This window comes from Orcinus orca, chromosome 1 (genome assembly GCF_937001465.1).
Source record: "Orcinus orca chromosome 1, mOrcOrc1.1, whole genome shotgun sequence".
In the NCBI taxonomy this organism is placed as follows: Eukaryota; Metazoa; Chordata; class Mammalia; order Artiodactyla; family Delphinidae; genus Orcinus; species Orcinus orca.
Window position 1 is genome coordinate 197,575,115 of NC_064559.1, and position 274,468 is coordinate 197,849,582.

Below are 274,468 nucleotides of genomic sequence, written 5' to 3' on the forward strand. Positions count from 1 at the left end.
AGGCTTCCCAGAAGAGCTGGGTTCTAGGCTGAAGCTTAAAGGATGAGCAGGACTTGGCCAGACTAAGACAGTTAAGAGAGAGGGGATTGTGTGTGCAATACCAGAGCTCCATTTTGAGGAACTGAAGAAAGTTCAATCTGACAGGAGCCCAGGACTTGACCTATGAGACAGGAAATGAAAGGAAGGCCCAGATCTGGACCAGTCCTGTGGGCCCTGTGAACAGGTTTAGTCCCAGTTCTCAGAGCCATGGGGAGCCATTGAAACACTTTAATCAGGAACTAACCTGAGCAGGCTTATGTTTTAAAAATGTCTTTGGCTCTAGTTAGGAGAATGGGTTGAAGGAGGGATGCCAGGTAGGAAGTTCCTGTAGCTATCCAAGGACAGGTGATGGTGATGGGGTTGGGGATGTGGACTGGGATGGGATGCTGAGTCTGGGATGGAAGGGAAGAGAAGTAGATCGGAAAGATAAATTCACATGCTAGTAAAAGTTCATGAAATGGAACTGGACTGAATTGTTGTAGAATGTTTCACATGCTTCTCTGAAGTTGCTGAAATTCCTCCTCTACAGATCCCTCTTTTAGTCTCAGAAAGAAAGAATGTGAGTTATGCCTGGCCTCGCCTTTTCTTACACAGACACCCCAAGGCCTGCAACAACCCCTCTGCTTGTATTTAGTTAAGTTGGGAGGCAGTGCTAGGAGTGGAAAAACCACTGCACAGGATGGCAGAGCCCCAGGTACCAGTTCAGGTCTATCGCTAACTCATTCCATGATCGTGGGTGAGTTGCTTAACATCCTTTTCCTCATTTGTAAAACAGGAATAACAGTGAAGAGCACATACGATCATAATGATAATAATGACAAACTTTTATGGTATTGACCGTGTTCAAGGCACTATTCTAATTGCTTTACAAATACTACCTTATTTAATCATTACAACAACCCAGTGAAATATGTGGGGTTTTTTTGAAAGTGGACTTAAAAAAAATTTTTTTATAATTTTTATTGGAGTATAACTGATTTACAATGTTGTTTTAGTTTCAGGTGTACAGCAAAGTGAATCTGTTATACATCTATCACATATCCACTCTTTTTTAGATTCTTTTCCCATATAGGTCATTACAGAGTACTGAGTAGAGTTCCCTGTGCTATACAGTAGGTCCTTATTAGTTCTATTTTATATATAGTAGTGTGTATATGTCAATCCCAGTCTTCCAATTTATTCCCCCCCCTTACCCTCTGGTAACCATAATTTTTTTTTTTTACATCTGTAACTCTATTTCTGTTTTGTAGATAAGTTTATTTGTACCCTTTTTTTAGATTCCACATATAAGCAATACCATATTATATTTGTCTTTCTCTGTCTGACTTACTGAAATCTGTGTTATTTTTAATTCCCACCATCTAGGTGAGAAAACTGAGGCACAGAGAGGTTAAGTAACTTGCCCAAGGTCACATAGCTAGTAAGTGGCAGAGCCAGGATTTGAAGCCAGGCCACCTGGCTCAGAGTAACCACCGTGTTATAGGACACATATAACTTTTTCATAAACTACTCTATGAAGAGTCCTCTACAAAATACCTGAATTTATTTCATTATTAACTCCCTTACACTGCCCATAATTGTTGTCAATATAGTCTTTCCACTATATCCGTTGTCAGATATCACTATTGTCTGACTTTCTAGTTAACTTTCTCTGCATTAAAGCGGATCACAAAGATTTAGAGCCTGATAGGCCTGGGTTTCTATCCTGGTTTCATTTTAGATGAGTTATTTGACTTCTGAACATCATTTTTCTATTCTATACAATAACTAAGATAACATAAGAATGAGAGGGAGAGTTGTAAAGATGACATAAAAGTGTAAAGCTCTAGGCCAACAGTAAGTACCAGCTTAGTGAAGTTGTTTGAATCATTCTTCTGACTGTGGAAAACCCCTGGGCTCAGGGCAGAGTGACATTGCAAACTTCAGACACTAGGGAGGAAGGTTTTGTCACCACAAAACATGTGGAAAGGTGAGTGGAACATGTGAAAATATTGACAGAAATGCAAAGACTTGCCCTGTTACCGAACGCAAGTTCATGTGCCCGACGCACAGTGAGGCCAAACAAACCGAAATGTTGGAGTTCGGAGCAGAAATGTTTATTGCAGGGCCATGTGAGGAGACGGGTGACTCATGCCCAGAAAACTGAACTCCCCAAGGTTTCAACAAAGCATTTTTAAAGGCAAGCTGAGGGAGGGGCATGGTTGGTTTTTGCAAGCTTCTTGGTGTAGGAATCCTTTGTTCTTGCAGCTGTCCACGTAGGTCAGGTCATGATGTAAACCTCCAACAAGATAAATGTTTTTCTCTGTTCTACATTTTTTTATCACTGTATGAATGGAAAAGTGTTATACCCTTAAAAGTCAGAGCCTTGAGAATGGGCTATCCTGTATATTTCAGGCTATAGGCAACATTCTTAACTGGAAGCAAAAGCAATAGAACACAAAGGTTAAAGTAAAAGAAACAGATCTAATATGGAGTCAGGTTTGTTCTTCCCTATTACAGTCCTTCTTGTAAAATCTTTTCTTGCATAAGCCCTTGACCTGTCAGGCCATGCCTAGAATTTTGAATAAGCTCATTTCTCTTCTGTCATCAGAGGCCTGTCTTAAACAATGTCCCCCTTTGAGGGCAAATCAATACTGCTTATAAATTATATCTAAAGGCCAAAGGGAGGGAGGACTTGTGAATTAAATGAATTAATTAAAAGAATCATCAAACCTCATTGAGTGGCATTTAGTTCAAATTTAGTTCAAATTAGTTTTTTAAAAAAAGTGTGACTAGTAGAATTTTAGTGAAGAAATGCAGCTTTAAGACTTGCAAGAACATAGTATCAAGGATATGGGGAAACGAGAAATCTCACACACTGCTGTTGGGAGCTAAACTAGTCTGGCCACTGGGAAGGCTGTTTGGGCAGTCTCTGGTAACATTTTAAATGCCCAGTGACCCAGAAATATCACATCTCATTAACTGTCCTAAAACAAATCTTGCACACATGCATTAGGAAGTCTGTCCAAGGATATTTAAAGCATAGTGGTGAGTAAAAGTAAATCATTATAGTGTAAATATCCGTCAATAGGAAAATGGCTTCTTCAATTATGAAACAGCCATTTATGCAATACTCTGCAACCATTTTAAAAAATGGTGAAGGGGAAAAGAGGTAGGTCTAGATGAGTTCAAATGGATAGCTCTCCTGGATGTGTGTTGGAATGAAAGATCACGTGGTAAAGTGATCCACTCCATGTAGCCTTTATGTAAGACAGAACAACAAAACAGAAGAACTATATGTTTTCTACAGGTACACATGTGTACGGTCACCCCTCAGTATCTGTGGGAGATGGCTCCAGGACTCCTGCAGTACCAAATCCATGGGTGCTTAAGTCCCTATATAAAATGGCTGTAGTACAGTTGGTCCTCTGTAACCACGGGTTCCCCATCTGTGGATTCAACCAACCTTGGATCCACCATTGGTTGAATCCATGGGTGTGGAACCCCCAGATACAGAGGGCTGACTCTTCTAAATATGTAGAAAATGGTTTAGAAAGATAAATACCAAATTGATAAAAATGAGGAGGGAGGAAAGAGTGAAAGTGAACTTATATGTATTTTTTTAATGAGTGCAATATGATCGTGCATTGCGTATATAACAAAATTAATAAAATTATTTTTACTAGACTAATAAAATCTATTCTTTCCTTCAAACTGAAGCCCAATAGACTTCTTGGGGGACCTCTTTACCAGCTAAGCCAAATTTATAATAAGCATATTGCTTTTCCCAAGAAGTGGGTATTTCTTAAGTCTTTAAGTGTTCTCAGGGGCTTCCCTGGTGGTGCAGTGGTTAAGAATCCGCCTGCCAATGCAGGGGACACAGGTTCGAGCCCCGGTCCGGGAAGATCCCACATGCTTTGGAGCAACAAAGCCCGTGTACCACAACTACTGAGCCTGAGCTCTAGAGCCCCAGAGCCACAACTACTGAAGCCCACGCGCCTAGACCCCGTGCTCCGCAACAAGAGAAGCCACTGCAATGAGAAGCCCGTGCACCACAGCAAAGAGTAGCCCCCGCTAGCCACAACTAGAGAAACCCCACGCAGCAACGAAGACCCAACACAGCCAAAAATAATAAATAAATAAAAATAAATAATAATAATAAAAGAGTTCTCGGCATCTTGCTTTCTTGCCTTTCTCACCATGTCACCTTTGGATCAATCTCGTTTTGCTGTTAATTTGCTTTTCCTGTAAGGACAGGGCTTCCTAAGCAAAATTAAATATCAACTCAGCCATGTCCAAACTGTCACAGACTGTGTAGTACTAAATTTGAGTTAATGATACATCGTTCTATTTCATGGACATAAAGCACATACGTATACATCAAATACTCAGGACAAGGATAACCCCCCCACCCCACCACCCAGAACCCCTCTGCATGTTCACTTGGGCATATGTGCACACATACACGTGAAGCTTTGTCACCCCTTCACCTCTTTTTCCATTTGTGGCTCCTGTTCTTGGTGGTGGTTGGTCTCAATGGGTGCCTCTGTCCCTCTTACTTCCCCACTTGTCCTCTTTCTCTGGATTTCCAGCGCCCCCTTTGTCTCACCCACTCAGCATATGGCGGACCGAAAAGAAAGGACTTTTGGAGTGGTCAGACTGAATTAAGTCGCAATCCCATTTCTGCGGCCTGTGTGACCAGCACTATTTTCCATAATCTTTCCAAGCTGCAGTTTCCTCATCTGGGAAATGAGAGCAGTGGTGGTTCCTTCTGCGAGTTGTTCTGAGGTATTAATATCACGACCCTAACAAAGTACCTGATCCATTAAATATTAGTTTCCTTCCTCCTCTCTCCCTTACTTCTCTTTTTTCTCTACCTCAGCCCTGCCCATTCTCTCCACTTTCCCTTAAGTGGCTATAAAACCGAAATATATTACATATACCAAATTATTTATATATGTAAAGTGAATAGTTTCATATCCTCCATTGCGAATTTTTCTGGCAACTAAATAGAATATTTTACCCTGCTCTTGAGGGGATTAAAAGACATCAGTTTCTGCTTTCATGTGATCCTCGCTTGATTTCTGTTTCATCAATGACCCTTGAAGAGAGAAGAAGGTGATCGGTGTGGGAAAGGGAGTTCCCGTCCCTGAACTAGATGCCCATACTCATTCAAAATGACTTTGCTAGTCCTTGAGCTGCAGGATTTATCTTTACGGCTCCATAATAATTGCTCTGTCTGGTATCTCTGTGCCAAAGATCCTAATTGCCCTCAGAGTCTGTTGTTATCATCATCCTGCGTAAACCACCTGCAACTGTTCCATCAGCACACGTGCCAGGCCCCCACCCTGTGGCGCAGATTAACTAACCTGGCAGGTGAAAGGAAAGGGAGCCCTGTGCTATAGGGCACACAAGGGGGCAGCAGAAAGACAGCTTTCTCTCTTTCTTTTCAAACGATCCACATAGAAATTTTTCTGATATGGAAAATATAACCTGTTCATGGGAGAAAATCTGAAAAGACATTAAAGAATTTTTTAAAAAGTCATCCATAAATCTACTCTCAGAGATAGTGATTGTTGCCATTTCAGTGTATCAGCTTTACCCATATGAGATTGCTGATAACCATTTTTTAACCTACAAAAATGACAATTTCATGTGGTTTAACCTAATATTTCCTGCTATCTTGTCTCTATGAGAACATAAATGAACTTTTAAATATAAAATTGAGATGGGACTATATGTGTGTATATTTTTAAAACCTGCCTCTTTAAATGAAATATTAACAGCTACAAATATGGATAGGGAATTCCCTGGCCATCCAGTGATTAGGACTCGGTGCTTTCACTGCTGTGGGCCTGGGTTCCATCCCTGGTCAGGGAACTAAGATCCTGCAAGCCACGTTGTTTGGGGAAAAAAATGGATAAAGAATAATGCAATTACACTAACACGCCTAACAAAATGTCACGTACAGCTGAAGCCCCACATACACTGCTCCCCAACAGCTGCCCCCTCCCTAGCTCCTTGGGGCAGCCATGCTCATACATCTGGTGTTTATCATACATAGGTTTGTATCATTACACAAAACACAGTATGGTTTAGCATTTTTAACTTTACGTAAATGATACCAAAGTGAATGTATCATTCTATGACTTGTTTACTGAACATTGTATTTTTAATGTATTATTTCTTATTGAAGTATAGTTGATTTATAACATGGTATTCGTTTCTGGTGTACATCAGAGTGATTCAGTTATACATATATATTCGTTTTCATATTCTTTTCCATTATGGTTTATTACAGTATATTGAATATAGTTCCCTGTGCTATACAAGTAGGACCTTGTTGTTTATCTATTTTATATATAGCAGTTTTTATTTGCTCATCCCAAACTCCCGATTTATCCATCCCCAGCCCCTTTCCCCTTTGGTAACCATAAATTTGTTTTCTATGTCTGTGAATCTGTTTCTCTTTTGTAAATAAGTTCACTTGTGTAATATTTTAGATTCCACATATAAGTGATATCATACGGTGTTTGTCTTTCTCTTTCTGACTTACTTCACTTAGTATGATCATCTCTAGGTCGATCCATGTTGCTGCAAATAGCATTATTTCATTCTTTTTATGGCTGAATGGTATTCCATTGTATATATGTACCACATCTTCTTTATATATTCATCTGTCGATGGACATTAGGTTGTTTCCATGTCTTGACTATTGTAAATAGCTGCTATGAACGTTGAGGTGCATGTATCTTTTCAAACTATAGTTTTCTCCAGATATATCCCCAACAGTGGGATTGTTGGATCATATGGCAATTCTATTTTTAGTTTTTTAAGGAACCTCCATACTGTTCTCCATATTGGCTATACCAGTTTACATTCCCACCAACTGTGTAGGAGAGTTCCCTTTTCTCCATACTCTCTCCAGATTTGTAATTTGTAGACTTTTTTTTTTTTTTTTTTTTTTTTTTTGCTGTACGCGGGCCTCTCCCGTTGCAGAGCACAGGCTCCGGACGCGCAGGCTCAGTGGCCATGGCTCACGGGCCCAGCCGCTCTGCGGCATGTGGGATCTTCCCGGACCGGGGCACGAACCCGCGTCCCCTGCATCGGCAGGCGGACTCTCAACCACTGCGCCACCAGGGAAGCCCTGTAGACTTTTTAATGATGGCCATTCTGACCGGTGTGAGGTGGTACCTCATTGCAGTATTGATTTCTCTAATAATTAGCGATGTTGAGCATCTTTTCATGTGCCTATTGGCCATCTGTATGAACAGTAAATTTTTTAAAGTTATCCATGTTTATACATGGAGCTTTTGTTGTTTCATTCTCAAGTTTTTGCTATTAAATATTCAGAGTTGCTATCTGCCTCTCTCCACTAGACTAGGCTCCTCCATGCTAGAACTCTGTCTTAGTTATCTATGGCCTAGGAGGCTCCATTAATGGGAGTGGACTGGACAAATGCAGAAAGTGAAAGAGTGAGGACCACTGTGCTAGAAAATCAAGCCTAGACTCCTTTGTTGGGTACCCAAGGCAGAGAGCACTGGTGACAAGAAGGCTCTCATGTCTGGGAGAGGCAGACATCAAAGGTGAACATTTCATTGTGATGTCACCTCTCTAGTGCCAGGCTTAGGGTTCTAGGGCATCCCATCCAGACTGAAGGGGCAGAGCAAGAGCATCTGGGAAAGCTTCCAGAGAGGGTCCTGCACTCATTCCTGAAAGATGGTGGGTCCCTTTCACCATGGCAACCAAAAGCCCACATTTTTAGATAAAGGCATTGACATGTTCTCAGGATTCTCTGAGTATTTATCTCCAGGTTTTTTGGACAATTAAAATGTATGATTGGTAGAAAATGGCATGCTGGAGTCTTAAAACATAGACAACCAAAAAACACAATTCCTTTAGTAGCCAAAATCTTCCTAACCCTGATGAGTTTAAAGTTTACCTGTAAAACACAAGGATAACAATAAATCAGAGTAGAAATGAGGTGTAGCAGCAAGAATTTAGGGGCGCTGGAATCACTGAGAGTAGAGTTAGAATCCTGACTCTTTAGCTTCCTGAACATGTGATGCTGGGTAAGTTAGCTAACCATTCAATTCTTGTTTCTTCGTCTGCAAAATAGAGATACTAATGCCCACCTTGCAAGTTGAGGATGTAAACTGCCTGGTCTATACCGAGCATCCCGTAAATGGGAGCAGCTTTTATTGGCAGGCTGAGTCGGCAGGGAACTGTCTTTGACACTTGAAGCTGGACCTGGTCACTGAGAGAGAAAGAAAACTCCTCACAGATACTAAACCCCAGAATCTCACGGTGACAGCTGCTGCCAGCTGCTGGTCCTGAAAGTCACTGTCCCCAACCCTCCTCAACAACACGTCTGTCCCTTGACGAAGATACATCTCTGACATCCCAGGAAGCTGCCTTTGGTTCTGTGTCCACTCTCTTCTTGGAGAAGATGGAGGGAATAAAAAGGTGTGTATCAGCAAATCTCAAAAAAAAAAAAAGTGAATGTTCCCAAGCTCACCTAAGAATCCTCTGTGAAACCTCCGGGTGCAAAAGCACAAACTCAAAAACATTCAGGAAGTGAGACAGGCTGGGACCTGGAACCCTTTGCTGCAATCCTTGCACCTGGACAAACGTCTTTTCCTCGAATTCCAAAATACAAAGAAACTTAGGGGACAAATTCTGGACAACAAGATACAAAGAGACCAAAAAGTCCAACCGCCACTCCTGAAGAGCCGGGAGCAAAGCAGTGTCCTGCGCATGCCCCCTGCACACAACACCACCAAAGGGGTGGGAAAACCACTTAAGCTACCCCTCCGGCCCGACACCTGGGCACACCCCTACCTTCACCCCATATAAGGAATCAGCTTGACCTCCCTCCGAGAGCAAGCCAGTAAGGGAACCTGTTACTTGTTCTTGCTGCCCCCTGCTGTAGCAGGGGTCCCAATAAAGCCTGGCCTGAATTTCTTGTCTGGTCTCTGATCAATTTCTATTGATTAAGGAGGCCAAGAACACTGGTTGGTAACAAAAGGAAGTAAAACCTGGTGGTTCCATAATACCTACTACTCCCCTGGCAAACATCTTTATTTATTTATTTATTTATTTTTTGGTTAGATGAAAAAGGAATTGGGGCCAAAATGACCCCGGTGGAGTAGATCTATTTAAGGAAATGAGCACTTAATTTTTGTATTTACAGTTAATCTCTCTCCCTCTGTCACACACACACCCACTTTATTTAAATTAGTCTTTATTTTTATTTGTTCAGCTAGAACCGCTAGAACTTCTCTACTTTGCTGGTAAAGAGCTAGTCATGCTTTTAAAAGCATGACTTTTAAGGTTAGGCATCGAGTCACCATTTGACTCGATGCCTAACCTTAAAGATAATCATTACAGCATTTGTTATCATGGGAAAAAATGGTAAACAACCTAGATATCCAGCAAGAGTGGGTTTTTCAAATAAACTAGGATGTCACCGTACCATAGAATATCTCTCGCCATTCCAAATAGTCTCGTAGAAGATGATCGATCCAATGAAATGGAATGGAATAATGTATACAATGTGTTATTAGGTGAAAAAAAGCAGTTTGCAAAGAGATAAGGATCTTATTTCTGTTAAAAAAAAGAAAAAAGAAAGACACACATAAGCACAGAAAGAATGGAAGAGTAGATATCAAAATGCTACGCTGATGACCTCCGGGCTCTTGAAAATGGAGGTGATTTTTATTTTCTTTTGTTTGTTTGTATTTTTCTGGATTTCAGACATTGAAACCTTATTACAGTGGGAATAAGAAAAAAAGATGTGAACGGTCCTCGGAACACCTGGTTCTTTGCTCTTATCCTGTTCCCTAAAGCTTCCCACTGGCATCAGAACTCACAATGCCAAGGCTGGAGCAGCCTCTTACGGGGAAAGGTCAAATACTTCATTCTCCAGCAGCCGACCCTAACTTTGATCCGTGCCAGACATGTCACTTGTGACATTATCTAAGCATATTCATTGTATCAGGAATGGAGTAGCTGCCATACCCACTGACGTGACTTACCCGAAAAGAAAATAGGAGAGTAGGTGCTCAGATTTCTAAGAAAAACATTGAGTACCTCTCCTTAGGGACACTGATGCCTACAGCTGTGACATTTGCATTGCTGTGACATCAGGACTTTGAGATGGGCGGACCATCATATGGATGGCTGGGTCATTTTTATTTATAGGCTAAAGAAAGGTGCCAGCCCTTTGCTATGAACCTAGCATCTGCCCTTGGCCCCCTCTAAGAAAGACAGAAAGAGCAAGCCCACCTTGTCCCATTGTGAGTCCATTCTCTACTCTTTATATTGTGTATAGTAGAGGTCCCCAACGTTTTTGGCACCAGGGACCAGTTTCATGAAAGACAATTTTTCCACAGACGGGGGTGGGGGGTGGGCAGAATTGTTCAGGTGGCAATGCGAGCGATGGGGAGCGATGGGTAGCAGCAGGTGAAGGTTTGCTTGCTCGCCAGCTGCTCACCTCCTGCAGTGCAGCCCCATTCCTAACAGATACCGGTCCACAGCCCCGGGCTTGGGGACCCCTGGTGTACAGGGTTCAGAAGCTTTGCCATCATAAAGTGGTAGCCGGGCTGGTCTCCTTGCTGAACAATGATAGTTTACAAAGCCCAGGGAAGCAATGTATTTGGTTACAGACCAAATGAAGGTGTAAAAGCATCAAGAGAAGTAATATGACACCCCCTTCTCTGAGGCACAATTAAATACTCCCTCCAGCTCTAATATTACCACCTACCGGAAGCCTTCCAGGGTTTCACAAGTTACCCTTAGACCAAGGACTATCATCTCTCTATCCTTAGATTAGGCCCTGGCATTTTAGAAAGAGTCTATGAATGAATGAAGGAAGGAAAGAATGACTAATACATGAGTGAATGAATGTGAGAATGAATAAATGAATGCATCTGCACTTTGTGGAGACGTCTACTCATTCTTTTCACAACAATTTATTGAGGATTTACTGTGTGCCAGACTCTGTGATACAAAGTGAGCAAGACAGACAAGCTCATTGCTTCCAGGGAGCTTATATTATAGTCAAGGACACAGTCAATCCACAGGAAACAAATATGTGCCTGATTTCAGATAGATAGTGCTACAGAGAGAATACACAAGGTTACACGAAATAGCGTATCTGGAGGAGCAGGGTGCTTGGAAGAAAAGGGGAGCAGGGAAGGCCTCTCTGAGAAGGTGGCATCTGAGCTCTGAACTACTGTGAGAGCACTTGTTTTCAAGTGCTTATTTAGCTTATTTCAAGAGCTTTTTTTTTTTTTTTTTTTTTTGGCCACACCACACAGCATGTGGGATCTTAGTTCCCCAACGAGGGACCAAACCCGCACTCCCTGCAGTGGAAGTGCAGAGTCTTAAACACTGGACCGCCAGGGACGTCCCAAGAGCTTTAATCTTGAAAATAAAATTTCAAGGGTGTGTCTGACTTTGTCTTTTTCTTGACAGTGGAGACTACATCTCATTCATCACTGTGAACTAGCAGGATACAATGGCAAGCACATGGGATTTGAAAATGGACTACCTGGGTTCAAATCCAGCCTCTACTACTTATCAGCTTTGGACCTTGGGGAAGTTATTTAAATAAGTCTCACTTTCCCCATCCCAAAATGGGGATGATGATGATGATACTTTTACAAAAGAGATAACTAGCTGTCCACCAAAAACCTATGCTTCCTCTTCCATAGTGTGAAGTTGAAATTGTTTTATCAACAACTTCAACTGCCCAACCATGGTTTCCATTTTCCAGCCCCTTTTGCACCCAGATGCAGCCAAAGACAAATTTTTGCCACTGAGATGTGAATACAAGTGATGTGTGTCATTTCCAGGCCTGGGTCTCCCTGAGTCACCATAAAGAGGAAAACCACCCATTGACCAGGAACACCCTCTTTGGACTGTTAAGTGAGGGGAAAAGCAAACTTTGATTGTGTTAAACCTCTGAAATTTTAGGTTATATTTGTTAGAGCATCCAGTATTATAACACTAACTAATACAACCTTAAAGCATTACGAATATTGAATGAGTATGTCATACAGTGCCTACTCAGAGTGCTTGCTGGGTGAACATAACTAAATACAGGGCTTTGAATCCTTTGAAACCAGCCTCATGAGAGTTTTGACCCCCTGCCCCCCTCACCTTTCCAGAAAGAGATGGTTTTTACTATAATATTTATTTCTGAAAAGGTTAGTGACTATAGGATGAGGAATATTGGGACCCTGGGACCTTGCTGACTTGTGCTGTCAAAAATTTTTTTAATTGCCTGGGGATACAGGAGGAGAGAATCTTGCTCAACAAAGTAATCTCTCTCTTCCTTGAGATCAGACTTTGCAGTGGAACTTGAAGATCAAGAGCTTCTTGGGACTTCCTGCGGTCCAGTGGTTAAAACTCCCATGCTTCCAATGCAGGGGACTTGGGTTTGATTCCTGGTCAGGGAGCTAAGATCCCACATGTTGCAAGGTACGGCCAAAAATTTTTTAAAAAGCAATTTTTTTTTAATTTAAAAAAAAAGAGCTTCTCCCAAAATCTAAAACATCTTTTCTCTCTTCGTCTTCCTCCTCCTCCAGGACACTTCTGTGATGAGATCCCTGCAAGGTTTTTAGTTCTCAGGCATCTAAGAGAGAAGAAGAGAACTATATGTCTCATGTTTTCATCCGCCTTAAAATAAGATAATGGATATAATGCTCCTAGCACAGCAAATGGCACATGGTAGGAATTCAACAAATGGGCCTGGCCTCCCTTTAGCTCATTTAACTCCCATTAGCTCACTGTCAACTGTGACATGATGGATAGCCTGTCTCAGCCTATACTAAAAACAACCCAACTGGAATTATTTTCCTCACTAGACAAATATGAAAACAGAGTCTTAAGGTGTTCAAATATATAGCATTATTGTATCAATAGAGGGCTGGTACACGTTTTATCTAAACTTAATTCTTACAACCATATACAGAATGCATGATATTGGTATTATTGTACCCATTTTCCAGATAAGAAAACCGAGGCTCAAAGAGTTTAGATGACTATCATTCTTGGACACACATTTTTTTAGTGCTTTTCTGTGTACCAGGCTCTGTGCTGGGGTGCGGGGGTCAACAATGAGTACTACACACACATTCTCGCTCTCATAGACCTCACAATCTGGTGTAAGAGGCAGCCGGATAAAGAGGCAATTTCAGGTATGATAAGTAAAAAAGTCTGAGTAAGCCCAGGATGCTGTGGGAGCAAAGAAGATGGACCACCTAACAAGAAGTGGAGCGAGAAGGAGGGACATGAAGTATTTTAATTTACATTAGATGTAAAATAAGATGTGACTTGTAGATAGGATTTAGCTAGAATGGGCATTGTGGAAGAAGGTTCCAGGAATAGGGAATCACTGGGGCAGTTTTACCATTAGGTGTTCCCATGTGAATTTCTTTCTGTTTACCTTGCTTGGGAATGTTTGGGCTTCTTGTGTCTTTGGAAAGATGTGTCCTCATCTCTGGAAATTTTTCTGTCATTTTTTTCAAATATAACCTGTGCTCTGTTCTGTTTTTCCTTCTGGGAAACATACTTTTCTGGAAAAGCCAAATTCAATTAATCCTAAATTAGACATTCTGCGTCACTTACTTCTCTTCTGTAGTTCATGCCTTTTTGACTCCGCATGCTTTTTTCTGGAGATACTCTTTTTACCTCTCTTACAGTTTCTGCTGTTAATTCTTTCTTTAGCTGTGTCTAATCTGATGTTAAAACCATCCATTGCATTCTTAGTTTTGGTTCTTATATTTTTCAGTTCTAGAATTTCTATTTGGTTCTTTTTCAAATCTGCTTTGTCACTTTTTATCACTTCCTGTTTCCTGACAGAATTTTCCAGTTTTATGCGTATCTCTTTGAACATAGTGAGTGTAGTTGTTTTATTGTTATTTTCTGATCATTCTAACAACACTAGTCCCTATGGATCTGTTTCATTGTCTCTTGTTTCTCTTAACTCTTGTTCGTGGTGCCTTGTCTTTTAGTGTGCTTAGTTATCTTGAATTAACTGTAGAATATTGTAGTTTAAAACATCTTTGTAAAACAATTTGTGGCCAGGATGATGTTATATTCTCTCAAAAGAGGATTTTCTTTAGCTTCTATCAAACACCTGAGGGCACTAACCACCTAAGATGATTTAACCAACCAAATCCAAAAGACTGACGTTTTTCTGGACCACCCTGATGACTCAAAGACTGGCTACAGTCTGAGATACAGCTTGTTTATTTCCATCTCACCCCTTCTCCTAGGGTATAGCCCTTTTGAGTCTCAGCTAAAAGTGGAAATGGTTTACCAGGATTCTTACCCTTGATGGGATTCAATATTTTACTTTCGTTCCACCGTGTCTGAGAGAGCTGCCTGCTTGATATCAGCAAATGTATGGAACAATACAAGTGGCCCTGAGTGTAATGCTCACCTCTCTGGGATCCTGTCTTTTCCCAGATCTCAAGCAGTACCCCTCACTGGCTTGTTAGCTATTTGATACTTTTAAGATGTTTTTGTATTTTATACAGCTCACTTAAGTATCTCCAGCTTCCAGCCATTACTGAATACAAAAACTTGAGAACAGTTGTATCCAGAGATCACAGAACTTTTGAGTAGTACAGGCAAGATTGGAATAAAAGGTATATATGCTTCAAATCCTAGATTCTTTCCTCTACATTGCACTGTTCAGTCCAGATGATAATGATATTGATAAACAGATGATAGATAGATAGATAGAAACTAACACTTATCAAACCCCCTACTCTGTCAGGAACTCTGTTCTAAAAGCTTTAATTTTTTTAACTCATTCAATTTTCACAACAATCCTATGAGTTAGGTACCATCATTATTCTTGTTTTACAGATGAAGAAACTGAGGCATGGAGAGATTAAGTAAATCAGCCCAAAGCCACACAGCTAGAAAGAGTTGAGCTGTAATTCAAACCTGAGAGTCCAACTCCAGAGTCTGTGCTCCTAACCACGAAGTTTTAAACAAAACTTTCCTGTTGCCAAGGGTCTGAGAATCACTTATCCTACCACATGGATTCAGACACAAACATCAATTCTAAGACTATTGGTTCTTCAAGATTGAGCTGCATGCTACTTCCACCTATACCTGCCTGAGTCTGTATAGAACAAAGTCTTCAGTTCAGGTATCAGGAAGTGTTGCTCTGAAAACAAATCTTCATTTCTGTAAACTGCAACCATCCTCATCGCTTCTTCTTTTTTTTTTTTTAACATCTTTATTGGAGTATAATTGCTTTACAATGGTGTGTTATTTTCCGCTTTATAACAAAGTGAATCAGTTATACATATAGATATGTTCCCATATCTCTTCCCTCTTGCGTCTCCCTCCCTCCCACCCTCCCTATCCCACCCCTCTAGGTGGTCACAAACCACCGAGCTGATCTCCCTGTGCACATCGCTTCTGTTAGATATTTTTCTCCAAGGGAAACCACAGCAGTTTACAGGCTAATCAGTTCTCCCGCCAGCCTCATAAATTGGGAGAGAGGGTGGGGCAGTGAAGGGGAAAATGTTTTATTGTCCCCATTTTGCAAAGGCAGCTTTCAAGCAAAAGCAGGTGAGTCATCCACAGAGATCAGATTCCAATGCCCACTCTATTCCACCCCCCTGAATTCCCTCCAGCAGTGGGGGACATTACCCTATAGAGAAAGCTACTTGTCTTCTTAAGAAATATGCAAAGTAGACTCTGGACTGCCAGGGAGAGGGTGATAGGAGACAGATGCATGCCGGGTCCATGAGTCTCCCTAAGGATTGGATGATCCCATATCTTGAATTTTCAGCACATTAATAACTATCCAAGTTACTATTTTTTTATATATAAATTTATTTATTTATTTTTGGCTGCATTGGGTCTTTGTTGCTGCATGTGGGCTTTCTCTAGTTGCGGCCAGAGGGGGCTACTCTTCGTTGCGGTGCGCGGGCTTCTCACTGCGGTAGCTTCTCTTGTTGCAGAGCACAGGCTCTAGGCACTCGGGCTTCAGTAGTTGTGGCACAAGGGCTCAGTAGTTGTGGCTCGCAAGCTCTAGAGTGCAGGCTCAGTAGTTGTGGCGCACAGGCTTAGTTGGCTCCGCAGCATGTGGGATCTTCCCGGACCAGGGCTCAAACCCGTGTCCCCTGCATTGGCAGGTGGATTCTTAACCACTGCGCCACCAGGGAAGTCCCCAGGTTACTATTAACTGAGCATTCACCACTGTGTTAAAGCACCTTCGTGAATTACTTATTTAGTTCTCACATAACCCTGTAATGAAGATCCTATCATGATCCTCCCTTTCAGATTAGGAAACTGAGGCTTGGGGAGGTTAAGGCACTTGTCATAGCCATCCAGTTAGGAAGCAGCAGACCTTTGGTTCAACACTCCGAAGTCAGTGACTTTCCATTGCCTTTCCTTCCCCACCTACAGATGTGTTTCTAGATATTGAGAGACAGAGTAGGGACAGATGGCTTCCCTGTGGCCCAGGCTCACTCAGAGACATAGCTGAGGAAGCTAAAACCCAGAGCAAATGACACCAGGAAGAGGAGAGGGTTTCTCTGAAAACAGCAGGGTGGGTGCAAACTGACGTACTTGTCCACATGGCAACCTGGACACACCTGGAAACACCTGCTCCACCTCTCAGATGGGGCCAGTGCCGCTTGGGTCATGCTCTTTCAGTTGTTATTCTCTTCTTATTTCTTCAGAGTTGTACAAAGGTCAAGTCCCACCAAGGGGGCTCCCAAGGACCCCTAGTCCCACCTTATCTTAGGAAGAACCTTGGAGAATGTTTTGGCACTGAGGCCCACACATTGGAAAGGCCTCTCCAGGACAAGGTAGTGCCGCCTCAATTGCAGGGCTTTGGAAGGGTATCCTCGCCTCCAAAGAGATCTCCTATCTTGAAATGTCACACGGCTTAAATTCCACAATTAGAGCTACCTTTGTTGGGTAAGAAGAAGTGAAACCTCTTTCAAAATGTGAACATTCCCAGAAAGGTTCTAAATTTTTGTCACTCTTAATTTTTTCTCACATAAAGATTTTTTTCCCCCAGACTTTTGGAACTTACTACCATTTGTCTACTGAGAATCTGACCCATAAAAGGCCCCCAATAAGTATAGTATTTATTTACTATCTGATGAATGCTCATAAATGACTAAACAAATAAATAACAGATTAAAGTTAGAGAGAAAGCTAAAGAAAGACATGTTTCAACCACTCTTTTTATTTTAGTGGAGTTGAGCATATAGCATAGTTGCATTAATTTGTTCTTTGGGGGCAGTATATATAAAATTTTTATAATGTTCCACAAAGAGCACTGTGACTAAAGGTGCTTTAGTTGCTCCGCGGCATGTGGGATCTTCCCGGACCAGGGCTCGAACCCATGTCCCCTGCATTGATAGGCGGATTCTTAACCTCTGCACCACCAGGGAAGCCCCATCCATTCTTTCGAATAAACTACTTTGTGAAGCTGTCTTTCTTCAAACACCTTTCTGGGTGTCTCAGCATCAACAAGAAAACGTATCAAAAGGCCTCAGTACAGAGCCCAGCACAGAGTAAGCACAGACAATATTGCAGCTGGTATTATTGATATTTGGGGACTTGAACTTGGAGACTCTTAAAATTTGGTCTAGAGTATTTTAATGCCACCCCATTCTGCCTCTTAAAGAGCAAGAGCATTGATGGAGAGGCAGTAAACACCTCCATGCAAGATTCCCTGCAGCCTGTGGGCACAGAGCACACAGCAAGCCAGCAAGAGGAAAAGCACAACCAGAAACTTCTCTTACCACCACAGACTCATCAAGATTGTGTACAACGAGAAGAAAAGTAGAAGTGGAGTGTCAGGGGAAGAAAGGAAAAGAGAACAGAAGAAATGGAAAAGACGGTGGGAGAGGAGAGGAGCTGCAGTTTGATGCTCCATCTGTAAAGTCGATAGGCAATGCTAGATGATTTTTAATGTCCCTTTCTAGTACTTTATGATGGGAAAGTAGTGAAAAAAGTTGCGGGGTAGGGGAAGCAGAAAGAGGGTTTGCGATAGTGAGGAGTCATCCAAAAGCCTAAAAGAAAATGCTGAGCCCACGAGGGCTATGTTGCTTATCCCGGGCATCGTATCCAGTCTACAAATAGTGCAACGCAAAGAGCGGGAGGGAGAACAGCAACAGCGAAGATACCATGCTGTCATCTCAGCCTGGATTTTCCACGAAGACCTCATCTGTTCTGAATTTATGCCAAGCCCCCAACACAGTACCCAGGACCTGGTGGGTGCCCTGCAAATATTTGTTGTTTCAAACATTATTATGCTTTCACTTTAGAAAATATGAGAAAAAAGACCAAAGAGTATAAAGAAAAAAATAACCATCATTCATGAGCTCATCACCAAGAAATAGTAATAGAGAATGCTAGTTAACGTGTCTTTGAGTGACGATTACGTGATAAGCACTTTACAGGATCTGCCTCATTTAGTCGTTTACTTAACTACTGTGAATATTTCTGTTTGCTTTCCAAGTGTTTTTCTATACATGATACATAAATCTTTCCAACAGTTGTGCAAGCCTTTTACATGTTTTCTTATTATCATTCTTCCCACTATTATTGCTTATAATCCTCACAACAAACTTGTGAGATATCTGTTTTCTCTCCAATTTTACAGATGGAATCACTGAGTCTCAGGAGTTAAGTTGCCTAAGATCACAAGGCTAATAAATGGCAAGGCTGGGATTTGAAACAAGTTTGGACTGGCAGTAAAGCCTATATTTCATTTATTACTTGATTTGTTTCTCTCTCTCTCTCTCTTTCTCTTTCTCTCTCTCTCTCTTTCTTTCTCTCTCTCAGCTTCCCAGATTTTCTTCACCATAGGATGTGAGTGAATGGCTGAATGTTCCCAAGGGGTCTTAAAGACACACCTTCAAAACAGTACAAGGGTTAAACACGTGTAAGGTGTGTTTATTGCTGTAAATGGCCAAAGAGACCCTTGATTCATACTGCCTTTCTGCCAAAGAGATAGTCTTGTGATATCCAGTGACCCAAGCAGAAAGGTGTGGGCAGTACCAGGGTCCATCCAGGGCTTCTGCTGTGGGAAGCAGAGACGAAGTTACCAAGATCTATAATCTGATCGACATACGTTTACAACTGCCTGGACAGTTCAGCCAGGTAGAGGAGAGAACTCACCAATGTCCTGAGTCTAGAATTGCCAGATAAAATCCAGGATGTCCAGGTGAACTTGAATTTAGCCATTTATTTAACCACTGTCAACATGACAGATATACTCATAAGGCTAATAATGGAGATATGCTTACATTAAAATATTACCTGTTCTTTATCTGAAATTGACGTTTAACTGGGCATATTTGGAACATATACTAAAAAATTATTGTTTAACTGAAATTCAGATTAAACTGGGTGTTCTGTTTTTTTGTTTGTAAAATATGGCAACCCTAGTAAAAGCTCCCCTTTTAAATTTCACTTTATTTTTTCCTTTCCCTTTCATCCTCTATTTCCTCTTCTGTTCTTCCTCATTGTAAGCACTCAAATTGATTTTATTTAAGTCCATCTAATTTACCTTCCATTTGTTTATTTTGGTATATACATACATTTGAAACTGTATCCTACTGATTTTTTTAATTCATACAAATGGATTTGCACTATAAATCTAATTCTGTTCCTTCTTGTTTCCTCAACACTTTCTTCTTGAGATCTCTCCATGTTACTACATATACATCTGGATCATTAGTTCATTAGTTCTGCGTTCTATGTAATATTTCATTGCATGCATAGACCAGGTTTTACCTAACAGTCCCCCTCTGGGGGACACCTAGGTAGCTTCCACCTCTTGGTTCCATAAATATTTTGGGGTCAAATTGTGTGCATATTTGTTGAGTGTCAAGTCAGTCATGTTGTATTTACTTGTATTTCTCTGGTTATCTTACAGATGTGCATGAGAGAGTTTCTCTGGGGAGCATTCTTAGGAGTGGAACAGTGGGTTCACAGGGTATACACGTATGGTATTCAAAATATTTAACAACCATCAAGATACAGACACTGATCACTCAACACACTCACTGCCCATGAGCCATATTGGTGCCCACAAACTGAATCTCTGCCTTGAATATCCACAAACATAGTTTCACCAGGCAACTAGAGTTACTTGGGGACAGCTCTGCCAGTCTACACTCCCACCAGCAGTGCATGAAGATCCTCTTTTATCTATTTATTTATTCATTCATTCATTCATTTGGTTGTGCCAGGTCTTAGTTGTGGCAGGCAGGCTCCTTAGTTGCAGTTCACCAGCTCCTTAGTTGCAGCACGTGGGCTCCCCAGTTGCGGCAGGCAGGCTCCCTAGTTGTGGCATGCGAAATCCCAGTTGTGGCATGCACGAGGGACCTAGCTCCCTGACCAGGGATCAAACCCCATCCCCCAGCATTGGGAGCACAGAGTCCTCTCCACTGCGCCACCAGGGAAGTCCCGAAGATCCTCTTTTTTTTCACATTGTCCCCATTTGAAACTAACTTTTGACTTTTGCTGATTTGAAGGGCGTTGAGTTACTCTCATTGTTGTACTTTACTTGTATTTCTCTGGTTATTATGAGGCTGAACATTTCTTCACACACTTTTTAGCCATTTTGGTTTCCTTTTGTAAATTGCGTGTTCATACCTTCTACCCATTTTTCTCTTGGGTTTCCACTCTTTTTTCCTCCAACTATATAGGAGTTTCTCATATAGTCTAGAACAGCCCTGTCCAATAGAAATATAATGGAAGCCACATATGTAATGAACATTTTTTTCTAATAGCCACATTTAAAAAGTAAAAAGCAGATGAAATGAACTTTGGCAATATATTTATTACAACATATTTAAAATATTATCATTTCAACATGTAATCAATATAAAGATTATTGAGATGCATTACATTCCTTTGTGTATGCTAAGTCTTTGAAATTTGGTATGTATTTTACATTTACAGCACATCTAATTTGTACTAGTCACATATAAAGTGCTTAATAGCCACATATGGCTAGTGGTATATTGAACAGTTCAGGTCTAGAACCTAGACACCACATAATAGTTCCTGCTGGTTTAAGACTGAAAATACCTTCTTCTGGTTCATCTATCTGTTAACTTTGTTTAAGGTATCCTTTGTTTAGAAAACATGTTAATTTATATGTAGCTAGGTCCATTTTTTCCCCTAAAATTTGTGTTTCATGTTCTTATTTTTGAAATCCATACCCATGCCAATGTGTCCAAAATATACAATGGCACTTTTCTTCTATTAGTTTTATAATTTTTCTTTCACTGGTAGGTAGTAAATCCATTGGAGGATTTTTTTTTTCATATTGTAGGAAATAGAGATTCAACTTTTTTTTAATAGAGTAGGCTGATTTCCCCAACACCATCTACTAAATAATCTGTTCTTTCTCCACTCATTTGTGAAGACACGTCTATCATATATCAATATCCCATATATACAATCTGTTTTATAGTTCTCTATTCTGATATTTAATTATCACCATAACCCTTGTTTTTTAAAATATGACAATAACTTGCAGATAATTTGGGTAAATGGCCCAAAGTTATCCAGATAGTGTTAGAGTTATGATTTGAACCCACCCAGGTATGTATGATGCTGTACTAGTTAGGATTGTATTTGGCCCCATGTAACAAAAGCCAGACTAAGTGGCTGGAACAAAGGGGTTTATTTTTCTCAGATACCAAGAACTCTAGAGATCATCCAGTACAAGTGTAGTGGCCCCATGATGCTGCAAAGGATCCAGGAGTCTTCTGTTTTTCCAATCAGCCATATTTATGTGTGGTTTTTTCCTCATGGTTGCAAGATGGCTGCTGCACCTCCTAGAATCTGTCCTCATTTCCAGAAGGTAGAAAGGGGAAAAGAAAGAGCAAAGGCAAAGGAGTGTGTCAGCTGAATCTATGCCTTTTAATCAGGAAAACAATTGTTTTTCTACAGGTTACACCTACTTGGCAAGAAGTAGGTCACACAGGCATGCCTTGCTGCAAGAGAATCTAGAAAATGGAAGCTGTTATTTTTTCAGCTGGGACCATGTCTACCTGTTCTAGTCTGTTTGGGCTGCTGTGACAAAAATACTATAGACTGATGACTTAAAAACAATAGAAATTTATTTCCCACAGTTCTGGAAGCTGGAAAGTCCAAGATCAAGGCATTGTCCTATCCAGTATTTGGTGAGAGCCTGTTTCTTAGTTCATAGACAGCTGTCTTCTCACTATGTCTTCATAAGGCAGAAAGGACTAGGGAGCTCTCTGGGGCCTATAAGGGCACTAATCTCATTCAGGAGGACTCCACCCTCATAACCAAATCACCTCCCAAAGGCCCCATCTCCAAATACCATCACATGGGGAGTTAGGTTTCAACATATGAATTTTGAAGGGACGTAAACATTTAGTCCATAGCACCACCCAAACAAAATTTGGGTTCTGTTAAAAATTAAGTGGAGAATGGATATGGGGTAGGCATCAGAATAGGTTACTGAAGAGCTAATGAAGCATAAGGTTCAGAGTATCTCATTCATCAGGCCCTTTTCAGTGCCCTATACCTAATTTTATATACTTAGTTTTATATTATTTTTCTTAACACCACACCCCCCAAATTGCATAAGCTTCAAGTTCCATACAACTTGCATCTACCCCTGGTGGGCACCTAGCAGTACCTGCCACACCTGTCAAAGCCAACATTCTGCTTTTTGCTTTGAATTTTTCTGGTTTTAGTGGGTGATAAGGTGAAATGTGTGCTTAGGTTGTCGAAGTGAAGTACACATTTCCAACTAATTCCCCCAGGATCTACCTTAATGCTTTTTTGGCCAAGACGAGACCTGAGAAAGAGCATTATTTTAAGCAAATGATGACAATAGTAATAACTGCTACTTCTGAGTGCCAAATACTTGCCAGACACTGTGCTAAGAACTTTCCCATATGTGTTTTTCAATTAATTCTTACTAAAAGTCTTTGCATTTCAGAGGGGTTAAGTAACTTGCCCCAGATCGCAGAGTCGGTAAGTGGCCAAATTAGTATGTGAACCTAATTTCAAAACCTTTCCATGTTTTCCACTGCATTATAGCTAAAATTTTCCTAAGGGCTTTGGACTCATGCAAGATTGTAAGAAGATTTAGTAAATAAAAATACAGTTACAAAATGAATAGTTTTTTAGTATAATTATTATCTGTTGTTTATCTGAAGTTCAAATTTAACTGGCTGTCATAATTTAATTAGGCAATCCCATGTTTTACAAACAGTTAATTGTGCCATGAAATGAAGAGTATATGAACTGATTCACTTTGTTATAAAGCAGAAACTAACACACCATTGTAAAGCGATTATACTCCAATAAAGACGTTAAAAAATAAAAAGAGTATATGAATTCTGTGCACATATCTTTCTTACAAGTGAAACAAGATGAAACATGTGAAGTGTCTGGAACTCAACGCAGTTTAACCCCTTGGTATTGGACATCAGGATTTCAGGGATTGTGGTCTTGGCTGGGTGATCTAGGACAAGTTGGTTTCCCTTTCTGGGCTCAGTTTCCCCTTCTGTAAGATGAGAGGTTGCTCTGATCATCACTTAGGACCCCGAAGCTGCAGTGTCCAATGGTGACTGGTCATCGTCTTTGCCTATGAAATTCCACCATCTTTGCATGTGAAGAGAGAGGTTTGATGATCAAATAAGTTTGGGAAACAATATCATATATATCCACCCCATACTTCCCTCAGCAATTCAAAAGCATGTGTTTGTATAAGAAGAAATGGAGAATCGAGTTCTAGTCAACTTTACTTAACACCCAATTTCCGAAGATGTTTGACAGTAGAATTCCTTGTTTGCAAATCATCCTATGCAATAGTTGTTCCATGGGACTCACTTTGGGACACTGAGCTGCAAGAGCTAAACTTGCTATTACAATGATGTGTCTAAGATAATAGTCAAAACTGAGTTTCTACTCCTGGGTGACTTTAAATCAGGGCAGGTCCTAACACTTAAGTTGGGATTCAGAAGAATACAGCATCGATTTCCTTTTAACATTTGTCTTATTTTCTCTTTGGAAATGGATGGAGAGCCTGGCAAGGACGTAAGGCAACCAGGTGGGGTTAGTAGGCTCAGACCCAGAAAAGGAAGGTGTGAATCCCTGTTCTACAACTTTCTAGCTGGGTGACCTTGGGCACAGTTCTTGACCTTTCTGGATCTTAGATTCCACATCTAAAAATCAGGCACAGGTATACTTCCCAAATGAAGTACCATAGGAGAATATCTCCCAGCATGCCTGACCCAGAGGACGTGCTCATTATGTCTGTTAGATCTGAACCAATTGTTGAAGCAAAGAAACAGAAGTGTCCCCATGTTGAAAAGATTAGAATTGATGGGGATAGCAGCCAGGCATGGAGTACCAATGGAGGACAGAAACAGAGCATGGGGTAGTCTCGTACGTATACGGCAAGCAGATCAAAGGAGTGAAAGTTAGAGAAGCAAAATGTTGGCAAAATTTAAGGCCAGTAGGAGCCCCGAAGCCAGAAGTGCTGGTAGTCAATCTCGAGGTTGAGTGACCCAGCATGGGGCCCAGACATAGGAAAGACCCACGAAAGACCCATCTATGAATCAGCTTTCTTTCTCGGCTTCAGCAAATTAAACAACACTTGCCTTATTCACCATCAAAGTGTAATGTGAGGTGAAATGACATTTTGCATGTGACAGGGCTGTATTGGAATCTCATAAAGTACTCAATCAATAGAATACACCAAAATTTGAAAGTAAAGGAAATATAAAAATTGTTATGTGGATCAAAGTCAGTATTTATGTAACTGAACTCCCTAACAATCTGGCATAAGAAAAATGCTCATTCTCTAATGAGCCCCACCTGCCTGGCTACCCAGAAATTCCATCTCGATCATGTTTGGGGAGTCTCTCTTCTCTCCAGGTTTGTGCAAATGTCCTTGGGAGCTTATGCAATCTAGAACATTTGGGGAGAGACACTCCGATGATCAGCTCACACTGAACTCTGCTAGGTCCACCATCCCAGCCTACCTTGAAGGTGGCATTTATACTGCCTCGGAGCCAAGCTTGAGCACAGGAGGTCATTGCCCAGGTGGAGAGTCTCTGTGCCTGGAGTCAGAACTCTCTCTGCTCAGCCCATCAGAAGTCCTGCCAGTCCATTTTTCTGGAACCCATAAAATCTCTCTGCCCTGCCTTTCCTATTCTCTGAGGAAACTCTCCCTAATTCCTCCTCTTTCCTCTTTTCACTGAGGACTACCTCTCCCAACCCTGGGAGACCTGTCCCAGACAATCCCACTCTGGTCACCCAGGGGAACTCAAGTCCTCTGTGGGGGGTGGCTCTGATTGAAGGGGCCTGGAAACTTCTGCTCTGGCTACCTTCTTGGGATGAAGGAGGGGAAAGTCTTCACCATGATGAGAACAAAAACACAAATCAATATCTCAGTAAATGATCACAAATACACAAGTATTACATCCTTCACACTCTTAAATAAGGATTTAAGGTGAATTGTTTGGATTGAGTTTCATTATATTTTTAGTAAGAGATCCATTTGTTTTGTAAGCAAACCACGCCACTGGCAGAAAACTTACAGTGTCAACCACATGCTCTGACCTCGTTCCCATCACCAAATGCACGAAGGTCTCCCTAGCTGCTGACTCGGTTGTTTTAAGAGTCAGATAAATTCCTTGAAGATGAATAGGTGACAATGACCCCATAGTGTGAAGACAGTCCCCAAAGAAGGTGAACAAAGAAAGGAAAATACTCCAAACCCCACCCTTTGCCCCCTCACACCCCCATTTTTTCTTACATTTGGAAAATATTCTGTCTCTCCTTCCTCCTCTTTTTGGATTACAGCTGTTTATTTTAGAGCACAAGGTCACTGTCAAGGAACAGCTGAACAAGCCTGGTGATTTTTCCTGCGACATGGGGACAAGGCTGGGGCCAAGTCTACAAGCCAGGACTTTACCCTGAGATGGAAATAAATTTTCTTGAGGCCTCTGTACAGAGGAGGGTGGCTTGATTGCTGGGGACATGACTGCATGCTTTTATATGAAAGAGAGGAGGAAAATCAAGGTCGACAGAAAGAAGAAACAGAGGAGGTGGGTGGAGCTCACTCCCAGGGAAAACACGAATGCTCCAGGATTGTCAAAGCTGGCCATGAACTTGCCACCCACTATGGTTCAGAGGGAAACACAAATACATTGAAATAGGTCTGGAGGAGGAGAACAAATTGATACGAGAGGCTACCCCTGTAGAGGGGATGCGATGGGGGCCATGGAGGGGGCTGTAAATGTGGTCAAGGAGAATTTAAGCTTACCTGTAGTGCATTAAATTTTAGGATGGATTTATAGTCATGTGATACATGTGTAATCAAAATTACTGTTTAAAAGTTTAATTTAGCAGAAAAAAATATGTGAGATTTGGAGTTGTAAGTTTTGGATTTGAGACCTATCTTTTCTACTTGGAGATATTCTGCCATCATTTTTGATGCCATTTTTATATGCCAAGGAATATGCCGGGCACTGAGTGTACAAAGATGAAGAAAAAGAGTCATTGTCCTAAAGTCTAAGAACATGACTTATCTAGGTCTCAATTCACTTGTCTCTATAATGGGTATGATAATTTCTACTTCACAGGATTGTCAAGAATATCCAATTAAAGTATAAAAATATACTTCTGTTAACTACAAAACACTATACAAATGCTCTTTATATATTTATTGCAAGTCTTGTTCAAAGGAGGGCTTGAAAGAGTAACATTAAATCTTTTCTCTTTTTTTAGTTTAATATTTTTTTGAAACAATAAAAACTTTACAAAAAAGTTTGAAAGATGCTACAAAGAATGGCGTTACTGATACATGTTCAACAATCAGCTCTCCAGGGTAAAAAAAAAGACCTGAGTTGTAACATTTACTAATTTCCATGGTGTAAATACTCCCACCACAGCCAATTTCAAGCTACCAACATGATGTCACTGAGTGCAGAGTTGGAAAGATATAAGCATAATGGACTCTAGCATACCACTGACAAAAAAAAATAAACTTTTTTCCTGAACCATTTGAGAATAAATAGCCAATCTGATGCATCACCCCCAAATACTATAGTATGTATTTCCCACAAACAGAGACATATCTTTATACAACCACATTAAAACTCTAAAAATCAGGAAATGAACACCATCTAATCCAGAGACCCCATGCAAAGTTCACCAATGTCCCAACAACGCCCTTTATACCAAAAAAGATCCAATTCAGAATCACACGTTGCATTTAGATATCAAGTCTCTTTAGACTCCTTAAATCTGGAAGTTTCTCAGTTTTTCCTTGACTTTAATTACCTTGACATTTTTAAAGATTACAGGCCATTTAATTTATAGAATGTCCCTCGATATGGATTTGAACTTTATTTCCTCATGATTCTACCTAGGTTTTGCGTCATTGGCAGGAACACTAAGGAAGCAGTGCTGAGCTCTCATTGCATCGTATCAGGTGGAGCATCATTTAGTTCTATCCCTTTATTGATGATGTTCACTTTAATCTCTTGATTATGGTGGTATTTGCTCGGCTTTTCCACCATGAGATTATTCTTTTCAGTTTTGCCATTGGTAAGTATTGTGTGGAGAGGTACTTTGCAACTATGTCAATATCCTGTTTTCCATGACATCGTCAAGTTATTCCTTTATTGATTTAGATCTATATGGACTCATGGTTTCCTATTTTATTTCATGTGTTTGAATCCATTATTATCATTACTTATTTCTATACCAAACTGTCCCTGGCTTGGACAGTGCGACATTTTTCTTTAAGCACTTCCTTACTTCCTGGCATATGATGTTCCAGGCTCACCTTGTACTGTTTCCACCCCAGCCTTGGATTCAGCCATTTCTCCAAGGTGTCCTGTTTCCTTGGACTCCTTAGCAGAGTCCTTAGTGGAAAATGGTATTTAGAAACCAAGATCTGAGTTGGCTAGCTGTGCTCATTGCTATGAGGATGTCACTGCTCCCAGGCCCTTTCAGCAGACAGAGATAAGGAATGCACACACACACGCGTGCACACACACACACACACACACACTTAAACCTATATTTATTTCTGTATCTAATCATCTATATATACTGAAAGCCATGAGTTCACATGTGACCTGAAATTCCAATTCAAAACTTCAGAGTTTATTCTAATTTTCTCCCTTTCCATACTTGTAACTCCTCCGACAGTGAGAAATTAGGTCCCTTTTTTTTTTGAGATATAACTCACATACTATAAAATTCACCAGTTTAAAGTTTACAATTCATTGGTTTTCAGGATATTCACAAGGTTGTGCAACCATCATCATAATCTATACCTAAAGGGTTTTTTTGTTTTTCATTACGCGGGCCTCTCACTGTTGTGGCCTCTCCCGTTGCGGAGCACACGCTCCAGACGCGCAGGCTCAGCGGCCATGGCTCACGGGCCCAGCCGCTCCGCGGCATGTGGGATCCTTCCGCACCGAGGCACGAACCCGTGTCCCCTGCATCGGCAGGCGGACTCTCAACCACTGCGCCACTAGGGGAGCCCAATACCTAGACTATTTTTATCACCCCAAAAGGAACTCCAAATCCATTAGCAGTCTCTCCCCAAAGCTCTCCTCTCTCTAACCTTTGTCAAACACTAATCTACTGTTATAAATGGGATCAAACAATATGTGACCTTTTCTGTCTGCCTTCTTTAGTTTAGCACAGGGTTTGCAAGGTTTATCCATGTTGCGGCACGTGTCGTTACTTCATTTATTGTTATAGCTGAGTAATTTGTCATTGTATGGATATTCCACATTTTGTCTATCTATTCATCAGTTAACGGACAATTGGGTTGTTTCCACTTTTTTGGCTATTATGAATAAAATGCCTCATTTACAAGTTTTTAGGTGAACATGTCTTTGTGCAGTTGCTGAGCCATGTGGCAATTCTATGTTTTAGTTTTTGAGGAACTGCCAAAATGTTTTCCAAAGTGTCTGCATAATTTTACTTTCTCACCAGCAATGTAGGAGGGTTCCAATTTCTCCACATCTTCCCCCAAACAGTTATTGTCTGCTTTTTAAAAAATTATAGTCATTCTAGTGGGTGTTAAGTAATAGCTCACTGTGGGTTTGGTTTGCATTTCGCTACTAACTAATGATATTGAACATCTTTTCATGTGTTTATGTATATGTCTTCTTTGGAGAAATATCTATTCAAATTCTTTGCCCATTTTTGACTGTGTTCTTTGTCTTTTTACTGTTGAATTATGAGTCTTATATGTTATATGTTCTAAATACTAGACCCTTATCAGATATAGAATTTGCAGATTATTTTCCCAATCTGTGGGTTGTTTTTTCACTTTTGTGATCATGTCTTTGATGCACAGAAGTTTTTCGTTTTGATGATTTAATCATCTGTAGATGATTTAATCTATTTTTTTCTTTGTTGCTTGTGCTTTGTGTGTCATATCTAAGAAATTATTGTCCAATCCAAGGTCATGAAGATTTGCATCTATGTGTTCTTCTAAGAGTGTTATAATTTTAGCTTTTACATTTAGGTCTTTGATCCATTTTGAGTTAAGTTTTGTATATGATGTTCAACTTCATTTTTTGCATGTGAATATCCAGTTGCTCCATCACCTTTTGTTGAAAAGACTATTCTTTCCCCACTTAACTGTTTAACATCCTAGTAGAAAATTAAATTATCATAAATGTATGACTCTCAATTCTATTCAGTAGATCTATATGTCTTTCCTCATGTGAGTACCACAGTGTCTTGCTTACTGTAGAATTGTATTTAGTTTTGAGATCAGGATGTGTGAGTCCTCCAACTTCACTCTTATTTTCTTAGTGGTTGCCCTGGGAATTACAATTAACATTTTAACTTATCATTATCTAGTTCAGGTAAATGCTAACTTAATTTAAATAGTATACAAAACCTTTGCTCTTGTATAGTTCCATTTCCTTCCCTTCCTTTTGTACTGTTGATGCCATACAAATTATGATTTTTTATGTCCAACATGTATTTATAATTATTTTCGTGTAGTTGTCTTTTAAATCAGATAAAAAATGAGTTACAAACAAATAATACACTTTATATTGTCTTTTATATTTCTCTATGTAATTACCTTTATTGGTGCTCTTTATTTCTTCATGTGGATTTCAGTTACCGTCTAGTAACCTATGTCACTAGACACTAGACAGTGTTTAGTGTACTTTCATTTCAGTCTGAAGTACTCTCTTTAGTGTTTCTTGTAGGTCTACCAGTGAGAGTTCTCAGGGTTTATTTTTTAATCTGAGAATGTCTTAATTTATCCTTCAGTTTTGAAGGATACTTTCGCTGAGTATAGAATTCTTGGTTGATAAATGTTTTTCTTCCATTACTTTGAATGAATATGCCATTCCATTGCCCTCTGGCCACTATGGTTTCTGATGAGAAATCAGCTGTTAATCTTATTGAGGATCCCTTGTATGTGATAAGTACCTTCTCTCTTGCTGCTTTCAAGATATTCTCTTTGTCTTTGGCTTGTGGCAGTTTGATTATAACATGTATAGGTGTGGAACCCTTTGAGTTTCTCCTTCTTGGAATTCATTGAGTTTCTTGGATGTGTAAAATATAGTTTTCATCAAATGTGAAAAGATTTCAGCCATTGTTTCTTCAAATACTCTTTCTGCCCCTTTCTCTCTCTCCTCTCCTTCTGGGACTCCCAGTATTCATATATTGGTATATTTCATTGAGTTTCACAGCTCTCTGAGACTCTGTTCATTTCCCTTCCTTTTTTTTCTTTCTGTTCCTCCAACTGACAACCTCAATTGACCTATCATCAGGTTCTCTGATTCTGTCTTCCACCTGCTCAAATCTTCCAGTCAGGCCCTCTAATGAATTTTAATTGCGATTATACTTTTTGACTCCAGGATTTCCATTTGGTTCTTTTTTTATAATTTCTTTAAAAAAAATTTTATTAACATTCTCTATTTGGTGACACATTTTTCTCATGCTTTTCTCTATTTCTTTAGTCATGGTTTCCTTTAGTTCTTTGAATATATTTAAAATAGCTAACTCAAAGTCTTTGTCTAGTAAGTCCAATATGTGGGGTTTCCTCAGGGAAATACTCTATTATTGCTTTTTTCCTTGTGTATGTGCTATACTTACTTGTTTTTGGTTTGTTTGTTTGCATGCCTCTTAATTTTTGGTTGAAAACTGGATGTTTTAAATAATATAATGTGGCAATTCTATATATCAAATTCCTCTTCACTTCTCCAAGGTTTGTTGTTGTTGATATTTGTTATTTTTGCTATTGTTGTCTGTTTCACGACTTTTATTAACTAATTCTGTAAAATCTGTATTCTTTGCTGTGTGTGGCAACTGAAGACTTTGCATAGTAACCTTAATGGTCAGTCAACGATTAGACATAGATTTCCTTAAACACTAGGAACCTGTAAGTCTCCCAGTCTTGGCCAATGGGCTCTGTGCATGTGCTGAGGCATGCCTTCAATGTTCAGCCAGAGAGATAACAGCTCTGCCTTAGTCTTCACTTCCTCCTTGTGCAGAGCCTCAAGGACAGACAGAAGTAAGAGCTTAGGGTCTTCCCAGATTTTTCCTGAGCACATGCATAACCCTTCACATGCTCACAGCCCTCACATGCATGTGGTTTTCTAGATTCCCAGGAATATGCCAGAGCTTTTTATAGACCCTATGAATATCTCATTCCCTAATTTTTCCTTTCAAGCGTTTTGGTTAGCCTATTGTTTACCCCAACTGTTATTCACTACCTCAGGCAGTCACAATTCACCCTAAATGTTTCTGACAAATACCTTTGGAAAAAAGGCTTTTCAAACTGGGTGAGCTGCAAGTTAGGTCAAATAAAGACAGGCTTGCAAGTGGCGTCTTCCAGTTAACCACCAGACAAGTCAAATAATGACAAGTCTCTGAGAATAATACTTGGAAGGCTCTCCAACCCTATTGTAACCTCTCCATTGGCTGCCTGGCTGCAGGTTTTCACTGAGATCGTAGGCTGTTAATTTTCATGGCTACCACAGAGCTAGAGAGACTAATGGGGATAGCATACATTAAAATACCATAGGGAATTCTCTGGTGGTCCAGAGGTTAGTATGTGGGCTTTCACTGCCATGGGCCTGGGTTCAATCCCTGGTCAGAGAACTAAGATCCCACAAGCCACTCAGCAAGGCCAAAAAACTATATATATACACCATAGAGCTTATTATTCTTACCAAGAGTTAGCCATTTTTCTTGAATAAATGCTCCCTGCCCTGCTGCAAGCCTTTGGTTAATTTCTAGAGTTCTGCAAAAATTATTTCTGACAATTGTTGCATATTTCCTTTTTTCCTTTGTAAAGGAAAGAAATTTCAGAGGTCTTTACTCTGACATTTTCACTGACGTCACCTTGATCTCGTAATTTTTAATATATTTACTTATTTGGGCAATCTTCATTTGTCACAAAGCTCCCAAGCATACCAACACCTCAACCTGTGCAGATGTCTCCCTCACCCCACTAGGCTTTGATATCCTGTGCTAGAATATCCTACTCACCCTGCTTGGGCTCTGACAACACACGCCAGGTCATACCTCACACAAATAGTCTCCTCTCCTTACTGATCTCTGACTCTTCGTACCAGGCTGCACCTGTGTGTGATCACCCTCCCTACCCTACTCCAGGTCATTGTAGCTTCCCATCTCACCTCCTACCAGGGCAGACACCTACCTTGCTCTGCCCTACATAATGATTTTAGAACTAAATTGTTCAGGAAAAGAAGGTGAATGGGAAATTTTTCTTTCTAAGAAAAGAAAACAAGGAATTGGAGCAGCTGAGTGACTTGCTCAAGGACACAAAGCAAGTGAGGGCCAGGAACAGACCCAGGTCAAATTACTCTTGGTGACTCAGTTCTTTTTCCATTATAATACCTAAAAACAATGGCTATTATATGACTGAACACTTTCAAGTTATTCAGATCTCAGCATAATTGTCACTTCCTGACCACCCAATCTAAATAGCCACCCAGTCCCTTATGACCATGTCACCCTGTTTTAATTCTCCTTATTTCCCTCACCACTAACATTTTTCTTTATTTGTTTGCTCCAAGAACAAGGACTGTGTTTTTCTTGTTCACCACTGTGTCCTTAATACCTAACCTGTTGGCTGTTTCATAGTTGGTGCTCAATATATATTTGCTGGACAAATGAATAAACCATGTGTCTGACACAGACTAGTCTCTCTTATAGTTGTCAGAAGAGAGGCTCGAAGAGGTTAAGTAATTTTCTTAAGGTTACATGCAAGTAAAGACCTTATTAGTTAAATTAGGTTTCTATAAATGACAGTAGTAAAACTGAAATTTTAACTGGGCCCATGGCATCTTATACAAAGACACATTTTCCACCCTCTTTTATAGGTAGGTATGGCCATGTGATTAAACTCTGGCCAATACAATGTAAGTGGCATTGGTCTGTGCAACTTCTGGGAAGTGTCCTTAGTGGTGGGACCAGTGCTCTCTGCCCTCCCTTTCCTCCTTTCTTCAGGCTGGAATGCAGACCTGAGCAGCCATCTTGGAGTACGAGGTGAACTTGAGGATGGGGGCCACTAAAGGTAGAGAAAGATGATAGACATCCTTGACACTGTGAAGCACCACACGAGTCCCAGATCACCAATCAACACTTCATGGGATAGAAAAATAAATTTCTGTTATGAACTAAATTATGTCCCTCACCTCCAAATTCATATGTTGAAGCTGTAACCCCCAATGTGAATGTATTTGGAGATAGGGCTTTTAAAGAGGTAATAAGGTTAAATGAGGTCAAAGTGGTGGGTCCCTAATCGAACATGATTGGTATCTTTATAAGAAAAAGAAGAGACACCTCATTCCTCTCTCCTTGCATATGCACAGAAGAAAAGCCATCTACAAGCCAGGAAGAGAGGCCTCACCAGAAACCAATTTTGAAGACACCTTGATCCTAGCCTTCTAGACTCCAGAATTCTGAGAAAATTAATTTCTGCTGTTTAAGCCACTCTGTCTGTGGTATTCTATACATTATGGCAGTCCTAGCAGATTAATCCAACTTCCATCTTGTTTAATCCCTTGAAATTTAGCATTTTGCCAGCAAGCAAAAAAGACAAGGAGGGTAATGGCTATTCAACAACCAAGAAAAACAAGATCTGCCACAGAGACACACAGAGCTACAGCTACATGCTCATCAACAAATATTAAGTGCCTACTATGGGCCCAACTCTGTTCTAGGGATTTAGGACACTTGAGCGAACCAAAGAGACAAAGATACCTGCCCTCTGGGAAAGCTGCAGGTAGATTGGGTTCTGTGGCTGGAGTTACAGGAGTTTAGTTTTGGACATACTGAGTCTGAGACATCAATCAGACATTCAAGTAGAATGGGGAATAGACAAACAATAAACATAAATTATATAGTATGTTAAAAAGCAATAACTATGAAACAGGGGTACCTAGAGCAGGATAAATGGAAAAAGGAGTCCGAGGTGGAGAAGACAGTTTGTTGTAATAAATAGGATAGTTAGGGTAGACTTCATTGAACAGATGACTTTTCAACAAAGACTTGAAAGGCAAGTCGATATCTGGGGGAAGAGAAGTCCAGGCAGAGGGAACAGGTAAAGCAAAGGGTCTCAATTTGAATTGGGAGTCAGTGTGCAAAGTGTGGTGAGAAGGAAAAGAGTGGTAAGAGAAAGTCAGAGAGATAACAGGGCCACTCATGGGGAGCCTTGTGGGCTATTGTAAGGACTCTGGTTTTTTTCAGTGTGAGCTGGAAGTCCCTGCGAGGTTTTGAGTAGAGGAGGGACATGAGATTACAATCTTTTTTTTTTTTTTTTTTGGCTGGGTTCGGTCTTCATTACTGCGGGCAGGCTTTCTCTAGTTGTGGAGAGCAGGGGCTACTCTTTGTTGCGGTGCGCGGGCTTCTCATTGCTGTGGCTCAAGCTGTGGCTTCTCAAGCTGTGGCTTCTCTTGTTGCGGAGCACAGGCCCTAGGCTCGCGGGCTTCAGTAGTTGCAGCACGCAGGCTCAGTAGTTGTGGCTCACGGGCTCTAGAGCACAGGCTCAGTAGTTGTGGTGCATGGGCTTAGTTGCTCCACAGCATGTGGGATCTTCCCGGACCAGGGCTCAAACCCAGGTCCCCTGCATTGGCAGGCAGATTCTCAACGACAGCCCCACCAGGGAAGCCCAACAATCATTTTTAAAGGATAACTGTGGAGACTTCCCTGGTGGTGCAGTGGTTAAGAATCCACCTGCCAATGCAGGGGATATGGGTGTGAGCCCTGGTCTGGGAAGATCCCACATGCCACGGAGCAACTAAGCCCACAAGCCACAACTACTGAGCCCACGAGCCACAACTACTGAGCCCAGAAGCCACAACTACTGAGCCCAGAAGCCACAACTACTGAGCCCACGCACCTAGAGCCCATGCTCTGCAACAAGAGAAGCCACTGCAATGAGAAGCCTGAGCACCACAACGAAGAGTAGCCCTGCTCACTACAACTAGAGAAAGCCCATGCACAGCAACGAAGACCTGATGCAGCTAAAAATAAAAGTAAATAAATAAATTTATATATAAAAAAAGATAACTGTGGCTGTTGTGTGAAGAGTGTGCAAGGGAGATCAGTTCGGTGCTTTGTGACCACCTAGAGGGGTGGGATAGGGAGGGTGGGAGGGAGGGAGAAGCAAGAGGGAAGAGATATGGGAATATATGTATATGTATAACTGATTCACTTTGTTATAAAGCAGAAAATAACACACCATTGTAAAGCAATTATACTCCAATAAAGATGTTAAAAAAAAAAAAAAAAGAATGTGCAGAACACGGGTGGGAACAGGAGGACCTATCGGGAAGCTATTGCCAGGAGTCCAGGCGAGAGAAGATGGTGGCTCAGACAAGGGGGCGGCAGTGGCAATGGTGAGAAGTGGTTGGGTTTGGGATATAGTTTGAAGATAGAGTAAATTAGATTTCTGACCAATTGGCTGTAAGTATGAAAGAAACAAGAACATGAAGGACAGCTCCAAGGTTGGGTTTTTTGTTTATTTGTTTGTTTCTTTGTTTTTGTCTGGGCCATGCAGCATGCGGGATCTTACTTCCCCACCAGGGATCGAACCAGTGGCCCCTGCAGTGGAAGCGCGGCGTCTCAACCACTGGACCGCCAGGGAAGTCCCAACTCCGAGGTTTTTTTATCTGAGCATCTTGAATGGAGTTGCCATCTACTGGAAAAAAGGTTGAACTGGGGGAAGGTTGCAGGTAGATTGGGTATTTTGGGGGTAGAGGGAGAACAGGAGTTTAGTTTAGGACATGTTGAGTTTGAAACATCAGACATCCAAAGAGAGACGTAGGCAATTGGTTTTGCAAATTTAGAGTTCAAGAGTGAGCTTCAAGGCTGGAGACATAAATTTGGGGGTTGTCAGCATCTAGGTGATATATAAACCATGAAATGAATGAGATTCCCAAGTAAGTGAATGTAGGTGGAGAACGGAAGAGAACCAAAGCCTCTTGATAAGGAAGATAACAGAGAAGGCTGAGAAGTGATTGGTGGTACTGAGAGCCAAGTAGAGACACGAGGGAGTAATCAACTTGTGTTAGGTAAGTAAATTAAGGACCAAGGATTGCCCATTGGATTTAGCAATATGGAGGTGATTGGTGGGATGGTGGAGAAGAAAGTCTGATTCAAGCAGCTTTAAAGGAGGATAGAGCTAAAATATGTGCATTTCATTATATGCAAATTATTTCACAAAAGAAAAAATCTGTAAACAAATATGTCTTAGGTAGTAATATGCATACTAAAGTATTTAGAGGGAAGTATACTTATATCTGCAATTTACTTTGAAGTGTATTAAAAAATCAAATGGATTGATGGATGGACAGAAGAATGGATGGATAGTTAGATATATAATAAAGTGAGTACAATAGAATATTGGTGGTAGAATCTAGGTGGTGGATATATAAGTGTCCACTGTAAACTTCTTCAACTGTACAGTATTTTATTTTTCATAATAAAATGTTGGGGGAAAAGAACAAGGGACAGATACTACAGATGACTTTTTCAGGGAATTTTGTTCAAAGGAAAACAAAGAAATAAGATGGCAGCTGGCTGGGGAAGTGAAGTCAATATAAGTTTGATTCTTTTTTTAACATGAAAAAAAGAATAGATGTGATTCTGTCACTAGGAATGATCCAGAAAAGAGCAAAAGAAGTTGTAGAAAAGAGAGGAGTGAATTTCCTATGCAGTGTCCTTGACCAGACCCAAAGGGATGGGATCTCACAAGTGGCGGGGCCAGCTTTAGCCAGAGCACAGTAGTTCACGACAGGAGGGGAGGGAAAAATGTTGGCGGCGGGGGGGGGGGTAGATCCTGGTGGGTGGGCAGAGCAGGAGAGGGAAACTAGGGAAGTTCTCTTCTGATTGCTTCAATATCTCAATAAATGGGCCACAAGGTCAACAGTTGAGAGTAAGGATGGGGGAGGAGGCGGGGGTTTCAGCAGAAGATGTGAACTAGCCATCCTGGAGAGGGGAGAATGAATGGACCAAGGGCATAGCAGGTCCTTGCCTGGAAGCATTAAAGCCCCATTGTAAGATCATGGTCAGCATGGCCGTGCATTTGTCTTCAGCCTTGTTTACCTTCACTGAGACAGGTGCAGAACAGGTGGAGAATTGGATTTTATCAAGGAGTCAAGTGATTATAATAACTGACCATGGCATTGGAGCTGGGGAAGGACATTAAGACATGAGGGGCCATGAAATGCTGATAAGACCACTGGAGGGTCCAATGTCCAAGGATTGTCAGAGTTTGGATACTAAAGGGAGAGAGCTAGAAAGACAGGAAGTGGTAGGTAGAGAACTGGTTGCCTGAAATTGAAATTGTGACTTATTGGTAAAAACTAAATATGATCAGGGGAGTGAGAGGCTGAGATTGCACGGAAGTCAAGATCGCGGAAGGAGAGGTTGTCGAGGAACCAAGAGGCCTGGGGTTTGGAAGGATCATCTCCACGTACATTGCCACCATATGAATTCAGTCTGAGTCAGGGGAACAAGCAACAGTGAGCCAGGAGCCCAGATCGCTGGGAAACAAGGGGCCGGAAGTCAGTGGGAGACAGTGACAATGAGGGGCAGTAGAATGGAGAATCTGATGATGTGAGGTTCAAAGCCAAGGAGTTTTAGGATGAGGGGCGGGAGAAGGGTCTGTACATGACAGTCAGGAGCAGGAGGACAGCTGCCCACCTCCACACCCAGCGGCACAAGGGCAATGGGAGGGAAAACAGCCACAGCTCCAGAGACAGCAGGGTCCCGAGGGGGAGCCAGGGTCCTGTTAGAGCACATGGGTGATGGAAACTTCCAAGGAAAGTCAGGATACGGCGGCTTTTGCTGATAACCAATCGTGAACTCCAGAGAGCACAGTGGGAGGTTCTGGGGAGTCGGGGAGGGGCAGAGAAGGGACAGAATAGGGCATGATAGAGCCTCTTGGAAATTAGCAAGCCCAAGATGGTGGGTGACCTGGGAGTCTGGAGTCCCAGTGGTTGTTGATAAACACCAGGATAAAGGGCCACATGAGACAAGTCCGGGGGCTCAAGGCAGATCTCGGAGGCCAGGTGAGAGTGTCAGAAGAGGGGAGGGCTGTGTGTTTGGGACTCCCTCTCTACATGAGGGTACAGATGTTCACTCTCATGCCCTACCAGCAAAAGAGGAATCTAACTCAGCATGGTGTAATGGGGTAGAGTCAGACTTCCCTGACTGCATTCTAGCTGCCACTTGCCAGCCATGCAATGCCACTTCACCACTCTGTGACCTAGTTTCCCCACCCGCAATGTAGAAATAATATTTCTGTCCTACGTGCGTTGTGAGGAATAAATAACTAATCCATGCAAGCCTTCAGGAAATGGTAGCTCTTGTGAGAGCCACACGGTCTGACTCACCTAAAGCCATACCACCTCCGGACTTCTCAGTCACACGAGCCAAGATATGCCCTTTCTTTGTGGACTATGCTAGCTTGAGTTGAGTTTTTTGACTCTTATGACCAAAAGATTTCTGGCGCAGACACTATTTTTGTAACAGGGATGAACAAATCTGACTCCATATTGGATCTGTTTCTTTTACTTTACAAGTTAATCACTAAAGGCTTGTTGCCTATAAGCTTAAATTATGCATAATGGTCCATCTCTGGGAACCCTGCCTCCCATGTAATGAGTGTTAAGCTAAAATACCTTTGTTTAGCTCACAGGAAACATCTTGACCACACCTACCTGTGAATGGCTGCAGGAAGGAAGAAATTAACACATCCCCTCCAGAGTCTGACCAGAAACAGGAAATGTTTGACTTTACCCTCTTCCCTTTTAATATAAAAGAAGCCTGAATTCTAATTCAGGGAAGATGGTTCTTTGGGACACTAGTCCACCATCTTCTTGGTCTGCTGGCTTTCTGAATAAAGTCCTTGCCCCAACAACTCGTCTCTCAATTTATTGGCCTGTTGTGCTGTGAGCAGTACAAGCTTGGACTCGGTAACCTTTGGATCTCCATTAGGCAGATGAGGAAACTAAAAATCAGAGAGGTTAAGTTGGTTGCTCAGAGACACACAGCTAAGATTTGAACACAGGTCCATCTGACCTGCCAGTCTGCTCAGAAAGAGCCATACTACCACCAACTCAAAGTCCAAGTGCCCAGGATCCTTTATTATTTCTAGTCAAGTGTCTTCCTCCCAGGGGAACCCTGCAAAGGCCAGGACTCGATATTTTGAGAAAAAAGGGGAGCTGGTTTGACAGCTTCCCAACCTTGGGCAGATCACCCTGGAGAGTAGTTTAATGAGTCACAGGCCATGCTGGGGAGGATTAATTTTCACATAGTTCAGTGTTACAGATCGCAGGTCCACACTTCTGTGGCGAGCAGAGGACAAGTGGAGAGGTATTCTGATAGGCACACATCGTATCCAGGACAGCATGAGTTGAAGGAGGCAAGAGCCCAAGGGTTTAATCTCAAGAAAGGGATGCCAGGTTACACACCCACACTCTCCCTGCCACCTCCACCTCCCATCTTATACAGGCATACCTTATTTTATTGTACTTTATTGTACTTCACAGATAATTCATTTCTTACAAAATTGAAGGTTTGGGGGCTTCCCTGGTGGCACAGTGGTTAAGAATCCACCTGCCAATGCAGAGGACATGGGTTCAAGCCCTGGTCCAGGAAGATCCCACATGCTGCGGAGCAACTAAGCCCATGCACCACAACTACTGAGCCTGCACTCTAGAGCCGGTGAGCCACAACTACTGAGCCCACGTGCCACAACTACTGAAGCCCGCGTGCCTAGAGCCCATGCTCCACAACAAGAGAAGCCACTGCAATGAGAAGCCCGTGCACCACAACGAAGAGTAGCCCCCACTCGCTGCAACTAGAGAAAGCCCGCACAGCAATGAAGACCCAACGCAGCCCAAAATAAATAAATTAATTAATTAATTTTTTAAAAAATTGAAGGTTTGTGGCAACCCTGTGTCGAGCAAATCTATCAGCACCGTTTTTCCAACAGTATTATTTTTTAATTAAGATATGTACATCGTTTTCTTTAGATGTATGGCATTGCACACTTAATAGACTACAATATAGTGTAAATGTAACTTTCATATGCACTGGGAAACCAAAAAGGTCATGTGACTTGCTTTATTGCCATATTTGTTTTATTGCAGTGGTCTAGAACTGAACCCTCAATATCTCTAAGGTCTGCCTATATTTTCCAATTCTTCCTTATTATTCTATCATCATTTTTTTCTTCTTCTTTTCCTACCTCTCCTCTTTCCACAAACATTTTGGAATCATTACAAAAAATATATAAAAGTGAAATCTAAATACAAAGATAAAGCATCAGATTTCAGAACTAAGTAAACCATTAACTAGACTTAGGGAATGGGAGTGGACTGTAGCACCACATGCCAAATGTGATATTCCAGAGTTGCTATTGTTGAGCTTCCTGGTGGCCAAAGCAAAATGGGAAACTACAATTAGGTAGTTCAGAATAGCTGAACTACAGCTAGTCATGTGAACAGACACAAACTGCACTCAGAGGAAACAAAGCTTTTCCTAGCACTTAGTCCAAAAATAAAATTTTCACACATGTATACATATGACATTGAATAGTGTCATGCACAGGTGTCCCTGGCCACATCCCTGAATGTACATGCAGTAATGGGTTTCCTAAGCCTATTTTTTGGAGTATCCTTTGAAGAAGCCGGTGAAACAGCTCTAAAATACAATTCAATGAGAGCCTTTAGAAAATAGAGTCAAATGCAACTTTCTAATGGCTTAGCTTGATCCAACAGCATTTCCCAAACCATGTTCCTCAGAAGCCCAGATTTGCACACAGTATTAATAAGTGTTCTGTAAGAAAAGGGTTCCATAGGAAATAAATTGGAGATAAAATCAGGATTAAACAAAATCAAGCAAGTTTTTAACTGCAGAATTTCTACAAGTGTTTAATACTCAAGTGTCCATGTGAATCTCCAAGGTCAGGTGAAGGATGAATTATTTTCTGTCTTCATGGAACCTTCCTCTCCACCCATCCCCAATTTTTTCAGGAGTTCCCTTTAGAAGCTTACAGAAAGCTAGAGACGCGAGGACCATAATTTGAGAGGGGCTGATATGGAGGAATGGATGAGCTAAACTCCTCCAAATCAAATTTCTCTCAGCCAGACATTTGACAGAGTTAGCCATCTGATGGTTTAAGGCAGGGGTCCCCAACCTCCGGGCCACAGACTGGTACTGGTCCATGGCCTGTTAGGAACTGGGTCGCACAGCAGGAGGTGAGCGGCGGGCAAGTGAGCAAAGCTTCATTTGTATTTACAGCCGCTCCCCATCACTCACATTATCACCTGAGCTCCGCCTCCTGTCAAATTAGCGAGGGCATTAGATTCTCACAGGAGCGTGAACCCTACCGTGAACTGTGAATGTGAGGGATCTCAGTTGCGCGCTCCTTATGAGAATCTAATGCCTGATGATCCGAGGTGGGGCTGAGGCAGTGATGCTAGTGCTGGGGAGCGGCTGCAGACACAGGTTATCATTAGCAGAGAGGTTTAAGTCAGAATCCGACACTTATTTTAGTCCACCCGTGGCCCACCCATTATTTTATTTACCACTTCCGTCCGCGCCTCTTTCCCTCCCTGCGCACTTGTCTCAGTCACAGTTTTGGTAAGCCCACAAGCTAACCCTAGCCAAAATGAGTAAAAAACAAACTTCGCTGGAGAGCTTCTTTGTAAAGGGAGAAAGACCCAATGATGAAATGGCAGGCTCTAAGTCTGCCAGCAAAACGAAAGCTGCATTTAAAAGAAAATACCAAGTCCTACTTAAGTTCCGGGTTCATTGCAACAGGTGATTCACATTCTCCAAGCCCACTTTGTATAATATGAGGCAACCGTCTATCCGACGAAGCCATGAAAACCTCAAACTGCTTTGCCACTTGGAGACCAAGCACGCTGCGTTCAAAGACAAGCCTCTGGAGTTTTTCAAAAGAAAAAAATGTGAACACAAAGAACAGAAGCAATTATTGAAGGCCACCACTTCATCAAATGTGTCTGAACTGAGAGCATCATTCTTAGTGGCTGACCACGTTGCTAAAGCTAAGAAGCCCTTTACTGCTGGTGAAGAGTTGACCCTGCCTGCTGCTAAGGACATTTGTCCTGAACTTTTAGGAGAGGATGCAGTTCAAAATGTGGCACGTGTTCCTCTTTCGGCTAGCACCATAACTAGACAAATTGATGAAATAGCTGAAGATACTGAGGCACAACTGGTAGAGAAGATTAATGAGTCACCATGGTACGCAATCCAGGTTGACAAGTCTACCGATGTTGACAACAAGGCAACAATGCTTGTTTTTATGCGATACGTTTTTCGGGAGGATGTGCGTGAGCATTTGTTGTGTGCACTTTTGTTGCCAACCAACACCACAGCTGCAGAACCATTCAAGTCTTTGAATGATTACATATCAGGAAAACTGAATTGGCCATTTTGTGTCAGTATATGCACGGATGAAGCAGCTGCCGTGACTGGACAGCTTTCTGGTTTCACTACTCGGTTCAAAGAGGTCGCTTCTGAATGTGAGTCTATGCACTGTGTCATCCACAGAGAAATGCTGGCTAGCCGAAAAATGTCACCTGAACTTAACAATGTTTTGCAGGATGTGATTAAAATTATCAGCCACATTAAAGTATGCCCTTAACTCACGTCTGTTTGTGCAGCTCTGTGAGGAGATGGACGCAGAGTACACACGTCTTCTCTTATACACAGAAGTGAGATGGCTTTCCAAAGGTAGATCACTGGCCAGAGTTTTTGAGTTATGAGAGCCGCTCCAGAGATTTCTTTTAGAAAGACAGTCACCACTGGCAGCACATTTCAGTGACACAGAATAGGTCGCAAAACTTGCTTACTTGCATGACGTATTCAACCTGCTCAACGAACTCAATCTGTCACTTCAGGGAGAACAACAACTGTGTTCAAGTCGGCAGATAAAGTGGCTGCATTCAAAGCCAAACTGGAATTATGGGGGGGACAAGTGAACATTGGGATTTTTGACATGTTTCAAACATTAGCAGAGATTTTGAAAGAGACAGAGCCAGGGTCTTCTTTCTCCCAGCGGGTGCATGATCACCTATCCCAGCTTTCTAAAGAGTTTGAGCATTACTTCCCAACCACAAAAGACCCCCGAACTGGGAAGGAATGGATCCTCAACCCCTTTGTGGATAAGCCAGGTGAATCGACTTTGTCCGTGCTGGAAGAGGATCAACTGCTTGAGATCGCAAATGACGGTGGCCTGAAAAGTATGTTTGAGACTTCAGTCTCCATACGTTCTGGAGTAAAGTCAAGGTGGAATAGCCTGAGATTGCCACAGAAGCACTGAGAAGCCTGCTTCCATTTCCAACGTCCTGTCTTTGTGAAGCAGGGTTTTCTGCAGTGATGGCAACGGAAACGAGATTACGGAGTAGATGGACAGAAGCAACACACGTCAGGTGTCACTGTCTCCCATCACCCCCAGATGGGACCATCTAGTTGCAGGAAAAGGAGCTCAGGGCTCCCACTGATTCTGCATTATGGTGAGTTGTATAATTATTTCATTATATATTACACGTAATAATAATAGAAATAAAGTGCACAACAAATGTAATACGCTTGAATCATCCCGAAACCATCTCCCACCCACCCTGGTCCGTGGAAAAATTGGCTTCCACGAAACCGGTCCCTGGTGCCAAAAAGGTTAGGGAGCGCTGGTTTAAGGCAATGGAGTCTGACAGGGGCCAGACTCGAGGTCTCCCGATACTCTCATGGTGAGATGAAAATGCCTCTTCCACCAGCTCCTCTTCCAGGACTCACATTCTTAGTCCAAACAACTAGAGAACATGCAAAACAGGTTAAGAGGGTGAGGATGAAAATTTCTCACAACCTGTGAGATGCTCTGTCTCCACTAAGGGGGCCAGGTGCACTCCCTGGGGCCTGGGCCAGCGGCAAAGGTGGGGGTCCCTATGCTTAGCTGCATGGAATTGAGGGGGCAGTTAAGGGAATGCAGACTCAAAGACATGCCAGATGTTTCCAAGGAGATATTCAGAAGGGGGTCAAGGGAGAATTCCAAGTTGAAGGGTTAACTAGAGCTAGCCAGAGAGATAGGGGGAGGGAGGGACAGGAAAGGAAGTTTAGAGGTGGCAGTGAGAAATGGGTCTAGACTGTAGAATCATTCCAAATTCGAAGAAAATGTGGTCTTAGGGGATCACTGTCTGATTTCTGTAATCCAGGCGTAGACGCATTTTGATAATTCTGAGTCAGACGGAAGTGGTCTTACCTATTGCTCATGAGCTGATGGTTCCAACCTTCATGGCTTAAGTCAGGTTAATAAACAACTCAGCACAGATCCAAGTTTAGGACCTGAACCAGCAGATGCTCCTCAGCCAAAAAGGCAGATCAAGAAGATATCGTAGGGGCTTCCCTGGCGGCGCAGTGGTTGAGAGTCCGCCTGCTGACGCAGGGGACGCAGGTTCGTGCCCCGGTCCGGGAAGATCCCACGTGCCGCGGAGCGGCTGGGCCCATGAGCCATGGCCGCTGAGCCTGCGTGTCCGGAGCCTGTGCTCCGCAACGGGAGAGGCCACAACAGTGAGAGGCCCGCATACCGCAAAAAAAATACCACAGAGGGGGAAAGCGCTATTTCCAACCTCCCACAGTTGATACCTGAAGCCCTCACTTTCTTGCATGGTCTCTCCCTCTCCATCCTTATCTTCACTCTCCTGTTATTGTCGTTTTGGTTCCAAGTCCTGCCCCTCCATCTCCCCCACCCATCCACCCTCAGACACACTGATGCTTTGAGAGGGGTGGAGGCATAGCCGTCTGGGCTCCGAGGAGCACAGAGGCAGGAATTCTGGGAGAAGAGTCTGAGCTAAGACACCAGCCAGCCTGGGGTGGGGAGGGGAATGAGGCTGATGGGGTGTTTGCTGGGACATGGCTCTCTGGGGCCACTGGGGTGTGGAGCGAGGGTGGGCTGGTCAAGATCAGAGGCCAGGCAAGGATCATGCAGCTTGACTCATGACAACACCGCCCTCTCGCGCCTTTGCTAGTGAACTTGATACAGGACCTAAAGGTCACATCAGAAATGTCTTTGTAGGGTGAGGGTCTGTGACGACCTGCAAAGTGGGGTGTCCAAGGTGGTCCATCAGGAGACCTGAGTCTGGTTTCCCCACTCACAGGAGGCTATGATATTCTAACCTCACTGAGGCTGTGCTTCTCAGATTCCTTACAACCCAGGGGCTGTGTGAAGCCACAGGATGGAAGAAACTGCATTTCAAAGGGGGAAAAAAAAAGTTTTACTGAGAATTAATGAATTCGCATTTGTATAGCAATTTAAAAATTATGTTTTATTTGAAGATTTGGAAGGACTCAATTTTCTAATTGTAATATTACTGCAAGTACACATGTAACACGGAGTAGAATAAAAAACCTAGATGAATTGAACATTTTGAAGGCTCCAGAGACATTTTTTCCTTCCCCTGGGATAGATCTGCTTCAGGCTGTGCTTCAGATCCTGCCCACTTTCACTTCTCTTTAAGAAGCACTGGCTGGGAACTTCCCTCGTGGAGCAGTGGTTAAGAATCCACCTGCCAATGCAGGGGACATGGGTTTGATCCCTGGTCCGGGAAGATCCCACACGCCGCAGAGCAACTAAGCCCGTACGCCACAACTACTGAAGCCTGTGCGCCACAACTACTGAAGCCCGTGCGCCTAGAGCCCGTGCTCCACGACAAGAAAAGCCACCGCAGTGAGAAGCCTGCACACTGCAAAGAAGAGTAGCCCCAGCTCACCGCAACCAGAGAAAGCCCGCACACAGCAAAGAAGACCCAACACAGCCAAAAATAAATAAAATTAAATTAATGAATTTTTAAAAAAGAAGAAGAAGCACTGGCTAAACAGATCACCAAAGTGTCTTACCTCTGTGTCCCTGGGTGCGGTCAATTACACTGAGGTCAGTTAGATGGCAAGGTGTATAAATTACTGTCTCCCCTGAGCAGGGTTTGATGGAGGTGGGAAGGGGTGCTTAAGTAATCTCCCACAATTTCCTACAGTGTTACTGTCTCCATTTTATCAAAATGAGAAACTGAGCTTCGATGAAGTTGAAAAGACTTGCCGAAGGCCACGCAGCTGGCAAAGTGACAAGAGCTGGCTGTCAAGTATAAAGCCAGTGCAATTGATGTTTAAGCCAAGGTACCTTTAAGAAACAAAGTAGCTCCCAAGCCCAGATGGTGGGATGGGGGCAGTGTGAAGGAACGTGCTGTTAAATGCTGTCATTTCTCAGAAAACAGAAGTTTTTCAAAGGAACTTTCACGTTCTCCTTTATTTATTTCTGTAATATTTGGGTTGTTATAACCAATATATATTTTCTTCATGGTGGTTGCCCCCCAACATCAAAAAGTTATTTAGACACTAACCCCAAATAACTTCCCTTGGTCTGATTACAACCTCATCCAGCTACCTTCCTAATTATTTGGCTTCCAGTAGAGCTGGCTAGCCGAGAGGGGGGTCAATGGCCAAGCTGACCAAACTGTGTTGCCACCTGATTTTCTATTTCTCATTATAAATGAATGCAGCTCAACAAATTTTTTTCTTCTCCTATCTCAACCCTTCCTCGGGTCTAGCAAACAGAAAGGAGCATTACATAATGCGGGTCAAAGCAGGAAGGAGACACAAAGTCTCTTTCGGCATAGTAACCCACAGGTGTTAGTTCTCCCTTGGCCATGTACAGCTCGATTGTCTTGTGTCAGGTAGCAATTAAAGGCTTCTTTTCTTCATCTATTGCTGCATTACTCAGATATCTTTCCCTTGCAAGAGACAGAAATCCAACTCAAGCTGACTTAAGAATAAAAATCAGAGTAAATTTTATTGGTTATTATAACTAAAAAACTCCAAAGAGCTCTGACTTCAGGTATGGCTGGATCAAGACATTCAATGTCATCAGGCCTTTTTCTGACTCTTTTCTCATCTTTCTTTTGTGTCACACAGTGTGTTCCTGGCACTTCCAGGGTTCCATCCTCTAGCTTGGAAACCCAGCAGTGAGAGAAACTTGTGAGCCGTTCCAACAGAACTCCCAGAATTGAATCTCATTGGTTTGGCTTAGATCACATACCCGTGTCTGAACCAATTCTTTTAGCCAGCGGGGTGGAATATGCTGATTGGTCTGCCCTGAATTACATCGCCTCTCTCCTCCCACAGAGCTTCGAACCACACACAATGACAGTGGAGAGCAGTGGTTGCCCAAAAGGCAAACAGGCCACTGTAGAAGGAGAGATGGATGCTGGACTTGGGAAGAAAACAGATGCCCAGTGCTAGACCTGAGGCACCTTTCAGCTTGATCTGGGGGAGAACAGAATAGAAAGAAATAAGTGATTGTCAGGCTGATGGCTGAGGAGGAGAAGAGATGTGATGGCGAGGGTAGAGGGTGGAGAATTCGATTTCAGAGACAGGGGACCCAGGGGGAGGGTGAAGCAAGAGAGCAGAGCCTGTCCCTTAGGGCGGAGGAAAGCACTGGGTCAGAAGAGCTGGACTCTGTGGACCTCAGCTGGTGACAGAAGCTGCAAAGGACGGTGCAGCTCGTCCTTCTGGATTCGGCGTGACGTAGGTGAGGCATTACTTTGAGGAGGTGGATTGCACCACCCCACCCTCTGACGTTCAGGGCAAAGTGAGGAAATCGCATTTTCTTTTTTAATTTTAAATTTGTTATTAAAGCATAGTTGATTTACAATGTCTTGTTAGTCTCTGGTGTACAGCAAAGTGATTCAGTTATACATATATATTTTTTTCCTTTTTCCTATTCTTTTCCATTATGGGAATCACGTTTTCTTAACTGCATGCTATGTATGTCTTTCAGTCCCACATGTGTCCTGTTAGCTTGAGTCAGCTGCCTGAGGGCCAACTGCCTCTACACCAAAGGACGAGATTGAGTTCCTGGACGCAAGAGGCTGGGAACCTGACCTTGGACGCTGGTAGATTCCACGGGGTCCTGGCCCCATGAAAGGCCCCTTGACAGGCAGCTGGCAGGCCTGCCCTGACCACACCCTGCCTTTGCTTCCAGACCTCGGCCTTCCTTACAGGGCTGTGCCAGGATGCAGGGAGATGGCAGGTGAAGATTCTGTCTCGAGGCTCGGCTCCAAGCAGGCCCAAACAGACAGCAGCTGTTTTTATTACTACTGGCTCTGCAGTGTGCCCGGCACACAACAAATTGTACCTGTTAGTAGGTATGTGAAGCGCACAGCTGGATAGGGATGAGATGCTTGGGAACCGGTAACGGTTAATACAATTATTGTGACTGTAAAGGAACAGTTGGCAGTAGCAGGTGATACATAACCTATGGACTGTTTCGGTTTTACTGTTTGGCTGGACTTTTTCCCCCCTGCTACTCAGAATACTTTCCCCATCACTTCTTTCTTCTTCGCAGGGCCACCTGCTTGCAAACATTCTCAAAGCACAAATAAACTTTTTCCCGCTGATCCTGACATCCAAAACCTTTTGGGAAACACCCATGGCCGTGTTTCTCAAAGTGAGGTCCCCCTGGTCCACCTGGGTTAGAATCATCGTGATGTTTGTTAACTGAGCAGATTCTAAGATTCCCATCCAGACCTTGCTGAATCTCAACCTCTGGGTTTGGGACCTAGAAACCTGCATTTTAAAAGGTTCCTGGGGTGGGGGGCAGGGGGTGGTGGTGGTGATTCTAATGTACCCTGAAGCCATAATCCCGCGGGCACTCATGAGGCACCAGGTGCCACAGGAAAATCCTGACTCACGCACTGGCCCTGCCCCCTTGGCCCTGCCCCCTTGGCCCTTCCAGGCCCTCAAGTTACTGATTAACCCCAGGTTTCAAGGAAAGAAATAATAATAACTGAAGGGACAACGTGAGCCAAGAAACAAGCTGAGCAGCCCTGGGAGAGCGGTGCTAGATGGCTGATGACGACGAGAAGGAAACAGAGGCTTGAGCAGCCCAGCCCGAGGTCAGACCACATCCAGGTCCCAGTGACACCGGCTGACACTTCCCTGTCGATGCCCAGGTCCTGAGCTGCCGCGTCCCAGTGGCTCCTGTGCTCAGAATGGCCTGCACTGAGCTCCTGCAGCAGCCCCAGCTTACGTCCAAAGAAGCCACCGCCTCTGACACCGCGGGCCCTGCTGGGGGTCATCGCGGCTCCGCGGATAGCAGCCTGGAGTGCCTGGTGTGCCGGGAGTCCTATAGCCGTGCCCGGCTGCCCAAGCTGCTGGGCTGCCAGCATACCTTCTGTGCCGTCTGCCTGAAGCTGCTGCTGTGCGTGCAGGACGACACCTGGTCCATCACCTGCCCACTGTGCCGCAAGGTCACTGCCGTCCCCGGGGGCCTCATCTGCAGCCTGCGTGACCAGGAGGCCGTGCTGGGGCAGCTGGCCCAGCCGGGCCCGGAGGTGCAGCTCTGTCCTCAGGGACTGGTGAATCCTGCTACCCTGAGAGCAGGGCATCCCAGCTTAGCCGGAGAGGATGAACAGGACACGGAGAGTGCCAACTGCGTGGCAGCGCGGCGCCTGGCGGCACACCTGTTCCTACTGGTCTTGCTCCTCGTCCTCATCCTGCCCTTCATCTACCCGGGCATCATCTGGTGGATGCTCACCTTCATCGTCCCACTGGCCCTGCTGTTGTCCATGCTTTTCTGCTGTCGCCGCAGCAGCCAGGCCGGCTACTGGTCCTCCCCCAGGACTCTCTTCTGCAGAGAGCAGAAACCCAGCGAGATCTCTTCCATCGCCTGAGAGCGCTCCGACCAGGCAGTGTTTGGGGACTTCTGTCTCTGCGGCCCGTTTACTGTCACAGTGAACAGGGTAAGGGGCTCTGCATCAGACTGGCTCCCTTGGGACAGTAAACGCCAGCTGGACCTGCAAGCCAAAGCCAGAATGGCAGGCTTGGGTCAAGAACCGTGTGTTTGGACGATAGACTTACACCTGCTCAGGGAACAGCATAGCTAAACTGTTTGGGAACGGGGAAGAGGCACAGACTACTTGAATGCTACAGGGGTGGGGCGACCTTCTGTTCCGCTTATTCCAACGCTCCCATTTTTCCTTCTATACCTTGATAAAAGTATTACAAATATTGACGTTATTGCACAACAAATAGAACCGGAACTCCTTTTTCTGCAGTTTATGTATCTGGTTGTTTCTTGCTTGCTTTCGGTTTGGTTTTGTGTGTTTGGGGTCGTTTGTTTCTATTTCTGGCTGTGACACATTTTCCCTCTGGGGAAGTCAGAGCCCACAGGAAGTCCTCCTGTGCTCCCCCGGATGTTGTCCATCTCGTGCCCATCCCGCCTCACCAAAGGTCCTGGGGGTTCGGGTCTCCCATTGAGCTGCCCCCAGGAATGGAGAGGGAGAACTTGTGTGGAGGAGTGGGTCTTCTGCTGCTGCCAGGGGATGCCCACATTTGGTTGGCAGAGTTGGGGAGGGTTGGAGAGGACACAGGTGGGTCTGGGAATTGCTCTCAGCAGCTCCACCAGGATTTCTCAGCTCCGTGTCAGCAGGCCCTAACTTAACAGAGAATCACAGCGTTACAAGAACTACCCCCAACCCCCCACAGCGGGTCCAGCTGCCCACTGGATGCCCACGATCCCACATTCTAGAACGAAATCTTTATGGGCATTGTTTCTTTCTTACCGCCTCCCGATGCCCATTTGAGCTTTTGTCATAAAGATAAGAGGCCCCATAAATGAAACAGTCCTCTCCAGTAACCCCACATTTCCTGCCTCTCCCTGAGAGTCACAGCCATCTGAAAGGCTTTTGTGTCTTTTCTCCACTGTTTCTGCTCCATAACAGAGAGGAGACTTCTGCCAGAGTCAGGCGTCAGCCATGGGGGGACCCATCAGGGTGCAGGGGAGTAAAAGACAGGAGATGTCACATTATTTCCTTCCAAAGACCCTGTAACTGGGAAGCAGACTTGAAACCTCAGAAGGGTTCATTGAGTACAATCCATTGTCCCTCCTTGCCCGCCTTTCCTCCTGATAGGATGACAGCTGCAGGCTGGACGTGAAGTTCGCGGTGACGGTCCCTTTGTCAGGGAGGGATGAGAGAACACCGCCACTGCAGCGCGTGGAGGGGGCTGGGGGGGGGGGGCGTGCAGGTTGGCCCCGGCCCAGCCGTTGCGTGTGTGTTGTTGAACAGGGCCTTCTGGCTCTCTGAGCTTCACTTCCCCAGAATGAGCCAGTAGCACTGGATTATTCCTAAGTCCCCTGAAGCCCAGAAGCTAAGGATGCTGCTGGGCTCCCAGATAATGAACGTGGGGTCACATCCTCTGTGGAGTCACACCCAGAAAAGTCAAAATGTAAGTCTGTATGCAATTAGCTGTTCTTGCAGTCTGCACACACACAAAAAATCTTCCTTTTTCTTATAAGGTACCTTCAGGGCACACTGTGACACCCATGCTGTTGGCCTTATTAACTCCTGATGCTGGGAAAGAGTGTGGGTGAGTGCGTGTGGGTGTACATGTGCCCATGCTTTTAAGCCAACGCCAAGCGGGCCTGGAGGACACCCTGTCTCCATAGGATGGATAAATGACAAGAATTGTTTGGCATTTCCAGAGCTGGCCTCGGGCATGTGCAGTTTGGGATGGTTGCCCGTAGGAGAAGGAAAGAACATCCTTTCCTCACTCACCTCCACTCCCATTCCATCTCATTCTTGGACCCTCCACCAAGAAGAAAACCTCCACCAAGGTTTCAGTTGCTAATGACAACACCATTTCTACCAAAGTAACGGTGGGCTGATGTTTACGGAGTGCTTACTGTGCACCCAGCACTGCATTAACAGCTTTATGTCCATTATCTAGCTGAATCTTCATAACAGCTTTATGAAGAAGAGAGCATCTTGCCGATGAGCATACTGAGGATCAGAGAGGTCAATTCATCTGCCTGAGGTTGCACAGCCAGCCACTGCCAGAGCCCCCTAGGAAATCAACCCATTGTTCTTTCTGCTCCCACATGTTTCCTCCTTTGTGTGCAGTTTCAAAACAACCAGGAAGCTGGTCACTGCTTGTGGGCTTGCGAGAGAGAATAGGAAACTAACCACAGGAGCCTCCAAATTCCAGTAGTCAGGTGCTCAGAGAAGCCCGAGAATTCTGGAATCTATTGTCTATGCTAAAGAGAAAGAAAAGAGAATGATAAAAGTGGGATGGCTTTCCTAACTTTTACCACCAAGTGCCAGCCTCCCCTGAAGGGAGCTGTGTTAGCACATGACCAACGTGCCCTCCATCCCCATGGGCAAAGATGTCTCGACACTTCTGTCCCATTGTCCTGAAGCCCAGCTGGTCCCCGAGTACTGTTGGCCCCTGGCAGTGTTGGGGCAGAGAGCACCAGGGGCTAATTTCAGCCCAGGCTGCCCTGGAGAGGAACAGAGGAAACAGGCAGTGCTGCAAAAGGGTGTAAGTGGAAGAAATCGGAGGGGCAGGCCAAGGCTCAAAGGCAGGCTCTGACCCAGTGTGTGGCCAATAGGAGTAACAGAACTTCTCTGAGCCATGGTGTGCCCACCTGTAACGCAGCGTGTGTGGAGGATGCCACACACCTCCCAGGGCCTCCGTGGGGATTCAAAGTGCTGCTGAATGAGAATTCCGTGTCCTAACAGTCTGCCTTTACCATCAGACATTGACCCCTGGGGGTGAACGGGTTCCACGGGGCCTGTCCGGTGTGATAGAGCAGGGGGCCAGCCTTGGTGATGGGGTAGAGAAGCCAGTCCGGAGTAGGTGTTGTCCAGGACAGGCCGATCTGGTGGAGAACCTTGTGCTTAGGTCCTAAGGATGGAGAGGAATTGCAGGGGGAGGCCACGTTTCATCCCCATCAGCCCCATCACCCTATTCTGTGACCTGGAATTCAGACATACCTGGCTTGAATTCCAGCTTCACTGCTTAGAAGTCACCTCGCCTCTCTGAGTCTCAGATTCCTTATCCATGAAACAGGTTATATACCTATTTCACAGGGTTGTGGGGGAATTAGCAAAATAAGCCATGGTTGAGCATTGAGGACTGCAAGGAAGTAAAGAAGGAAGGGAGAAGACAAGGAGAGATGGGCTGAGTTCTAGAAAGCCCCAACAGGAATGATGAGAACAGACTCGTCTTATTGTATTCAGTCTTATTAATAAGGAAATATATTAAAACCCAGGCACTAGAATTTACCTCCCCCATTAACCAGCCTCAATGGCAGCAACATCTTCATTAATATAAGAAAACAATCATCGCTAACATGGTTTGAATGCACCACACAAAGTGTATTACATATGTTATTACATCTGCTAGAACGTAGATGTTATTATCAATTACCCTCAAATTACCAACAGGGATGCTGAGGCAAAGAGAAGTTAAGTAACTTTGCTCAAGATCACACAATGAGGTGATGGTGAGGCCAAGACCAGGTCCAGCTCCAGAGTTTAGGCTTTGAGTCACTTTGCTGTATCAGATGAAACATTCCCAGCACACTGTAAGCACGCGAGGTATGTGGGCCCCTGGCCCCAAGGGTGAAAAACTAAGAGGAGACGGCATCCCCTCTTTGGATGGGGGACTCAAGGGTAGAAGTTTGTGGAGGTCACCTGTCCCGTTACCCACAGCCGTGTTCTCGTCTCACCCTAAAGCACCTGTTCATTATTGGAAGCCCTTTTCAAATGACTGGAGGAAGTCTTGCAGTCTTTTCTGGAACAATGAATTCTCTGTGGCGATGGAAAACATTTCCGAGGATGAAGGACATTCCCGCAATCTCTCAGGCTATGGGAACAGCATAGAGCATAGTCAAAGAGAGGTGAGATCCAAGCTCTTGAATCTGCCTGGAGCTATTCATACGAACTTTATATTCTTGTCCAAAAACCTCGAAGTTACTTTTTTTAAGGCAGAATATTTCCTGGGTCAGTAGAGAACTCTCTGAAGAATGCAGGACACCATGGAAGCGAAGATCCATCTGAGCATTTATTCAACAAATATTTATTCAAGGTCTTCTCTGTGCCAGGTACTGAGCAAAACATTTCATCTTATTTGATAAGGAATTTTGATGAAAAAGGAAAACTAATAAGTGCAAAGTTGAATTGTGTCCCCCCTCCCCCCAAAATATATGTTGAAGTCCTAACCCCCACTACCTCAGAATGTGACCTTATTTGGAAATAGGGTTTTTACAGAGATAATCAAGTTAAAATGAGGTCATTGGGGTGGGTCCTAATCCAGTATGACTGGCATTCTTATAAAAAGGGGGAAATTGGACGTAGAGACAGACATACAAAGAAGAAAGACAATATGAAGATACACAGGAAGAAGACAGCCATGTGAAGGTGAAGGCTGAGACCAGGGTTATGTTCCTATAAGCCAAGGAATGCCAAAGATGGCCAGGAAATGACCAGAAGCCAGGAGAGAGGCCCGGAAGAGATTCTCAGAACTCTTATCAGGAACCAATCCTACCAATGCCTTGATCTTGGACTTGTAGCCTGCAGAACTCTGTGAGACAATAAGTTTCTATTGTTTAAGCAACCAGGTATTGTGGCATCTTGGTATGGCAGCCCTAGGAACCAATACAGCATCTATCCTGTGCCTGTGCTTGCAACAGGCCCCTTAGCTGGGCTGCTTCAAGTTCAGCTAAATAACTTGCCCAGAGTCATACGGCACATACATAGAAATGTCAGGCTCAAAATAAGCCATGCAGAGAGAACATGAGATGGAAATGGAGAGAAACAGTCTGAATGAAGCCCCATACCTTAGTTTCATCGTTGCCAAGACCATCGTTGCCAATCAAGTCTGATTGATTCCCAAGATTAATTCCTCACCCCCATTGTGTAGATAGGAAATCGAGGCTCAGAGAAGCCCTGTGATTTCCCCCCAGACAGAGCCCAATATGTCAGAGATGGAGTTGGAATCAGAGCCCACAGTTCCTAAATTATCCTTAATCTTAGCAACAACCATATGAGAATTACTGAGTTATTGTCCCCATTTCACAGATTAAAGAGTTAGAACCCAAGTCATTAAGACACCTGACCTTCAGGTCACAAGCGAGTAAGAGAGATACTAGAATTTGAACCTACTGTTTGACTCTAAAGCTATGTCTGCACTTCCCACTGCCCCACACTGCTTCTTAGCACCCTGTCTGCATTGAGAAGCAGGAAAGCGTATCTTTCAGGATGCTTGAGGAACCCACCATAAGAGCCTGTACGCTCAAAGAGGGCAGGACCAAAGTGGACCTTCGTCTTGTTTCCTTTGACTGTCTTATATTCAGCTGAGCCCCCCTTGTTCCCCCACCTCCCTTACTAAGGAAACTGCCCTGTAGCTCATCTTGCCCAAGGGGGAGTTCCACCAGCAACCACTATACCAGTTGGGGCGCTTGGTCCTTCCTCTACCCACCTCCCGTTTCACCTGAAGCAGTCACATGATATATGTCATATGATCTTTTCCAGAACTGGAATCTGGAGCTAGGGATGAAGGAGAGATGAGTGTTTAAAGTGGCAGCAACATGGGACTTCCCTGGTGGTCTAGTGGCTAAGACTTCATGCTCCCAATGCAGGGGGCCCAGGTTCGACCCCTGGTCAGGGAACTAGATCCCACATGCCTCAACTAAAAGATCCCGCATGCCACAATGAAGATCCCAGCCCGCATGCTTCAACCAAGAACCGACGCAGCCAAATAAATAAATAAATACATCGTTTTTACATTTAAAATAAATAAAGTGGCAGCAACAGAGCAGATGGTCCCCATAGCTTTTGGTCCTTGAGGGTCAGTAAACCCTCAGGTTCCTTCCCCACAATTATTATTTTTTTCTTTAGATAGCCAGAATCAGTTTCTGTTGCTTGCAACCAACATTCGTGACCTAATACAGGAGCTGTCCACGCTCCTGCTTGCTGAAAAATCCCACCATGAACTTCAGCCCCTCCCAAGCCTGGGAAAGGAAAGCTGCAATGCCACAGGCCAGGTAGCGGAAGCCCTCTGGTACCCCCACCCTCAGCCCTCCTGAGAGCCAGCCTGACCTCGTGGCGAGGCTGCCCTGATATCAGGCCCAGGAGAACGGTGCCCAGGTCAGCTCTGCTCAGACGTGGGGTCAGATGGGAAAACACGGCATTGGATCTCAGGCCAGCCACTTTGGGAGGAGGCTGGTCTCTGGTCTATGGGCCTCAGAATCCCCAGAAGAAACAAGCTCTAGTAGACAATCAGCCAGAGGTCCTTCACTGGAGTCAGGTTGCAAAAGAAAACAGCCTGCAAAGTAGCTGTGGGTGCAGCAGTTCCAAAACAACTGCGGCAATCATCCTGGCTAACGTTTATCAAGTGCTCACTACATTCAGGCCGCTGTTCTCAGAGCTTCCTTAACCTTTTGTTCTTCACAACAGCCCTGTTATTCTTTATGCTAGACATTTGACGCGTCATCTCAGTGACTTGACACAGAGCTCCTATTTAGGTAGGCGGCTGAGGCAGAGAGAAGGTAAGGAACTTGCTTAAGTGGCAGAGCTAGGGTTTGAACGCAGACGGTCTAATCCAGCTCTGCCTCATTCAGTCCCTGCATTTACCATCCCCCTCCTACCCTCACCTCTCTCCCTTGCTTCCTCACCTTCCCTGCCCCAATCAAAATGTACCAAAAGAAAAGAAGGAAGAAAAAGAAAAAAAAGAAAAGAAGGGCCCTCAGTAACAGACACACCTGGGTTCAAAACCAAGTCCCTCCATTTATTCTCTGTGTGACCTTGGGTGTGATACCTGCCTTCCCTGAACCTTAGTTTCCTTGTTTGGAAATGCAAGCTAATCAAACCTACCTGAGGGAAGTTCTGTGACAATTCAATGAGATAATGCGTAAAACACGTGGCACAGTTCCCGACATAGAGTAGGTGCTCGCCCATTCCAGTCAACCTGTCAACAAATGTGTGTGAGCACTTATTACTCACCTGGCAAGTGGGGGAAGCAAAAAAATACAGGGGTAGTGATGGTCCTTACCAGTAACACCCCTGTCAGCCTCTCCCTAGCTAGGGAAAGAAGATATGCACATAGGTGCTAAAATCAGACCCCAGCGTGAGATCTGGACCGTCTAAGACAAAGGGTAGCCCTAGAGGAGGCGGTTCTCCCTGCGGAGAGGCAGCCAGTGGGGCTCTGGAATGCTGCTCATGTTCTATTTCTGGACTTAGGCGATAGTTACACAGATGAGACTTATTTTCTAATTATTTATAAACAGTGCCTACATCTTGGATGTGCTTTTCTGTACATATTTCATAGTGAAAAAATAAAACTTTAAACCTAACTTAACAATGCTACAGAGTGTAAGCAGCTTGAGGGCAAAGGCCGGGCCTGAGGCTGGTACCCAGCGCTACTCCCGCATTCGGATGCCTGCCCCATCCACAACCAATTCACCCCGGGTTTTAGAGCTTTGTGGGTTGCTCTGTCGATGGTCTGTCTGGTTTGAATCCTGACTCTGCTACTTACTGGCTGTATGAATGAGTCCCTCAAACTCCCTAATCCTCGTTCTCACACCTATAAAATGGGGAAATAATGATGGAGTTATGAGCATCAAAAGAGATCACCTGTAGAGACCATTTAGCACCGTGTACCAGCACACAGGATGTGCCCAAGAAACACTAGCTACCCAAGTTAGGCAAAAAGATGAACGTATTGGCTCATTTAACCAAATGGTGGCAAAGGCAGTTTCCTGCTGGGTCTTGGCAATGGTGAAACTAAGGTATGGGGCTTCATTCAGACTGTTTCTCTCCATTTCCATCTCCTGTTCTCTCTGCATTTGAGTCTTGTTCTCACCGACCAGCTTTGTCCATGAGACTGGAAACTTGGCCAGCTCCTACTCATGTCTTCCTAGCTTCACCTGCAGAAAGAAAGGAGCAGACGTTCTTCCTTTGGTTAAATGATGAAAAATCCCAAGGAAGGAGTCTGATTGGTCATCTTGGGTCACACGCCCCTCCTCTGTGATCAGCAGGGCTGTGACTAGCAGCCCCAAGAGAATCTTGTGATGGAAGGAGAAGGACCTCAAACAAAGGAGAATGCTATTTGCAGAAGAACAAGAGGTGTTGAGTAGAGAGAGCAGCAGGTGTGAGTCAATCCCCACCCCGTTACAGCTAATTAGAGATGAACTCCAACTTGATTGGGTCTCTCTTTGAGAGGCCTGCCTCCTCCCCACCCGATCTCAGTCCAAGTGGGTTCTGATAGTAACAATACCATATTCGTCTTTTATGGGTAGAGCATGTGTCTCAAACCTGCCAATCAAAGCATCATGTCCCCTGGCCACAAGGTCTGGTTCAAAGCTAAGCCAATGTCAGCTCTACCCAGGAATATTACTGGAGCTACCTGGAGGAAGTATTTTCTCTGCCAGAGTTGCTAGGCTGGTAGAATGTTTGGACTTTCTGGTCACCATCTTGCCCCACTAAGGGAAGGATTTTTCTATGGGTGAAGCCAACCCAGAGCAAAGCTGAGCCCAGTGATAGAGAGAGGTTCCTAATCACATTATTTGAGTACCTAGATCTGGACACACCTGAAACCTGACTTCCCTCTGAACTTCTCAATAGTTACATGGGTCAACAAATTCTTTTTCTTTGCTTAAACCCTTTTGACCATGTTGTTTCACTTCCAGGCAAAGGAGCACTGAATCACTCATGGGTGCTTGAGTTGTGAGGTCATAGAGAGGGAAAGCTAAGATAGCCAGTCCAGAGCCAGATTTATGTCACAGTACAATAGGTAGTTGGATGTGAGTGATGAATGAAGCTGATACAGAGGCAGACAAGAGGGGGCACATGTCCTCTGAGAGGCAAAGAAAAAAGCCTCAGGTCCTGATATCCCAAATCGCCCGTCTCAGTGAGGCCTGGCCATTTGCCCGTCTTGTCCTGCCTGTCCACGAGACCGCCTGTCATATCCTTCAATATCCCTCTTTTAAATAAGCTAGCTAGGGCTTCCCTGATGGCGTCATGGTTAAGAATCCACCTGCCAATGCACGGTACATGGGTTCAAGCCCTGGTCCAGGAAGATCCCACATGCCATGGAGCAACTAGGCCCGTTCGCCACAACTACTGAGCCTACGCTCTAGAGCCCGTGCACCACAACTACTGAGCCCACGCATCATAGCTACTGAAGCCAGTGCATCTAGAGCCCGTGCCCCACAGCAAGGGAAGCCACCGCACTGAGAAGCCTGCGCACGGCAACGAAGGGTAGTCTCCATTTGCAGCAACTAGAGAAAGCCTGCGCACAGCAACGAGGACCCAACGCAGCCAAACATATACAAATAAAATTAATTTAAAAAAATAAATAAATAAATAAGATAGCTACCCAGAGGATTCCGGTACCTCCTCATCCCCTCCCCTAAGACCCGGTGCTCTGTGAGGTCTACAACCTCTGTTGAATGTTAAATGGAAGAGTGCCCCAGGGCAGGACATGGCATAGGTGAACTCCTAGGGAAGACATAAGGAAGGGGGTTTTGGTGGCCAGGGCAAGCCTCAGGAAGGATGTGGGAACTGGCTGGGTCTTGAAGGAAAGGTTTGATTTGAACAGACAGCAAGAATGGGGTGAATGAGGGTATTGCTGGAATAGTGTGAGAAAAGTATGGAAGTTGGAAAACACAGAGTATATTCAGGGACAGAGAGTGGACCTGTCTAGGTCAGGAATTTGTCAGGAACAGGGAAGAAAGCTGGGCCTGGCGGCAGAGGGTCCGGTGTACCAGGCTGTGGGGTCCACTACGGCCCATGAAAGGCTTAGCATGGAAGTGCTCAGAGTCATCCAGCAGCACTGAAACTCTGAAATAGCAGCAGCAGACTCTTGCTGGCAGACCCTGCAGCTGTCCACCGGAGGTGAGCATGGTAGTGGGTCGGGGTGCAGCGGGAACGGTGTCCAGAGTGCTGGGGTTTGCTCTGCTACAGACCCCAGATAAACTTCCTTGGGACTTGGCCTCCAACAGCATCCATCCCTGTGGGAGGGGATGCAGGACAATTTCAAGTGGTACTAACACAGATATTCATTCATTCACTCACTTATTCAATCACGTAAGCATGTATTAAACACCTACCATACACTAGGCATTAGGTTAGGTCCTAGGGAGATGAGGGTCAATAAAACATAAGACCCCTGGTCCCACTGAGCTCACACTGGGGCACTAAGGGCTGCCTGCTCAATAGCCATTCCACCTTCTCCTTCAGAGAAACCTGATTTTGTCTGTGCAGCAATGTGTCCCATCAATACCGGCAAGAGCAGTCTCTGCTCTGGGCCCCATCCTTTACAGGGCCCCCCTCTGGCCTCTTCCATCCTGATGGAGAGAGGAGCCTACGAGGCCAAGAGGATGTGCCCACCTAAGCCCACACTCTGGGTACCTGGTACCCCAACAGTCCCTGTCCAAACTGCCCCAAATCCACTTCCAGACTGCAGGAGTGAACCTCTCCCCTGACCCATTCTCCTAAGGGTGCAGCCACTACACACATTCCTAGGTTTGAGGAGTGGCCAAGTGGCAGCTGTTTGCATGAGGGGTATTCAGAGCTTGGATGCATGGGCTGGAGTGTCCACACACCCGTGTGGGAGACCTCATGCGGTACGGGATGGAATTGGGGCTGGGAAGAGAAGGAGAATGGACAGTAAACCAGGAGCCACATCATGGCGTGGAACTCTGAGGTGCTGAAGGATTTCTAAATTCACTCCTGATATTCCATGTGGTTTGAAGGTGTGTCTGTCTGGTTGGAAGGTTAGGACATGTGTTTTTTTTTATCACTTTGTGTTCTTGCCCTGAGCTCTGCAAATGTTAGGACTGGCCTGAGCCAATCCCCTTTGCCAGATTCCTTGCTTTCCCAGACTCCCTTGCATCCACGGGTGATCATGTGATCCAGACATGTGATCCCAGCAAAGGGGCTTCTGGGAAATCGTTTCCACCTTGACCATGGGAGAGAAACCATGAGGAAAGGCTCATGAGGAGAGCTCCCTTTTTCTCTTTTCTGCTTTTGAACACAACTGCTTAAGAATGCTTGACACCGAGGGAGCCATTTGGGCCACAGCATGACACAGTGAAGGGCAACAGCCAACATGCTGAGGACGATGAAAGATGGAAAGAGCTTAGGTCTTTGAGCTTTGGGGCCAACTCTGGAACCATCTACCTCTGGATTTTATGTTCCATAAATCATCAGTGTCATTACGATTTTGGCCACACATTGGGAAGCGTTGGATACAACAGTGGCCAGACATCCTAACGGAAACATGCATTCTTTTTTTTTTTTTGGCCACTCTGCCTGGCTTGCAGTATCTTAGTTCTCCGACCAGGGATCAAACCCAGGCCCCTGGCAGTGGAAGCGCAGAGTCTAACCACTGGACCACCAGGGAATTCCCAGAAACATACATTCTAATGCCTAGTGAGAGAAACCAATCTGGCCATCTTGACAGCCTATGGGGAGGATTTTCCCATGGGTGAAGTCAACCCAGAGGAAACTGAGAATTTTTTGCTACATCTGCATGTTACTTTTACTATTACTGTCTTTTTAAAATAATCTCATTTTGCTTAATGTTTTAAAATGATGTCTCTATCATAAAGAAAAAGCCAAGGTCATTTGCTGTTGCAGAAAGTAATAAAAAGATTTTTGGGGACTTCCCTGGTGGTGCAGTGGTTAAGAAACCGCCCACCAATGCAGGGAACACAGGTTCGAGCCCTGGTCTGGGAAGATCCCACATGCCGTGGAGCAACTAAGCCTGTGAGCCACAACTACTGAGCCCACGTGCCACAACTACTGAAGCCCGCATGCCTAGAGCCCATGCTCCTCAATAAGAGAAGCAATGAGAAGCCTACACACCACAGCGAAGAGTAGCTCCCGCTCATCACAACTAGAGAAATCTCACGCGCAGCAACAAAGACCCAACACAGCCAAAAGTAAATTAAATTTAAAAAAAAAAAAGATTTTTTAAGTGAAATCAATGCTGAAAACAAACAAACAAACAAAAACATTAAGTGCATTGTGGTATCCCAGATGGGATTCTGGGACTGTAAAAGGACATTAGTAGAAAAACCAATGAATAAAGTCTATACTTTAGTTAACAGTAATGTACCAATGTTGTTACCAAGTCCAAGTTCGTACTGCTCACAGAACAACAGGCCAATAAATTGAGAGACAAGTTGTTGGGGCAGGGAATAGTGACTTTATTCAGAAAGCCAGCAAACCGAGAAGATGGTGGACTCGTGTCCCAAAGAACCATTTACCAGAGGTAGAATTCAGGCTTCTATTATACTAAAAGGGGAGGGGGTGTGTCTGGTTGCTGCAAACTTCTTGGTGTCAGAATCCTTTATTCTTGCAGCTGTTCACATAGGATAGATCACCATGTTTCTGTAAACCTCCAACAAGGCAAATGTTATTCTCTGCTCTGCAACTTTTTATCTCTACATGAATGGAAAAGCGTTAGACCTTTAAAGGTCAGAGCCTCCAGAATGGGCTATCCTGTGTATTTCAAGCTATAGGCAACATTCTTAACTTGTAGCAAAAGCAATAGAATACAAAGCTTAAAGTAAAAGAAACAGATCCAATACACAGTCAGATTTGTTCTTCCCTATTACAACATTGGTTTCTCAGTCTTGAAACACGTACCATGGTTATGTAAGATGTTAACATTGGGGAAACAAGGTGAAGCATTATATGATTCTTAGGTAAGAATTCTGTACTGTCTTTGGAACTTTTCTGTCAATTTAAAATTCTTCCAAAATAAAAAGGTTATTAAATAAATAAATAACAGGATGTTTAAATCCTAACTCAATATTTTGGAGAGTCGAAGACTCTGAGCTAAGGCCCGTTCTCCCTTTGTTAAAAAGGAAGATTAGCAAATGTTATAGGAGTACAATGGCATACTATTCAGCCTTAAAAAAAGAAGGAAATTGCCCCACTTGCAACAACGTGGATGAACCTGGAGGACCTTGTGCTCAGTGAAATACGCCAGACACAGAAAGACAAATACTGTATGATCTCACTTATGTGTGTAATCTAAAATAGTCAAACTCATAGCGGCAGAGCGTAGAATGGTAGTTGCCAGGGTTTGGGTGGAGGGAGAAGGGAGATATGAGGACATGTTGGTCAAAGGGTACAAAGTCTCAGTTATGCAAGATGAATGACTATGAGTTCTGGAAATCTAATATACAGCATGTTGACCATAGGTAACAATACTATATTGTATGCTTGAAATTTGCTAAGAGGATAGATCTTAAAGCAAATATTCTCAACACACGCGTGCGCGCGTGCGCACACACACACACACAAATGATAACTACGTACACGTGATGGATTAAGTTATTTAGCTTGACAGGGATGATCTTTTACAAGGTATACATATACTATCAAAAATTCAAATTGTATACCTCAAATATATATAATTTTGTAAGTCAAAGATACCTCAATAAAGTTGTTTTTTTTTTGTTTTTTTTTTTTTTGGCGGTACGCGGGCCTCTCACTGTTGTGGCCTCTCCCGTTGCGGAGCACAGGCTCCGGACACACAGGCTCAGCAGCCATGGCTCATGGGCCCAGTCGCTCCGCGGCATGTGGGATCTTCCTGGATGGGGGGCACGAACCCGCGTCCCCTGCATTGGCAGGCGGACTCTCAACCACTGCGCCACCAGGGAAGCCCAATAAAGTTGTTTTTGAAAAGAGAAATATATATACTTTTTGTGTGTTTGTGAACCTGTAAGTCACAAAGAAAAATGGTTTAAATATGAGTTTAATTAATGGCCTTGATTATTAGTTTATCAGAAACAAATAAAAATTGTACCTCAACAACAACAAAAAAGATTCCATAGCATCAAACTGTGTTCTCAATAGAATAAGGATTAAAGGGAATAACTTTCTCATGCATCATTCAAGGTGATTTAATGCAAGTTCATGTACCAGCTGAAGATATCTTGTGTACCACCAGTGATACGGGTCTCATGCACTGAGGTCCATATCAGTGCAGATCAGATCAGGGGTAAGTGCAAAGCGTTCTTAGATGAGAAGCAGGTCATCACTCAAACTTCTGTGTAAGAGATAAGGCAGAAGACTACAAAATTATTACCTAACAGACAAGAACAATGGGGGGAAATACTAACCCAAGTGTCTTTGACCCTAAATGGCTGCCACTTAGATTGGCCAACTCTAGCTGACAGTCCCATTAACAGACAGATGTTTAGTTCTTTGGGTCAAAGACACCTTAGAACAAACAAGAAACTGCTCAGCGATGTAACAATAGCCATAGTAAACAGAAACCATCCACAGCACCCTCCACCCTGACCTTCCTCTGTGGTTGTGTCCAGTCCCTCCCCACGGTAGCCCTGTTTATTTGAGTGTCATTAGGAAAGAAGTGACCATAAACGAGCTTCTGTGTCATTCAGTCTCAAGTTCAGCACAATGGCATCATAAGGATATTCTACGGGAAGGGATGTGGGGTTGCTTTCAGTGACGTCATCCCCAGAATTCAGTACCATTCAACAAAGGCTCATGCCAGGCCAGCCCCCACTCACATCCCGGAAAGACAGACATCAATGGAGCATAGCAAAGGAGCCTCCTTCTTTTGGGGAACCATCATCCAAAACTGATCTAAGTACCTTTGAACCTGTACTGATGTTTGAGCCTATGGGATGGCAGGATAGCAGAGTCAACCAGATCTGGGATTAAATCCTGGCTCTGCCATCTTGTAGCTCAGTGACCCTGCCCAAGTTATTTAACCCCGCTGAGCCTCAGTTCTTTTCTCTGTGAAGTGGGGCTAATAATAGCACAAACTGCATAGGATTAAATGATATAAAGTATGTATGGGACATGGAGAACCAGCCACAAGGATAATGGTCCCTGAACAATATTCATGGTTATTTCTGTAATTTCTGGAAGAATCAAATCCAATCAATTGGTTCTTCTAAACCTGATGGAACACCAGAATCACCAGGGCAACTTGTTAAAAATATAAACTTCTAGGCTTCCACACCCCTGAGAAATTCTAAACTGGTTTGGTGAGGGGCAGGACCCAGGAACCTATGCCTCCATGATATACTTTTATTGTGCCTAGCCCATAGTAGGCACTCAACAAATACAGGCCCCTTCCCCGACCTGGACCGTTGAAACAGCTTCCGAAGCAGTCACTCGCGCCCACTCTTATCCATTAGTCCACCACCAAGAGCCAGTGGGATCCTTTGAAAAGGTGAAAATATGTCACATTGCTGCCCCAAGCCCTATACAACTCTCCATTTTATACAGATTAAAATCCATAAACAAGGCCCTACATCAGTGGCTCCTGGGCACACGTTAGAAATACCTAGTGAGCTTGTGAACAATAACTAGGCCTGGCCTGACCCCAGACCAACAGAATCAGAATCTCTAGGGGTGGGGCCCAAGCAGGGTTGCCAGATAAAACAGAGGACACCCAGTTACATTGAAATTTCAGATACCCAATGAATAACTTTTTAGTATAAGTATGTCCTGGGAAATAGTGGGACATACTTGTACTAAAGAAGTATTTATTTCTTGTGTATCTGAAATTCCAGTGTCACTGGGTGTCCTGCATTTTCACTGGCTAAGCCTCGCAACCCTAGGCCCAAGCATCAGCCTTTTTATAAAGCTCACAGTGACATGGCCCTCGTTGCCTCTCTAAGCTCATCTATTCCTCTCCCCCAGCTCTCTCCACTCCAGCCTTTTCCTTGAAAGTGTCAACCCCCTTCCTCCTCTCCACAGCTTTGCAGTTGCTGGCTGCCTGTGAGACAGGCTGGGACCTGGGACCTGGGACCCTTTGCTGCAGTGCTTACACCTGGACAAACGTCTCCTCAAGGAACAAAATACAAAGAAACTATAAGGGACTAAAAATAACTGCATGCATGTGCAGTTGGGGCAAATTCTGGACAACAAGATACAAGAAGACCAAAAAGCCCAACCGCCACTTCTGAAGAGCTGGAAGCAAAAGCAGGGTACTGCGCATGCCCCCTGCACACACCACCAAAGGGGAGGGCAGATCCCCTAAGCCACTCCTCCGGCCTGACCCCTGGACCCGCCCCTACATTTACCCCACGAAAGGAACCAGCTTGCCCCCGCTCAGGGATCGAGCGAGGGAACCTGTTGCTTGTCCTTGCTCCCCCCTGTTGCAGCAGGGACCCCAATAAAGCCTTGCCTGAATTTCTTGTCTGGCCTCTTATCAATTTCCATTGATTAAGGAGGCTGAGAACCCTGGTCAGTAACACCTGGGATGCTCTGTCTATGCCAGATGCCAGCAAGCCTCCCTGACCACTGCACCCTCTCCCCCAGGTTCCCCTCCCCTTGCTTTACTTTGTCTTTATAACACTTACACTGATGGATTATCTACCTGTTTGGTTATTATTGTCCATCTCCCCTCCCTCACAAACTAGACTGTAAGCTCCGTGACTTTGCTGGAAACACTCTGGTTCTTTCCTTGCTGTATCTGCAATGCCTAGAACCTCACCAGCTACTCAGTAAATTCTGGTTGAATTAGTTAATGGTGATGAAAAGGCTTTTCCTTCCAGCACGAACCCCTAACCATTCCTTCCGGAGGAGCTGACGGAAGACCTCTTAGCAGAAGTATCTTTTACCAAGAATGAAAGCAGCTAATTCTTACTGAGCATGTCCTGTGTGCCAGACACCATTCAAAGCACTTTACCTGCATGTCCTCATTTCATCCTCATGACAGCACTGGATGGGGTCATAATTATCCTCATTTTACAGAGGAGGAGAGTAAATTCTTCAGTGTCCAACACCAAACCTCAAAAATCTCAAAGGCATACACCAGAGGGGTAAATATACTTTCTCCACCTTTCCTTCCTGTAGCCTTCATTCCGGATTAGCTCCCGTGTGCTGTTCAGTGGCGGGGACTGAGGTGAGGGATGGGCACTGGGCAGGGCTGTAACAGATCCAAAGTCTGGAGTCAACAGTGTTTAACACAGAACCTCTCTCGAACTAGAGACGGGGCAAGGCTGTTGTGCAAAATGGTGCCTGGTCCCACAAAGCCAATCCGGCTAGAAGGGGCCAGCGGACACTGAACGAAGGAGGGATGGCTGGAAGTTTTCTGCTGGCGTCCACTTCCATGTGGTTATTAATACTGCAACTGACAAGACCCACGTGCTGAGATATAGCCCCTATGCCCCTGAAGGGTGCACGCTACTAACCCATTTGACCCTCACAATGGCCTTGTAGGTAGGTAGAGCTGCTGTTCTTGGTCCTGAGTGGCCAGTGGAGAGACGAGGAGACAGAGGCCTAGAGCATTCCACAAGAAGCATGAGTCACAGACTTTGTATTGGAAGCTGGTCTCCGACCCTGGCCAGTGCCTTTTCTGTTTACGGTACTGGGCTATCTTTACCTGGAGAAACAGTAAAAACCTTGTGGCCACAATGATTCACACTCCAGCTCTGGCACTCATCATTAGTTCTGTGGCTTCTGCACAGCCTCGACCTGAGCCTCGGTTTCCTTTCGTGTAGCACAGGTGTGATGAGATTCACAGGACTGCTAGAGGAATGAGATGCATTCATGCATTCATTATACGATTCTGAGCACCTATCAAGTGCCAGGCACGGTCCCTGGGGCTGGGCACACAGCAGAGGACTCTCCAGGCTTTTAAATTCTAGTGGGGATGGCAGGCAATCCACTGCCAACAGGAAGATAAACCAAACAATTCCACAGAGTGAGAAGTACTGCGATTGACACAGAACAGGACTGCACGCCAGGAGTGGGATTCCCCAGAACTTAGAACAGTACCTGGCACATAGTAGGTGCTCAGGAAGTATTTGTTCTCTGGCTGAACGTGCTGGGTGGTCAGGGAAGCCTCACAGATGCCACCCTGCGTGGACACCGGAGTGGAGAGCTGGGGCCACAGGGCCAGGCACGGGAACCTCAGACGCAAAGGCCCTGAGACCAGACCAAACTTGGCGTTAAAGAAACTGAAAGAAAACTCAGGGAGCGCATAGATATCTCATCACGCAGTAAACTTCCAAGCACTGTATACACATGCGGGAAGGCTGTTTCTGTGCCTGGTTCTTCGATTGCAACTGATTTACTTTTGACGACCGAGCCCCTGGCAAGCAGTTTCCGCAGAGCCGAAGCCCTGTGGCTTCCCCGAAGGCGAAGAGACCCACAAACCGAGTCTCGTGCCGGGCTGGCCCGTCACTTCCTGAAGCCGGCACCCTCTGGCGGGCTGGCGGCGGGGCGAGCAGCTCGGGACACGCATTTCGGAGCCCGGAGCCCGGAGCCCGGAAGGACCAGGCGCGCACGGGGCGGGCGGCGCGGCGTCAGGACCAGTCGGGACCCGCGCGGGGGGAGGGAGGGAGGAAGGGAAGGAGGGGCGGGGCCGGGGCAGCCGGGCAGCCTTCGCCGTCGCCTTCGCCGCCACCTTCAGGTAAGAGGCCCGCTCCCCGCGCCACCGCGCCGGGTCCGCGCGGGGAGCCCCAGTCCCGGCTGGCTCGGCCTGCGGACTCTTTGCCCCCGCCCCGCCCTCCGCGCCGACCTCCCCGGAGTCAAGGCCTCCGTGTGGTTGCTTGTTTTCCTTCCGAGCCGGAAGTGCACGTAGGAACCACACGCCCGGGCAGCAGATGGGGAAACTGAGGCCGGGCGCAGCACTCAGGCGTCCCCTGCCTCCCTTGATAAATGAGGACGCTGGTCCGGGCCAGGGAGAGGAAGGGACTTGCCCAAGGTCACCCGGGGTCAGTGGGCTTCCACTTGGCTCACGCGGCCCCTCCAGCGCCCCTCACCCCCCCCCCCCCCCGCCTTGCCCCTCCAGACCTCTGAGCTCACAGGACACACCTAAACTCAGAATTCCCCGAGGGACGGGGGAGGGAGGTTGGGAATAACCTCTGCAGAAAAGCCCCGGCCCCAGTGTCACAGGGAGCCCAGGTCGCCTCATCCTGACCCCTGCTGTTAGAGGAGGATGAATTACTGATACTAACTTTGGAGTGGATTTTACACCTGGGTAAGCTGAGGCTCAGAGAGATGAGGGAATTTCCCCAAGACCACACCGCTGGGAAGGAGGTCACGATACGAACCTGGGTTCCCCGACTCCACAGCCTGACCCAGTGCCTGGCACAGAGGAGGCCAGCACAGTGCCCGCTCTCTGCCCTGCTCAGCCCGGCACAGGGAGTCGGGACCACAGCTGGACTAGACTGGGGGCCTTGGTCTAGACACTACTGCCTAACATGGAGTAGGAGTCAGCAGTTAGTTCTCTTTTCCCCTAACTCGGTGTTCGTTTCAGGGCAGAAACATGAAGCCTTCTAAGCTTTGGGGGCATCCAGCAAATATTTATTGAACACCTGCTGTGTGCCAGTGTGTGCACTGTTGTTTGTTTGTTTTTAACATCTTTATTGGAGTATAATTGCTTTACAATGGTGTGTTAGTTTCTGCTTTATAACAAAGTGAATCAGTTATACATATACATATGTTCCCATATCTCTTCCCTCTTGCGTCTTCCTCCCTCCCACGCTCCCTGTCCCACCCCTCTAGGTGGTCATGCACTGAGGAAACAGCAGTCAACAAGACAAGTGGTGCCCTGGGGTGCAGGGGTGGGTGGGGTACATTCCAGAGGGTGGAGTAAAACACGACCCTTCAGCCTGAGGGGCAGGAGGGGAAAGGCTGAGCCTAGAGGAGGGACCTTTGGAATCTTCTCTACCAAGAAGTCTGAGAAGAGGGCGGAGAGAGATCAAACCTCACAGCCTCAAGCCCTCTGAGCCTCCAGCCCCCCTGGGCCTGGTTTGAGATGCTCTGTCAGCCTGAGCTCCCCCGACCCACCGCCCAGGGATTTGGGGGAGAGGGCCTAGGTGGGTAGAGAGTGGGCCAAAGGGAGCCCTAAACTGACCTCAGAGCCTGGAAACCTAGCTGTGTGATCTTGGATATGTCATTCTACCTCTGTGGGCCTGTTTTCTTATCATAGAATGGGGGTCATAATACTTCATAGCATAGATGATGCTATGCCAGAATGCTTCAGAAATGGGAAAGCAGGGTCCAGAGTGTGGCCCCTATCAGAGACCTTTTGCCAAATCAGGCGTAAGCAAGGGGGTAGTGTTTACTTAGAGCATATTTATTTAGAGACCCTAGTGACCCTGTTGATAACCTGCGAGTGCTCTCAGTAAAGAAATACATGAGGCAGAGGGAGGGTGGCTGAGTTCAAGGCGAGGAGGTTGAGGCTCCCTGCTCGGCTCTCTCCGGAAATAGAATGCTTACGTCACTGTCAGCATTTCAACTTTTTATTTTTTTATATTTTCAGCATCTTTATTGGAGTATAATTGCTTTACAATGGTATGTTAGTTTCTGCTTTATAACAAAGTGAATCAGTTATACATATACATATGTTCCCATATCTCTTCCCTCTTGCGTCTCCCTCCCTCCCACCCTCCCTATCCCACCCCTCTAGGTGGTCACAGAGCACCGAGCTGATCTCCCTGTGCTTTGCGGCTGCTTCCCACTAGCTAGCTATTTTACGTTTGGTAGTGTATATATGCCCATGCCACTCTCTCGCTTTGTCACAGCTTACCCTTCCCCCTCCCCACATCCTCAAGTCCATTCTGTAGTAGGTCTGCGTCTCCATTCCCATCTTACCCCTAGGTTCTTCATGACCTTTTTTTTTTTCTTAGATTCCATATATATGTGTTAGCATACGGTATTTGTTTTTCTCTTTCTGACTTACTTCACTCTGTATGACAGACTCTATAAGTCCATCCACCTCACTACAAATAACTCAATGTTGTTTCTTTTTATGGCCGAGTAATATTGCATTGTATATATGTGCCACATCTTCTTTAACCATTCATCCGATGATGGACACTTATGTTGCTTCCATCTCCTGGCTATTGTAAATAGAGGTGCAATGAACATTTTGGTACATGACTCTTTTTGAATTATGGTTTTCTCAGGGTGTATGCCCAGTAGTGGGACTGCTGGGTCGTATGGTAGTTCTATTTGTAGTTTTTTAAGGAACCTCCATACTGTTCTCCATAGTGGCTGTATCAATTTACATTTCCACCAGCAGTGCAAGAGTGTTCCCTTTTCTCCACACCCTCTCCAGCATTTATTGTTTCTAGATTTTTTGATGATGGCCATTCTGGCCAGTGTGAGATGATATCTCATTGTAGTTTTGATTTGCATTTCTCTAATAATTAATGATGTTGAGCATTCTTTCATGTGTTCGTTGGCAGTCTGTATATCTTCTTTGGAGAAATGTCTATTTAGGTCTTCTGCCCATTTTTGGATTGGGTTGTTTGGTTTTTTGTTATTGAGCTGCGTGAGCTGCTTGTAAATTTTGGAGATTAATCCTTTGTCAGTTGCTTCATTTGCAAATATTTTCTCCCATTCTGAGGGTTGTCTTTTGGTCTTCTTTATGGTTTCCTTTGCTGTGCAAAAACTTTTAAGTTTCATTAGGTCCCATTTGTTTATTTTTGTTTTTATTTCCATTTCTCTAGGAGGTGGGTCAAAAAGGATCTTGCTGTGATTTATGTCATAGAGTGTTCTGCCTATGTTTTCCTCTAAGAGTTTGATAGTTTCTGGCTTTCATTTAGGTCTTTAATCCATTTTGAGCTTTGTTTTGTGTATGATGTTAGGGAGTGTTCTCATACTTTTACATGTACCTGTCCAGTTTTCCCAGCACCACTTATTGAAGAGGCTGTCTTTTCTCCACTGTATATTCTTGCCTCCTTTATCAAACATAAGGTGACCATATGTGCGTGGGTTTATTTCTGGGCTTTCTATCCTGTTCCATTGCTCTGTATTTCTGTTTTTGTGCCAGTACCATACTGTCTTGATTACTGTAGCTTTGTAGTATAGTCTGACATCAGGGAGCCTGATTCCTCCAGCTCCATTTTTTGTTCTCAAGATTGCTTTGGCTATTTGGGGTCTTTTGTGTTTCCATACAAATTGTGAAATTTTTTGTTCGAGAAGAGCTAACACCTATCCTTCTCAAACTCTTCCAAAATATAGCAGAGGGAGGAACACTCCCAAACTCATTCTATGAGGCCACCATCACCCTGATACCAGAACCAGACAAAGATGTCACAAAGAAAGAAAACTACAGGCCAATATCACTGATGAACATAGATGCAAAAATCCTCAACAAAATACTAGCAAACAGAATCCAACAGCACATTAAAAGGATCATACACCATGATCAAGTGGGGTTTATTCCAGGAATGCAAGGATTCTTCAATATACGCAAATCAATCAACGTGATACATAACGAATTGAAGGAGAAAAACCATATGATCATCTCAATAGATGCAGAGAAAGCTTTCAACAAAATTCAACACCCATTTATGATAAAAACCCTGCAGAAAGTAGGCATAGAGGGAACTTTCCTCAACATAATAAAGGCCATATATGACAGACCCACAGCCAACATCGTCCTCAATGGTGAAAAACTGAAACCATTTCCACTAAGATCAGGAAGAAGACAAGGTTGTCCACTCTCAGCAGTATTATTCAACATAGTTTTGGAAGTTTTAGCCACAGCAATCAGAGAAGAAAAAGAAATAAAAGGAATCCAAATCGGAAAAGAAGAAGTAAAGCTGTCACTGTTTGCAGATGACATGATACTATACATAGGGAATCCTAAAGATGCTACCAGAAAACTACTAGAGCTAATCAATGAATTTGGTAGAGTAGCGGGATACAAAATTAATGCACAGAAATCTCTTGCATTCCTATACATTAATGATGAAAAATCTGAAAGTGAAATTAAGAAAACACTCCCATTTACCATTGCAACAAAAAGAATAAAATATCTAGGAATAAACCTACCTAAGGAGACAAAAGACCTGTATGCAGAAAATTATAAGACACTGATGAGGGTTTCCCTGGTGGCACAGTGATTGGGAGTCCGCCTGCCGATGCAGGGGACGCGGGTTCGTGCCCTGGTCCGGGAGGATCCCACATGCCGCAGAGCAGCTGGGCCCGTGAGCCATGGCCGCTGAGCCTGCACATCCGGAGCCTGTGCTCCGCAATGGGAGAGGCCACAGCGGTGAGAGGCCCGCGTACCAAAAAAAAAAAAAAAAGACACTGATGAAAGAAATTAAAGATGATACAAATAGATGGAGAAATATACCGTGTTCTTGGATTGGAAGAATCAACATTGTGAAAATGACTCTACTACCCAAAGCAATCTACAGCTTCAATGCAATCCCTATCAAACTGCCACTGGCATTTTTCACGGAACTAGAACATTTCAACTTTTAGAACCCTTGCCATCACATGTACTACATCAGACAGATGTGGCTAACTTTGCAGCTTCCTGAGTCATCTTGAACAAGCTAAGTGACCTGTGCCTCATCTGTAAAATACCTGTCCCCAAGGTTGTCATGGGGGTGAAAGCAGCCAAAGCCACAAACAGCCCTGTGTAGAGCTGCCACTCTGGGAGCCTTTTCAGTTTTTAAGCCCAAGGCCTGGGAGTGGTTGGATGGGCACAGTTGACCGCATAGGTTGCCATAGCTCAGCATGTACCAGCATGAGCACTGTTTAGACGCTGGAGGTACAAGCGGTCAACAAGACAAGTGTTGGCCTGGTTGGGGTGACGGGGAGGTGCATCAGGGTCACAGCCTGGAGAATTTCTCACGAGCCTGAAACCATCTCTCCCTGCACTGGTACCACCAGGCTACAAGTGGCTGGATCAGGCTCCTGGGCCCACACATGTGGGACCTGAAAAATGTCATTAGGTGCTTTATCATCACTCTGTCCTTTATGACCTGAGGGTTTTGTAAATATTGCCGTACGTTTTAAACTGGGGCTACAGATGAAACAGGGGCCTCGATGCCACGTGTTACAACGGGCAGAAGGGGACTGGGGAGAGGATATTATCCACTTGCCACTCAGCCGCCCTCCACTTGGCAGCCAGACCCATCTTTGGTACCGCCATCCACTCAGAATCCTTCTGTGGCTTCCCACTTTCTTAGCATAAAGAACAAAACCCTTAACACGGCCCATAAGGCCCTGCAGTCTGGGCCCCACCTACACCTGGCCTCCTCCTCCAGCTGCATCTCTGATCACTTTATCAGCAGCCCTCTGTGCTCAGGCATGCTGCTCCCTCCAGCCTCAGGACCTTTGCACGTGCTCTTCTAGACCGTTCCTCCTCCCTCATCTCCCTATTCCCAGGTTAACACCTGCTCATCCATCAGATCTGAGCCCAACCTAGACTTGCATTCCAAGTTCCTCAGGCCACAGGACATCCCCAGGTGTGTGGGAGGTTTAGCTCAAGGTGGAATTATACACTATATATTGCTGGGATTAATTTCAGCCTGTACCCTGTCACCCACCCAACCCCCGCCCCCACACACACACACCTTGCAACTGTAACCCTCATGACTTCCAGGACTGGTCTCAGTTTGCTCATAGGTGCTCAGTAATGAAGTCTACCTTTGGGAGTAGCTCTTGAGCAAATATTGGGACCTTGCTTTGTATAAAACCGTATTGTCCTTCATCAAAAAAAAAAAAATGCTGAAGTCACTTCTTAGTTTTGGGGGTAGGTGTTCATTCATTCATCCTTTCACTTACTCTGCCAGGCACTGTTCTAGGAGCCATCAGGGAATGTGCCACAAAAGCCACTGCCCTCAAGGAGCTTTCTCTAGTGGGGCCACAAACAAATAAACCTGTAACCCGTTGTCAGGTGGTAGCAAATTTGATAAACAAAAGTCACGCAGGGTCTGATGGGAGCAGGCAGTGGTGGCACCTGCTGTCTTAGACCTGGATGAATAAGGAGGGAACTCTGCTGGGGAGGTGGGGAAGCACAGATGTTCTGAGTGGCATCCACTCCCACCCTGAGCCTCCTTGTCGGGGAAACAGGCACAGGGGCAACCAGCCTTTATACCTGAGAGGAGGTGAGGCAGCCCAGAGAAAGCCTGGTGGGATGTTGGGGGTGGCTTCAGAGGTGGCAGGCTGGACAAATCCAGGAAGCCTCGTGGCAGTTCCTGAGACCCTTTAGTAAAGTGGAGAAGAACTTGGGTTTGAAGTCACACATGCCTGTGCAGGGTATGTCCTACCTGGTCCTGCCTTTTGCCAGCTATGTGGCCCTCACCTCTGTGAGCCTCAGTTTTCTCGTCTGTAAGATGGGGACAGTGTTAATCTCTTCCTTGTAAGGTTGTTGTGAGGCTGAAATGGGATCAGGATGCTTTTGAAGAAGGGCACCATTTGGACATGAGGACCCACATCAAGAAAAAAACAGCATGAGGTGAGGCCCTAGATGAGAAACCCAGCATGGGCTGGAAGCAGCAGATGGTTCAGTTTGGGGCAAGGCTGGCTGGAAGAAGGGAAGTGGAAGAAAACAAAGTTGAAAAGTAGGGTTGTTACTGAGCCAAGCTCAGCTCCGCTCACCCACATGTAGTAAAGCCAATCTACTGACACTGGGTTGTGGTGAAGGAAAGCTCAGCGTTTATTGTAAGGCTCCAGACAAGGAGTCTGGGGAAGTCAATGCTCAGAAAAAGCCAAACTCCCCGTTGGGTTTCAGGGAAACTTTTTTTTTTTTTTGATATATAGTTGATTTACAATGTTGTTAGTTTCTGGTGTATTGCAAAGTGATTCAGTTATACATATGTGTGTATATATATATATATATATATATATATATATATACACACACACATATTCTTTTTCATATTCTTTTCCATTATGGTTTATTACAGGATATTGAATATAGTTCCCTGTTATAGTAGTACCTTGTTGTCTATCTATTTTATATATAGTAGTTTGTATCTGCTAATCCCAAACACCTAATTTATCCCTCTCCCATGCCCATTCCCCTTTGGTAACCATAAGTTTGCTTTCTATGTCTGTGAGTCTGTTTCTGTGTCGTAAATAAGTTCATTTTAATCATATTTTAGATTCCATGTATACGTGATACCACGTGGTATTTGGCTTTCTCTGTCTGACTTACTTCACTTAGTATGATAATCTCTAGGCTATCCATGTTGCTGCAAATGGCATTATTTCATTTTTTATGCTGAGTAGTATTCCGTTGTGTAGATATATCACATCTTCTTGATCCATTCATCTGTCGATGGACGTTTAGGTTGCTTCTATGTCTTGGCTATTGTAAATAGTGCTGCTGTGAACATTGGGGTGCATGTGTCTTTTTTAATTATACTTTTCTCCAGATATATGCCCATGAGTGAGTTTGCTGGAGCATATGGCTACTCTGTTTTTAGGTGTTTTGTGGTTTTTTTGTGGCCACACCATGCAGCATGTGGGATCTTAGTTCCCTGACCAGGGATCAAACCCACACCCCCTACAGTGGGAGCGTGTAGTCTTAACCACTGGACCACCGGAGAGTCCTATTTTTAGTTTTTTAAGGAACCTCCATGCTCTTTTCCGTAGTGGCTGCATCAATTTACGGAGGAGGATTTTTGAAGGCAAGATGAGGAAGGGGAGTCACGGGGTGTGTAATCAGCTCGTGCACGGTTCTCTGATTGGTTGATGGTGAGGTAACGGTGTCACAGGTGTTAACGTTATCAATCCTCAGGCTCCAGTGGGTCTGGGGGGCTACATGCTCATGGTCATCAAGTAGTTAACTTCTTGCATTTGGTGGGGGTTTTAGCATCTGTAACACAACTCAGGAAATGTGCATCAGATTCTGTTATCTAGGTACCTCAGAGAGGAGCTAAAGATTCTATGACTGCCGTATGGCTGATTTACTGTTCAAATTATTACCCGTTCTCCTGGCACAACTACTTCGTTTGTCACTACACAATCCTTTCAATCATTAATTCTTGAGCCAGGCTTTTGTGACTCAGAGGAGGCCTGGGAGACTACCGCTTTTCCATAAACAAGAGGCAGGCAGAGGACACGGGGGAAGGCGTCTGTCGCAGGAAAGCCCCACGGGGTCCTGCTCGGTTCAGGGTGTTAACCTGTGGACAGATGGAGCTAGTGAGATTCTAATTCGGAGGTTCTCAAATTGTGTTTGAAATCTTTGGGGCCACCTCAGTGTATAAACTAGACCAAAGAGGAGCCGTGTAGCATCGTAGTTAAGATGGCTGCCCTTGGGCTAAGACCCAGGGACAAGTTTAAATCCCACATCACTTATCCAGTGACCTTGACGTTCATTTCTCAGGGCCTCTTTCTCCATCTGTAAAACAGAGATAATAGCACCTACCTGGTAGGATTATTGGGAGGAAATGAGATGATGCATGGAAAGGGGTGGCATTTACTAACATTGGCCAAGTATTGACTGGTACGATTTTTTTAATTAAAAAAATTTTTAATGGTGATGAAATAGACACAACATAAAATTTGCCATCTTAACCATTTTGAAGTGTGCAATTCAGAAGTGTTAGGTATAATCACATTGTTTTGCAGTCGATCTCCAGACCATTTCAACTTGCAAATCTGAAACTCTGTACCCACTAAACAACAACTTCCCATTCCCCCTCCCCCAGCCCCTGGCAGCCCCCACTTTACTTTCTGTCTCTATGATGTTGCTTACTCTGAGTACCTCATATAAGTGGAGTCATACCGTATTTGTCTTTCTGGGACTGGTTGATTTCACTTAGCATAATGTCCTCAAGGTTCAGCCATGTTGCAGTGTGTTAGAATTTCCTTCCTTTTTTAAGGCTGAATAATGTTCCATTGTATGTATATAACATTTTGTTTATCCAGTCATCCATGGATGGACACTTGGGTTGCCTCCACCTTTTAGCTATTATGAATAATGCCGCTATGAATATGGGTATACAGATATCTTTTTGAGACCCTGCTTTCAGTGCTTTTGGGTGTGTAGCCAAAAGTGGCATTGCTGGGGCATTCACTGTTGAAATTTGGAGTTGGGCATGGATGGCTCCCCACTGTCTCTCCTCTTGTCCATCAGAGTAAGAGAGGTCCCTGGGACCTTGTGGAGCAGTTTGAAAACCAGTAGGTCAAATGAACCATTAGAGATTTTGCCATTTCTCCCCCTTCCTTCCCAGGAAGACTTCCCTCTTGAATTGTTTTTTAATTATCCCTAGTGGAAACCACCCTTCATTCAGCAAATATTTATGAGTGCCTGCTATGCTTCCACGTGGGCAGAGGGAGAGATAAACAATAAGCAATAAACATAAACAAGGAAAGGATATAGTGTGTCAGACAGTGATGCGTGCTCTGGACCAAGCAGAGGAGCCAGTTAAAAGCGATTGGGATGAGAGGCTGGGGGCAGCATGGCTTCCCTGAGCTGTGAGATTTGAGCAAAGACTGGAAGGAGATAAGGGAGTTGGTCATGTGGTTATCGGGGGAAGAGCACTTCCGGCAGAGGGAACAGCCAGTGCAAAGGCCTTGAGGTGGGAGCATGCATGGTGGGATCCAGGAGCAGCAAGGAGGATGGTGTGTCTGGAGCAGAATGAGTGGAGGGGAGGGGAGGGGAGGAGAAGGGTGCGCTACATATGGCCCGGGTGCCTTGATGGTGACTGTGGGTGAGAAGGGAGTCACTGAAGGTTTGGAGCAGGGAAGGCACATGATCTGATTCTAGTTTGAGGTGGAACTTTCTGGATGCTGTGGGGTGGATAGCTAGGGGTGAGGGCAGAAAGAGGCGGGAGACTGGTGAGGAGGCTCCTGCCAGAGAGATGATGGCAGCTTGTACGAGGATGGGAGTCAGGGAGGAAGGGTGCAATGATAAATGTGGACAAAACGTCCTGCAGCCTGGGCATCCACCCCGATAGCACACTGTTACCCTCCCTGCGCCAGCACCCCGCCCTTCCTCCAGGCCGCTGAAGTGAGGTTGGGATGGGAACTTGCCCTCCATGCCAACATCCCTTTTTTTTCTTTTGGTCTGTAGTGGGATTGTCCAAAACCCTCTGGGTTCTTCTATGTTGGAACTGTTGCCATGGAAACCTCCCGAGTTGCTGCGGTTACCACTGACCTCCAGTTTAACTTCCAGATAGAGGTATAGAACGAATGGGTTTGTCTCCTAAAATGCTGAGAGTGGGGAGTCAATTGGGCCTGCGTAGAATCTCCACTTCTAGGACCATGTCAAGATTGTCTTACTCTGTGTGTGTGTGTGTGTGTGTGTGTTTTAACTTTGGACTACAATCTTCAGAGTTTCTGGCTTAAGAACAGTGCTGTAGCTGTATTTGTTATAAAGGATTTCTTCAGCCAGATGTTCTTCCTTCTCCTTCTTGGCTCCAGAATAATTAGTCCTCAGCCTTCCTGTGACACGGTAGCTATCTCTCTGGTAATGATTATCTCACTGTACTGCAGACTCATTAAAAAATGCAGCCGTGGCCAGTTAACTCAGAAAAAGAGGAAGAGAGAGAGAAAAAGAACGTCACCCCCGACCCCCACTGGGCTCCCCCCCACCCCACAACACACACACACACACACACACACACACACACACACACACATCAAATTTGACCTTGGCCTTTACTGACTGCTCCAAGTTAAAAAAAAAAAAAAGCCACAGCTGACTCACGTGTAAGAAAAACAAAAGAAGTTCATTCTTGCATGAGATCTTCTAAAGACCCAGGTCCCGGAGTTTTAAGGATGATTTAAAGGATTTTCAAGGATGATACTGACCACATTTGATTTTCTCCTTGGTGCTGACTTTGGAATTTTTTCTTGTTCCAAGAAGAAATCCCACTGCATCGTTTATGGTGTCCGTCAACAAATGTGGGTTGAGCACCTCCTGTGGGTGCCTGCAGAACCCAGGTCAGATGTTTGGGAATGACCGTCTACCTCCACTACTGACAGAAATAACCCAGTCCGTGTTTTCTTTGGTGACAGATAACGTGACTGGTGAGAGAAAAATCCTGATTGTGGTGCATCAAAACGTGGTCCCGCTCCGGACGAACCGCTTCCGTCCCACTTCTGGGCCTTGCAGCCTCGCCGTTGACTGGTGTCCTCACCATGTACATGTGGTTTCCCTGAGAGTTGGGGCCCTCCTGGGTCAGGTGTGGATCTTTCTCAGGGTTCCTTGGTGTCTTCACGGCACTTGGGCAGAGACAAGACCCCCAGGGAGTTGGGACTTACTCCATCCATTAGGGATGTCCTGAGCCCAGGGTGCTGCTGGACTGGCCCTGTGCACACGAGGTGGCCCCAGGCACACAGACACTGCTAGCCCTGATCAGCGGGGTCTTTTTCTCACCACAGGAACCCAGCTCGCTCTCTCAGAGTCAGTCCAGCTTCTCAGACGTATTTGAGAATATCAGACTGGATCCTGGTCCCTAATCAGAACAAGGGGTGGAGGCCCCCGAGGACCAGCATACACAGTTTAGGTGTCACACCACCCACGGCTGCCACCACACTCCCTCAGCTGGAAGAGTCTGGGGCCCATCCCTTCCGCCTGGACAGCCCATGGCGTTGGAACCCTGGACTCCTCCATCCCACCGGCATGGATGGCTGAGAATTGCCCTTGTCCATCTTGTTGATGACAAGACCTGTTGGTCAGAGGAATGGGACTTCACTGTGACCTGAGCCCCACTGGCTCAGCTGGGCCACATGGGGCCAGGGCTTTCTGAGACTAAGCACTCCCCTTCTAGGGATCAAGAACACAGCTGTTGGGCTTCCCTGGTGGCGCAGTGGTTGAGAGTCCGCCTGCCGATGCAGGGGACACGGGTTCGTGCCCCGGTCCGGGAAGATCCAACATGCCGTGGAGCGGCTGGGCCCGTGAGCCATGGCCGCTGAGGCTGCGCGTCCGGAGCCTGTGCTCTGCAACAGGAGAGGCCACAACAGTGAGAGGCCTGCATACCGCAAAAAAAAAAAAAAAAGAACACAACTGTTTTTAATTCTTTAAAAAAAAAGTTTTTATTATAAAGGCTCTAATAAGCTCATGACAGAAAATGTTAAAAATTCAGAAAAATAGAAAGAATAAAAATCGATTACTTCTAGGCCCACAGCCCCACCACCAAGAGACAAGGATCATTAGCATTTTGATGTACTGCCTTGTGATCTTTTTGCTCTGTGAAACATTTTTTAAAAACATAACTGGAGGGCTTCCCTGGTGGCACAGTGGTTAAGAATCCGCCTGCCAGTGCAGGGGACACGGGTTGGAGCCCTGGTCCGGGAAGATCCCACATGCCGCAGAGCACCTAGGCCCATGTGCCACAACTACTGAGCCTGCACCCTAGAGCCCGCGAGCCACGACTACTGAGCCCGCACGCCACAATACTGAAGCCCGTGGGCCTAGAGCCTGCGCTCCGCAACAAGAGAAGCCACCGCAATGAAGCCCGCGCACCGCAACAAAGAGTAGCCCCCGCTCGCCGCAACTAGAGAAAGCCCACGCGCAGCAATGAAGACCCAACACAGCCAAAAATAAAAAATAAAATAAAACATAACTGGAATCGTACTGTATATCCAGTGGTGTACTGTTAACCACCTCCCTGGAAAATAGAATCCCTTCGTTTGTAGCACTTTCCATTTCTGTGGTGGAAATACTCCCTCTGTGGCCCATTTCAGGCTCCCAGCATCACTGAACACAGAGCTGGGAAGAGATGCCAGTATGAACCGGCATCAGTACACCATATTATAATTTAAAATCGTATCTATTTGTTCTGATCTTGTAAACAATACACAGTCATTATTGAAAATTCATAAAACTTGAACATATAAAGAAAAAACTAAAATCATCCAGAATTGGACAACCACCACCCCACCCCCCCGGCTTAGAGACAGTCACTGTCACCATCCCAGTGTAAGTCCAGCAGTCCCCTCTGTACAGATGGAGACATAAACAAAATAACTGTCTTCAGAGTTGAAAAGCAATACGTGTCTGTGACAGAATATTGGGGAAATCCAGAAAAGTCTCTGGTATCTCACCTTTCAGAGATCACTAACCTGATCTAGCGTGGAGTCCTAACCACTGGAACGCCAGGGAATTCCCCGGTAGATGTTTATTAAATTAACTAACTGATTGGTTTGGAGTGGAGGCGAATATCTATTTTGGATTTACTTAGAACTTAAGGTTTTCATATTCTCTAGTGACATCCCACCTTTCCTTTTTAAATAATTATAGATTCACAGGCAGTTGCAGAAGTCATACCAAGGGCTCCCGTGTACCCCCACTCAGCTCCCCGCATGGCCATTGCCTTTGAGGTTAAGTCGGACTCCTTAACTGGGAGGACTTGGTCCTGCAGGGTGTAGCCTCTGGCAGCTTCCCCTCCAACCTCATTTCTTCCCTCCCAACCTCTACACCGACCCATTGTCCAAGGCCTGGCTACACTAAGCATCCTTTTGGTTCTTCAAAAGCATCCTCTCTCTTCTCCCTCTGGGACTTGACAGATGCTATCCCCTCTGCCGAGAACATTCTCTCCCCACTGACCCCACCCCTGTCTGATGTCACCTTCTCTGGGAAGCCAATTCTGGGTTCCCCTCTTTGTATTCCTCTATCTGTGTTTTCTCCATCACAGCATTTATCCCACTGGGTTGTCCATCTAGCTCTACCACTGTCCTGTTTCTTCTACTGGAATACCCTGTCCCATCCATCTGCAGGGCTGTCCCCCTTACTTCCTGCAGGCCTCTGCTGGAGTGGCACCTTTCATCCGATACTGTTGTCACCCCCCGCCGTCCTGATCACTGCATATCCCCCTCTCCCTAACTGTTCACTGCCCAACTGAATGTTTATATATTTATTTATTTACTTACTTACTTATTTAGTGGACTGTTACATCCAGATCCTCTGAGTGCTAATCTCAGTTCCACCACTTAATAGCTATGTGATTGTGGCAAGTACTTAAATGATTTGATCATGATGTATTGGTGTATTATTGCCTGTCTCCCACCAGAATGTAAGCCCTTTGAGAGCAGGGAATTTGTCAGTTTTGTCCCCTGATTTGCCTCAAGGCCCTTTTCATTCATCCAGCAAGTAGTTATTGAATGCCTGCAATACTCCAGGGCCTGTTCAGAAAGCTAGGGTTACAGCAGTGAAAAAACAACCAGGGGCTGCCTCGAGAAGTTTATGTTCTACTTGTTTACACAAGTAAACAATATAATTTAAAAATATATTATTTAAGACAGGAGTAAGTCTTATAGAAATAGAACAGGGTGCTACGATAGAGAGGCAGAGTAGCATGGCCTGGGGAATCAGGGAAGGCCTCTCAGAGGAGGTGACATTCAGGCTAAGGCCAGAATGATGTGAAGGTCAAATGTAAATTGTCCCAGGCTGGGGGGAATGGCCGGTGCATAGGCCCAGAGGGAGGACCAGCTTGCATATTTGAGGAGCAGAAAGACAGCCAGCATGGCTATAGTGTAGTGAACAAGGCGGGTGTGGGGGCATGAGCTGGAGTTGAGAGGCGGGCAGGGGCCAGATCAGGACTCTGTAGACTATCATGAAAGGATTGGTGTTCATCCTGGGGTGATGGGAGGCCTTTGGAGGCCTTTAAGCAGGTGAGTGACGTGATTGGTATATAGGACAGCAAGGCCACTCAGGGTACTATGTAGAGAATGGATTATAGGGCATCAGGAGAGTATTTTGTTGAATGAATGAATGAATGAATTTGGCCTGAGCTGAGCTCTTCGTGCACTCAGCGCAACCCCCTGTCCCCTGTGGTTAGAGACAGGCCAGATCATCCTTCTCTGATTAGAAGGCCGTTTCTTCTTGAGCTGAGAACTAACATGGGGCTCCCCAAATACCAGCCCAATAAAATACCATCTTGGGTTCTTCTGGGTAATAGGGACAATTACCCCAGCTGCCAAGTGGCACATGGAGTTGTTTAAAGGTAGTAGAAATTGCTAAGCCTGCTACCATCAAGGCCAGGCGCTGCCCCCGGCGATGTCCTCAGTTCTTGGCTTGTTGCCGTCCTCTTTGCCCACTGACATGGTCTGCGCTGATTACCTGAGCCAGGGAAATCTGCTACAAACAGATCTCCAACTTGGGTTCCTGGAGCAACCATTGGAGGCCAGTCTTGCTGGGTGACATTGGGCATGGTCTTAACCTCTCTGGGCCTCAATTTCTCCATCTGAAACACCCTGTGCGGGTGTACAGGAGAGAACACGGGGTTTAGAACCAAAGTCTGGTTTGACTTTCATCACATACTTACTGTGTAACTGTGGGGAAATCGCTTGGCCTCTCTGAAGCTTATAGTTAAAGGAGAGAATCATAACGCCTCACATCCTACTTAACCTTACATGGTAGTTGTAAGAATTAAATGGATTTAAAGTGCTCTGTAAACTGTTATGTGCTGTCCAGATGTTGGTTTGTGGCTTTTAACTACCTCAGAGTTATTTTGAAAAACTGATGCAATATTAGTTGTGGACAGATTTTTAAATAATCCCTCCACGGAGGTGATACTTTGAGAACAAAAGATTTTATTGCTCAGCTGGATGAGAACAAATTTGTGGACCAAAGTCAGTGTGGAGTATGGGTATTAGACTAGAAATCTCTTGGCGATAAGACGAGTGTTCGAAACAGAGATGGTGGCCAAGAGCTCTGGCTTTGGGCTCTGGTCTGCCATTTACTGGCATGTGACCCGGGCCCAGTTCTTCTCTGAGCCTGTTCCCCTCCGGTGTGAAAACTGGATGCTATGGTATCAGTAGTACCTGGCTCGTAGAGTTGGCTGGGACCATGCATGTTAAAAACTGTAGCCCCAGGGCCTGGCATCCAGCAATGGCTCAATAACGTTGCCTCTTACTATTATTTATACACCTTTGCTGTGTGCCAGGCACTGTGCTGAGCATCTTATTTACTTGTCTGTTGATTCTTTTTACGCATTTATTTCTTCACGGCCATGTCATTTATTGCTTACACAGCTCTTCCAGACACGTACTGTTATAGTCCATTTTTAGGCAAAGGAATCTCAGTGCAGAGAGTTTGAGTTGCCCAAGGTCCCACATCTATGAGTTGGAGGCACTTAGATTCACACCCTGTCTGTCTGGTCCTGAGCCTGCATTCGTATCCACAGTGCCCTATGGTCACGGCTGGTACCCTTCCCAGCACCCGCTCCCAGGGCCCTTGGATGCCTGACTTGGCTTGGTTTGTCACTTCCCCAATCCTCCCCACCCATCCCTTCCCTTCTTCCCCTTCTGCCCCTGGGAAGGAAAGAGAATAAAAGGAGGGACAGAGGAAGGGGAAGGAGACCTTGCTCCCTCCCTTCCTTCCTTTCACTGAAGTATAACATACATAGAGTACACAGATCGTAAGTGTACAGCTCAGTGAATTTTTAAAATATATTTATGCCCATGTAATCACCACCTGGGTCAAGATATAGAACATTTCCATCACCCAGAAGCCTTGCTGTCCCCCTTCTAAGCCAATATTCCCTCCCACTGGCAACCTCTCTTCTGACGCTTCTCACTATAGATTGGTTTGACCTATTCTTCAAGTTCATGTAAACGTAATCCTACAGTATATATTCTCTGGTGAATGACCATCTGCTTACCATTGAGATTCACTCATGTTGTGGTGAGCCAAACTTCATTCTTTTCATTGCTGTGTAATATTCCATGGTATAAATCTGCATAGGTTGTCCATTCTGCTGTGGGTAAATGTGTGGGTTGTTTCATTTGGGACTATTATGAGTGAAGCTCCTATGAGTGTTTGTGTCTTTTGGGAGACATAAACCTTCATTTCTCAGGAGTGGAGTTGCTGGGGTGTAGGGAAGACACATGTTTAAATTTAGTGGATAAAGTCAAACCATTTTTCACAGGGTTGTACCAATTTACACTCCCACCAGCAGTGTATGAAAGTTCTATTTGCTCCTTATTCTCTTAGGATTGTAGGTCTTTTTAATTTTAACCTTTCTGATAGGTGAATGGTAGTATCTCATTGGAGTTTTAATTTCCATGTCTCAGATGGCTAATTTACACTCCCACCAGCAGTGTATGGAAGTTCTATTTGTCCCTTATCTTCGTCAGCACTTGGTATTGTCAGTCTTTTAATTTTAGCCATTCTGATGGGTGAGTAGCCGTGTCTCATTGGGATTTTAATTTCTGTTTCTCTGATGCCCAGTGATGTTGAACACCTCTGCGTGTGCTTATTGGCCATTGGATATCTTTTGTGAAGTACCTATTCAAGTCTTTTGCCCATCTTAAATTTGCCTTGTTTCTTTTTCTTAGTGACTTGTAGGAGTTGTTTTTACACTATGGATACAAACCCTTTGTGATATACACATTGAAAATATCTCCCCCAGCCCCAGTCTCTTAAAGATAATGAATAGAAGTTTTTAATTTGAATGAGGGCTAATTTATCTACCTTTTCTTTTATGATGAGGTAGTTTTTTGTGTCCCGTTTAAGGAAGCTTTGCCTACCTGCTGAAAGCATTTTTCACTGGGATTTCTCCCTGCAGGGCTGGAAATGGCCACCGGGGACAGGTCGAGCCAGAGGCTGCCCCAGGTGGCCGAGCCAGGTGTGGAAGGGGAGCCGCATCTGCCCACAGGCCGGGAGCTGACCGAGACCAACCGTTTTGCCTATGCCGCCCTCTGTGGCATCTCCTTGTCCCAGCTCTTTCCAGAACCTGAGCAAAGGTGAGTGCTTTTCTCTCACAGAGGGATGGTCATGCTTCTTCAGGGAGATGATTCTTGGCAGCCAAGCAGCCTGCCAGGTGTTACTGGACACTACAAAGAGGAGAAAGCCATTGTCCTTGCCTTCAAGGAGCTCACAGTGTGGTAGGGGGCTAGGGCATCCCTCATTCAGTACCCACTTATTTATACCTTCACCAAGCATTTAAGGAGCACCTACAAGCATTTCACCAGGCACCGTTTGAAGTACATGGAAAGTGGACATGAGTAAGACAGACAAGGCCGGGGCTTCCCTGGTGGCGCAGTGGTTGAGAATCTGCCTGCTAATGTAAGGGACACGGGTTCGAGCCCTGGTCTGGGAGGATCCCACATGCCACGGAGCAGCTGGGCCTGCGCGCCACAACTCTTGAGCCTGCGCGTCTGGAGCTTGTGCTCTGCAACAAGAGAGGCTGGGATAGTGAGAGGCCCGCGCACCGCGATGAAGAGTGGCCCCCGCTCGCCACAACTAGAGAGAGCCCTCACACAGAAACGGTGACCCAACACAGCAAAAATAAATAAATTAATTAATAAACTCCTACCCCCAACATAAAAAAAAAAAAAAAGACAAACAAGGCCGACACTATCCCTGCCCTCAAGTAGGACACACCCTAATAGGGGGATAAGATATCTACATTCAGTGAGCACTTACTATGTGCTGAGTGTAGTACAAGGCCCCATGGAGAAAACAAGGAAAAGCAAGGCCTGGCTTCTACCCTCCTGGTGCTTACAATCTGGTGGGGGGCGGGCACCCAAATGAGTGATTTTAACAGTGGACAAGTGGGCTGAGTGCCACGATGCATCTCAGGTTCAGTGACACTCAGTATATGGAGTCGGAATAGTAGAGTGGCTAAGAGCTTGGGCTTGGCCTTCAAGCCCTTCAAGGATTTTGCAGGGAGAGAGTTTGGAGACCAGAGGAGGGAGTTGTTTGGAGAAACCAGGACAGTGACCCAGAGGTGGAGGGACACAGGTGAGCTGGAGGGACACACGCAGTTTTGCTCAGGGAGAATGCAGTTGACCTGGAGACAGCTTGGGTGCTGTGGATGGGGCAGAGGGAGGAGCTAACTCTGGCCCCAAAGGTCCAGATGGGGAGGGGTCCTGGGAGGACAGAGATATCATTCCTGAGACAGGGAGTGATGGGTTGGGGGCAGGAGATGGCATCTGCAGTGTTTTCAAGAACCGCAGCCCTCAACCCCAGCCATGGTCCCCAGGAGTAAATTTCCCCGTGCCTTGGGTCTTACCTGGGTTTTTGTTTGTTTTGCTTTTTTTCTTTGTCCCTCCCACTGGCCCAAACCTTGAGCGTTTTCATCTCCTTGGGGGTCACTTCCAGGAAGCCTTCCCAGACCCTCCTCAGCCCCCCAGACAGGAAGCTTCTCCACCTGTCTGTCCAGTGACCTGTCACCACAGCCACCATGCTGCACTGTAACTCTTCCCTGAAGGGCAGGAGCTGCCTCGTTCATCTCTGAGTTCCCAGTGCCTGGCACACAGCTTGGTGTAACACACGCCCTCGGTAAAGGTCTGTGAAAAGAAGGGATGGATGAATACTGACTTTCTTGGCACAGGAGACATTCCATGGGATTTGGACTTAGATCTGGGTTCAAGTCCTACCCCTGCCACTTTCCAGTTACATGTGGCCTTAGGCAGTTTATTTAACTTCCCTATGCATCAGTGTCTTCATCTGTAGAATAGGGCTAGTGATACCCACCTGCTAAGTGATTACAAGAATCAAATGAGATGATATAGTTAAAGCACATAGCATCGTGTTTGGCCCACAGTAGGTGCTCAATAAATGGCGGTGCTTGCTGAGTCTGTGACGTAATTTATTTGTTCAATTTCCTCATCTGTAAAATGAAGACAATCCTGGAACTTACCCCTACCATTCAGGGTACTTTGGGCTGCAAGTAACAGTACACTGTACTAAAAGAGATTTAAATAATAAAAGTTACAATGACCATCATCAAAAAATCTAGAAACAATAAATGCTGGAGAGGGTGTGGAGAAAAAGGAACCCTCCTGCACTGTTGGTGGGAATGTAAATTGATACAGCCACTATGGAGAACAGCATGGAGGTTCCTTAAAAAACTAAAAATAGAACTACCATACGACCCAGCAATCCCACTACTGGGCATATACCCTGAGAAAACCATAACTCAAAAAGATACATGTAGGGACTTCCCTGGTGGTGCAGTGGTTAAGAATCCGCCTGCCAATGCAGGGCACAACGGGTTCGAGCCCTGGTCCAGGAAGATCCCACATGCCGCGGAGCAACTAAGGCCGTGCGCCACAACTACTGAGCCTGCGCTCTAGAGCCTGCAAGCCACAGCTACTGAAACCAGCGCGCCTAGGGCCTGTGCTCCACAACAAAGACAAGCCACCGCGATGAGAAGCCCGTGCACCGCAACGAAGAGTAGACCCCGCTCACCGCAGCTAGAGAAAGCGTGTGCGCAGCAATGCAGACCCAACACAGCCAAAAATAAATAAATAAATAAATTTATTTTTAAAAAAAGATAATGTACCACAGTATTCATTGCAGCAGTATTTACAATACCCAGGACATGGAAGCAACCTAAATGTCCATCAACAGATGAATGGATAAAGAAGATGTGGCACATATATACAATGGAATATTACTCAGCCATAAAAAGGAATGAAATTGAATTATTTGTAGTGAGGTGGATGGACCTAGAATCTGTCACACAGAGTAAAGTAAGTCAGAAAGAGAAAAACAAATACCGTATGCTAACGCATATATATGGAATTTTAAAAAGCAGTACTGATGAACCTAGTGGCAGGGCAGGAATAAAGAGGCAGACATAGAGAACAGACTAGAGGGCACAGGGTGGGAAGGAGAAGCTGGGATGAAGTGAGAGAGTAGCATTGACATATATATACTACCAAATGTATAATGGATGGCTAGTGGGAAGCTGCTGCATAGCACAGGGAGATCAACACAAAGCTTTGTGATGACCTAGAGGGGTGGGATAGGGAGGGTGGGAAGGAGGTTCAAGAGGGAAGGGATATGGGGATATATGTATACATATAACTGATTCACTTTGTTGTACAGTAGAATTAACACAACATTGTAAAGCATTTATATTCCAATAAAGATGTGAAACAAATTTTAAAATCTAAAAATAAATAAACAATAAGAGATTTGTTTTTCTCACTTAACAAGAAATCAGAAGGAAGAGAGTTCCAGCATTGATACAGCACCTCAAAAAGCCTTTGGGTTGGCTTTTGTGCAGTTCTCTTAGCCTCCCCCTCCTGATCATAAAATGGCTGCTGTAGTGCCATACATCACAGAACAAGACCCAAGGCCAAGGAACGAACGCCCAAGGAAGAGGAGGACAGGGATTCTCTTCAAGTCTCTCATCAGGGAGGAACTCTTTCCCGGGATACCCTGAGAAGGCTTTCCCTTTTGTGTCATTGGCTAGGTCTAGTCAAATGCCCTCGCCTCACCTGCAAGGGAGGCAGGGGAAAAAATAAAGGCACTTGACATACTCTGTCTCCGTCATGGGAGGGGGCTTCTACTGGTCAGGAAGAAGAGGCTGGGGAATCACTGCTGCTGAGAAATGGCCATCCATCAGAGAGGGTGGTCTTGAGGAAGGAACGTGTTGATGGCCCCTGCAGAGCCCGGCACAGAGCTACTGCCAAACAAACGTTGGATGTTCTCATTATTAATAATGAAACCACGTTCTCTATCTAGAGGTTAGAATATATCTCGTTGGATGTTCTGTTCCCAAGCAAGCCAGGGTCCCATCTCCTGCAAGGGTCCAACTCTCTCCCTGCTCTAGCCCATACCTGTGCCATGCATGGGAAGCTCTGTCTTTCCAGAAGCTTCTCAGATCTGATAAATCCCTACCTGATAAGCTGGTAGATAGGTGGGGGAAGAGTTCTGCATACTTTGTTCACATAAACAAATATTTATGAACCTGAACTGTGTGCCAGGCCTGTGCTGGGCACCGCCTGGGAGGGCACGTGGAGAAGTTGTTCTGTGTCCCCCACAAAATCCAAGTATGGTCTTAAGCACATGTGGCTGAGCTGGAAGCATCTGCCTTGGGAGCAGTTTCCTTCCTGTAAGTTACAATGCTCTATGCCACCTCTTTCCGCTTGGTTGATCTCAGTCTTCTTAAGGCCCAAAACACATTTTAAAACCAACCTCAATCTGGGTTGTAAATCCCAGATATGCTGTTTGGTTTCAGTAATCTTTAGAAAACATTCTGTGTTTATGTCCACATGGGGCATAAAAGCAATTCTTTAAAATATCTCTCTTCCATGCTGTAAGCGTCACAGACGCTCTTCCTTACAATGAACTCTGTTTATTAAACATGGAGATATTAATGGTGTAGAGCAGGGGTCAGTAAGCTTTGTCCGTGAAGGTCTAGATATTTTAGGCTTGCAAACCCTGTGGTCTCTGTTGCAGTCACCCAGCTTTGCTGTTGCATGTAGGCTAAAAGCAGCCGGGAGACAGCATGTAAAGGAATGTGCGTGCTGTGTTCCAATAAAACTTAGTTTCAAAAAAAAAAAAAGGGGCTGCAGCCCCCTGGTGTAGTTTTCCAGCCCCTAGTGAATAGGAGGAGCTTTGGACTAGGAGTCGGGAACCTGGATTCCAGATGAGGCTTTGCCCTTTCCCAGCCAGGAGACCCTTGATATGGTGTTTAACCTCCATAGCCCAGGGGCTCCATCTCAAGACATGGCAAGGATGAGAGGGGAGGGATGCACCAGCCTAGCCGGTGCCCAGCACTCGGTGGGTGCCAAGGAATGTGATTGCTGGAGAGGGACGATCTCTGCAGTGGTGAAGCGTGGCCTCTGGAGTCAGAGAGAACCCTGGACCCTGGAGCTGTCACTTAACCTCTCTGGGGAATACCCTGGCAGTCCAGTGGTTAGGACTCCGCGATTTCACTGCTGAGTGACCTAAGATCCCACAAGCCATGTGGCATGGCCAAAAAACACAAAGCAAACTAACAAAAAAACACCTTTCTGGTTCCGGGTGTCTTTATCTCTAGAATGGGGGTAAAAATAGTACCTCCCTCCCTCATGGGGCTGTAATGAGAAGTAAATGAGTCCGTGTGTATGAAGCACTGAGTACAGGGACTGACAGATAGTTGCTCTGTGATCACCATTTATTATCGTCATTGCTACTGATTTTTATGTGCTTCAACTAGATCACCAGTCACGTTAGAAGCATTTACCAAGGCCCTGCCGTTCTACAGTGCTATTTCTTATTTCATAGATTGCTGTCCTGGCACTTTACATATATATTTATTGATTCATTTGTTCACTTAAAGAAACACCTCTATAGGGCTTTATATGGGCCAGGTTTTGCTCTAAGCACATGACAAATGTTAACTTAGCTTTCAACAACCCTATGCAATAGGTTTCATCGTTATCGCCACCGTTTTACAGATAAAAAAACAGAGGCACAGAGAGGCTAAGTAACTTGTCCAAGATCACACAGCTTGTGGCACAGCTGGGATTTGAGCTGGAGTTCGTGCTCTTCACCCCTCCACTCTTGTTATGAGATGCTTCTCTACATCCAGGACTTCCTTCATGGACACGGGGCCAGGCCGTGCCGCTGCCCTCGGCACTACGTATATGTTTACCCCGAAGTAATGCTCAATTCACTTAGTCATCCCTCCCTGCATATACACTCACACATCATCCCAGGGTAATCCCAGTAATTGTAGCGGGGTAAATTACAGTAATTGTTACAGCAGTAGCTAACATTTATTGAGGGTTATCAGGCACTATTATCATGTCAGTTAATCTTTCCAGACAATCTATGAGACAGGCCCTATTATCATCCTCATTTTACAGCAGAGGAGAGTAAAACTAAGAGAGGTGAAGTAGGGCATGAAGCCAGTAACCGAGGGAGCCAGGACTCCCCCGAGGGGTCAGACATTAGAGCCCGGCTCAACCCTCTTCTCCACTGCCTCTCTTGGTCACCTTGTAAATAAAATAGTGATGCTAACTAACATTAGTTGAGTATCTACTGCATGCCAAGCCCTGCTCGGGCTGCTTTACATGTATCATCTCATTTAATCCTCAAACAATTTTATGAAGTTGGTTTCTTAGACCCATTTGCAGATAAGGAAACTGAGGCACAGAGAGGTTGAGTTACTCGCTCAGATGTCCTTCAGGAGTGAAGGACTTTCCTGGGACTTCCCTGGCGCTCCAGTGTTTAAGACTCCACGCTTCTATGGCAGGGGGTGCAGGTTTGATCCCTGGTCAGGGAACTAAGATCCCTCATGCCCCGTGGCATGGCCAAAAAAAAAAAAAAAGGAGTGAAGGACGTTCCCCCAGCTACTGAGAGGGCTTTCCGGCACAGCCTGGGTCTGCCTCAGCTGAAGAGAGCCACTTCACCCAAGGTTCTGCCGCCTTCCTGGGGCAGCCTTTGTCTGATGACTGTCTGAAATAAGGGTATAAAGGCCCAGCCCTGTTGCCCCACTGGGGGCAGTTCTCAAGCGTCACCCCATCTTCAGATCTCCCCACAGGGTCAGCTGAGGCTTCTGTTGCGACTGGATCTCCCTGCCCAGTCCTCCATCCTCCCTGCCCATTCACAGACGTTGACCCCAACAGAATCCCCAGTAATCATTTCAGAGCTGCTTCCCGGGGACCTGGACCCAAACAGTGGTAGGGCCAGGATTTGAACCCGAGTCCTGCACTGCTCCTGTCACAGGCCCGGCCTGCAGAGATCTCTCTACTTGGGCTTTGGCAGCAGCAGCTCTAAAGAATGGGTTGGGTGGGCTGCCTGGGATCCACGGGAACCGGAGCCGGGCGGTGCAAGCGGGGAGCTTCCTGAGGTCGCCCTCTCTACCAGGGAGCTCTGCTTGTCTCTGGGAAGCCTCTTCTCTGCACTGGCCTAATCCCCTCTGATCTGATTCCCTTTCCCGCATCCCAGTGGTGGCTTGGAATCAAAGCCTTGTGTGGACTCTTCTGGGGTCCCCAAGATGCCATGTGTTTCCTGTAGCTCCTGGGGTCCCTTCTCTCCTGGAGCACCCCATCCATCCCCCACCCAGGGACCCCCTCAAATGACTGCTGTGGACAGAGCCCCCATGGCGGCGGTGGGCGCGGCTGGAGGACAGACTTCTCTGCACTTTACCCACTTCTGCAGCAGCCAGCGTGTCTCCAGAAAGCATGTCCGTGGCCGTTCCCACAGCAGCCAGTCTCCATGTGTGGGAACCTTTTCTGGTCACTGCCTCTCACCTCACAGGTGGATTTGGGGCTCCGTCTCGACTCATCAGGGCTTGATTCCTGCCTCTGTCCTAGCATATCCCACGGCCCTGGATCAGTTAGTTCCGTCCAAGTCTCCACCCCGCTGCGAGCTTCTCATCCAAGGCCCATCTTGCTCATTTTTGATTCCACAGCCCCAGGGCAGGCCGGCCTCAGGGCGTGTGGTCAGTAACTGCTCGTTAGCCCCGTTTGTGTGGTTTATCAGTCCTGTGGTCAAAGTTTTGGTGGAGGAAGAAGCCCAAGTCCACACACCTGAAATCAGGTTTTGGCTCTTCTGTATTCCCTGGGCCACAGTCGCCATGGTTTTTTGTAAGTGCCAGGTCTTCACATCCTTGCACACAGCTCATATCGTGAGATGCACAGTCCAGGATCTCAGCTGCGTCTGTCTTTCAGATCCTTCTGCATGGACTTTGTGGCTGGCCTGGTGAAGTGGCTGGACTTGTCCGAAGCTGTCTTGCCAACCATGACTGCTTTTGCCAGCGGCCTGGGAGGCGAAGGAGCAGACACGTTTGCTCAGATTTTATTGAAGGACCCCATCTTGAAGGACAACCCACTGGTGATCACTCAGGTACACCCACCGCCCAGGTGGTGGCTGCCAGGGAAAGTAGAACAGAGAATTTCCTCTCAAAGTCAGCCTGAATATCGCTTCTAGTGGCGTGGGGGGAATTGAAAGATTAAATATTGCATCATAATTTCATATGATGATGACGATCATAGCTAATGTTGAATTATCATTATTGAATATTTACTATCGATTTATTACTTAAACAGTACTTATTATATGCTAATACCTTACTAATATGAACTCATTTAATTCTCAAAGCAATTTTATTAGGTAGGATGATAAATGGAGGCACAGAGATGTTAGGTAACTTGCTCAAGGTCACACAGCTGATTTGAACCTTGGCAGTCTTACTCCAGAGCCCGTGCTCCTGACTGCTAAGCTGTGGTGCCTCCTTTTGGAAGTAGCAGCTTTGCTGTGTGCCCTTGGGCATGTCACTCACCTGCTCTGTATGCATTTGAAGCAGGCAGAAGCTTGACACAGGCTATCGGTGGGTCAAGAGAGCAGATTTAAAACAGCCCTTCCCCTCCTTCATCTGACTCCCTGAAATTCTCACGCATTTATTCAGTTATCTGCTTACTTGTTTGTCTGGCTCGCCCCTCGAATGTACGGCGGAGGTATTTTGTCTGCCTTGTTCTCCCACTTATTAAGGGTCAATAAACATTTGTCAAGTGAGCAGGCTGGTTACAAATCAACCTATTGCTAATTCCTGTTACTCTTCCCTCAGGACCTTCTGAGCTTCTCACTCAAGGATGGTGAGTTGATTTCATAAGTTGTGGGGCACGTATCTGCACCTCAGCCAGTGAAGCCAGTGGTAGGTGTTGCCCCTGCGGTCCCGTCCCCAGTGGCCTTTTTGGTGCAAGAAAGGAAAGGGGGCTTCCCTGGTGGCGCAGTGGTTGAGAGTCCGCCTGCCGATGCAGGGAGCACGGGTTCGTGCCCCGGTCCGGGAAGATCCCACATGCCGCGGAGCGGCTGGGCCCGTGAGCCATGGCCGCTGAGCCTGCGCGTCCGGAGCCTGTGCTCCGCAACGGGAGGGGCCACAACAGTGAGAGGCCCACATACCGCAAAAATAAATAAATAAATAAATAAAAAGAAAGGAAAGGGAAGCCAGTAGAGCTGGGGAGCTGGAAGCTCTCCATTCATGCCAAGCGCCGGGTGGTGCTTCTTAGCGGTTCTGTTGATTCCACACAGTGCCCTGTGGTTCCCCCTTCTGAGTGGCTCTGAAGTCTGGCTCCTGCCTTCTGAGGTCTGTTCTGCTGGCAAACAGAAGGAGCACAGAATTGAAAATGAAATCCCAACCACGTCTACACTGTGTAGGAAGGGAAGTCTCACCCACTCCCCACCGGAACCCAGGCTTGTGCGGGACTGGAGGGGTAAGAAGAGGAGGAAGAACAGAATGTCAGGAGCAGAAACAGCGTGTGCAGGAGGCCTGGCTGGAAAGAATGCTCGGAGGAGGGTCACGGGGGCCGGAGCTGAGCGGGTTCTCCACCTACACGAGATCCCAGGCTGTTCCCGTGGAGTTTATAGTCTGAGAAGTGCAGCTCTAAGGCTCAAACCCCACTATATATTTTTGGCCCTAGTCTAGCCGCGCAGAATGCTTTCACTCCATATCTCAGAGCCAGAGGAGAGCCCAAGGGTGATCTGGCCCAGTCCCTGCTTTCAGGCGGGCACGACCTGAAGTAACACTTCTCTTTGGCCGGTGAGGCCACGTGGCTGAGTTGTGGTCTGAGGATGTGGTGCAGTTGGTCTGAAAATCCTCAGCTGTATCACTTGTGTTTTTTCCAAACGGAAGTAAGGGAAGAATAACAATATCCGATCGTCCTGGACACTGTTGGAGTGAGGGGTGGGTTTGTGCGGAGGTCTGAGGCTCAGGAAAGGAAGGCAGCCCATCAGCACACACACCCTCACGTGATAATCACGGGAACAGCAAAGCACCAGTTCTTGAGCGCTTGCTGGGTGCCCAGCGTGCCGCCAAGGGCTGTACAGGCACGGAGCCCTCTCAGCCCCCTGAGGGGTGTTGGAGGTCGTTGTTCCCATTTTGCAGGTCAAGGTCATCTTGGATGGGACGCCCATATTTCCAGGTGGAGAGGTTGAGGCCAGAGAGGGGATGGGGCTTTCCCGGAAGCACACAGTGGCAGAGGTGGCCTGGTGGTCAGAACCAGGTCTCCAGCCTCCAGGGCCAGCGCTCTGCCCCACGGCCTTGTCACGGGGGAGAAGAAGCTGCCCCAGCACTCCTGTGTCAGCCTTAAAAAAAAAAAAAAAAAAGAAAGGAAAGGGAAGCCAGTAGAGCTGGGCCACAAGCCCAGCGAGCCACGTTCATTCTAGCCTGCTTCCTGCCGCCGCCTGCCAATCACAAGACCTCCTGAGCTCCCAGGAGCACCCAGGACACTTTAACTTACCCCCTTTGCTGTGGGTGACCTTGGCCTGGCTCTCACAGAATAATTGGAGCGGGTTTGAAACAGCCTGTCTAATGTCATCACCTGGTACTTCATTCCCTCCCAGGGGTGTTCTCATAGGCAGCCTCTAAACCGGCATTGCCTTTGAAATGTCTCTTGAGAATAACCACCACTTATGAAGCACCTGTTAACGCTGGTCATGGTACCTGACCCTTGTCAGGCATCGTTTCACATCATCCTCATAGCTATCCTTTCATGTAGACACTCCCACTTTCCAGACGAGCAAACTGAGGCCCAGAGAGGTGAAGTAACTGGCCTAAGCTGGTAAGTGGCAGAGCTGGACATTCTAAAACAAGTGCTATTAACAAAAACCTTAGCAGACTTTACCCACAGGGGTTGAGGACTGTGGCAGCATCTCCACGGGAATATAGTAGTACCTCGTAGCTAAAGAATACCAGTCTCTGACAACATCTGGGGGGTGCCTTTGGTTTATCTCAAAGCCCCACCAGATGCCGGCATCTACGAACAGGAGGAGCTTCACTGGCACGCCGGGACCCCAGTGGGAGTGGGTGCTAGGGCTCAAAAGTTCCCCAGAGGTCAGAGGTAGGTGGCTCCTCAAACCATCTAGACGACCCTCTCATCAGACGCAGACCTCGGAGATATTGCGGGTTCCGTTCCAGACCACCGCAGTAAAGCCAGTCACGTGAATATTTTTGGTTTCTCAGGGCATATAAAAGTTATATTTACACTATACTGTAGTCTATTAAGTGTACAGTAACGCCGTGTCTAAAAAAACAATGGACATACCTTAATTTAAAAATGCTGTTGGAAAAATGGCACTGATGGACCTGCTGGATGCAGGGTTGCCACAGACAAGGCAAAGAGCAGTAAAACGAGGTCCGCCTGTAGATGAGAAAAGGAGGCCCCGAGTGGGAATGGCTGCAGTTGTCATATCCAACTCTGTCCTTATGAATGAAGAACCAGGGACCAAGAACTGGGTGCATCTGGGGATCAGGCTGCCCGGTGTTAAGATTCAAGCTCTACTTTGGCAAGGTCCTGAATGTCTCTGTGTCTCGGTTTTCTCAGGTGTTAAATGGGAACAAACAGTACTTTTTACCTTATAGGGCAGCGGTGAGGATTAAATGAAATAACCCAGGTAAAGCGCTCAGAACAGAGCTGGCATGCAGGAAGCAGGCCATGAGTGCCACTGGGGCACGGTGGTGGTGGTGGTGAAATGGGAAAGCCCTGGGAACCAGAAAACCTGGACTGTCATCCTGTCTCTCAGACTCTCATTGTGTGACCTTGATCAAGTCACTTAACTTCTCTGAACTTCAATTTCAAATACAAATGAGAGGCAAGAGCCAGATGCTACTTCATAGCAAAACAAAACTGTCTTTGGTCCTAAGAACACAGTCAAGGATCTTGTAAGGAGAAGGTCAGTGTCATAGTTGGGCCGGTTGTTCAAGGCCTTTCCCATAAGCTCCATGAGAGTAGGGCCCTTGTCTGGCTTGTTCACCATCATATCCCAGTGTCTGCAACACTGATGGACACGTGGTGGGCATTTAGTACTTGTTGGGTGAATGGATGGATGGATGAAGGGATGGAGGAATGGATGAAGGGATGGAGGGACAGATGGATTAATGGATAGAAGGTTGGATGGATAGAAAGAAGGATGGATGTCCTTTCCTTAGAGCACAAGCTCAGATACTAGCAAGGTGGTTTGTCTGAACTTGAGGGTTAAAACATCTTTTTTCTACAGAGACTGATGGGGTAGGACACACAGCACAGAAGGCTCTCTGTGCTACTGCATTTCTCTCTGGGTGTGACACAGGGTGATTAATCATGGAATCAGCCCAAGACATCAACACAAAAAGCCGCACGTCTCTGAACTTCCTGGAAGGTTGACCCATACTGACAATATTGGGATCTTAGTCACAAAACAATGCCATCTTGGCAGCTGGGTGGAATTTTTTATGCATGCTAATCATTTCCTTCTCATCCAGTAACAACCCATGAAGCTTCTTGCCCACACAACTGGAAAAAATAAGCCTTTTATATGTTGAAGGTTAAACTACATCTGAGCCAACTCGAGACTGGGTTTCACAACTGTGGCACTATTGACATTTGGGACTGGATAATTCTTTGTTGTGGGACCACCCCGTGCCATGTAGGAGATTTAGCTGAATCCCTGGCCTCTACTCACTAGATGCCAGTAGCACTTCCTGAGTTGTGATAACCAGAAATGTCTCCATGCTTTGCCAGATATCCTCGGGGGGCAAAAACATCCCTGGTTGAGAACCATGGGTTCAGGACCCCAAATTTGGCCGTCTCAGGTGGGGCTGGTTTATTTGTAGTTGGTAATCTTTATAAGTTACCTAGTTGCTCTCCTAGGTCCTGTACACAGATGGTGAATTATTGCATCGTATATAATCCTCAAATCAACTGCTAGAGTAGATACTATTATCCCCACTGGTAGGAAATTAGGCTCAGGAGGTTAAGTAACCCGAGGTGGCATTTCCAAGTAAGTTTCAAATTCCATTTAAAGCAGTGAGTCTCATGGTGAACGTGTGCAGGACACTTAGGCTGAAGCATGGTTCTTGCCCTCTGTACTCTGAATCCAAAGATAACATTGACTCCAGGCCATGGAACCCGACGACATGCAGCCACATGAGATATAACAACCTTCACCGCAAACTTGGCTCTACTTTCTGACCTGGTCTTTATTACTGAGTTGCAAACCCTACCTCCCCAATGAATCAGAAAGGTTTGAGAGGTTGGTCGTTGGTCGTGGTGGAACGCGTTGTCAGCTGGCGGCTAGGTTCTTCATCAGGATCCTCAAGGTTCGTAAAGCTTGCTGTCAGTATTGAAGCTGGCTGTTCATTCAGCAAATGAGAACGGAGCCCGCGCTGTGTGTGCCAGGCCGTCTGCTAGGCGCTGGGAGTAGTTCTAACCAGGGCCGATGCCCATTGAGTGCCTACTGTGTGCAGGCCCTGAGAAAAATGCTTTACAATTTGTTTAAACCCCTCAACAGCCCTGGGAGGTAGATGCTATTCCTGTCCCTCATTTTACAAAAGAGGCAGCTGCGGCCCAGAAAGTGAAATCACCTGCCCGAGGTCACACAGCAAGGATTCAGACCCAGGCAGTGTGGTTCCAGAGTTCATGCTTAACTGCTGTTCTGCTTCCTACATGGAGATAAAATGATAAAATCCTCATCCTTACAGCTGACTTTAAGGGGATTTGATGAGGCCAGAATGAAGCGTGGGCACCCCATGTGGTAGAGGCCGGAGGAGGCCAATCTTGCCAGCAGCTGAGAGGGTGGAGCTGGAGGAGGGCCTCAGATGGGCCCCCTTTGCTCCCATGACCACCGGCCTTGAAGTAAGCTCATTGCCACGTTGAACACCCCTAACTGTCCCCCCAAAATGAGCTGTGAAGAGAAAAGGCAGGAGTCATACCTGAAACCATCTGAGTTCGAGTCCTGCCCTGAGACAGGGTGCATCTTAGAAGTCCTGTCCCTTGGGACTTCCCTGGTGGAGCAGTGGTTAAGAATCCAACTGCCATTGCAGGGGACACGGGTTTGATCCCTGGTCCAAGAAGATCCCACAGGCCGCAGAGCGACTAATCCCGTGCACTACAACTACTGAGCCTGTGCTCTAGAGCCCGCGAGCCACAACTACTGAGCCCACATGCCACAACTACTGAAGTCCGCATGCCTAGAGCCCGTGCTCCGAAACAAGAGAAGCCACCACAATGAGAAGTATGCACATTGTGACAAAGAGTAGCCCCCGCTCACCACCACTAGAGAAAGCCCACGCGCAGCAACGAAGACCCAATGCAGCCAAAAATTAATTAATTAAATTTAAAAAGAAAAAAAAAGTCCCGTGCCTCCAGCCACACTCTGCCCACCAAAGTGAAGACCCTGGGAAGACTTGTAAGTCAGCCCAGTGCCCATGGGGGAGATGGGGGGAGGACCGTGGGACTAGAGTAAGGTGTGGTTTCCTTTATATGAAAAAAAAAATTCATTGAGGGTGAAATTGGGTATAAATATTCTAAATGTTACATAAAATGTACAATTAGAAAAGTTGGGGGAATTCCCTTGTTGTTCAGTGGTTAAGACTCGGTGCTTTCAGTGCCAGGTCCTGGGTTCAGTCCCTGGTCGGGAAACTAAGATCCCACAAGGCACGCAGCACGGCCAAAAAAAAAAGTCGGTCCATCGAGGGATGGCAGTGCAGTAGGCTGGGTAATCAGTTGAATGAATATGGCCTGAGAGTGTCCTCGGACCGCAGGGAAAGGCGAGACGAAGGTTCCCCGTGCTGACACAGCAGCAGCAGCTCACAGCCTCACCCCAGCAGCCCTGGCTTCTTAGCATCTAAGGATAGAGCAAATTTGACAATTTACCGTAAAAAGAGTACTATTAGCCACCCTTTCTTGATCACTTACTGCATCCCAGGTGCTGGCCAGTCTCATCACATGCATCTTCTCACTGTATCTCAACAAACGCCAGATTAAAAGGGTATTCTTACCCCCATTGTACAGATGAGGAGACTGAGGTTCAGAGAGGTCAAGAAACTTGCCTGAAGCCATTCAGCTAGTAGGTAGTCAGATGAAAATTCAAACCCCAGTCTGTGTCCCAACAAAGGCTGAAGTTTCTGCCTCTGAATTCCTTTTTCCTTTGGTCTGGAGGGCAGTCCCCAAAGGGAAGGGATTGGCCGTGATCTCTTCCCAAAGGTCTGGGATTCTGCTGCTCTCCGAGGAGAGGCAAGCTCAACCCCAGGCAGGTCATTCTGGCTCCCGAACTCAGATCCATAGGGAGAACAGAGGCTGGTTCAGTGCCTGGCAATGGAGGTTGTACTGCTCCCTGAGGAGGTGCATTTGGAAATGCAGGGTAGGTGGTGGTTTTTGTCACAGCGCCTGGGGTGCACCTGGCGTTTAGCTCCAAGGACGCTGTTCATCCTTTAATGCACAGCACAGTGTTGGATGGTGAAGTGCAAAGTGCATCAACTTCTCTATTGAGATGCTGGTGAGAAAAGGAGCCCAGAAGTGTTTGTTCTGCCCCCGGGTCTGTCCAAACACACTGGGTGACTTTGGACATGTCCCTTGCTCTTCCTAGGCCAGAAGGACCAGTTGGGCTCCAAGGGTGGAGTCTGGGTGGGTGCTGGGGCTGCCCAGCAGTTGGAGGCTGGCATACTCCTGCCCCCTGGGGGCAGAACCAAGATCCCTGAGCCCGCCCCCCACCAAGATTTTCCAAAGAACAGGCTGCCGGGTGATGGGTCCTGTGTGTGCACCTTTGGCCCATGGCCTAGGGCTATGCCTGGGATTGTGGGTGCACCCCACATATCCCATGCACCCAGAAGGTAGGACTCACAGCTGACCACATGGGAGTGACCTGGAATCCCAAAACTTCACTCGAGTAGATTTGCCTTATTCTAGTCTTTTTTTTTTTGGCTACACTGCTCAGCTTGTGGGATTTTAGTTCCCGGACCAGTGATCGAACCTGGGCCCTCCACAATGAGAGCTCGGAGTCCTAACCACTGGACCTCCAGGGAATTCCCTCAAGTAGATTTGCCTTTAAAAGGCAGCCACAGTGAAATGAACAGAAACTTTGGCATCTTGGGTTTTAAGCCAAATTCCACGGCTCCCTCAGCTGTGTGATTTAGAACAGCGGTCCCCAACCTTTTTGGCACCAGGGACCGGTTTCGTGGAAGACAGTTTTTCTGCAGACTCGGGTGGGGGAGATGGTTCAGGCGGTGATGCTAACGACAGGGAGCGATGGGAGCAGCCAATGAAGCTTCGCCCCTCGCCCACAGCTCACCTCCTGCTGTGCGGCCCGGTTCCTAACAGGCCACGGACCGGTACCGGTCTGTGGACTGGGGGCTGGGGACCCCTGATTTAGGAAGTTTCTTAGCCTTTCTGCACCCGTTCTTACCAGCTTCCCAGGACCACTGGGAAGATTAGCAATCAGGAATGCAAGCTTCTTGAGTGGTGCCCAGCATTTGTTAGGAGCACCGAGGATGCTGGTTTCCTTTCCTGCAGAGGTAGCAGGAGGAGGAGTCATCTTGATTACACCACTTCCTCCAGGCGTGAATGCACCCAGACCTCCTCAGATCAGGAGCTTGCTAGTTAGAACAAGTGCAAAGGCCCTGGGGCAGGAATGAGCTTGGCTTCTTGGTGGGAAAAATACTGGTGGAAACAGGGACCAGTAGAAAGTGAGATGGTAGAGAGTGGCAGGAAGGGGTTAGAAAATGTACAGTCTTGCAGACCATGGGAAGAAATGTGGATTTCATTCTAAGTGCATTGGGGAGTTTTAAGTTGGGGAAGAGACCCCAGTTAGATTTATGACTTCACCCTTCAAGCTGCCGTGTGGCAAATAGAGTGTGGGGCAGGAGGAACCAGGGCAACAGCTGGTCCTTGAAGAGCGATGGCAGTCACAGTGGCCGTGCAGCAGAGATGGGGAGCTGTGGTCAGACTCAGGATACATTTTGGAGGTGCAGCTGTCACCGATTGGCTGTCTGAGGGGGGGCAATGAGAAAAATCAAGAACGATGCCCAGGCTTTTGGCCTGAACCCCAAGTTGGGCTTTTTATTGAGACAGGATGGATTGGCCCTGGAGGAGTGAGTTGGCTACCTGGCAAATTGTCCTGGGTAGCCCAGGACTCCTGCCCCTCCTCCGCCACTTACCACCTGCCTTAAATAGAACCTCAGCTCCAAGTCCAGCAGCCTGGCTGTCAAGGTCCTTGAAATGACCCTTACACGAAGCTGACATCCCAGAGTCCCGTGCCTGAGAATACCTTGGGAGGTTTTAATCACCTGTGCACCTGGCAGTCTGTATTCCAGAAACTGAATCACGGCAGCCTTGACCAGTGGAGTATGAATTAGTGGCTGATGATAGCTGCCATCAGTTATCACCACAGCCAAGGCTTGTCAATTGCCACAGGTCGATTACGGCCTACGCGCAATAGTCTGTGAGCCTAGGAGGGAGCTCCTTTATTTGTGGGACATTAGCTGATCAATAACCCCAAGACGTGGCCTGTGGTGTCTGTTTCCCGACACACAGGTCCTCATCCAGGGAGGCGGCCGAGGGCAGCTGGGCAAGTGCTGCCAGACCACGGCTCGCTCTAAGGACCCTAGTTAGAGGAAGGAACTGGTTTATTTTGCAGAAGCTGAGGTTATCGTAGCTACTACGACCTTAGTATAAAATTACCATGCAGCATTGCAGACACCCAGCAGAGGAGGCCGGTTCTGCATCATTCATTAAGGACCCGTCATGGACCCAGAGTCCTCTCCTCAAAACTTTGTGAGGGCTTCCCTGGTGGCGCAGTGGTTGAGAGTCCGCCTGCCGATGCAGGGGATACGGGTTCGTGCCCCGGTCCGGGAAGATCCCACGTGCCACGGAGCGGCTGGGCCCGTGAGCCATGGCCGCTGAGCCTGCACGTCCGGAGCCTGTGCTCCGCAATGGGAGAGGCCACAGCAGTGAGAGGCCCACATACCGCAAAAAACAAAACAAAAAAAACTTTGTGAGATGACTGTTACTATTTCCACTTCCACCTGAGCGAGGATGAGCTTTGCCCAAGGTTAGACACAATAGTATCCGTACCCAGGTCTGTCAGGTCATCAATTGAACATTTATTCTTTGTGCCGAGCGCTCTCCTAAGGACTGGAGATAAAGCAGTGCAGAGTTTATACTTATAAAGTTTATACTTCACGGGGAGAGACAAACGAGAGTAAATGGATATGATGTCAGAGCAGGGCAAGCTCTGTGTGGAACAAAATGCAGGGTGAAGGGGTAGAGTAATGGGGGCCGGGGGTCAGGAAGGCCTCTGTGAGCGGGAGGCGTCTGAACAGAGGGGGAGGAGCCTCCCAAGAAGATCTGGGGAATGAGCCTTCCCGGTGGTGGAAACAAAACATGTGCAAAGGCTCCGCAGCAGGAACATTCTAGAAGGTGAGGTCGTGGAGTTGGCCAGGGGCCTTGTATGTCATGATGGAGTTGGATTTGCTTCTGATCGTGATATCACGTCCTTAACAGCTTTGGGATGTGAAAATTTGATCTTTGCTGATTTGGTGAAACACGCCACCTTTCTTCTGATCCATATGGGTAACAGTTGCACACTGTTCCGCCCCAGAAGCTGTCTTCTTGTTCAGCTGACCGGTTCTCGGGGCTGTGCACTTCGGATGTATCTGGGGTTTGGGTTTCATCCGTTGCGCTGCTGTTAACATCTCTGTGCTTGGAAGCTGAACTAACCCCGTGCTCTTTCTCTCTTTCCAGGGCGCTATGATGCTCGGGCCCGAGTCCTCATTTGCCACATGACCTCCCTCCTCCAAGTGCCCTTGGAGGAGCTGGACCTCCTCGAAGAGACGTTCCTCGAGAGCCTGAAGGAAACCAAAGAGGAGGAATCTGAGTAAGTGTGCCCTGCGACCCTGGCCACCCTGCCAGGAATCAAGGACTTCCACTCTTCAGATAACAGCATCCTGTGTGTCCCCTCGCCCCATTAAGAGATGGTGCACTGAGGTGGGAAGAGCACTGCACAGAGAGTCACAGTGCAGTCCTGACTCGCTGTGTGGCCTTATCAAGTCACTTCCCGTCTCTGGGCCTCCATCCTCATTTGTAGGAAAGGGGGATTGAATGGATGAATGCTAAGGGCCATGAGTTTGTGACTTTAGCATTCTGTGGCCCCAACACCCCACTCCCCCTCAGTTCTTGTGACACCTTATCTGTGGGCCAGAGTGGCCTGGGTTCAAATCCCACCTCTGACACCTGTTTGCTTTTTGACCTTGGGCGGGTGCCCCCCCACCCCCAATCTCTAAGCCATAATATTCTTATCTGTAAAATAGGAATAAGAATAGCATCCTCCTAGGGTCATTGTGGAAAACAAATGCAATTGTATTATCAAGTGCTTGGCCCAGGGCTGGCATGTAGCAAGGGCTCAGTAAGTATGAGTCCTTCCCTTCCCCCACATTCCCCCATACCTGCCAGCTGTCAAGAGGCTTTGCTATCTGTGTATGGTCAGGTGTGTGTTGAGGGAAATTTTCCTGGTAACTTGGCCAGAGCTCAGCTCTTTGCAGAACACCTTACACAGGATCTAATCCCAGGGTAATAAATCGATCCCAGTCACAGCCTAATTGCGGGCTCCTTGCACCAGGCACATCTCCCAGCCTTGGGTTTTGTTCGGCCATGAAGGCTTTCTTTGAGCAGCCAGGCTGTGCCCAGTTCAGCCCAGCTGGGAATTTAGCTTTGAAGCCAAATTCAGAACTGGAGCCGCCCTCCCGCCAGGGTTTGTAGGGCAAAGGGAGGGGGTTGATTCCTTGAGAAAGGAGGAAACTTGGTCTGTTGAAATAACCTGAAAATAGACTTGTTTTGACTCCCAGAGCTGTGTCAATAAAGAAACAGCTGGATCCAGGCCAACACCTGGATCCCTCAAGTATGTCTTGAAATGAGGGAAACTCTTTAGTATTGTCTGGAAATGTATTGTCAGAAAGAAACACATTACCCAGAGGGTCTGTTCTGATAATACCAGTAATGCCAGATGAGGGAATGTGTAAAGCAGAGCCCAGCTCTGCCACTTACCAGCCGTGTGATCCTGGGCAAGTTATTTAACTTCTCTGGGCCTCAGTTTCCCCAGCTACAAATGGGGATAATAATAGCACCCTCTTCATAGGGTTCTTGTGGGGCTCAAATGAGTTTGTACACATAAAGCGCTTCGAGCAGGACTTGCACAGAGTTACTAGTTGTTAAATATCAACATTTGCTATAGTACTGTTATCATTGCTGTTATTACTGCGTGGGCCATTTCCTCAGAATAATACTCCACAGGTGTCATTTTTTAACTCAATTTTAGGGACTTTGGCAACCTCTCAGATTCTATCTATGGTCTCTGGAGGGGTCTGAGACGCAGGGAAAGCATAGGGACTGGTCAGCCAAGGGACCTGGTTCTCTGTTTGATTCTGCTGCTAAGTCCCTGTGTGGCCCTGGGCACGTTGCTTTCCCTGTCCAGACACCAGCACCAGTTTTTTCACCTGTACAAGTAGAGTATCGAGTTGTATGTAGGTTTCTTTTAACTCTAAGGTTTTGTGTTTCTGCAAGGTGAGCTTCTCACTCAGCACCCCAAGGCGATCCTTTGCAACTGGAGTTCAGGGTGTGATGTACCACCTTTCTGTTCTTGGGTCCCCATCTGAGCCCTGAGGCCATCCAAGCTTCCCCTACTTGTTTGGTGACTTCACTTCTCTGTGCCTCAGTTTCTTCATCTGTAGCACAGGGACAGTGGTAGTATCTCCATCATAGGGCTGTCAAGAGGGTTAAATTAATTAATACATATCAAAGGCTTGGAAGAGCACCTGACACATAGTAAATGTTAGCAAATGCGGTGCTGGACGTTGATACTGATCCCATCTTAATAACATGGTCAACATCTAACCTTTATTGAGCGCTCTCTAGATGCAGGTACAAGATACCATCTCACTGGGTTCTCATTACAATCCCCTGAGGCCTTTGCAGAGGAAGAAACAGAATGTCAGAAGGGTGACGTAATTCACCCGAGGCCACCCAGCTGGCCAGTGGCACCATCTGATTCAACCTCCTTATCCAGTCTGAACATTGCTTACTGCATCCCTCAAGGCATGGTTGAGAATCCGAGGTTTCATTCTTAATTCTGAGGAAGGCGGTGAAGATAATCCTTTTGCGGGGCTTTCTGAGCGTTTACTAGGAATGTGTCTCTAGACTCCCCAGAGATAAGCACTCCCTCTCTATCTACTGGAGAAGGTGATGTAAAAATAAGAAAAGGGTGGTGGTGAGGGCAGTAAAGGTAAGGAACACCCTCTCATGGGAGATAAGGTGGCAGTGAGGGAAATTTCTTTGTGGACCCATGAGATAAGCAGTGCGGGTGTCTCTGCTCTTCTCAAGGTATCTGTGACCTCTGCCTGGGATTTGGCCCAAATCTGCATTTTGGCTTCAGCCTCTGTCTTTGGGAAGCTGACATGGAATGTCAGCCCAAGGTCACTTCTGACATCCCAGGTCATGAGTGTGGCCAGAGGCTATGTGATGACAGAGATTGCCATGGTGCCTAGTCAGCAGGCAAAGTCAGTAATAGGAACAGGGCTTCATTTGGATTCAGTGTCGTGCTCTGAATTCTCACTTCCCAATATAGGAAGCGTCATAGATGTAACTCAGAGCCGGCCTCTCCTCTTGTGCTTTAGAGGTTGAAATTCAATCAGACAACTGAAGTTATTGCAGGAGTGAAGTGCTGTGATAATTAATGATTAACGGGAAAGCTGTTCGTTTTGTGTACAAAACAGTTACTAAGAGCGTTCAAGTACTTAAATAAGGAAATCGATCGGCAGTTCAGGTGTACATTAAGAGAGAGTGCCTTAGCTAAATAACTTTTAGGGAAAATATTATATTCTTTTTTTTGTAAACATTCAAATAATAGTACAAAGCAGGGACTTCCTGGTGGCACAGTGGTTAAGAATCCACCTGCCAATGCAGGGGACACGGGTTTGCAGCCCTGGTCCAGGAAGATCCCACATGCTGCAGATCAACTAAGCCCGTGCGCCACAACTACTGAGCCTGTGCTCTAGAGCCCGCGAGCCACAACTACTGAGCCCATGTGCCACAGCTACTGAAGCCCGCGCGCCTAGAGCCCGTGTTCCACAACAAGAGAAGCCACCGCAATGAGAAGCCCGTGCACCGCAACAAAGAGTAGCCCCCGCTCACCACAACTAGAGAAAGCCCGCGTGCAGCAACAAAGACCCAACACAGCCCAAAAAAAAATTGTTTTAATAATAATACAAAGCAGAATACTAGAGATTAGAGTATATCATCAATCCAATCTTCATAAAATTGATCTGATATACTAGCATTTATACATTTAAATAAAACAGCTTCAAGAACAATATTTACTCTTTAGTTATTTTATTCCCTTTAGGCTATGAGTTTCCCCCTCCATAAACTCAGCTAAAAGTGATGACTGTCTAGTATCCCAGATGTGCAGGTGTCACTGCAGGAACAATCTAGAAGCAGACTGTGCTAAGAAATGTCAAGGGCACCCACTCAAGAATTTGACTATGTTCTTAATAATAAATCTGTACTAATCATGAAAATGTTGTAACATCCTGGATTTGTTCTACTATCCCAGAAATTTCATTCTTGATGGTGATTGGCCTACACCCTGGCTAAATATTTTATTTAGCCAAAATGTATGTACCCCCTGGTTTTCATAGAAATGGACAGTGAGTGGGAGAAAAGATCACTGCAGCAAGATGTTCACGTCCAATTCTTGCTGTGGAATGAGTAGGTTCTTTTCAAAAAACGTCTTCTGAGCCCCATCCAGGTGCCAATCCCAGGGCCAGCGGCTGAGGGTGGAACACAGGAAAGGCTTTATCTGTGTCCCAAAGGTTCAGCCCTGTGATTCTCAAACTTGAGATAATTGGAGAGCTTGTTACAGGTGGTTTCCTCACCCAGGAAGTAGTGCTTTTAACAGCTACCCCCTGGGGATTCTGATGCAGTTGATCCAAAGCCCACCCTTTGAAAATCAATGGTCTAGAATTCCAGGCTAATACCGTACAGAGGGTTAGGGAGGCCTGGAGTCGGAGCATGTAGGCAACCGTGAGGTTCAGGCAGGCGAGGAGGTGACTCTGGAACGATGAGTCATGTTTAGCCAGGCAAAGGAAGGTGAGAAGGTCCTTGGCAGCTGAGGGCCAGCAGGAACACCGGACTGAGGCGTGGGCAGTGTGCCTGCAGGCAGTTCAGTGTTTCTGGAGGGTAGAGTGTAAGTTAGGAATTGATGAACGATGAGGCTGTGAATGAGGCAGGGACCAGGTCACGGGAGGGCCTGAGTGTCCTGCTGGAGAGGTGACCCTATCCTCAAGGCAGAGGGAGGACCAGGATGGAGGGAGAGAGGGGGGCAGACAGTTGTGATTGTACTTTCCTGCTTGACACTGGTCACGTGGTGGTGCTCGCATCATCCTCCCATTTCCAGTCCCTAAGTGAGAAAATTGAGGCTCAGAAAAATCAGGGGAGCCAGCGAGATCATGGCGGAGCTGGGCTCAAAGACCTCACCCCGAATTTGCAGACTATTTCCCAGGCAGTGTTTGTCGAACAATTTGCTGCTGGTTCACGGAGCCAGCTGCTCGTAGCCCCTGTGTGTTCCTCTTGTACGCCCTCAGCAGCTGGAATTTCTCCTCAGGCCTTGAACTCTGCCGAAGGCAACTAATTTCCAGCCTTCCTGTTTGCCCCGATTGGTACTAGCAATTAAGGGCCAAAGTATATCTCCAGCCTGTGGAGGAAATTGTCATAACCATGGAAGGAATGATGATAGCAGTAAACATACTGAACGATGACAGTATGCCAGTCACCGTAGGTTTAGCCCTCCTAGTACCCCTGGAAATTCAGCGCTATTATCATTCCCACTTCATGGATGAGGAAACTCAGGACAAGTCATTTGTACATAGTCCCAAGGCTAGTAAGTGGCCCTGTCCAGCAGGATAGCCTAGGTTTTGCTGCGGTAACAAATGACCTCCACGTCTCGATGCACAAAAGTGCATTTCTTGCAAGTTGGCTGTGGCTTTAGTCCACACTTTCTTGGTTCTGGGTCCCAGTTGACAGGGTGACCTCTATTGGGAGTGTTGCTGGTCTCGGGGCAGAGCAAAAGGAGACTTACCAGGTGCTGCACTGACTCATAAAGATTTTGCCAGAAGTGACTCATATCCTTTCCAGCTACTGGCTAAAGCGGGTCATGGAACCACTCAGCTCATCGGGGCAGAGATGTGTAATTGTTCCATAGGGAGGACCAGTGCAGGAGGGATAACTGAACACCTGGAGGACTGTCATGCACCACCACAGCAGAGGGAGGATTCAAGCCTAGTTTACAGGATCTGAAACCTCACACCAGAACCCACGCCCTTCATCGCCATCCTGCCTTCCGCTTTGCTAAATGCCTGTGGTTCGGCCTCTTCCCGCACATCTGAGGGCGTGAATTTCAGTCATGAAAAACCAGCACCTGTGATCATGGAGAATTGGTTTCCGCTCAGTAGTGAAGCAACCGAGAAGTGCAGCTGTGCTGTACCCCCAGGAGGTGCTTAGGGGAAAGTTGGTTGAGGTGAGCGGGCAGACAACCAAAAAGCATAGCGGGTCTCCCAAAGCCCATCTCAAATCCAGCTTCTTTTCACTGACCGGAGGATGAACTGTTTCTTGCTATCATGTATGGTTCAGGAGGCAAGAGATGGGAAGGAAACGGCTCCGGTTGAGCACTGCGTTGTTCTGCTCGCCGACACACGGAAGTTCCAGCCTGCTGTCCATTCTCCATAAAAGTTTGTTGATCAAAGGGATGAAGAAGGAATTAATTTAAGCTTTACAGACCAACAGCCTTATGAGGGAGATGGTATCATCCCCATTTTTACAAAAGGGGGAACTGAGTTTCAGGGAGATGGAGTTTCATGGCGACAGCCACTGTCTCGGTCCCCGCTCGCAGGGCCAACTGTCAAGCTCTGCGCTTGACAGACATTGTTTTTGCTGATCCCCACTGCCCCTCAGGAGGAGGGCACTCTTAGCCGTGACCTCGTCTGTGATACGCAGACAATAATAAAACTGCTTCTAGGATAAGATAAACCATTCGAAGTGCAAAGCACGGTGGCAGGCATGTTGGAAGTCCTCAATAAACATTAACCCTTCTTTTATCGTCATCGTCACCGGCCATCGCTCTGTACGTTGAGTTGTTGTCCAAACTCCAAGTTCAGTTCAGAGTTCCCACTGGTAGTGACCGCACTGCCCCACCCTTGTCTCCCATCCTTCTCCTTATTGCCCCAGAGCACCGGGGGCCTGATGTTGGACAGGAAAGTTGGGTTTAGTGACTCTCCTGGGCCATTCTCAGGATTCACCTGACCCCAGCTTACTCCATATGCTTCCCTTTTGCTACATTTTGTCACTTTCGAATTTCAAGTCTGAAGGGTTCTAGCTGTTGCCCCAAGGCCAAGGTCTCCAGTACAGACATTTCTCTAACCCCTCTTTGAAAAGATAAATCTGAAGGAAGTTGGTTCCCAAATTCCTTCCAGAGGGAGGTGGGCTCAGATGGCGGAGTGGGGGGAGGGGAAGGAAGGAGTGAGGTGATGATGTCTGTGACTCTATCTGGTACTCATTCTGGGTCCATCTGTATAAAGAGAGTTTTGTGCTTCTTTTGCCACTATTATTTTTTTTTTTTTTGTCTTTTCATTATTCAAATTGCAACCCTGTTAGGATGGATCCGTTGGGTAAGTAGCACATCCCACGTACTGGGATTCCCCGGCTGGGTTTTAGAATGTTTTCAGCTTTTTAAAACCATAGATGGGTCCAAGGTAACCTTGGTACCTCGTTCTGCATGACAGAGCACCCAGCACTGATCCCAGTTTGGGGCTTGGTGAGGCGGGGAGGTGTCAAGGGATCCCAGACACAGCTAGTCCTAGAGAGCAACCTCTCCCCCCACCCACTCCAGAACGGCCGAGGCATCCCGGAAGAAGAAAGAAAACCGGAGGAAGTGGAAGCGCTATCTCCTGATAGGCCTGGCGACGCTGGGAGGCGGGACAGTGATCGGTAAGATGAGATGGTGGCACTGGCCAGGGCAGCACGGAGTGAGGGATGATGCCAGGCTGGGAGCAAGAGTGGGGAGTGCAGGGGGATCAGCTGGGAGCCCACCCCTCCTCGCATGCGCGTAGTAGGTGTGTTCACTAGTATTGTCCGTGAGAGGCAGTGGGAGGGAGGCCGGTGGAGGAAGAGCGCAGCAGGCCCCGTCCGCACGCCCACCTCTACCCACCACGGGCCGCTTTCCTCGCAGGCGTGACCGGGGGTCTGGCTGCCCCTCTTGTTGCTGCCGGAGCCGCGACAATCATTGGCAGTGCCGGGGCAGCGGCTCTGGGCTCAGCGGCCGGCATAGCTGTCATGACCTCGCTGTTCGGTGCAGCTGGAGCTGGCCTGACAGGTAGGGTTCCAAAGGAGTGGTGGCCCAGATTCTCACCAGTGAGGGCTCCCTGGGAGACGGAGGAAGAGGACATGGCTTTTCTCACTCTGAGTCCTGGCACTGCCAGAACGTATAGCGAGCTTCACAGAGAACTGGGTGGATGGCTTGGCCTGGCTCGGGACAAGGCTGAGTTCGAGAAACTGCACCTGGTGTAGACTTCTTAGAAAGGGTCTGATTGGACCTGCTTGTCACCATCTAAGAAGTTTCCAGGCAGGCTGCCTCAGAGACGGTTGAGCTGCTTCTTGTAAGAGGACACATGGCTACCCCTCACTTACCAGCATCCCGTGGGGGAGTGTTTCCGAATCACATGTGTCAGTAGCTCCCCAGTCACACAGAGTTTCCTGTTAAGTGGCATGTTGCTTCCCCCATTGAGAATCTTGGTCAGCTCAAACCACTTTTCACTTCACTCCTGAAGTTCGTGGGCGGGAAAAAGATGTAGTACCCACGGAATCAGGCCAGAGCGGTAGTTATGAGCTTGGGCTCTGAGTTTCAGCTCTGCCAGTTGGGGGCTAGCCAGCCTTTGGAAACCTGTTACCTTCATCTGTAGTCAGGACGATAACGGCACCGACCTTAATGAGTTCAAAAACGAGACGTTTGTCAAGGGACAGGGCACACGGTCGGCAGTCACTGTGAGTGTGTGAGTACACAGAGCCACTCTAACATTCCCCAGGGTCCCCAGTGACCCCCATTCTCACTTTTGTATCTGGTTCTTTAGGATACAAGATGAAGAAGCGTGTTGGGGCCATTGAAGAGTTCACGTTTCTGCCTCTGACAGAAGGCAGGCAGCTACACATCACCATCGCCATCACGGGATGGCTGGCATCTGGCAAATACCGTGAGGACCAGGGGCAGAAAAGGATGCAGAAGCGGGTGGATGTTGGCTGAGCTGGGTCTGTTGCTGTGGGCCAGACCCTGGCCTAGGCTCTTGCCTGTGTATGTCTTTAGGGGGTGGATGGGGGGGCCTATTTTTCAGAGGAGGAAACTGAGACTCGGAGAGGTGAGATGACTTTATCCCACATCTGTCTTCCCATCCACCCATCCATCATCTGTTCATCCATCCATCCATCCAACCATCTACCCATCTATCCATTATCCATCCATCCATCCATCCATCCATTCACCCACGCATCCACCTATCTATCCATCCATCCATCCATCCATTCACCCATTTAACCACCCACCCACCCACCCATCAACCCATCCTTTCCACAGAGTTTATAGAGCATGTGCCAGACACTGAGCCAGGTCCTAGGAATTCAGCGGTGAGCAGCACAGTCATGGCCTCTGCTCCCATGGAACATGTGGTCCAAGGCAGAAGACAGATCACTGAGCAAGTAATTACAGGGAAGCTTTATGGAAGGCACGATAGGGGAAGCACAGAGTGCTTCTGGGGAGTGAGGGAAAAGTTATTGGAGGAAGTGGCATTTAGGCTAAGGACTGGCTGGGAAGTAGCCAGAGAAGGAAGGAGAAAGAAGTGAATACCAAGCAAAAGGGCAGCATGTAGAAAGGCCTAGTGGTGCAAGAGAAGCACAGGATGGCTTGAGCAAGGAGCTAGAAGACAGGAGTGTGGGTGACACCGGATCACACAGGAGCATGTGAGCTGTGGCGAGGAGTTTGAGTTTATCCTCAGAGCAAGTGGAAGATAGCAAAGGAGTTTCAACACGTAGGTGAGAAATCAGTACATCTTGGCTGTGTGACCTCAAGCAATTTACTTCACCTCTCTGTGCCTTGGCTGCTTCATTTGTAAAGTAGAACAAATTATCCTTGCCTTTCAGGGCACTTACAAAGATTAAATTAAACAAGGTAACGTGTGGAAAGCACCTGGTTTTTAGTGACATTCCACAAACGTTATTTCCCTTTACTGCTCTAATTTGAACGTGTGTGTTTTGGGGGGATTCTAACCAGGGTGGCACTGAGGAATAAGGTCATGGTCCGCTTACTGTTGGCTCACTTTTCCAAGTGCCCAGTGTGAGGCTCAGCAAGCAGGTCGTCAATCAGGGAGAGAACAGGGTGGGCCGGGGAGTCTGGAGCGTCCTGACCAAATACACAAGCTCAGAGCCTCCTGGGTTCCCAAGTTGCTGGGATCCGAGGGCAGAAGCCACAGCTGTTCTAAACAGCACAGGAGGAGGCAGGTGAGAAAATGCCCAGGCTCTGTTGAGAGGCATTACTGGGCGCCAGAGTCTTATTGGTATGTGCGCACCAGGGCCAGTCCCCAAACAGGGGACTCTGAACAGTGACTGAGCACCTAGCGCCATGAGTCAGGCATTTCACCCACACACTAGGAGCTTGACGTACGTTACCTCGAGTGACCCTCACATCCATGCTCTGAGGTGAGGGCTGTTCTTACCCTGATCTGGACGAAGAGGAAACCTAGAGGGATCACATGGCAGACAGGTGGCACATGCAGGATTCGAACCCAGGTCTCCTGACCCAGAGTTCACGGGTTTCTCTTCATTTGTTTCATGATACCATCCATGCTACAGAAAGACTGAGACAGGAAGGAAGGAGCAAGAGTCTAAGTGAAGGAATTTGCAGTTCTGACCAGTGTGGAAAGCAAAGCCCTTATGGTTGTTTTACCCACCCCCTTGCTGGGCTGGCCCCAGGGCAAAATCAAGTTCATTTGCCGCGGGGGCTGGGGGAGGCGGGGGGCGGGAGGGGCCATTATCGTGCAATATGCTCCCTAGGCAGAGGCGGTGGTTACAAGATATGTAACCAAGGTAGGTGAATGCAGTTCAGGAGGGAAATGAGTCACCTTGTCCTGCCTCCCTGATGGCCAGGAAAGAAGTCTCGTGTCATGACAGGCTTGCTTCCGTGTGTGATGGGAATCTATGGGCTTTCTTGGGCCCGCCCCTTTATTAAATAGGATTGTTTGTACTCATGCTTATGGTTTTGTAGCTCCCCACTAAGCCAGGCATTTTTGCATGCATTGGCTCACTTAGTCCCTCACTTCAAGCCACGGATGTGGGCATCATTATCACCCCCATTTTACAGATGAGGAAACCGAGGCTGATAAGGGCTGCCCAGGGTCGCCTCGCTAGTCAGGAACTGGGGCACGACTCACCCCCATTCTGTCTGGCTCCATAGCCCATGTTCTTGGCCTCAGGGTGATAGAATGCAGTACTGCACTTTACAGTTTGCATAATGCTTTTCGTGCAGCCTCTCACATGATCCCCACAACACCTGTGAGTCAGATGCCATCATTCCATTTTAACAGGTGTAGAAACTGAGGCTCAGAAGGGCAGCGTGCCTTGCTTGTGAGTCTTGCAACCATAAAGCTGCCGAGCTGGGTCCAGAGCCCACCACACAGACACACACACACACAGACACACACACACACAGACACACACACACACAGACACACACACACACACACACAATATCTGTGCCCGCATCCTGTCTCGGGCTGGCCGTCTCCTCGTCCATAACTAGAGACAGTTAATCCCTGAGCTGCTGCAGACCTGTGACAGACTCTCTGCAGAGCGGGGAGCAGCCCCTCAGTGGTCTGCATGTCAGCAGAGCACCCTCGGGTAGGGACGAGGCCTTCGGGTCGGGCAGGTCAAGGCATGTGGCTGAGCCAGAACCCGAAGCCTCTGGGAAGCTGGCTCCACTGTTCATTCATTCATCCTGTTTTCATGAGGCTTTGGGAATCGAGTGCTTGGCAGACAGACTGCAGGACAGACGTGCACTAAACAGATGACACAAAAATAAATGGATAATTGCAGACTGTGACGAGAACTCAGGACGCAAAAGTGCAAGGTGCATTAGATCCCCCTTGTCAAAGGGGGCCGGGAAGCTTCCCCGGGGATAAGGCGAGTGAGCTGGAAGCTCAGAGACAAGTAAGGGTGGAAGGTCACTTGGGCCATGGGCAGAAATGCACGGGGCCCCTCGATGCTCCCACGGCCCAGAAATGAGTGACTACATGATGTTTGCATGGCCCTCTCCCTCCCCAGGCTGAGAGCACTTTATCTGGATGGCTCAGCCTCCTCAGCTATAAAATGGGGCTAATTGTGGAGCCCCATTTCAGAGGCTGTGTTGAGGTAAATCAGAGAGTGCATGGGAAATCCCTCAGCACAGAGCTGCCCAGCACTTAGTACTTGCTCACTAAACGTTTCCTACGATGATGGGTGTCTGTATCCTCAGGGTCAAGCGCCTGGCCTGGCATAGTCTAGGTACTCAGTTAAGGTTTGTGGTATGAATGAATGAATGAACGAGTGAACGAACACAATCAAAAGCATGTGTTTCTGGAGGGTAACCTGATGGTTGCTGAGGCTGTGAAGGAGGCAGGGGCCAGGTCACAGGGGGTCTGAGAGTCCTGCTGGAGAGGTGACAACATCCTCAAGGCAGAGGAAGGACTAGGAGGGAGGGAGAGAGGGAGGCAGACAGTCATGGTTTTATTTTCCTGCTTGACGTTGGTCACGTGGTTGGTACTGTCATCATCCTCCCATTTCTAGTCCCTAGGTGAGAAAATTGAGGCTCAGAAAAATCGGGGGAGCCAACGAGCTCATGGCAGAGCTGGGCTCAAACACCTCTGCTCCAGATTTGCAGACTATTTCCCAGGCCGTGTCTGTTGACTGAGATGCGCCCGCTTCAGGGAGCCAGCTGCTCGTGGCCCCGTGTGGCCCCTTGTGTGCTCGTAGCATCCTCGATGCCAGAATTACTGCAGAGTGAGAGAAAATAACACTTGACACACACGGTAGTTGGAATACTTCGTTCTTATAACTACTCTATGAAAAGAGATAAATGCTAGTCTCCCGACTTGACAGCTAAGCAAAGTGAGGCTTAGCGTGGGATAGTGACCCAGGGTGCCCGGGGTCGCCCAACTGCTAATGAATGCAGGAGCTGGGTCTCGAACCCCAGCCTGCTGTCTCACAGCGCGGCCCTGTGCTCTGTCTGGGAGCGCGTCTGCTCTGCTGTCAGCTGCCGTTCAGTGGCGGGGGTGGGCCTCTTGTCTCCCCGCAAGGGTGAGTGGGCCCCTGTCGCCGACTGTCTGGGAAAGGGTGAGAGGCCTCCTCTGTCACAGGAGAGACCCCACCTACCTGTGCTCTCCGCAGGCACCTTCAGCGCCCCGTGGGCTGCCCTGGCCCACAGCCGCGAGCAGTACTGTCTGGCTTGGGAGACCACGTACCTGATGGAGCTTGGCAACGCCCTGGAGACCATCCTCAGTGGTCTTGCCAACGTGGTGGCCCAGGAGGCCCTAAAATACACAGTGTTGTCTGGTAAGCCTCCCCTCACCCCCACCAGCAGCATTCCCACCACTCCCAAGCCACACTGGTTCTGTACCTTTGCATGCCTGAGGCCCCCAGTGAGCCAGGCACAGTGCTGGTCTCCAAGAACACAGAGAGGCAAAGTTTATGGTGCTTATAGGGAGGAGACAGATAAACAGCCCATCACATTATCACATAGTGTGTCAGTTAGCAACTGCTGCATAACAAACAACCCCATAACCCAGTGACTTAAAATAACAACCATTTATCACAGTAGCTCAGAAGTGTTGAGGCTTCATTTGGCTGACCTTTGCTGGGCCTGCTTATGCATCTGTGGGTCAGCTGACTGTCCACTGATCTAGGCCAGCCTTGCCTGGGGCAACCAGGGCAACTCGGCTCTGCTCCATTTGTCTCTCCTCCCCGTCCTGGGATCGCAGGCTATCCCACACCCACAACAGAAGTGCACTAGAGGCACAAGTCCATTTCAAGCCTCGCGTCCAGGAACATCTCATTGGCCAAAGCAAGTCACATGATTGAGCCTAGGGTGGATGGGCAGGGCAGGGCAGGAGCAGGGGGCATTGCAGAGTTATGAGGCCAAGTGGGAGGATACAGGGTGGAGTGACAAATTGGGGCCATCTCTGGAATCTCACACATGGCAGATACTTAAACATAGGGATCTAGGCCATGTATCAGAAATGCGTGAGCTTCAGTTTTCTTCTGTACTACTTAGCAGTTTGACCACACGTGGAAAACTTACAGATTCCAAGTTAGAGACTCTGGATGCATTCACTCAGGCATCCATTAGCCAGCCGATCGCTTCCCTAGAAGGAGCCCCCGCCCCGTGCCACCACGGCCTTCATCACCGATATCCCTCCTCCCCAGGCCTTGTGGCTGCCCTGACCTGGCCAGCCTCACTCCTCAGTGTTGCCAATGTCATCGACAACCCCTGGGGTGTGTGTCTCCATCGATCGGCAGAGGTTGGCAAGCACCTGGCCCACATTCTACTCTCCCGGCAGCAGGTACCTGGGAATAGCTGGGGCGAGGAGTGGGGGGAGCGGGCAGGGGGCGAGGAAGCAGGGAAGCATGGGGGCTGACTTGTGCACAGACATCATACCTGAGACAAGCCCACGTGGGGGTAGCCCAGTGGCTTTGGGGGGGTGGGGGGTGGTCGTCATTGCTCCTCCAGTTCAAGTCATAAAAGCACCCTAGGGGGACTTCCCTGGCGGTCCAGTGGTTAAGACTCCATGCTTCCACTGCAGGGGCCACAGGTTCGATCCCTGGTCAGGGAACTAAGGTCCCACAAGCAGCACAGCGTGGCCAAAAAGATAAAAAGTGTCCTAGGATGGACCAGTAAGAATTACAGGCTGTGCATCTCTAGCAAGCAATCAGGTGAAAACTAACAGGCCTCTGCAGGTGTGGACAGGACCAGCTCTTCCTTTCCAGAAGTATAGAGCTACCCTCTGAGCAGATCTCCAGTGGCCCAAATACCACGTAAAACAGTTAGGGTTCCATCCACATTCCAGACAGTCCGAGGCAGGAAAGTAGAAGGGAAGGGCCTTTCACATCCCTTGGCCAGGACTCAGCCCTGCGGCTATCCCTGGCTGCAGGGCAGTTGGAGAAACTTCATTTTTGGCTGGGTAGCTGTGGGCCCAGAAAAACTCAGGAGTTCTGTTACCAAGGACAGAGGGAGAATGGGTGTAGGGTGATGACTGGTAGCCTTTGCCACAGAGTTCCTGCAGAATTGGAATATTGTTTAATGGAGGGCCTTCCATGGCAGTAGATGGAGGTAGGGGGGAGGGTGGGGGGAGGGTGGGTACATATACCGGCCCAAAAGCAAGGGAAAGGAATGGAGTACTGAGACCAGCTGGACCTTTGGAACTCATCTGCCCTCTCCCTCCATGTAGAAGTTGTACCCAAATACCTCTCATGACTTTCTTTTTCAAGTTGCCTTTCCTACAAGTTCTTGAGTCAGAAAATTCCTCTTCGCATCTAACTTACAACCTCCTCTTATAGCATAAGGCCAACATTTCATGTCCCCACTTCCTATCTAGGAACAGAACAGTTGTGTCCCCCCACCCCATGTGACTCTTTGCCTTTTCTCCCATCACACCCGGGGTACCTCCCGCCTCCTCTCTCGGCTCCAGAAGGGCCCCGCTTCACTGCAGTCATTTGCCACAGGTGGATGGGGAAGGAGCGACGGCCACTGGGTAATGGTTTGAGATAAAACCAGGGAATTAACCCAGCCAGATGCTGCCTGTCAACCTGGGAAGAAGCCGGTTCCTGAGCAGGTGCCCTCCTGCATAAATGAAGCCCCAGACTCTCCTGATGGAGACATCAGAGCCTGGGGCCGAGAATAGCACAGGCGTGATTCATTAAGCGGGAGGCAGGTGCTGAGAAGTGTGCAAGGGCCACCGTCATCGGGGCTGATGTTTTTCTAGAACTGGCTGTGCACCATGCCCCCAACACCTGTGTCCTTTCTCCCCCAGGGCCAGCGGCCTGTCACCTTGATTGGCTTCAGCCTGGGAGCCAGAGTCATCTACTTCTGTCTGCAAGAGATGGCTCAGGAGAAAGGTAAGGCTGGCCCATTGTCACAGAAAACACTTCCGGAGTCCATCCCCCAGGCCAGAGGTTCTGCACTAGAGGTCGCGAGTCTTGTGACTGTGTTCCTAGATCTTAGAGTTTAAAACAGCTTGAAAAAGAAAAAACAGTCATTTGGAAAATTGTTTATTTCTTCCGTACGTAAATTAGAGTGGGTGTGAGACAGTTTTATAAAAATGGCCTTTGCGTTCTGATGCGGGTTCTTGAGTGGGAGGGGAGTGGAAGAGTCCGAAATCGGGGTGTTGGCAGGGCCGCGCTCCCTCTGAAGGCTCTAGCGGAGAGCCGCGCCTCTTCCAGCTTCTGGTCGTGGCCGGCAGTCCTAGGCTTGCAGACGCCACGTTCCATCCTGCCTCGTCTTCACATCACCTTCTCCTTTGTGTCATCTCTTCTCGCCTAAGGACAGTGTCAGTGGCTTTAGGGCCCGCTCAAATCCAGGATGGCCTCCTCTCAGGATCCCTCACTAATTACATGTGTGTGATTTAATTACATCTGCAAAGACGCCTTTTCCAACACCTGTTACCAAGGACAGAGGGAGAATGGGCGTAGGGTGATGACTGGTAGCCTTTGCCACGGAGTTCCTGCAGAGGTGGAATACTGTTTAATGGAGGGTCTTTTCCAAGTAAGGTCTCACTCACAGGTTCTGAATGGACACATCTTTTGAGGGGGCCACCATTCAACCCACTACAGACACCTTTGGAAGTGTGTCATGCCATCTGAACACATACTTTCAGTGTTGATGCAGTGGAAAGCCTGGTCTCGGGTCGGTGAGGCCTCCAGGACTGAATGCCGGTTTGGGGCAGATCTGTCACCAGGGGCTGCCATAGCAAGGGGTTAGGGGGGTGAGGTGCAGAGCTCAGGGCACTTGGGGTGGCCCACCGTGCGTGGGACCCGGGCTAACCTCTCTCCTGGTGTAGCACAGCAGCAGCAGAGAGAATTCCTTCTCTGGATGGGGGGAAGTAGCAAAGAATTTTCAGCAGTCTTTAACGCACATTTTGCTGGTCAAAGCAAGTGACAGCCAAGCCCTAGGTCAGTGGGGTGGGCAGTCCCCGCTGCCCCTTACACTCCTTCTGTCCACAGCGGAGGACGAGGGGAGCAAATGTTTGACAAACGGTGATCCAGACTCTGACTCGGGGATGAAGGAGGGCATGGGCTTTGCAGGCAGCCGAGACCTGGGTCTGAGTCCTACCTCTGCTCACCTGGGGAGCCTGGGTTGGGTAAGGACTCAGCCTCCCTGGACGTCGGTCTCTCCCTTTGCAACAGGAGGTTCTTGTCACCTCTGGGCAGTGTCAAAGGCCGGAGAGCATGGAGGTCAGGCAGCCGGCCCAGTGCTGGGTCCTGGTCAGCACATCCTGTAGCGGCTTTTAGGCTGAAGTATCTCTGCCGGTGTTGGGGGTAGCTGCGCTCGCCCCCTGCGCTCTAGAGCTGTTGCCACCAGGGAGGCCCCTGGAAAGTTGTCACGCTCTGCGCTGTCATCGTTTTGCTCCTTTCCTGGTCATCCCTCCCCCAGTCCATGCAGCAGACCCATCTGCCAGGCTCCTCATCACCTGGATGACGTGGTCTGGGGGACAAAGGCGTGTCTTTGGCTCCAGTTAGCATAAATTACATGTTAACTTCAGATCATTAATACAAGCCAAGTCTCCAGTTCCCCTCCTGAACGAATTAATTACCATTGACCATCTGGACACGGCCACTGGAACTGAGGTCGCCGTCAGCTGCCTCCGGCAAGTGAGGCCGGAAACCGATGGGAGGGAGATGTTCCCGCCCTCAGCCTTTGGCGGGTGGTTCTCAAAGCAGCTTCCTTCCCGCCTCTTTCCTGGCCACTGCTCCCTCCCCTGGCTCTTCATAGCCCACCACTGAGAACTGGGGCTTTGGTATCAGGCAGACCTGGATCTGGGTCCCAGCTTCATCACTGACGAGCTGTGGCACCTTGGGCAAGTCACTTAACCTCTCTGAGCCTCAGCTTCCTCATCTGAACGTGGGACTTAGTACACTTACCTCGAAGGCTCTTCAAGAGATTAAAACGAGACGATGAATGTGAAAGTACCTGCTGCAATTTGGGGTCACTCGGTAAACGCTTCTTCCTCTAATCTGAGGACCTACTGTGCACGGGGCACTGTGGTGAGTGTCGTGTAGACGGAGGCGCTTGTCGTTTTCTGCCTACTTTCTGGCGCACACGTTAGATGGTGAATTCCAGGCAGGCGGGATCTGCCTGTGCCCCACCACCTCTCCGGCACATGGCACGTTCCGAGAGCTCGGGAAGGTGGGTGGACTTGACTTCGGGCTGACAGGCTCAAGAGCCTGGTGCAGACTCCCCGGGTGCCGGGCCGTGCACTGTGCAGGATCTCGGTCTCCCGGCAACCCCCTGGGAGGTTGTTATTCTTCCTGCTTCCGGGATGAGAAACTGAATGAGGCTGCGAGGGAAAGCCAGGCGGATCCTAAGAGCCAGAGCCGGGATTCGACGCCAGGGTGTCTGGCTCCAGGGCCCTCACTCGTAACAACTGTGCTATACTTTGCAGAGGACCCAGACCTTGAACGTGGGTGGGGCTCCTCCAGAGGATCTAGAGGGAGGGGAATTCCAGAGAGTCCGGCCCGCAGGGAAGAGGAAGGGCTCTCAGAGTGTCTGAAAACGTTGAGTCTAGTTTTTCTGCAGCCTGTGAGAGGGGACCAAGATGGAATGTGGGAAATGGTTAGGACAGGAGCCTGGCACAGGTCTCGAATGCCAGGTTAAAGTGCTGGAACCGACTGGTTAGACGCTCGGCCTCTGAATTGTGGGACGAATGAACAGCTGAGCATAGTCCTGCAGAGGGAGGCACTGGGGGCAGGGGGTGGTCAGTGCTGGGCAGCTTGTGGTTGACCCCCCTCCCCCCGTGCACACATTCTCTTGCGCGCGCGCGCACGCGCACACACACACACACACACACACACACATACACACACACACATACACACGGCAGCAACTCAGCCGACCCCAGGGCCTCTCCTGAATGGATGGGAAGCTTCCCAAATAACAGGAATTGGGTAGGAATCTGAATAGAAGCCCAGCGGCCAAAAGTGCAGCTGGTTTTCTCCCCATCCGGTCACCTTCCGAAGGAGGAGCTCACGGCCAGAAGACTCTGAACAAGAGTCTTTATTCTTGATCAGCCTGACAGTTTCCCCTACTTAATAACATCCCATGCCACCCTGTGTCTGGAGGGGCGGTAATAAAGGACCCTGGTAACCCTTTGCCCTGACCTTGGTCAAGAACCCTCCAAGAAGGGGTCTGCCCCTCAGCGGCTGAGGCTAATTCTTACTGAGCATTTATATTATGCTAAAATCTGTCTTAAGCTTTATAAAAGGGAGCTGGCTTGGAATTTCCTGGCGGTCCAGTGGTTAGGACTCCACGCTTTCACTGCCGAGCACCTGGGTTTGATCCCTGGTTGAGAACTAAGATCCCACAAGCCATGCACGGCACGGCCAGAAAAAAAAAGGGCGGGGAGCTGGCACCTAGGATTAGAGCACCACACACACAGGTGCCCTTGACCCTGGACCTTGTTGAGGGAAAATCAGCCTCCCACCAGAGTGGGGGCCCACAGTTGCGGTTCCTTTCTGTTCCTACACCCGCCTTGCCCCCTCTTCCTCGACAACCCCCTCCCAAGTCCCGGCCTGTGTTACTGATGGCGCACCTTCAAGTCTCCAGCTGGCTGGCTGTGGTTGTGAATGAATTATTCACCCTTTGCCCGGAGCTGCTGTTTCACGTCTAATTCATTCCCGCTCAGCTGTCTGGTTTCAGGCAGCCCTGCTTGTTTAACAGCCAGTTAATCTGCACACCAAGGAGACCCTCTCCTGATTGCAGGAAGGCTGTCACTCTCTGAGTTAGGGGAACGTAAAAGAGGAATTACTCTAATGCAGCTGAATCCACTAATTGTTTTCTGGGTTCCCTTGAGACCAAGTAATGAAATGTAGCAATAAATCCTAGAGTCACACAGAGTACAGAATCCTTCAGCTAGCCTACCCCCACCCCCTGCCCCCTCCTAGCTGCAGCCTGTCCTTTTTTCCCCTCCTCCAAGAAAAGCTGCCTGTAGCATTAACTATCTCACAGCTTCATTTCCTTTTTGGGCCATGTTGCAAACAGCAGGGGGTTACTGCTTAGGGGATATGCAACCATTCACAAGGTGTCCCTCACCCGGGCCTGCCCCTCCCTCAAGTTCAGTGTGGGCAGCTTCCTTACAAATGGGTGTCTAGACTACAAGCCCCTTGAGGGCAGAGATTGTGTCTGACCAACCTCTATGCCTCCTGTACCTGGGATAAAGCCAACAGAGAGTGCTCTATAAGTGAATTGTCTAACGTTATAAACATTCACATTGTATCAGTCAGGACAGGTGAGGTTATGCTGCAGTAACAAACATCCCCCAAATCTTAGCAGTGTAACACAGCAAAGGTTCATTTCTCACTTGTGCCATCTGTCCACTGTGGGTGGGCAGGGGGTTCTGATCTTTATAGTCACTCACAGATCCAGGCCAATGGAGCCTCCTTCAGTAGGAGACAGAGATTGTAGTGAGTTACACACTGGCTCTTAAAACACTTTCACCTGGAAGTAAACGTCACTTTCACTCATGTTTCATTGGCCAGAGCAAGGCACGTGGACATTTCTAACATCCGTGAAGGGCCAGTGAATGTATTCCCACCATGTGCTCCAGCCAGAACACCTTACTTGGATTCTGGCCTCTGCAATTAATTCTCAGCTGAAGCCTCAGGTTCTTTATCTACAAAATAGGGAGTTTTCTCTCTTCCTCCACCCTGCCTCACAGCTTGCAGGATAGACGTACACCTTGATGGAAAGCCAGAGTGGGGCAGAGGATGCTTGGGTGAGAGCCCCAGCGATTGATGGTACCCAGGAGCCCAAGGGGCCCACACACAGACAGAAGCAGCAAAGATTCCCCAGCACGTTACCCACCGGAGGACCAGAGCTGGTTCCAGTCTGGCTGGGAGCAGGCTCCAGGCGGACAAAGCTCTGAGCTGTGTTGATGGTGATTGGCTCCAGACCGTGCCCAGGGCCCAGAGAATCAAGGGAGATGACCTGGTGAAAATGCCTTGAAAAGGTAGAGCTGCCCACAAATGGGAATGACTGTCATAGCGATAGTGTAGCAACGGCTGCCACTTACGAAGGCCCAGCTCTCTGGCTGGTTCTTGCTCACGGATTTATGTACATTCGTGTCAACCCTCACAACAACCCCATAAGATAAGTAATCCTGCCCCGTTTTTCAGATGAGAACAGTGAGATTTAGAGAAAGGTGGAGTAGCTTGCCCTAGAACTAAGATTTTGATACCTTTCTCTGACTCCAGAGCTCCTATTCATATTGTTGTTTTGAGCCCTTCTGGCTGGATGTTTTCACTCAAAGCAGTATCTCAGATCAGACCTTCCCAACGGAGAACTAGTCACAATCAAATTCACCCCATTAACTCATATTCATGAAGCACCTACTGTGTGCCAGGCAACATGCTGCGCTTTGGGGAGATGACAACAAACTAGCCAGTGCAGCCCCCGTCCTCATGGAGCTGACAGTCCAGTCTGTTAAATAATCTGCCCTCCCTGAGACATGAGTTGGGGTCTTGCAGAATGGCTGTGGGGGTGGGCAGTGATGGACGTCAGTCATCTGAAAAGCACTTGGCATGTAGTAGGTGCTCAGTAAAGGGAGCCTTACTGTACTTGCATACCAAGTTCTAGGGTAGCCGCCTGGTTGGGGCTGACACCCTTAATATGAACCTCCTGCCCTTAGGTGGAGACATCTGTCTCTACCACTTAAAGCCCGTAAGTACTTGGCTTACGAAATAGAGTCACAAGAAGCCAGCCCCCCGGGACACAGTCAGATGTTCAGCAAGGCTTCCAGGCCTGCTGTGCTCCTCCCACAGCCCAGGTAGGTGGTTGGGGTTTGCAGGGGTGCCTCGGGGGCTGGACGCACCTGCCAAGCTTCCTCCATCAGTTAATCGGATTCTCAGAGCAGTCTTGCCACATACTCAGACGTGGGTGGTGGGAAGGACTGACTCCCAGTGGGAATCCCTCGCCTTCTGGATGAGTATTTGAATGCTTCGTGTGGCTGAGGAATCTTCTCCGTGCAGAAATAGACAGACCCAGGTTCAACGGGAGTTTACTGAGACCCCGCCTACCTGCTTCCATGATTGATTCATTCTAATCATCATCATCATCATCTCAACAGCTAACGATTTTTGGGCACTTACTATGTACCAGGCACAGCTAAACACTTTGCGTGCCTTATTTTATTTAATCCTCCCAATAATCCTATGAGGTTTTAATTAGCCCCATTTTACAGATGAGGAAACTGAGGCTTGCTTACAGAGGGGAAGTAATTAGCTCATGCTTACAGGATTAATAATGATGAAACTGGAATTTGAGTCCACGATGGCTGAGCCATGCCTCTTTCGTGACATGTTCTCTAATTCTTACAGTAACCCGAGGTCAGGATAATTATCTCCATTTTACAGCTAAGGTTCAGTGTGAAGCAAAGCAGTGTGCCCAAGTGGGTCCATTTGGATTTTTTGGTTGCAGGTCCTGAGAGTTCCATCAACTGCCCTTCCTTCAGCCACACCCAGAGCTCTTCTCTCCCCAAGAATGAAAAAAGGGGGTTCAGGGTGACTCCTGTCTGCTAAGGTCCAGGCAACCCTTGCCTTTACACATGTTCTCATGCCTTTACAGTTGTTCTCGCTATCCAGAATGCTCTCCCCTCCCCTGACGCCAGGCATGGAGCCAGTTCAGACACATCCTTCGAAATGTGGCTCGCAAGTTCCCTCCTCCATACTCCATGTGGAAGGAAGACTCAGACTCGGGAGCATTTAGGAAAGGAAAGTAGTTTTTGCAAAAAGGTGTAAACTAGTTAGACTTTGGAAGGTCTGGTTTGCCAAATTACACACACGCACGCACACACGCACACGGCAGGTTCTTAAAGGAAAACACACACCTCACAATCACCAGGGTTGCCAAGTTTTCATCAGTTTGTTCTTGATGGAAAAGCAGGCATTTCTCCTAATGTTATTCTTTCTCATGAAGCCACAGGGACACCCAGAATCTTCAGACATCAGCGTTCCAAACACTGGGGACAGGATTCTCATTAGGGAGTCAGCAACTTATGCGAAATGCTCCTTCATTTGGGAACTCGCACCGGACAAGGTGCCCCTGTTATTCTTGCTTTATCTCAGAGGGTCAAGTGTGGGTTTGGTTTTGGTGTCGGTCGCCACAGATGGGATGCCTGTGCTGATGCCTGACGGTGACGGTTTTATTAACTCTGATCCTCAAAACATCCTCGTGGGGCAGGCATTTGATTCAGCACATTTTACAGGGAGTCTCAGACAAGGACACTGAGACTCAGAGAGTCTAAGGGATTTGCCCAAAGTCAGAGCTGGGAGGTGGCAGAGCTGGGAGGTGGCAGAGCTGGAAGGCGGCAGAGCTGGGATCTGCGCCCAGCGCCCGGCCCCTAAATCTGGGTCATTCTTCTTCGTGCAGCCACCTCCCTGCACCCTCCCTCACCCTTACTCAGCTGTCTGTCTCCACACTCACTCACAGCTCTGGGTCAGGCATTGTCTGTTGTACTCACCTCTGTATCACCAGCTCCTGGCCTAGGCTTGACACACACAAGGAACCCAGTACATGTCAGTAGTTGATGCATTAACGAGGGATGTGAAACCCATGAAGTTTGCCGTGAGCGCTGCCTGCAGAGAAGGGTGCTGAGGCCTTTGGGTGATGAAGGGCTCAAGCTGCCTCATCACAGCGGACCCCACCAACTCCGAGACCCCGGCCAGCTGATCGGCATGTCGCCCAAGCCTCCTGGTGACCCAGGGCCACTCCACTCTCCAGCTTCCCGGCAGGCATAATCAGCCAGCATGTTCACGGCCTGTGTAGGACTCCTGCCCACCCAGAACCAAGACAAAATGTGCACCTGCCAAACGTGATACTTTGGGCAGGAAATGAACATCGCCAGAATTCCCAGAGATGAACAGTCCGCTTCCGACCATGGTCCATCTGCCAGCCGACAGGATGGATTTGCTTTGGGAGCGACTGATCCTCTGACCAAGAGTATTTTTGGCCCCAGCAGGTGGCAAGAGTGGTGGGCCATGCCTGATGCCAAGAACAGCCACAATCCAAGTGCTCACCAAGAGACTCTGGGCCCCAGATCAGTGGATTGTTCATCTTTCTAGGTATTTACTTTCAAAGTTCTCAGAAATTGAGTAGTTGGAAAGAGAGCTCCATTCAGACTGACTCGTGGTAGCTGAGCCAGGAGATGACCACATGAACCGAGAAGTCAGTTCTGCTTCAGCTATTCATGCATCGATTCTCCCCCTCATCCCCAGAAGATGTGAAGGGAATTAATAGGTGACGTTACATGTTGTCTCTGGCTGGTGGCCCTGTCCATGCAGTTGGCAAGACATCATGAGACAAGCCAGCTCGCCTGTGCGTGTTCTCACTCATCCAGTGAAAGCCTGCGGGGCCCGCTGCACTCTGGGCGCCGGAGCCCATTCATGACATCGGTCCCGGTTCCCCCGTCCCTGCTCCATCTGTAAGCTGGCTCCATTCGATTACTTCTCCTTGTGTCTTCAGGATGCAAGGGACTGTGACCTGAGTTCAGATCCAGCCCCTGCCAGCTACTGTCTAGATGCCCTTAGGCAAATCGCTTCACCTCTGAGCTGCAGGTTGACGAGTCAAGTGGGACCCCCTGAGGCCTTTGGGGCTTGCTCTGGACTTAATAACTACTGTTTATTGAACATACTATGTACCAGGCACTCTGCTAAGTGCTTTGCATATTTTCCCTCCTTTAATGTACAGACAACCCTAAGATGCAGGTGTGGATATTCCTTTTGCTAATGAAGAGGTTGAGTGCAGGGACTGTGTCTGTTTCCTTCGCCCCTGCGTCCCCAGCACCTGGTGTGGGTCTGGCACAGAGAAGAGGTATAATAATGTACGTATGGAGGGCCTGGGACTCAGCTTGAGCCAGTCTGATGGCACAGCTGGCCTTGCGGTATGGTAGATGTGACCACACAGTGCTCGGCGTGTGGTCAACCCCCAGTAAATTAGAGTCCCTCTCTCCCGCTCTCCATCAGTCTATCCAGATGGATTTTCCAAGGCTGTGGCTCTCACTGCCTCTGAGCTCACTAAAAGACAGTAACATCTTCAGTCTGGCAGCTCCTGGGAGGGAATGGAGCAAAACGTGGGATTCATTTGCTGCTTTTTTTTTTTTTTTTTGGCTGCTCCGAGGGGTTTGCGGGATACTAGGTCCCCGACCAGGGATCAAACCCGGGCCCCTGGCAGTGAGAGTGCCAAGTTCTAACCGCTGGACTGCCAGGGAACTCCCTCATTTGCTGCTTTAATCTAAACTAACGGGGTCTTTCTGACAGGCCTGTAGCTGCAGACCATGCCAACCCCCTTTGAAAGGCATCTGCATCCTCTTGGTGATGCAGATATCCTTGACCTTAGCGGTCACACCTGCTGAAATGCATTTGCTCGCACATGGAACCTGGGTCGTCTCAGCTGTGTAAAGGCGAGGATTCAGGAGCTTGCTCCGGCCTCTCGGGGGCCCGGCCTCGCTGCTCCACCATAAACCCTCAGGGCTCAGCCACCGGTCGACCCACGTCACCCTCCTCCCGCAGGTTGGCCGTCGACCCCCGTGCCTACTAGATAAATCCACTCAGCTTCCAGGGGCCCCAGGTCTGAGCTGGAAGAGCCTCCAGAAGTGGCTTTGTTTAACATCTTCATCTTACAGGCAAGGAAAAGGAGACCGGGAAAACACGTGGTCTAAAGGCAGTGATGACCGGTGTTTGTGTTGGGAGTTTGATGTTGTTATGATAAGAGGAACCCAGAAATGCCCAGATCCTAGCCCTGGAAAAGATCCTGTCTCCCCACAGGATTCCCAAGAGTGATGAGCACGTAGACTCTAGCTAAATGTGGCCAGGGTACCTACCGCTGACCACCACCTAGGCTGGCACCAGAAACCCCTGGGGAAGAGCTTGGCTGAAGCTGTGCTGGGTCGCACCGCAGGCTCAGCCCCCAAAAGCTCCACACCTGATCCAGGGACCTACCTCATCCTGGCCGGCGGCAGCATGGAGGAAGGGAGTCAAAGGAGAGAGGGGGGGATGGAGACGGGGCCACAGAGAGAATATGTGGGCCTGGTCCTCCTTGAGGGACTCAGCTTGGAGAAGCAGCAGAGCTGCAGTCTGACTTCCCGATGTACAGTGACCTGCCCACAAGTATATCAGTGTCCTTGCACTTGACCAGTCAGACCAGCACCCCCTCTTCCCTTGGGGGCAGTAGTGGGAGGCCTGGGAAGAAGGTGGGCAAAGATGTGCTGGTATAAAAGGAGGAGAGGCTGTGAATTTCACTGCTCCTGCAGCTGAGACCAGACAGAGCCCAGGTCCTTCACTCCAAGGCCAGAGCCCGTGCCCTCCGTCCAGCCGTCTCAGGACCATCAGCATGCTCTGCACCTGTTGTGCAGAAGCTCCTCTGGGCTGCTTTATTCCAAGACCTGTCTCCCTAGCCTGCCTTTCCTACCACCTGTCTAGCCATCTATAGACACACTTCTTACTCCTAACTCAAATGTATACGGGGCGTGAGGAGTGGGTTAACCCCTCATTAGGAAAGTCGTAGAAAAGTCTGCTAATAATTACCCAGAAAGCCACAATTCCCCACGCCACGGGGGTCAAAAAGGCCTGGTTCAAATCTCAGTTCCACCATTTATGAGCTCTATGACCCTGTGCAAATTATATAAGTTCGTCAAGCCTTCCTCATAGTAAAAATAGATCTAATGACACCCACCCATCAAGATACTTAGGGGCTTCCCTGGTGGCGCAGTGGTTGAGAATCTGCCTGCTAATGCAGGGGACACGGGTTCGAGCCCTGGTCTGGGAGGATCCCACATGCCGCGGAGCAACTAGGCCCATAAGCCACAACTACTGAGCCTGCGCGTCTGGAGCCTGTGCTCCGCAATAAGAGAGGCCGCAATAGTGAGAGGCCCGCGCACCGCGATGAAGAGTGGTACTGTAAGGACAGACAAAATAGCACGTGTAAGGCACCTAACACAGGGCCTGGCTCACAGTAAATGCTTGGTAATTGGCTAAGGTCGTTGCACAGCAGGTGGTTTGCAGTCTTGAAAGCATTAGAACACTGTAAAGGGCACTTAGCACTCAGTGTAATCACAGTTTGATGATCCAGAGACACTTCAAGAGCATCACCTTGGGGTCAGTCAATACGATGGGCCTTGGTTCATCCTTTTATCCCATGGACATCAGAAATTATGGAGTCTTAGACTCAGGGTTCCAACGGACATTTGGAATCATCTGATTCAGACCCCCACACATACAGGATCCCCTTAACATCATCCATCAGAGGTCTCTACTAGTGTCTGCTTACTTGCTTCCAGTGACAGGAAGCTTAGACTCTGCCCAGGGTAGTTAGGACCTTAAGAACAGATCGATTTAACCTGAGAGTCAGTGGCTTGTGGGCTGTGCACCCTCAGGCCCCGCTCAGAGAGTCTGTTAAGGTGGCTCATGTTCAGCTATTTCCAGGGAGGCCTCTGGCACCACAACAGAGCCCCGAGTTCTTCAGTGCCTGCGCGGCCAGCATGTCCTCAGATCTGCTGTTGGCTTTTCAGAAACATGTTTTTATCCATTTTGAACTCAGAGCTGATCAGAGTCCCATTAAGTTCACAAGGACAGTGTTGAGAACTGAATGCTGATTCATTTCAGTCCACCATAATTGTCACTTTCAAGCAGATGGAGCAGATGTCTGTGTTCACTGTCCGAGCTCCTGGGGAAACAGATTATCTGCCAAAGCTTCTCTCCACAGGGAGAGGAAGGGAATTCTTTTCCTGGCCATGGTGAGCCCTGATGACCCATAAACAGGTCCCTTGCGTGAGTCCCAATTGATAGTAACTGAAGAATCCAGACCCTCTGCAGTGAAGGAGCATCCCTCTGGGGCTTTGAGGATTCCAGGAGGGGAAGAAATCATAAGTCTCCTTAATTTACATATTACTGAAGCATCTCAGTTCACAGCATTCTGTAATGGAAACTGTTGGGGTTTGTTTCCTTGTATCTAAGATATCCGTGACCATCGAGCCTGCTTAGCCAATATCACCAAAACGGTTGTCTTTTAGAAAATTGCCAGGCCTGTTTTGCAGGACAGAAGATTAGAACGTTCCTGCCTGTGGGTGGTATGTTCCCTATACTTTGTGTTTTAATGACAGGGTCTGAGTTTGGGGGCCTCCATCCCTGCCATCCCAGCACAGATGTCCCTGTGTGAAATCTGACCTTTCAGATCTCTATTATGTTCCTCTTCAGTCTTTGTGTCTTCCATCTTTGGTTCACTCATTTACTCAGACATCCATTTATTTATTTATGCAAAGCCCATCTCCTGGATTTGCAGAACTTCTCAGGAAATACGGATCAATATAAAACATCAGGACCAAAAAAACACAGATGTGAACAGGAGGCATGAGCCAGTTGGGAAGCCCAAATACAGCAGAGTGGACCCTGCAGCCAGGCCTGGACTTGAATCCCAGCTCCGCCACTTACTAGCTGAGCACATGTACCCAGTCACTGTGCCTCAGTCTCCTTGCCTGTGAAATGGGTCTAGTAATACCTTCTTCAGAGCTTGATTGAAAAGATTAAGTGGGATAATATATGTAATGCACTTAGCAGAATGGCTGGCAAGTAGTAGGCATTCAGTAACCACTATCTTTGTCCCTGTTACTGTCATTACATATTCTCTTGTTATTACCCAGTTGCTATAACTGAGCTGTGCCTTTAGCTACTCATTTCCTAGCAATCAAAGCAAAAGCAGAAAGCACTGACTGCCTGTTTCTCACTTCTGTGAGGGGACATGGAGATGCGAGCTCCAGGGGTAACAAGACCTTCCATTTCAACCTGACTCACTCTGTCTGAGTGTTGCACCCTCTCCTTTTAGGAGCTAAGTGCCTAGGTTCAGGCTTAATTAGCCATTAGAGCTTCAAACAGCTCTGCCTTTGGCTAGCTAGAAAGGTTAGAAACCCGGAACCATGAGGATGACGCCATGGCTGGGAATGACCTTTCCAGGGTGCTGCCTAATTGTCAGGAGGGTGGTAGCAGGGGCGTCTGCAGAAACTCAGACAGGAGATAACGATGTCTTCAGCTTTGAGCACCTGGGTACTTGGAAGAATGTTAAATAGGCAACAGGTCCCAAGTTGGAGTCTTATTTGGGGTATTTTACATTTTGTAATTTAGCAATTGCTGGAGATTGAGGCTTCAGGGGACTGTTGCCGAACCTGGCTCACAGCTTAGAGTGCAAGGTTTTTATTCTTCCTGCCACATTTCTCTGCAGAAGTTTGATGGAGAACAGCTGCTCATCTTCAAAATGAGAAGCCATCGTTCCAAGATGGGGAGGGGGGAAGGGAGCAGATGTTTATTGAGCACCTACTGTGTGCCAGGTAGGAACAGAATCCACCTTGATCTTCTTCCCAGCCACCTTGAGAGGTGTGAGCATTACTACACCTGGATGCAGGTGTTACATTTTCCATTTTTACGAATGAGGAATCAGATGCCCAGGGAGGTTTTGTGACTTGTCCAAAGGCACACAGCCAGTAATGAGCAAATCTGAGATTCTAAGCCAGATGCGTCTGACTCTAAACCACTTCCTATTGACCCTTCTTTTCTGCTGCCTCTTATGATAAGCTTGCCACCCTCAAATTGCCTGTAATCTAGGTAAGAGAATGGAATCCAGCCTTAAAAAAAGGTAGATTAACAGTACCACATGCTTCACTGCAAGGGCCTAGACATTGAGCAGTTCAGAAGAGGGAGCCTTCTCCTTCCAGGTGGCAGGGAAGGCTTCAGGGAGGAGGTGGCAGGCCTTGAGGAACAGGTAAGCCTTGAGAGGCTGTGAGGGAGACAGGAGGCCTTAGAGCCAGAGACTGGCAACAGCAAAGATCCAGAGAGAGGAAGTGAACGATATGGGGAGGGCAGGTGACCTGAGCCAAGATGGCTGCTGGGAAGTTGGGAGAAGTAAGCTGGGAGAGATGAACAGGGTCCAGGATTCCAGGGCTCGACTGTTGAGCGGACGCAGGCTCTGACTTGAGTCTTTCATGTCAGCACTTTCTCTTAATGTATTTATCCATCAATCAGCAGACATCTTCTGAGGGCCTGCCAAGTGCCAGGACCTGTGCAGGGCACAGAGGGGTCAGAGATCAGCCAGACCCCATCCCCGCCTGCAGAGAATTCGGGTGGGGAGGGACTCCCTTCTGAGCGTGCTCCCCACTCCATCCCCAGCCATCCTGCCTGCAGCTGCGCAAATCCGCCCATCTGCTGGTCCCGGAGGCCACTCTTCTCTCTCATTCTACTTCCTGAGGCCAGGATCTCCAGCCCCCGGTTCGGCCCAGCCTTAGATGCCCCTTAAGAGGATTTGTTGAACTGCAGCAAATGAAGCCAGTTGATTGAGTGCCCTTCCTGCCAGGCCCTTCCCATGAAGTGTCTCTTTGATGGTCACAGCCAACCTGGGTAGGCCCTAGGCCTGCCTGACTCCCCCAGCAGGGCTCTCTCCACTGCCCCGTGGGGACCGTGGACCTGTCCCTTTCATTGTACAGCTGAGTGTTTACCCAGCTTGTCCATGCTGCACAGCTAGTAAAAGGCAGGGCCAGGGAAGAAAAAAAAAAAAGGCAGAATCAGATCTAGAGCGGGCTTCTCTCAGGGACCCCGGGGAGCAGCGGGCGCTCTAGGCTGTGGTCAGCTCACCCCTTGGCAGGTGGCCTTCCAGCAAGGTCCTGGAGGAGTGCCAGGCCCAGGAGGCGCCTGGAGCATTTGTGGTTGCCACAGCACCACCTTGTGGTCACTCTTGGGGCGTGCACTTCACAAGCCCGGCATGGAGTGGGTTTCCAGCAAGAGCTCGCTGGGGAGTGTCTACCGGCTGCCTTCCACTGAGGGCTTGTGAAGAACTGAGCAGCTGCTCCTGCTTTCTGAGAATTTCCATGTCACCCAGCTACATTCTCCTTGTTTGCATTTATTAGGCATCAAAGATACAAAGTGGTGGGTAGGAGAGCTCCCTGGCGGTCCAGTGGTTAGGATTCGGCACTTTCACTGCCAGGGACCTGGGTACGATCCCTGGTACGGGAACTAAGATCCCACACGCTGCATGTCATGGCCAAAAAAAAGAAAAACAAGATACAAAAAGGAGGAGGAACTAATATTTACCAAGTACCTGCTGTCACAGGTGGTTCCAGACATCATCCCATGGCCCCTTCCCAACAGCCCTGCAAGTTAGCAATTCTTGGGCCAGTTTCCAGATGAGGAAATGGAGAGGCGTGGTCTGGCCCAGCCCAGGCAGTGCAGGGCCCATCAGACCCCTGCTCACACGTTATCAGAGCAGAAGTTCTGCCCGCCTAAGTATGGCTGGACCTTCCTGGCAGCCGCTGCCCAAAGTGTGCTGTTATTTCAATGAACTTTTTTATCCCCAGATGAAAATCAGGAGGAAATGATCTGAAAAAGAATTTCTTATAAGAAAAGAAAGAAAAATCAGATCCCATTAGTGATGTCATCTTTTTTTTAAATGACCAAAACTATACAAGATCACGGTCCTGTGGCACTTTTTTTTTTTTAAGATGGAAGGGAACTCAGATGGGGTTGTTTTTGAGAATTCCACAGCATCCCAGACATCACTGGGGGGGCCCCTGCCATGTGGCAGACCTATGTGGAGAAAGTCATTGGCAGAGAAGAGGAAGAGCAATGGGTATCTCCCATTACCCGTCCGGGGACCTGGGCTCAGGCTAAGGAGGTCCATGGACACACACTCATGCTCACGGGGACATTCAAAGATGCAGGCTGCTGCGAGATCTGAGCCGCTTAGCGATCTGTGGCTCCACGGTTTGGCAGAGCTATTCATGCAAGGAGATGGCGGAGTTCGTGAGAAAGACATTACTACCAGCAGCCTTATCAGTGATCTCTGCCCTGACTGTTCCTTACCAGCAGTCACTGTGCCATCTGTTTCAGGAACGGAATAAAGGGTTGTAAAGCTTGGGAGGGGGTAAGAGGAAGCAACCATGGGGAAATCTTATTTTGTACCTGGATCCAGTCACATTAAGTAAATGACCCAGTTGAAACATGACCACCTTTTAAAATAACTGCTGTCAGAAAGCAAACCTGACACTGTAGCCCAGAGAACATCAAAAGTTCAGTGGACTCAGACTTGCTAAACTATAGCCAATGCTGTGGACACCAGGTTGTAACCGCTAGCAGAATGATAATAACCACTGTGGGTTCACAACCAGGTTCCCAACCACAGGCATTATCATACAGGATCATGATTTGTGTTGTTTCTATTTAGCATGGGTGTTCCAATTTAATATTTTTATATCAATTCATAATCTTTACCTAAATGTAAGGTAATTTTGTAAGGAATCATTACCTCAGCTGGAAACCGAGTATTATCATACATGAAAAGAATCATTAAAAAATTAAAACATTAAAAATAAAACAATCATATTAAGATCTAGCATGATGTCACCTGCCAAAGGCCCTGAGCCTGAGACCTATCCTTTTTCTTTTAAAGAGGAGATGGTTAACATACAGTACAGAAATATTATAGCTATATTAGCAATTTCTGGAGTGGCTATAGTGTGAACTAATCAGCTTGAAAATTCTCTCACTACAAATACTCCAGAAATGCTAGATGAACTATAGCAAATACCTCTTTAAATGCTTAGCTGGGCTCCCAAAAAGTAAAGGAAATCACCAGAGGTGAGGAACAAGGAGGGAGCAGAAAACCAGATTAATAAGCATGTTGCCCTGACTGGGGGGAAAAAATATGTCTCCTTGGGGAATTCAGAGACACAGGGCCATGCCTCACTCGGGTTTAGGGTTCACATTTATACCACCTGTGTGATCCAGGAGTTCCCCAAGTCAAAAAATTGACACCAGACTAGTCTGGGGAAAACTAGGTCCTCAATCCAAACTACACAGATTCCCATGTAAGAGCAGCTTTAAAGATGAGCTCGTATTCCAGACTTAAAAAACACATAGGGGGGGAAAAAAACCCATGTGGGAAAGTCACAAACAAACATCAGGATTAGATGCTCAGTCTAATAGCACAGCTTGAAAGAGCTCCCCCTCAAAAAATAAGCAGGTTTACAATTATTAAAGATATAAATTAAAACATTGAAAAATAAGTGGAAAGAGTAAGGCATTGAAAAAAGAACAGGGAGATTTTAAAATAAATCAAATGGAACTTTTAGAAATGAAAATACAGTCATTGAAATTAAAACCTTGGTGGATGGGGACTTCCCTGGTGGCTCAGAGGGTAAGAATCCGCCTGCCAATGCAGGGAACACGGGTTCGAGCCCCGGTCCGGGAAGATCCTACATGCCGCGGAGCGACTAGGCCCGTGAGCCATGGCCGCTGAGCCTGCGCGTCCGGAGCCTGTGCTCCACAACGGGAGAGGCCACAACAGTGAGAGGCCCGTGTACCGCAAGGAAAAAAAAAAAAAAAAAACCTTGGTGGATGAATTAAACAACAGATTAGACAAATCTAAAGAGAGAAATAATGAACTGGAAGATTGATTTGAAAAAATTACAATGCATCACAGAGACATCAAGAGATAGAAGATAGGAAAGGGAAGTTAAGTTCAACATTTGCCTAATACCAACTCCAAAAACAAGAGAGTAGGAGAGAGATACAGTTTATTGGCTGAGAGTTTTCCAGACTTGATTCCTGAGGTTCAAGGAACATGAGTCTTGAGAAGGATAAATATTTTACACCTATGCACATCATAATGAAGTTGCAGAACTCCAAAGATAAATTATTTAAATGATTACTTTAAAAATGATTTTTTAAAAATGATTCTTACAAAGAAAGTTCAACTAGACTGATGAGACTTCTCAAAACAATAGAAGCCAGAAAAGAAAGAAAAAGAACTGTCCATCTAAAATTCTATATCCAGCTAAACTATCATTCAAAATGGAAGCCAAAAGGTATTTTCAAAGACTGAGCAAGTTTACCTTTAAGAGACCCTTGCTGCAATACCTACTCAAAGATCTACTTCAGAAAACAATGAATATTACTGTGATAACACAGAGAGAATAGCACTGTTCCCAGAATCCAGGGCCATGCTGGTAAACACTAGCTGCCTTTATCACAATTGACTAAGAGCCTCCAGACCCTGTTCTGCAGCTGTGACCTCTGGCCCTCTGAATCTGGTGTTTGTGCTTGATCTTGAACTTGATCGAGATCAGTACTTGAACACCCCACCTTGATCTTGCCTAAAGGATTCTTTGGCCTACTTTTCCAGTTCTCTAGGTGGATCCTGCCTTCACTCAGGGTCCCCAAACCACATCCCTGAAAACAGCCACTTGGAAACAGCCTGGCTAGGCCACCCCAGCACCCTGGCATCATTCCCACCCAGTGTTCTTCCCACTCCTTCCCCTTCTCACTAAGTGAGAATTCAAAGAAACATTCACCTAGTACTGGTATCATCGGGGATTCTTAACCCTTTGCTTATTACACATGACCTATCAGTACTTGGCAGTGTTTTAGATATATTGTGTATTATCTGTGGTAGACTGATTGCAAAAACTGGCCCTACTTCTCCACCCCTCCCTGTACCCACATCCTTTTCAATATGACCCTGAAGCTCTTCCCATCAAGAAGTGGAGTCAGTTTCTTCACCCCTTGAATCTGGGCTGGCCTTGTGACTTGCATTCACTAAAAAAGGTAGAGGAAATGACATCATGTCAGTTTCAAGCCTAGGCCTCAGAAGGCCTTGCACATGGATTCCACCCTCCTAGAACCTTGCCATTGTCTTAAGAACGAGTCAAGACTAGCCCACTGGAGGATGGAGATTACATGGGGTAAAGCCAAGTTATCTTAGCCAGCCCCCAGCCTACCTGCCAGCTGGTTGTAGACACATGAGTGAGCCCAGTGGGATCAAGCATGCCTGGATAATCTCAGCAGAACTGCCTAGCCCACTGGTAGGATCATGAGAAATAACAAATGGTTACTTTAAGCCACTGAGTTTGGGGATGACTTGTTACACAACACTAGCTAGCTGATAGAACATATATGACATTTTATTTATGTATATGCGTATATATAGTGAAATTGCTTGTTTTATACTGGCTCACAGCCTACAGTTTACCAGCAGCTGTATTTCCAAGTTATGTCGTCTTAGTCAGTTTGACCTTTCTGATGGGGAATTGAGTTTGGGTGTTAGGGTGTAGGCGGATTGCCATAACTCTCCATCGAAAAACAGAAAGTGTGTCATCCTTCATGTGGACCCCTTTTTCCTTTTTCTTTGCATTGTCTTTTCGCCCACTTGGTTTGGCAGATGTTCCTGAGATTACCAAAGCAGAAGGTCGTGTGCCTTTGGTGCGGTGTCCACATCAGGATATGACTCTTCTAGCAAAGTCTAGCCTGCTAGTGCATCTCTTGGCTCAGCCAAATTGGAACTGTTCATCTTGGCAGGGTGTGTTCTTCTGTTTTTAATATACAATTTTAGAAGATGTCACAGTTATCAAAAGACATATGTTTTAAGTCAAGATTATGTTTCATAGCAAAGGGAAGTAGGACAGGAGAGTAGGAGAGAAAATGTAGGAATAACTGAATTCCACTCTGCCACTTACTCTGTGACCTTGGGCAAGTTACTTAGTGTCTCTGAGGCAAGCTTTTCCCGTCATAAAATGGGAGTAGTACTGCTTAACTCTTAGGATCATTATGAGAAGTAGATGAAATAATATATGTATAAAGCACTTAGCCTATCCCGAGGTAAGCTGTGATGATGGTGATGATGAAGAGAAAGAAAAGAAGGAGGGGGATTAAGAAATAGAATACCAGAACTTTGTTTTAAAAAAAAAAAAAACAACTTTGCAGCAAAATCTCTCTTTCCAATTTCATTCCCAGCCCCTAAGAAGTTAGACCAACATTACTGTCCATGATGTTTGAAGGACAAAGCCAAGGCAAAAGAGTTTGTCACTAAGCTCAGATACATTTAAACATCCTGACCCTTGAATTCCTAAACTCCCACTTAGCTGAAAACTATTTCTGGGCTGTCACTTAGATACCAGCTGAAATGCAGAACAGACTGTCATTCAGTCAACTGGCTCTTTTCATCTCCATGATAGCAGACATCGCATTTGATGGGATTTCTTTCCCTTCCATGGAATTGCATCTATCAGTTGCTTTGTCCTCAGGCAGACCCGGCTTTAGCCCACCGCTCCCCACACACCTCCAGGAGAGGTCAGGCATATGCAGATTAATTTTGTGGGTCCCGGGATGCTAGTAACAGCCTTACCACTTTGCCAGATGAAAGGGATGGAAATCAAAAGGGAGAGATGAAGGCTTACTCCTTCCATAAAGAATTCATCCCAAATCCTTATAATATATCCAAACGGGCTCCCTTAAACGATTCTTTCCAGTGTGAACCTCATTCCACTGGGGGCGTCGAGGGGTGGGGGACAGTCAGAGCCTCCCTTCATCTCCCTTTATGCCTGGCTCCTGCCCTCTCCCTCTCCCTTTGGCCGTGTCTGTGTGTTTATCATGCGGGCGTATGTGTATCTTTGGAATGGATTTCGTTTTGTGTTAGATGCAGTTCATATCATTTACTTCAAGGTCTGTTTTCTGGACTCGCAGTCGGGAGATCATTTCCTCCCTCGTTTCCCACCTTATCACTCACTGCACACATGACCCCCCGCCAGGAGGGAGAAAATCCTTCCTTTTTGCTTCTCAAACTTTGGTCTTTGCAGCCCAGGAGAATCTCATTACTGACAGTGTGATAGGCCTATGGGAGTTTGTGATGTTGCCTTTCTGGCCATTTGATGAGATTTCTGTGTAACTCCTAGAGGAGGGTGTTTGGAAAGACCTGGAAAGCGCTGCCTGGGCCTGCCTCACTTTCAGAAAGCCCACTGTATGGAGAGGACAGAATGACAGAGGGGAAGCTGGGATTGGTTGTTCCCAGTGACAGTTGGTCCTCCCTCATTGTACAAAAGGATTCTCCGTGGGACGCTGTGAAAGAGCTGGCCCTACTTGGTACATTTTAAGAATGTTTAGTTTAACAAAAGCTCAGTTTATATATGATTTTCAAGGCCAAGGCTCTAGTGTAAAGGGACTCTTGCCATTGTGAAGAACAGCCTATTCTCAACTCTTGGGTTTTCTTTTGAAAAGCTAAGACAGTCTCCAGACCGCCAGGAGCGCCAGGTGGTAAAAGTGTCCTATCAGGAATCTGGCGTGAACTGCTGAAGGAGTGATAAGAGCAGCTGACAAGATAGAAACTGATTTATCTAAATTCTCAGTGATAAAAGCAAGCGAGGATGGTTGCACAACCATGTGACTATACTTAATGCTACTGAACTGTACACTGAAAAATGGTTCAGATGGGAAAATCTTACGTTAGGTGTATTTCACCACAATTTTTTTTTTTTTAAATTTTGGGAATTCCCTGGCGGTCCAGTGGTTAGGACTCCGAGCTTTCACTGCCGAAGGTGTGGGTTCAATCCCTGGTCAAGGAACTAAGATCCCTCAAGCCGTGTGGCTCGGCCCAAAAAAAAAAAAATTAAAGTAAATGAGGACGTGTTTAACCGTTGTTTACAGCTCTTCAGCTGCTTCTCTCTAGAGGCTGTGCTCTGAAGGAGACCGATGCTACTGTCCACTGCTACCAGATGCCTGGCATCACCACTCCCCACAACAAACTCCTAAAATAGTGCCTGCAATTAGCAGCTGGCTAGAAACAGGCACGGTGACTATAACGGCTGAGCCATCTCCAAAGACAGTGCCTCATGCCCAGCATTTCTACCTAGTTGCCAAATTGATCATCTGCACGGGAATAACAGTGGACACCACTGACCAAGCCGTGTGCCAGAGACAGCCCTGAACATACAACCTCACGCCAGCCCTGGGAAATCAGTATTATTATATTCTCTCCATTTTAAAGATGAGGAAGCTGAGGCTCCAAGTTATTAAATAACTGACTTCGGTTCACGTAAAACCAAGATTTGAACACAGATTTCTCTTGTGCCAAAGGTCAAGCCGCTTCCCCTGGACTGGTGATTCCCAGCCTTTTTGAACCTGAGCCCTTTCGAAAGGCAAACACTTCACAGCCCTGCCTATGGCAGTCATCCCACTTTCAGCATCTCCTGGTGGAAACAGTATGTCATGACCACAAACTACCTGAATCCAGGAATTCTGTGAGTTGCAACAGCATCTGATACAGTCTTAGAATCATGACACCTGCTGTGTGAGACGGGAGACATTTAACTGGATGACAGCAGTTTGCAATTGTGTAGTTTCTTAGGCCCTCGAAGTTGCTGGGTCTTTGTCCCCAAAGATGGGGCACCCTGAGCTGTACCGTGAATCATCTGAAGAGTCTGGAGACCCTGAGCCTTCTTATTATGTAGGCCAAGCCTGAGGGATTTTTGTTAATACAGGTGATGTCGGTGCTTCTTGGGAGGGTCACCATGAGCCTCTGGGTCACACTGTCGGAAGCCAGCAGAGGAGACTGAGGCAGAGTCAGCTTTGGAAGGACCGGTCATTATTCTTGCCCACTGCAGGCCGCAGTCAGTCACAGTAGCATCTGTTCCCCTGGAGCAGAGCTCTGGAAACCAGCAATTGAAGAGCTGAGAACCCTGGTTAAATACTCTTCCATTTACTTTCAGCCAAGTCAGCTCTCTTCATTTGCTTTTATCCAGTCTACGGAGATCCTCAACTAGAGCCTCTCGGAAGAAGTTATACCGGGAGGAAAATTTTTAAAATTAAAAAAATAAACTTTTTGCATGTATTCTCAACATGAAGGGTTGCTGAGTCCCACAGCTTGCTTTCATTCATCCCACAAATACTTACTGAGCAGAGCATCTGTGCCAGTTGCTGTTCTAGGCACTGGGGATTCCCTGGCTCAACCCTTGAGGAGCTCACGTGTAGTAGGAGACAGATCATAGGAGAGACTGTGAAAGTAAAATAGGTAGTAAGTCAGATGGTCTCAAGTGCTGTGGAGAAAAATACATCAGAGAAGGGAGATGGGGCACCTGCTAGGGGTGGGAGGTTGCATCTTCCTCCCTTTGGAGGGTGGCAGTTCAACAAAGAGGTGAAGGATCAGGTCGGGGGGTGAGGCTTGTGGATGTTGGAAGGAAGCATATCAGGAGGAGAGATCAGCAAGGGAAAGGCCTGGCATGTTCTGGAACAGCAAGGCCAGTGTGGCTGGAAGAGAGTGAGCAAGGGGAAAGTGTGGGGAAGGTCACGCAGGGCTTCGAGGGCTGTTGAAATGACTTTAACTCTGACTCCACAAGAGATGGATCCCACAGGAGAGTTTTGAGCACAGGAGTGAAATGATCTGACTTTCCTGCAGTGTCATTTACATATGACACAATCCCCCCATTTTAAGTGTACAATTCAGTGATTATTAGCGAATGTGCAGAGTTGTACAAACCATCACCACGACCCAGCTGTAGAACATTTCCAGCACCCGCAAAAGGCACCTCATGCCTATGACTCAAATTTTAAAGGGATCTCTTTGGGTCCTGTGTTAAGAATAAAGAAAAGAGGGACTTCCCTGGCAGTCCAATGGTTAGGACTCAGTGCTTTCACTGCCGTGGTCCCAGGTTCAATCCCTGGTCAGGAACTAAGATCCCACAAGCCACGGGGTGTGGCCAAAAAAAAAAAAAAAGGAATGAAAATAAGAGGTAAGAGCAAAGACAGTGTGGGAAGGTAATGTTTCTCACCATACGTGAGTGAAAAAAAGGACTGAAAGTGGAGGGATAAAGACAGGACTAATAAAGCTTTTCTTCTGAATTGCCCCAGGGATGGAGCCTCGTTAATGCCAAAGGCATAAGAATGAAAGGCCTCCAGCTTCAACAGTAAAAGTACTACATTAATAACATACACAAGACTGTTTAAAACATGAGCAATCCAAGCCCAAAAGCTGAACCTGAACTTGAGTCCTGAACTTGAAGGTGACTGATGCACCTTGGATCCCTGACTATTTATAAAACTATGGAACTATATCTTAACACCTTAAAAATTCATAAGAAGAAAAGTTGGTGGTAGCAATATAGGAGTACATCCCAACATGTTTCAGCAAACATTCGTGGTCCCTGCAGGAAAAAGACAGTGAGGTCATCTTATGTTCGTTATTATTAAAATGTTAAATGCCAGTTTCTTGCGTTGGTCTTGAAAAGCGGGGGTATTCTGCGCTGAACTCATGTCATGATGTGACGGATCATCTGTGCCCATGAAAGGGGACTGCTTGACACTAAAAGTGGTACCTGAGTGAGGATTCTCTGTATTTTACCTGGAAGGCTGAAATCTTCTGGTATTATAAGGTTTTGGACCAAACAGTGAATTTTGACTTTTTTTTCTCCAGCATCTACTTCAGCAGCCAGTTTTCCTAACTCAGGTTTCCCCTCCTGGACCGTCTCATTCCGGGAACAGTACAGGATTCTCCCTTGGGTGGGTCTAAAATGATTCTCACCAACTTTCTTTAAGCTAACACCTGTGCATTACCAAGAGCCTGCCACGTGGCTTCTCTCTAGGTATGCAACTTCCTAGAGAGCAAATCATCTTTTAAAACATAAGACAGGCACATCTGACTGTGGCAGCAGTGTGAGGATAAAGGGGAAGAGGTCTAGAAAGGCAGTTTAAAGCCAGGCTTCAGAGATAGGTAAACGTGTTTCCAGCTCGCCACCTACCCTGACTTGGTTTGACTGTGTTCTGGACTGTTTTGTGAGATTCAGCTACTAGTCTCAGCTCAGCAAAGGCACCTACCTTTGTTTGCTTTTCATAACACCTGTCTGATGGCTAGTCACAGGATCCTGACAGTTGCTCAGGGTAACCTGATAGGGAATGCTGCAGTTCCCCTGCCGGCCACAAGGAGGTCCCAGCCCTCCAGGCGTCGGCACCCAGGGCTGCAAAGCTGCCCCAGCTCCTCAGATGGAGAGATTCTGGGGGACAGGGCAGGTGCCTTGAGTGGCCGGCGTCCAGAGAGAGCTGCTAAGCTCAGTCGTTGACCCTGGGCCCACAGCCGTTTGGCACCGTGGGAGCAATGATAACCCGCCTGCGATCGCTGTGCTTTGAGTTGTTACCCGTACACAGCAGAGAGAATGGCCCCAGGCCCCGACAGCTCCCCGTGCCGGGTTCTGGGCCCGGCTGTATTCTCACTACCTGTGTGACCGTGGGCATGCCCCACCCCCTCTGAGACTCCGTGTTTCCTCATCTGCCGAGAGAAGGGGTCAGAATCAGAGCTACAGCCTTGCCAACAGCATAAGCACCTGAAATAGCCCTTACATCAAACAGTATCTGAGTCATCCTTGCAATTCAACACAAACTACCAGCTTCCTGAAGTTTTCCATCCTTCTGCCAGATTATCCCATCCCTGGAAGCAGAGGAGTGAAATCAGAATTCTGTGCCCTGGAATCTTATAACTCAGGGCCAGAGAGGAGCACAGGGGTTCTCAAACTCCTGTTAGCCTGGAACCGTTTACTCAGACAAACTCTGACACAACAGCCCAAGTGGAAAACAGTTAGACGCACTCTGGTTAGAAACCGGAGCCCAGAGAGAGGAAGCCACCTGTCCTGTGTCCCTCAGCAAGAGAGAGTGGTGGGACTGGCTGAGCTGTCCCTCCGGGGCCCACTCCCCAGGAATGACACGGATTATGCTACTCCCCAAACTTGGGGGGGCTCAGAACCTGCAGAGAGGCAGGGGCACAGGACAGGGGACGGGGCGGGGAGACACTGACTTCCACTGTGTGTTCACTATGCTGGGGTTTTCCCCACCATGATTTCATCCCCATAAAGACCACCAAGGCAGTACCATAGCCACCTGTAGGCTCAGAGAAGTTAAGTGACTTGTCTCAGAAGTCACTGAGCCGGGATTTGAACCCAGGGCTTTGCAACTGCAAAGCACATATCCTGGCTGTCCCAGGGGATGGCAATGTATTTATTCATTCATTCATTCACACCTTTACTGAGCCCCAATTACAGACTAGGCACTGTCCTATACAGCTGTGACCAAGGCAGCCGGAGCCCCGCCCTCCCTGAACCCAGATATTAGAGGAGGAGACAGACGTAAACAAGTGAGGTGTGACAAGAAGAAAAATAGAGCCGGGTCAAGGGGTGACTGGGGGTGGAGGTGCACGTGCACCCCCAGGGGTCTAGAGCAGTGCTTCTCAAAGTGCGGTCTGCACTCCCATGTGTGAGCTGTTGGTTTCCAGTCTGCAAGATGATCAAAGAAACGCTGCTTTGCTGATCTATACTTACAAGACAGACAGCCCACGGGCCAGCCCTCATCCACGAGCTGCGCTCAGAGGAGCCCTGGCCTAAAATACTCTGAACCACTAGGTCAGTGCAGCTGCTGCGTGTACTTCATGTCCCAGGATCCTGAGCCCCCCTCTCCTCTCCACTCCCACCTTCCCGCCGGGCTGTACAGACCCCAGAGGAAGGCTGTGGTGTCTCCTGCCCGGCAAGTGCAATGCGCTAGGGGCCATCAGTCCCTTCTAAAGGGAGACACCACATGTGAGTCCACGGCCAGTTGCGAGCTTCATGGAGGGTGGAAATAGACCTGGGTCCCGATTTGGGCCATGCCACTTACTGGCCATGTGATCTTGAAAATGTCTTTGGTTTTCCTTAACTGTGAAATGGGGATGATGATGCATTGCAGGAAGAGATCAGGCACCAGAGGGCCTGGAACTCAGTAGATGGAAGCCACCGTACTGTGTGGGCATGTGTGTGTCTGTGTGCACGACTGTGTTTGCGCAGGTGCCTGAGCATATGTGTGCATGTCTGCATGAGTGTGGGTGTGCATATGCACGTGTGTGCGCGTGTACGTGACATCCATTTCCTCCACCACCATTGGAGAGTCGCTCTCAGGACCCGCTGTGGCCAGGGGTGCTGACAGTCATTTCCGGGGTCTCTCTCCAGATTGCCAAGGGATCATCGAGGACGTTGTCCTGCTGGGCGCGCCCGTGGAGGGAGAAGCCAAGCACTGGGAGCCTTTCCGGAAGGTGGTATCTGGAAGGATCGTCAACGGCTACTGCAGGTCTGTCCAAACCCTGTGCCTGTGAGGAGGTGACAGTGCTTACTGAGCACCTAGCGTGTCCAGGCCCTGTGCCCAGGACACAGATGTTGGAGGCCAGGCCCTTGTCCGGGAGGATCCCAGGGACCGGTAGGACACCAGCCCTACTAGAAGCAAGGCCCGGGCCAGGTGTTCTGACCTGGGCAGCATCTATCCCCATAGGATGATGGGCAGCAGGGACAGATCCTAAGAAAGGTTTCCCTGTGTCGGGCTGAGACCAGTTTACAGGATGACACGAGAGGCCAGGCTGGTCACCATGATCTGGGGTAAGAGGAGTGGGATGAAACTGAAAAGCAAAGATTGGGCCGTAAATGGGGGGGTCTCTGAACGCCGACTGAGGACCTCGCGTGTGGGTTATCCGGCAGCGCAGGAAGGGAGTGGGGAGCGTCCAGGCTGAGCTTTCAGAGCAGTGTCTTGGGGCAGGGCTGACAGCCATGGGGGAGCCAGCACCCACACCACACCACAGACCCTCCTGCAAGAGAGGGGGGCTGTGAAGACTGACAGCTGTGGGGCTGGAAAGGAGGCATCCCTGGGCTTGGCTTTGAGGAGGACTCGAGAGGTTTCAGCCAAAGCCGTGCCCTCGACTCTGGGGAAGAAGAGAAGATGAAGGCCCCCGCTGAGACCTCAGGAGATTGGCCTGAGAGGATGCCCGGGCCCTTCAGCCTCCAGAGGAGGCAAAGGAGGGAGGTGACAGCATAAACACGAGAACAGGGATTTGGAATCGCACAGACCTGGGTCTTAACATCGGCCTCAGTTTCTCCATCAGTGAAGGGGGGATAATAGTAGTGACTCCCCCCAGGGTTACGATGATAGTCCAGCGATTTACAGAGTTGCCCATGGTGGGTGCCTGCTCCGTGAGTGACAGATGGTGTTACCGTTCATCAGCAGCAGCATCGAAGCGCCAACCTCGCGCCAGGCACTAGCTGGAACCTCAACAGGAGCAAGCCCCCACCTGGCCCTGTGCAACCTCGCACGCAGCAGCGCAAATAGGCAGGAAACAGGCAGCTCCGGGCTTGTCTGCGACACCCAAATCCAGAAGCTCTGAAACCAAAGGCTTTTCCCCAAGTGTGGTGCACACTCATTTAGCGACGGGAGGTGAGACTTGGGGAAACGGCTGCCTCACGGGGCTATGAACATGAAGTGTCCAGCAGGGCGTCTGGAGTTGCAGCGCTGGAACTGAGAGAGATGCAAACTGGAGCGAGGGCCAGTGGGAGGTCAGCTTCGGCTGAAGCCAGAAGGACAGGTGAGCTCATTTGAAAGGCAAAGCCTAGAGAAAGAGGAGAGTGCTGGGTTCCTGATTCTAAGGAATATGGGTCAGGGTGGGAGGAGGGAGAGGCTCCAGCCTGAGGTTAAGGGCAACTCAGAATCATCCCACATACATGCCCAAGACGTCCTGCTGGACGTGGGGCTACAAAGATGAACAAGAGGAGTTCATGTCTAGCAGAAAAGACACATATGGAAACAGACAGTTATTCAAAAAAAAAACCATGAAAAATGCAATAATGCAGTGATGGGGGAGTGGATATGACAAGTATTAGACTCTTACCACCTGCCAGATCCTGTCTCTGATGTCATTTTCTCCGTTAATCGTGCCCCAAACCCTAAGGGGTTTGTATTATTAAGCCCATCTTACAAGTGAGGAAACTGAGGCCCAGAGAAGTTAAGTCACAAGGCCAGTTAACTTTAATTTTGATCTAAGCCCAGCCATCCCAAGTAGAACCTGCAAGTGAATAGAAGAGATTTGGAAAGTCTTTATCATTTTGATAATTTAGCCCATGTCTAGTTCAGAGCTAAAGATAAAGATTGTCTTTAGCCTTGGATAGAGGGTATTAACCGGGACACGGGAGTTCAGCCAATCAGTATGGCTTTATCACTCATATTCTAAGATGAGTTCTTAGAATCAGGATATGGTAGAAAGAACAAAGAAACAAAGACAAAGAGCTCATGCAAATCAATAAGAAAAAAAAAATCTAATAAGAAAAATGGCCAGAGGGACTTCCCTGGGGGTCAAGCGGTTAGGACTCCCGAGTTCCCAATGCAGGGGGCCCAGGTTCAATCCCTGGTCGGGGAGCTAGATCCCACATGCATGCTGCAACTAAGAAGTCTGCATGCCACAACTCAAGATTCCACATGCTGCAACGAAGACCTGGTACAGCCAAAAATAAATAAATAAACAAAAATTAGAAAATGGCCAGGGACTTCCCTGGCAGTCCAGTGGTTAAAATTCCATGTTCCCAGTGCAGGGAGCATCAGTTCGAACCCTGGTCAGGGAACTAAGATCCCACGTGCCTCATGGTGCAGCCTAAAAAATAAAAAGAAAGAAAATGGCCAAAGGATATATAAACATGGAATAAATACAGTCAATAAACTTTTGGAAATGTACCCAATCTCATTATTAGTGAAATAAATGCAAACTAAAATCAGTAAAATACTATTTATCATCCGCCAGATTATCGAACATCTGACACATGAATAACATTCAGTGTTGGTGAAGATGTGGAGAAATGGGCGCTGTCATACCCTGTCAGTGGCAGCTGAATTCAGTGGAGGATAGTTGGCAATATCTATCCAAATTTTTAATGTGCCAATCTTCTGATCCCACAGATTCTGACTTCTGGGATCCTGCTGTACTAGATACATGCACAGAGATAGATGCACAAAGGGGATCCTTGCAGCTTCATTTATAATTAAAAATTTAAAACAACCTGAATGACCGCAAAGAGGGGAACAGTTAAGGGGGAAAAGCAAGTGCGACAATACGTACTGTGATCCCATTTACGAAGGAAAACGTTTCTGCGTGTGCATATATGTATCTGTATGTCTGAAAATGGACAGGCAGGTCCAGAGGGACCATGAGAAACTAGTAACAGTGGTCACCCCTAAAGAGTGGGCAGGGCTTGGAGGTAGAGCTTAAAAGAGACATTTTTTTAATTGATATGTAGTTGATTTACAACATTGCGTTAGTTTCAGGTATACAGCAAAGTGATTCAGTTATATATGTGTGCATGTGTGTGTATATATATATTTATTTATTTATTAATAAAAGAGACTTTAATTTTTTAAGTAAGGACAGTTTAAAAAACAAGAAAAGAGCATCCTAATGTCCATAGCAGCACTGTTTACGGTAGCCAGGACATGGAAGCAACCTAAATGTTCATCAACAGAAGAATGGATAAAGAAGATGTAGTACATATATACAATGGAGTATTACTCAGCCATAAAAAAGAATGAAGTAAAGCCATTTGCAGCAACATAGATGGACCTAGAGATTGTCATACTGAATGAAGATATTGCTTATATGTGGAATCTAGAAAAGGGGTACAAATGAATTTATCTACAACACAGAAATAGAGTTACAGATGTAGAAAACAAACTTACGGTTACCAGCGGGTAAGGGGTGGGGGAGGGATAAATTGGGAGATTGGGATTGACATATACACACTACCCTAGATAAAATAGGTAACTAATAAGGACCTCCTGTATAGCACAGGGAACTCTACTCAATACTCTGTAATGGCCTGTATGGGAGAAGAATCTAAAAGAGTGGATACACGTATATGTGTAACTTTGCCGTACAGCAGAAACTGACACAAATTGTAAATCAACTCTGCTCCAATAAATATCTTTAAAAATTAATTAATTAATTAATTAAAAACAAGAAAAGAGAAGGAATGGCCACCACATTGATGGCAGACAGCCCTCAGTTAAAATCCTGGCTCCACCATTTACCACTCAGGTGGCTTTGGGCAAACCAATCTGAAGCTCAGTGTTCCTGCCTGTAAGATGGGAATAACAGTCCCTCCTGCACAGGGCTTCTGGGGAGATTAAATGAGATTATGTAAGATGAAGGCTGGCGCTTTATACGCACCCAATGAGCGATAGCGGTTATAATTATTATTACTGGGCATATTCGCAGCACACGATTTTTTTGATGCTTTCATAAACAGCAAAGGGAAGGAATTAAAATTGCATGTGTGCAATGTGAAAGCAGCAGAATCTTATTAAACCCATCTGTTCCGTTGAGAACCGGAGGCTAATAAGTTTGGTTTTCCATTATTTTGTGAGATCCTGAGCCATCTCTCTGGAGAGAAAAAGGAGGAGGGGGAGAGGAGGAAGAAGGAGAGAAGAGGGAAGGAATGCACAGACCAAAACAATAACTGTAATTTTTTGATTAAATTAAGCACTGACCAGGAATTCATATTCTTGGCCCCCAAAAGTGTTTTAGTTGCCGTAAACCTACTTAAAGACTGGGAGTGGAATGAGGGGCTGGGGGGAGCTTCAGGCCAACACTCCCAAACTATATACGTTTATAAATTTATCATGTACATTAATAAAGCTCTTTGCAAGTTTGTTAACTTGCTTGGGCTTTCACGAACCCCCTGGAAGCCAACCGGGCAAGTGATTCTGTTCCCTATTATACTGTGAGGAAATTGAAGCTCAGAGAGGGTCAAGTGCCTCACCAAGGTCACACAGCAGAGCCAGGATGTGAACTCAGGTGAGACTGTCTCCCTGATAGTTGGGATATCTGCAATGAGAGGGTTTTGTTCTGAGCCCCCGGGGGACTCCCTGTGTGGTCTCTGCTCCAGTACCGTGTGGGGATAATGGTAGAAGGAGCGGGGAGGACCCCCTGCCCACAAGTGGTTCCAGGCCTGTCAGCAGCCACGGCACACCCTTCAACAGGTCATGCGGTGTGAATCAAGGTTCAGTTGTATGCATCCGCCTGGCCTGGAGGGCCATCGACGCCTGGCTTGCTGGGCACTGCACCCACCTCCCACCCCCAAGGAAGTTCCTGATTCTGCTCAGGATACAGGATGCAGCACTAAGGCACAGTCCTGCCCTCAACAAGCTCTCTGCCCGGAAAAAGAAAAGACCCAGGAACGGACACACGGAGGACATGTAACAAAGGTCACAAGAGGAGCATACACCAGTCACGTGAGGGATAAAGGATTAATACTATCAAGCGGAAGGGCTCAGGGGCACTCCCTGGAGAGGTGGCATGCAAGCTGAATTTTGAAAAGATGGATAGGAGCCCATCAGAGCCTGGAAGAGTAGGCGGAGCAGGAGAGAGGCCACACTGCCCACAAAGGCCCAGAGCGGGAGGTATCATCGTACCCGGTACCTCCTGAGCGCTCACGTGTGTGCGTACTGGGTACACGACGTGCCATCTCTGTGCACGCTCCTGCCCGCCCCGGAAGGTAGGTTACAGCGAGGAGACTGAGGCTCAGAGGGGTCAAGCAACTTGCCCAAGGTCACACAGCTGGTAACTGACAGGGTGGGACTGGCTCTGAGTGGTCCCGAGGGTGGGACCACCCCAGGCAAAAGAGACAGATGCTGGGCGCAGAGGGTCTGGAATGCCAGCAAAGGCCCTGTGGTTTGCTTAGCACAGTTTTGAGGATGTGGAACCTTCTAACACATGTTCCTGTCCTGCCCCTACATGTGTATGAATAAGTACATTTAACATTGTAAGTAGAGTGTTGTCATGTTTAAGACGGATCATTGGGAAGGAACAATCCTGACTTTGCTCCTTTGCTTTCTATGTCAGAACCGCATAGGGGCCTCCCTCACACCCCGTATTGGATGCATGTAAGCCTCACGATTAGTTAATAGAACAACTTGAGTCAGTCTCCTTTCTTCTCCCCTTAGCCATCATTCTGAGGGACAGTGTTTCTTGGGCCTTCAATATTAGGGTAACCATTGCGACGTGCAAACATTGCTCTCTGGCAGTTAGGGAATTTTCTAGAAGAGAAGGCCTATGGGTAGTGGAGAGTCAAGGTTGGCTTCTGAGAGGAGAGGGCCATGGTCGGATGAGAGTTGAAGACCCCAGTGGCTGGAGAGAGGTGAGGCCAGGAGCGAGGAGGAGGCCGTTCCTTTTGTCCGTGGGGGGCTGGGCGGGGAGTTGCCTGATCTCAGGGCTGGAGCAGAAGGGATGGGTTTTGGGGGAGTGGGGAGTAGGGGCAGGTGCTACAAATCTGCAGGATTCCGTGATAAGTTGGCCTTGGCGGGAAGGGAGGCCTAGGACATGGCTTTGCTGGCTTCTGCTCGAGGAACCTGGTGGACGATTCAGAGAGTCACAGGCTGATGAGCTCGGGGTGGGGCACAGCAGGAAGGTCTGTTGAGAGCCCCTCAGCTCTGGACCCCAGCCTTCTAGAGGCTTCCAGGGTGGTAACCACACAGGCACCCATGCGGCCAGAGATCCCAGAGGGTCAGGCCTGGAGAGCCCACAGCACCCTGGGTCCCAGACAGCTTTGGGGCCTCGCCTGTGGGCACAGAGGGTCACGCGGGCAGGCTGGGGACTCCTGACCCTCAGCACATTCCCCTGCACACGCGGGGAGGGAGGGCCCTTCTTTCACACAAGCGCACAAAAACGATGGGCTCAAATGGCCCTGCAACCGGAGTTGGACTCGGTCTAAACAAAAGACGCCCAGTGTGCTAAGTGGGGTCTCAGCCCTGGAGGCAGAGGGGGAACAGAGGCGTCCACGTGCATGGACTTGCTGAGGGAGGGGCCCAGCTTCACCCCGGACAGGGCACAGGGGTTCGAGGGGCAAGGCTGTCCCGTGGGCCCCACAGACCACGCCTCCCGTGGACAGTGCTCGGTGTACCTGAAGAATCGGGCCACAGAGTGTCCGGGGTTCTCTCCTTGCCAGAGTGCAGGGTTTATGTCTGGATAGGGGGCAGGGCGTGGTGTTCACAGCAGCCATGAGAGTGGAGGAGTGTTCCAGGGCTGTGACCTGCCTCGGGGGGCCGCGCTCACCTCCTAGGTGGCTGAGGGCAGGGAGAGCTGCAGGCTGGGCCAGGCCTGTCTCAGAAAGCACAGCTGGTCCCTTCAGCTCAAAGAGAGATGGGGGCCCAGACCCAGAGTTCCAAGCCACGGAGCATGGTGGCCCCAGCTCCCCATGATCCTCTCCCCCCAGGCAGACGCCCTGCTGCCTTTCTTTCGTCTCCCAGGGAGCCCTGGACCAGCCTCCACCCCCCACCCTGGGAACTGGAAACCCTCCCCAGCTGAGAGCAGCTCACCCAGCCACATGCAGACTGTGGAGAACTTCACCCAGCTTCCTCAGTCACTCACTCGACAGATATTCGTCTACTGCCCACCAGGCCAGCGCTGTTCTCTGCTCTGGGGGCCCAGCAGGAAGCAAAGCAGCCTCCCTGGAGCTGCCACGCCCTGGGCAATGCTCCCGAAATGCTAGTGGCTGCAGCTCCCACCATCATACACGGGTGCAGCGGGGCCCTGGTTTCCCACAGAAGCTCCCCTCCCACCAGGCTCCCCCGGGGCGAGGCAGGGCCCTCCGAGGCTGACGTCCGCCCCTTCTCACTCCGTCCTCTCTGCCCACAGTGGGGACTGGCTCTTGAGCTTCGTCTACCGCACGTCCTCCGTGAAGCTCCGAGTGGCCGGCCTACAGCCCGTGCTGCTGCAGGACAAGAGGGTGGAGAACGTGGACCTGTCCTCCATGGTGAGTATCACCTGGCCCTCCCGGGGCTGGAGGGCTGGGCACTTCGTTACTCCAGCCCAGCAACCCAGGTCCCAGGGACACTGGCCCGGGCTCAGTCCACCCCAGAGGAGGGAGGTCATGAGAATTCACTTGGGAAGAGGTAACTCCTGTTCACGGGCACCATCCTTGTGCTGGGGCATTGTCCGCAGGCCTCTGGGGCGGGCACTATTATCCCCATTTCACAGATTAGGAAACTGAGACTTAGAAAAGTTCCCATCACACAACTAGCAACTAATAGCCTGGATTTGAACCTCCAGAGCCCATGCTCTTGCCCCTATATTACTGCCCTCTCACTACGCCTCCCCACTCCTCCTCCCACCGCCCCCACTCACTCCCCCAGCCGACATTACTGGTCAGGACAGTCTATTTCTCCTGGAAGTAACCAAAACAACCAGAGGACACAAGTGGAGGCATTCAGGCTGGACCAGAGCAGAAGCACCCAATTTCCAGGCTGTGAAACCGTGAAATACAGAGCAGGGAAAGTGTGTTCCCAGGTCCCCCACCTTGGAATCATCCGGAGAGTTTATTTCAAATGCAGATCCCAGAGCCCCACTGCCCAGACCTCCTAAATCAGTCTCTAGGAGGTGGAGCCTGAAAGTCTGCATTTTAAACATACTCCCCAAGGATTCTTACACATCTCAGACTAGGCAGGGCAGACAATGAAAAGAATTCTTGCTGGGAATGGAATGCAATGCGAGGGAGCCCACCCCAGCAGCTACACAAACCTAATTTGAGTTTCTAGAGCCATCTTTTGGGCTTGAAGGAACCTCGTCCACCCACCACATGTCTGTCATAGGGAGTTAATAATAGCTTCATGTGTGGACACTCACTTGATGCCCAGCTCTGCCCTAAACCTTTTGCAGTATCCGTATCCCCACTGTACAGATGAGGACCCTGAGGCTTTGAGAGGCTGTGGGACTTGCCGAGGGTCACAGAGCAGGGACAGGGCTGAGCAGGACTGAAGCCAGTGGGCATCGCCCCCGTTGGGTAGATGTGAGAACCAGTGGCAGAGGTGCCAGCTGCCAGGAGGATGAGGATATACTGAGCTGCAGTTATGTCCCCAGGCAAACTCAGCCAGTGAAAATGCCCGGGTTGCAAGGTTCACGAGAACAGGAACTTTGTTTTCCAATTATTACATTGCCGGCTGCCGTTTATCAAGTACCAAGCATTTCCTGAGCGTAACCCAATTTCCCCAGGTACCACATAAGTAATTTGAGCCAGCCGCACCATCCTACCTGAGAGCAGACAGTCCAGGCCCCTCCCCGGGCATCTGAAAACTCCCCTGGGGAGGGGCACCCCGGAGGACCCTGGCTTCTCCCTTCAGCTTCAACAGCAGCCTGGCCCAGCGACACACACACACGCACACACACACACATGCACCACGCGCACACACACACGCATGCACGCGCACACATGCACGCACACGCATGCATACACGTACGCACGCGCACACACGCACACGCATGCATACACGTACGCACGCGCACACATGCACGCACGCACGCACACGCATGCACGCACACACGCACGCACACACACTGCACCTCGTGGTAGGGGAAGCCGGGCACCCTGACCCACCCCCACCAGCACAGCTAATGCTGGGTTGCACGCTTATTGCAACTTGACTGAGGGTTGAGGAGAGCACAGGGGGATTCTAGTGCAAAAACTTAAAACCAGAACGTTACCAGGCACTGCTGCCACTGAAGCTCGTGGGCCGTGACCTTGCCCCGAGGTCCCCTGGGCCTCCCACCCAGCCTGCCACCATGTCACTGGGGCCAATTTGTCCTGGCTTATATCTTCACTCCCCCAGACTCCCAGGGCCCTAGCTCACAAGTCATGACCCACCAGACAACACGAGTGAAGCAGTCCTGGCCTTCCCGACCGGCAGCTTTGGGGGCTGGTATTGGTCCAAGAATAAGAAGAGTTTCTAGACTCATCCACCCATGAAACTTATCACTCCTAATTCAAGAGGCAGTCTTCCCAGGACAGACGTGAACTTCAAGCCCTAGAGCCATCTCCTTAGATCATCTTTATCCCTGATAGACTTGCTTCACGTGATGTCAATCTCACAGCAATCCCGTGCAGTGGGTATTGGGCATCCCCAAGTCACAGACTGGAAAACTGAGGCTTGAGAGAATAGATTCAGTGTAGCCAGAGAGTCATAGATCTGGTCTCTGAAACCAGGTCCAGAGCCTGTGCTGTACACCTCCCTGTGGGAGTGAGGAAAGCTGGGTAACAAGACCAGGAAACAGCAGGACTCAGTGATGCCTCCTGGCCCATGTCCAGGGGTCTCTGTCCTGTTTGAGGGTCCCTGTACCCTGATGGGGTGAAGGGGAGAAGTGACTTGATGCCTCACCACTCCAGGGGTCTTCCTCTGCCACACGAATCAAATGTGAAAAGGAATGGCTGAACGTTCCTTTCAAATGAAAATTTCCTTTAAATGCTACAAAGCCCCTGAAAGATAGTTTCTGCCCTGGGAAGCCCCTGAATGGGATACAGTGGAAAGAGCACAGCCTTTGGTGCCGGAGAGGCCTGGCTTAGAATCCAGGCTCTGCCACTGGTATACTGGCTGTGTGACCTTAGGCCAGTGACTGAACCTCTCTGTGCCTCGGTTTCCTCATCCTAGAAACAAGAGATATCACCTGTCTTCCAGGGCACATGCGAGATGGTTGGTGTACAGTAGGCCCTCGTTTAATGCTGGTTCCCGCGTCTCCTGCCCCTGTGTCCACCTTCAGTTCTGCCTCTGGGACCACAGCTTCAGAGACTCCTCTCCCCACTCAGACTGCCTTCACGGCAGCTTCCCAGCTCCTGCCTAACAATAGCTCTTTATCGCATTAGGAGCACATCACAAAAAGCAGTGCTTTCCTCTTCTGGGTAATTAGAGGTAATTAGCATTGCCTTTGTGCTGCCCTCCTCTTTTCCTTGAAAATTCTTGCTGGAAGAGAGGTTGCTGGCAAAAGAGTCCTCGTGACTGCTGTTGCGAAGCACTGGCTGCCCTGTGCTCGGAGCAGAAACCTACAGGAAATTCTACAGGAGAATTTCCTTCTCCCTGCCGGGCTGACGTGGGCAGAGCCCTCTGAGCGTCCTCCCAGCGTCAGCCACGGGACACAAACGTGGTCTGCGGCGGCACCTGATCTCAGGACAAGCCTGAGCAGGAGTGAGCCAGGGGCAGGCCCTGTCGCAGGCAGAGGGCATCTCTGGTGAACGGAGCAGACAAAGGCCAGGCTGCCTGCCCACCTTTCAGGCTCTCCTGTGTGGGGACTGGGTTGCAGCGGGTGGGGGTTTCTGCCACCCCGGGGGCCACGTCACGAGGTTTCTCCAGAGCCCAGGGTCTCTGGAGTCTTGGTGTCCCAAAAGAAGGCCAGCTGGCTTCTCGAGCTTAGCACAGGGCTTGGCACACAATAGACATTCACGAATAATAACAATAATAACAACAATAGTCAGTGTCTGCATGGTTTACAGACCTTATGTCACTTGATCCCCGTAGCTGTCCCATGAAGTAGGGATAATAACCCCATTGTACAGGGATAGAAACTGAGGCCGCAGGAAGGGACACTGCATGTGAGTGGCAGAGCCAGATGAACTAGGGAACCTACCTCCGAGCCTGGGCTCTTAACCAGTGCGTTCACACTGTCTGCATTCACGCACCTCTGTGGCTTCCAGTCAGTGACCTCCAACTCTAGGCCAATAAGCCTGTGACGTGTATTATCTCGTTGAATCCTCACAACCAGCCCACATGGTGTATGGTGTACGTATCTTTATTAGCCCCATTTTACAGAGGAGGAAACTGAGACCCAAGAGGTAAAGGAACCCCAGGGGGCCTGATAGGCTTGGGAATTGTTGACCAGGCAGAGACAGGTGGCAGCAGCTTTGGTTTGGGTAAGTCAAGGTGTCTTGCAAGGCAGGAAACCAGAAGCGCTGAGGCCCATTCATCCTGTGTGGATCTGGTTACCCTGAGCACCCACAGCGTACAGGGCTGTATGTGGGGAGCAGAGGTAAGTTAGAGGTGTGCACCTCCTCAGCTCACACGGTCTATCAGAACACAGACAGAGGCAAGCAGATGAAGACGATGGTGTGTAGTGAGTGCTGTTGCAGGGGAGCCCCAGGAAGGGTCCGTAACCAGCGTGGGAAGGTCAGGGAGGCTTCTCAGCACCAGGGACATCCAGCATATCCGGACAGGTGGCAGATTTCAGTCTAGACAGCCAGGGAGGTGGTCTTGGGCTGAAATCTTTATCCAGCGTCAGCCGCACCAGAATGTTCCACTGCTCAGAAGGGATTCTTTTCCCATCCACTTCACTCCTGCTCTCCCATCCCTCTGGCTACCTGTGCAATTGGAACTCTGCCAGCCAGTTCTGCCTCTGGGTCTTTGCAGAATTGGCAGATCAGGGACGAGGCTTGACTGAGACCTGGACCAACTTGTAGCCAAGAAGGTCCAGAGCTCTGCATTCTAGGGCAGCTGCACAGTGGAATTTCCATCTGGAATCAGCTGTAGCAAGTAGCCATAAACACCTCCCTCCCTTCCTGTCCTGCCTGCCTCCACCCAGCCCGAGTACCAGCCCTTCACCAACATTAAAAAGGTATAGGGAGGTCATCCTTGTTTGTCCCTGTGGGTCTAGGTTACTGCTGGCCCGAATTCAGATGTGATGGCTGGAGCTTCAGCAGCCGTTTTGGGTTCCTGAATGGATCTGCCTAGCTCACTCCCTACCTTCTATCCCTCCTTCCAAGAAAATTAAATTAAAAGGAACTCATATTTATGGAGCACCTACTGTGTACCAGGTGCTGTGCCTTGTGGTTTGTATTATTTCTTCCCACCAACCCCATGTGATGGGTATCACTAACCCTAATTGTGTAATGTCCCTATAAAAGTGTTTGGGGTCATATATGGAACAGAACAGTTCCCACAAAGTCCCAGGCCCTTGGAGCTCTCATAGCAGACATTCAAGGTATGAGGTGTCATGATCCTCATTTTACAGACAGGGAAACTGGGTCTCAGGACGTTGTACAGACTCACCCAGTTACTAGAAAGAGACAGAGCCAAGTCTGGAGCCCCCGTGTCTCTGATTCCAAACTTACGTTCTTTCTAGCGCCATGCAGCCACTAATGTCCACCCGCTATGGAAAGATGCTGCCCTACCTTGACCTCCACCCTGAACCCAGGGATCTGAAAAGCCTCTTCTGTGTGTATACATGTGTGTGTTTTCACTGAACACTCTTTAAAAGTGGTTGTAAAGAAAAGAACAAGAAGTAAGCAGGTTATGAGAAAATAACAAAACTGTACAGGGAATTGTCTTTTGTGTTCTTGCAAAGTCATTGGAATAACCCGGTGTGATTTGTGATTCGAATGGAAATGCAGGTGTTACCAGCCGAGCCTTTGTGTTGCTTCCTAAGCTCCCCCAGCACAAGCCTCCCCCGTGCTTTCCTGTCTCCTTTTTAGACAAAAACCTTCCTCTTCAGCCTTGAAGGACTGTTCTGTCTTGTGCTTGCCTTTGGCACTAAAGCAGGCACCCTAGGCTGGCTGGGGAGAGTGCAAGGCTCCATCTCAGGGAGGAGATTTGAGCGAAGCAGCCTCTGCTCTCAGTGTCTCAAGTGCTGTGTGTCGTTAAGCTAAACCACCACCCCTCTCTGGGTTTCTCTTTTCTCATCTGTAAAATGAAAATGATTTTTAAAGTCTTCCCCACCACACACCTGATTTTCTATGAAGTGAACAGGCCTGGATTCAGACCCCAGCTCTGACACCTGGGTGACCTTGGGCAGGTCACTTTACCTCTCTGCCTCAATTTCTTCACCTCCAATTAGCAGCCAGTACCTGTCAAAGGAGTATATTCAATAAACTCATTTCCTACAAGGTATTAAGGACCTACTGTGTGTCGACCATTGTCCATTTTCACAGTTAGGCATTGGGCACTCCAATCACACCCCTATTTTTCAGTCGCTGATATATGCCAACACAAAAATAGGGGAGTCTCTCTTCTCTCAAGAAGGGGGTGGGCACTTCTGAGTTCTTGACCCTTGTCTTAGTGAAGGTTCCATCCATAATAAAGGCCCAGATGAAGTGGCTTAAACACACAAGAGGTGATGCTGTCCCATAGGCAAAGGCTAGAAGAGGCAGTTCAGGGCTGGTGGCTCCATAGCTTTCAGGGGCCGAAATTCCCTGTCTTGCTATTCTGCCATCCTTAGCGAGCCAACTCATGGCTCATGGTGGCTGCCACAGCTCTGGCCATCCTGTCTGAATTCCAGCCAGCAAGAAAGAGGAACTAGGGGGAAAAGCAAAGCACTCCCCCTTTTAAAGAGAATTCCAAGGAGCGCCGCATAACACTGCTGCTTCATCTCATTGGCCAGAACTCATCACCGTAGTACACTTAGCAACAAGGGAGGCTGGAGAACGTACCCAGCTATAAACTGGAGTTCTTATGACTAAGGGAAAGGGGGAGAGGGGATCGTGGAAAGTACCTGGCAATCTTTCTAGCCATAGTTCTGTTTCAGATTTGGGGGCTTCTTCCTGGAGGAACCCTCGCAGCAACCCTCTGATGTAACCACTCTTACTGTCCCCATTTTACAGCTGAGGCACGTGGAGGTCAGAGGCATACAGGGGCTGGCCCAAGGTCCCACAGCTGGTGATCCACAGAGCCCTTCCACTGTAGCCTAAAGCTGCAGGCGGAGAACAGGAACTTCCACTCCAGCTATAACAGGAGGATCTTTCCTGCCCCCAGAGGACCCAGATTCTGTAGAGAAGCTTCCTTCGTCTTTATTTAAGAAATTTTAGAGCAGCTTTGAACCCAGAGGCTTCCCACCCACTCTGGACTTGAGAATCATTGAGGGTTGGAGTCATGGCATTGGTGACTGGTTGGTGAAGATGCGGAGGGAGAGGCCCAGGAGCCCTGGGGAGGACTGGGGTCTGCCCACCACCCGTGGTCCTCACTCACTGTCCTCCTGCAGGTCAGCGGCCACTTGGACTACGCCAAGCAGATGGACGTCATCCTGAAGGCCGTGGGCATCCACACCAAGCCAGGCTGGGACGAGAAGGGGCTCTTGCTGGCCCCAGGCAGCCTGCCGCAAGAGGAGCCTCGCCAGGCAGCAGCGCCCTCCTCATCGGATAAGACCGCCAACCAGGATGGGCAAACCCAAGGTCCCACATCCCCCTTGGGAGACACCCCCAGCGCAGCCACATCTCTTGACCCCAGCCAAGCCCAAGTGCCAGTGAGACTGAACCAGTCTGAAGGGGCCTCTCTTCCTGCTGCTGCCAGCCCTGCTGAGAGCCCCCCTGTCTGCAGCCATGGCGTGGGCCCCAACCCACTGGGCTGCCCCGACTGTACCAGCGAGACACAGGGGTCCTGCCCAGGGCTGGACTGACCCCGGAAGAGTCATTCTCCCAGATTTCTATATGCAGTGCTCTCTTACCCCACTCCACCGGGTCCCTCACGTGAGCTCTGGAGATGCAGAATTTCCACCACTGTCTTTCCTAAGTTGAAGACGTTGGTACTGGAAGGAGGGGGATTGTAAGAAGACACCATCCCCTCCCCAAGGAAGCAAGGCTAGAGCTCTGCAGAGTCAACCAAGCACAGTGTAGAGCCCCAGGACTAGACCAGCCGTGGGCCTCCTGTGCTGCGGGTCAGAGCTGTAGGGTCTGGTTGCCCATCAGGGGGCTCAGGAGCTCTGTGGAGCCTGAGGCTCCCACCCAGCCACGCTCCCCAGCCTCACAAGCCTGGTGTCTGCCGACCCATTCGCCCACAGGCACCACTGCCACACCTACAGAGCAGGGACAAGTGGGACAGGCAGCTTATTCTCTCTGCTTTTGGGAGATCCGATGAGGTCTGCCACATGCAGCCGTACAGGCTGTGCACCGCACAACTACAGGGGCAGCATCCTAAAGACGTGATGTGAAGGGCGCCCCCCAAAGTTATGCCACGTAGTGGCCCTGGATATAACTGTTACAGAACGTGGTGAAAAATGCTGGATCAGCAGGCAGTGTGGACAGGGCCTGTGACGAGAATGAATTAGATGGGGAAAGGATTTCCTATAGCAGAAACAGAGGTGTGATGATTCTAACAATAAATAATAATAACAGCTACCATTTATTAGGTATTTACTGTGTACAGGGTGCTTACCTGCATTGTCTCAGTTGACCCTCACAACAACCCTATGAGGTAGGTTCTATTATTATCTTCATTTTCACTTGCAGACCCAGAGAGGTTAGGTAAGCTACCCAAGATCACACAGCTGGTCAGTCTCAAGCTCCAGTCAGTCGGCCTCTAGAGCCCAGGCTCTTAGCCACTGGATCTGCATCCCTGGAACCATCCCCTTTGGTCCTCCCACTGTCTCTGAATGAGCGGACCAGAGATAATCCCCCCCCCCCACATCGTGCAAGGCCCCGGCAGAGAAAATATTGACAAGCTCAGGGGAGGCAGCGAGGAGTGGGGAGAGGCAGGGGAATTAGAGTGTTGGAACCAAACTGGTCCTCAGGGGTACGTGTATTTGTTTCAAAAACTATTTACAGAACTCCTACTGCTGTTGATCCAAACAGCTCATGTCACCCATGGAAAACTGAGGCCCCGAGAGAGGAAATGACGTTGCTGAGGTCCCAAAGCGAATTCAGGGCAGAGTCCGGACCAGAACCCAGGACACCTGCACCCAGAGTCTCCTCCCACGTCACCAGCTGCTTCTACAGCCTGAATTCAGTTCACACCACGGTCACCGCCTCAGCTAGTGTTTATTGGGAGTCCACTGGGGCAGGCCTGGGGGTAGAGGGGGAGCCCCAGTAAGCACCAGGGCCCCCCTACAGCCAGCGGCATGGCCAGAATTGAGTCTACTCAGCACCAAGGAGAGCTCCAGGCCGCCAGTGGAGGCCCCTGGGAGTTTGCGTGGATGGAACTTGGAGGTGGGAAGCAGAGTAAGAAAAAGCTCTGACTAAAAAGAAGCCTAAAGTCGGTAAGCTTTGGGAACCAAGAGTTCCCCCGTCAGAAAAAAGCAGGCCCCTGTGCCAGGGTCCACCTGCCTGCCCGAGGGCACCAGCCCACACCAGGGGCAGCTCTACAACTCTGCTGACCCGATGGCCGCCACTCCCTCTGAGTCCTGGGAAGGCCAGAAGGAGGTGGGCAAGGGCTGGTTCTGTCCCCACCAGCTGGTTCCCTTCTAGGCCCAAGGAAGTCCAGGCTAGAGGAACACCATTCCTGGTGCTGAGCAGAAGCCACCAGCTCTCCCTTCGGCTCCAGGAGACGCAGTGCAGCCGCCTGGGAGCTGGGGTGGGGGCCCTACCCAGCTTCCAGAGCGAGCCAGGCTGTGGGACCTGGGCCGGGGCTGAAGACGAGGAGGAAGGTGGAAGAACAGTGGGAACAACGAGCCCTTCCTAGCCCTCAGCCAGAGGCCAGGGGGCTGGATGGCCAGGAGCTGTAACAGCAGGGACCACCAGCCATCCACCTGCCGAGTGCCGGGCATTCTGTGTGCAGTATCCTAACGCTCGAGACACCCTGTGAAGCAGGCGTCGTTACTCCCATTTTGCACGTGGAGTAATAGGCTCAGAGGGGTTAAGTAACTTGCACGAGGACTGGTAGGTGGTGAAGCAGAGGTTCACATGTAGGCCTGCCTGCCTCCCAGCCTCAGAGGGGTTAAGGAACTTGTACGAGGACTGGTAAGTGGTGAAGCAGAGGTTCACATGTAGGCCTGCCTGACTCCCAGCCTCAGATGCTTTGTGCGCGGGCAGGTGTATCCTGAGAACCTGACTGGTCCAAAAATGGTCTAGCAAACCATCCTCGGGGTTAAAGGTCACCTTTAACCAGCACGTCTCAAACCATAACGTGCGCAGGACCCACCCGCTGAACACCAGGTCGGGGTGGGGCAGAGGTGTGCGTTTCTAACAGGCTCCCGGGAGCTGATGCGGTGGCCCACGGACCACACTTAGAGGACCGAGGAATTTGGCCCAGCGCCAAGCTGCCTCTGCAGACAGAGGTGTCCCTCCCACGCAGTCTGACAGAAACGTGCAAAGGAACCGGTTGTCTTCATCCTAATCTGGGCCAAGAGGTCCTTACCCCACTCCCTGGAGTCCCCCAGCCTTGCTCTACACACATCCACAAGTTACACTCAATAGTGGGGCATCCTGGAGAAAACTGTACCGAGCCAGCAACTAGCCCTCCAGGTAGGAGGCCTGGAGTGGGCACGGGGAGCTGGCTCCGTGCAGCCCCCTGGAGCTCAGCGGGCTCCCGGGAGACCTGTAGCATCCTGGTTTTAGCCAAGAGCTGGTCCAGGGCCTCAGGGACTTGGTCCCATCCGGTCCAGCTCTCCAAGCCTGTGTCAGTTCCTCGGGGTACCAAGCGGAGGCAGCTGCAGCTCAGGCTCCGCAGGATCACCGTTGAAGAAGCTGACTGCGGTAGTGGTCCCGGCAGGCGGCGGGGGGTCCCGGGTGGCCTCTCCAGGCAGCAGCAGCTGGGCCGTGAGTTGCAGGCCTGAGGAGCCCCCCGAGCCCGGGTCCGAGTCCGAGTCCGAGTTCGGCAGCAGGGGCAGTGGCAGCACGTGCTGCAGGCTCAGGCCCGGCCGTGGGCCGCTGTGAGAGGTACGCACGGAGGGCGAGGCAAGACTGGGCTGGCGCTCCCGGGGGCAGTGGGGACACGGCAGGAACCTGCCCAGGGCCCGCTTGAAGTCCCGCATGAAGAGCGGGTAGATGATGGGGTTCATGGTGCTGTTGCAGTAACCCAGCCATGTGAGGACATCAAAGAGCCCCGGGGAGATGCAGTCGCACACGGCCTGGAGGGATGGGGCACGTCATGCCTGGTCCTGGAGGAGGGACGCAGGCCACCCCACCCAGCACGGATGGGACAGACACATAAACACATGGAGGGGCAGCCCGCCCTCCTCCCTCCCCGGGTCTGGGCAGGGGTGGGGCTCAGGGCCTCCCCAACCAGGCATGGACTCACCTGCCCCTTGTGGTAGCATTACCTGGGCTATGTTGACCACAAAGAAGGGCAGCCAGGTCACAAAGAACATGCCCAGCAGGATGCCCAGTGTCAGGCTGGCCTTCAAGGCCTTCCTGCTGTGCTTGGTGGCTAGACGCCCGCCGTCAGCCGACTCCACCCTGGGGCACGGGGTCCTGGGCACCTGAGGAAAGGAAAGCCACGTGATTTAGTGAAGAATGCGCCCCAGTCTGACCCTATTCCCAGCCACAGACTGAGCCTTCCTCCTAATTCTAGACTGAGCCCTAGTACCAGTATTAAACTGAGCCCTGACCCTTGAATGAGCTCCAGTTGTAGTCCTAGACTGAGGCCTGACCCTGACTCCCGACTGAACCTTGATCTTGGCTTCAGACTGAGCCCTGACATCAGCAATAAGCTAAGCCCTACTCACGGCCCTGAACCCCTGATGCCCACCGTAGGCTGAGCCCTACATAAACAACATCTCAAACTGAGCCTCAACCCCGGACCAGACTGAGCCCTGATTCCAGAAGTAGACAGAGCCTTGGTCCTGGTCCTGCCCCGAGCTATGACCCTGACCCAGCGCTTCACGAGGAGCTCTAGAGAGTACAGTGAGATTTCCTAGGTGCTGGGGCTCATGGTCATGTGTGTTGGCCAGTGTCAAATGTTGTCCTTTGCAAGGCGTGTGGGTCTTCTGAACTGTTGGATTTGTGTTTGGGGCAGTGTTGTCCTGCCCTGCACTTTGGCACTACAAGAATTAGCTGCAATTGAACAGTACTTGACAGAAGAGGACAGTTGCTGTCCAGGGCTTGGCAATCTCTTTGCCTACGGATTCTCTTCATATGTTGGAGTGATGGTTTTGTCTGCACCACTACTCTCAGACTCCACAAAATAAAGTGCATTTTTGAAAATATGTGCCCAAAACAAACGCGCACAATTAAATCTGTATAAATTACTAGGGATGCAAGCAATCTTGGCATTTTACACCCAGGTTTCACTGTGGGGTGACAGACATCTCCATTCGCACACGTGGACTCCGTGAGCGGGAACCAGGGGAGAGGAGGAGGAAAAAGCTAGGAGCCGCTCCGTGGGGAGCACGGCGCGAGGGGTTGGAATGTGACTTTACAAGTGGGAGCGCAGGCGTCCCAAAACGTTCAAAAGGCTCTCTGATCCCAGATGACCCATTAGCCCAGAGGTTCTCTTAATTTTTTCAACTTTGTGAGTCCATTGAGACTCTAATGAAATCTACAAAACCACTCCTCAGAAAACAAAAGGCTCATAAAATTTTATAAATACACACACACACAGAAAAAAGTTCCCTCATGTCCAGAGGGTTCAGAGACCACTGTGAAGTCCATCCATGAAACTCCTAGGGGTCCATGAAAGCTGGAATGTGAAGCCCTCCTCTGAACCATGTATTGTAATCAATTTGGATTTTCATATATCAGCTTTCCACAAGACAAGAGCCACCTATATTGACAATTTTTAAGTAAATACTGGTATGCAGAGGTGCGCACAATTTATTGAATTATGAAGGGGCATGTGGGCTGCCTGGGAATATACCTGGACTTTGAAAGCCAGGGGTTTCCCCCCAACATTTCCTAAACTGCATGAGAGCCCAGCTTAGCTCTTGAGGCAACCAAAGATAGTCTGGGTATGGGAAGATGAAAGAGAAGGAGGCAGGAAGGGAACCAGATTCCCAGGCAACCTTCACAGATGAAAATGGGGTGGAGGAGGCAAAGGCAAGTTGTGTCAGCCCTTCGAGCACCAAAGCCGAACCCCCTACCCCATCCCCCTCCCAGCCCTTTTTCTCTCCCCGCCTCCTCAGTGTAGCCAGGCTTGGTTACTGTCCATGGTGCTGAAACCCCAGCTGCATCCCTACAATATCTTTCTATAGGGTCTGGAATGGCAGTGGCAGGAGAGGGGAGACAGGCACACTGCAACTCCCACCCTTCGATGTGTTTCTCCAAGTGAAATTTGGTTAGACAAATATCAAAGACACCCAGAGCAGCCTAAAAAAGGCCCTTGATTTCTCCCCTCTGTCCTGGTGGGGCAACATTATGCAGAGGCAAGAGCTTGTTTTAAGACAAGTGATCTGGCTTCAAATCATGCCTCTACCACTTACTCGCCCTGTGATCTTGACAGTCTCTGTTTCCACATGTGTAAAATGGGAGAAAATACTCACCTTACGGAGTTGCTTTGAACCTGTGGATATACGTGCATGCACAGTGCCTGACACAGAGTGAGTGTAAATACACAGCAGCCCCGATGTCGAGTCAGCAGCATGAGTATGAGGCTGGGGGAGTTTTTAGCACCTTCGGGAGCCCTGTTTTTCTGCCAGCAGCTTGAGCTTTCCAAAGCAGCACAGATGTCAGGACAAATGCTCTGAGCCGCTATGCTACAGCAAGGAAGAAAAAGAGGATCTGCTTTTCTCTCTCCTTCTCATTTTCTCTTCTCCAGAGTGAACTCTGTATGGCTCCCGTGGGCCAACCTGTTCAACCTGGAGGGAGAGGCTCCTGCTTCCCCAAAAGAATCTCCTAGGATCTGCCATGACTTTGAATTGCTGCCACCAGTGGGGACAGACATATGGGGAAGAGGGAGACACCGTCTCCAGAAAGCCCTAGCTACACGGGTATCCCCTGGCCCCTGGAGACCTGGGGAGGGGGCAAAAGACAGCTGTGATCTTGCTAGAGCTCTAGGGCACTAGGGTAGCAAGGTACTCAGGGAGACATTTGGGGGGCAGCCATCAGGGGAGGATGATCCAGAAGGACTAACCATGATCTGAGAGTCCCTCTCTAGTCTTCCTAGGAACAAACCCGTACTTCTCTTTCTCCTCTCCTCCCCAAAAAGTTGACCCAAGAACACAAGCAAGAGGGAAGAGAGAAGGAATTGAGGCTCAGAGCTGGTGGGGGAACCTTCCCAAGGTCACATCACGCCAGTACAAAGCCTCAAATAAAAGTACCAGTGACCCCAAATGATCATCTCCACTTACTGAGCACTTACTACGCATCAGCAGCCGATGTTCATTCTGCCACTGAGTCTTTATGGGAGGAAGGTATTATAATCTCCATCTTGCAGATGAGGTTCAGAGAGGCAAAATAACTTCCCAGGAGCCACACAGCAGACAAGTGCTGAGTTAGGAATCAAAGTCATCTCTGGCTCCAGAAACTGCACTTCACCAGGCCGTTTCCGTTTTGGAGGATGGCATCCCCAAGTAAAACCCCACCACTGTCACTGAGAGTCCCTCATGGAGCAGAAGCCAGTGGCAACCGCCAGGCCACACCCTGGGTTCTGGCTGAGGCCAGCCTCATCCTTCCCACTTCTCTCTGCCCCGTAGCCACCTCATGGCCCCGTGGCACGTTCTGTTGTTTGCATGTCCCTTATACATGTCTGTGGCATCTGTCACTGTCAGAGGGCAGCTACTGGAGGACAATTTGGCAGTGCCCTTCCAGGAGGCAAGTCCGCTTACAGATCCTTATGTCCATAAAAACCCGTACCTGTGTCTCTACACTTGGCTTGGACAAGAGTGTGTACCACAGCACCCTTCGTGATAGGAAAAAAATTGGAAACAGCCCAAAAGTCCATCAAAAGGAGAGTGGTTAAATAAACCCTGGTACATTACCACTATAGAATGCAACACAGATGTTTAAAAGAATGAATTGATCGAATGGAAGGATCTCCACGACGCATTATCAAGTGATAACGGCAAGTTGTACAAACAAGAGATACAGCATGATTCCCTCTGTTCAAAAAAATACACAAAGCAAAGCACTAAGTTTCTTTAGGTACATAAACAAATATGGAAACACACAGAAAAAGAACCGGAAAGACATTGAGAGACATAGGAGTGGGAGGTGATTGGATGAGGTCAGAGAGGTCTTTTATTTTATCGTTATGGATGAATTTTCATTTTAAAGTGTACTTATGTATTCCCTCGTGTAATTTCAAATTTGTACGATCAACTAATCATAGTGTGAGGGTAATAGGATAGGCCCTGGAGCCAGACTGCCTGGTTTAAACCATGGCTCTGTTACTCACTAGCTGAGTGAACTTAAGCAAGGTACTTTACCTCGCTATGCCTCAGCTTTCTCATCTGTAAAATGGCAATTACAATGGCATCTACCTCGTAGGGGTTGTAGTAAGGGTTAAATAAGATAATAGAAAGTTACTTGAACAGAGCCTGGCACACAGTAAGTACCGTGTGATTGTTACCTTGTTGTTTATCATTATTTGTGTTCACCTCGGCTCCTTCATAATGGTGATGAGGCTGCTGACGGCAGCGAGGGTGATTTTTCCCCCTAGAAAATCTCAAAGGGGGGAGCTCCCCAGAACCGTGCATTTTTACCATCAAGAGGAAAGGATAGGAATTAACATTTGTCAAGCACCTACTGTGCGCCAGGTTTATATATATCATCTCATTGATTCTTCAAACAGCCTCACATGATAAATAGCATTACCCCTGAGATAGACGGAGGTGAGTGACTCATCCAAAGTCATCCAGCTGCGACGGGAAAGAGGTAGGATTTGAACCCGTGCTCAGCCAGACACACAAGCTCCTGTGCCCTGCCCCAGCTGCACCAGGCAACCTCGTTCTGAGCAGCAGCAAAGGCTGTCATGCTCGGCTCTGCTCCTCTGCTCCTCTGCCTCCCACTCAGCCCCCTCCTCCCCCTCCAAGATATTTCTGTGATCACAGCCTCCTCTGAGGAGGAAGCAGAGATGGGAGGGAAGATGGATCACTAGGACAGAATGATGCACAGCTGGGGGATGGAGCGTGAAAAAGCTGGGGGAGGAGAAAAAGGAGGAGAAATTGAGGGAGAGAGGAAGATATGGGGTGCAGAAGGAAGAGAGGGGTGAGCTAGAACGGAGGGAGGGGGGATAGAGAAGGGGAAAAGATGCGGTGCAGAGGAAGAGGATAGGGAAAGGGTTTTGACCACAGAGACACAGGAATTCTGGCAGAGAGAGAAAGAGACTAAGAACGCAGGAACTCCCAGCTGAGCCTCCCACTGCTGCTTCCCAGCAGGCTGAGCGCCCACACTGGTCCCTCTGGAATCCCCCAAGGATGCGTCCCATCCCCACATGGGTACCCACCTTTCACACACACACACACACACACACACACACACACACACTCCTGTCCTGGCGGCATCTCACTCTGGCACCACCACCACCTCTCACACCCTTCTCTCCAACCCCAGCCCATATGCCCTGCCTGGCCTCTAAGCAGAACTCTTTCTTGCAGCCCCTGGGGCTGGGAAGACCTGACTGAAACCGCTGAGCCAACCAGTGGCTTTTTAAAAGGCCATTCACATCAATAGGCAGATGTGGTGGACAGAGGCATAGAAAGATGCTCCAGCCAGCTCAGCTCCCTTGTCCGAAACCCCTGAAGAGCCAGGACTCCAGGGACAGGTGCCCAGCCCCCTCCCCTCTGTGGGGAAGCTAGAGGCTGGATCGGAGAAGGAGCTAAGGGTTCAGTGGGGCTGGAAAGAGGAGGAAAGGGGCCTAACACACCCCCAAGTTCTGTTCATTCTCATCAGTTCCTTTAGGTCCAGGCACTGAGAACGCCTCCGTCCCCAGGCTGGATGCTGCTGGACTCTGGGGCAGGCCAGCTTGGGTGGGGTAAGTGGGTCACAATCCAGGAGGCCAGAGCAGAGGCAGCATCCCAGAAGCAAATTCCCCAAACGCAGGCAATTCTCCAGGCAATGAGGAAACTTGCCCTGCAGGAGGCTCGCTTAGGATCTGAGTGGGTTTGGAAGCAAGGGCAATGGGAGAGTCTGACACTGTCTCATTCAAATAAAGAGAAAAGGCTTTCCAGAAAGTAGGAAGAATTTGCACAAACACATTTCTGGCTTGAGATACTGCGGGTCATTCTGCCACAGCTAAATGACCCGTGAAGACTCCTCCCAGCCTTTGGTTTCGTGACTTCCTTGCTTTAGTTTGCAAACATATGCACAGGGAGTAATAGACCCTGAATGTTTACTGGCGGAGGCACCCTTCTTCTAAGCTCCAGAGCCCTCATCATGATAGGGTTTCGTGATCAGTGTCTCGCTCTCCAGCTAGAAAGTAGATTCCAACAGGGCAGGATCTTCTCAGACCCACTCATCCCTGCAACCACAGCACAAGGGAGGTACTCAACACGGTACCAAGGAAGTGAATCAATGTACTAAAAAGTGCAGGATTCATCAGCTACAAGAACTGCTTCTAAAAGTGGGAGAAAAGGAAGAGATGTGAGTTGGGATTGAATCCCTGGCTCTGTGAAGCACTGTTGTTCATTTCATTTCTCTCATCACCGTGCACTGACCACTCATGACATGCCAGGCACTGTTCTAAGTTCTGGGAACATAGCAACCGAGACAAGTCCTCACCCTCATAGAACTTACATTCTAGTAGGAGGAAATAAACAGTCAAACAGTAAATGGGAAAGTACATAATATGTCAGGCGGTGGTATTTGTTGCTGAGAATAACTTAGGAAATTAGGACTGGATGGGATCTGGACAAGTATGGCCGTTACTACTCTTGACGAAGGGATTAGGGAAGACAGCCAAGCAGAGGCCAGAAGAAAGTGATGGAAGTTAGGGGGAGAACCCTGCGGAGATGTGAGGAAACGGCACTTCAGGCAGGGGGAGCAGCAAGTGCAAAAGTCCTGAGGCAGAAGTGTGCTTGGTATGCTCAAGGAATAACAAGGGGGCCAGGGGAACTGAAATAGAAGGAGTGTGGAGGGTGGTGGAAGGAAAGGAGGCCAGAGAAGGAGCAGAGGAGTGACATAACAGGGCCTGCATTTTTTTTTTTTTTTTTTTTTTTTGGCCATACCTCACAGCTTGCAGTGAACGTGACAAGTCCTAACCACTGGACCACCAGGGAATTCCCAGGACCTGCATTTTAAAGGGATCGCTGCAGCTGCTGTGTAAGATCAGAAGGGAGCAAGGATGGGCTTAGGAAGCCAGTGGGTGATCACTGCAATAACCCAGGCATCAGAAGCCCAGGGGACCAAGGGAGGCAACAGAGACGTGAGAAGTGTCTTGAAAGCAGAAAGCACGCTGGGTGTGCAGTGTGAGAAAAAGAGAGGCATCCAGGCTGCCTCCAAGGTTCCTGGCCTGAGCAACTCATATCAGTTAGTCGACATGAGGAAGACAAGGGAGGAACGATGTCTGGAGCCTGGAAAATCCGGAGTTCTGTTGCGGGCAGTGGTAAGTAAGTGGCCCAGGCTGGAAGTCATCAGTGTGTAGGTGGTACTTCTGGTCATGGCACGAGACCAGCTCACTGAGTGAATGTGGGAAAAGAGCAAGGAGGTCAGAGGACTGAGGCCGGGGGATGCCTCGGATGGTGGAGGAGCAGGAGGACCCAGTAGAGGAGACTGAAAAGGCACAGCCGGTGGCGTGGAGGGTCTCACACCAGGTGGCGCCCCTGAGGTCAATGTTTTAAGAGCGTATCACTGTCCACAGGCAGCACGACGCTCAGATCCAGGCGTTGGCATCAGCCAGACCTGAGCTGGAACCTCACTAACCAGCTGTGCAACCCTGGGCGTCACCTGCCCTCGGTTTCCCCAGATGTCAAACAGGGATGATGATTACTTGTCCCGTTGGGTGTTCGGGGGATTCACTCAGCTCAGTGCCCGGCAGTTAGAGAGCGCTCAAAGGCTGTGGAGCTGCAGCTGTTAGCATTCGGGGGACACCTGCCCAGGTGCTGAGGCCACAGTCTCAGGTACAATCCTGGCCAGTTAGCTTCATGGAAAGAAAATCTATGCATCACAGACACTGCTGGAACCGAGAATCCAGACCGAGGCCGGCCAACTTCTCACCTCCTTAGTCACTGGGGCAGCGCTCCCCAGAGTGTGAGAATTGGAGATACCCTTGGGTGGTAAATGGACACCCTATAAAATAACTGAGTTATTTTATAACATAGGCCTTTACATTTCCCTCCCAGCTCTTCCGGTTACGTCAAGAGAAAGTCTCGTGTGAATGGTACTGTGTCTTTAACATCCCTCCAACGTCTAACAGAGAGAAAGCCGGCCTCAGGCTCAGCATCTCCAGCCACATCCAAGCTGGGCTTTAGTAACACTGCTGGTGCTCCTGCAGCCTCGGTGAGGTTGTGTTCGTGATCACCTTCCATTTATGGCCAGGATACTGACTGTCCATTTCCGGAAGAGAAAAGGAGTTTTCTTTCTAAATAAGTTCATGTAAGTAAAAAGATAAATGAGACGTCTCCAAGGAAATGCTAAGGACATACGGATGAAGAGGCTTGAGGCTTGTGCGAGGGTGGGTGGAGGGGTAGCAAGGCAGATACCACAAGGCAGTTCTCAAACGCCTGACGTCTGGGAAACGCTCCTTTACAAGAACCCAAGGAGAGAGGACGGATGGCCCAGGGCAGCTGCCCTACAGCTGCAGAACCGAGTCAGGGTCACAGCCACCTGCTGAGACTCAAGAACGTTCTCCAGTGAGTACAGATGGGGGAGAGAGCAGGGCCGCAGCCAGGACCTCCTGTCCACCCAAGACCCTGTCCTCCTACTTGATGGGCGTCACTGCTGGGATGACACGGGTAAGCCGCTCTGGGGGGGCTGCCGACCAGGGTGATAGCCTCTCAGCCCCCATCTATCCAGTGACCCCCCCACCCAAGGTACCTCCCATCCTGCAGGCACCTCCTCCACCTGAGGCTACACCAAGATGACACTGGAGAGCCCATCTGAGATCTTCTTGGGGGCCTGTGACCTAATTCTCTAGGGCTCAGGCCTGGTCAGTCTAAAGTCCCATCCCTTGGCGTGAACAATAGGACTCGGGCACCGTGTGACCCACTCCACTCTAGGCACTGCAGACCTTGAGCAAAGAGCGCCGACCCCGTTCACAGGTAACCAGTGAACACCTACTATGCACAGTGGAGATCAAAACTCACTCAGATACACCCAGCCCTCGTGGGAGCTTACACTCCAGTGGGGGAGACAGACAATGAACAGATCAACAAATAAACTGGGTATCGGGATCAAGAATAAAAGGGTGGGGGAGGGCAGGGAGGTCTGCAGACAGTGTGGTCAGGGAGGGCCTCTGGGAAGGGGTGACGTGTGAGCTGAAGAAGAGTCTCAGTCAGGCAAGGGCGGCTCCAGGGGAAGAACATTCCAGGCAGAGGGCACAGCCAGTGCAAAGACCTGGGCACAGAGTCAGTCTGGTGCCTACTAGGAGTGTCAGAAGGGCCACAGGACTGCTGCAGAGAAAGGGGCGGGGAGGGGAAGAGGTGCAGCTGGAGAGGTGGTCAGGACTGGATCCCGAGGCCAGATCCTGACACAGGTCTCCCCTTTTATCTTGAGAGCAATGGGGAGCCACTGAAGGGTTTGTAGCAAGGGAGTGAGGTGATCACGCTTCTGCTTTTGTTTGTGCAGAAAATGGATAGGAGGGGGTCTGGCGTGGAGGCAGGAGGAGCGAGCAGGAGACTATCAAAGGCTCCCAGGTAAGAAGCAATGGTGGCTTGGATCAGGAAGGTGGCATTGGAGGTGACACATGTTTAGAGGCAGCACCAACAGGCCTTGCAGATGAATCCCATGAGCATGAGGGAGAGAAATTGTTCCTAAGTTTCTGGCGTGCGATGCCATGATGGTGCCATTTGCCACGATGGGGACGACGGGGGGACGAGCAGGTGGGGAGAGGTGGGACCCCCTGAATTCCCTGTTGCACATGTTACCTTCGAGAAGACTGCCCCACATCCTGGAGCGTCCTGTGGACAGCTGGACATTGAGTCTGGAGTTCAGAAGAAAGGTGGGAACTGGGAATGACCAATCGGAGGTCGTCAGCAATTGTATATTACATGGCGGATGCCTAGTGGGCACCCAATGGCTGCTCATTCTTCTCCATCCCACAAACCCGGGTCTCCCTGCGCGCCCCGGGTACCTGCAGCGTCTCCAAGGCCTGGACGGCCATGCCGGTGGTGAGGGAGGCCACCTGCACGGCCTGCTTGCGGGCGGCCAGCAGGATCCTGCAGTAGGTGAAGCAGATGGCGCCCGAGGGCAGGAAGAAGGTGAGGCCCGACGCCACCAGGACGAAGGGCAGGCTGGCCAGCAGGCGGCACTGGCCCGGGGCGGGCGCCCGCGCGCGGCCCAACTCGTGCCATCCCAGCAGCAGGGGCAGGAAGGAGGCGAGCGCGGCCAGGCCCCAGGCGCTCAGGACCAGTGCCAGAGCGCGCGGGGGCGTCATGCGCAGCTTGTAGCGCAGCGGCGAGAGGATGAGCAGGTAGCGGTCCAGGCTGATCAGGCAGAGGTTGAGGATGGAGGCGCTGCAGCACATCACGTCGAAGGCGGCCCAGAGCAGGCAGAGGCCCCGCGCCAGCACCCAGCGCCCGTACAACGCATTCAGCATGGCCGGCGGCATCACCACCAGCCCCACCATCAGGTCCGACGTGAAGAGCGACACCAGGAAGAAGTTGGACGTGTTGCGCAGCGTGGGCTGCGTGCAGATAAGCGCGATGAGCAGCGAGTTAGCCGCCGCCGTCAGCGTGATGACCACACACAGCGCGGCCGCCACCCAGCCGCTGCCCCCCGGCTCCGATGGCGGCCCCGACTCCCAGTCCAGGGTGCTGTTGTTGGCGGGGCCCTGCTCTGGGACCATGAGGGCGGAGGGCGAGGACGTGAGGCCCGAAAGGGGTCCGGAGGACGAGGTAGGGTGGGCGGGAAGACGGAGAGAGGGACCCGCAGGTGCAGAGGCTGGATGGGCGTAGTCGGTGAGAACAGACCACCCCCCGGGGCCGCAGATGGGAAGGTATGAATGGGGCTCTGGGTCAAGGGGCAGCAACCCGAGGAGGATGGAGAGGAGGCCTTTGGGCTCCCTCGGGTGTGATGTAGGGACACCTGGAGCAAAGCGGTAAGAAGTCTGGGAGGAGGCACCTGATGAGCTGAGCCCTCCAGAAGGAGCGGGCCGAAAGTCAGGAGGACCGGGACGCTGACTCTGGGAGCGTTTGGCCGGGTGGGAGCAGAGCCCCTAGAGGGGACGGGCGGTAAGATGAGTCGAGGGCAGGGACCCAGGGAGGTGGGAACCCAGGGCGAGTGGGCGCTATCCAGGCCGCCCCGCGGCAGGTGGGCGTAGTGGGGGGTGCGCCAGGTGGGGAGCCGTGGTGCTGGGGGTCGCAGGGTGGGGGGGTCCACGGGCCAGAGCAAAGCCCCCGGCGGGGAAGGCAGGTCTCAGAGCCAGCGCAGAGGCACCCCGGGCTCGGGCGGACACGGTCCCCGCGGCGAGAGGGAGGATGCCGGGTCGGCCCGCAGGGAGAGAGAAGGAGCCGCGGACGCGCCTCCGCCCCTTCTCCGCCCGGCCGCGGGTCGCCGGCCCCGCTCCCTCCCGCGCTCGGTACCTGGGGCGCTGAGCGCTGCTCCGCCGCCGGCGACTGCGGCAGGAGCCGCGGGGCCAGGAGAGGAAAAAGCGGCCGCGGGCCGGGCAGGCGCCCAGGGACTGGGAGACTCCGCGAGGGGCCGCGCACACGGAAGAGCGGTGGCTGCTTCCAGAAGCGCGCGGTCCCCGCGCCGCGGAGCCTGCGCCCAGCCCCGCGGTGGGCGGGGAGAGCTGAGCCCAGGACTCGCAGGCGGGCGGGGTTCCTGGTACCCCCAGTTCTGCAGAGGGATGACCCGAGCACTCCGGCTGCGCCAGGTCGCCTCCCAGCTCTAGCAGCCTCCACCCCCCGCATGCCCCTCCCCACCCACACGGGGCACAGGAGGATCTCGGAGGAGGAGGCTGTGGCCAGCCTTCACCCAGGGCTGCTCCCCATTGTGGGGCTGCCTACCCACTACCAGGGGGAGCCCGCTGGGAGGTATTGGGCAGATCGCTTGACATCTATGTACACATATATAATACTACACACACGTACATATATCTATTGTATATAATATGCCATAGCCTATATAATACTTCCTTCAAACCTTTAAACAGATGGCTACCTCCCCCTCACAATCCTTCCGAGCAGAAACCATCCTGCCCCCTGACAGCTCCAGGCTCTAAGGATGAAGATCCCGAGGTGTTGGCACTCCCAGTCTACCCAAGAGTGGGAACAGATTGGGGAATCCCCTGGCCAGGTGGGGTGGAGTCACTGCAGGTAGAGGGGTGGGGCGGGGCACACCCTGTGCAACGCTGCTGTGTATTCCACCCACCCCCAACCAGAACTAAGAAGGGTCTCTACCTGACATGTCACAGTTTGATATCGTGGATTCAACAAACATTTATACTGAGCACCTACGAGGTGTCAGGCACTGTTTTGCCCAATCTGGACACTACAGTAACCAAAACAAAGATCCAACTTCATTGAACTTACAGTCTATCGGAAGGAGACATACAATAATAAGCATAATAAACGTTTAAAGTAGTCATAGAGTGATAATTGCTATAGAAAAAAAGGAAATGGAGAGGAATGTAAAGGGAATCTAGGGTAGAACGGGGTCTTTTCCCCTCCACAGGAGCAGGAAAATATTACCCCCCATGTTTAAGGTTCCTGCGGTATTCCAGGAACTTTATTATGCTATTCCTACCAATACAATAACGCTAAGAGGTAGGTGTTAAACTGGGGCTCAGAGAGGCCAAGGGCCTCACTCAAGGTCACCAGCAGCTAGTGATCAAGTGGAACTGAAACTCGGGTCTGCCCAATGATGTCCAAGGCAGAGAATCTTCAAGACCTTGCACACCCCCATGCTCCCCCCAAACCACTATTTGGCACCCAGAATCCCAGCCCTGCCTGCAGATGGGTCTATGCAGCGGGAGGAGGACTGTTCTCCCTCCCAATGCCACCTGCACCACTGTGACAATTTCTGTCGTGCCTCAAGGATCAGGATACCAACCACTGGGCAGAGAACCAGAAAGACCAGACTTGGGATCCCAGCTCCACTGCTAACCAGCTCTGTGGACTTAGGGTTGGCGACTCCATCTCCTTGGGCCACTGTTTTCTCCTCTGCAATAACTAGCAGAACAATGCAGCACCCACTTACAGGGTTGTTGGTGTCACCTGTAAATTTTACAGTGCTGTGTCAATGCTGGCTATTGGCCTCAATGTTCCCATCTGTACAACGGGAATGCATTCAGCTCTTCAGTAACTCCTTCAGCCCAGGGATTTTTGATGTGAGCAACAGCAAACTGAGAAGTGCTGTGTGGAACACACTTTGGAGCCCAGTGACCTGGGTTTATAATCCTGATTCTGCTACTTGCTCTGTGACCTTGGCAAAGCCTCTTCATTTCTCTGCTGCTATGAAACTGGGGTAGTGGAGATATACATGAGGTGAGTATTTAAACCATTTTGCACAGAGGAGGTGGCCGATAAATTTTAGCTTTGTGAAAATTAAAAGTATATAGTGAAATAGAATATTAGTCCCTCTGCTTTAGCTCTTTCAGTTTGATTCCTTTATTTAAAACACAAAAAACTAGGGGGAGGGAGAGGGATGGACTGGGAGTTTGGGGTTGGTAGATGCAAACTATTACATTTAGAATGGATAAACAACAAGGCCCTAATGTATAGCACAGGGAACTATATTCAATATCCTGTGATAAACCATGATGGAAAAGAATATAAAAAAGAATGTCTATATGTGTATAACTGAATCACTTTGCTGTACAGCAGAGATTGGCACAGCATTGTAAATCAACTACACTTCAATAATAAAATTAAATAGAATAGAATAGAATAATTTTTTTTAAATCTAGGGAATTCCCTGGCAGTCCAGTGGTTAGGACTCGGCACTTTCACTTCTGGGGCTGGGTTCGATCCCTGGTTGGGGATCCAAGATCCCAGCAAGCCTCACGTCGTGGCCAAAAAAAAAACTAAAGAAAACATGACCAAAAAAGTTAGCAATAGTTCATTCTTTTTGATAGATTAACAAATGCTTGTTATATTATGAGCTGTACTTTGCTATAATCAACACCAAACACTCCCATTTACCATTGCAACTAAAAGAATAAAATACCTAGGAATAAACCTACCTAGGGAGACAAAAGACCTGTACACAGAAAACTATAAGACACTGATGAAAGAAATTAAAGATGATACAAACAGGTGGAGAGATATACCATGTTCTTGGATTGGAAGAATCAATATTGTGAAAATGACTATACTACCCAAAGCAATCTACAGATTCAGTGCAATCCCTATCAAATTACCAATGGCATTTTTTACAGAACTAGAACAAAAAATCTTAAAATTTGTATGGAGACACAAAAGACCCCAAATAGCCAAAGCATTCTTGAGGGAAAAAAAACAGAGCTGGAGGAATCAGGCTCCCAGACTTAAGACTATACTACAAAGCTACAGTAATCAAGACAATATGGTATTGGCACAAAAACAGAAATATAGACCAATGGTAGAGGATAGAAAGCCCAGAGATAAACCCACACACCTATGGTCACCTAACCTAGGACAAAGGAGGCAAGGATATCCAATGGAGAAAAGACAGTCTCTTCAATAAGTGGTGCTGGGAGAACTGGACAGCTACATGTAAAAGAATGAAATTAGAACACTCCCTAACACCATACACAAAAATAAACTCAAAATGGATTAGAGACCTAAATGTAAGACCAGACACTATAAAACTCTTAGAGGAAAACATAGGCAGAACACTCTTTGACATAAATCACAGCAAGATCTTTTTTGATCCACCTCCTAGAGTAATGGAAATAAAAACAAACATAAACAAATGGGACCTAATGAAACTTAAAAGCTTTTGCACAGCAAAGGAAACCATAAACAAGACGAAAAGACAACCCTCAGACTGGGAGAAAATGTTTGCAAACGAATCAACGGACAAAGGATTAAGCTCCAAAATATATAAACAGCTCATGCAGCTCAATATTAAAAAAACAAACAACCCAATCCAAAATTGGGCAGAACACCTAAATAGACACTTCTCCAAAGAAGACATACAGATGGCCAAGAAGCACATGAAAGGCTGTTCAACATCACTAATTATTAGAGAAATGCAAATCAAAACTACAATGAGGTACACCGGTTAGAATGGGCATCAACAGAAAATCTACAAACAACAAATGCTGGAGAGGGTGTTGGAGAAAAGGGAACCCTCTTACACTGTTGGTGGGAATGTAAATTAATACAGCCACTATGGGGAACAGTATGGAGGTTCCTTAAAAAACTAAAAATAGAATTACCATATGACCCAGCAATCCCACTCCTGGGCATATACCCAGAAAAAACCATAATTCAAAAAGACACATGCACCCCAATGTTCATTGCAGCACTATTTACAATAGCCAGGACATGGAAGCAACCTGAATGCCCATCGACAGATGAATGGATAAAGAAGATGTGGTATATATATACAATGGAATATTACTCAACCATAAAAATGAATGAAATTGGGTCATTTGTAGAGGCGTGGATGGATGTAGAGACTGTCATACAGAGTGAAGTTAAGTCAGAAAGAGAAAAACAAATACCGTATGTTAACGCATATATGTGGAACCTAGAAAAATGGTACAGATGAACTGGTTTGCAGGGCAGAAATAGAGACACAGATGTAGAGAACAAACGTATGGACACCAAGGAGGGGAAAGTGGCGGGGGTGCGTGGGGGGGAGGTGGTGTGATGAAGTGGGAGATTGGGATTGACATGTATACACTAACATGTATAAAATGGATAACTAATAAGAACCTGCTGTATAAAATAATAAAACAAAATTCAAAAAAATAACTTTTCAAGACTGGGCCTGGGTGGTGGTGCCACCTTGTGGCCACAGTTATTATCTTGAATTTAAGAACTTCAGAAGTTCTGCGTACGCACCTGAATTTGTCATTTCAGTCATGGAATAATACAGTCTTGAATGTCCTTAACATTTCAGGGTAGAGAGGGACCTTCAAGGATGCTCAGTGTTTTATTACTTCTAGCCACAGGGTGCTCCCTCCCTAGAGGAGAAGGCTTGTGCCACAATGGGACAGCTGAGTCTTAGGAAGTCCTCTGTCCCAGATCTCCATGCCTGTCAGTACATAGGGGAGCAAGGAGAGCTGCTCATGACAGAGATGGAGAAACCAAGGTCCAGGGAGGTTGTGAGGTCTGCTCAGAGCTGCTCTCGCCGGAGGCATTAACCAACTGGTTAACTGAGGGCAGGGGTTGGTTTGCTTTGCTCACTGTTGTATCCTCAGCACATATTACGTTGCCATAAATATATGTTCAATGAATTAATGAAGAAAACTATCAGCCCAACCACCAGCAGTTGTGGGCCAATCATTTACTCCCAATAATTATTATTATAATAGCTGACATTCATTGAGGTTCTATTATATGCCAGGCACTGTTCTAAGCTCTACATGTGCATTGATTCATTCCCACGACCCTGGGAATGAGGCGGTGCGATCATTATTCCCCAACTTACTAATGGGAAAACTGAGCCTCAGAGATCTTAAGTGACCTGCTCAAGGTCACACAGCTAGGAAGTAGCCCTGCCAGGATTTGAACCCAGGCAGACAGGATTTTCCCAGAGGCTCCGAGCATGGGAGGAAAACTAGATGGGAGTTATTGGCTCTATATAGGCAAACAAGGAGGGGAAGCCGGTACTAATTACCCACCCATCCGGAGAGGGGCCAGCGTGGACAGTGCTGCATCAGTGTTTATCCCTTGTAAAGATTTTCAATCCCGCCACCCTTGCGGGGATTGGGAAGAATGGTGGAGGGGGACCTTCAATTCTTCTTCTGGGCTGTCTTGGTGGTTCAGTTTGAGGTTGGAGAAGAGAAAAATTGGCCGTCACTAATCCACATCTCACTCCCGTTGGCAAACTGGCACAATTAGAGATGCTTCTCTGTTCTCGCAGATCTGGCTCTTCCCACTCGCTGCTCCCACATCCAATCAGCAGCGCCTCTCCTGTGTGGCCCCGCCTCTTTACCATGGCCCTGCCTCCCTAGGCCTCCCCCGCCCCCACCCAACTCTGGTCTCCATCACCTCCTGCTTGGACTACTGCAGTCTCCAGCCGGTCTCCAGCCTCCCCCTCCTCCTCCCCCCACAAGACTCCTTTTCGTCTCGCTGGAACCCAGTTCTGTGCAGACACCTCCAGGGCTCTTACTGCGATGTGAGTGAAGTCTGAACTCTGGCTAGCACTCCACGCCTGCCACCAGCCGTGCCAACCCACCTGCCTCCCTCCTTTTCAAGCAGCTCTTATTAATTTCTTTACATATCTATCCACTTGTACCCCACCTTGTTCCATACACAGGAAGAAGGCCGCTCCTGACCAAGACTCATCCTGCCAAGTTGATGCTCAGGTCTCAGAGGCCTAGTACCAAGGACACCACCCCAGGAAGTCCTTCATTTGGACCTGGTCTCTGAGTACTTTCTCTGTGCGCTCCAGTCAGTCCCCACCTCCAGCTGTATAGAAGGACTGTTAATATGGCCAAGGCTTATCCCTGCCTGCCTGAGAGGTCACTGAGGTCTGCGTGGAGAGATATACTTTTCTCCAACCCAATTCCACATCAAAGGACACAGGACCACCCTGCATAGTTGTGTCCTGCACGACCCCAAGAAGCACCATTCTGTAGTTGGGACGTACACAACCTACACAACAGTACAGAGCCGCCATGAAGGGAAGGCTTGGTACCCGGAGGAAATCGTGTGTGTAGTACACAACTGTTATCATTAGAGGGCGCTAGACTGGAACCCGCGCGCGCCGCTGCCTCCCAGCCTGGGGGAATCACTCCCAGGGCATAAAGGCCTCAGTTCACATTTGCAAAATGAAGATGCTCCGTGGATTAGAAACAATATATATAAATTGCCTGGTGTTGGTGGTCACAGCAATATGTGCAAGGAAGAAAGAGAGTCATAGCTCTCACCCATCCCACCAGCCCCGTCTCAATGGAGAATCGGGGGGGCCCCCGAGCTCAGCTGCATGCAGGTGATGATCTCAAACCCATAGGGTCATCGTGAAGGGGAAGGGACTCCACAGTTGTCAAGCACCCAGCCCCGCACATAGTAGTTGGTCAGCAAATGGCAGTTACTAAGGTTATACCGAGAAGACTGATTCAGCCAGACTGCCTGGGTTCAAGTCCTACTGGAGACATTTCTCAACCCTGGGCAAATTACTACATCCCGCTGTACTTCAGATGCCTCCTCCATAAAACAAGGGCAGTATTTGCATCGCAGGGTGGTGGTGAGGATTCAGCGAGTTAATTGATATAAAGTACTCAGTACAGCACCCCACCTCCTATATCAATTTGTAACCATTGGTTTTTGTCCGTTTCCCCTTCTCCAGAGGCCAAGCCAGCTGGAGTGCAGGGAAGGGCTGATGCAGTCACCGTGAGGGTGAAGAGGTGTCATGGGCCTAAGGGATCAAAGGTCAAAGACAGAAAAGGGGTTCTGGAGGCCCAACCAACGTATATGCGAGGCCAGAAACAGCCAAGGACGGAGGCAGGAGGTGGGGAGCCAGGAGCCGGCGGGGGGCACATCACGGCGGGAAGGGGAGGGCCACCAGGATGTGGGGAGGGGTGCTCAGGGCTCCATGTGCGTGCAGCCTGACTCCCGCCCCTTGGGGAGCCCTGAGTCAGCAGGGCTGCCCTGTGAGGAAGAGAACACAGGTGTTGAACGAATTTATTCATGAGAAAACTCGGGGTCCATCCTACTGGTTACAAGCTCCAGAGCTCTTGTCGGAATAGCCGTGAGGGCCGGGGCACCCCCGGGCAGGGGGCTGGCGGGGCTGGCAGCAGCCCTGGGACAGAAGAGCAGACGCAGGCAGCTGCGGGTACGGAGGGGCGTTCTTCCCTGCCCCCCTGCCCAGCCCCCCACCCCGGGGCCCCGCACCCCCTCTAGGGCTAAAGTGCGGCTGCGAGGAGTGGGGGGAGGGGACTTGGCAGCTGCAGAGCCACAGTGAACACAGCCGCCCCACGCGCCCTCACCCCTCCCCTTCCCCGTTCCTTGAGGCTCATCCAGAATCCATCCCACCCAGGTCCCCCCTGGGAACCTCCGGGGAAGGGAGACCCCTCCCCAGCATCCGATATTCAGAAAGAGCTTCCCAAGAGGGTGAGGCTGGCTCTATCAGCTTTGAGGGGCCTAGAACCTGGGGGGCAGGGAGAGGCACTAAGATCTGGGAGAGGGCGAGGAGGGAAGGATGCCCTCTGGTCGAGGGCGTCATCCCCTCCCCCTGGCCCAGCAAGGCTCCTCCTCCCCTGCCTTCCTCCCCGCCCCCCCGAAAGCCAAGGCAGGCAGGGAGCCTGGCTCCCAGCTCCAGGGCCGGGAGGCAGCAGGGTCCTGCCCAGGCCTGACTCCCAACCATGCCACTGAGGGAGGGCCACCGGGGAGAAGCTGCCCTGGGGACGGGGGTGCGAGGCCTTTGGGGAAGCCGGTGGGGCTGGAGCGTCCTGCTTCTTTCTGCCAGTGGTCTTCCTAGCCCTGCCTCAGGGCTGCCAAGGGCAAGGCGCCCAACCCCAGCTCAGGGCCCGGCCCCACCGAGGGGCCGTGCGGGCCTTGGCGCGTCTTGGATGGCCTCACCCCAACTCAGCAGCTTAGCCAACTATCCCCCTCCCCAGGGCACATGTCTAGGAGGCAGAAAAGAAGAGAACCCCCCTCCGATGAAGAACCCTGAACACCTCTGCTTCTTCCCCCCAACTCGTGAATATATTAAATTGTGCAGCTTGGCGCCAGTCCCACCCCCTTCAGATCTCCGTGGCAACCGGGAAGCATTCCAAGTCCAAGTCTGAATCCAAGTCCATCCAGTGCCAAAGGGGGGCTTCAGCCTCTCCCCCAACTCTTCCCCGGGAGGGTGAGACCCCACATTCCACAGGGAACGAGAGGGGAGGAAGAGTCGGGGGCCTCAGTCCTCAGCCCCCTCTTCCTCTGCATGGGGGGCCCCAGGGGGATCCTCGGGCTCGGGGGGCTGCCCGCCAGGGTGCGGGTGGGAGTGGAGGCCGGGCTGGGAGCCCTGCGCATCCTCGCCCTGCACATAGACGCTCAGCCCCTCGTGACTGGGCTCCTTGCCGCATGCCTGGCAGCTGCAGTGCAGGATCTTTTCCACCAGCTTGTCCACCCTGGGCACCTCCTCATGGCCAGGGCACTCCAAGGTCACCTGCGGAGGGCAGGAGAGAAGGGGAGAGAGGTTTCCAAGGGCCTGGGGCAGGCAGGAAGGCCCCAAGGGTAACACTCCTCATGGGACCAAGAATCCCAGAGACCCCAGAAGCCTGAGGCCACCTGGGACACCTGGGCCTGTCCAGGGGGAGGGGGGTGAGTCCCTGCAGGAGACACCTGAGCTGTCTCCTCACGTCCTGCCACTTTCCTGCCCATCCCCACAGTAGCCAGAGGGCACCTTGAGGGGACCCAGGTGGTCCGCCCCTGCCTGAAATTCCCCCCACCAGGGCTCCCACTGCCCTCGCAGAAAAACCGACTCCTGACCCAGGCCACCCAGGACCTTGAGGTTGACCCCCGGAGGACCTCTCTCTCCACCCCTGACCTCCCCCCACTCCCACCAGCTCTGTCCTGCCTGATCTGCCTGAGACTTTGCACATGCCATTCCCTCTGCCTAGGAGGTCCTTGCCCCACCCGTCCCCTCCCCACCGCCCTAGACTTTGCCCACTTAACTTCTACTCAACCTTTGGACCCGAGCCCAGACATCACTTCCTCAGCGAGCCCCTCCCAACACCCCCCCCACCCCGCCCAGCCAAGGCTCGCCCTGTACGAGCCCCGTTAGCGTTCACTCTTCCCCTGTTGTCGCGCCACTAGCTGCCCTTTCTTTTTCCTTCCTTCCTCCTTGTCTCTCCCTCCCTCCTTCCACAGAGCACCTTCTCCATGCCAGCTCTGGGGACACAAGGACAGGCATGGTCCTTCAAGGAACTCAGAGTCTAGCAGAGGAAACAGACTTGTCAAAATCACCCAAATGCAGATGAAAAACTGTGCGTGTGACAGATGCTCAAAGCAGAGGTACACAGTGCCTGGGGGATCAGGAAAGGGGTTCTGAGAAAATGATGCCTGAGCCAAGCGCAGAGGAATGACTAGAATTTAACTGGGGGGGGGGAGGAGGAGAAAGGTAAGCCAAACAGGGAAAAGAGCATGTGCAAAGGCCCTGTGGTGGTCGTAAGCAGACAAGATAAGAGACTGAAAGGAGGCGGGATTGGTGTCAGGGTCAAGCTAGTGAAGAAGGTGAGAGGGGCAAGATGAAGCTAGAAAGCCTGGTGAGCCAGACCACGCCTTGTGGACAGGCCTTACGGGGTCTGGCAAAGATTTTGGTCTCATCCTATAACAATGGGAAGCCACCGAAAGGATTTCAGCATGTGACTGACATCAGAACAGAGCTTCTTGTCCTGTACATGCTGGTGTCGGACTTGTGAGCCATCACGTGGCAAGGACCATGTCTGTATCTCCAGCACGAGGCTCGAACCCTGCACACAGTGGGGCCTCACTAAGCACTTGTGGCCCAGACCGGTGCCGGCTCTGGGCGGAAGCTGGGCGGGAGCGGGCAGCCGTACTCACGATCTCCCACATGGACTGGGCCGGCATGCACGAGTCGCAGTGCACCAGGGACTCTGTAGACTGCGGGAAGGTATTGGGAACGCTGTAGCTGAAGCACTGTCCCAGGCACGCCCTGCGGGAGGAGAGCCCACCGCGTCCGTGTCACCACGGTGGAGGCGAGAATGGGCAGCCCTGTCCTCTTCCTCCCTCCTGGGCCCGTGTCCTCATCCCTTCCACCCACCACCCCGGGATCCCACCTGTTCTGGATGGACTTGGCCTCACAGCCGCTGTGGCCCACGATCTGGGTGATGTTCTTGGCCTCGCACCAGGCGCTCTTATCCGGGAACAGTGCCAGCTTGTTGATGGGCGGTGGAGCAGCCAGCAGCATGGCGGGGAGGAGAGCCCCCACCAGGACCCGAAGCATCGTGCCCGTGACCTTTGGAGCCCTTGAACTGAGTACAGACTGCAGGTGAGGCCAGCAGGATCCAGGAGTCTGGGCAGAGGGCAGGGGGGCAGTGGTGTTACAGCGTGGCTCTGACTGCCTGGGTTTAAATCCTACCTCTGCCACTTACTAGCCAAGCACAATCTTGGACAAGTTATTTCTCCTGTATGAACCTCAAAACTGGGGCTGCTAATAGTACGAGCATCAGATGGGTATCATGGAGATTAAACAAGGTACTTCATGAAAAGCCCTGAGTGGAGAGACTAGCAGATCATACACATCCCACATGTGTTAGTTATCTTTACAACTTACTTTGTAGCTTTGAGCAAGTTACTTTTTATCTCTGTGCCTCAATTGCTTCATCTAAAGGGGGATGGTGATGCTGTGTGTGGCAATGATTATTGCAAGTACTAAGCCAGACACTCAGTTTCCAAGCACCCCGTTGCGTATTGAACAATCATTAGCTCCCTCCTCACTGTGATGTTATGGGTCCTTGAGGGGCTGGCCTGCCAGCAGGTCTCCTGGACATGCTGCCACGGTTGTCAGCAAAGCTAACCATCTTCATGTCACTGTGAATTCTTGTGCCACCTTGGATGCATGGACCTCAGGTGAAAAAACTAACCCCAAACTAGACTACTTCTCGTTTGGATGCCCCATCAGAGCCCCAAGCCCTGAGTCTACACACACATCACTATCTCCAGCTCCAACCTCACACCTGAGTCAAACAAGAGGCGAGGCAGTCCAAGCCAAGGGCTTGACCCTCTGTGAATTGGATGGAGCGAGGCACTAATAAGGCAATACCAGAATCTGCCAGGAGATGGCGGTGCAGGGCAGAGTGTGTTTCGCAAGCATGGACTCAAAGGGGATTTTCCCAATGTTCCCCAACTTCATCTTCTGTAGGTTTCGCCCACTCTCCCACTGCAAGAACTGTGGAGGAGGGAGGCTTCAGAGAGATTCGGAAATGAGGGCAATGCTCACAAAGGGGTCCTCTGGGGGCAGGACACTGGGGAAAAGGCACTGGACTGGGAGTCTGGAATCCACACATGCTGTGGGACCCTGGACACTGTGGCCTGTGTCCCCACCTGTGAAATGAGTGGGGTGCCCTGGACTGGTGGTTTCCAAAGCTGGTAGAGAGTCAGAATTCCCTGAGGACTAGTGAAGTGAAAGTTCTAGGGTGGGGTGGGATTCTGCATTTTTTTAACGAGCTTCCAGGGTGGTTCTTATATGCAGGCCAGGCTTAAGAAGTGGTCCAGCTCGGTCAGCGTCTTGGGACAGTCCCCAGAGGGGCCTGGGTGGGGCCGAAGTGGGAGCAAGGGCCAAGTATGGTCCCACTGGTCCCACAGATGCCCAGTACTAGTCAGGCTGGCTCAGGGCTGGAAATGCCATTCCGAACAACGCTACCCTCAGCCCACCTTCTGCTGGAGTGGCAGGTATTTGGTAAAAAGTCGGGAAGTGAGAGTTGTTGGGGGTCTTGCGCGCTCCTGCAGGCTAACTACGTGGGCTGACTCAGCTGGGCTTGCAAGGAGGGCCCAGGCCGGCCTGCGGAGCTGTGAGTGCCTCTGCAGCGCCCCGCTCTCTCTATCCAGCAAGCTCTGCTCAGGTCCTGCCCCTTCTCCCTGCAGGAGGTCTCCGGAAGCAGAGACAAGTCCCACCTCACTGGATCTCAACGCCTGGGTGACCCCCACTCCCAGCCCAGTGGGGAAGGGTGAAGAGGGGAGAGCAGTGGGAGGTGAGTCCAGACCGTCTGCCCCATCCCAAGGGAGTCTGTGTCATGACCCAGGCTCTCACCCACACATTTCCGGTCTCACTCACAAGGTGGACAGCAAAGCCCATGTTTTCAGTACAGCCACAACCTAAACAGAATGGACTTGTTCCTAACCGGCAACCTAATTTTTCAACACCCTTAGCATCCAGGAGGCTTTCTCACCCCACCAGGTCCTTTTCTGTCCCTGGGGAATTAGCCTCTGCACCAGGGTCCGACCACTGTAGCACACCAGCGGAGACCCACCTAAGGCCAGAGCTCCCTGGGCCTCCCCAGGCGAGACTGGCCCCTAGAGACCTCAGAGAGGTCCGGGGACGTTTGTCCTATGCCTGACCCCATCAGGATCCCTCAGGAAGGCCAGGTCAGGTGGGGCAGAGGGTGATAGGTTTCCTTAGGCTCGGGAACGGAGCCTGAGGTTGTAATGAAAGTAGCCTGGAGATGAGCGCTGGGGCTGGTTTAGGGTTTGGAATAGGAGAGGTTAGGACTGACGCTATGGGCCAGGCTAAGGGGGAGCGGAGTTGAGATGGGGGCTGAGGTTAATAACAAGGTGTAGTGGGAGATGGGACACCGGTGAGTGTTTCAGGGGAGTCACTGGTCTGGAGGGTGAGGACTGGTTATCATGCGTCAGGTTGTAGCAGACGCCGAGGGGAAATGAGATAAACTGAGGCAGAAGGCCACCTCCCTTATCTACCCCCCTCTCTAGGGCACAGCTGAAGGTCAGCTGGGCCCACAGAGGGGGTGCTATAACCCAACCCACCAGGCCCGGCCTCTCACCAAGCCCTGGCTGGGACCTCAGAGGAGGGGCCAGGCCGCGCTCAGCCTCCCCAGGCCAGCAGCCCTGAGCTCCAGCCGAAGCATGGCCCCGGGAGCCTCCTAAGTTCAAGTCCCAGGCCTCCCACCTAGGAGCTGCGTGACTTCCGGAAGTACAGTCTGCCTCTCTGCACCCACCGACCTCAGCCCTAAAACGGGGAGCAGAGCCCTTTCCTTGAAAATGACTGGGAGGATGCGATGAAAGCACCCAGCACCCAGCAGGGACCCACCTCAGGCCAGTTCCCTTCCCCCGGGGGGATGGTGGGGAGGCCTGGGCTGGCATCAGAGCCAAAGCTGGCCGCTGGAGCAGGGAGCCGGGGGGGATGCAGGGCCGGTCTCCCACACACGCCCCCGTCCAGCCCCCAAGAACCCCTGCTGGCCCCCCTTCACACTGGACTCGGCTCTTTGCTAGCAGGTTTTATTTTTTGTTGGCTTGTGTTTTGTTTTTTCAGGCAGCAGCTCAGCTGATTTTTTTTTTTTTTTTTGATCCAGCAGTCGGACCTTCCTTCCTGAGACTTGAGAGCCTCACCCAGATTCTCATCCCTTCCTCCCGCCCTGAAGGTCACACGACAAGTCACGGGAGTCCCAGAACGCCAGGGCGGGAAGGGGATCCTCTTGCTTTGCAGAGGGGTCGTCCCGAGGCCCCCAGCAAGTCAGGCCAAGCAGTGCCCTTCCCCAGGCCAGGCGGTTCCCCGCAGCTTGACAGTGGTTTACCAGGCACCTTCTAGGAGGGCGGAGAGGGCAGCGAGGGTGGGGGCCTGGGGAGCTCAGAGCCTGGAGGGGAGGTCGAGGGAGGTGGGTGAAGAGGAAGCAGCTGTTCAGTGCGGGGCAGTCGGACAGCTGGAGGGGCCGGGGGAGGAGAGCTTCTCAATTCTGGATTGAACTCAGGAGCACAATTAGTTACCCGTGGTTGAGGGAACTGCACAGGCAAGGCCAGAAAGGGGGTTTACGGGTATCAGCCCAGCACAGCCCTCCCAGCCTCCTAGGAGTAAGAGCTGCTGCCAACTGTGGGCCAGATACCGTTCTAAGGCTTTTATGTATATTCACTTATTTGGTCCTTAGAACAACCCTAGGAGACAGATATGGAATTTCCCCCATTTTACGGATGAAGAAACCGAGGCACTGGGTTTGCAAAAGAGATTTGCCCAAGCTGACACAGTTAGCATTCACTAAAGCTAAGATTTGAACTGGACAGCAGCAGGGTAACCACCAAGAGTTTCACAGAAGAGGAAGACAGGGTGACGGGGAATGACCTGGAGCAAGCAAGAGACCGGGGCTTCCCGCCCCAGCAGCTGCGTCTCTTACCCGTCAGCACTCCGGGGCTCAGCCACAGCCAGGGTTGGAAGCATGGGCGCCCCATGGGGCAGAGTTCAAATCCCAGCCTGGACTCCCCTGCAGAGGAGCACGCAGCCGTGGCCAACCCCTGGCTCCCCGGAGCCTTGCAGAAGGTACGGTGCCGCCCTTCCTCCGAGTTGTGGGGAGGCCACAACCAGGGCACCCTCAGCCCAGGGTGGGTACCTTCCTATCACCCCACCGTCCACTCCCCAATCCAAGCCCTCCGGATCCTCAGAGGCCTTGTGCCGACACCTGACACATCTGAGGCTGCCAACAACACAGAGAGAAGGCCCCTGGGGGAGGGGAGGGGACACAGCCGACCCACTCCAGCCCCGTGGAAACTGAGGCACAGAACAAGGAAGTGATGGCCCATGTCTCCCACGCAGGGGACGAGGGCAGTGAGCAGACACAGGACACCTGCCCCGGCAGCTTCCTGGGGAAGGACGGGGGTGGGGCAGCAAGAACTCAGGCTTCAGGGTCGGGCCTGTGGAGTCCTCTCTACGTTTCACGCCTACCAGAACCTAGCATCTTCCCTGAGATGCTTGCCAACAACTCAGAAGCCCGGGCCCCAGCCCTAGATATCCCGACCCCACACTCCCAGGCATCTGTATTCACTCCCACATGATTCTGAGGACCAGCCAGGTCAAGAGCCCCCCAACTCCCCAGGGAAGGGTCCCCCGTAACAGCAATGCGGACAGGGGTCACCCACCCCACTGCCTAGGCCTAGTGCCTAGAATCAAACCTGAAATTCACCAGAGGGGCCTAGATTTCAAGGAAGACCTCTGGCCCGTCCGCACCCGCCGTAGAGCACCCATTGCACAACAAGGAGTCGATTTAGTAAAACAAGTGAATAATCACCCTCCCCGTTTCCTCTTTGGGATAAATCTGAATATTCAGGGTCCTTAAGGCCAGGTACACCAGAATGTTCTTGGTACAATGGTCCACTCACCCCCAAACACACACACACACACACACACACACACACACACACACACGCACGCACACACCAGGCCTTCGGTTCCCAGCAACCAGCCTGGTGTGGGAGCAGCCGGAGGGCAGGGCCAGCAAATGCCTAGAAGAAGGCAAGCCTCTCCCCAGCTTTAACTTCTGCTTTCCGAAACCTCTGGAAATCCTTCCCACCTAGGCCCCGGCAGATTCAGATGGAAGCTTCTACCTGTGGGCTCTGGTGACGTCTGCATTCGCACAGAAAGCATGTGGGGTGTGGGGTGAGTTATTTTTCAAACTGATCAGACCAGATGCTCCCAGTCCCTTCCTCTCCCTGTTCTCCCACCACCCCCTGCCCCACCCTGACACACACAAAGGGCCGGGTCTGGGTCTCCTTTATTCACAACGGACTGTGACAGACCCCAGTTCAAACCCTAGCTCAGCCCCTTTAACTTTTCTGTGCCTCAGTTTCCTCACCTGCAAAGTGGGGGTAGCTGCCTCTTAGGGCAGTTGTGAGAATTGAACTGAAGAGGGCGTGGAAATTTCAGAAGAGGACACCTGTCACAGGATGTCCTCAGCAGACGTCACTATGAGTGCTAGCTTTGAGTCACCCAGGGCTGCTCACCCTCCCTGAACTCTGCCTACACCCTTCTGTCTCCCCCTCCCCCCTCCCCCACACCCCCTTTACCCTCCCCTCCCCCTTTCCCGTCCCCTCCCCCTCCCCCTCCCTCCCACTGGATCCTGAATGCGTCCTGAGAATATCTAAACCCCGGGGTTGCATCTGCCTCCAAGAAAATGGGTTTAGGGGAAACTCAAACAAGATGATGGCTGGGCGAGGGTTTTATGAACTGTCTGTGCTGCCAGGGTGGGAGCAGAGAGGAAGATCCCACTCAGACTCTACTTCTTGGGCCACTGACTGAAGGGAAAGGCTCCCAGAGAGACCAGCAACTTCGAGCAAACAGGCTGGGCCTGGCTGCCGGGGCGTACATGCTGCTGGGTGCAGAGGGTGTGGCATCTGTGGCCGCAGCCCTAGGCTTGGGGGTCAGCAGGAGTGAGGCAACCGCCGCAGGTCTTGGAATGAGCGCAGGGGACTTCCTTGAATGGTGCAACTGAAGGGAGGGGCGAGCCAGGGTCAGACCCCAGCCCTGATCAGCTCAGCAGGCCCACTCTGGGGTCCAAGGACAAGTTCAGGCCCAAGCTCACCCGCTGACTCCCCGTGTGCCTGGAGGCAGGACAGTACAGTGTTTAGGGGCCACTGCCCACTCGTTTCACCTGCCCAGGCCTCCCATTTGCCCCTGTGAAATGGGAAGCACGGCCTGGGAAAGTCCATCCTAGCAGATTCCCTCAAGAGGAGCCTGGCTCCAGCGCGCTGCTTAAGGCCACTGTGATTCCATGACCCCAGTCACCACAGGGTGGCTTCCTTCCTTCCGTCAGCGCTGGCAGAGCATGAACCAACCGTCCAGGGGCGGACACGCAGGGCCAAGCCCGTGCCCCAAAGGCCTGCCCATCTCTGCCAAGCAGCTCCACCTCCCTGGCTACAGCCCCCCAGCCCAGACCACGGCCCGCCTGCCCGCAGACCCTCCTGACTGAAAACTGTCTCCAAAACAAATCGATGCTAATGAGCTGCTGCAGGGCCGGCCTACACATCTGCTCAGCAGAAGTCCCACTGCAGACTTCACCAGCATCCCTGCCCGCTCCCGCAGTCTGCGACCCTTGGGGGTGGGGGTGGGGAGAAGGAGAGAACTCAGTTGGAAATTTCACTCTAAAAGGATGAAGATATATGCGGCTAATGCACAGCACATCCTCCTGGGTCCACCCTCTAGCACACAGGCCCAAGAGAAAGAGGTCCAGCTCGCAAGGGTGGGGATGGGGGGGTCACCGACGAAATGCTCCAGCCTCGCCTTTTCTTTGGCCCCAACCAAAGGCAAACCACACCCAAGCGGCCCCAGCAACTGGAGGAGTTTCAGGAGGCTGGTGGTTTCCACAGTAACAAAGGGTGAGGGGCTCCTTGTTGACAAATTGCTTCCCCACCCCCATCCCCCGTCAGCGCCCAGCCTTTGGCCTCCGGCCCTGACCTCTCTTTTCCTGGGGTTCCCGTAGTTACAGGCTGGTGTCCTCCAGCTGGGCGAGGACCTCGGAAAGCCTGAAAATGTGCCCTTCTCCCCGGGTGCCGGCCAACCCCCTGGCCACGCCAAGGCGGCCAGCTGCCCCCTTTACTGCGGCGAGTAAAAGAGCAGAATCGCCCCGCCCAGGGAGCGGGGCGGGCAGGTGGCCGGCAGCACAGCCCAGTTGTCCAGGCCGCCTCGCGGGGGTGGAACGCTTAAGAAAACTGAGCCCCCGGAAAGGCTGGCTCCCCTGCCCCAGACTCAATTCCAGGGGGATGACCCAGGCCAGTCCCCCGGGGCAGGCGGAAGGTAGGAGGAGGGTTTCGCTTCTTTTACCAGGTCTAGGAAACTATTCACGAGCCCCGGTGGGGGCCCCGTGCCTCCGACCCGGGCTGGGGGCGCTGTCCGAATTTGAGGGCGGGGGACCAGGAAGACGCAGGAACTCAGAGAGAGACTCCCACAGCGGGGCAGGCGGAGAGACGGAGAGAAAACATAAAGGCAGAGGCACAAACCCAGGGAAATGGAAAACAGGCAGAAGCGGAGAAACAGAAAGAAAGGGGCCAGAACCAGAGAAAGAGAGGAACGGAAATATAGAGACGGAGACACGCAGATGGGGAGACAGAAACATAGAGAGAGACAAAAAGGAGGCAGAAACGTACGGGAGTGGAGAGGCTCGCGGCGCGGCGAGGCCCGGACAGAGCAGCGGGGAAGCGCGAGCCCCGCGGCCGAGCTCCGGGCGCTGCCCCGGCGGCCGCGCGGCCCGACCCGCCCTCGACCCGCCCGGCTTTCTCTCGGCCGCGCATCTCCCTCCCTTTCTCTCTTGGCCGCGGAACTCCTACCGAGAAATGGAAACCCCTGTTGAGTCGGGGGACCGGCTCGGGGCGCAGGGGTGCTCCCTGGCCACCCCGTGCCGCGCCCACGTCCCCAGACCCGGCGCCCCGAGCCCCCAGCGCTCCCGGGCTCGGCGGCGGCGCCTCCGCACGGTGCCCTGGGCTGGCGGGCGGGCCGGGGGCGCGGCGCTGCGCCTGCGGCCGAAGCCTCTGGAAGCTGGGCGCCCGCGTGCCGGCCCGGGCGGGACTTACCGCGCGCGCGGCGGCGGTGGAAAGCGCGGCGCGCCCGCCGGTTCCTGCGGAGCTGTCTGCGGGCCGCGGGGGGCAGGCTTGGCGCCCCCGGGAGGCTCGGGGAGGCGGCCGGCAGGGCTGGCGGCGGCCCCGCGAGGCTCGGCTGGGCTGCGCTGCGCGCTGTCTGCGGCCCCGGGCGGGCGCGCGGTGCGGGGGAGCGGCGAGCCGAGCGGCTCCGACGTCAGGGGTGTCTCCGCTCCAAATAGGGAGCGAGGGCGGGGGCAGTGGAGGGAGGGACGCGAAAAAGAAAGAGCGGGCGGGCGCGCTGGGCCGCTCCCTCCGGGCGCGCAGGAGGGGGCGCCTCAGCCGCCCGGGGCCCCGGCCCCTTCTCCCCGTCGCCCTCGAGCCCCGGGCCGGGCTCCGGCGCGGTCCGACGGCGCGGCGGAGCTACCGGGGCCGCCCTGATCGGCGCCCTAGGGGCAGGGCAGAGAGCCCGGCGCCCCGGCTCGTTCTAAAGCGCCCTCCGCCGGATTTCTCTGCGCTCGGACTTCTCTCCCAACTTTTCCCCAGCCCGGCCATCGGGCCGTGCCAGGCCTCCGGGTGACAAAGATGGAAGTATTCCTTTTTGTGGGAACCGGGTGCTGCAGTCTTGCTCCGAGGGTGTGGCGCCCCAGTCCACTGAGCCGCGGCACCAGGAGACTGTCCTCCCTCAGTCCTGCGGTGCGCCCAACCTATCCGCTCCCGGCCGTGCGACCCGGGGCTGGTCCGCGCTCTTAGTTCCCTAGTGTCACTCGACCTCCGCCCGGCCTCGCCTCAGCGCCAGGCACTTGGCTTAAGTGTGCAGAGAAGGGTCTGAGAGTCCCGAGAAGGACTATCCGGAACGTCGGAAACTGAACTCACTTCTCTGACTCCTGGGAAGAGCAGAGCGCCCAGCGCGGCGTCCCAGCCTCAGCTGTTGGGTACGGGGGTACCCAGCTTAACGGCCTGTACTTGGGCACTCGGGCGGGTTTCGGTCGTGCCGTCTCTGTTTGGTGTGCCAGTGAAGTGAGAAAATAGCTTTGCTCCTGGAAAGTAGTAGCCCGGTCCTGAGACAAGATTTAGGAATTTTGCGTTCTACCACAGTGGTGGGTGTCCATCCACCTCACCCCAGCCTGGCTGGAAGCCCCCAGATGGAAGCAGCCCTGCTCATCCAATGTCACAGGTTGCCGAGCATCCCGGTGGCTCCTAGTGGCCTGTTGATAATTCCATGGTGTACGCTGACCTATCCAAACCCAGTATTGCGTCTCTATGCCTCCTAGCTCTTGCTTGTGCTGTTCCCTCTGCCTGGGGTTCCCTTCCCCTCCTTTCATCTCCTAGTAAAGGCATTCTTCAAGCACCAGATTGGAAAGCCTTCCCAAGACCCAAGTAGCATAAACCCCTCCCTTCTACGGTGTGATCCTGGAAGCACGGGATACATACCCTCTGTTCATGGTAATTTCCCTCTAGACTAGTGGAATAGATCTCTTTCCTCCACTTGACTGTGGGCTCCTTGAGGGCAGGGATCACCTGTGTCAGTGTCCCCAGGGCTTGGCAAACAAGGGGTACAATATATTTGGCTGAACTAAGTAATTAATATCCCCCATAAATGTTTCCATGAGTATAACTGTAATAATGCTCATAATAGCTCAGGCATATTGAGCACCTTCCTATACTACGTGCCTGGTCCCATTCTAAGCACTTTCCACCCACACAATAAATCTGTGAAATAAACAGTATTGTTATCCCCATTTCATAAGTGAAAGTACCAAGACCAAGAGAGAGAGGTTAAGTAACTGGCCTAAAGCCACACAGTAAAGGGGATGCCAGCTACCGTCTGCTGGAGGAACACATCCCACCAGGTGTAGCCTCACTGCCTGGTACACAGTAGGCACTCAGGAAACACTGACCATTGTGCTCACCACTGCCACTCTCAATGTGCATCCCAGGTGGGGTGGGGACTGGATGTCTACATTTTGTAAGAACCCACCCCACTGTAAGAAGCCAATTGGGTAGCCTGATGAGTTTGTCAAGTCATACAGACAGCCTGAAGTAGAAGCCCTTGACAGTTCAGCCACCCAGCCACCTAATCAAGGACATGGGGTTTGGGATTGGGTCACACCTGTCTGGTGAAGACTGGTAATTACAGGAGGGCTACCCTGTGAACAAGGGGTCTGGAAAGTAACTTGTTAATACTATCAACAGCTATCACTTTGTGCCAGGCATTATACCAAGCACTATGCCTGCTTTATTGTATGGAAACCTGACCATAATCCTATCATTATTCCCGTTTTACAGATGAGAAAAATCAAGGCATCACAAGCCTAGTTACCTGCCCAAGACCACACCACTAGTGATGGACAGAGTCCAGACTTGAATCCAGACCCAGCAACTGCAAAGCCCATGCTCCTTTGCCCACCACACCCTCTTGACTGCCTCAGAGCCCCTCCATCAGGCTGCAGCAAAGATGCTGCACCACCAGGACCCAGGGTGGTGGGGCCCCAGCAGGAAGGGCAGAACCTGTCACGTCAGAGTCTCCGAGCACACGGAGATGCACCTGGTTGGCAGCGGTGCGCCAGTTGCCCCAACAGGCCTGGCTGGCCCTGGGCACGGGCTTGAAGCCAGAGCCTGCTGGCCCTGGGCCAGCCTCTTGGGGCCGAGGTAATGTGGGGCCCAGAGCTGGGGTAGAGGGCTGAAAGCTCTCTCCCCAGCTCATTAGCAAACATCTGGGCTCAGGAAAATGACCGACCTGGAATGTGACTGGGCTACGGGGAGCTGCTCCCTCCCCGAGTCCTGGGAATGTGAGCTCCCTCCCGCAGGGCACGGGCTTGGGCCAGCTGTTTCCTCTAATCCCGTCAGCCTGGCCTCAACAGGGGTCCAAACCTCTGCACTCTCCCGGAGAAAGAGGGAAAACAAAAAAAGGCCTTCTCTCCCAGTCCGGCCCACTGACTCAGAAGGTTGGTATTGGGGCCTGAGACAACCACAGTCCCTCCCTCTTCTGCAAGATAAAGACCAAGAGAGTCCACATGTCCAAATGTGGAGGTGGAAGGGGCCGTGAGGACTCATCACGGAAGGTTCTGGAGTCTTCCTGCTTGGGTTTGAATCCTTGCTCCCATCACCCACTGACTCTGTGCCAGTTGTTTCCTGTCTGGGCCTCGGTTTCCTTCTTTGTAAAGTGCAGCTGGTAACGGCATATACTCTCTAGAGTCGTTGCCGGGGCTCTCATTTATTTATTTATTTATTAACATAAACTTATTTATTTGTTTATTTATTTTTGGCTGTGTTCCGTCTTCATTGCTGCACATGGGCTTCTCATTGCGGTGGCTTCTCTTGTTGCGGAGCACGGGCTCTACGTGCACAGGCTTCAGTAGTTGTGGCACGCGGGCTCAGTAGTTGTGGCGCACAGTCTTAGCTGCTCCATGGCATGTGGGATCTTCCCAGACCAGGGAGTGAATCTGTGTCCCCTGCATTGGCAGGCGGATTCTTAACCACTGCACCACCAGGGAGGTCCCTCTCATTTATTTAACAAATACTTTTGTGCAGACTGTATGCCAGGCACAGAGGTGTCAGGGACACAATGGGCTGGACCAACAAGGTCCCAGCCCTCAGGAAGCTTCAGTTCTGCAACAGGGAGGTGGAGCGTGTACGGGTAAAGCAGAATGGGTTTCTCATCATCTAAGTGTCACGGAGGAGCTAAGCAAGCCAGAGTGAGTGATGGGATGGGAAAGCCTCAGAAGACATCTCAAGGAGGCGACGTTTACGGTAAGATTATGATGAGAAGGAGGCAGGATTCAAGGAGATAAATGGATGCAAAGTGCTCGGCACAGTTCCTGGAAAATAGCACGTGCTCCAGAAAATGAAAGCTATTTTAGGGAGGTGTATAGCAGAGAGAAGGCAGGGAGTCAGAGTCCCTGGATCAAACCCAGGCTTTAGCACAAAGCTTTCTCACCTCACTCAAGTAATGCACGTCCTGAGCCTCAGTTTGCTCATCTGTGAAATAGGAATTTTAATAGTGCCCAAGCGCACGCTTACTGGGAGAATTCGCTGAGGGACGTGTGCGTGAAGCACAGAGCATGGCACCAGCTCGGCCCTTAGGAAGTGAAAGCTACTAGTGTCGTCTTCTCCTTTCCCACGGAGGAAAAGGATTTGCCTACGTTCACTCAGCGAGCCAGTAGCAGATCCAGGAGCAGAATCAGATCTTCTAACTCTGAGCCCACCCCCTGGGCTGGCTCTTGCCTTCTCCTGTCCCTGGGGGCTCAGAAAGCCTCTGGGCCCCCTCTTGGGCTCAGAGAAAGCAGGAGGAGGTGACAGTGCACTATAGGGTCTGCCCCTGAAGGCTACTGAGGGTGTGGGAGGTATGGCGTTGGCCGACTGGAGAGCAGAAATGAGGCCCCAAGGGGAACTTGTCCCCTGGAAAAATGTCAAATGCCCTTTGTAGGTAGGATGGGAGACCAAAAATCAAGAGGGATTAATTGCTAAGAAGGGGGAGATGAGAAGAGAGGAAGGTCAGAGATGAGATCTAAATTCGGGGAATTTCAGAGTGGAAATTTAAACTCAAGTCGGTCTGACTCCAAGGAATGTCCTTTCTCCACTCCAGAGAGGCAGTGGCGGTTATGGCTGTTTCCTCATCTGTAAGAATGAACATACCGACGTCACCAGGAATGTGACCTAAATGCCAGGGACAGGGTGCCAGGGGCTACCCCCAACCCCTCACTTTGCTCCTTGTTTGTTTGCTTCCTCCCGCCATCACTCTCCCTGTTTCTTCAGCTGGGGCTGCCTGACCCCGCGGTAACAACCCACCCACCTCCAAGTGACAGCACCAGAGCCGGGCTCTCAGGGAAGGGCCTTGTGCCTGGAATTCCTCCACCCTGTGGCTGTGGTAAACATGGTGAACAGGGCTGCCAGGGTGGTGGGCAGCGTGAGGCAAGTCAATTCTTTTACAATGTCCCTTCTCCGTTGTTTCTTCCATTTCTCAGCTCCCAGCAGCCCATGTATATCCACAGAGAGCAGGAGAATTTTTCTCTCTGCTGAAGAGTTGGTCCTTCTGTATTTAATATCCCACAGAACAGCTTTTTTTCCTTAAGGTTTTTGTGCACCAGATAAAGTCTTTGAAAAATCTTCCTGTTAGGAACATGGGTATTGGAGAACTGGAAGGCACAAAAGAATATCACCTGGGTGTCTGTGCAGCCCCTCTACCAGGGAACCGGCTTCCAACCACACCCACCAGTCAACACAACGTACCTCAGCAGCCAAGTTTGTTCTCCATGAACCTGTCCTCCTGTGGCCGAGTGACACTGACCCAGGCTGGGCCAATCAAGTCCTCTCTCTGAGGAATCCAAACAGAGAGGCATGGGGACTGTGCCAGGGAGCTGAATCGCATTAGGGGCAGAATCCTAGAGAACTCTGGCTGCTGAAGGAGCGATGAGGGGCTTGGTTCTCGCCCCTCTGCCCTTGATGTTCACCTTTCCCTGGACTCTCTGAACTTCTCCAGTATCTTACAATTTTAAGCTGATTGGAAGGAGTTTGTTGCCTACCTCCCCAAAAGTCTTGATTAAAACAACCTATTTTTTTTGACCACTTACTAAGTGTCCAGCGCAGCATCAGGAACTGGAAACAGTAAGGCATAAGGCCTGCCCTGGAAGGGAAAAGGGCAGACACACTGACAATGGGAAGTAGAGGAACAAAGGAAAAGCTCATTGGCAGAGAAGCTGCCCAGGCATGAGGCCAAGGGGTTCAGAGAAGGCAGCAGTCCCAAGGAGCTGGCATGCCTAGGAAAGGCTTGCTGGAAGAAGGAGGATTTAAACAAGGGCTCTGAGGTATGAGCAAGACTTCGACAAGTCGAGAAAGCAGTCCACGCTAAGAAAGAAAGGGCCCGGAAAAAGGGTTTTGCACTGGACAAAGATGTGGCCCTCAGACCTTCAGAGCACCACAGAAGAGACCATTAACACACACTTTCTGGATTGGCCCAGATGTAGCCTCAGAATCCTTCTTAACACAGCTCCTCTAGGCAGTCACCAAAATGGATACATTTGGCTTGTGAAATAAACGTATTTGTTTGAATGAATTTGTCACTCCTAGGAAAATGTGTTTCAGGAATAGATAACTAGTTTGATTGAAATAGAGGTAACAGACTAACATTCAGTTTCTCAGTGAATATTTATCGAGTGCCTACTATGTGCCAGGCTGTATTCAGGTACTAAGGATATGGCAGTAAAGAAGAAAACTCCAAAATAATAAAAATATCTACCCTCAGGGAGCTTACATTTTAGTGGGAGGAGACAGACAACCAACAAAATAGCAGGTAAAGATACAAACTGTGAGATCATGATAAAGGCCAAAGAGAGAAAGCAGAGAAGTGTGTTGGGGGAATGGGGCGGGGGGGGGGGGGTGAGGATTACAAAACCAGAGCAGTCTGGAAGGGTCTCCCTGACACACACTGAGTAAAGACTTGAAAGAGATGAGGGAGCGAGTTGTGTGGACACCCGGGAGAAGAGAGAGAACATCCAACGTGTTCAGACACAGCAGGGACAGAAGGACTGGAGCAGAGGAACAGGGAGCTGGTGGTAGGAGTCAAGGTCAGACTGGCACCAGATCACGTAGGGTCTCAGAGTCCACTCTACTGACTTCAGCTTTTTTGCCAAGTGAGATGAAGGCTTTGAGCAGAGGACTGACATAATCCAGTTTATGTTTTAACACTGGCTGCTGTGTGGAGAATAGCTTTAAAGGGGGCAATAGTAATAATATAGTCTAACATTCCTATACACCAAGCACTGTCCAAAAGGCTTTTCATATGTTCTCATAATAACATTGCTCCCATTTACAGATGAGGAGACTGAGGCATGGACAGAGCAAATAACTTCCAAGGCCCCATAGCATCGAGTAAGTGTCAGAATTGGATTCAAACCCCAAAAGTGTGGGCTCCAGAGCCCCTGCTCTTGGCCTCTATCTTACTCCATGGATGGGGTAGGGAGCATACAGTAGGTGGTAGAGATAGGGGCTACATGGTAGAGGACCTTCAATGCTAGGCTAAGAAATGTGGACCGATATTTTGTGCATTATCGGGGAACCATCGAAATTGTCTGAACAGAAAACAACACGCATTAAACCGAGTTAAAACTGGTAGGGGGAGAGGCTGAAGGCTGGGAGGCCCCTGGAAGATCTGCAGAGATTCTGGCAAAGTGAGAGCAAGCCCCAAGGGTCCCCTCCCTCAACTAAACTGAGGCTTTACAGATCACATGTCCAGGCCAAAAAGAAGTATTATGGCTGCTTTCTGGGGCCAAGGGAGAGGTGTCACTAGATGTGGCCACTAATTGACATGTTCTATGCCTCACCTTCTGTGGCTCTATCTCCCGGTCTTCAAGAAGGGTATCTACATAGATTAAGGAAAGGTCTATAATTACCTTGATATTCCTTGACAAGAGGACTTTTCCTGGTAAAAAAAAAAAAAAGCAGAACTTGGGTTTTATCCATGAAGTCCACTATAGAGAAAAGAGGAAGTAAAGTGGTGGGCCTTCTCTTTGTTTCTGGGGTGTGAAAGAGTCTGTCATGGGATATCACAATTGATAAACCTCCAGCTTAAAGGGGGATGATTCTTTTGACAATAATTTGTTACATAATTGATTATAAGAGAATCTTATTTAGCTGGCTATTTCACTTTTCTCCTCAAGAACACAATGCCTGACCTCACATTTGTACTGTGTGACAGGAAGGGATCATTACAACTGTCTTACAATGAGGCCCAGAGAGATCAAGTGACTTGCTCATGATTACATAGTGACCTAGGGAAGCAGCTCAGATGAGAACAGAGGATGCTCTATGGTAAGAATTTTGGGAAGCCTTTCTTCCAATTGAAAGTCACTGACCCATAGAAATGACCAGTCAGGGCCACCCACTTAAAAAGTAACTTAATTTAGGGGTTTTAAAAATATAGGAAACATTAGGACTTCCCTGGTGGCGCAGTGGTTAAGAATCCACCTGCCAATGCAGGGGACACGGGTTTGAGCCCTGGTCCGAGAAGATCCCACATGCCGCGGAGCAACTAAGCCCGTGCACCACAACTACTAAGCCTGCGCTCTACAGCCCGCGAGCCACAACTACTGAGCCCGCATGCCACAACTACTGAAGCCCGCGAACCTAGAGTCCGTGATCCACAATGAGAAGCCCACGCACCGCAACGAAGAGTAGCCCCCACTCACCTCAACTAGAGAAAGCCCGCGCACAGGAATGAAGACCCAACACAGCCAAAAATAAAAATTAATTAATTTAAAAAAAAATCAGTACAAACTCGAGGACGCACACACACACCCCTATTCCCTAGCTCCATCTGCTGAGAGGCCTAGAAGCAATGACACACTAATAGCAATGAGCACACTTACTGATCTTGGTTTCTAACTACCATTCTCCACTAAAAGGAATTAGGGCTCCTTGGGGAAATGGCTGACTCCAAGGGTGGGGCAAAGCAAATACAAGAAGAGTCTGGAATATCTCGTGCTTAAAGAATGGACTAGGTATGCCAAAGGATACAGGCAACAGCTTGAAAGAGCTCCTATTAGACAAATCTGAACAATTTGAGGAATAAATATTGACAGTAATGGATTATAAACAATTTAATAAAACAAGAATCCACAAGTCCACACTGACATAAATTAATGATCAAATAAATGGGGGGAAAGGGAAAGTTCTTCCTCATAGAATGTCAAATAATAAGGAGTAATGAATTTAGAAAATTATCAATGGATGCTAAAACTATGATAGTTTGATAAGGAACAGGAATATTTACAGCCTCAAAAGTATCTCACCACAACTTATTTATAAATTACAAAGAGAAAAATAATAAATTTACAGTGGAGAAACCAGGCAAACACCACTTTAACTAAGTGACCAGAGTTCACATCACTAATGTTGAGACAAATGGACATCATGTGCCTCCTGATATGATGTACTGAAAAGGACACAACATCACCTGTGCCAAAACTGCAAAACCTGAATCTAATCACGAGGAAACATCAGACAAACCCAAACTGAGAAACATTCCACAAAATAACTGGCTTGCACTCTTCAAAAATGTCAAGATCAAGAAAAAAAGCTGATGAACTGTTCTGGATTAAAGAAAGAGACTCGACAGCTAAATACAATGCATGACCCTGGATTGGATCCTAGACTGGGGAAAATCGATAGACAATATATTGTTTTGACAATTTACAAAATTTGAACATGTACTGTGGATTAGATACTATTTTTATCAACGTTAATCGCCAGATTTTGGGACTTCCCTGGTGGCACAGTGGTTGAGAGTCCACCTGCCAGTGCAGGGGACACAGGTTCGATCCCTGGTCCGGGAAGATCCCACATGCCGCAGAGCAACTAAGCCTGTGAGCCAAAACTACTGAGCCCACGTGCCACAACTACTGAAGCCTGTGTGCCTAGAGCCTGTGCTCTGCAACAAGAGAAGCCACCGCAATGAGAAGCCCGCACACCACAACGAAGACCCAAAGCAGCCAAAAATAAATAAATAAAATTTTAAAACACTGCCTGATTTTGATAACTGCACTGTGGTTATATAAGAGGATATCCTTATTCTTAGAAAATACACATTGAAGTTAGGGGTAAATGGGCGTATCTCCAACTTCTCTCAAAAATACTATACATACACCAAGAATGATAAATGAGAAAAAATGTGAACAATTGGTAAACATGGGTAAAGGGTACAAAGGAATTCCTTGTATTATTTTCACAACTTTTCTGTATCAAAATCAAAAGTTATCAAAAAATTTAACCCCTTAAAAGTAAAACATAAAGGTAGTGATTTCCATTTTCTACCTGGTGATAGGGGTGCATTTTACTGTCTATCAATTATGTCTTTAAAAAAAAAAAAACTAGGGCTTCCCTGGTGGCGCAGTGGTTGAGAGTCCGCCTGCCGATGCAGCAGACTCGGGTTCGTCCCCGGTCCGGGAAGATCCCACATGCCGCGGAGCGGCTGGGCCCGTGAGCCGTGGCCGCTGAGCCTGAGCGTCCGGAGGCTGTGCTCCGCAACGGGAGAGGCCAAAAAAAAAAAAAAAAAATCTGTTTCCTCATCTATAAAATGAAGATAATAGTACTTCTCTCACAGAATTGTTGTAAAAATTAAGTATACATAAAGCCTTAGAATAGTAACTAGCACACAGTAGGTGCCCAATAAATGCAAACTATTATTAAGTATTCATTTGAAGTGATCAAATTAAGTTCTGCCAGGCTCAATCTGGCTAGACCAGGAATAAACATGAGTGACAGCTGATAATGAGCTCCTTTTTCTAGTCCCAGTTTCTTCCCTATTAAAGGCTCATCTTCTGCCCACTCCTGAACTCCTCCAGAATTCTTTTTTTTTTTTTTTTTTTTTTTTCTGTACGCGGGCCTCTCACTGTTGCGGCCTCTCCCGTTGCGGAGCACAGGCTCCGGACGCGCAGGCTCAGCGGCCATGGCTCACGGGCCCAGCCGCTCCGCAGCATGTGGGATCTTCCCAGACCGGGGCACGAACCCGTGTCCCCTGCATCGGCAGGCGGACTCGCAACCACTGCGCCACCAGGGAAGCCCCCTCCAGAATTCTTGACATCATCTTCCCCTACTTACATCTTCTGGCTCTGAACTCAAGTGATAATCACACTATTGAAGCCAATTATCCTGAACGCAAATGCTCCGGCCTTGTCCTGTTTCCTACCACGCCAGAAGCCCCTGGAGCTCTCGGGTTCCCGTTCTGTTTCTTCAGTGTCCTTTTCCCTCCTTCCCCTCTTGGCACAGCACTGAGGCCGTGTGCTCAGTAAGTAACTCTGGTCTTTGAAAAGCTCAGGTGGAGTTTCAGGAGGCTTTACTCGTGCATGTCTCAATGGAGAAGGGTGAAAACAAATGACACTGATGCTTATTCATGAAGATGCACAGTATGGTGTTTTCCAACAATTTTTAGGCGTTTAATCACCAGGAACTCATTTGAGACACCCATTCTCTCCCTCAGATCTTGCTAACTTAGACTCAAAGAGCCAACTCCTTGAACCCAAGGATTATGCCCTCTTCCTGTTCTAGAACAGTCCCCTGACTACCTACCATTAATACCATGTGCTCTATTCTGATTCAAATAGCAGCATCTGCTTTTTAAATACTTGTGTTAGCATATATATTTGACCCACAATGTCTGTAAGGTAGAAATCATCCTTTCCTCTCTTTACAGATGAGGAAACTGAAGTTTGAAGAGACTAAGCAACTCCCACCGTCACATGGCAAGTTAAGTGGTGGAGGAGGGACTCGGACCCAGGTCGTCCAGCTGGGAACCCTAAGCTCTTCCCGTGGAGGCCCTGCCCCTCCCTTGTTCCCTGCTCCCTGCCCGTGCCCTCCCTTCGAGGCACTTTACTGCTGGAGCAGTCACCCTGACTCTCACCCATGTTCCACACAAGACTGCTCAGCAAACACGGGAACGTCTGCCCTGCTCCTGCCAGGTCTGTTTACCCCAGCATCATACTTTAGTGTCCGAGGGGAAGTGGTGTTTGCAGCACACTTAGAGAAAAGAGTGGTGATAACTTCCAGATGAGCTTGTGATTCTAAATTTAACATTCCTTTCGGTACTGAGAATTTCCACTTTCCCCCTTCCACCCCTTGGCATTTATGTAATTATAAAGCATGCCACAGGAGATCGTTTGTCTCAGCACCACTCGGGATGAAGGCTGTTCCAGCCCCATCAAGTACATCCTTGTGGAAAGACTTTGCAGAATTTACTTGGACAGGTTCAAAAATAGTCCTTCAACAATACAATCAGATTGAACCATGACAAGTAAAATATAATTATGGCTTGGTTACATTAAAAAAAAAAAGTAAACAGTGAGGTTTGGGAAAACTAAAAGCAAAAGTACATAGATATTTCCTTCATCCCCAATTTCTGCATCTCCTGCAAGCAGGATTTCAAGACTGCATCCATGGATCTTTTGAAATGGGTGAGAGAGGATGACAATCAAGGAGACAGCTCAACAGAGTGTGTTCTGAGGCCATTTCTCAGAACAAAGGCATACTTCTGCACAAGGCAAATGCAGCCTGATAAAGGCTCCCCCAGTGGGTTCTCAGAATGCCAAAGTCATTCACCTAAATGAGTTCAAAATACATATTGTTCTGGGCCAAATTATACAGTGTCAAGTTCAGACTGTATGGATTTATATATGTTGGCAGGGCAGGCCACTTTTGGGGCGCCACAGCTTTATCCCAGTATCCTGTGCCCAGTTGGGTTCCCATCACTCTCTCCCCAAACCCATGAATTTCCTTGTATTTGGTTCCAGAAGTGCAGACAAAAAGCAAAGTTTCACAGGCCCACAAGGGAACAGGGCCCCAGAGGACTTGAATTTCTGATGAAACTTAAAGTAGAACAGAATGTGTGCCTTTGCCAACAAGCTGGGACTTTCTGAAAGGTGATTTGAGACGGGAGCAGGGAGAGGGGACAAGATCGAGCATTGTGCTTTGGGCCAGTCTCTGCTAAGAGCTACAAGGCGGGAATACAAAGTACTCTGGAGTTAAAGCAAACAGCCAATGCTTCCCTTGGCTGGCCTTTGCCCAGAACTATTCCCTCACAGAGCTCAGTTTCTCAAAACACACAACTGGTGTTTCAAAGATGCCGGGCAAAGGGGTCCATCCGAATAAATGCCTAAAACCTAATAACGAATGACATAGAGAAGTCTGATTCCAGTGTCCATTTCCACTCCATATTCTACTGACACATCTAGAGAATTAGTGGGCATGCTGTGTTTTCTGTTTTTGTCTTTTTTCGGAGGGGACCTGTTATTCTCTCTGCCTGAATAAAGATGGAAGAATTGGGAGGAAACAGTAACTTTTAAAGCGAATATGGAGAAAAGTGTAAGAGATGAAACGGGTTGTAAGGTTATTTTTCTTTCAATTACATGAGTGTCTTGATCATGGAATGAAGAGGGCAGAGTGAAAAGCAGCGGAATGGCTATGGCAGGCCAGGGCCATGACTTCCAGTCCTGGGCTCAGGCCCATCTTTGGGCTTCAACTGATCCAAAGAAATGAAACAGCCCAGAGAGCAGAGGAGCCTGGACAGTTTGTAGGGCCGAGAGCCACTGCTGCCTGTTTTGGTCCAGAGTTTAGCACACCTTTCTGGGAAGGGGGCTGGGGTGAAGGACGAGGAAGGAAAAGGGGAGAAGGTATACCTACACTTACAAGAATTGTCTAATCACTGTTCCTGAATTGGGGTCAGACACCAGCTCCACCCTGATGCCCACCCCATCCCTCCACACCTCTCCTGCCCCTGCATACTCGGGCTATACTGACCTTCTTGTGGTTCCCCAACAATAAAACGCATTGCCATGATTCTGAGCCTTTGCAAAAGCTACCTTCCCTCTCTTCCTGTCTGTCTGGAAGGTCCAATGAACTTCAAGCTTCAGCCCGCGTTCTCCCCTCCTCTGCCAGGCCGTCCTAAGGAGACTTAGCTGCTCCTTCTCCTTTGCTCTCACTGCACTTTGTCTACACTACTCCTCGTCCAGTGTCAGAAAGGGTTTGAGTGTCTGTCTTTGCTTCAGACTCTAAGCTCCTTAAAGGGGCCTGTGTCTTGTCTCTCATCCATTTATCTCTGCTGCCTATAACAGTGCTCAGCTCACGGCAGATGCTCAATCAGCATTTAAAGGGACAAGTGGGATCAAGTTCCACCCATCTTAATTTTATTATAAAGAGGGAGAAATAAGATCTGAAAGACTGAGCTCTGAGATTCTGCACATTTTTAGAAGAAATTGCTACAATACTACTTTTGTGTCTAGCCTCCCTGGTTCAAGTGAAACCAAAGGTATAAATTCACAGAGGGGCATGAGTAGTGGCCCTTTTGTCCCCAGACTTCAGCTGCTATGTGAAGATGAAATCAACCCCAAACATGGCCTTCCGGCCAGCTGTGTGAGCCACGAGCTCTCCCCAGCCCCCAGGACAAAGCCCCCAGTGCTGAGGCCCGGACGGTGTCGAGCTCCTTGAAGCTGTGGGGAATCATGCCATCAATGGAGTGGGCCACTGACAGACACAGCGAGGTCCCGTACCTGCCAAGACAGCCCACTACCCGACCTCAGCGCAGCAGACACAGCTGAGACGTGCCCAGCCAGGGCCGATGATGAGAACACAGGGTTTTAAAGAACGGCCAGAGCAAGCGAGGATCCTCAAGGCATTTGTCATCTTCTTCGGACAACGCGGCAGCACTCTCCAAGCTCCGATTTATGAGGTGGAAGCAGCTCTGAAACTACACGTTAAGGGGCGAGTGGGGAGGAATGCACAACGGCTGTGGTTCCAGTAAGGCTCTAAAGAGAGGCTGGGACCAGGCGGTTACAGCTGCTGGCAGTCCAAATATACTTTTCCTCCTGCTCAGAGACCCTTTAAAGGCAAAGAAACGCAGGCAATGCGCTGGGCTGCCTATTTTTGTTTCATTTATTTCTTTCAAGACCACCTCCTTGCAATTTCCAGAGAGAAAATACAAAACAAGAAACAGACTTGGTTTCAAATACATAAACAGTGTGCTGGAGTTTAAAGCATTACTGATAACATTGTTACAGAAGAGTGTCAGCTTACTCCAGGGCACTTCAGTATTCCTGAGGAATAAACGTGATTTCTCTTTCCCTCCCACCGGGATGTTCTCAGACGTGAGTCACTGCTCCTGCTCCTGTAAGGAAGGACACTCAGGTTAGAACTGTGCACACAGCGTTCCGACAACCCTCTCTAACTTGCTGCTGCAGGTCAGACCCAGAGGACCGACGGGCCCCAAGCCTTACCACTCTGTTTGCTTTAAATCTGTCTCACAAGAGGACTGTATCCTTCCAGCCCAGGTTCTTCAGAGTGGCTCCTCAATCTTTGAGGGGGGAAAATAGAAAAGGAACGCAACAGGGCTGAACAGTCTGTACCTGGATAACTATATTCCTAAAACCCATCAAAGGGACGGATCCCAGGTGACTGGAAAGAGCATGGCTCTGGAATCAAATGGCCTACCAATGACAGGAACTTCGGCAAGCTTCTTAAACCTCAGTGAAATTCGGCCTTCTCATCTGCTGAATGAGGGTAGTAAAACCTCTCTCACAAATCTACTGGGAGAGAGGTCTAGAGAAAGAATGTAAAGATGGAGCGCCTAGGATGGTCCACAGGTCATAGCAGGCACTCCGCAAGCAATTACCATGATATGACTACATTGAAAAAGCCCCAAGTTGGGATTTTGTTCCTCTTTTCAGAGAATGGAGGATGACGACATCAAGGCACAGACTCCAGTTCAGATAAAGTTACAAAAGGCCATTTTGGAGCCGTACGCACAAGGCTGTAAATACTGTAACAATATTTTCCACAGTAACTCTCAGCCGTTAAATACATCCACATATAACCACCCCTGAGCCATTTATCCATGAGAACTCAGTTTGGAACAATGAAAACATTTCAAACAATTAAAAGACCTGAAGCTCCTCTCCCTGTTCCTTTATGTTCTCCTCTAACTTCAGCCGTGGTGCCAAGAGAGCGAGGCGCCAGGGAGCAGTGGAAAGCGCCTGTCGTCAGCGCTGACGCCCCGCAGCTGCGCCTCTGCTCACTTGCGCTGTCCCTCTGATCAGCTCACCCTGGCTCTGGCGCGGGGACGGGGCATGACTACAGAGGGCCTGCGAGACGCCTGCCCGGCTTCCCCACTGGCCGACTCCCCTGCTCCCAGTCCCCTCCCCAGGCCCGCACCGGCTGTTCAGTAGGCAGCTGACCCTCTGAGCACGTTCTCAGATAGAGGCTACCGAGCTGTGGTGGCATACTGTCATTTAAGATTCGGCCACCCTTGTGGCTACAGCTTTTGACCAGAACTGGGACACTCATTTGTACCTCCTTTTCTGCCCTACTTGTTATTATGGTGGAACAACAAACGAGTCTGTCACCCTTTCTTAGTTGGCCTCAATTATAATAACCAACATTTCTATTTATATATATATATAGCACCTCATAGCTTAAAAACATTTCACATTTAATCCTCACAACAACCCTGTAGGCAGAAATTACTACCCTCATTTTACAGACAGAAAACAATCTCAGAAGTGAAAAACTCAAGAGCACATAGAAAGCAAGTGATGGACCAGGACTCACATCTGGGTGTCCTGGCTTCTGTGCTCTTTCCACTGGCCCCCTGCTGCTGCCCAGATCACAGTGATTCTAGCTCAAGGGTAACCAAGAAAGTAGATGATTCTACACATCCAGAGAATGTGAAGCTCTTCATGAAGCTTGTGTTGCTATAAAGGTTATGCCTTAATAAGCCTGAGGCCGTTAGCACATCTAATAAGACATACAATTTATTTCATTCATTCATTTTACATTTATTTGAGCACCTACTTTGTTCCAGGCCCTGGGGATACAAAAATAAATACCACCTCTGTCCAAAGGGCTGCTACACACAAAAACCTTAGGAACCGTGCTACCTCCTTCCTCTTGAGGCATGTGTTACACTTTTTCATCCTGTCTGCATCATTAAAAACCCATCTGTAGACAAGGACTTCGGCAGAATCATGTGGGACTCACAGTCAAGAACCTGCGCTCTTCAGTAGAAAGCAGAATAATGGCTGAGTTCAGAAGTCTTTAGGTTTAGCTTGAACGTGTGTGAGATGTTTACAGGGCACTCTGAGATCTCGAACACAAGTGCTACCTACAGGTATCAGATATTTAATACGGATCTACTTTACCCTAAGGATAAACGCTGAGGCAGACTCCTGAGCACTTAGGGTCTCGGTGGTGCCGCAGTGACATGACAGTGTATTTATCAACTATATGCGCTCTAAAGAATTCTGCGGGGACTCAGGAGAAAGAAAGAGAAATATCAACTCTGTACATACTTTGACATATTTTCCATGTAGAAGATATGGAGCCTGGAAATCATGCTGACAGTTGGAGTAGGCCATTCCCAAGCCCATTCCAGAGCCAAAGGCTAATGGCCACATTCTTCCTGGTGAGCAGAAAAGGAAAATCCCAATAGGGAACCATTAAGAGAAAATAAAGCTTTTCTCCAGCTTAAATACATTTGCTTAGGGTTCAATAAATACTCCACATGCATCATACTGTTGACTATAATATGCCACACACTTCTGTCAACGTTTAATCACCAGCCAAAAAATGGGAAAGGGGGCTCTATTAAGTACCCATGCTGCTAGATTTGAGGTATTAATAAGCCGTACAATATGAAAACAGCAGACACAGTTGAACCTCTTAACTTTTCTATGTCAGTTCTAACCATTTGCTCATATTAACTAACTCTTAAACTTAGAAATAAAACCACCTTTCGGTAAGGTCTTTGAATTTTTAAAATATGTAAGAATTTCTGGAACTTCCCTGGTGGCGCAGTGGTTAAGAATCCGCCTGCCAATGCAGGGGACATGGGTTCGAGCCCTGGTCCAGGAAGATCCCACGTGCCTCGGAGCAACTAAGCCCGTGCGCCACAACTACTGAGCCCACGTGCTGCAACTACTGAAGCCCGCACGCCTAGAGCCCGTGCTCTGCAACAAGAGAAGCCACCGCGATGAGAAGCCCGTGCACTGCAATGAAGAGCAGACTGCTGCCTCCGCTGCAACTAGAGAAAGCCCACACACAGCAACGAAGACCCAACGCAGCCAAAAATAAATATAAATAAATAAATTTATTTTTTAAAAAATAGAATTTCACCAATATCTACATATTTTGATTCTAGTAAGTCATGAGGTTTTCTTAAGCCAATGCCATGATTATTTCACATCAGCACTATGTGTGAATTATGATTCTCTAGTTGTGTATTCCCCACCAGTTCTTCATGGAAAGAGGTCAAAGTGACCCCTTTGGCTTCTATTCAATATCCAAACTGCAGAAGTTCTTCCACAAAATGAAAGTGACATTTCCTGCCCTTTGCTTAGGAGAATTTTTGGCCAAAAAGCATGGGTATTTCTGGTCTACTTTTTTACTACCAGCAGGACTCTCGTTTTCAAGTTCCTTTAGAAAAACTTATAATTAATTAGAATTATCTGAGAGTGTAGATTTGGCCAAATGACTCACTGGCATAAAGTACAGGCTTTTTTTAATGAAGATATCAGGCACCCTGACTCAATGCTCAGGGGGAATTCTGGAGATGCCCAGCCCATTTTGACCTTTTTTGAGTCCATGGTCTTTGTCTAGCTCATTTTAGAGGCCTACCCAAACCCATAAAAGGATGGACTGGCAGCCATGTAGCCATGCCTTCCAGAAGTGTCCCTGCCATGTGCACCTATACACCAAGACATTATGTTGTAAAGGTAGGAAGAGTCACACTTACTTTTAAAGAAGGTAAGTGAGAAAACAAGTCCTAATCCAAAACCAGTACCTACAAAGAGGGAGGAAAAACATGTTAAATATCTTAATAGTAATGACAAAAACAAAACGAACATTTCATAAATGTGAACACCTATAAAACAGATTTTTTAATTTGGTAGAGAGATGATTTTCTCATTTCTAACCTTCCTTCTTGTTGTCAGAGGCTTTATCTATGACTTTGGTCCCTTTGCCCCAATAGGGTATAAGAACTTTCTTCACCATTCTGTCTAAACAAGTCTTAGGGATGGGAGAACAAACCAGGAGGCAGTTCCCGAGTAGAGGCTCTCTGCACTGCTTGCGAACAGCGTCCAGCACCTTGGGCTCTCCCACCCACCTTCCGCAGCGGTGCCACAGCCAGCACATCAGGGAAACAATGTGAGCAGGAAGCTCCCCTTGTCGTTTCAGCACTTTGAGTGATGGCTACTTTTTGAGGAAGATGCAAAGGAGTGATCCAGAACAGTTGCCAAAGGTTGTCACAAGTCAAACACAAGTCAGAGTGTCCAGAGAGAGGGAAAGCACCTCCTCAAGTGTGAAGATTAATCCCCTCTCCTCATTTTACTCATAGGGCATTTTTAACCACTATCTTTCAAAATAAAAGAACAGATGCAAGCCTCTTTTAATGATCTGGTAGAAAAAAAATTTTTTTAATACCTAATTTTAAATCAAACTTCATAGGAACGTAAGCTTGGGGTTAAAAAAAAACAAAGAAGGTTAAATTCTCATTTTGACCAATATTTCTCAAACCTTGGTCACTGCTACAGTCATAATTTTTGCTAATGCGTACTTCACCTGCACACTTATTTTCTTTGAAAAAACCATCAATGTATGTATTTAATTATATAAATTCAACCTCAACTTAAAAAATATTGGTATAATCATAGATTTGAGTGCTACCTATATTTTTTTCATAAGGTGTGTTAAAATGAATGTAGAACCATTAAAATAAAAACATTTACCTGTGGTACTACTTTAGGAAAAAAAATCATCTCACATACTGTAGAGATACATGTCCCAAACTTTGAGATAAACTTATTTTTCCATTATCAAAAAAGTAAGTTATACATGCCCAGGAAGACAGCTAAGATCTGACTTTTTTTTCCCCAGACTTGACAGATTAATTGTTTTCAGACTCTTCAGAGTATTCGGACGCTCTTTACTAAGTGTCTGCTCCAAGGTCCAACAGAGACCCTGACCAACCTCTTTACAATTAAGCACCACATACAAGTCCCAATTCTCACTTGCCTTAATGGTTTTCAAATATGTGCTGTTGAAATTCCAAGAGCTTCTTTCCTGTCTAACCATGAATTTAGGCTACTGCAGTGTGAACATTCAAAGTACTCCTCAGTCAGCAAACCTGACCTTTCTGCTCCAAACACAGAGAACTTCGTCTTGAGCAAACAAGCTAATCCACACCTTTTTTGCTTCACCTATGCAACAATCCAGCTGATGCTGGCCTGAAGAAAGTGTTTATGCTATTATCCAGAATGATTTCTGATAATTTTCTCTTACCGTCTATAGGTGGCCATGATGTGTGTTTCCTTCCTATGACTATATCCTATACAAATATGAATTTTAATTAAAAATCATTACTTTGTACTGTCCAATAGACTCTGCATTAGGTACTGGTGCCCAACTTTAAAATGCAACATTTGAAGATCACTCATGTCATCCCAATTTCTATGTAATTTAATATAATGATGGAAAACTCATCAGTTTACAGACCACTATAGTTAACCTATTCAAGGCTGTTATAAAGAGAAGGAAAAGGAACAAACATCAGTATTTCCCATGAGTACCCAACATTCCCTCCCTACTCTACCAAAGGAAAAAAAAAAATTATCTTTTAAACCAAACACCACCCTGATATGGTATTACCCCCCAGTTTCCAGATGCAGAAAATAACTTGCTCAAGGACATGCTCAGTTAGTGGAAGAGCAATGAACTGGGCCCAAGTCTGTCAGACTCCAAAGCCACTATACCCACTATGTCCTGACACTGGATTCCCCTACAACTTAAACCCCTAAACAATCACTACCTCCAAGGGAAATTGGAGTGTCAAGATTTCTACTGCCAACGAAGTAGGATACAGCCAAAAACCAAATTGTGCTTCCTATGCAACAGCCCAGAACACTAGGCAACCAGGGTAGTAACAAGTCTGCACAAGGCCAGATGGGCTTGTTCCGATTCATTCCCAGACTAATCCTACAGCACATGTCACAGACACAAGTCTACCTGGTAGGTGTGATTCAAGAACTTCAGGGAAATGGCAACTATCACAATCGATAGTCCTCAGCAAGAATCTGCTGTTGCTTGGTTTATAAAATGGCACAGGATTCAATTTCAAAGCAACTTGCCTCACCCCCTTGCAGCTGGAAGATGAGTAAGACAGTAAATTGGTACTAGAAAATGAGGTAAAGAATTTGGACTGGCCTACAGATTTCAAACCAGGCAATGGGATGGGGAGTTAAGCCAGTAAAAACATAATGGCTTACAATCTGAGCTTTTGGTCTTCTCCATCTGGAAGGCAATTTTTTGGCAAACAAATCAAAAGCCCAAAAGGAAAATATTTCAGCATTTTTCTTGTCCCTCTGATTCCATGCCTGTCTCTCCTATTTTCCCCCAAGGAAAGAAAGCTCTCTGATGCTCAACTTTTCCTAACAGTAGACCAAGAACGATGCTAAACCCACTGCTACCAGTATCACTCAACCACAAAGAGGAGAAATGCTTCAACATCAACCAGTACAGAGCAGAAAATCTTCCCTCTCTAGACTTCATTTAAGTTCAGGTATATGCCTGACCATCCAGTTTTGCTCCGATTAAAGGCATTTACCTGCAAGTATAAATATGAGATCAAAATTACAGTTCAGACTAGCCCAAAGACGGAGTGTACTCTACAGTCTTAGTTAAATTGGGCTGCTACATCTTCAATTCCTATGAGACTTTTCTTCTCCACTTCTATATTTTTAAGACACAAAATATCAAGTCTGTTCTCTTCAGAAAAAATAATATGGAAAATGATGTTTAAATGCCAACGTGTTACTTTAAGTTAGCTACCTCGGTTATTTAAGAGATAAACAGTGGTGGAACTGCTGATGAGTTTTACAGGTTCAAGTTCTCACATGCTCAATTTTCTTTTAAAAGGCAACATGTTGCTTCAAAGAAAGTCCCACCTGATTAGGGGACACCAACTCTGCAGCTGTTTCCACTAAAGATTGGCACCTCTAGGCCAGGTTTAAACTTCATAACAATAAAACATGAAAGGTTTGTCTTACAATGAAAACAAACCAACATGGAAAAGAGAAGAGTTTTCTCTGCCTTTGGCCACTTTTTTTTGTTGTTGCATGACAAGTTCTCTTAGAAGAAAAAGCCAAAGGAAAAAGTACAAAGCATTTTTCACCTTCCCTGGAAGCAAATATTTAACTATGAATAAAATTTATATAACTCTGCCTCCCCTTTTAAGCCTGTTCTTTTGGCCCATGATGTCTGGAATGACAAATAACCCTAAAGTAAAGAAATGCCTGATTGTAGGTACACATCTTCCTAATGGCAAAGTCCACCAAGGGGGGTGGGGAGCAAGGCAAAGAAGCCAAAAAAACAACAAAAAAAACCCCCACCCCATAACAGAGAAGCCTTATGGAATTGACATTAGGCAGGAAGCCCGTGCTCTGAAACCATTTCTTCTGGAAAGGAAAAAGAATTGGCACAAATTCTTTCAGAAAGAAATTACTCTGAATCAATCTAACCCTGCACTTTAGGGCATGCTTAGTGCCCAAAAGGACATCATAAAACCAGCTAGTAGATAAACACACATTTTTAGAAAGAAGCAATTCCTTAACAATTCATCTGATACTATTTCAGTAACAAAACAACAGAGAAGTTGCTCCACTAACTACATAAAAAATACTGCCTCATCACATCCCCAAGTGGAGTTTATAACAAATTTAAAAGAATAACAACCAACAGCAGGATACCAGTGTATACCCTAAGCCACACTTTGTGTGGGGGGGAGCGGAACTATGCTGATGGCCCTCACTGTGACATATGGACCATTTCTAGTTAATCAATGCAACTTTTAGGAAAGTCTTTGCTCTTACCATGCCATATATCATAAAGCTTGACTTCACTGAAATTACTGAGAAAGCAAACATAATCTGCAAGAATTAAGAAGCAGGCTACATAATCTGACTGCAGTCCTGGGGTAGAAATGTACTTTGAATTTTTGGGGGGGCCGCACCGGATGGCATGCAGGATCTTAGTTCCCCGACCGGGGATCAAACCCAGGCCCCCTGCAGTGGAAGCGCGGAGTCTTAACCACTGGATTGCCAGCGAAGTCCCAGAAGTGTACTTTGGATATCAGTCCCTAAGCAGAACAAGTTGGAGCAATAAAGGTTCCTGTGGAATCAACTTTGTAGAAGTCGCAATTGCCAATGGACTTTCAACTGAGGAAGAATAACTCAGTGTTGGGAGAGGCATAAAAAAATCCTTAGAAAGTCACTTAGAAAACATTTCTATGAAAAACTGATCATAGGGGAAAGAAGACCATAGACCCACTTTATTTATCAATAATTGATTATATAATTAAGATCTCACTCCAGCTTATAGTTAACATTTTAAACAAAGCTCCTAAATTCATAAGTCTAATGTGTAGTTATCAATGCTAAATTTTCATCTGCATCTAAAAATTAAACTTGCAAAGCAACTCCATTTTAAGTTTATAATATAACAAGATGTATGAGCAAAACCTTAACTACCACATTCAACTGGCAGCTTATGAAGATGAGAAACTACAGGAACTATAAGCAAGGTTTCAAGATCCTAGGAGCCATGGGCCAAACAACTTTATTCTTAAATGTCTGAAAGAAAAGATACAGCTTCCAAAAAATGAGAGATTTACTCTCCCACTGAGTGGGATGGCAAGAGCACTGATGCTGTCACGAGACAGGCCCAGTTCAGACCGCTGGGCCATCCTCACCAGCCAGCTCTCTGACCTTAGGTCAGTGCTTTAACCTCGCCCGCCCTCAACGTGCTCATCTGTAGAGTGAAAACCATCTCCTAGGGTTGCTGTATTAGGAAAAGGTAAAGGTATCTGCAGTGTCTGACACAGACTTCAATAAAAAGTAGTTAAGTTCTGCTACCTTTCTAAAAAAACTCAAAAGATCTCAAAACTGTAAGGTAATAGTTAAATCCTCTACTAAAACACAACTCCCTGGCTTGTGGAGGATCACATTGTGGGTGAACCACAGATGAAAATCAGAATCTATTTTTCCCACTCTTTGCATAGTTGACTTTATTTCATAGGCATTAGCAACTGTTTATAGAAATACATCAGGTTTTGCTACATGTTTTTTAAAAAATAGGGGATTCCTTCAGACTCACTGCTGAACTAGAACATTTTGCTTTAAGATATAATAAAGATTTTCCTAGAGCTGTCTTGTGTTTAATAAAACTATATTTATGCTTTGAACATGGATTAATATGAAACTGGCCTATTTAGAATGGGTGTGCTTTCCTGTTCAATCATGTTTCTATCAACACTATTACAATCATCAAATGCATTTGTTGTGACAGACAAACAAGAACGTGCTTTTATAGAAAAGTACCCTTGGGACTGAGTTTGGTGAGAATTACATTTCCAAGAAACATTCCTGATTTATGAAAGATGCTCAGGGCCCAATTTATGAGGGGGAAAAAAATAGTTTTAAGTCAACTCCAAACTGTGTTACCTAATCCTTTGAGGCAAAGACAGATTGTCCCAGGTGTCCATGTGTAAATGCCAAGTCATGTGAATTAACCGAGAAAGTGTGCCAGACCAAAGGCCCAGAGATGGTAAATGTGGTCTGTGTTAATCAGCTTCTCACAAGTCAACATTGCTGCAGGGAATGTAGGAAATAGACTAAGAAGGTGGCTATTTTACAAGACCTTAACCTTCCTGTTGCCTATCGGACTAGACAGAGGCTGAAACATCTGTAGGAATTTCTAGGGTGGACATCAAATACCAGGATTCTGATCAGAACAAGTAAAGCAGTCAGCAGAAAGCAGTAAAGATAGGGAAGGTAAATGTGGAAGTCATTACTCGTGTGCTCTGCTTGAAGAAAAGCCAAACTCACAAAAAGGGTCCTTTTAAATGAGTGCATATAGCACATAATCTAGCTTTCAGAATTCTGACAGTCGTACAACTTTCCAAGAATGAAAAAAAGAAACATGGCTGTACACATTTTACTAAAATATAGTTAGTTAATTCACATGTGGGCATAGTATGTAGGAAAATGTGAAGACGCTCTGAAGATTAATTATTAGAGGGACACTGAAAATGAAGAATTATTAAGTTTCAATAAACATAATAAAAGATGCCATGTGTTACATTTATGGGGGGAGGGCGATTTGGAGGTACTAACACTTATAGAGTGGCAGGCACTGTACTACCGTTTCTATATATTATTTCATTTGATCTACAGAACCAGCTATGAGGTGTACTATGATCTTGTCTTACAGAAGAGGAAACAATGTAAAGGGGTTAAGTGACTTACCCAAGTACACACAACTAAAAAGGGGAATTCAAACCCAAGCTGTCTGACTCCAAAATCATGGCTCTTCCCTATCCGCAGAGATAAACCTCAGGGAGAGGTCAGGAGAGCAGCAGGGAGACTACTCTATTGTTACATGACACAAAGTGTTTTTCTGGATTTTCTGGACTGTAGTGCTCTGCATGGGTAATTTATGACTATGTGACTCTTCAATCCCTCAAGAAAACAACAGAAACCACAGATGTTTGACTTATCAAGAGTGATAACAAAACTCTGAAATGACTTAGAATCAATGAGAAACAGTCAACAAGTCAAGCTGGGATGTACTTCCCTCTGCGCACTGGCTGGAGATAAAATGAATTCAAACTGTTCAAAAGGGACAGTTGAACAGTATTCAACTGGTATTTTCCAGCAAGTCCCTTCCCTCTCAATACCTCCAGCCCCTCCTCATCAATATCAGTAACTGGATTCTCATCTTTGTGAAAGTAAATATAAGAATCAGGGGGCTTCCCTGGTGGCTCAGTGGTTGAGAGTCCACCTGCCGATGCAGAGGACACGGGTTCATGCCCCGGTCCGGGAGGATCCCACATGCCGCGGAACGGCTGGGCCTGTGAGCCATGGCCGCTGAGCCTGCGCGTCCGGAGCCTGTGCTCCGCAACGGGAGAGGCCACAACAGTGAGAGGCCCGCGTACTGCAAAAAAAAGAATCAGGGATTCATTATACCCTATGTATACATCATTATAGCTATTACGTTGTTGCCTATTTCTGATTCAAATGAAAAACCAATGGAGAAACAAGAACCAATGGTTTCTTTTCCTTATACATTTACTTGATCTATATTTATTAGCATTTATTAAGTAGAAGGCACTGGGGATAAATTTCTTTCCTCTTGGAGCACATCACTAGAGTATGTAGTGTTTATTCTTCAAAAAGTGCGAAATGTTACCCAGTGGTTACACGTCAGTTATAGGGTTATGTGGACTTGGGGGTAACATAGGTTAAACATGACTGAGAATACTGATTAGGTATGTGGTATGTCTCAGTCCCTGGACAAATTATATACCTTCTCTAGGCGTCAGTTTCTTTCTATAGAAAAACAGGAATACTAATATTGCCTATCCCTGACTGGGGAATAGCAAGGATGAAACAATATAAAATGTGTAAAAAGCTTGGAAAAACAGTGCATTGCACACAGTAATTGTAATTGCCTTCTTTTGCCACAAAAAGCATTTCAAGAACAAATATTTACTGAGCACTGAAGGGCAAGAGTACTGGGTTCAACAAGGGTCAGAAATAAGACAGTCTCTTCCCTGGGGAGCTTGGGATCAAGAAGGAATAACAAGTCAGGTATCCAGAAAACTGAACAAAAGCAGATCCTTGGTGCCGGAAGAGGGACAGTGTTCTGCTGGTTGCCAGGAAGGTGGGAACACATTTAGCAGAGTTTTTGGGTTTTTTTAATCTTCAAGAAAGAAGTGGCATTTGAGTTGTCTTAAATGGTAGACTTTTAACAGCAAGAGTTGGGGAGGGGGGTGGCGCACCCTACCCAGCGGCCACAGAGAAGCAGGGCTTGTGCAGGGAAATGGGAGTGGGGGCAGTCTAGGCGTGTCTCTGAGAGCAGGAGACAAGGCTAGAAAGGGACGGGGGCCTCTGAAGGCACCAGAAGCTGGACCAAGCAGTCTGCACAGCACTTAATTCAGGAGGCAGGGGCTTCCCTGAAGAGTTTTTAGAAAGGCATAACGTGACTGAAGCTGTCCTTTAGGAAGATTCAGCTGACTAAGGTGTGTAGGATTACTTGGAAAAGAAGAGACATTTTGCTGGCAGAATTTACAGGACTTAAGAACTGATTAAGTGTGTGTATGTGTATCTGGGGTTTTGGGGGGAGGGGGGTGCAGTGGGGAAGAAAATGCTGAGAACTTCTGCCTGGATAATTATAAAAACATTGGTGATGGGGCTTCCCTGGTGGCACAGTGGTTAAGAATCCGCCTCCCAATGCAGGGGACACAGGTTCGAGCCCGGGTCCAGGAAGACCCCAATGCCGCAGAGCAACTAAGCCCGTGTGCAACAACTACTGAGCCTGTGCTCTAGAGCCTGCGAGCCACAACTACTGAGCCCGCACACCTAAAGCCCGTGCTCTGCAACAAGAGAGGCCACTGCAATGAGAAGCCTGCGCACCACAACAAAGAGTAGCTCCCGCTTGCCACAACTAGAGAAAGCCCACACACAGCAACAAAGACCCAACACAGCCATAAATAAATAAATAAATAAAAATAAACATTGGTGCTATTTAAAAGTCATCAAATAACCTTTTAATACCAAATTCCCTTAACAAATCTAAAATATAATTTGATTTATAAAAATGCAACATCTACAATGTTTTCATGAACACCAAATAACATCACATAAAGTGAAGAGCATTTGCTAAGCACTAATGCTTCAGGATTAAATTACCTCATTACATCTTCACAATAAACTTCTCTTATTAGCCCCATTTTATAGACCAAGAAACTGAGACACAGAAAGGTTAAGTAACTTGCCTCAGGTCACATGTCTGGGATTTGAACCCAGGCAGTCTGACTCCAGAGACCTCGTCTTCGGTCACCATGTTAACCCTGCCACCGGTGTGACCTCCTCACAGATATACAGTTATTAATCAACCTGACTTACCAAAGGAAACTAAATACCTTCCAAAATTCATCCTAGCCAACACTATGTGTGGGCATTTCCTTCATTACACAAACTGAACACCCACTGTGTGCCAAGCACTATGATAGGCCCCAGGAAATAAGGTTCTGCTCTCAGTAAGTTCATTATTTAGTGTTAGAGCCTACTGATAATTAGAAACTCGAAGTACAAGGAACAATGACAGAAACAGGATGTGCTAGACGCACTGAGAAGGGCATGCAAACCATCCTGGAGGGTTAGAGAAGGGGGCAGGAGAGAAGGGGACGAGAGAAACGCACTACGAGGAGCTCCCGGTCACTAAATTACGGTGTGCAGTGGGAGATAAAGCCAGACAGTCTCCTATGGCAAACTACGGATCTTGGCCTCTATTACAAGCAGTAGGGAAGCAGTGGCAGAAATTAAGCAAGGAAACAACATATCAGATGTGTACTTTACAACAGTCCACTCACAGCAATGAGGACAGATTTGAAGGCTCCATCCAAGATGGAGACACCAGTTAGGAGAAAGCCATTGCAGTAGGCCAGGTGGGAGCTAGGTCCACGCTTCTGATTCTCCCTTCTCTGCTATCTGACTGAAAAATGTGACCCTACATACTTTGATCTCTCCTCAACACCACACTCCCCCCATCCCCTGCCTTTGTGTACTCCATGCCTAGCAGAAATGCGAGACGGTACTAAAGGTAAGCAGGACTAAAGGTAAGCAGGACGGGTTAAAGCACAACTCTGACCAGGGATTAGGAATTTCTGAGGAGTGGGAGTGACCACACTTTATGATGATTCTTAGATAAGGGATGCTTAGGTAAAGATATAGTCATGGACAGAGATGCAGAGATGGAAAAGGGGGTCAAATATTTTAAAAATATACCAATGGTTTTGCAATTAAGGTAGTGTTGGTGCAAATGGTGACTATCCCAGACCAGCATTCACAGAAGTGTGGGAATGGCTTGTCTGAATTTCGGGGACCTCTGTGAGCAAGGAGCTTTTTCCTTGCTGTTCAAATCTGGCTCTCAGGCTTCCCTGGTGGCGCCGTGGTTAAAAGTCCGCCTGCCAATGGAGGGGACACGGGTTCAAGCCCTGATCCGGGAAGATCCCACACGCCGTGAAACAACTAAGCCTGTGCGCCACAACTACTGAGCCTGCGCTCTAGAGCCCGTGCGCTACAACTAATGAGCCTGCGAGCCACAACTACTGAAGCCCACACACCAGGAGCCCATGCTCCGCAACCAGAGAAGCTACCGCAATGAGAAGCCCACGCACTGCAACCAAGAGTAGCCCCCGCTCGCCGCAACTAGAGAAAGCCCACACACAGCAACGAAGACCCAGCACAGCCAAAATTAAATAAAATTTTTAAATTAATTAATTTAATTTAAATGTCTTCTTAAAAATCTGGCTCTCATAAGGTGCCCAAGACTATGAGGTTTAGGAAACAGCACCCAGCTGACTTTCTATTACAGTAGTATTCTACAGTCATTCTTTCTTTTTCTGTTTTTTAAAATGTATTTATTTATTTATTTATTTATGGCTGCATTGGGTCTTCACTGCTGTGCACGGGCTTTCTCTAGTTGCAGCGAGCAGGGGCTACTCTTCGTTGCAGTGAGCAGGCTTCTCATTGTGGTGGCTTCTCTTGTTGTGGAGCACAGGCTCTAAGCGCATGGGCTTCAGTAGTTGTGGCTCGCGGGCTCTAGAGCACAGGCTCAGTAGTTGTGGCTCACGGGCTTAGCTGCTCCGCGGCATGTGGGATCTTCCTGGACCAGGACTCGAACCCGTGTCCCCTGCATTGGCAGGCGGATTCTTAATCACTGTGCCACCAGGGAAGCCTACAGTCTTTCTTAAAGGCGTAAGTACTCTACAAAGCCCCATAAATAAACCTCTCCAAATCCCTGGACTTGCATACATTAAGAAACCAAAAATTTAGTTTTCATACACTGAGTGAAGAAAAAACAAGTCTTCCAAAAGATAAGCTATGCACTGAAATAAAATGAACTTCAAGTTGCAATTGGAACAAGGGGAAAAAAGTAATTTTTTCAATGGTCACAGCCAATCTCTTCTGGGAAAACATAAGATTAGTAGCATTTATACTAATGTCAAGACAACATAAGATTAGAGCAGTAATATACTGTATTTTTGCTTCTAATCAGAGGGGGATATTATAAGCTCACATACAGGCTTACGCTGAAATGGTTAAAAAAAAAATTCCTACAACTCATGGACTTCAATGTAGTCATCTGAAATGATGCCAAGAAACTAGCAGCTTTCTTAGGACTACCCTCCTAGTAAAAAGTGAATTATGTTGCTCAAATCATTTGCTTCAGTTAATCATTTAAAATCTATCAAAAAGGAATTCTCGGGCTTCCCTGGTGGCGCAGTGGTTGAGAGTCCGCCTGCCGATGCAGGGGACACGGGTTTGTGCCCCGGTCCGGGAGGATCCCACATGCCGCGGAGCGGCTGGGCCTGTGAGCCATGGCCACTGAGCCTGCGCGTCCGGAGCCTGTGCTCTGCAACGGGAGAGGCCACAACGGTGAGAGGCCCGCGTACCGCAAAAAAACAAACAAACAAAAAAAAACAAACAAAAAAGGAATTCTGAGTAGTTTATATGTGCAGGTTCTCACAAACAATCAGAAACATTTGTTTCTAACATTTATCAAAATAAAGTAGGTCTACAAATCCGTCAACAATTATGTCAGAGTGTTATAATAATTACAAATTATCCTAAGCATTCTAATGCAGGTTTAGGTTGGATAAAGAAAACGGAAGTAAAAGCAATGGATTTCAATTCCTCCCATATACACTGTTAACTATTAATCAAATTCTACCTGAAGAAATACACAATTGAAGCAACTTGGTCGTGGGTCTCTATTATGTTAAACAAGCACCTGGGCCACACTGCAATCTGCCCCCCCATCTGCCCTCTCTCCCAGACACATCTCACTTGTACCATTTTTCTAAATGGCTCCCCATCCTCCATTAATATTGACCATATTTTCATATCCCATATTCTTCCAAAATGTTATTCTAAGTGGTACCCCCCCCTTTCTTTAAATATGGAATGCTTCACGAATTTGTGTCATCCTTGCTCGGGGGCCATGCTAACCTTCGCTGTATCATTCCATTTTTTTTTAGTATATGTGCTGCAGAAGTGAGCACACCTCTTTATCCTTTATTTCTTGTTCTTATCATGCTTTCTAAAAAGCATTTCAGGGACTTCCCTCGTGGTCCAGTGGTTAAGAATCCGCCTTCCAATGCAGGGGACGCGGGTTCAATCCCTGCTCAGGGAACTAAGATCCCACATGCCGCAGGGCAACTAAGCTCACATGCCACAACTAGAGAGCCCACGTGCCGCAACTACAGAGCCCAAATGCTCTGGAGCCCATGCCACAAAACTAGAGAGAAGCCCTCGCACCGCAACGAAAGATCCCAAGTGCCCCAACTAAGACCCAATGCAGCCAAAAATAAATAAATAAATAAATAAATCTAAAAATAAATAAATAAAAAGCATTTCAAATTCACTCCACTTCTTTTAAAAATGACAAGTTAAGGGCTTCCCTGGTGGCGCAGTGGTTGAGAGTCTGCCTGCTGATGCAGGGGACATGGGTTCGTGTCCCAGTCCGGGAAGATCCCACATGCCGCGGAGCGGCTGGGCCCGTGAGCCATGACCGCTGAGCCTGCGCGTCCGGAGCCTGTGCTCCACAACGGGAGAGGCCAAAATAGTGAGAGGCCCGCGTACCGCAAAAAAAAAAAAAAAAAAAAGAGAAGTTAAATTGTTAATAATCATTATCTAGATTCCAATGGACTTCCACTTTAAGTAATACAGTTCTTTTTTTTTTACAAGTATGTATTTAGTCAAAAAAAAAAAGACCTAAAAATTATAAGCTATGCTTTCTTTAAAGTCATTCTAGGGAACTCCCTGGTGGTCCAGTGGTTAGGACTCCACGATTTCACTGCTGAGGGAGCGGGTTCAATCTCTGGTCAGGGAACTAGGATCCCAGAAGCCATGCGGTGTGGCCAAATTAAAAAAAAAAAAAAGTCATTCTAATTATCCTGTTTGTGCCTTTTTCTTTTTTTTTCCACTTCATTTCCCATTATGTTTCTGCTGAAAGAGTCTGTGTGTACAGATGTACTATATGTATGAATATTCGACCCTGTGTTGGGTGAGTGTAGTCTGGCAGGGCTGTGGCAGGGGAGTCATAAAGAATGAGAAGTCTAGGGAAGTTACATTTGTCATGGGCAGGATTTCTCAACCTTGACTGCTGACATTTGGGGCTGGTACTCCTTTGTCGTGGGTGCTGTTGTTTTAGCGGCATCCCTGTCCACGACCCACCAGATGTCAGTACCCCCCACTCCCCCATCCCCCAGTATGGCAACCATACATGGCACCAAACACTGCCAAATGTCCCTGGGGTGAGGGGGTACTTCACCCCCAGTCTAGGGGTTTACAGTTTATAAAATACTTTCACAACCATTAGGTTATTATCTAATCCTGGGCTTCAACAAAACCATGTAGAGATTAGCATCCCAAATTTACAGAAGAGGAAACTGAGGCTCAAAGAAGCCAAAGACTGTCCCAAGCTCACTCGGCTCAAGGCCCACCCTTTCTTTTTTGGCTGCACCGTGCAAAATGGTACACGACCAGGGATTGAGCCCGGGCCACAGCAGTGAAAGCACCGAGTCCCAACCACTAGACCACCAGGGAATTCCCAAGGCCGACTCTTCTTTCAATGTCCCACACACCGGTTTTCCAGCTGAAGGAGGTTAACACTGCAGGCCCTCAGTTTCCTCACCCTTACAGTGAGAGGCTGGACACAATTCCGTTCCTTCTTCCTCTTCTTTCTTTCAAAGCAGAAAGCCTTTCTTCCAGAGAAATCTTCTTTGAAAGCCCGGTACATTCAAAAGATAAAACTAAGCTGCTATTTGAGGAGTCCAAGTAGCAACCAGGCCCTACCCTCCTGAACCCTGTACTTGTCCCCAGATGGGCCCCACAAACTCTAGGGCTCTATAGACCACATTTTGAAAACATGATAAACTCCCCTGTTTGTTGTAACATATAAGTTATATGATTCTAGATAGCCATTTCTCAGTTAGAAATGGTCTCTAGCTGAAATAGGAAGCAAACACATTCAATAGAAATGTTATCTTAAACAGAGATCCAAACTACGTTACTGACTGGTCAGTGGTAGGAGAATGAAGAGTGTGTGTGTGTGTGTGCGCCCCAAGTGTGTGGGACCCCAGTGACTGGGTAAATCCAGGAGGAGTTGTAAAGCAGCAGTCTCGTGGACAAATCTATCCAATATCCAGAACAGAAAGAAACAGGTTCCAAACAAATCACTCTGTATGAACAGACCCTGGGAAACACATCTCAAATTCTCCAGACATCATTTTTCCAATCTGTTAAATGAAACGGTTGAAATCACTGTTTTCAGTCTTTTTCCCCCCAAAGCATTCAAATTATTTTTCCAAATAAAATCGTATGCAGAAAACATATAAATACAACAGATCAAAGTAGAGTTGCTCTGTTTGGGCAGGGGGAGGGGACTGGGCTGAAAGCCTGACTAGAAATCCACTTGCTCGGCCTTCCCTTTCTGCTCTGTACCTAGCCCCCCTCCGCCAGTGGCAACCACTAGGGTACTTTGGAAGACATTTAAAAACCACTAGACCAAATGAATCCCTAAGGTTCCTTCCAGCTCTAATAATCTATCATTCTGTAAGTCTATGTATTCATGGAAGTTATTCAACTGGGGCCAAACAAGGAAAGCAACAATGGGACATCACGTCCACACCAAGAGCAAATCCCATTAACTTGTCAATCAATGAGAAACTTCATTTATAGGTACCAGTGTAATTTCAAAGTTAGTGAAAAGCTTATTTAAACTAACCTATTAAATAACAAAACTAGAGTTAACATATTTACTTAAAGATTATTCATAGTCCTCAACTGTAGGAACCAAATGAACTCTAAATAATTTTTTGAACAGAAATTGTTCTCACATTTATTTCCTTACATCATAAAAAGAGCAAAGTTAATGATCCTCCCCACCAAGCATCATTATTATTCCAAGAAGTAATTTGGATAAAGTTTATTGTTTATCATTCCATTTATATAAGTAGGATCGTTTATCACACATGATGTTCTAAAATTTGCTTTTCTCACTTTATGATTATCAAGGACACCTTTCAAGGACATATATATAAGACTTTTTGTGAACATGTTTTCATTTCTCCTGAGTAAATAAATACCCAGGAGTAGAATGAATAGATGGTATGTTTAACTTTATAAGAAACTGCCAGTTTTACAAAATGATTGTGCCATTATACTTTCCCAACAACAGTGTACAAGAATTCCAGTTGCTCCACATCCTAGAAAACCTTTAATGTTGTCAGTCTTTTAAACTATTTTAATGGGTGTATAGGGGTATCTCATGATTTTAATTTGCATTTCCCCAACACCCATTGATGTTAACATCTTTTCATGTTCTTATTTGCCATTAGTATAACTTCTTTTGCAAAGAATCTTTTCAAATATTTTACCAATTTTCTTAGACGGATTGTCTTCTTATGATGAAATTTTAAAATTCTTTATTCTGGAAACAAGTCCTTTATCAGATATATGTATTGCAAATATTCTCTCCCATTCTGTGGCTTGCCTTTTTTTGTTCTCTTAATGGTGTCTTTCAAAGAGCAAGTTTTAAATTTTGATCAAATCCAGCATATCAATTTTTTTCTTTGTGATTTTGCTTTCTGTGACCTAAGAAATCTTTTTTCTTTAAGGAATCTTTTTGAACTCAAGGTCACAAAGATTTTTCTCCTATGCTTTCTTTTAGAAATATTTAGTTTTAGCTTTTACATGTCTGTGATTCTTCAAGTTAATTCTTATGTATGATATGTATTTTTATGTATGATAATGAGGTTCATTTCTTTTCTCTCTATGGATACCCAGTTATTCTAGCACAATTTCTTGAAAAGATTTTCCTTTCCCCATTAAACTGCTTTGGCATCTTTGTCAAAAATGAATTGACAATATATTTATGGGTCTATTTCTAGACACTAGCCAATCTCACCAATTTATACGTGTATCCCTTCTCCAACACCACACTGTCTTGTTTACTGAAGCTTTACAGTAAGTCTTGAAATCAGGTAATGTTAGTCTTCCAACTTTGTTTTTCTTTTAAAAAATTGCTTTGGGGACTTCCCTGGCAGTTCAGTGGTTAAGACGCTGCGCTTCCACTGCAGGGGGCAAGGGTTCGATCCCTGGTTCGGGAACTAAGATCCCGCATGCCTCAGGGCACAGCCAAAAAAAAAAAAAATCACTTTGTTTTGGATTGTTTACATTTTCATGTGGATTTTTAAATGAACTTCTCAATTTCTACAAGTATCTTTGAGCATTATTTTTCTTGCTGAAAAAGAGATAATATAAACTTCCTCACTGAATTGCTAGTAGAGTAAAAAAGGGATAATATATTACTGTGCCAAATACGGTGGCACATAACAGGTATTCAATTAATGTTAACTTCCTCTCTCTTTCCCTCTCTTGGCCTTTAAATAAACAGGATCCAATCTAGCAATGCCCTAACATTTCACTAGTGGGTCAATGGCCATGGTAAAAAATTACCACACCAAATGACTTTTATAAGTAAATATTTGTATTTTCCCTTGGATTCAACACTGAAATGCACTTGCCAGAAAAAGTAATTCAGCATATTTACTAATAAACTGTTTCAGGCCACATTTTAGGAAAGCATAAAACCACAGCCAAAACAAAAATTTAAATATGTTTTCAAGTTCCATATAGTGCCTAATTACATTATTCTACAATACTAACAGAAAATTCTCCTCTAGGAAGATCACAATGTTCCATTATTCATATTGCTGCCGCAAATGGAAAAAGGATTTCTGCTCCCAAACATTGTTTATAAATACACATAACAAACAAAATACGGCTACTAATTCAACAATTAACATGTACTAATTTGAAACCCAAACCTATAAACAACCAAAAACGTTTGAAGTATTTTAGTTTAGCCTAATTGATATCACTCCATGAAATGGAGAGGTATCAGTTTGCAAACACAGGCTACCAAAAGGCACTTTTTGGTGAGCCACCAATACTTTGTGGTAACCCACATTTATCAGATGAACTGATACTTAAAGAAAAACAGTAATTTGCTTTCTTTTTCCATGACTATTCAATGGCCTCTTTCAGTATAGTATTGTTTTTTGAATTTTTGAATTTTACTTTATTTCTTTTTTATACAGCAGGTTCTTACTAGTTATCTATTTTATACATATTAGTGTATACATGTCAATCCCAACCTCCCAATTCATACCACCACAACCCCGCCACTTTCCCCACGTGGTGTCCATACGTTTGTTCTCTACATCTGTGTCTGTTTCTGCCCTGCAAACCGGTTCATCTGTACCATTTTTCTAGGTTCCACATATGTGTGTTAATATACGATATTTGTTTTTCTCTTTCTGACTTACTTCACTCTGTATGACAGTCTCTAGATCCATCCACGCCTCTACTAATGACCCAATTTCATTCCTTTTTATGGTTGAGTAATATTCCACTGTATATATGTACCACATCTTCTTTATCCATTAGTCTGTCAATGGGCATTTAGGTTGCTTCCATGACCTGACTATTGTAAATAGTGCTGCAGTGAACATTGGGGTGCATGTGTCTTTTTGTTTTTTTATTTTTGGCTGCATTGGGTCTTCATTGCTGTGCGCGGGCTTTCTCTAGTTGCAGTGAGCAGGGGCTACTCTTAGTTGCGGTGCACGGGCTTCTCATTGCAGTGGTTTCTCTTGTTGTGGAGCACGGGCTCTAGGTGCACGGGCTTCAGTAGTTGTGGCACGTGGGCTCAGTAGTTGTGGCTCACAGGCTCCAGAGCGCAGGCTCAGTAGTCGTGGTGCACGGGTTTAGCTGTTCCGTGGCATGTGGGATCTTCCCAGACCAGGGGTCGAACCTATGTCCCCTGCATTGGCAGGCGGATTCTTAATCACCGCGCCACCATGGAAGTCCCGCATGTGTCCTTTTGAATTATGGTTTTCTCTGGGTATATGCCCAGTAGTGGGATTGATGGCTCATATGGTAATTCTAGTTTTAGTTTTTTAAGGAACCTCCATAGTGGCTGTATCAATTTACATTCCCACAAACAGTACAAGAGGATTCCCTTTTCTCCACACCCTCTCCAGCATTTGTTGTTTGTAGACTTTCTGATGATGATCATTCTAACTGGTGTGAGGTGATACCTCACTGTAGTTTTTATTTGCATTTCTTTAATAATTAGTGATGTTGAGCAGTTGTGCAGCTTTTCACGTGCTTCTTGGCCATCTATATGTCTTCTTTGAGAAATGTCTATTTAGGTCTTCTGCCCATTTTTTGATTGGGTTGTTTGTTTTTTAATATTGAGCTGCTTGAGCTGTTTATATATTTTGGAGATTAATCCTTTGTCCGTTGATTCGTTTGCAAATATCTTCTCCCATTCTGAGGGTTGCCTTTTTGTCTTGCTTGTAGTTTCCTTTGCTCTGCAAAAGTTTTTAAGTTTCATTAGGTCCCATTTGTGTTTATTTTTATTTCCATTTCTCTAGGAGGTGGGTCAAAAAAGATCTTGCTGTGATTTATGTCAAAGAGTGTTCCTCCTATGTTTTTCTCTAAGTGTTTTATAGTGTCCTGTCTTACATTTAGGTCTCTAATCCATTTTGAGTTTATTTTTGTGTATGGTGTTAGAGAGTGTTCTAATTTCATTCTTTAACATGTAGCTGTCCAGTTTTCCCAGCACCACTTACTGAAGAGACTGTCTTTTCTCCATTGTATATCCTCGCCTCCTTTGTTATAGATTAGTTGACCAGTATAGTATTTTTTTAACATTAAAATGGTCTTAAACAATCAATTTAACTACACGCAATTGATTAGCGGATGAATACACAAAACCTGCTGGTTAATTCTAAGGTAGGTCAGCTGCTAAATCATTTACTGTCCTACTTTCTTAGCAAGGAAGGCACAAGGCCAAACCCTTTCTTTTCATGAAGATGAATGTATGGCAAAGCATTAACTTTCATCTCTGTTGACAGAGCTGCATATAACCAGTGACAAATCTCAAGACATATCAGAAATTAATAAACTGCAAAATGTTACTTGGGCTCCCCTCCTGCCTCTCCTACCTGTCAACCGCAATTCCACTCTCCATTTATGTAGGTTTGACATCACCCTGACAACTCCTGCTCATGAGCCTGCATTTCAAGTTCTGTAAACATTACTGCTGTACTGTCACCATTACATCCGTCTCCATTCCACTCCTTCTGCCCCCAACTTAGTTCTGGGTTCCTCTAACCTGATCATTTCACTTATGACATGACTTTGCAATAATATACTAATACATCCCTTGCCCTTATTCTGGGCCTTTCCAATTCATTCCCATAATACTTCAGGGATCTTTCTGAAATCAGACATTCAACCACGTCACTCTTCAGCTTAACACTTAATGGTTTTCCTCAATGCTACATCAAGAACCATACAATCCAGTAATCCCACTCCCAGGAACATACCCAAGAGAAATGAAGACATATGTCCGTGTAAAAACTGGTATACTTGGTCACAGCAGCATTATTCGTAATAGCGAAAAAGTGTAAACAACCTAAATGTCCATCAACGTGCGATAAATTGTGATAAATGGATAAACAAAATGTGGTCTATCCATACCATAGAATATTATTTGCTACCAGATGTCAATACTATCCAAAGCGATCTACAGATTCGATGCAATCCCTATCAAAATCCTATATTTTCTGCAGAAATAGAAAACACATCTTAAAATTCATATGGAATCTCAAGGGACCCTGAATAGCCAAAATAATCTTGAAAAAGAACAAACCAAGAGACACATTTCCTGATTTCAAAACTTACTACAAAGCTACAGTTATCAAAACAATGTAGTACTGGGAATTCCCTGGTGGTCCAGTGGTTAGAACTCAGAGCTTTCACTGCCGTGGGTCCGGGTTCAACCCCTGGTCAGGGAACTAAGATCTCTCAAACCACACGGCACGGTCAAAAAAAAAAAACAGTGTAGTACTGGCATAAAGACAGACAGATAGACCAATGGAATAGACAGCCCTGAAATAAACCCTTGCACATATGGTCAAATGGTTTTTGACAAGGGTGCCAAGACCATTCAGTGGGGAAAGGCCTGTCTTTTCAACAAATGGTTCTGGGAAAACTGGATATCCACATGCAAAACAAATGAAATCAGACTCTCCTTATCTGGCACCATATACAAAAATTAACTGAATAGGGCTTCCCTGGTGGCGCAGTGGTTGAGGGTCCGCCTGCCGATGTAGGGGACGCGGGTTCGTGCCCTGGTCTGGGAGGGTCCCGCATGCCGCGGAGCGGCTGGGCCCGTGAGCCATGGCCGCTGAGCCTGCGCTACCGGAGCCCCGTTCTCCACAACGGGAGAGGCCACAACAGTGAGAGGCCCGCGTACCACAAAAAAAAAAAAAAAAAAAAAAAATTAACTGAACACAGCTCAAAAACCTGTAAGACTATAAGACTCTAAGAGGAAACACAGGGCAAAAACATCACCACATTGGATTTGGCAATGATTTCTTGGATATGAAATCATACAAATATATATATCGGTCTCTGCCTCCAGTTCCTGGCAGAGAGCTCTTAAATCCCTTAGAACTTCCTGGGTGATAGGCGTGTCTTTTACTCTAATGAGGCGACTCTTGATGGGCTCCTGCATAGCTTCAGGATGAGGGCTGATCACCGGAAAGACCAAGTCACGCTTGGAATTTTCAGCCTCATCCCCCATCCTCCAAGAAGGGGAGAGGGGCTGGAGATTGAGTTAATGATTAATCATGTCTTCATGATGAAGCTTCCAAAAAATCCCAAAAGTATGGGGTTCTGAGAGCTTCCAGGATGGTGAACACATCTACATGCCAGGAGGGCTACATGCCAGGAGGGAGGTGCACCCCACCTCCACAGAAACAGAAGCTCCTGCGCTTGGGACCCTTCAGGCCCTCACCAAATGTATCTCTTCATCTGGCTGTTCATTCATATTCTTTAGTAGCCTTGGTAATAAACTGGTAATCTACTAAATAAACTGCTTTCCTGAGCTCTGTAAGCCATTCTAACAAATTATTGAACCCTAAGAGGAAATCATGGGAACCTCTGATTCATAGCTAGTCAGTCAGAAGCGTAGGTAACAATCTGGACTTCTGATTGGCATCTGAAGTGAGAGTCTTAGGGGACTAAGCCCTTAACTCATAGGGTCTGTGCTATCCTGTTATTGTCAGAATTGAATTGTATAATGGAGCACCCAGCTGGTGTCAGAGAATATCTTGGTGTGGAAAACCAACACATCTGCCATCAGAAGTACTGTCACTATGAGAGTAGATGAGAAACAAGATTTTTGCTGCTCAGACACCAAAAGCACAGTCAACAAAAGAAAAAATTGACAAACTGGACTTCATAAAAATTTTTTAATTTTGTGCACCAAAAGATAATACCAGCAGAGCAAAAAGGTATCCCACACACATGGGAGAAAATATTTGCAAATCACAGATCCGATAAAGGATTAATATCAAGAATATATAGAGATGGGACTTCCCTTGTGGCACAGTGGTTAAGAGTCCGCCTGCCAATTCAGGGGACATGGGTTCAAGCCCTGGTCCGGGAAGATCCCACATGCCGCAGAGCAACTAAGCCCATGTGCCACAACTACTGAGCCTGTGCTCTAGAGCCGGAGAGCCACAACTACTGAGCCCGCGTGCTGCAACTACCGAAGCCTGCGCGCCTAGAAGCCTGTGACCGCAACAAGAGAAGCCACTGCAATGAGAAGCCCGCGCACCGCAACGAAGAGTAGCCCCCGCTCGCCACAACTAGAGAAAGCCCATGCGCAGCAACAAAGACCCAACGCAACCAAAAATAAATATTTTAAAAAAGAATATATAGAGAAATCCTAAATGCAACAACAACAAAAATAATTCAAAGACGGACAAAGGGGGCTTCCCTGGTGGCACAGTGGCTAAGAATCTGCCTGCCAATGCAGGGGACACAGGTTCGAATGCTGGTCCAGGAAGATCCCACATGCTGCGGAGCAACTAAGCCCGTGAGCCACAACTACTGAGCCTGCGCTCTAGAGCCCGTGAGCCACAACTACTGAGCCCGCGTGCCACAACTACTGAGCCCGCGTGCCACAACTACTGAAGCCCGCACGCCTAGAGACCATGCTCCACAACAAGAGAAGCCACCACAGTGAGAAGCACGCGCACCCCAAAGAAGAGTAGCCCCCGCTCGCCACAACTAGAGGAAGCCCGCGCACAACAAAGACCCAACGCAGCCAAAAATAAATGATTAAAAAAAAAATGGACAAAGGACTTGAACTGACATTTCTCCAAAGAAGATATACAAATGGCCAATAAGTATATGAAAAGATGCGCTGAACATCACTAATTATTAGAGAAATGCAAATCAAAGTTACAATGAGATACTACCTTACATTGATTAGGATGGCTAGTATTAAAAAAATTTTTTTAAAAGAAAAGAACAAATGTTGGTGAGGATGTGAAGAAACTGCGACTCTTGGGCAGTATAAGTAAGAATGTAAAATGGTACAGCCACAACGGGCTTCCCTGGTGGCACAGGGGTTAAGAATCTGCCTGCCAATGCAGGGGACACGGGTTCGAGCCCTGGTCCGGGAAGATCCCACATGCCGCAGAGCAACTAAGCCTGTGTGCCACAACTACTGAGCCTGCACTGTAGAACCTGCGAGCCACAACTACTGACCCCGCAAGCCACAACTACTGAAGCCCGCAGGCCTAGAGCCCATGCTCCACAACAAGAGAAGCCACTGCACTGAGAAGCCCGCGCACCGCAACAAAGAGTAGCCTCCACCAGCCGCAACTAGAGAAAGCCCGTGCTCAGCAAGGAAGACCCAACACAGCCTAAATAAAAAAATAAATAGAGTAAACCCTGAAGACATTATACAAAGTGAAATAAGCCAATCTCAAAAAGACAAATACTGTACGATTCTACTTACATGAGGTACTTAAGAGTAGTCAAAATCACAGAGGCAGAAAGTAGAGTGGTGGTTGTCAGGGGCTGGGAGGTATGGGCAGGAGTAGAGAGTTATTAACTGGGTACAGAGTTTCAGTTTTACAAGATGAAGAGTTATGGAGATAGACGATGGTAATGAGTGTACAGCACTGTGAACATATTTAATACGACTTAGTGGTACACCTAAAGACGGTTAAGATGGTCAATTTAAAAATGTTTTAATTTAAATTAAAATTTTAAAAATTTTATTGAAATATAGTTGATTTACAATGTGTTAGTTTTGGGTATACAGCAAAGTGATTCAGTTTTATATATGTATATGTGTGTGTGTGTGTGTGTGTGTGTGTGTGTATATATATATATATATATATATATATATATATATATATATATAACTTCTTCAGGTTCTTTTCCATTATAGGCTATTACAAGATATTGAATATCGTTCCCAGTGCTATACAGTAGGTCCTTGCTGTTCATCTATTTTATATATAGTAGTGTCTATATGTTAATCTCAAACTCCTAATTTATCCCCCCCATAAAACAGTAAATTTTGTTATTTGTATTTTATCACAATTTAAAAAAAAATATTGAGGGAAAATACCCCTCAAGACTATGAGGATTAAATGAGATAATGTAACATGCTTAGCACAGTGTCTGGCACATAGTAAGTGCTCAATAAATGGTAGCCATTATCATCACTCCCTGAAGGAGCCAAAGTCTCTCTCTCCTCTGGGATGATGCCTGGACAGTTTCTGAGACCTGAAATGCAGACCTCCACTGGTCCACCTACTAAACACCTAAGATGGAATTCTCTAAGATGGAATTCCAAAGTCTCCACCTCCTTTTCACATTCCTCAAGAAGGTAAGCCCCTCAAGGGTAGGCCCAGTGCCTATTCATCTGTCCACCCCTCCCCCGAAATTTCCACAATGCCTGGTATTAAATTGCTTAGAGAAGTATACATTAATTATTACTACTACGTATATAAAACTGGAATACCAATTGTCGGACTTCCACACCACCCACCATAGCCGTGATAGGAGCAAATGTGTTATTTTAACTTATGATTGCTATCCTTCATTCACATGCCTGCAGTTAGTATTTACCAAGTACAGGTAATGTACTAACCACTGTACAGAGATTATCTCATTTTATCATCACTTGTAAACAACTATCATTTTATAGTTGAGGAAACTGAGGCACAGAGAGGTAATTATTGGTACATTTATTTCTAATGCAAAAAATCAGGCAAAAGAAAAGGAAAGGCATGTGAATGCTACCACAGTCCATTAAATGGAATACATTCTAGTGGCTGCTTATAAATGTCCATGGCTTGCATTTTTCCTTATGCTTAATACACCTGGCTTGCAAGGACAGCCTTCTTCAGGAAAGTATCATGGCATTGGTCAACCCCTCTCCCAACCATGACATCTCTTTCTCCTCTTTTAGATTTTCTGGCCAATACATGTATTATTAAGACTAGATATTCCTGGGACTTCCCTGGTGGCGCAGTGGTTAAGAATCCACCTGCCAATGCAGGGGACATGGGTTCGAGCCCTGGTCCGGGAAGACCCCACATGCCGCAGAACAAGTAAGCCCGTGTGCCATAACTACTGAGCCTGCGCTCTAGAGCCCACAAGCCACAAATACTGAGCCCGCCTGCTGCAACTACTGAAGCCCGTGCACCTAGAGCCCATGCTCTGCAACAAGAGAAGCCACCGCAATGAGAATCCCATGCACCACAACGAAGAGTAGCCCCCACTCGCCGCAACTAAAGCCCCCGCACATCAACTAAGACCCAACACAGACAAAAATAAATTAATTAAAATTAAAAAAAAAAAGACTAGATATTCCTTACTCTGGTCTCAAAGTGGGAGTGAAATGTGGGGGAGAAGGGACATAGCCAATTTCACAGTTTTTTCACATTAAGGATCCCCAAGGCCTCCAAATGAATCCACAAAGTACTGGAACGAGATTCTCCTCAAAGCTTCCTCCAGCAAATCTGGGGCCATAGCTTCTGCCACACAGACATCAACTTGGTCATGAGGTCACAGCCTGCCAGCACAGGCCTTCTGCATTCGAGAGTGAGTTGTAACAGCACTCTAAGGGCAATGACAGGGCTTCCGTGGTGGCGCAGTGGTTGAGAGTCCGCCTGCCGATGCAGGGGACACGGGTTCGTGCCCCGGTCTGGGAGGATCCCACATGCCGCGGAGCGGCTGGGTCCGTGAGCCATGGCTGCTGGGCCTGCGCATCCGGAGCCTGTGCTCCGCAACGGGAGAGGCCGCAGCAGTGAGAGGCCTGCGTACCGCAAAAAAAACCAAAAAAAAAAAAAACAAAACAAAACAAAACTAAGGGCAATGACAATGCTTCTATGACCTATACTCGCAGGGCTTAGATATTCTCAAATTGCAGGGAAGGACCTCCATAAGTCTCATAAACTCTGATTTTCTCATCTCTTAGGATCTTATTTCCCCTGGGAAACAGAAAATAGATAAAACCTCCCATCCAGTCCGAGTGACAAGCAAAGGTGAGCGCATCAGCTCTGTCCCAGAACTATTAAGACTCCTGTGTTAGCACAATACTATGCCTCCTATTCTCATTAGCAAGAATGTGTGTCTTATTCATGTGGGTACACACAAGACTAACTACTCAGTATGTATAAGGAAAATATCAATAAATGGCACAGCCCTTGAGCAGAGTGGGAAAGAAAACCAGAGCATTAAATAAATCTGATAAAACAAAAATAAATTCATAAAATTAGCAAAAGCCATTAATGACGCATTCACATAAACTAATGGAACATGCTATTCATAAAACGTAATAGTCTTCACTCCTTTTTAATTTCCTGCAATAAGGCTTTGGCAGTACCACTTAAACCAACATCATGCTCTACTTGTTTAAATAAAACAGTGCTCTCTGGTTTATGTTTCTTGGTTGACTACTCCCAAATATTTCTAATACTACTTTATTATTAAGATTACTGACAATAATTTACATGCCCAGATGAAATTAAAAGTTGGTAAAAGTTCCAAGAGTACAAGGACACATGATCAAAGTGTGAACTGACAGAAATTCACATGAAATGTACCCTACTTGGACTTTTAAAATTTAAATGCTAATTCATTCAGTTAATAAAGACACTGAGTAGCAGATACAGGCTGAGCAGAGAGTCTACAAAATTCTCAGCAACACATTTCATTCATTTAACAATAGTTACTGTATGCCTCCTCTATCCCAGGGGCTGGGGGTCAACAGTGAACAGAACAGTCTCTGGTTCTCACGAAGTTTACATTCTAGGGAGGAGGGACAATCAAGTAAAGAAACAAATTGCAAATTCCAGATGGTGATAAGAGCTATTAAGAAAAATTAGTGGGGCTTCCCTGGTGGCACAGTGGTTCAAAATCTGCCTGCCATCTACCCTGAGAAAACCGTAATTCAAAAAGAGTCATGTACCAAAATGTTCCTTGCAGCACTATTTACAATAGCCAGGACATGGAAGCAACCTAAGTGTCCACTGACAGGTGAATGATAGAGATGTGGCACATATATACAATGGAATATTACTCAGCCATAAAAAGAAACAAAATTGAGTTATTTGTAGTGAGGTGAATGGACCTAGAGACCGTCACACAGAGTGAAGTGAGTCAGAAAGAGAAAAACAAATACCATATGCTAACACATATATATGGAATCTAAAAAAAAAAAAATAGTTCTAAGAACCTAGGGTCAGGATAGGAATAAAGATGCAGATGTAGAGAATGGACTTGAGGACACAGGGAGGGGGAAGGGTAAGCTGGGATGAAGTGGGAGAGTGGCATGGACATATATACACTACCAAATGTAAAATAGACAGCTAGTGGGAAGCAGCCACACAGCACAGGGAGATGAGCTCGGTGCTCTGTGACCACCTAGAGGGGTGGGATAAGGAGGGTGGGAGGGAGATGCAAGAGGGAGGAGATATGGGGATATATGTATATGTATAGCTGATCCACTTTGTGATACAGCAGGAACTAACACACCACTGTAAAGGAATTATACTCCAATAAAGGTGTTAAAAACAAAAAAAAACAAAAAAAACGCCTGCCAGTGCAGGGGACACAGGTTCGAGCCCTGGTCCGGGAAGGTCCCACATACCACAGAGCAACTAAGCCCATACACCACAACTACTGAGCCTGCGCTCTAGAGGCTGTGAGCCACAACTACTGAGCCCGCATGCCACAACTACTGAAGCCCGCATGCCTAGAGCCTGTGCTCCGCAACAAGAGAAGCCACCACAACAAGAAGCCCAGGCACAGCAACAAAGAGTAGCCCCCGCTCGCTGCAACTAGAGAAAGACGACGCACAGCAAAGAAGACCCAACACAGCCAGAAATAAAATAAAATAAAACAAATTAATTTTTTAAAAAAGCTTTAAAAGAATTTAGTGATGTGATGGAGAATAAATAGGACACCTAGGAACTTCGTAAATGCTAACAATGTTATTATTATTTTTTAAAGACATTAGTCTCAAACCTTATGGATGAACTAGGGAGAAAGGAAAAATCTGGGGAAGAAAGGAACAGGAAGTGAGAGAAGAGAGAAACATCTGTAACGAACAGTGGCCTATTGTGCCTATTACAGGGAGGCGCGTGTTTCGTTTCGTTTCTTTGAGTCAGTGAGCTCTATACACCAGGTCGAACCATATTAGAAATCTTCCATCCCACATACTCCTATTACACACAAATAAATAGATATTTTTAAACCAGAATATGGGAGAAATAGAACTGCTTTCCCTATGATAGGAAAGGAGGGGTGGTATTTATAAATAAATGTAGCTCTTCCTATAGGACAAAATCATATGAGAACATTACTCAAGCTTCAGAGTAAATCCCTGAAGTACAATTTTTAAAACAACTTGTGTCTAAAGTACATGCTTATGAGGGCTCTTTAACTCAGCTGTACAATATCTAGGCTAAACATGAGCGATTAAAATAGTCATTTTTCAGCAAATCGGTGGGAAAAGAATGAAAACACTTAATTATAAGGTGCCAAACAGAGAAGTGCTCACCAGGGGAGCTGTCCATTCACCTTGACCTCCCTTCAGTCTCTCTGAAGCCAGAGAATATGAAATTATCAATATGCAGCTGAAAGCTTGCCTTGGCCCTTCCTCCCTGCCTACATCTTCTACAAAACCTCTATCTTATTATGGCAGGCTGCCGTTCCTGAGTCTCCATCTCCATTTTGAAGTACTAGAAAAGCAAGCAGCCAAAGAAGCTTGCTTCTAAAGAGTTCTATAACCTCTATAACTTCTAAAGAGTTCTATAACTTCTAAAGAGTTCTATAACCTCACTGCCTATAGGAATAGGAACTAACACACTCACTGGAGAAGACTGTTCATTCCAGGGACTTCCCTGGTGATCCAGTGGTTTAGAATCTGCCTTCCAATGCAAGGGATGCAGGTTCAATCCCTGGTCGGGTAACTAAGATCCCACATGCCACGGGGCAACTAAGCCCGCAGACTCTAGACCCCATGCGCCACAACTAGAGAGAAGCCTGCGTGCTACAACGGAAGATCCTGCATGCCGCAACTAAGACCTAAGGCAGCCAAAAAAAAAAGTGTTCATTCCATAGTCTCAAATACCTCTTAGACGAAAGTCCCACAAAATTACACTTCCATGCTTCATTTCTCATATGCCCTTTCTCTACGTCCATTACTTCAGGGACAACCCCCTCAAAATCTGAACTCAGCTTCTCCCTCAAAATTAAAAACTTCTTCTCAACCTCATTATCATTCTCAAACAGATTCAACCATGTAAGCAGAAAAACAATCAAAATTATGAGCTTTTTCTCACTACAGTCTCTCTCCTGCCACCTCACATGATCAGTTACTAAGTCTTATATGTAACTCAGTATAATGAGGTGCACATGCACCCCTCCTGCTTTACTTCCAAATTCCTATCAATGACATCACCACTTAACCAAGTTCTAACCTTGGAGTCATCTTTATAAGAAATGAAATGAGGCAAAGTTAACCCAGTTGGAGAGAAGATAAAGAAAATACATTTATTGAGTTCCTACTATGTACTTGGCACTGTGCTAGCCCAGGAGGTGGGTATTACTATCTCCTTTTTATAAATGAGGGATAAAGTTTGAAGTTTCTCAAACCCATTCCTTTCTGGTCTAACAGTTCAGACTTTTATCACTTCACATTCACAGTACTGTTAGCCTCCTCTACTCCTGATCTGTTCTATATAAAACACTGCCAGGACAACCATACCAAAATTCCATTTACATCACATAAGTTCCCTGTTGAGGGCACTGAAATGCCTTCTCTTTCCCTATCTGCCCACTGACTGGCCCATAGCTCAGTACATATTTGTTACTTAAAACCATCTCATGGGCTTCCCTGGTGGCGCAGCGGCTGAGAATCTGCCTGCTAATGCAGGGGACACGGGTTCGAGCCCTGGTCTGGGAGGATCCCACATGCCGCGGAGCAACTAGGCCCGTGAGCCACCACTACTGAGACTGCACGTCTGGAGCCTCTGCTCCGCAATGAGAGGCCGCGATAGTGAGAGGCCCGCGCACCGCTATGAAGAGTGGCCCCCGCTTGCCACAACTAGAGAAAGCCCTCGCACAGAAACGAAGATCCAACACAGCAAAAATAAATTAATTAATTAATAAACTCCTACCCCCAACATCTAAAAACAAAAACCATCTCATGATTCCCTACTAGCCTCGACTTACTGATCCCTGGGAGCAGGAAGTAATAGATTTTTAAGACAAAGGTGTTGAACATGCAGCATGCACGTGAAAAAGCCAAAGCCAACTCAAAAGCCTTCAAGGTAAAGTAGAATCTCTCTAAGGTAATCCACAATTCTGACTCCACTCAAATCAGCCTTGTTTAGGGAGTAGGGGGGTGCTGAAATTAGAATGCCTGGGTCTAACCCCAGCTTCTCCACTCCTAGCCACTTAACCTCTCCGGGCTTCAATTCCTCCTCCATGAAAGTTCAACCAGCCTCTGCTCAAGTTCTTCCACTCTCCCTGACTATCCAAGTCCAAGTCATTATCCAAAGCTCTACTAAAGGCCCACTTCCCTCAACCCACCACTCCATTTACTTGATTTATAATAATAGCTCTACAGCAAAAAGTCTAAATAACTTATTTTAGTTTTTATCTGTAATCATATATCACCATGCTTCATTTAATTATTCCACCTGTGTATGCCCCACCAATGTCCCACTCATGAATGACACACACTACTTACTGCCTCAGGTGATCAGCAGTGGCACAGTATCAATATTAACAATTATTACTACCACCATTTACTGAATATATAGTAAGTGCCAGGCATTGTGCAAGTATCTTGTGTACTTTTCTGTCCTTCAGTCTTCATAATCCTTTTAGGTAAATCTATCTCTTTATCCCCATTTCATAGTTAAGGAAGCCGCTACATAAACTCACTCATTTAATCCTCAAAACAACTCTGTGAGATAGCACTATTATTGCCAATTTACAAATGAGTAAGCAGGCACAGAGAGGTTAGATAACTTGCCCGAAATCACACAGCCGGTAAGTGGTGAATTCGAGGATGAAGGGGTAGCTGTGATAAATTACTTCATTTACTGACTCATTCTCAACATTTTTTATTAAGCACTCTTCTGGGAGCTGAGGCTACAGCACTGAATGAACCAGAAAACATCCCTGCTCTCATGGACCTTACAATTTTATTTCCTTTCCAATATTTTCATTCAAGGGCACAATGCTAAATCCTCTTAAATACTTTTTTAAGATTTCCATACAAAAATATCAAAATTAGATAATAAAAATTAGTATCGAAGAAAAGTATGGTACTTGAAGCCAGAAAACCTGGGTTAAATTCCCAACTTTGTCATTGATTAGGCCCTGGGCAAATCCCTTCACTTGACTCTCAATTTCATGACTTGTATTAAATAATGTATTAAGTTGCACACCAAGCACAGAGTCTGGCACTTAGTGAGTTTCCCTCTTTCCCTCTCCCCTCCAAGCAGTGACTTCATAATTTTTGTGTCGTCCCTGAGCACGTGTTAAAAGGCTACACCGAGTTACACTAAGGGCTGAAAAGTTACCAATCACTATCTTACTTCCCAAGGCAATTCTAATTCCAGATCACCATCACTGTCTCGGATTTCAGGCCCCACACTACTCTGATGCCTATAAACCAGGTTACAATTCGGGAATGACAACAACTCACGTTAAAGCCTGACAGTATCTATAAAATGCTCCCGATGACCTTCTTAGAGGGCACTTTTGATTCAGCAGAGGAGGAAGGTGGCCTCCAGGCCAAGCTGCACGCCCCGTGCGAGAGATGTGACACGAGGGAGGAGAATTTCCAGCCTCCAGCCCAAGGTTGCGCCCTGCATACTGCTTCAACTCGCAGAGCTCCCCAACTCTCCTGCCACCTGCCAACCCGACCCCCACCTCCTCGGGGCTGCCTCTCCACCCCTGCCACCTCGGGCAGCCGCCCAGGCTCCTGGAGTCCGCGTCCCCAGCCGCCGTAGTGACCTCCTGCCCGGGCCCGGACAGCTCTCCCTGGCCTGAGAGGCTGGAACAGGCCAAACGGCCTGACCTCTCCCGGGGCTTCTCCTCCGCCCTCCGGGTCAGCGGAGCCTTGAGCCAACTTATCGGCTCCGGGTGGGGCCTGCCGGAGACGAGGAACCCCTTACCTATCTTCACGACGGCATCCGCCAAGCACCGGTCCCACTTCCTGCCGAGCTCCGAATCCGACATGTTCCCCACCCGTAGTTCCAGCTTTCCGGACCGTCGGGCCCCGCGCTCAAACCCCAGGCAACTATCGCGAGAGCCGCCTCCGTTCCCAGGCCCGGAAGGCCGACGACGGCCCGCCAGATATCGCGAGATGATCTGACAGCTTCCGTACTTTCCGGTTTTTTTCAGTTGGTCGTCAAGGTGACGGGTTGCCTGGAGGCCGGAGGTGACCCTGACCTTGGAGCCGCGGCTACCTAAGGGTTGCGAGGCAGACAGGTTTCCTAGGCGGCCTCCAGCGCCCTGTCTGGAAGGTCCTTCCACAACACCAACTCCCGACGTTGGCCTTGGAAATTCCCAGGGCAAGTGAGGGCACAGCGCTGGATCTATTCATTCATTTACTCATCTTGGCTTTTTCTCCTCCCTCATTCACTCATTTATTGCAGTGGAACTCCCGCCTTCACCACCAACACAGAAAGTGCTCCGGCAAACGTCACCTATTGCGGGGACTTCCCTGGTGGTCCAGTGAGTAAGACGACGCGCTTCCATTGCAGGGGGCGGAGTTCGATCCCTGGCCGGGGAGCTAGATCCCACGTGCATGCCGCAACTAAGTGTCCTCCTGCAACAACTAAAAAGGAAAGATCCCTCATGCAGCAAGGAAGATCCCGCGTGCAGCACCTAAGACCCGGCGCAGCCTAAATAAGTAAATAAATATTTTTTAAAAAGTCACCTATTGCCAAATAAAGTGGACGCTTTTTGATCTCTGTACAGCATTGGACACAACTGCTGTCTCTTTCCTGATCCTCCTTGTCTTCGCCTTCTCTTTTATTCATTTGACTCCCAGGACACCAGTCTTTCCTAATTATCCTCTTCTGACTCTTCTCCTTACGGGGCCCATCCAGGGCTGTTTTTCTCTGCAGCTAGTTAAGAGTCTTGGTTTGCTGGTTTCCATCAATCCTCTTTACATACTCTCCCTGAGTAATTGCAAACAGTGCCAAATTCTATCTCCAGATCAAGCTTCCTATTCATAATTCAGCCTCTTTGCTGGTTTCCTTTAGTTTTCCCTTCCCGTTTCCATCCTCCATCCTACCAACAAATACAGTTTTGACTCTATTATTCCTCTGATTAGAAGCTGTCAATGACTCCTATTCATCTACTGGTTATATTCAAGCTGCAACAATTCATTCTAGGAAACCTGCACTAATAGAACTTAGAGCCCCCTTTCATCCATCCACTAATAGAGCATGGAGCCTCCCTCCATCTTCTTACTGTCGCAGGAGCTCACCTACCCCACAGGATTCTCTACATTGTATTGAAACATCTCTTTACAGATGTTTGTATCTGCCAGTAAAACTAGAAGCTCATTAAAGGCCTGAGCTGCCCCTTCTTCATCTGCACACTCCCAGTTCAGAGCACAAGGCCTTGGACAGTAGGATCTTCTATGAAATATATGAACTGAATTGAATTCATTTACCCATATACTTATTTATTCTTGACATCTTTAACAGCAGAACCACTGTTCTAGTCCTTGCTATGACAGAGCCACTTCCTTCAGGAAGCCTTCTTCCATGACATGACCATCCTTCATCCAGCTCGCATCTGAACTACATATCAGACTATATTGTAATTGTTTGTGTGTCTATTGGATGTGACTGTGAGCTCCTTGAGAATGGGGGCTGTGCCATTTCTATATCCTGATGACCAGGAGAGAGCCTCGTATATATTGGATTTTCAATAACTCCTTTTCGAATGGATGTAAGAATGAATATATAAATGATGGACTGATCAGTTGAGTTAGAGAGAGGAAAAAAAAGTCTCTGTTCTGGGGGAACTTTATAGTGTAGCATTTATGTTGAAAAAGAGAAGGAAAATTAACTTCACTAAATACAAATGATGTGTCACAAATACCACCAGGCATCTCATGTACTTTAATTTATCCTCACAGCAAGTTGAGATTAGGATCTTCATTTTCGCAGATTTGGAAACTGAGTCTCAGAGATGTTAAGTAATGTGGAAGATGCACAAGGCTCTGCATTGTGTAGATTTAGAAACTGACAGAGGCATTTTTATTGGATTCAAGAGAGTTGTGAATTTTTGTAGAAGGCAGAGAGCAAATTACGAGAGCAATCAGAGGCAGATGGTATAGCATGAATTCTGGAGCCAGGCTGTCTGCGTTCAGATCCCAGCTTCTTCCTAGTTTGTATCTATTATTCTCTCTTTCCATGGTTCCTTTCCCAATACGATGCTTTATTCACTGCTGTAGCCCCACCCCTAGAACATTATCTGACACATAGTGTTTGCTTGATAAATATGTTGATTGAATGAATAAATAAATGAAAACTCTGGAGTTTTTATAGTTCTTAGAGAGCAAAGACCAATACAAGTGGGAAAAATATTTTTTTAAACAGCAATTTAAAAAAAAAGCAAGACACTCACTGTAAACTTAGTTACATTCAAAATGATTAAAAATAGATTTCTCAATGCTGGAGAAGGGAGTTACAAACATGGAAAGGGAAAAAGCTTGAAAGAATTCTTTGCTGTTGGATTGGAATTGAGTGTATCAGTATGAACTCATGGTATTTAATGTAATAGAGATACATATAAAAGTGTGTGTGTGTGTGTGTGTGTGTGTGTGTGTGTTTCCCAATCCTGTCTGTGGAGAGGGCCTAAAAGCAATAACATACCAGTAGCAATAAGCAAACCTAGATCTTGGCTTCTAAATACCATTCTCTACTTAAAGGACCCAGGGCGCCCTGGAAAATTGGCTAAGACTCCAGGGCTCAAGCAGGGAAAATTCAAGATGACCCTGGAATATCTTCTTGTATCACAAAGTAAGGAAGTCTTCAAAGGATGATAGTGTTGTGTCAAAATGTTTTAGTAACTACAAACTGCCTAAAGAATTGCTTTGTTCCTAATTTGAGGGCTTCCCTGGTGGCGCAGTGGTTGAGAGTCCGCCTGCCAATGCAGGGGACATAGATTCGTGCCCCGGTCTGGGAAGATCCCACATGCCACGGAGCGGCTGGGCCCGTGAGCCATGGCCGCTGAGCCTGCACGTCCGGGGCCTGTGCTCCGCAACGGGAGAGGCCACAACAGTGAGAGGCCCGCGTACCGCCAAAAAAAAAAAAAAAAAAAGAATCGCTTTGTTCCTAATTTGAACCCTTCGTGTAAGCTATTATTACCATCATTAGGACTTCTCCCAATTGTATAGAGCAAATTTCACAAAGATAGAAGTTAGCGTTTCAAATGGGTAAACAGAGTCTTGTAATAAAGCAATTTCACAGTAAGAGAGCCAGTATCTTTTTACATTGGATAGAAGAAAAGTGAAAAAAACTGTCACTTAAGTAGAATAGATTTTAGCCTCGACTGGTTAATCAACTAAACATAAACTCTTTGTTTAGTTTATTAGGTTGTAAATCCAGCTTCATTAACAACACAGATTAGAACATTTTACAGCACAACACCTGCATATATAAAGGTCTTTTAGATTCCAGTATTATTTTTTCAGTTTCCCTTCAATTAAAAACTAATTCCTTTCTTAAAGGGAGATTCACATTTTTTGATTCATATCTTCTCTAAGCCGGGTCTTATATCATCTTGCCCCTTCAGTAATGTGTCCAAAGTCGAACAGCTACTAAGTAGCTTCCTTGCTTGTTTCCAAAGTCCGGGTGGCTGTCCTTTGTTGTTGTTTTTATTTTTTATTTATTTATTTATTTATTTATTGCTGTTGTTTTTAAAAACATGCATATGTGAGAAATACAACAAGCATACAGAAAAGTGCTAAAAACATAAATACAGTGTGACACATACATTATTGTAAAACAAACACTACTAGCACTTCAGAAGCCCACTCCCTGGTGTGTCCTTTGCCAGATCATATCCCCTCCCTCCCTGCCAGCATAACCACTATTCTGACTTCCGTGTTATTCATTTCCTTGCTTTTCTTTAAGTGTTGTTATCTGATTATGCATCCTTCAACAATATGGTTTAATTTTGCGTGGTTTTGAACTTTATATAAATAGAATCATACAGTCTGTATTCTATGGTATTTGACTTCTTTTGCTCATTATTATGCCTTATGATTCATCCATGTTGTTGCATGTATAGTCCATTCTCGATTCATTGCTATATAGTATTCCGTTATATTCTATCCATGATTTGTTTTTTGTTTTTTTATTGAAGTATAGTTGATTTACAATGATTTAGGTGTACAGCAAAGTGATTCAGTTTTATATAGTTCTATATATCTATATATGTTCATATATATTCTTTTTCAGATTCTTTTCCATTATAGGTTATTACAAGACACTGAATATAGTTCCTTCTACTATACAGTAGGTCTTGTTGTTTATCTATTTTACATATAGAAGTGTGTATCTGTTAATCCCAAATTCCCAATTTATCCCTCCCCCCTTTCCCCTTTGGTAACCATACGTTTGTCTTCCATGTCTCTGAGTCTCTTTCTGTTTTGTAAATAAGTTCATTTGTATCATTTTTAAGATTCCACAAATAAGTAATATCATATGGTATTCATTTCTGTCTGATTTAGTATGATAATCTCTAGGTCCATACATGTTGCTGCAAATGGCATTATTTCATTCTTCTTTTATGGCTGAGTAATATTCCATTGTGTGTGTGTGTGTGTGTGTGTGTGTGTGTGTATGTATAAAACACATCTTCTTTATCCATTAATCTGTCGATGGACATTTAGGTTGCTTCCATGTCTTGGCTCATAATTTGTTTATTTTTTCTACTCTCCATGGGTATTTGGGTTGTTTCCAGCTAGGAACTATTACCAACAAGGTTTCTCATCCTTGTACATATATCCTAGTGCATATCGGCATACGTTTTTGTTTTTGTTTTTGTTTCGCGGTGCGCGGGCCTCTCACTGTTGTGGCCTCTCCCGTTGCGGAGCACAGGCTCCGGACGCGCAGGCTCAGTGGCCATGGCTCACGGGCCTAGCCGCTCCGTGGCATGTGGGATCTTCCCGCACCGGGGCACAAACCCGCGTTCCCTGCATTGGCAGGCGGAGTCTCAACCACTGCGCCACCAGGGAAGCCCCAGCATACGTTTTTATACGATATGTAACTAAGGAGGGCAATAGGGTTTGTTTATCTTCAGCTTCATTAGATGCTGCCAACTTCAGCCCAGAACGACTGTGCCAATTTACCTGCTCACCACGGTGTATAATACCTCCTGTTGCTCCACATCCTCGCCGAGAGTTGATTTTTTTAAATTACACTCTAAAATTGTTGCCAACCTGATAGGTGTGTAGTAACATTTTATTGGGGTAATCCTTGCTCTTTCAAATGATTAAGCTACTAGATCATGTGTTCTGAATATATAATAGCAGGAATGGGGGATTCAAACTGAATGAAAGGGTCCCTGAAAGAGGACAAGATGACGGAGACACTTTGCAAACTTAATGCTTTGCTACCTTGAAGCAGGTGTACTGGGTTGAATAGTGTCCCCCACCACATTCATGCCCTTCCCAGAACCTCAGAAATGTGACCTTATTTGCAAATAGGATCATTGCAGATGTTGTTAGTTCAGATCCGATCATAATGGAGTAAGAGGAACCCAAAATCCAAAATGACTGATGTCCTCATAAGAAGAAGAAGAGATGTAGAGAGACAGGCAGATACAGAAGGAAGATGGCTATGTGATGATGGAGGCAGAGATCAGAGTTCTGTGGCTGCAAAGCCAAAGGCTGCCAGGGGGTGCCAGCAGTGCCAGAAGCCAGGAGAGAGGCATGGACAGAGTCTCCCTCTGAGCCACCAGGAAGAGGCCAACCCTGCGACACTTTGAGTTTGGACTTCCAGCCCCCAGAACTGAGGGAGAATAAATTCCTGCTGTTCTGAGCTACCCAGTCTGTGGTTCTTTGTTACAGCAGCCCTAGGAAACTAAACTAGCAGAGACCACACTAGATTGGAAATCGTGAGAGCTGGATCCCAGGCTACTCTGCCGCTAACTGGTAGTGATGTACCCACAGCAGCTCCCCTCAGATGGGCCTCCCCATCAGCTCTCTTCAGATTCTTTGATTTGCTTCTTCCCGTTGTAGCTCAGATCCAGCTTAATGGACGTCGGCGGCAGGCCGGGCCAGGCCGAAAGATGAGGCCACATTGCGGCAGGACAGAGACTGCGACCGTGCTCTTGGCCCCGGAGAGGCACGAGGACAGGGAACATGGGTTCGATCCCTGGTCCAGGAAGATCCCACATGCCGCGGGGCAACCGAGCCCGTGTGCCACAACTACTGAGGCCCCTGCGCCTAGAGCCCGTGCTCCACAACAAGAGAAACCACTGCAATGAGAAGCCCACGCATGTACCGCAGTGAAGAGTAGCCCCCACTTGTTGCAACTAGAGAGAGCCCGTGTGCAGCAATGAAGACCCAACACAGCCCTACATAAATAAGTAAATAAATAAATAAATATATTTTTTTTTTAAATGAAGAAATGCTAAAAAAAAAATGGGCCTAATGCTAGCAATGGCTCCCACTGTTACTAACTGGGGTATTACATCATGCCTCTCACTTTGTAAATAGTAACTTTACAGACTCTCCTCCATTCCCCAGTTTGAGTGGACCAAGTGTTTCCTGCCTGGACCCTGACCCTAAACCTATGAGAGGTCCTTGCTCCACCTCCATTCCCTACCTAACTCCACACACCCCCTTTGTTTCCTTCCTAGAGCATCACAATTTGCAATTATCTTCTCTATTTATTTACTCCTTCCTTCTCCCCCTCCATCACCCAACCCTGCTTCTCCCACCAGACTAAGTTCCATGAAAGCAAGGACTTGACTTGTCTCCTTATCACTATATCCCTAGTGCCTTGCAGTGTCTGGTACATTGGAAACATTTAATATTTCTTGAATGAATGAAGGAAGGATGAGCAGGAATGATGTCTTTGTCATGTTTACCTCTCCAACACTATCCATGCCGGGTACTCAGTGGTGCTCAGCTGATGTTCCATGTTCTCACATGGTCCTGTCTTTAGTGCCTGAGGGTCCCAGTGTGAAGCACAAGTTAAGAGTAACAACCAGAGTGGATTTAAGTGTAGCTTTGTGGCCAATATTTTTTTTAACCGTATGTTTGAATTGACCTTAAAGGGAACACTTGAAAAGGTGCAACTGAAGGTGCATTTTCTGCCATTACCTGCATTTGACGTGGATGTGTGAGAGAGTATGAATTTGAGGCAAAGAGCATCACTGAATTGGTTTGGATTTAAGCACGTGAACTGAGTGACAGTTGGTACAAATGTAATCATCATGGCTTGAGTATTAATATTTCAAGGGCCAGCCAAAATCAATCAGAGATTTTTCCACTACAGAGCTCCCCTGGCTAACTTAATGTCAAGTGACCTTTGATTTTGACCTAGATTATATGAACGCAGCCATTATGGGGTAACTGGATATCACTTGTCTATTCTGTGGGTTAATAAAAAGTTAGGGAATGCAAAAATGATTTCTTAGCCAATGCAATCTCTTTGGTAGAGAAAATATTTCTAAACATGGGATCCAAGGAGAAAAAAAGGCATTTTTGGCATAAAATAGACTGGGTAGCCTCTTCTTAACTTCTCTTCTGTCTCACAGCCAGAGACGTGGGTGTCTCTGCCCTGAATTTGTACTTCGCTCTGTCTGCTTCTAAAGCCACAACTTTACCTGGGAGGCTGATGGGTGTGTTTCAGAGGGTCTTTCCATGAATCCCTGAAACTATGCAAATCTTTATGTAGGAGTGCATATCTTTTTTTTTCTTTGAGTCTATAGCTTTCTTCTGATTCTCAAATAAGGTTGAAAACTATTGACCTGGAGTCAAATACAGGTCTGGGGATGAGGCCAGTCCCTCCAGCAGAGGGCGGTGGCTCCCACATTCACTGACCTCCTTGACCTTACAACATTGGTTGCCAAGAGATGGAAGAGGGGACTTCCCTGGTGGCGCAGTGGTTAAGAATCCACCTGCCAATGTAGGGCACATGGGTTTGAGCCCTGGTCTGGGAAGATCCCACATACTGTGGAGCAGCTAAGCCCATGTGCCACAACTACTGAAGCCCACGTGCCTAGAGCCCATGCTCTGCAACAAGAGAAGCCAGTGCAATGAGAAACCCGCAACCAAGAGTAGTCCCCGCTCACTGCAACTAGAGAAAGCCCGCAAAGACCCAATGCAGCCAAAAATAAATAAATAAATATTTTAAAAAAGAAAGAAAACATGCTCATTAGTGCTAAAAAAAAAGAGATGGAAGAGGGTGAGCCAGGTAGGGCTGACCTGAGGGCAGCAAAAAAGAACACCAACCTTTCCCTGTTCTTCCTGTTGGGTTGGTTTTGAAATCCCATTTCCAACCCCCAGTTACCACATCATGGGATACATAAAATCTCAAGCAGTGTCTTTGGGGAAAACTACCTTCTCCCATCAACTTCCTGAACAGGCCTGGAAGATTCTTCTCGAGGACACGTGTTTTTCTAAGCTTTTTTGCTCCTTTGTCAATGCTGGTTTCTCTTGCTTCCTTTATGGACATATTTAGACCACCTGAACGAATTCTGATTCAGAGGTCCTGGTTTTCAGTGGAAACTTAAATGAACTGACCTTGATTCTCACTTGGACACACTTGCCTATAGGATAAACACCTAGCTCCTTAACTTTGCATCCAAAGCCTTTTGAGAGCAGTTCCGCTCCCCCTTCAACTCTTTCACTACTCTCCTACATGAGGTTGAAATGGAGCAGGACCCTGTGGGGCCCTCCTGGGTACAAATCCTTTCAGTGTCCCCCATTTCTCGTTTGTAGGAAATAGGTTTCATTCAGCCACCTTGACCTTCCTTGAGTTCCAAAGGGCAGATTCCGTTGATTATCAAGGTAGGGAAGGAATGCAGAAACAAAGGAGGGGCAGTCAAGAAACAACAGTGCAGCCATGGGGCAGGGTCCTAGTACTTCCTGAAGGAATATACATAAACAACACCTTTGAGTTCTGCTGCAAGAATTAAAGCCCCCACCCAGGTGGAAGATGGTAACTTCAGGTTGAGCACAAGATTCCTGGAACACTGCCCTGTTACCTCACCACCAACCAATCAGAAGAAAGTCTGCACACAGTGGAAGATAAGGAAGACTCTGACCCCCTCCCCCAAATGACTCTCCCTTTAAAAACTATCATGGTGGAGCAGAATCTTCAGAGTTGGGTTTTGGACACAAGTCTGCCTTCTCCCCAGGTTGCCAGCCTCCTGAATAAAGCAACTTTTCCTTTCCAACCAACACTCATCAGCTGAACCTGAGTTCAGTAATAAGGTCTCCATGTAAGGTCTCCTTCTTGACCAAATTATTCCTGCAATCACTTTGGACCTTCCAACAAGCTCTTGAAGAGGTCACACCTTCCTTCCTGCTTTCCTAATCTCTCCCATTCTTCAGCCTTTTCTTCCTCCATGGAGCCTTCTCTGGCTGAGAAGCAGTGGATTATAGAGGTGTTAATGAAACCCGAGCAGGACCCTGTGCGCATGGGAGCCTTTCTGTTCAGCCTCCATGACCTTCCCTGAGTTCCAAAGGGCAGATTTGAACAGTTGCTAATCAAGGGAGGAGCAGCCAAGAAAACACCTGAGGCGAGATTAAAGGAAACAGAGAAGCTCATCAAGAAGATAACCTGAGACCAGGTTAGAGGAGTGCAGGCCCTGCACACACCCTCATCTTCTCAGCAACCCCAGCCTTGAACTATTGCTATAAAACTCCTCAAAACCCTGCCGGGCTGGGACCCAGTTTTTTAGGTCAGGAGCCCGCTGTGCCCCCCTTTGCCCGGCAAAACAATAAAGCTATTCTTTTCTACTTCATCCAAAACTCTGTCTCCAAGATTCGATTTGGCACCAGTGCACAGAGGTCAAGCTTTTAGCATCATTAAGGGCTCTGAAAGACTGAGGAAGCAAACCACAAAGATAATTGAGGGGAGAGTCTTCATAGGCACAGAGAGGTGTAAGTGCAAAGGCCCTGGGGTGAGAGCTTGCTTGACCCTTTAGAGGCACGGTATGGCTGGAACAGACTGTGCAAACAGGAGATGAAGTCAGAGGGGTGGTGGAAGCAGATGGTGTAGAACTGTATAGGCCGCAGCAAAGACTTTGGTTTTACTGTGAGTGAGGTGGGAAGATATTAGAGGGTTTTGAGGAGAGGAGTGACACCATGTCACTTGTGTTTAACAAGGCCACTCTGACCATTGTGTTGAGACTAGAATGTTGGGGGCAAGGCAGAAGCAGAGAATCAGATAGAAGGATATTGCAATCATCCAAAAATGATGAAAAAGGAGGCAGTGAGAAGGGGTTGACATCTGGATTTTTTTGATGTTAGAGCTGATGGGATTTGCTGATAGATGGGGTGTAGGGTTTGAGGGAAAAAGAGGCGTTAAGGATGGTTCTAAGATTTTCAGAGTGAGCAAGCGGAAAGGCAGGAATTGACACTGAGATGGGAAAAACTGAGAGAAAGAAGCTTGCATGGGGGAACGGAATCAGGAATTCCATTTAGGTTAGGTGAAGTCTGGAGCTGCCTAGTAGACCCGGTTTATGTGCTGCCCCATATTTCCTCAACTCTTTCTCCTCCCCGTGGCCCCTTGACTGCTTACTCAACGAAGAGCCTTGGTCACCACAGCTAATAGTCTCCTGCTAAGACCACTGGCTGTCTCAGTCTCTCCCAGGGTGAGGGCCAGGCTCCAGCTCACCTTCACCATGCCTGCTGCAAGAGAAGCTGAAAAAGCTCCAGGCATCAGACCCAAACGACGAGACCATGGCGGATATGGTTCCTCCCAACGCTTCTGAGTCCAGGATTAAGTTCTAAACCACGGCTGGGGGAGTGGGCATCCTCAAGAAGCCCCAAAAGGCCAGGGACTACAACCTGCGGTGCAGGGGTAAACTATTATCATTGAGAGACAAGACATGAGGAGTCAACAGGTGAATTCTACTTCCTTCTGCAGGCCAGAAATACACTTTACCTTCTTTTTTCTTTTTTTTTGGCGGTACACGGGCCTCTCACTGTTGTGGCCTCTCCTGTTGCGGAGCACAGGCTCCGGACGCACAGGCTCAGCGGCCATGGCTCACGGGCCCAGCTGCTCCGCGGCATGTGGGATCTTCCCGGACCGGGGCACGAACCTGTGTCCCCTGCATCGGCAGGTGGACTCTCAACCACTGCGCCACCAGGGAAGCCCAACTTTACCTTCTTAAGAGGCAGCACCATGTGCTGTGGTGTCTCCCCACCTCCACCCTGACTCCCACCCTGGCCTCTCTGGAGATGTTTCCATGTGGTCACACCACTAGTTGTGTTTTCTTATGAATATATGACTAGCTTGGTAAGGCACTCCCTTGTGTTTGCTTACCTTCACTCCTGGCCTCATTTTCCCTTTCTCTCACTTTCTGCCCTGGGATTTCACTTCTTCAATAGAGCATTGCTAAGGCACCTGGCTAAGTCCATATTCAAGTGGAAATACAGAGTGAACTGAGGAGAGGTCTGTGCTGGAGATAAAAATGGAGAGTTCAATGCATATATATAGACTTCTCTAAGATCACCTAAGGAAGGAGTATTGACAGAGAGAAAGGAAGACCAGGGACTGAGCTTTGTGGCGCTGTAACATTTAGAGGCTGGGGAGTTGAGGATGAATCAGCAAAGAAGAATGAGAAGGAATGACTATGCCTGGGAGGAAAACCAAAAAGAATGGTTTTCTGGAAGCCAAATGAAGAAAATGTTTCAAGAAAAAGAACATGATTAACTGGGTCAAATGAAGATGAAGGACTGGCCATTGGATTTAGCATCAAGGAGGTTATTTTGGTTACACTGACAAGGACAGTTTCCTCGGCAGGGTCAGGACCAAAGTTTAAGACAGTGGATTTGAGAGAGACGAAGAGGAGGACCGGAGACAGCAAGCGCACCCTGTCTTTTCAAGGAGCTTTCTCCAAGGAGGGACAAAGGAAGCGAGCAATAGCTTGAGAAGGGGTGGAGTTGCTAGCGGGGTTTTAGGACGGGAGAGATTACTCATGTTTGTGTGTGGAGGGGATGATTCAGGATAGGGGGTAAAACCGATGATCCAAGAGAGACAAGAGAGGAGACGGCTGCAGCCTGAAGTTCTCAGCAGAAATGCTAAGATTTTTAGATTCCAGGGGGCTGGAAGTAGGAGGTTTGATTCTGAGGAAAGAGGGAGGTTGCTAGACATCTGGAATTTCCTTTCCATGGATGCCTGGGTCTCCAGGGCCCAGCTTTTAAATTTGAACATTTCCTTTTTGATGTGGTTAGAATCCCTGAGCCCACAATGTGTTCCCAAGAGTATTTAATTAAATGGGAATCTGGTGTGCATGTGTGACTAATTAATGCTGATCAAAAACAATTAAATATTAAATGTCAGGGCTGTTACCTGGTTCCTAATCATTGCAAAGGACTGAATGTAATGATCAAGTCCTGACCTCCATAGGAACCAAGTTCATGTTAAAATAATGAAAGACTAAAACTGAGCTGATGAAAGAGCAGAAAGTCTGAAAAAATATTTGAAGCCATGAGATGCTGAGCATCAGGAAAAGGGAATCTCTTAGAGTTCTCTTCCTCAAAGTGTGGGTTTATACTGGATTTTTTTTTCTTTTTTACCATATTTTTTTTTGACTGTGCCGTGCAGTATGCAGGATCTTACTTCCCCGACCAGAGATCGAACCTGTGCTCCCTGCATTGGGAGCACAGAGTCTTAACCACTGGACTGCCAGGGAAGTCCCAGCGTGTGGGTTTAGAAGGGCCCTCTGGCTAATAGAAGTAATGGCAGTTCCACTGAGCAATGTAGTAAACATTTCTAACAGTTCTTTTTAGAGCAAAATATGCTTTTCACGTGCTTTCATTATATATGATATATATAAAATGATGTAATTCATTCAAAAGTGTTCCATGAGATTTGATTTGGCCAATCCTGTGCTAAGCTCTGGGAATAAACAGATGCATAAGAGTAACCCTCTGTCGTTAAGATCCAGCCTGGCGCTTCTCAGAGGGTGTCCTGATGTCCACCATTGTCAGAACCAACTGGGATGCTTTGCCTTTTTCCTCTCTCTACTTTACCTAGTGTGATTAAGGGCAGCTGTTGTCTCCTGGTTTTGTAAACAATATTTTTGTTTCATTTCTTGTTGAGTGATTTTTAAAGATGGGGGGTGGGGAGAAAGGACTTTGCCATCTTGAATCTGGCTGGCCATCATGACCCTTACGGTCCTGGTGAGGAGTGGGGCGCTTCCAGTGGACCCCACAGATGGGCTGCTTCTTACCTATGGAAGCAGGGTGGGAGATGGAAGGACAAAGACCAAAAACAATGGCTTGGATGGGTGAGGTTGTGAGAGCCAGGAGAGTGAGTCAAGCCTAGAGAACCATCTAGCAAAAAGATGGGTGGAGGCTAGGAACCATAGCATGAAGCCAAAAACAAAGAGAGTTTATGAACAAGGAGCAGCAGAATGGAGAGACAAGGAGGTGGTCTGGAAGGAGTCCAGAGACAAGCTGGGGATGCTTGTGGAGACTTTATATCTCATCCCTGCACCAGCTTGAATATGCTGCCCAGGTCATATAAAAGCGTCAGGTGGATGGGCCATTTGATGTTTTCTCCCTCATTGCCCATCTGAAAAGTGAACAGTAAGCTCCTTCATGAGAGTCTGAGTTCTGAGCTGTTGTCAACATTAAAGTGCTCATTTGATGCTCTCAGGATGGTACTCGATACTTCAAAGTCTTAATTTGTAAAGAGACAAATGTAGTTCCCTCAACCTACTTTACAAACTCATGGGGATGCTCTGTGGACCAATGAGACTTTCAGTCTGACTTTCCCCTTTGAGAACAGGATGCTCTTAACAGGGACCATTTATCCTGAGAGCTCAGACACTTCTGTCTTCTGCTTGAAACCAAATGCGGGAGAGGGAGGCAAGGGAACTCACAATTCTGTTTAGCACTTGTCGAGTGCAAGACCTTTCCACGTGTTGTTTCTTTTATTCTCCTAATGGCAATCTGGACTGAGCCTTCTTACTCACTCTAACAGATAAGGAAACCATGTCCATGGAGGACATGGAATTTCAATGCAGGTCTCTCTGACTCCAAAACTGTGATCTTCCCAGGACATCACAGTGACTGTGGTTCTGCCACTGCCAACCCTTGTTCCTCCCTCCCCACCCTCAGTGAGAGGGACACTGTAACACTGGAGGTGACCTACCTCCCTTGTTTCAAAGGAAGAAGATAAGCTAACTTGAGGCTGAAGTTTTCTCTGAAATTTTATGACTCTGATCTTTTGAACCATGAATAAATAATTTTTACTTTTAATATGGTTAAACATAAGATCCTCTTAACCAGTGAATAAATATATGTTGAACACCTAGTTTATAGAAGATGCTGCGACAGAATGTTGGAGGATTTGGAAACGTATAAAATATAGGCAAATCGTATAAAATCACTTTCACGGTTAAGATTAATTTGAATTCAGACATACTAAAAATTATCTGACTTTAAGTTTGAAATTTGTTACTGGTATTCACAAGAGAGGTCAGGGCGGGATTTGCCAGTAGGGGACTCACTCACCTGGAGGTATTAAAATCTTGAAAATGGATGAATTTCTCAAAGAAGATGGAATTACAAGGGCTAAAAATAAAGACCAGGATACAGCCTTAAATTATACCAATTTTGGGGAGCTGCAGAGGAAGTTAAGGCAATGAAGCCCTAGGGATGAAAGAGGAAGAAGAGACAAAGAAAGAGAAGATGAATAAGAATAAATAATAAGTTTAGAAAGAGCACACACAGAGCTGCAAGAGGGCGAGGTGCCCAGGGCTTCATAGAGGGCAAGATGAATGGGAATTTTTTTAAAACCACAGAGTACAAATATCAAGAGGGCAATGATTTTCTGCAAATGTCACATCTTGAGCCAGTGGTGAGAACAGAAACCAGAGAGCAGAGAGTCCGAGACAAATCGAGAAAGCTGGTTCATTGTACAGAGGAAAAGGGAAGGAAATCAGATGCATACATAGTACTCAACATTCAAAGTGGACTCTGAGGGAATTCCCTGAAGGTCCAGTGGTTAGGACTCAGCACTTTCACTGCCGCGGGCCCGGGTTCAATCCCTGGTTGGGGAACTAAGATCCCGCAAGCCACGCGGTGTGGCTAAAAACAAACAAACAAAAAACAAAACAAAACAAAAACCCAAAATGGGCTCTGAAAGGATTAAATGCCTAAATATGAAAGGTAAAAATATATTCAGCGAATGAACAGAACATAGGAGGATATCTTTGTGACCTAGGCAATGGAGACAAATCCTTAAGGAGAGAAATCTGTTAGTTTGGTTACATTGTAACTAAGGAATTCTGCTCAACAAATGACACTGAGAGACAGTTAACAGGCAGATGACAGACTGAAAGGAAATATTTGCAATATCTAAAGCTAATAAGAGTCTAATATTTAAAATGTACATGGTGGAGAGAGACAAATTAGGAGTTTGGAATTAACATATACACACTACTATATTTGAAATAGGTAAACGACAAAGACCTACTCTATAGCACAGGGAACTATACTCAATATCTTGTAATAACCTATAATGGAAAAGAATCTGAAAAAGAATAGGTATAGATATAGACATATAATTGAATCACTTTGCTGTACACTTGAAACTAACACAACCTTGTAAACTAACTATACTTCAATAAAAATAAATAACAAATAAAAAAATAAAAATAAGGGGGGAGGGAGAAATGAAGAGTTGCTGCTTGACAGGTATAAAGTTTCAGTTATGAAAGAGGAATAAGTTCTAGAGATCTGCTGTACAACGTTGCACGTACAGTTAATGACATTGCATTGTGCACTTAAAATTTAAGAAGGCAAATCTCATGTTAAGTGTGCTTACTACAATAATAAAAATAAATAATAAAATAAGTCTATTAACAGTCAAACAAAAAAATAAAATAAAATAAAATGTATGTGGAATACCAGCACATCAACATGGAAAAGACAAACTCTTCGTAGAGGATGCAGTGGTGTTTGCCCAGATCCCCCACTTCAGGACTGAGGCACTCTCAGACAGAGTGGTGCCTTGCCCAAGATCAAGCCCTCTTCCTAAAGGCATCTTGCATCCAGTGACCGGTCAGGAAGGAATATAAATGCCTTAGCCTCCTTGCCTCAAAGCGGGACAACTCTGAAAACCCATTTCAACTGCAGAACTCCTCATGGTTCTGTCTGAAACCTTCAGAGCAACTTCATCAGGGTGCAGCTTCTCCCTCTGCATTCTGATTCTGACGGCCCCAATTCTGATTCTCTTACTCAAAGGTTTAGTTCCTGAGAGCACCCCACCTCTAAAGTTCTTACATGCAAATTCAAATTCAGAATCTGTTTCACAGAGAACTCAACCTATGTCAGTTGATACTGGAAGCAAACTAAAATGGGATTTTAGAGCTGGATCACCTGCCAGTCGCCTGGCAGTTAAGACCCCGTCAACGGTGGTTTGTAGGGTACCAGGAGCCTCTGGCATGCAATTACGGGGCAGTTTTAAGGATTTTCACAGGTGGTGAACTGGAATGGGGTATGAGAGGAAGAGAATGAACTGATGGGTGCAATCCATCAGGTGTTTCGGAGTTTTAAAGACTTTGGAATTGGATGGCTATTGCTGGAAGCTACCAATGCACCGGAGAAAGACAATGAAAGGGGGAGAGTGATTCATCACCAATAAAGGGTGAAATCACCAATGTGTTCCCTACCAAACCCAGACAGATCCTGGAAGATGCTGTGGACTACTGTAAACTCCACCAAGGAGTAGCACCAATTGCAGCTGCTATGCCAGATGTGGTATCTGGGCCAGAGCTGATAAACACAGCCTCATATACATGGTACGGGGTCACCGATCTGGCAAATGCATTCTTTTCCATCCGTCTCAGAAAGAAGGACCAGAAGCCGTTCACGTTCACATGGAACAGACAAGAGTATCTGTTTACAGTCTTGTCCCAGGACTATGTCAACCGCCATTTGTCTGAAGGGACTTGGACTCCGGATCACCTCATGAATAAAAACCTATCCTTGCCCTGGGTTATTTCATAGTCTAGGGAGAAAGACAGAAGATAACAGGGAGATCAGAAAACAATCTACTCAGGGAGTGCTTGTACTAGTCAGGACTCTTGACTGCAAGGGACAGAAACCCAATTTGAACTGGCTTAAACAGTCCCAGGCTTGAATCTCATTGATCTGGCTTGGGTCATGTCCACCCCTGAACCAATCACTACGGCTCGAGAATGAAATACTCTGATTGGCTACGCCTATTCACGTGCTCAGTCCTGGAATGAGGGGTGAGGTGGGCTTAAGATCAGCCCACTGGGCTGAAAGCAAGGAGGGGATGGTTCCCTAAAGGACAACTAAGGGCAACTAAGGAATTGAGGCTGATCAGGTAAGAAGCAGATGTCCCTTGGAGCACTCAAGTAGAGTAGCCATCTGCCCTGGGAGTCCAGGGAGGCTTCAAGGAGAAAGCAGACTTTTTTTTTTAATTGAAGTACAGTTGATGTACAATATTATATAAGTTACAGGTATACAATATAGTGATTCACAATTTTTAAAGGTTATACTCCATTTATTGTGATGATAAAATATTGACTATTTTATAGTAGCTTATGTTATACCTAATAGTTTGTACCTCTTAATCCCCTACCCCTATATTGCTCCTCCCCCTTTCCCTCTCCCCACGGGTAACCACTAGTTTGTTCTCTATATCTGAGTCTGCTTCTGTTTTGTTATATTCACTGGCTTGTTGTCTTTTTTAGATTCCACATATGTGATATCATACAGTATTTATTGGAAGTGGTCATTTGACTCAGACCCCAAGGAACAAGTAGGAGTTTGTCAGGTGGAAACGATACTCCAGGCAAAGAGACAGGCTTGTGTAAAAGCAAAGAACTGTGAATGGGCATTGCATGTCTAGAGAAAAACACAGTTCTCAGTGGTAAGGGATGGGGCTGGAGAGCTACTTAGCTCACCTTAGGGAGGATCTGTCTAGAGAATGGCAGTATAGACCTATGTCCAATACATTGATATGAAGTTATTATTGTCAGATATTAATTTGATTCTCTCTAGATCAGTAAAGGGGACTTCGTGTGAGGCAGAGTATCTAAAGTCTAGAATATTAGCTGCTGTGGGCAGAGATGTTTGACTCTTGTTCAGTGATGTATCCATGTGCCTAGAACAGCGTCTGGCACATGGTAAGAGCTCAATAAACATTTGGGTAGTAAATGTCTGAATTTAACTTTAATAGTTCGATTAATCGTATTAGACATTCCATGAAGTCCTTGAGTAAAGGAATAAGGCTGGGAAAGCTTCATAAAGACAAGGGCAAGGAGTAGGGAAATTGATGGGGTTGAAAAGGAATAGAAATAGATAATAGTAATAATTCATTAATGTCAGCACTTACTGAGCACGTATCTATTAGAGGTTGCTTGTACTAGTCAGTAAATATCTAAATATCCTATATTCATTATATCATGTAACCCTTATATCCACACTATGAGGCAAGTATTGTGCTCCCCACTTACACAATGAGGAAACTGAAGCTCAGAGAGGTTAAGTGAGTTGCTCAAGACCACACAGCTAGTTATGCTGATACTCAAACCCAATCTGTTTCTCTCTAGAGCCAAAGCTCTTAATAAAAATAAGTCCTTAAGAAAAATAAAGCAAGCACCTTTTACATTCCGGGTACTGTTCTAGACATCATACACTTTCTACACCACAACACATCCACGCTGGTGGCATTGTTATCACCATCATGCCTTATGTTAAAGACACAGAAATGAAGACACAGAGAGGTGAAGTAGTTTACCTAAAGTCACATGTAAACAAACAGCACAGGCTGGATTTGAGCCCAGGCAACTGGTTCCAGTATCCAGACTCAAAACTAATACCACCCTGCCACTTGGGTATGACACTGTCCTGATTCAGACGGGCATTTAGGCTGCAACTTATGATACAGTTTGTTTTGATGAAATTAAGACTTTAGAACTAACCCTGAGGGGACTTCCCTGGTGGTCCAGTAGTTAAGACTCTGCGCTCCCAATGCAGGGGGCCCGGGTTTGTTCCCTGGTCAGGGAACTAGATCCTGCACACCACAGGGAAGATCCCTTGTGCTGCAGCTAAGACCTGGCGCAGCCAAATAAATAAATATTAAAAAAAAAAAAAGAAAGAAAGAAATTTCTCTGAGTTTGAATGCCTGATTTCCCACTGACCGGCTGGGTGACTTTAACCTCTCTGAGCCTTAATTTCCTCACTTGTAAAATGGGAATAATAGTCATGTCCACCTTGCAACTGTAAGGATTAAGCGAGGTGATGTCTAACAAGTTCCTGGCATGGCTCCTGTCATGGCTCAAGAAATTTTAGTGCCTTATTTATCTTTTTGCTTCCTGTCTTGTCAAGGATATTGAATTTAGATCAGAGGTTTTAACTCTTTTATGCCATGGACCTCTTTAGCAGTCTAGGGAAGCTGATGCAGCCTTTCTCAGAATGATTTTTAGATACAAACAATAAAATTCATAGGATTACAAAGAAAACTAAATATAATGAAATACCATTATCAAAAACGTTTTAAATTTGAATTTGTGATATAGTAACACATGTGCTTGTTAATGCAATGAAGCATGAGACCGAGTGGCAGGCTCTATAACTACTACTAGTTCAAAGTGAAGTGGGTAAAAGACATTTGGGGATAATTTACAGCACCTGTTATGTGAAACGAAAATATCTGATTCCTATTGATGTCAGTTGCTGGTCCTGCTAAGTCTACTGGGGTTTGTTGCCTGGCTCATAATTGAAGGAAGTGTTAAACTCAAGTAAGAGGTTAGTGGAAAAAAAAAAAAAGTTGTACTTTTTTTTCCCATCCAAGTTCACAGACCCTTGGGTTCAAAACAGCTGGTCTAAAGGAAGGCGGTAGTGGGGAAAGTCAGGAATTGGCTGGTTTGTTTGGAAGCTCCTCATAAATGGGCCTCTTCGGTCATGCTTTTGGATGTTATTTATTTGGCCCTGTATGGAGAGAAATCACACATCTCAAACTCACTGTGTCTTCCTTGCTGCTCCTCGAATGTGCTAGGTAAATGTGGCCTTAGAGGGCCTTTGCACTGACCTGACTGTACCCTCTGACAGTAATAATCTTCCCTGAAACATCAGCCTCCTCTCTCTGACTCTCACATCTCTCTCTCTCTCTCTTTCTTTTTTGGCGGGGCCATGCACCTTGCCGGGATCTTAATTCCGCAACCAGGGATCCAACCCCAGTCCCCCCACCCTCCCACCCCTCCACAGTGCAAGCTTGGAGTCCTAACCACTGGACCGCCAGGGCATTCCCTCTCACACCTAAGTCTTCAAACATCCCCTCCTCCATGAGGCCTATCTTGATTACCCTACCTAAGTGTCTCCAGCCCTCCCAAAACCCTTAGCCTGCTCTAATTTTTCTTTTGTCCTTAGCATATACCATCTATCATGTTTCATAATTTACTTCTTTATTTTCTCTTCCTCTCTCCTCCACCCACCCCCGACTAGAATATAAGCTCCGTAAAGAAAGGGATTTTTCTTTTGTTTTGTTTTGTTTTTGGCCTGGCGTGGCATGCAGGATCTTATTACTCTGACCAGGGATAGAACCCGTGCCCCGTGCAGTGGAAGCGCCCAGTCTTAACCAGTAGACCGCCAGGGAAGTCCCAAGAAAGGGATCTTTGAGAGAGTTCCCTGACTGTCCCGGGTCACGGGTTAGGACTTTGTGCTCTCACTGCCAGAGTCCAGGGTTCCATCCCTGGTGTCGGGTAATTAAGATCCGGCAAGCCAAGCGGCACAGCCAAAAAAACAAAAGGAAAGAGATCTCCGTTTTGCTCACTACACGACAAGAACAGAGGATGGCGCGTAACAGGTGTTCAATAAATTGAGTCCATCAGCAAATGAAGCATGGTTGCGGGTCACGCTTTACAGTGAAACAGCTCAGACCTGAGAACCAGAACCGGGCTCTGATGTTGGTTGCCACTGCCAAGCTGGGCTACCTGGGGCAATCCACTCAATCTCTCTCAGCCTCGGTTTCCCCAACTGTAACACGGGAGTCAAAAGCCCTGTCTCACAAGTTTTGAGGGTCCATTGAGCCAGTCAGTAGAAGGCTGGCATTGGGCAGGTGTTTCATATATGCTAGCTCCTGGTCCCCTTTGGATCTGAAGGAAGTAACTTCCTCCTGTTGGCACTGGGTCCTGGGAACTCCCGTAAGAGGGCAGGGCTCTTGTCCCTCGCCTTCGTTGTGTTCCCAAAAGGCTCAGAATAGAACCAAAGTCTCCTGGCTCCACTTTTGTTGTAGCCAACAGACCACACGACCACTTTTTTCCTGTCCACGACTTTTCTTTTGAGGTGGAAAGTAGTCGTTGGAATAACTCACCCAGGGGCAGGGAAAGGAAAAAACAGCAAAAATTGTTTTAAAAGGGAGTTATACAAGCATGTGCAGGAAAACCCCATTGAGGGACATAAATGCTGATTCAAATAAGGAGGAAATATGAAATTTGACAGTTTTCCAGGCCTTCCCTGGTCCTAAATTTCCTCTCTTCCATCACACTTTTTTTTTTCTCGCCCACAAAAACAGGCATTAAGAAAGATGACAGGTCAAAAAATAGACCATGGAGAAAAGAGGAGGGAGTTGGAAGTCGTTGATCGGTGTGAGTATAAACGCTACTCCCTATCAACACCAGCCTATTCCCTAAGTCATGATGGGGAAAGGCAGGCTCCAGCAGAAGCTGATGTCTCCCTAGGGAAGGAGAATGAATTCTGGATCACTAACGGAGACCGTTTTCCAGGGCTGCTTTGATCTCCTGCCCGAACCAGGGCTGGGGACCAGCAGGCTGAGACTCCAAGGAAAACCGGACTTCACAGCAGTTTCGAGCAGCTGTCTGCCCACAAGGGCGTGTGCCTGCAACGCATCCAGCCCAGCTTGTGCCCTGCTCCTGGGCCCTTGTCCTTCGGCCCCCAGGAGTCCTGCCTCCCCTTTTCCTCCCCACCCAAAACGCTGAGTTGGCGTCTGAAAATGAGTAAGTGTGAAGCGAGACTGCACATTGGTCTCTGCTGAGGATTTGTTTTTGCCAGACGGCTTGGTGGAGAAGATTGCGTTTCTTGGTTATTTTTAAACCGGGATTTCTGGAATTTGATTTGGAAAAACACAAAAACGAAAACTGGAAACTCAAGTCATGAGAGCCTAGTGGCTCTGGGCATCCTCTTTAGGTGGGCTTGCTACTCCCTAGAGTGGCCAGGAGCCCAAGGAGTGTGGGGCTGGCAGACAACAGAGATGCAGAGGAGTTCCAGGCAGTTCCAGAAAGCACCCCTGCTCTCCATCCCAGGTGAAGAAAATGCCACACTTACATGACCCCTCACTTCTCGCCCTTGCTGCATGCCGGGCTCTGTGCTGGGTGGTGATGGAAAGTCTTGGTCCCTGGTCAGTATGGGGGCTCATCTTTTAGATGAAGAGATTGATGGTTGCAACATATTTATGATAGGAGCTTGATGGGGGAAGATACAAGGTTCGTGGTGGCGCTGCTAAACCTAGCCCAGAAGGATCCAGAGAGACTCCAACTATGAAACCTGAAGAATGAGTGGGAGTTAGCAAAGCCCAGCCAGAGAGGACTATGGGTAAGAGAGGGGTGTGGTGGGGTGGGGACAAGAAGACAGAGGCTTTGAAGACAGACAGATTGGACTTCTAGTTCTCTTCCTCCCCTGACAAGCTATGACATTTAAGCAAATGTGCCTCTGCCTTCTCTGTACCTCATTCTCCTCATCTGTAAAACTGGGGATAATCTGAATCCTTTACTTACAAAAGCTAACATTTACTAAGCCTGTACTGGGTGCCAGGCACTGTTCGAAGCATCTTACATATATTAACTCATGATAATTTTGAAAAAAAATAAAAATTTGACTCTCATATGGGTATGAAATGAACCCATAGCAAAGATTTTATGGAATCTGTTAAGTAATGAGGGAACCAGAAAGACGTTAAGAATAGTTCAAAGGAGAAATCAAAGTACCCCCACAATTATAGTGAGATAAGGAACAATGAAATTAATTTATAAATAGTTACAAAACTGGCAAAGTTGGTCAATATCCACTAGAGAATAAATAATAAATTGCATTCCACTGGACACAACTGCATTTCTATAGACAAGAATCATTCACATTACTGCCAGTTTTCTATAACTTACAGAGCTATAAAGTAGTTCAAAGATAATGAAAGGGAGAGATAACCTTTCACTGACAGCCAGTCAGGACACCCAATATATTTCAGGGTCTTTCCGATTCATCCGTATGGTCTCCCCAAACCCCTTATGGTCGTAATAATCTCAAAAATTATTCTTGATCACAAAATAAAGCTGTCTCATTAAATTTGTACTAATTGTTTACACAAGTGCAGTGAAAGTATTAATTTGTCATACAAGTCTGGTAAATTTGCTTTGCAAAATTAAAAGCCATACAGTTTGGGTTTTTTTTAGATTATTAGCGGTTCTTTATTTTATTTTTTTTAACGTCTTTATTGGAGTATAATTGCTTTACAATGATGTGTTAGTTTCTGCTGTATCACGAAGTGAATCAGCTATACATATACATATGTTCCCATATCTCCTCCCTCTTGCGTCTCCCTCCCACCCTCCCTATCCCACCCCTCTAGGTGGTCACAAAGCACCTGTGCTATGCGGCTGCTTCCCACTAGCTATCTATTTTACATTTGGTAGTGTATATATGTCCATGCCACTCTCTCACTTCGTCCCAGCTTACCCATCCCTCTCTGCGTGTCCTCAAGTCCATTCTCTACATCTGCATCTTTACTCCTATCCTGCCCCTAGGTTCTTCAGAACCATTTTTTTTTTTTTTTTTTAGATTCCATATATATGTGTTAGCATACGGTATTTGTTTTTCTCTTTCTGACTTACTTCACTCTGTATGACAGACTCTAGGTCCATCCAGCTCACTACAAATAACTCAATTTCGTTTCTTTTTATGGCTGAGTAATATTGCATTGTATATATGTGCCACATCTTCTTTATCCATTCATCCGATGATGGACACTTAGGTTACTTCCATGTCCTGGCTATTGTAAATAGAGCTGCAATGAACATTGTTGTACATGACTCTTTTTGAATTATGGTTCTCTCAGGGTATATGCCCAGTAGTGGGATTGCTGGGTCGTATGGTAGTTCTATTTTTTTAGTTTTTTAAGGAACCTCCATACTGTTCTCCATAGTGGCTATATCAATTTACATTCCCACAAACAGTGCAAGAGGATTCCCTTTTCTCCACACCCTCTCCAGCATTTATTGTTTGTAGATTTTTTGATGATGGCCATTCTGACCGGTGTGAGGTGGTACCTCATTGTAGTTTTGATTTGCATTTCTCTAATGATTAGTAATGTTGAGTATCCTTTCATGTGTTCGTTGGTGATCTGTATATCTTCTTTGGAGAAATGCCTATTTAGGTCTTCTGCCCATTTTTGGATTGGGTTGTTTGTTTTTTTGATATTGAGCTGCATGAGCTGCTTGTATATTTTGGAGATTAATCCTTTGTCAGTTGCTTCATTTGCAAATATTTTCTCCCATTCTGAGGGTTGTCTTTTGGTCTTGTTTATGGTTTCCTTTGCTGTGCAAAAGCTTTTAAGTCTCATTAGGTCCCATTTGTTTATTTTTATTTCCATTTCTCTAGGAGGTGGGTCAAAAAGGATCTTGCTGAGATTTATGTCAAAGAGTGTTCTGCCTATGTTTTCCTCTAAGAGTTTTATAGTGTCTGGCCTTACATTTAGTTCTGTAATCCATTTTGAGTTTATTTTTGTGTATAGTGTTAGGGAGTGTTCTAATTTCATTCTTTTACATGTAGCTGTCCAGTTTTCCCAGCACCACTTATTGAAGAGACTGTCTTTTCTCCATTGTATATTCTTGCCTCCTTTATCAAAGATAAGGTGACCACATGTGTGTGGGTGACCATATGTGTGTGGGTTTATCTCTGGGCTTTCTATCCTGTTCCATTGATCTATATTTCTGTTTTTGTGCCAGTACCATACTGACTTGATTACTGTAGCTTTGTAGTATAGTCTGAAGTCCAGGAGCCTGATTCCTCCAGTTCTGTTTTTCTTTCTCAAGATTGCTTTGGTTATTTGGGGTCTTTTGTGTTTCCATACAAATTGTGAAATTTTTTGTTCTCTGAAAAATGCCACTGGTAGTTTGATAGGGATTGCATTGAATCTGTAAATTGCTTTGGGTAGTAGAGTCATTTTCACAATGTTGATTCTTCCAGTCCAAGAACATGGTATATCTCTCCATCTGTTTGTATCATCTTTAATTTCTTTCATCAGTGTCTTATAGTTTTCTGTATACAGGTCTTTTGTCTCCCTACGTAGGTTTATTCCTAGGTATTTTATTCTTTTTGTTGCTGTGGTAAATGGGAGTGTTTCCTTAATTTCAGCCATACGGTTTTAAACAATCACAAATTAACTTTTGTCTGGAGATTTTTATAAGGGATCTCCACTTGGAATTTTTAAAGGCTCTATTATATGTTATTCATAGGTTAAGAAACCCAGTCCAAGAAACTTTTTTCACCAGATTTCTCTCATCTGTTGTACCTATAAATTTGGTTGAATTCCTCCTTTTGAGGTCTCCCAAATATCCCAAATATCATTCCTTAGTACCTGTAAACCAGGTGCCGGACCAGTTTTCTTGGAGAGCTCTGTAGGGATTAATTCTGTAAATACAGCCAAATTTGAAAGCAAGTCCCCTAAAACCAAGTTACCCAGCAGAGTTTATGATTAACCTCTCTACCCAAAACTTTATTCCCTTTCTTGTCCAGCCCTTGTTCTCCTCAGGATTGAGGAGTATCAAAGAAAAGGGGGGATTGAAAAGAAGCGGGACTCTGCAGGGCCCTCCCAGGTGCAAAAGGCCCTCCATGTCTACCGTTTCTTGTTTGTAGAAAAAAGGCTGTCGTCTCCTAGGCCTTCCAAAGAGCAGACTCAAGCAGTTACTAATTAGAGACGTGATGGGATGCAGAAACAAAGGAAAAGCAGTCCAGCAAGAAAAATAATAATCCCTTAAACAATAGTTCAGTGATAAAACAGAGTGCCAGTTCCTCCTCAAGGGAGATACATAACGATCTGACACATACCTTTGAGTTGTTCTGCAGAAACTAAGACCCCCCACCCAGGTGGAGGATGGTGACTAAATGCTGACCACAAGCATGTAGACCTCAGATTGATTGGAACCAGAAGGTTGATGATTAAGATTCCTGAAACATCACCCTGCTACCTCACCACCAACCAATCAGAAAAAAGTCCATGAGCTGATCACACACCCTGCAACCCTCACCCCTAATTTTTCCTTTAAAATTCCTTCCCTGAAAGTCTTCAGGGAGTTTGGTCTTTTGGGCATGAGCTGCCCATTCTCCTTGCCTGGCCCATCAATAAATGCCGTACGTTCTTTCACCACAGCACAGTGTCACTAGATTGGCTTTGCTGCCCATGGGCAAGCAGACACAAGTTCAGTTCAGTGTCAAATTTTATTCCCTAAAATGTCTTGTTATACCTGATTTGAGGAGCGTCATTCTCAAATATGACACTCCAGGCCTTGGTGTACAATCAATTTATCCTGGCAAGGAGGAGGGAATATTCTTATTAAAACTATGCAAATAATTCTTGCCATGAAAAGTAGGGGTACATTAAGAGTGTCTAAATTCTGCAAGGTCAGTGAATGTTTAGTTCCACTTACAAAAGCAGAATCTACTAAGTTGTTATGGGTAACAGATGGCTTAAGAAGAAAGACAAAGAGCTTCCTTGTAAATCTAGAAAATAGAACACTAAAACAACATCAACAATATTCCCAACAAATAACTACAATAAACTTTCCCTTGTCAGTCGATTCAGTCCTATGTAATTAATTCTAGTTCTGCTGACTCTTGAGGTAGTGTCTTAGGAAGCCTTCTGCTTGACTATAGCGTCCTGGAAATGCTGACTCACGCCAGTGGCAGAGCCTAAACGTTGTCTGAGCCGGGTCAGCTCAGCTTTGAGTGTCAATAGTTTGAAGTATCTGGTACAGTCCTTTTCCGTGAAGCTCTGAAACTCTCCTTTTTTGTTGAGAACACAAACTCTGGTCTGTGGCTTACAGCAGGGTCTTCAGGCAAGCCTCAGAGATATCGTAGATGGTAATGACCAAAATGGATATGGTCAATTGATTACTGATAATTTTCCAATGTGAAAGGTCTGATGAGAGTGCATAATAAAAATCATGAAACTGACAAGGAAATTTCGTTGTTTCTGGCACGTAAAACAAAGATAATCAAACATTCAGAAAAGAATAAAATTTAGGCAAACTATCTCTAAAGATAATGATTAAGCCTGTTTTCAAAGAAGTCAGTCAATGTTACATCTGATTCATAAAAATGGATAAACATAATTTGTAGAGAGGAAAAAATCTTGAGAGATAACGTATAATAATCCTGAGATTTTTTTTGTACCAGGAGTATCTGTAGATGTCTACAGGCCTCTATTCTGTAAGTCTGATGTGCATTCCACTGGCCTAGACCATGCTAGATTCAAATTAAAGAAAGAAGCCTTGGGAATTCACTGGCGGTCCAGTGGTTAGGACTTGGCGCTTTCACTGCCAGGGGCCTGGTTCGATCCCTGGTCCCTCATGCCACATGATGCCGCCAAAAAAAAAAAAAAAAAAGAAAGAAAAAATAAAAGAAGGAAGCCTTACCCAAGTATTGTAGCAGAGAGTAAACATTTTAAAAAATATCTGAGCTCATGACTGATACACTATACTATTGTTGCCAATATCAGGCAAAGCACTGTTAGGACTCTGATGAAAGTAGGAAAACTCAACAAAGCTATTTCATAATTGTTCTAGTTCTTAAGAGAACTGGTTCATAACAGTGCTTTCCTTGAGGGTAAGAACATACTATGGAGAGCAAAGACATTGTTCCAGGGACTTCTCATAAAGGATACAATTTTAAAATATTTGTATAAATAGCATTTTTCCTAGACATATTTAACCTAGAGAAAGCTGAGCATTTCTTCTGATTTGACGGCTCTTTCCATGCAACTCTTCAAGCAAATCTAATTATTTCTAGCATCTTTTTTTATAAAGTGAAAGAACAAGGGACTTCCCTG

General features: G+C 47.4%; 5 protein-coding genes, 1 long non-coding RNA gene and 1 other non-coding gene across 18 annotated transcripts; 3 read left to right on the forward strand and 4 right to left on the reverse strand.

Annotated features, from left to right (window-relative positions):
* The first annotated feature begins 49,525 nt into the window (after positions 1–49,525).
* Positions 49,526–50,338, forward strand: RNF186 (ring finger protein 186). Its single transcript, XM_004272482.2, has one exon. The coding sequence runs from the start codon at positions 49,623–49,625 to the stop codon at positions 50,301–50,303; it is 681 nt and encodes a 226-aa protein (XP_004272530.1). The 5' UTR covers positions 49,526–49,622; the 3' UTR covers positions 50,304–50,338.
* Positions 50,339–68,216: 17,878 nt separating this feature from the next.
* Positions 68,217–81,019, forward strand: LOC125963817 (uncharacterized). 2 transcript variants are annotated; one of them, XR_007476231.1, is made up of 3 exons: positions 68,755–68,826; positions 72,390–79,299; positions 80,139–81,019. It is a non-coding gene; the product is annotated as an uncharacterized LOC125963817 (long non-coding RNA). The 2 variants fall into 2 exon arrangements; XR_007476230.1 differs by lacking the exon at positions 80,139–81,019 and having other exon boundaries at positions 68,217–68,826; positions 72,390–79,751.
* A 4,736-nt stretch (positions 81,020–85,755) lies between these two features.
* On the forward strand, positions 85,756–163,405 carry TMCO4 (transmembrane and coiled-coil domains 4). 8 transcript variants are annotated; one of them, XM_004272580.4, is made up of 13 exons: positions 85,773–86,810; positions 94,467–94,641; positions 95,363–95,390; positions 105,291–105,423; positions 112,483–112,580; positions 112,822–112,965; positions 113,720–113,839; positions 118,056–118,220; positions 119,091–119,227; positions 120,695–120,779; positions 147,692–147,809; positions 155,179–155,296; positions 162,271–163,405. In XM_004272580.4, the coding sequence occupies exons 1-13, from the start codon at positions 86,641–86,643 to the stop codon at positions 162,682–162,684; spliced, it is 1,905 nt and encodes a 634-aa protein (XP_004272628.1). In that variant the 5' UTR covers positions 85,773–86,640; the 3' UTR covers positions 162,685–163,405. The 8 variants fall into 8 exon arrangements, with proteins under 8 accessions (XP_049563264.1, XP_049563268.1, XP_049563254.1 ...); XM_049707297.1 differs by lacking the exon at positions 112,822–112,965 and having other exon boundaries at positions 85,760–86,810; XM_033433128.2 differs by lacking the exon at positions 118,056–118,220 and having other exon boundaries at positions 85,768–86,810.
* HTR6 (5-hydroxytryptamine receptor 6) lies at positions 163,402–184,622 on the reverse strand. Its single transcript, XM_004272481.3, has 3 exons — positions 176,103–184,622; positions 166,261–166,419; positions 163,402–166,068 (listed from the first exon to the last, which is right to left on the reverse strand). Exons 1-3 carry the CDS (start codon positions 176,814–176,816, stop codon positions 165,619–165,621), a joined length of 1,323 nt encoding a protein of 440 aa, XP_004272529.1. The 5' UTR covers positions 176,817–184,622; the 3' UTR covers positions 163,402–165,618.
* Positions 184,623–184,738: 116 nt separating this feature from the next.
* NBL1 (NBL1, DAN family BMP antagonist) lies at positions 184,739–196,313 on the reverse strand. 3 transcript variants are annotated; one of them, XM_004272479.3, is made up of 5 exons: positions 194,453–194,943; positions 189,694–189,697; positions 187,857–188,045; positions 187,621–187,732; positions 184,739–186,223 (listed from the first exon to the last, which is right to left on the reverse strand). In XM_004272479.3, the coding sequence occupies exons 1-5, from the start codon at positions 194,538–194,540 to the stop codon at positions 185,972–185,974; spliced, it is 645 nt and encodes a 214-aa protein (XP_004272527.1). In that variant the 5' UTR covers positions 194,541–194,943; the 3' UTR covers positions 184,739–185,971. The 3 variants fall into 3 exon arrangements, with proteins under 3 accessions (XP_004272527.1, XP_033289023.1, XP_033289024.1); XM_033433132.2 differs by lacking the exons at positions 189,694–189,697; positions 194,453–194,943 and adding an exon at positions 196,081–196,313 and having other exon boundaries at positions 187,857–188,092; XM_033433133.2 differs by lacking the exons at positions 189,694–189,697; positions 194,453–194,943 and adding an exon at positions 196,081–196,306 and having other exon boundaries at positions 187,857–188,051.
* A 14,170-nt stretch (positions 196,314–210,483) lies between these two features.
* On the reverse strand, positions 210,484–246,479 carry MICOS10 (mitochondrial contact site and cristae organizing system subunit 10). Of its 2 annotated transcripts, XR_007478375.1 has the most exons (5): positions 246,329–246,479; positions 214,355–214,402; positions 212,913–213,022; positions 210,843–210,919; positions 210,484–210,733 (listed from the first exon to the last, which is right to left on the reverse strand). XR_007478375.1 is itself a non-coding variant. In XM_004272478.3 (4 exons), the coding sequence occupies exons 1-4, from the start codon at positions 246,390–246,392 to the stop codon at positions 210,719–210,721; spliced, it is 237 nt and encodes a 78-aa protein (XP_004272526.1). In that variant the 5' UTR covers positions 246,393–246,473; the 3' UTR covers positions 210,484–210,718. The 2 variants fall into 2 exon arrangements, 1 of the variants encoding a protein (XP_004272526.1); XM_004272478.3 differs by lacking the exon at positions 210,843–210,919 and having other exon boundaries at positions 246,329–246,473.
* Positions 226,633–226,741, reverse strand: LOC117202396 (U6 spliceosomal RNA). The gene has a single exon (XR_004484736.1). It is a non-coding gene; the product is annotated as a U6 spliceosomal RNA (small nuclear RNA).
* Positions 246,480–274,468: the final 27,989 nt, after the last annotated feature.

Coding starts and splice junctions, on each gene's coding strand:
- MICOS10 (XM_004272478.3), bottom strand. CDS start 246,392: ATGTCGGATTCGGAGCTCGGCAGGAAGTGGGACCGGTGCTTGGCGGAT. Junction 214,403..246,328: donor GGATGCCGTCGTGAAGATAG/GTAAGGGGTTCC, acceptor CCCTCTTTGTAG/GTACTGGTTTTGGATTAGGA. Junction 213,023..214,354: donor CTCACTTACCTTCTTTAAAA/GTAAGTGTGACT, acceptor TCTGCTCACCAG/GAAGAATGTGGCCATTAGCC.
- NBL1 (XM_004272479.3), bottom strand. CDS start 194,540: ATGTGTAGGCCGGCCCTGCAGCAGCTCATTAGCATCGATTTGTTTTGG. Junction 187,733..187,856: donor GCCAAGTCCATCCAGAACAG/GTGGGATCCCGG, acceptor CTCCTCCCGCAG/GGCGTGCCTGGGACAGTGCT. Junction 186,224..187,620: donor CCCAGTCCATGTGGGAGATC/GTGAGTACGGCT, acceptor TGCCCTCCGCAG/GTGACCTTGGAGTGCCCTGG.
- TMCO4 (XM_004272580.4), top strand. CDS start 86,641: ATGGCCACCGGGGACAGGTCGAGCCAGAGGCTGCCCCAGGTGGCCGAG. Junction 86,811..94,466: donor TTTCCAGAACCTGAGCAAAG/GTGAGTGCTTTT, acceptor TCTGTCTTTCAG/ATCCTTCTGCATGGACTTTG. Junction 119,228..120,694: donor TTCTACTCTCCCGGCAGCAG/GTACCTGGGAAT, acceptor TTTCTCCCCCAG/GGCCAGCGGCCTGTCACCTT.
- HTR6 (XM_004272481.3), bottom strand. CDS start 176,816: ATGGTCCCAGAGCAGGGCCCCGCCAACAACAGCACCCTGGACTGGGAG. Junction 166,420..176,102: donor AGGCCTTGGAGACGCTGCAG/GTACCCGGGGCG, acceptor TCCTTTCCTCAG/GTGCCCAGGACCCCGTGCCC. Junction 166,069..166,260: donor TTGTGGTCAACATAGCCCAG/GTAATGCTACCA, acceptor CCATCCCTCCAG/GCCGTGTGCGACTGCATCTC.
- RNF186 (XM_004272482.2), top strand. CDS start 49,623: ATGGCCTGCACTGAGCTCCTGCAGCAGCCCCAGCTTACGTCCAAAGAA.